The sequence below is a fragment of the Cygnus atratus genome, chromosome 2, assembly GCF_013377495.2.
Source record: "Cygnus atratus isolate AKBS03 ecotype Queensland, Australia chromosome 2, CAtr_DNAZoo_HiC_assembly, whole genome shotgun sequence".
Classification (NCBI taxonomy): Eukaryota; Metazoa; Chordata; class Aves; order Anseriformes; family Anatidae; genus Cygnus; species Cygnus atratus.
In genome coordinates, this window is record NC_066363.1 from 124455848 (window position 1) to 124733812 (window position 277965).

Below are 277965 nucleotides of genomic sequence, written 5' to 3' on the forward strand. Positions count from 1 at the left end.
GGAATTTCCTATATCCTTCTTTCAGAGGATACAAAAGATCATAAGATGCCCTTATTTCAGCAGTGGAATCCAAACTGAGCATGCCCTGGAGCTGCTTGTTCTGGGAAATGTTTCTGTTAAAAAAGTACTTTAATATTATGAAAGTTAATTTTGGACTTAGTCTGGTCTCCCTCATAGCTGTAGATTTTGCAGGTGTCTAGGGCTGTCTGTTAGTAATTTGATTTAAATGCAGACAAAGCTATGAGAAGTTTCAAAGAGAATATTTATTCATTAAGATCTGAAATAGGATTCTCATCTAGTGGCATGGAGTATTAAACAATCATCTGTGTACTCTCCAGTATGGCAGTAATTTGGCTGAGTGCAAGAAGTCTTTGTCTTCAAAACAGCTTTTGGAAATACCTGTATAAAATCATAGATGGCTGTAATTCTCACAATTCTAGATTGGAACATTGAACTGAAATTTATTTCTATGGACATAAAATACCTTAAGAGTCTTCTGCATAAACCCAACCCAATTCCCTGTGCTGGGCAAGTTTGAGAAGCACTAGTTTTGAGCTGTTTCTCCACAGTGCCTTCTTCTTAGCATCCTTCCAGTGGAGGTTACAAGACCTTCATTGGGTAGTTGTCATTAATTGATTTTATTCCTTTTTCGATCTAATTTCTGTTTGGGGTTGGATAACAATTTTGCTCATACTGACTGCTGATAACAACAGAACTGTGCAAGCCTAAGCAAAACCTAAGCTAAGAGAGAGAATTTCTGAAGTGACTAAAAGTGACTTCTATGAAGACAGGCTGAGGGAGTGGGGTTGCTCAGCCTGGAGAAGAGAAGGCTCCGGGAAGACCTTACAGCAGCCTTCCAGTACCTACAGGAAAGCTGGGGAGGGACTCTGTGCCAGGGGGTGTAGTGACAGGACAAGGGGGAATAGCTTTAAACTGAGAGAGGAAGTTTAGATGAGATGTTAGGAGGAAGTTCTTCACTCAGAGGGTGGTGAGGCACTGGCACGGGCTGCCCGGAGAAGCTGTGGATGCTCCATCCCTGGAGGTGCTCAAGGCCAGGCTGGATGGGGCTTTGGGCAACCTGGTCTGGTGGGAGGTGTCCCTGCCCATGGCAGGGGCTTTGTAACTGGGTGATCTTTAAGGTCCCTTCCAACCCAAACCATTTTATGATTCTATGAAATGAAACAGATTGCTGTTACAAAAGTTTCTAAAACGATTTCTGCAAATACAACTGAAATAAAATTAAAATTGGTCCAACACCAGCGTTAAAATATATTAGAGCCTGGAAGTAAAAATGAAGTTGTTAGAAACCTATCTTTGTTATAAGCATCTTCATGATGCTTATAATGTGTCTTTATAAACATTGTATCTTACCTCCAGCAGAGACTACAATGTTGATTTGGGAAATGCAAGATTCAGTCTCCAAAGATGAGCAAAATAAATGAAAATGCCCTTTTAGTTTTCACCATAGAGAGAATAGCCATTCTGGTGCTGTCACTTTAGCACCAGACAGAGCTGTAGAAGATAACAGATTTCCAAATATTGTTATGAAGTTTGATAGATGAACTAGGAAGAGAAACTAAAACTTACTCTATGCTGCTAATATTCAGAAACAGTCAGAAGATGTACTGGTATCTCAGCATTATTTTGTCAAACACTATATAGCGAGTGAATGTGAGTATTCACACAGCCATTCTTCTTTGCTCTTAAAGAGATGTAAGTTGTTATCTACATGTTTCTTGTCCCTGGCTTTTATATAAATATTTGTGTTAAACCATTTTGGCCACTTTGAGATTTTTACCTAATTGTCATAAGATTTTTTTAAAAAGGAAAAGGTAGATGTTCCACAAAAAAAAGTATAATGAGGAGCTGGTTAGAGTTTGTATCACAATACAAAATGCACAAATCTCACTTAAATTGAGGGAATATCTGCCGATTTAGTACCTCCACATTTCTCCAGTTATATCTTCAGTTTCGTGGGACTCAGACTGACAATATCTTCCTTAGGAACAGATTAAAAATACAAGCTTCATTCTAACCTCCAGTGATGTGTAAGTGAAGGCAACTTGTCTTCAGCTGGAGAAAAAAGTTCAGATGGTTGTAATTACTAAATTACAACTAAATTACTACATGCCATTAGATGCAGGCACATAAATTAATTTCAGTTTTTAATAAAGTAATGCCACTGCAGTTATATACAAGCCCTAAGGTAATTGTGTCTAAAACAGAGAAATTCACATAGGAAATGATGGACAAATTGCATAGGAGTTGAATGCATGTTTCAGCTGAAAATGAAGAGTTCCTAAAAAGTATATTTATAATCCCCTCAAAGGGCTTAAGCACTTCCTATCCAAGATAATCTAAACAAACTATGCAAAATACAATAAACATTCTTTGCTAACAGTATTTTTGAGACTTGTTAGTTGAGGTGGTTAATATCTGACAAACTGGAGACGTAACAATGACCTTTAGTACATAAAATGATAATACTTGCATATCCTTTTTCATTTTTTTTTTTTAAGATCAGTCTCATTATTTCATAGAGAGTAAAACAGACACTTGCTCTGGCAAAAATGCTTTGCTAAAGTTTATGCAATCCTGGCTTGTGAGAAGTCAGGAAGAAAACCCAATTCTCCCGAGATGGAGTCCTATGACCTATCCAGTGGACCATGCTACTTCCCAGAATACTGTAGTTTTCAGAAAGCCCTGTATGAAGCAATTTTTCATAATTAAAAACAAACCAAACGTCACAGCACATATTTCATATGTTAGAAGTTTCATCTGAAGGTCAAAATTAACGTTCCTAAATTACATATTTCCTTATGGATATTATTCCTAGGCTCTGAAAAGTAAAACTACAGCTCATAAAAAATATGCCCTGAGGAACATGTTACTTCATTAATTCCTTAAAGGTTTAGCATAATTGTTTTTAACTCCAGAAAAATCCTTCAACCAACTGGAGGCTCTCTGATGTCTGCTGTTTAAGACTTGACACAAGCTGAAAAAAAATCCTACATGCATGCAATTAATCTTATATATTATCACTACACATTTTAGTAATTTTCACCTCTTAGGGACTTGCACCCTTAAAACAATGCTAGCTCAACTCTTTAGTACTGAAATTTTGCCTACTTTTGGATTCTTGAAAGCATTTGCTTTTGTCATTTTATCTTAACCTAGTTTATGGCGTGGTATACAAAATCTTGTATATTAGGATTTCAATAAATACTTTAAATATTGTACATTAACATACTATGTTAGCAGCATGAGAGCCCAATTCTGATTTGGACTACTTGGGGTACAGCTATGAAGCTATAAATGTCCATATATACAGTACCATAGGAACTCCAAGTAACCCTCAGAACCCAAACCGGTCCTACTACCTTGCTGCTGTCTAGTAAGCTGGTTACACTAACAATTGGAAAATAAAATAAAAAAGAAAATACTTTCCTACAAATTTGTGTGAGCAAATCGCAACAGAACTAGCGTTACAGTTCATACTAAATTGAGAAGTACTACACAAACACTGTGTGCCTTGGAGCAATGTACTGTTGCTGTGCAAGAGTGATCCGGTGCCCAAGCTCATGGCAACTTTAAAACTTCAAAGGCTATTACTGTATCTGTAGGAACAGTCTGCCTCACTGAAATTTCATGGACAAGGCAGGTTGAGGTAGACAAAATGTCCAAAACGAGACACAAAGTTTGACAAAGACACAAGTGCAAGAAAGTTAAGCTTCATCTATTAAATAGGAAGATTAAAAGGGCTTGTTCTATTTAATCTGAGATTGTGTGCATAAACTACCACTGAAGGCAAAGAAAATGAGTCCCTTGCTCAAGGAACATTTCTTCTGGCCTGGCATGAATGTGAGGTATGGGGCTACTTAATAAATTGTGATGTTGCTCAAAAACGAAGAAGTGGGTGCAAGCGTGGAAGAATTAATGTACATATTTGTATAGAGTTGATATAGAACATGTATCATTCTCAAGAACACCTTTACTCCAGCGTTTTTTTTCCGAGTCCCCAAACTTCTTGTTAGAATTATGGTATACTTCCTATGCCTGAATGATTCTCCATTGTTTAGGATCCCTGTATGTGTGGACATATTTGATTACTCACTTGTGGTAGCCATTTTCAATAAACAGAATTCTGATCTCAGTAAAAGGCGGAGTTTGGAATATTGCTAGCATTAACGATGGTTGATCAAAGACAAGGGAATTCCTGAACACTGCAAAAAGGGTCCTGTACAGGCCACAGGTATAGCCGAACTCGTGGATAATTGTGAATTTGGTTATAACACTGTGCTCAGCAAGCAACAAGGCGAGTAACTTAACAGACAACTTTATTTACATCAGCATTTAAGGGAATTAATATTGCTATAGTTAATAAGACAAATTGATATTATAAAGCTGACTGTGACTGAAAACATTCATTGTAAGCCTACGTGTGTTAAATTTCAGCTCGTGGCTATTGTAAATGAGGACAGTTTAAATATGCCTAGTATGCTAATATGAGATTAAACTATTATTTTATATTTCAGGTGGACACTAGATGTATCCAAAACTTTTGGACCATGTTACGCAAAGAGAATCCTATAAGGTGGGAAATATAACCCAGGTTACAAGTAGGTATCTATCTCACAAAAGTTGGATACTTCATGAAGTATTCACATACTAAGTGGGACAATGGCTCTATACTACAATTTAAGTCTCAAAAACACCTATGGAAGAGAGAAAGTAGGGAAAATTACTGGCTAGGTACATGGCTATGTCTTCCTTCAAAGGTACTACTGTGGGCTTTTGTATTATGCTTGCTTGTATGGAAGGCTGTTCTTGCCATTCCCAGAAAAATTAATAACCTTGAATATTAAAACACCAAAGCATTCTTCTCCTGCCTCCCCGCCACCACTGCCATGCTGGAAGAAACATAAAATCGTCCATGTATCAAACTGCACATCTGATAATTATCTGAGCTTGACTAGCTCTGATTAAATGTATTTTTCCTAAACTGTTAGATGCTGCTGCTTTAAAACTCTTGATGAATTTCTGCTTCAGGGTATCTGTATTTCCTTGCTGAATGATGTTTCCATTGTATAACTTGCATCTTAGCTTCAAATACACTGGAATCCATTTGAATGAAAAGCCCCAAATGAGTAATAGCTATTAAAATTTCCAGACCAAAACAAAAACAAGACCCACATCAAGGCATAGTTAAGGTTGAAAAGGAATATTAGTTACTGAAGGTATAAAGCATAATGGCATATTGTATAAAGCATGTTATAAATTATCCCAAAAGTAAACATTCCAAAAAACCCAGGAAACTCAGGATTAAGGATAAAAACTTAAAAGAAATCCAAACATCTTGAATTATTGAAATGCAGTATGGAAACCTCCAAAACAAACTTAGATCAGCCCTGCAGCGGCACCATGTTGTAAGGCAACAATTATGATTAATGCATTTTAGTATCTGTGGCCCTAAATTAAGCTAACTCATATTTCAGAGATAATAATTTTTCATCTTGGTCCTTTGCAGGCAGCAAGTGACTGCAACAAGCAATAGATGGTAAGCAGGAGAAAAACAGCACTATGTAAACTTCTTGTTAGTTTCATAATTTCACTGCCTGTTTGTAATTTGACTACCTAGAAATATAAAATGTCCATCATAACTGTGAAGCTAGAAGTAAAATATTGTTGTATCATGCACAAAATGTTTCTTCAGGGTGAGAAGAAACCATTTCTGGCTGGGCCGGTAAAACTAAACCAGGAATGGCTCCATTAAATTTAGTAACTTGTTAGAAGATCATCAAATTGGATTTCAGTTCTTAAAATTAAACATAGAAATGAAAATCTGAGACACAAACTTCTTATAATGCATAGGTTACCCATTTAATCTAAGTGGACAGAACTTTTCTGTGGAACAATAAGAAAAAGAGATTAATGTTTGCCAAAAAATTCAGTCCCCCAAACACTTGTTCATTTTTTAAATTGTTTTATTGCAGCTGGATAATGGAGATAAATACCTAAGAGCAAAATCCAGTAAAAGTCACATTTATTTTAATTTTGGAACAATTCTCCAAACTGGTTGTGTTTTATGATAAAGAACAAAAAGTTAAACTACATTTCAGAACATTTTGTTCTTTAAAACTGGTCAGACAGGTGGGAAATATTAAAGTACTACAAATTAAATGAATAATTTTCCACTCCAGCTCTGTTTCCCAAATTGAACAAGTCCAAGTGAAAGAAACCATGACTTTTTCTGTTTTGGAGATGCATATCAGCTGGCGATGCACTTCAAGCTATATTAATTTGATTAAAAAGTTTATCCTTAATAACCTGAGACATCAATCCATGTATAGCTTCTATGGTGGTCTTGCAGCTGAAAAACAAGCATAAATTCAATGTTGGCTAAACACCGAACTCCACTGTCATTTTGTTTGAAGATATTCAGCTGTTCTGGAAGTTCAGGGTGCCCATAACCCCATGAATCTTCCCAACTGCCCAGAAAGGAAAAGTCACACACAGCAATTTACCCATTGTTGCCAATAGCTTTGAAAAGCCAACTGACCAGCTCTGATCTTTTGACACAAAGACCAACCCCAGAAAACTTTGTCTAGCAGTTTAGGACATCTTACATTAACAATAGAAAATGAGTGCTGTGGTCATCTGAACAAAAAAATTCCCCCAAAATCCTGGGTGATGAGAGCTACCGGCTTCTGTCAATAACTGAAGGCTGCCCTTGTTCTCTACCTTATCTCCTTTGCCCAAGCTCAAGCCAGTAACATATGGTAACCAGAGCTCCTCTGAGAAACTGTTTTACAGGGAACATTCAAAGAAGAGTTTATAGAGCTCATCAGGTAAAAACATGTAATATGTATATTTTTCAAAAAATAAGAAACACAAAATATAATAATAATAAAAAACACAGCTGAGAGGATTCCTATTGATCCAAGTTTAATTCAATGCCTGACTTAGAGGAATGTACTGTCAAACTAACAAAAATATCTTAAAATACAATAGAAAAAAAATACAAAAGATGTCATCGCTGAAGGCATGAAGAATAGGGGTAAATTATTACTAGACAGATCAAGCAATCCTAGGCAAAGGAGGCCAGTTTGGAGCACAGTTTGGCCAATGAATATGTACTCTCATAAAACTGCTCTCAGTAACGTGTGTGTACAGAAACAGAACGTTTCATATAGCCAAGTGTAAGTAGCTTTACACTAATATCTTACAATACTATCCCCTATAACAAGTACACCCAATCAACATATTTATTCAGCTTTTAGCAAGCTTTGCAACCTTATTTACCCTCAGGATAATTTAGGTGTCAATGAATCAATTGTTCTGGTGCCCCCACCAGGCTACTCCTGGCTTTTTTCTCTTTTCTTAGGACAAATGATTTTATCTTTTCAGAGGAAAGATTATTAGTTGAAGAAAAAGGTGCATCTTTAAAAGCGTTTTAATTAATTCTGGGAACTACGGTAGCCTATGCTGCAGAGGAAAGCAGCACTGAAGAAAGACAACAGCAATCTCTTCCAGTCTTACAATTTATAAACTAACTACTAAGAACAAAAACAGGAAAGAAAAACGTCTGCAAATGCTGCAAGAAACAGTAATGATAGGGTGATGCAAAAATACTTTTTCAATTCTTACAATTTTAAAATAAAATGCTGTCAATCTTTTGGGACACCGTGCAGATGAAAATCAAAGGCAAAAACACATCAGCAACCCCCTCTTTCCAGCATTTTTAAAGTGTTGCTATTGTAACTGTTTCACAGGAGGAACTGGAAAGTATCACTTAACATGAATTAGCAACAGCCTTAACTTCATTGGAAGGGTGCTCTGCAAGTGAAGTTGCCTAAATGGGTTTAGCTTCTACAAAGACAAAAGAAAAAAAAAAAAAAACAACCAAACAAACCCACTCAGCTCAACCATGTTTGTTGGAAAACCTGTCAGAGCTATTAACTTTCCATAACAAGGCCACAGAACACACTGGCACAACAGCATCTCCGGTTCTACTTAGTAATGACCATATTACATGTGCGTGCCTCCCCCCACTGCCTACGGTGAAATAAACCCTTGACCAACAGCAGTGTTTCAGACTCCTGCTCTTTAAGAGCAAGTCTGCATTCAGCTGAGTTGTATAGAGCAAGATCTTCCTAGACCTACCCAAAGTCATTTATTTAAAAATCAGTCTCTTTACATAAGGCTTCCTTTTTTTTTTTCCCCCTTTTTTTCCCCACCCACCATTAAACTCACTACTCATCTGGTACCTCAAAAATCAGAGTTTGTTCCTCAGTAAAAGTTTGTACTGTGGCACATACTGCCAACATGAAGGAAAACAAACAAACAAAGAAAGAAAAGCACAATGAAAATAAAATTATTCAAGATAAAAGGATGAGAAAGAGGACCAGAAACCTCCAAATCTGAAAATTGGAACATCCCAGATTTTATTCAATTTTTGCTGCCTGTTCCAAGTGATTCTATAGAGCTGTTCCTTATTAAATTGAATCATATCCCACTCTGAACATTTTTAAGAAGCATGCAGGTGAATCTTATGCATTCCTGCGTTCTCCATAGATGGCCCAGAGTTTATACTAGCAGGTACTTTTTGGTTTTCAGAGTCTAGAATGTGCCAAATACAATGTTGTTGAACAGCCCAAGATACTGTATGACTTCTGTTGGACATTACTACTCTTTGTTAAAAAGATTTTACTCAGAAAAAACGGTGACTATAACACTATATATTCTAAGCACACGTATTACTTGACTGTTCATTTGGAGAGACATGTATTTGTGAGAAGCCATTTATGTTCACTTTTATACTTCAAAACAAACAAACAATAGAGAGAATTACAAACACACACGTAAGGAACACTAAGGGAAAACACTATGATTTCTTTGAAATAATGCTCTGTACCCCATGATTGTAATTTCATTAACAAGACAATTAATAGCTGGTAATAGTATTTGCTGGCAGGCAAGGTGGTGAAATGTAAAGGCTACAATTTCTGTAACTAGCTTCTTAAAAACAAAAACACAAAAAGCAAACAAAAAAACCACCCTTCCCCATCTGTGGGAAAAAAGATGTATTAAGAATTATGAAAAAAGGGAAGTTCTTGATTTTTAAATAAAAGTATTACACAAGTATTTTCTTAAACCTTCAAAAATAATTGGTCTTATTTGGAGTATCTCATTTTTACCTAGAATCTAATCGTTCCTATCCATAATCTTTTAGGTTACAATTTAATTGGTAGGCTACTATTAAAGTCTTGGTAATAAAACAAAATAACATTTTTTTTTTAAACAGGGAATGCATGCGTTATCTTACCTGTCTCTTGTTGCTTTAGCAAGTTTGTCTTCTGATTTCTTATCGTGAGTTTCTAAACCCAGCATAAAACTGCCCCGGCCAAGCTGAGCTTCTGACTGTTCTAGTTTTTCAGACAAATCAAAGACCTGGCCAGTGGTGTAGTCAGCATTCTTTGGAGAAAGACAGCAATAAACATATTGAATTCTAAGCCATAAATTCAAACATTTATATACAAAAATCAACAACACCTGAAAAGAGTATGAAGTACTGCACATTTTAACTTGTATCTGCAATTTCAGTACTACAGAACTTAAGTGGTACATGAGTGGTGGTTGAGAGAGCAGGAGCTGAACAGCTGAGAAATACTCAGACTGAAATTGGCACCCACTTTTCACCCACTCCCTAAGTAAGGGGACCAAGAAAGTGAAAGTAAAACTCAGCAGATTTTGGCTAAGAGAAAAGTTTTCAAATTGGCTTTTGCAGAAGGAAGGTTTTGATGCTGCACTTTTCCATCGAAGATCTACCTTCAGTATTTCTCTTGCAACCTCATTTTAACAATTCCATCTATTAGGTATTAAAAAAAAAAAAAAACAGCCACAAAAGAAGTGTTTACTTCTTCAATGATATTATTTTAAGGCATACTATTCGTTACAGTACTGTCAAGTATTATAAGGTTAAAAGGTAAACACTGTCTTAAACAAGACAAAGTCTAAATTTATACAGAACTCAGTAAAATTATATATAAGTTATTCCCACCTTTTACTTTTAAAGAGCAGATATAAGGAACATTTAAATATTTATGATTAGGGAAACCTTCTTTTATTGCTTAAATGTGACAAACAGAACCTTAATGTGGAATCTATATGACCTATCAGTGTCCCAGTAAGCATTTTACAGCACAGGGTCTGGCTTTCAGCACTAATGAATTAAACGTATGCACAAAATAGCATACTGTGGTACTTACAGTAAGCAAACTTGAAGAACTGAGAGTGTTCACCCAGTATTTGTTCCACAAAAGCTCAAGCAATTTACGATCCAAAGATGATTTAAAGTAAGAGACTTCTAAAGCATAATACCTTTAAAAACAAACATGCACACAAGATAAGCTTCCATGTATCTTGTTTGGCTCTGACACCCATATGATGTTGCTCTGAAAAAGTTCTTATCAGTGGCAAGTATCTGCAGAAATTCAAAGCACTAAATGATAAGTTACCCCACTTCCAATTCTAACTTTACAAGATATTCCGTAAGTATTTCATTTATAGCTTTAATGCAGGTTTACATTATCCCCATGCATACAGCGTGTTCTATATAGGAGACTGCATATGTTTTTATTGATTTCCTAACAACTTCTTGTACAATGCAATGATGTCCCATGCTTGGGATCTTCAGTACAGTAATTTTTTTTTAATAGATGACTGATTTCATATATCTCACCTCTAATTTCATTAGGGACATTTGATAACAGCAAATGTTACTAACAGACAAATAATCTTAAGTTCTATCACGTTTATTTTGAAAGTCAGGCTTTACTGATGCTACAGAATTCGCAAGAAATGACAAAGCAGATAGAAAGCTGAGTTACGCAAAATCATTTGTGTAGGCGAATTACAGCAACATGAAAGCCATATGTTCAATTTTATTGTGATTGGGAAATTCAGAAGGGTAGTAACAGTCCTATTATATTTCAATTTCTCTGGAAAGTTACTTTGCTTGACATTTCTCTAAGAGATTCCATCTGCAATAACAACAATGCTTCACAATCTACCAACACACCACACTTTAATATTTCTGTGATAGAAAGTCTTAGATAGACTATCTTTCTGTGACTGATAGCCTTATTTCACATATGCTAAGAAAAATGAAGTCAGTTGGTTCAAAGAAATGTGTGCCAGATTCAAAGTAAGAAATCCAACTCACGTGAGAAATAATGCAGTGAACTTAAAAAGACTAAATGGATGCAGTTTCACATTGGACATTAAATACCGATTAAGGCAGAGAAGTTTGACTAAGATTACCCAGAGTGTTACTACAAAGCAATCAGTAGTCACTGGCATTCCAAACAGAGTAACTTTAAAAAATAGCTTTTAATATATGTCAGCTTCCTGAGAAACACTACCAACTTAAATAAATAAATAAATAAAAATAAAAAAGAATCATTTGTTTGTTAGACCACCTCTAATAAAGAAAGGATAAAACATAAGCTTCCTCTCATACATAGAAGTGTGGACTTCTGGACAATGCCAGATTTACGATAACTACTCTGAAATGACAGAAACATTACAGTTCAACGAAGATTTCTGTATGGCTACTGTTCTATATTTTTCTCAAATTATATAACAAAATCAATTCTTATTTGTTTTAAGTTCATCTCTTTAGGGTCAAACTCTACATGAACTATAAATGCACTGAAGAACAGATACCCATTCACCAAAACCATGAAAAAAATATAGGCAACAGCCTACAAGACATGCTGGTGTCAATGACATCTTGAAGTTTTCTGTACACAGTTGCTTAAGCTGTACTGCTTGTCAAACATCTGAAGACAGACCCAAAACCAGGCTCTGTTACTGGAAGAAGCGGTCCCAGCTTTCCCTGGCTGTTCTTTCCAAACACTTCATCTTCACCATCTGCCTCTGTTTTCCACCCTACCAGAGCTTAACCAGCAAGAATGTGTGTGCTGCCACAAGTTGGATCAGATCAGGAGACTGACCTGGCAAAACAAGTGTCTTGCCAAGCATGTAAATGTACGTATGGAGTAAGGAACACACAGCTGGGGATAGAAGAATGGTTAAAATTAAACTGCTTTTTCATGGAAACTAAACTAGCAGGAGAGACGAAGCAGCAATGCTTCCTGTTGCTGAAGTTATCTGTGAAGAAGCTCCACCTTACAATACTACCAGAAACACGACTGAAAAACTGCAGCCATGTAACCGTAGGATAAAGAGAGGCACTGCAGTTGCTACTGCTCAGAAGAGCAGCAAGATAAGTCTACCTAGTCCTATTACTATATCTACATCTGACCCTTTCCTCCTTGCCCTAAGAAAGCACCACCACTTAAAAGTGTTCAAGAACCAGCTGCTAAAGCTTTTAACCAGGTTAAAAGTAACTTCATCTTTAAAACGGTTCTCCTTTTAAGTATCTTCTGATAAATGACAGTTACACTTTTCCACAAAACCAACACTGCTAAATCAACAAAGACCTTCAAGATTTGAAACACTCCAAGAAACGCAGAAAATAAAAGAGAGAACCTGTGCTGAAGTTAGTAATTTTTGTTACTTACTGTTTACAATGTACACCAAAGTCTTCTATTTTATTAAGTGGAATAGTTTGGTATTCAGAGGGACCTTCATCCGGAGGCTTATACCCCTGAAATTAAATAAAGAAAGGGCAGAGATGACACAGTAAGATTGGGACTTCTCAAAATGACTAAGCTCTTTGAAAGCACATCACAAAGTTCTCGTTTATGCAAAGGAAGATACTTTCCTAAGGTAAGTGAAATTTCCCCTGGTAGCCTGAAATTTGGGATTTTCTTGGATCTCAGGTATACATTTGGCTTTACTAGAAGTTACTGTATTTGCAGGTCTATTGAAAAGCATGTTGGAAGCAACCTGGTGGTCATAGTTCACCTTTTTCTAACAGTTAATGTGGCATGTTATGGTAAGATCGTTTCTTAGATCAGAGAAATGAAGAGTTTCTAAGATAAGACTTCTCTATCTTTCTTGGAAGTGATTTCAATCCTCTTTGGAAAGAAGATAGAAGGTATGAGAAGAGGGAAAAAACATGCCTTGAATATGCCCTAAGGATACCTAAAACTTCAGTTACTTATTTAGTCAAGATGGTGCCCCTCACAGCTACTGGTTAGGCAGGAACTGCTCACAGAACACTCCCTAAGAAATACCCTTCACGCATTTATAAATACCCTCTGTGCAAATACAAAATGTGCATTTTCTATACAGGATTTGGTTTTCAGGCACAGGATTCTTCCCTGTGCAAACACTCAAAGCATTTATGAAGTGTTTTTGCCAACCGAGGTGAATACTCTTCTGAATCACAAATTGCTCTAAGGAAATCTTTTGTATATTTATCAACACAAAAATAATGCTTGAATGCAACTGGGAACCTCTCATAAACATTTTGTTAGTTACAGTTTTACTGAATAACACACTAATGTTCTTGATAAGCCAACGATAACTGGAAGTTTGAACGATACAGCTGAACTTTATTAGACTGAAATAAAATAGCACAATTATATGAGTCAGAAGTATCAACAAAAGACTGCATTTGGAGATCTAGATCTCCACCATTTATGTGATTTCTTAGTTTTTAGCCCAACTCTTCCATGTTAATTAACCTCTTTTGTACATTACTTTGTGAAGATTCGTAGTATTTATTTAAAAGATTTAAGTAGAAAGTTTCAAATGATATTTTTCTAAAATGAAAAGCAAATTACAACACGTAATATCAAAATTTTAGTAGCATGTTTTAGGTCTAAAAATGATAGAAAAATATTAACAAATACTTTCATGAATGTCACCTAGAATTATATCCATTAAAAAACTTCTATATTAAGGGATATAATTTTAGGACAGCTTTCTTATCTAGACAGTCTATTTGATTTAAGGCTGCCAAAAATCTATGAACAAAATAGAAGTCAACCTTTCTAAAGGTAATCAATGTCCAAAGACACACAATAACCAGCATATCAGCATGTCTTCTAGAATGAACAATGATATATAGCACAGCAAAGTAAATCGAACTGTTAGATGAACAAACCACTAATCTTTACAAACAATCAATTACTTATTTAAAGACAGTTTATTGATCATGTGATCATGCACTAGATTATTTTAAATATTTACCTTAGGATATGTCCTAAACGCGCCAAGATTTACTTTTCCTGCAGATATTGTTCTTGTTGGATCAATCTGTAAAAATACAGGCAATGCTTGTTATGTAACATTTTATGAATTATTACAGGCATAAATTAATAGCAATTGCATTTCAGAAGCATAATTAGTGCAAATTGGTTTAGTTTAGTCATTAACAGTACTTTTTCAGTTGGCATCCACTGGTGTGAGACTCTAAACAGAGGGAGTATCAATGGCTATAGGCCATTTTTTCAAACTCGTTACCTCTCTTTCCCAAATACTTTACAGAAATCCCACTCAGAGCAAGCAACAAACCATAATAAAAATCCACATTTTAATATTATAACCACTAGAGCTAAGAAAGAGCATTATGCAACCTACTGTATTTTGGTGGAAGAGAAAAAAGACTAACAAAGGAGTCTCCTTGATAACACATTTATTAATACTCTGCTTCAACATAGAAGTAATTAAAAAAAAGAAAAAAAAGAAGAAAGAAAAAAAAGAAAAAAGAAAAAAAAGAAAAAAGAAAAAAAAAGAAAAAAAAAGAAAAGTCCCAAGGGAAATGTTCTGTATCTGTGAAATGTCATAACATATGGTAATGTTATGACATATGATTCCCCTATGATGTCATAACATAGGGGAACTCACATGCTGGAAATACTTCTTAGGGGTGATCTATCCTTGTGTAATGTAATTCTACCAGAGTTATATCCTTTCTTTCTCACTAACTTCAGTCTTTTTTCCCTTATTGCCTTCAGTAGCAACAGTTGTACAAGTCATACTTGTAAGGTTTACTTTGATTTAAAATGTGATCTGATGCCTGGAAGAACTGAAGAGCCTGAAGGATTTCTTCAGATTTTTTCTTCAAAGACTTCCTAGAATCTTCTACCTTGTACTATGCCATTCATTTAATCTAAAAGGCATTTTAGCTTCAAAGTAACAGAACCCTGTGAAAATGCTTTCCTCCAGTCCTATGGAAGAGGCAACCAAGAGAACAAAACCAGAGTTTTGTTACATTGTAGGAGGTTAAATATGGATTACTGCATTTTTAGCAGAAGTACCATCCTCAGGTTAAGAGTAGCATATAGATTTGTGCAGAACTACAACATGTCAAACAATGCAGTGAAAACAGCCTCAATGAACAAGACTACTGGTTTAACCAGCATGTGGCCAACAACGCAAAAGGGTTGAAACTGATTTAAGTGTTGGAACTAACACTTCCATCACGCACAACACACACTACTAGACTGTTCATGGACAAAAACCCTAAAGTTATTCCCTTCTCAGCATGATTTGCTTTGCAGTTTTATCAACTATCAGACAGTACTTACAACCACTGCTACAAAGGGTTCTTGGAATTGCTGATTAAGCATCTGAGTACTGACATCGATCCCAGAAAGCCAGCAGCCGTAGCCAGGGTGACTGTGATACCAGCCAATTGCGTTTTCTAGACGACCAACCTAGCAGCACCGAGGGAAAACAAATCCAGTGTTAATTTCCATCCTTAAAGTATCGGCTGCCCTCTGCTGGGCCTGCCAGCATACTACAACGCAGTAAGAATAAAAACAAGAATATACGCAAGAGTCTGCTATGCTAACTTAAAATACTAAATATACAGCTTATTTTGCTGAACTATTTTCTAGAAACCATACATTACGTAGTATTTGCTGTCATAACTACTCTATGCTGTTATATACTACCACGAAACAAAGAATTTCAGCTCCAAGGACCCAGTAACAACTTCACTGACAGCTGAAATGCAGAAGAGACTCCACACGCTGAGATAAGTAAGCAAAGCCTTGTCAGCGCGGAAGAGAAATTTTTTTAGGGTCAACATGATGCAAACATATATAATCTCATATAATGTATAGTATGTTCGTAGAGAATAAATGTTCACTATTTAGTACAATAACACATCTCAGAGGCATATAGTGAGATCATTGGCAGGTTTAAAAAATAGCAACTTAAAAAGATGCGTATTTTTGACCACTAAAAGTGACAGAATTCATTGCCACAGTATGCTGTGAAAGCCAAAAGATGATTTCTCGAGATTTTTAGGTGCAGAAAAACTCACAGTAGAAGTTTCCAAGTAATACTGCTGGATAACTCTTAAAGTACCCTTCCCTGCTCCCCACTCCCCGGCCCCCCCCCCCAAAAAAAAAAAAAGAAAGCAAGCAACCAACAACAACAACAAAAAAAACACATCATGGTTCATCAAGGAGAATGAACACCCACTGCACCTAAGTTTATTGTAATTCATCAGGATTTGTTTACTGGCTGTTCAATATTGAGTTGAATGATTTTAGTCTGACTACCCTACATGCCAGTTCTTAACCGAGCGTTGCATGTTTCAATATATCAGCTGCTTGATTTTGCCAAATACTGAGTACATCGGGATGAGACAGAACACACAAACTACCTACTGAACTGAATGTTTATTTTGTTTTTGAATTGGTGAATAATATTTATATTTTCTTGCAACTCTCATTTAAGAGAGTCAAAGAGAACAACAGCACACTAAAGCACATATATTTTTTTTCAAAGCCAACTAACGCTTTTTTTTTTTTTTTAAACCATGGCTATATCAGATCCTGCCGATAGAGAAACAAATAACTGGAACATTCATTGGCTTCTGTAAAGTACCTATGCAGGGGGATATTATCAACTTGCAATCTAACATAAAAGTTATTCCAGGCACAACTCCTTGCCAAAATCAAACATGAACAGTCAGCATGCAAACTCTGTCAGAGCACCAGTAAAGTTGAATTATTGTATTTGCACACAAGTTCAATTTCAAAATAGTTAAGTTATACACAAAACTGCACAATACAAACAACCATAAAAAATGTTTCCTATCAAATGAGTGCTCTCCTATAAACCTGGACTGTTTTCAAAATCTAATGAAGTAATTGTATATAGAAATACTCATATTATTCTATATACTTATTAAATTGAAACTCATCATTTCTACCTAAGAACTGGATAGTAAAAATACATCTTTAGATAAAAACACCTTTTCATATTCCATACTTTTCTGCAACAGCAATATTAAAATCATGACATCAATAGTTTCCAGATAAAATGAACCAGATTAAATAAATTATTTTGAAATTTTCTCATAAACAGGGATGACAAATTACCTCCCTCCCCTCAAAAAAACTCTAGAATATACTTACCTTTGTTTTGTTTACTTTTTTCTAACATTATGATCCAGCCTAATTCACATTTATTTAAATATCTTTAACTAGATATAAAGCTGTGAATCTAAGTACAACTCTCCAAAATAACCCAAATACTTGCTCTGTTATCTCCAGTGACTTGGTAAGGGTCTTCTAACTTTAGCTGGTTTATAACACTTCTGGGATTAAAGGAAAAACAAAGGATAAACTAGGCCTCAAACTATTTGAGCTTGGACAGTTAAGAGGGATTTTAATGCTTATTCATGGTGTAAGATTGCCCTGTACTGGAAGAAGCGTACCAGTAGGTACTCTGATATTCCAGCATGCTGGTTTCTAGATCGGCCACAGAGCACGTTTGTATTTCTGTCACCCTTGCATGTAAGATTTTTTACGGCATGCTCAGGCTTAACCTGACATGTCTAGGAGTACAAGATAAGGAAGTGGGGCCAGACTTTAAGTCAGTTATCTGAATTTCTGAATTATAAATCTGGATAATTAGGTCGCACTGCAAGTTATTTATTCCTTCAGTGGCTTTTTCCTCCAAAAATGTGTTTTGTTTATAATTATAGAAAACAGCAGAGTTGCTAGGCAGTGAGACTTCAGAAAGCAAGAAGGTGCAAACAAGTATCATATTCCTGATCTATAAATAATCAAATATTTTGGTGAGAAAATTACTAAGTTATATTTAATTTCACATACTGTTTTTAGAGAAGACATGTCAGATATTTTAGAAACACGCTCCCTTCTTGTTCCACTGACAAGCCACGAGCCGCAGCCACTGAAACACCTCCTGAGCAACACGAGTCGTGAGGAAGGAGTAACCCAAGTTGTGAGGAAGGAGTAACCCAAGTTGTGAGGAAGGGGCAACCAAAATCGTGAGGAAGGGAAGCAGTCAGGCACCTGCTGACCTCGCGTCCAGACATGGAAACCAGCGTGTTCAGGGGCCGTGCTGCTGCCCTGCCGCAGCTCCCCGGCCATGTTAGGGCAGACACACGGCGACCGGGCCGCCGCAGCAGCACGGGGGGCGGGCGGGGGCTCGCATGGCAGCCGTGCGGGCGGCGGGGAGCGGCTTTTACCTGCTTGGCGTTCTCGATGTACGCCGCCATGTACTCGTAGGCGGCCGCCTGCGCGTTGACGCGGGTCTCGGTGCCCTCCACCGGCAGGGCGAAGCTGTCCATGATGATCATGGTCTCGCCGTCCACCTTGCCCAGCATCAGCCCCATCACCTCCAGGTTGCCCCCGGACCTGGCGTGCATCACCATCTTGAGGAGGGCCAGCGCCGAGATCTTGCAGTACTTGAAGTAATGGTGGCTGAAAGAGAGGGGCCGCCGGGGCGCTCAGCGACGGCCCCGGCCCCGACCGAGCCCCGGCCCCTCGCCGCCCACCCGCCCCGCGGCCCCGCTCTCACTCCTTGGTCCAGGGCTTGGCCGCCAGGATCTCCTGCTGCTGCTTGCGGTCGTACTTGTAGATCTCGTCGATGCTCTGCGCCTCCTGCATGTTGTTGGCCAGCTCCCACGTCTTCTGCGCCATCCCGCTCCCGGAGCTGCCGCTCCCCGGCCCGGCCGCCGCCGCCATCTCCCCCCCCAGCTCCCGGCCCGGCCCGGCCCGGCCCGGCTCGGCCTCACCCCGGCCGCCGGCGGAAGCAGGAGCCGCTGGGGGAGCACGGAGGAGCGGCGGAGCCCTGCGCCCCCAGCGGGCGGCGGCCGCGGCGGGCTGCCCGTCCTCGCTGCGGGGCCCGCCGGAGCCGCAGGGGGCGCTGCCGGCCGCCGGCCGCCGCTTTCCGGGGAGGCGGCGACGGGCGCGGAGGGCGGCCGCCGGTGAGCGGGGCGGTGGGGCCGGGGGCCGGGCAGCCCCTGGTGGTGGTGGTGGTGGTGGTGTGGGGGGGCCGGGGAGCCGAGCAGGGATCTGGCGCCCCCGGTCGGGGGGCAGCGGGCCCCGGGCGGCCTCCCGGGGGGAGCCGCTGGGTGCGCGGCCGTTGCTTGACAACGGGGCGCCGCGCCGGGAGCGGGCTGGGGCTGCCCCTTAGCGCCTCAGGGTGCCCCGGGCCGGGTCGGGTTTGGTTTGGTTTGTTTGGGTTGGATTTGGTTGGGTTGGGTTTGTTTTGGTTTGGTTGGGGTGGCAGCAGCAGGCCGAGGGAGGGGGAGAGGTGTTGCGCCGAGCTGCCGCGGTGGGAGAAATAAACCTCTTCTGTCCCCGAAGGTTTCCCCAGATCGTTTTCTTTTCGGCCCAAAGGACGGGTTCTGGAGGAGGTAAACTCTTAGGGTGAGAGGAGATAACTCGTGAGGCTTGCCGGCTTGATGCTGTGATCATTAATCCCCTTCATAGTTACGAAACACGTTGTTTTTAATTGGGGTTTATTTGTGAGCATCCAGACCGTGGATGTTTTGTGCTTTTTCAGATAAGAATCAAAAAGAAAGGAAGGTGAAAGATACACAAACCATTCTTCTGACAGCGAGAGGTTCTTCTGCATGCTACTCAAAGGGAGAGAGAAGCAGCCAGTGCTGCCTGGCCTCAGGGTTCAGGAGGTGCGGGGGAAACTTTGAAAAATATTTCTGAGGGAAACAATTATGAGGCCATGTAACCTGTAAGTAAAATTACTACACACGACATATAGTAGCTTCTTTAAAACATTTCACTCCCCTGCTGCCCTTGCTGCAGTTTATATGGAAGGGAATTGCCTCTTGTCTGGCTTTCCTGATGCACAAAATAGACAGGATCTGCCTAATGACGTGGGCTGATTTCAAGTCTTCTGCCCAACTTCCTTGAACAAATACAAGAGAAAAAGAAAGAGTAAAAAGGTGAATATTTCTTTAGGTGATAAAATATACACAGTATGCAAACGGATACAATACATGCAAAATAATACATATGCTAATAGGTGCTTTGAATGTCTTGAATGCAGACATACGTTATTAATTGTGTTTGGGTGTAGATCCAGTATCCATCTCTGTTCAAACTTGACTTCCCTTGAATGTCTGTGTGCTTTCAGTTGCCTGGTGTATTTGACCGAGTTGAAGTCTATGTAGTTGACTTCGTAATTATTTGGAGTTGCTTTTATGAAAAATTCCAATTTAAAAGAAGTATGTTATGAAAAAATGAACTTATATCTTCTTGAAAGTTAAAATATATAAAATATTTGTCTTTTTTGGGCTTTTTCCAACAGCAGTTGAATAAATAGTATATCTAATGTAATTTTCATTCGAGTCATACAGTGTTTTGCAAGTGAAAATACAAATTTTAAAGATAAGCGAGTTCAAGGAAGAACTGACAGATCTATGCTGCCAAAAATCTATACTTTTAATAGTATTTACAAAATGCTATTTTCCAAAAAACATGAAAAATGTGTTGTTTGCACCTTGTGATGTTGAGGACGTGCAGTTTATTGTTAGGTTTTCACATGGTCTCACTTTCCCTTCTGCTCTACACACATGAGCAACAAGCAACGCTTTCAAGCTTAGTTTTGAGCCTGCTACTTTTGCTAGTAGTAATTGCAGGGGTCTAGAAATGCACACAGTCCATTCAGACACCTCGCTAAACTGAAAATAGACTATTTTATTTTGAGGTGAATTGGTTTTAGGGTGGCAGGCTCTACCTCAGTCAGTTTGTGCGGTCATATGAGGCCAGTGTGAAATTAATAGTTCACTGTGAATTTAGCACAGTAGCCTCCAATGTAGTTCATTGTGTAACTGGGGACTGTGATAGCACTCTTTTCAGATAGAAATGTATAATTTTTAATTTTTTACTCTTATTAGTCAGGTTCTCTGCTTGATACAGTAGGTCATAAAAATTATTAATATTCAGTAAGATATTTGCTTATGTACGTTTTCTGAACTCAGCAATGTGTCACATTCAAATTGTCAGTGCTTTGCTCGTAATATCTAAGAAAAAGTCTTACTTTTTTCTTTCTTTTTCATTCTCTATCAGTGTAATACACCCTTTTCACGTATCACAAAGTTTCAATGTATGCATATTGTAGGAAAATGAAGCAGAAGGATGTAAGACATAAAACGTCTAGGTATTTTCTGAGATGCATTTGGCCACTTTTCCTTGTTACTTAGCTGGTGTGCTGGACCAGCAGTGTTGTAGCTTTAGTTGTCTTAGTGTTCTTTAAGGCCTGGAGTTGTGAGCTTTCTTCACATCGGTTGAATGTGTAGTTCAACTTTAAAACACAAGGACAAAACGGTTAGGTTATTATATTGCTCTTTTGAACAATACGAAAAAAAGTGCAGAATGCTACAATATTCATTGTGTTCCTGATAGAATCTATGCTGCAAATATTCCTTTCCTTATGTAATAGCTCAGATTAGGTTTGGTACTGTTCCAATACAGTGATTTAGAAACAGTTCTAGAGCTTATGAATGTTAGTGTAAATAGAGATTAAAAATTCAGACTTTAGAGTCACTGAGCCTTTGGGAAGTCTTTCTCACAGTGCCTCCTCCATGCAGTAATTTATTTTCGTGTTGGTGGGTAAGTGATGGCACCAACTTGTAAGTTCTTTAATATGACAAGTTGTTTTTTCCATTCAGAACAGGTTTTTCATTATTCTTATGTAACCTAATAGGCTAAATAAAATTCATCAGTGCCTGGAAGCTTACTATCTTTTAGATTTCCTTTATCTGTCATCACTATGCAAAACTAATGAGATTAAAGATTTAGGACAAATCAGATGGGGAAATTTATTTTTGGATTTGCTCGTCCTGTATTACCACTAGGAGTTGTAAATAGGTTGTCCTAGTTCTGCCTCCTTTGTAACAATGTTAAATTTCATGTTATGAATCAAAAAGTGCACTAATGTAAGACACAAAGTTTAAAGCAGATGTATTCCTTAAATTCAAGTAATTGCTTATTAGCTTCATTTATCTGCAGAAGTTTTGACATTTTCTCTTCATCTTACTTTTCATAGAAAACATTTATCATACTCTCCCTGAACACATTATTCTATATTTTTCTATTTAGTGTCTTATTCTGCTGGGCTTTGTGTCTGCGTTTTTTTTAATTTCCTTGATGTTCTTCCTGAAAGTGTCTCCTAATATGTTCTTATCATTGGCTTATTGCTTATTTCATATAATCTATAAGCTTTAGGAGATACTGAATTAGCCTTAATAAAACTGCTCTGCAGTCTGTACTTAGATACTGGATGTGAGGGGATTGCTTCCTAAGACCTTCCAAAGCCAATGCTGGAGTCGTGTGGTTAGCATTAGAGGGATGTAAGGGTCTTAATTTTCTTCTTGGCCTCATTGTTCCTTTAAGTGTGAAGACTATTAGATTTTTTTTTTTTTTTATCCATAGGCATAGTTTCACACGACTTCTCCAGTGGAGCTGGTGAAAATGCTGAGTGGAGATTAGGATGAATGGGCTTCTATGCAGTGAATCTCCGCCCCCCCCCCCCCCCCCCCATGGTTACTTAGCATGCAGTTGTACAGTATTTCTAGTTCTGATAAGGCTGTCTAAACAAAGGACGTTTGAAGTCTTTGTGCATGCCCTAACTTCTGTGCCATTCCATTGTCATTATTTCTAGTTGCATGGATTTTTATTATTAGGTTATCTAGAGGCAGCAAAGTACAATACTAAAATGCTAAAATTTCAGCTCTGAAGAGCTTTCAGTTGCATAGGCAAGATGCACAAGTAATGGAAGAGAGGTAATCAGCTGTTCCCCCAGTACATGTTTTATTACAGATGAGTGGCTTGTCTGATTATAAGGCAATGCTGAGGCTATCCATATTACAATTATTGTAGAATGGGAGATGTTTTTATTGCCTTTGCTGTTTTATTGATGCAGAAGGCAACAATACACTGTCAGCTCCAAAAGGTTAGAGAAATATCTTCAGACATCAAGATTCCTGATTTTACTTTTTTCATTTATTTATTTTTTTCTGGTGAAACATCAAGTAATATCCTCCATAAATGGGTTTCGTAAGTCTGTTGTTTATTTAACCCAGCAAAGATCTTAAGGCATGCAGTTCTGAGGGCAGTACAATATATACAGTATAACTTAACTGCTGTCTTAAGCAACTGTAACGGAGTTTTAAGTTTCTGCTGTTCTGACACAGACACAATGTTCTTTGTCGTTTCTATTACCTTAGAAATGATGGCAGATGATTTAGAAAAATTCATTGAAGATCAGAAGGCCAAGTTGGCACAAGATAAGGCGGAACTTGAAAATGATCCACCTTACATGGAAATAAGGGTAAGAATATTAAATAGCTTCACTTAATTTAAACACGTTTTGAAGGTCTTGATTTAAGTTTGCTTTTACTGTGCTCTTGAAACTGTATTTGTTGTTAAAGTATATGCTAAAGATCTATCTAGGCAAAGCCATTTCTAATATAAATGCTCTGTATCTGCATTTATGTAGATTTTTTTAAAATTTATTTTTATTTTTTTATTTTTACAAGTGGAAAAACTCTTGTAAGTGCTTATTGTTCTTCCTTTCCCCTGCAGTGGAGTTGACGAGCAGGGAACTGCTTTCTGCCCACTCACAAGAATGGGTGGTGGGATGGAAGGTGAAAATAGTCTCAATATTTCTGATAAGGAAACTAGGAAATTATAAAAGTTAAATTATTTAATACAATCAGTTGAGCAAAATCTGTTCTTAGCATGATTTTCATATTAGAATGCTTAGTACCTAATGCTAAAGCTATAAAGATTTTATAATATGCAGATCACCGTTAAGTTGTTTAATAGTGCCAGTACTTGGCAAAAGCTACATCAGAATTTATTTAGCTATGGCATCTCTTAAGTAGCTGGAATTATGTCATCTGTTTAAAATAAATAAATAAATACACTTTTGGGGACTTGTTGTCTCTTTTGTCTCCTGTTTGACGCAGCCTCAAACAGCTTGAGCTTTTAACAACAATTATTTATTTCCTGTTTTTGTTTCATCAGAAGGTTATAGGAATTTCTTTCCCTGTGTGTGGGTAATACAAGTATTTTAACCTAATTATAATACTTTTCTCCAAAAAGATAACTCTTAGGGGGCTGTTGGACTTTCTGTATCTTTGTGTCCTCTACTCAGAGCAAGTTTAAGGAGGAGTCTATAGTTTGATAAAGTCCTAACCTATGTGATGGAAACATAGTTACAGGGAGCAGATACTTTCATCTTGCCCTGTAATACCTTGCAATTCTTTTGTATTTTCAGGCAGAATGCAATACAGCAATTCTTCCCCCACAGGAAACAGTGTGTGTAAGCTGTGAAAACATCGTGGAACTATAATTTAGAGTGGTTTATGACATGAAACTTAGTGAACTAATTCCTGTGTTATAGAGGAAAAACTACTTTTTTTGATAGTATCGGTGAAATTTATAAGCTGTTTTGCGTATTGCTATCCAACATTGCTTTCAGTCTTTCTATTCTCAAGTGCTAATAATTATGTTAATAATGTTGTTTTCATGTGATATTTCTTTCACCTTGTGATGATGCAAACTTTTTTTTTTCCAGAATAAGGAATCTGTGAAGCTTTCTGAGACTAGCAAAATGTTAATCTCCATGTCTAAAGAAAATATACCTCCAAATAGTCAACAGAACTGTCCTTTAGGTATAGTATATAATTTTTTTGTGTCCTCAGGATTTAAATAGCATTTGACTACCTTTGAGAATTTTTGGAAGGGAATTACTGCTTTGGATTTTTAATTATAAGAAGTTCATTATAATTGAAGTGCTTACGAATTCTTTATTCTTCCAAATGTCTTGGGATTGTGTGGCTTTTTGTTTTTGTATATAATTAGTTTTTCTGAGATTTGAATAAGGAAAACATGCCAAATACTTTTTTTTTTCCTTCTTGTAAAGGTAGCTCCATTTGAAAAACAAGACAAAAAATTGGTTGCTCGTCTACAGTAGATAATCTGTTTCTTTCCTGTTACGTTCTGGGTACTTGGAGCAAAAGCTGTGGAAGTCCATCTTTCATACGGACCATCAGCTCGCTGCCAAAGGGTTCTTTCTTTCTCTGTGCTTTGTGCCAGGGAAGTAAAGATGCCTTTTCTTTCAGCCTCGAAGCTTAAGAGGCCTACTCCAACTTGGCTAAAATAAACACAGTTAAACTAATTTTTCTTTTAAATGCTAAATGCCTTCTAAACTTCTAGGCATAGAGTACTAGACTGTTTTTGTTGCTTTTATAATAGGAAAAAAAAGTTATAATGTAGTTATGCATTATCCAAGGAAAGAATAAGCACTTAGTTTTGGTTGAAGTCTGGACTAGTGAAATGTTTAGATTTCTGTGGTTGTGCTGTGACCAGACAGTTTAATCACCGTTTTCTTTAAAAATATATATTGTTCCATTTTCTTTCTTTTCTCTGTGTCTTTTGTGACTTCTGTTTGAAAATGTGCGATGGTGTTCATTTCTCTATTTTATTCTGTATTGCGCCAGTCTTGCTTACTTGTCAAACCATCTCCTTCCTGTAGGCACTGCTACTTTTCCTTTGTTACAATTGTAGCTGAGGTTTGTTCTGACAGCTTTTGTGTATCCTCCTTGTTGCATGATAACTTTTCTTTCGTATGTAGACACTTTGTACCATTAATTTCCATACTGTATTTCTGGTGTAATTCTGCAGCATCCAGTAAAAGATTTCCTTTTATTTTAAAGAACATGTGTCAATGGATATTCGATGTTGTTAACATAATACCAATCTAATCTACCTTTTAAATAAGTACTCCTACTACACTTAATGTTATGTCCCTTCTATAATTTTAACAGAATTTGTGACCAGAAAAGTGCATGTCTTAATTTAAAAAGGGAGCTGAATGTGTGAATCTGAGGGTCTGAACTGGTGTTAGGTGCAATAAATAAAGCCATCTCTTTTATGAAGATGTATAATTGGAGTTTCCAGCCATCAGCAAGACAAGCTCTTCTAAAACCTTTACAGGAAAAATTCACTAAAAATAAGCTGAAATGATAAATGAATATTGCTTGCTGCCAGAATTCATAATCGATAGACTTGGTTAGAGGACAAAACACTTTAATAGTGTCTACCTCACATTTTGGGCAATTTTATTTTGATCAGCAGGTTAGTCCAGGTGGTGATATTTCTTTGCTTAGCTGTGGGAACATACGATATGGAAAACAGAACACAGCAGACAGTGCTCTGCTTTTGTATCCCAATGGCTGTGACAGGCCACTGTGTATCAGTTAGACTAGTTTAATATTAAAATAATTTTATCTCTTGTTTGAGGCCCATCATAACGCACATCATGGTGTGTGTAGTATTATAAACTGGTTTTAATGTTGATATCTAAATATGTTAATGCACTTTACAATGAAATATTACAGGTGAGGGGCATTCAAGTGATCTTAAATGAAAAGCAACAAGTAGGTATTGCTGTAATAATCATTTGGACGCTGACCACGTTGGGTTATTAGTGGATTATTGTTAGTGTTATTGGCTGGTTCTGGATTAAAGCAATGTAATTTCCTCTGGGTTAAGTTAGACAGGGACTTGTTCCGTGTTACTGCTCTAGTTCTAACAGTAGATTTGAGAACCTGGCAGAATTGAGTAGGGTTGTTCAGCACGGTTATTTCTCAACATACTAAATGCATGAAAACTTTTACGTGAAAATGCATTTGAAATCTTAACTTTTTTCCCTAAAAAAAACCCAGTTGTCAGTGTGAGTATGTGCAGTTAACAGAATGTGAAATAAATACAGTAAACAGAGTAAATGAAAGCAGGAAGCTATTGAAAAGTAAAATATCTCTTCTTCTAACAGAACAATTCAGATAGAAATGCATACACATTTAGGATGAACATTTGTTAACTGGAATATTTTTGCCCTGCTAGACTGATCTCACTGAAGTTTTTGAAGTAGTTAGTTTTCAAGTATCTCATAAATCACTACCCATAACTGCCATCTTAGTGCTTTCCAGGTGGCCAAAGAAAAGGTCTGTTGTAATAAAATTAACAGCTTTAAACCATCTTTTGTTCGAATACTTCAAGTATTTGAATCAAAGCACCTGCTTCTCACTGTCTTTTTTTTTTCTTTTTTTCTTTTTTCCTGTATTTTACTGGCTTCTTTGAGGTTACTGAATGAATCTTCTCCCTGAGATGTTAGTATCTTTTGATCTTCCTTGGTTTCTTATAGTTAATCCCAAAACAATTTATTTGTAAATAAAAGGCAACAGGATGTAGCTGAAAAAACATTTCCATTTCTGTATTCCATTACTTTTTATACTTCCCCTCCTTTTTTTGAGGGTCCAAATGGTATTATTTTTTTTTTTAACTGGAACTCTTGTCTACCTTATCTGCAAAATTAGGAGTAAAATGACTTGCAAGTTGGAGAAGAAGCTCCCATGCAGATTTTGGTTAATAGTTGAACTCTGAAAGCACTGTTTCAAAATTGCGTATGACATATTTAGTCAGACATTAGTTCCCTTGGTTCTACAGAACAGCAGGCTGCCTTGAGAGGATACATTCTGACTTAGCTGAAACTGTCTCAAGCCAGCTAAGCATATTTTTACTTAATTCAAACTTTTATCTATTTCATTAGCAGAGGGATTCCCAAGCTTGCAATATTTAGCATTTAGATGTCTTTTTTATTGCACAGACACTGTTTAATGCCATAAACATTTAAAATACTGGAATCAAACAAATTTCCATGACGTAAATTGGGACTGGTGAACCTTGAAAATTCCTCTTTTCCCTCTCGCTCCCAGCTATTTGTTTTACAAAGACCACAAGAAGTAGAAATGTTTTCAGGGAAACAACAGGCGATTAAAAAAACAGTTGCAATCTGTTTCTTGTGTGGTTTTCTGGAATTCACTAGGTGTCTGTGGGGAGTGGTGAAACTTTCAGCAGAAGTGGCCTTCTCGAGCAGAGGGTATTTCTTATTAAGTAGTCCAAAATGTATTTTGGGAACAACAAACAACTTCCACGGCACTATATTTTAAGAGGACAGCTATTACAAGTCCAGACAGTAACCTTGGAAAAGTACTAAATATCCATTTTGGGCCTTTTACAATAAAAAACACTGAAGTGGGAAGGTGTGAATGAGGAAGCCACACAGATTCCGTGTGTTTTGTGCTGAAGGAGCAGCTTGTTGCTTTTTGGTTGTTGAGTATGTTTTATCTTGTGTGATAAGCAGTGCTTAAAATATCAGAGTAATTTGAAAAGTAACATATCAAAAGAGATTCCTTTGAAATATACATCAATAAAAGAAACAATGTAAAATAGCCCAAATATTGTAGATAGTTACGTTATTTGTATAGATACCTTATTCAAATTATGTTGTTTGTTTTTTAGTGTGGATAAAAAAGTGCAAGGATTAGAGAGAGAACTAGCATCCAAAAAACCAGTTCTTCTAGAATGCTTTCCACCTAAGTAGTCATACAGAGAAGATGTTTTTTATTTCAGTTGTTTTATAATTTCTGGTTGTGTATTTTTTATTGCTCATGTCTAACAAAAATCCAGATGTATCTTTTGCGTTATGTGCTTTGTATTGATACCAAATAGTATTATAATAATATTTAAGAGTTAAACTTTCAGGTGACTATGGCTTGAGTTTACCTCTTGGAGAAGAATATGAGCGAAAAAAACATAAACTAAAAGAGGAACTTCGGCAAGATTATAGGCGATATCTTTCTCAGGTAAAGGTTCTTGTCTGATTGCCTGAGTTTAATGAGTCTTTTACAATGACTCTCTCATATTAATTGAATAAAACAGAACAAAATTGTGGAGAATCTTTATAAGAAGTCATTTGTTATGAATGATGGCTGCTTTTGAAGACTTTTTGAATACAAGTAATTTCAAAATGTCAGCACTGGGAACAGTTACGTATTTTAGTCTTCTACAGGTCTCATTGCCATGAGATTACATATTACATAGTGCATTTTATTCTGAATTCGTTTATTTGTCTCTACTTCTTCTGTGGTTTCTTTAGAATTTAAAATATCATTTGCTACTTCCTCAAGTACTTATGTATTCTATGGTCTGTAGTTCAGCTAAGAATATTGCTCTAATCAGTGTGACTCCATTTCCTGGCTTCATTTCAGTTTTAGAAATAAAGAACTTTGATGCTCTGCTTAGCAGAACTTATTATATGCAACAATAGTAATTTAAAACTGAAATGGTATGTATGAAATGTCATAATCTTGGGAATATTCCGTATCGCTTCTTAATGTACCAGATCTTAGTCAAACAGAAAAAACAAATCAGGAAGCAAGTAATTTTTGTTGTTTGAAAATGCTTATTATCAGTGCCTTTAGTTCTTAAAATGAAAGAATGGATCTGGTTTAAGAAAAGAATTATTTATTGCAAATTCAAATATTCTTGAATAAAAGACACTTGTTGAATAGTATCTTTTCCCTGACTTTTAGGGTATTTCACAGGCAAAAAGAAAGGTAGGGTGCCTGCAATATCTTATTTTTTTTTTTTCTTTTTTTTCCTTCAAATTAGTGGCTTTTTGCTTTGTTTGATAGCTTCATGCTCTTTGAATTAAAAAAAAAATCATTACTTTTTTGTGCTTTGTGTATTTGTGTGCTCTGTAGTGATTAGTTGTGATTAACAGCATTGTTTGCATTGTGCAGAATGATTGCTTATTTATTATTTTCCATTAATATGATTTAAAAACACTTACTGATTTCTCTTTTCCTTTGCAATTGCTATTGTTGCTATCTAATGCTGACTATACAAAAGTTTGTTTATTTTAGTGCACTTTTGCTGCACGGCCTATCCCATCGTATATTAGATAGAAGTTCAGATACACATACTTCAAGCTGGAATAAAATAATAAGCTCTCAAATATTATAATGCCATTGGAATGAGAGTTAGGGCTCTTTCCTTCACTATGAAATCTTGTCAATGGTGCACAGGAAAGCAGTGGAGCCAGTTATTCATCATCTAGTGGTTCAGAATGCAAGAACGAAATACCAGAGGCACATCTTTGTGAGCTTCTTTCAGTTACAGTAATTCTGTTGTATATCATTACACAGTCATATATATAAGTTATTAACTTCCAGATTTTTAATGTTGTGTGTCCAGGTTGTTCAGATTAAGCAACTTCAGTAAAGGACCAGGAGCTACTGTGGTGCTGTGGTGGAAAAACAACCTTCTGTTCTTTTTTTTTTTTTTTTTTGAGCTATGAATAACATGCCTATGATAGAAATTAACTATATTAGCACGCACTGGAATTCCTGACTAACAACAGCAATAGCAAAATTAACTGGCTTCTTAACCTTTAATCAAAATGATGCTTATATAATTGTTGCTTCTTGTTTAATCTGAAACTTCAGGTCATTTTCTAAATTAGAATATCGTGTGGAAACCTAAACTGTTTTATAATTCCCACCAAAGTATCCAAATAGTATCATTTTTATGTTGAGTTTTAGTATTTTATTCTCAACTAAACCTCAATTTTACAAATTTAGGTATATAAGCTTATTATTTTTTTTTGTAAGCTATGAGATAATCTGTTTTTTTTTATTGCATAGAGAGTGAGTGCAACTCTTAGCAGCTCTCACTGTGATAATATTTTGGTTAGTAACTCGTTTAGTTGTGCTTATGTAGAAAATGCAATTTCCATATCGGTTTCTGTGTTTTGGCAAATACCTTTTTAACATCTGAGGTAATCTCTACAGATGTTTGAAGTATGAAAAGAGTTATGGGGTAGAGAGGATTACCGTTCATTTATTTTTTTCTACTAAAAATAACTTAGTTCTCCATATTAATTTAGTTTTCTCTGTGTTTGAATATTTGCATGGTTATTAAATCCCTTAAATCTTCTAATGTGCAGTTGTGGAATATAATTTATAGTGACAAGGCTTTGTACTGGGACAGGTAGAGCTCTTACCTGTTTACATGCCTGTAAGCTTCCAGGCTAAGTTCCAGCATAGATAATGGAAGGAGACTTCCATTCTAATGAAATGCCTTAACTAACACATTCCCATCATCGGGCCATGCCACAGAAGTAGACGATCTTTTTATTAAATGTAATCAGATTTTATAAAACACTATTTGATTGACTGAGAATGGCCTGAGGATGCTTTTAGTAAGTGAGTGGTGTACGAAGGAATCACTAGACCTTGAAACTAAGGATGTGTTCCAGTATCGATAGGTGTTTGGTTTGAAAGGCTGGTATTTTGACTAGCTGTACAAGCCCTGATTCCAAGCTGTGGCCTGGGGAGCTATGCTGATCCACAACAGTGTGTTCAGCTGGAAGGTCTGTTCTGAAAGTGTCTGATGGTCCACAAGGAATGGCAAGGTTTGGTGATGGATCATTATTATGAAAAGTTTGGCGACTACTGTTGTAGAAAACAGATAGTATTGACATCTATGTATCAAGTGGTGACTGTGCTAATATTAGCATGGATTCCATTTGTTAAAATAAGAGGTAGGTGTACATTTTCTCAAGTTAGAGAAGTCAGTTTTTCATCTTAAGTATGGTAATGTCTTGGAAAATTCCTCTAATGCTTGTAATTTTACCCCAAAAATCAGTAATTTTTTGAATATCTCATACACAGACTATGTAATCCTTGTAATAGTGTATTAACAAAGCCCTTCGCTTTCCATATTCCTTCACTTCATTTGTCTGTTCTGAGAGCATCCCGCATTTTCAGAATGTGAAGGTCATCAGTCTTATCTTCATTAAATTGATCAGATATATTTCAGAAAATACAATTCCTAGCAACTATTTAGCAATAAAATTTGGTATTTTAAAATATATTGAATGATGATTATTATTTTTTTAACGTAGAAAAATTACCTGACTACTGGCGAAGTAGATCCTTATACTCAGGGATTATCTCTTCCTATTGATGAACGAAGGTCTGCTAAGGTGAGTGCTTGGAGGAAATTAAGCTGTGTATAACCTGAAAATGAACCCAGATGTTTTAACTGTTACACAACAATTATTTTCATATAAGATTTTTTGGTTTTACTCTGTTTTTACAAGTGAACATTTTTGGAGGTCATCATTAGAATACTTTTCAGAAATATAGTCTTTAAATTTTGACTTTTTTTAAATACCTATCAGGCTTTTTTAATCCTAGGATACTTCTACTTTAATTTGTAGATAATTAGATGTGTAATTCTATACCGATATCAGCTGGAGGTTTGCTGCTTCTAATTCATACTTACAGAGCACTTGCTGTGTTGAAAAGCTCTTGTTCTTTATCCAGCGGTCCATATTGATCAAATAAAAGACATTGCTCTTATGATTATGTACAGTTTTCTAATTTGTTACTCTTTGTACTGCAGCCTGGGGATAAGATCAATTTTCTACAGTGATATTACTGTCACTTCCTATCAGAACAAAAAGAAGTATTCTTTCTGCTATATACACCCTGTTTTGATTTCTTCCTCTGCACACATCTCTCTGCACAGTACCTGCTTAATCTTGTCATTTTTCTTCATGTACAAATAAATCCAAGAATCTAAATAAAAGCTGATTTTTTATTTCACATATTGCCTTCTGTTAATATAGGTCTCTTCTCACTTTCTGTTTTTCTTTAAGAGTACATGTACTGGTGTATTTTGAGAAAAGCACGCTCCCTCTCTGCATTTAGCCCCTTTTGATCTCCCTGAGATTTCTTATCAGTTTATAGTCTTGTTTTCCTATGTTGGGGAAGGATATCAGTGAGAACAGTCTCTGTTGGTGGAGGTTAGGTACGAAGACGCAACGTGCATGTGTGGAATTTATTAACCTCTGATCCATTCTTCTAATGCATGGTATGATTCTGTGAAAGCCTAAATCAGTCTTACAGGAGTCACTCTGCTCTTTCTGCCCTCACACAGTTTGCTTTATATTCCCTGTTCTGTTCTTGTGCTTTCTTGGAAATTGATCCAGGAAGTTGAATCAGCAGAAACATCATAATTTATTAAATATTTTTTGCTGACTCAGTTTGTAATGATCAGTCAAACTCCAGTTGAGATGCAAGAAAAAGAGAAACTGTTTCTGGACGAGGACTGGACTGTTGTACTCTATTTTTAAACCTTCGCTGCTTTGGAATTGCATTCTTACTCTGTGTTTGGGGTTATGCAGTCACTGTAATACGGCACATGACTTGTTAGGGAATGTGTTGGTCCTGCCCTTGCAGTGCTTATTTGTTCTTTCTGCCTCTCTTGTGCTGGCAATAATGTTTGGCCATATCAGGAGCCACGTGACAGCTCAAACTAATGAAAACTACTGTTATGAAAAAACCCCAAATCCCAAAATGTATTAGGGTTTAAACAAGGGAGGCAGCAAGAATGAAATGTCCTGGAAAAGGGAAGCATGCATTTTTGTGCCAAGCTTATGCTGAGTTTAACTTGGCTTTAAGTTCTTCTGAACTTTGTGTTAACCCTTGTTGGCATGTGCGCCAAAACAGAGAACAATAAAGTATCTTTGATTAATTTTGTGGAAATTAAAGACACATCTGGACTTTGAACATGTCTGATCTTTGGTTTTATATCATAGCTGTTTGACCTTGAGTTGAGATTTTCTCTACAAGCACGTTTTATCCTCTTTATCCGTTTATTCATTGCTGTTGTAGAAACTAAAAGTTGCCAGAAGATGTCACACTGTGCCCTGCTAAACAGTTAGTGTCTGCACAGATAATGATTAGAGGCTAACACTTGCATCTTTGTTTTCTGTACTTGCTAAAATGTGCGGTCACACAGTGTACTGAATTTTCTGCTGACTGTTTTTGTCAGCTTTTAACCTTTTGAAGACAATGCTAGTTTCTCAGCTGTGGAGAATATCCCTCGGGCAGCTTTCATAACTGTCCTCAGATTTTACATTGTCAGTGTCAGAAACCCGTTAGACACAAAGATTGAAATGAACCAGTTTTGGGGAGCGTTGGTCTTATTTGTAAAACTATTACTAAGCTGGTATTTCTATGCTGATGAAGCTATAAATTCTTTTTATTTGAAATCTGTTCATGGGAAAGTAAATTTATATATAATGTTGAAATTTTTAAATAGCTTTTGCATTTTATTGGAAAATTCTGCAGCGGAGTAGAGGGTGGTTCATAATATTGTAATATAATTCTCCTTTTCCTCATTCACATGATGGTTATACAGGTTGGAATTAGGTAGTATAAGAGATACCCCTTGCTCTGAAGTACTGATATGAGCAAATAATCCAAATAAAAGTTTGTTCTACCTGAAGACTTGTATATTTCATATTATATTAAGTTATTAATGTACAATTCCTGCATATTTTTAGACCTAAGCAAGCTGTTTATAATGTCACCTTGCAAAAACAGCTAATAATTCTTGCGCAAGGTGAAGAGAGTGATTTTTTTCTTTATTTTTTTTGCATTTTTGACACTTCTTGCAGTCAGCTTAACTGCTCATTTAAATTTGACAGTTCAAATTATATCCTAAGCTCTAATTGACACATCTTGTCTGTACATGTATTTGTTGTCTTGTTTTAATTGAGTGGGGCAAGTGACAACTAATCTGAACATAAAAAATAGTAGGTTTTAAAATCATCTGTAAATACATTCATATTCACAGTTAGGAATTAACTTCTAATTTCCAAAGAACTAAGGCTCCAAAACAATTTTGGAATAGATGTAGCAGGAGGTAACCTACCTGGTTTTAAGATGCAACTTGATACACGGTGTTACTGGGGACTAGACTTCATGTCCACTAAGCTTCCTTCTGCTCTGGAGATCTCAAATTAAGAGCAAGTACTGTGTTCTGATAATGAACACCCCACCCCCCAAAGCAATTCAAGTCCTATTTGTACATCGCAAAGAAGGGGGGAGGAGGTTTACAGCTTGCTTGTATTCATTTAATACAGTACTGTGAAGTTAAAAGCTACTTCTCAAAGTGCAAAATTATGATTTACTTCTCGATGCCTGTCTTAGGAGAAACTACGGATTGAAAGAAACAAGGAGTACAATCAATATCTCAGGGATAAAGAAGAATGGAATGAAAAGATAAGGAAATTAGGGAAGAAAAACACAGAGGTAATACAATTCTACCTATATTGATACAAAACAGCATAAATGATCTTGTTGGTTGTTTTATCATTGACTATAGCATACAAAGTAAGATAAAAGGAGCAAAGAACATTGTTTAATTATGCCACAGCTTTATGGATGTATCTAACAAGTCCTGGTTATGAGCCATTGTCCTGGTTTCAGTTAGGACAGAGTTAATTTTCCTCCCAGTAGCTGGCAGGGTGCTATGTTTTGGATTAGGAGGAGAAGAGCGCTGATAACATGCTGATGTTTTAATTGTTGTAGAGCAGTGCTTACACCAAGCCAAGGACTTTTCAGCTTCTCGCTCTGTCCTGCTAGCGAGCAGGCTAGGGATGCAGCAGGAGCTGGGAGGGGACAGACCCAGGACAGCTGACCCAAACTGGCCAAAGGGGTATTCCATACCATCTGACGTCATGCTGAACAATATATATAGGGGTGGCTAGCCGGGGTGGGGGGGCCGGCTGCTCGGGGATAGGCTGGGCATCGGTCAGCGGGTGGTGAGCAATTGCATTGTGCATCACTTATTTCGTACACATTATTACTATTAATACTATTATTATTATTATTATTATTATTATTATTGTTATTATTTTTCCTGTCTTAATAAACTGTCTTTATCTCAACTCACAGGCTTCACTTTCCCGTTTCTCTCCCCCATCCCGGAGAGGGAGGGGGGAGGGTGAGCGAATGGCTGTGTGGTGTTTGGCTGCCAGCCGGGCTAAACCACAACAGCCATGCAGTAGAGTTCTCGATTCCTTTAGTCATGTCTGTCTGGTAGAAGAGTGCTTTCATTCTCCGCATCTCTGAAGGAATTCCCCAGATTGTTCTTGGTGGTAAAAGTGATGGCCAAGGAAGCTGTCTCTTAGGACAAAATACCGAGTCCTGCACAGTGCTCCTCAGCTTCTTTTGTAGCTGCCTTTTCCTCAGTCCGTGTCCAGTCCATGAGAAAGCAAGACAGATGCTAGCTGTCCAGTATGTGGTGCTGTGCAATTGTGAATCAACAAAAATGTCTTTACTCCTGAATATAGACTAAGCACACGCATAATTGAACTCAGATTCTGAGCTGAGGCTGTTCATTTGTATGTTGATGTGTTACAGTGCCAGTGACAGATTTCTCTTCCAGAGATTCGTAGGTTATAGGCACCCATGAATTTGCCACCATTGCCTCATCCTTATCTATAAGCTTTTCTGTGTGCTTTGTCCGACATGAAAGGGAAGTTCAGACTAAACTTTGTCTCCCTTGTTTCCCCCCTAATAACTCAAAATCTCAGGTGGAGGACATGTAAAGGTGTAGCTGTTCTTACCCACAGCCCATTTGGTGTTATTGCTACTGTTAAGCTGTAAATAGGTGCGTTCTCTGCAAAGAGTTGTTCTGGTAGAAGAGACTAGTACCTGCATCAGGTGCTTGGTAGCATCTTAGAGGTTTACACCTGCTTGTTGAGATGTCACCTCAAACTGAGTTTAAAAAATTCAAATAGCAGACACCTACTAAGCTGAATTATCCTGACTGAAATGGATGAGTTTGACCTGCAAAAATATCTTGGCCCATGGATTTCAGGGAATGGTATTTTCTAGCAGGAAAGAAGTGGCAGGTTGCTGAAAGCTTCTTTAGTCATCACGCATGGATCTAGAATGGCTGAATCAACTAAGACTTCGTAGACTAAAGGAAACAAAGTGTAGGTTTAGTTAATAAAACATTTCAGCACACTTGTTGCAAATTTAAAACCAATTATTTCAAGAGAGACATACATCTGCACAAGAGGCAGGAAGTTCAAATATATATTACTTCTTACCTTCTGGTGCAAGTCAAGTTGTGCCGTGGAGTTGAGAATCTCAGAGCCTGGCTTTCAATGCTATTTTGTTCGTTACATTTCTCTTCCTTGCTTTCTGGAAATGCATCTTTCAGTAGGGTGCAGGTTGCCTGATCTTTTTGACTTTGAATGTTGTTCTGCTCTCACTCTATTTCTAGTTATTGTTTGTAAATGAACACAAATGCATCCTCCATTCTACAGGAAACTACCAATATAAAGAGCACTAATTGTAGTCAACAGAGGATTTTTTAAGTCTACTAAAACAAAGGTTCTCACAACAGTGGTAATCTGGAAGCAATATATTGACCTGAGAAAGCCTCCATACAGCTTGTTAATTTTAAAATCTTGTGTAGAATATATATTTTTTTAAATATACTGTTGCCTTGCTTTAGTGATTGGCTGTGATAATATTCAAATTCATCTAATGCAGGTTTACTCTAAGAATTGCATTTCTTTTTAATATGGGGATTCTTACGCATACAGTACTGTGCGAGCTAAGTGGTTCTATAATGGAACTTGCATTTGTGCTCACAGCAGCTCAAAGTTCATTGCCTTTCTCACAGCAGTTAGCAAGTGCAAATGCCCGTGAATTTATAAGTTCTACCTAGAATAATGTTTGTTATCTGTCTCCAGAAAGATTATTTGCTTATGAGAATGATCTTGCCTTCCAAGTGCATTGGAGCATCACATAGTTGAAAACTATTTTAATCTGTAAAGACAGCTACAAGACAGTATTTGGGCATCCTTGAGATGCTGGAATTCAGTATCTAATTCCTACTGGCTTATTCAAGGGTTGGAGTGCTTTGTAACTTTGAGCCTGAGGAAATAGGTGGCAGAAATGCAGCTTGTGTTTGTATAACTGAGTCTCTGAAGTAGGGGTTCCTGTATCTGTTCCCTTTTGCCATCTTTATGCCAGAGATGAAATATTAGCGTACATAAATTCTGCATGACTTCTTCACGGGGAAACTCATGAGGAGAAAAAAAAAATAGGTTAGGAAATGGTCAGGTTAAAACGTTGTGCTCATAGCTAAGAGGTATCATAAACTTGTCTCAGTCTGGAATAAGGATATATAGTCTTTTGATCAAGTACGAAGTTAAAAATGGTTTTTGGTTCTTTGTGCCCTTAAATCTCAAGGTCAAATCTGTTACCTTTTGGAGTTTGTAAAAGGCCCATTCAGGATTCATAGCTATTCTTCTGAAAAATGCTAGATAAGGGAAAGAGCGCTTTCTTTTCTTGAGGAGGGAAAAAAATCATTAGCTTTTAAGTGCTTGAAGTGTTATTCTTCTTGCTTGTGTCTTGACTCTTCTCCAGTACCTATTTAGGGAATGTTTGAGCAAAAACTTGGTTTTGTATTTCTTCAATGTAATTCGTTTATATTCGAATCTTTTAATGATTTTTCCATTAAACAGCGTGAGACGGACAGGAATAAAAAACCTATTGCTGCTACCAGGCTCCAGCCAGAACTGCATACAGAAGTAGAGCCCTGTCATACAGCTGCAGAACCTCCCAAGAAAGATGCCTTTACTTCTACAGAAGGTTATGAAGAGCTGCTAAATAAGAGACGGCTGGAGGAAGACAGGTACCATAGGCTAGATGATGAGGTTGAATTAAGAAATCGATTATTAAATAAAAGACTTGATGAGGATTTGGATGTTCCCAGTAGAAGACATCGTGGACTTCCTAGTCAATCTGTAATTCCTATAAGAAGGTATCACAGACTTGATGAGGATCGTGATTTTGATCGAAGATACTACAGAATGGACTATGATCCTGACATAAGTGAAGAATTTGACCCTAGATTTAGATGTGAAAGCGCTTATGAGAGAAAACCTCCCCGATATTTTTATGCTGAAAGGTATCTTTAACTCTGCTTTTTACTTTATTTCTGTAGTGCTTGTTGACAGCCATGATTTGCTCTCAATGAAAATTAGACAAGATTCACAGGTGAAAGCAGAATTCTTGGACTTACTTTAAAGAGGAATTTTGTCATAGTTTTTAGAAAAACATTTAAGAACTGGATCAGTACCTAATACAAATCATACATTAGGTAACATTTTATATAGTGTGGTGAGCCAAGGGTACTAGTGAAATTGAGAAAAAGAAGCACACAATTTATATAAATATATCTGGCATATACAAGTATTTGCCAGATTACATTAGAGTTTATGAGCAAGCCCCTGTAATGTGAACCCAAGATAAACATGTATGTCCTTTGATGTAAGAGTTAGCAAGTCAATTTTCAATTCGAATTCTAAAATTGGGTTGAGCTTCAATTTTTGTTACATGCCAGTACCTATTAGAAATGGCTAAGATATATTTTAAACAATCCTCATTTTTACTGTATGTCTTGCTAAATGGCAAAGTCTTTAGACGTGTAATTGAGTTGAATCCTGATGGTGTTAACTGGTCCTAATCTCAGTAGAAACTACACAATCTGAATAAAGCATTTAAGGACTGTGCCCAAATCTAACAAAAGAGAGTGTTTGAGGTAAACCTTATAATAAACAGTACATAATACTTGGTTTCTGTTAAATACTCTTTACACTGTGTTAACTGATAGATCAGTTTGGTTACTTTGACATAAATTATTAATCTTTCTTTTCTAGCTCACTGATTTAAAAAACAAACAAAGAAGTAAGCCTTACCAGTCATTCAGGGTTTGGCAGTCTGGGCACATTCGATTATTCCGTTGCAAGAACAGGTTCCTTTCAAAAGTGGAAGAATTGCGGTCTGAAATAGTAGCAAACTTGAAACAGGCGTGTTTTATACAGCTAAATTCAAATGAAATAAATCAGTAAAGTTTCCTGTAAATAAACTTTAAATATGTGCTTGGAGAGTGTTCGTTTGTTCAGTTCACAGTTTTGGGGCTAGAGTGGTCTTTTTTTTCTTAATTTTTTTATCCTCCTTTATGTTAAGCCTCTTGCCAGAATCATTTTACCGCTGTTTCTTCAGTGAAGGAAACACCAGTGTCTCTCCCTTGTTAGGGACCTAATAACCTAAATAACCACTTCTGCAATTAACACTTCGAGAAAAAAAACAGAAGGCAAATTCTGCCACTCAACAGTGTTAAATACTACGATCGTATTTCATCGTTAATTACTGGTGGACTGGCTAGATGATCTTTTGAGTCATTGTTTACAGGAATAATTTTCTGGATAGTTTTGCAGAGCAGTAACTGGAAAAAACAAGCCCTAAAATGCTCTTCTACTGGAAACGCACTTTCTAAATGGAATGAATCATGCTTCTTTTCCAATTTCAAATGGCAGTAGAGTTACCTCTGTACAAAAATACCTTTCAGCATTCCTTCTCAGTCCTTCTAAAGTGAAAGTAAATAAAACTATAAAGAAAAAAAAACAAGTAAGTATGGGGAAAATGAAATATCTGGAAGTGTTTGGGAGATGCAGGCTAAGTAAATGGCTTATTTCAGCGTTTCAGATGGTATGTTCAAGTGTGCTTCTTAAAAGCCTGTATTTATTCATATAGCATTTCTGAAAAAGACTAGCAAATGGAAGCAGTGGTTAAAGAGATAGCAGGAACAAGATTACCTGTTTCTGCTGAATACAATTTGGAGAGGAGAGAGCAAAATGCAAAAATTGCTCATTCCTGCCAGTGTTATACCATGGGATGGAGCAAAGGAGGTTTTCAGGTGGGGTCTTCTTGTCCAACAACTTTTCAGAATATCAGAATGAAACTGCAGAAGCTTGATTCTGTGCCTAACAAAGGTAGACAAAATGTCCATGTTTTTCAGAAAAAGGCACTTGCTGTTAAACCTGTTAATTAACATGCAATAGGACAACCGTGTGCCTCTGTCTAATGCAATTGGATGTAGAGTCTAATATTTAAATAATGACCAGCTGATAAAGTTTGAGGGCTTACTTTTGTTTCTCAAAGAATGCTTTTTGAACCAAGGGTAGACAATATCAACCTGAATAGAAGTTTACAAGTTCCTGGTTATTCCAAAGAACACTGGTGCTAATAGAAACGTGCGAGACCAATATATCACCAGACAATTCATTGCTGCTTTGGAGAGACCTCTGAAACAGTTTTTGTTTGAGGTTTATTTTAAAATAAAATACACAAGGTAGTCTTATCTTTGTTATTGACAAAGTTTGTGCATCTTATTAAAAGAATTTGCTTAACCATCACCTGAATTGCCTGAACTTAGTTGAATGTAAAATTAAGATTTATTTTTTAGTAGTTAGTTCTTTGCTGTTTTTTTTTAATGGCAAATAACCTTTCATCATTTTTATATTAAATTTATTTTGTAATCCAGTATTTTTTGTCCTTCACAAGGAGTTCCACTTCTTTTATGAACTACGATCGGTCTCTCTTCAAGAAGTAAAAACACATCTTTTAGTTACTGACAGCTTTGCTTCTTAAGCATTAGTATTTTATTTCCACATTTCAGATAGTCAACCTTTTCCAGATCACATTTGATTTATAACACAAACTAAATAAGAAGGAACACTTTATTTGCTGTACTGAAGGTATTTTTTTTAATGGGCTTTATTAATTTGAAGAGGCAGGTGTTTGGCAGGATTTTCCAGAAAGGTTACTTATCTGATGGAGGCATGCGGTCTGTGGTATTTCAGCAAATAGAAATGGTGACAGGAGAGTGAGCAGAAGAGCAAAAGTTTTTTGTTCTAGTCATCTGATTGCTTTACTCTATCCCCAGCACCAGGTCTATCCTATAAACAATGTATGAGAGTTTCTTGATTGAATTGAGTCAACGTGTCTGGGCAAAACAGAGCGGTTTGTCAGAGACCTGCCATGCTGTTTGCTGCTTTTTACAAAAAAAATGACTGAAACCAACCAACCAAAAAACAACACCCATTCCCCCCACCCCAAACAAACAAACAAAAACAGGTTGCCTGTTGAATCCTGGGCTTTGGGTCTTTCCTTCTTCCCTTCTTCCTTTCATCATGCCGTGGACTAGGCTTTGTATTCCCCGGCTGTATTTGTCTTGCGTGACCAGCCTTGTAAGTAACAGACTGATCATTATCGAAAAGATGATCTGGATCATGAAAGAAGACCATGTTATGCCAAGAGGCTTTCATGCTTGCATCCTTTTGCCTCTGATTATTGGCTATTACTTAAATTGCAGAGATGGTCAGAGCTGTGGCTCCTCTTACATGAAAGAATATGATGTTTTTTTTTCTGTTTACCTTGGATTTTTTTTGGTTTGTTTAATAGTAAGTCCCTGGCTTTACCTGGCTTTGGAAAATATATCTTTGTCAGCACCTATTGCTTACTTTTTCATTAAATATCTCTTCTTGCCTCATTTTATCAAGATATCTTGAAGTCCTCATTATAGAGTAATTAATTTCAAAGGTTAGAAAAGCCTGTACATTCAGCTACCCCAGACCTTTTCAGGAAAAGCTCCCTTTTGTTCATACAGTTTTTAGCATCGTTGGATTTATTTGAATTTTCATTTGTATTGCTTTCTTCACATGTAGATGCTTTGAATTTCATCTCCTTAATTTTGGTATTCACCATATTACCTGTCTTTAATCTTGATCAAAAATGACCTCTCTCTTTTAAATAGTATCAGATAGATGGTGAAGGGTAGGCTGTCATTAAAGAAGCTTTTCATATCTGAATCAACTATTTCACCAGGCTTGTGCAATAGTTGTCGGAGGCTTCATTGGCTCATTAAGAGCAAGATCAGTTTCAATCAATGCAGTCTGAATGCCAAAGTGTGTGATCCTGCATCGCTTCCAAGATCTGTTCTAGGGTTGCCACCAGAGATGTGAACTTGGTCACATTTTCGTATAAACAACAAAAATAATAAGGCTTGTCAGGGAAGCTGGCTCTGTAATGAAGAATTAGTATGTTTTTTCAAGGAAAAATGAATTTTACATGGCAAATTCTAGCTATCATGCAGTCAGCTAGCCCTTAAGGTAAGAAGAGGTTTTCTAGGAGCTGTGGTATCCTTTCAGCCTGAAAAGCAGACTTGGGAATCTGAATTTCAGATGGAGGTGCTTTGACAATGCTAGTGAAGTGAAGTATTTCTAGAAATTTTGCATAGTATTTTTGGAACTGGTTCTGTTGTTCCATGTGCAGTCAGGCTGAGGATCCATCTGCAAGAAACTGCAGGACCTTCCATTTTGGTTGGTATGTTTTTAGGCAAGCATGGCTAAATATTGTCTATTTCTTTAAGGCCCAATCTGGATGGAATAGTACGAGATCTACCTGCAGATTATGAAGATGAATTAAAGGAGAGATCACATGTGCAGCAGATTCCAAGAACTGGAAATTTTAGGTCTGGTATACAATGTATTTTTCTGAAAATCACACTACAAAATCATGGTGAAAGGAAAATGTTTATTTACAATCCCTAATATGCTATCCAAAATGGTGAATTCTTTTCCTACAGCTAGTGTAATATAGGACAAGAACGATGCATTTGCTTTGAAAATAGCTATGGAAGATTGCATGCCAGTGTTCTTTTTTGAAATGACAGATCACCTGCTCTCGAACTGAGGTTGAAGTTTTAACTTAATGATTTTTTTTTTTTGTGATAGTAGTTTTAAAATTCCTATTTTAGTTTTCCGGACTTGCAAAATCAAGACATGATCTAAGAGGCAAAAGCAAAATGTGTGTAAAGACCTTATATAAACTCTTGCTTGGCACTGCTTTTGTCTGTCAACACTTTAAGTGCTCGACTGCATCAGTGTTTCTGAGAACTTCAGAAACCACAGGCAAATAAGAACTGTGAGAAATGCTTTTTTTTTCCACAAGGCTTCTTATTTTGCTTGTGATGTTTCTTTGGATTTTAGGAAGGTTCTCTGTCATAAATATATCACATAATGTTGTAAGTACATCTATCGCATTTCAGACAGACTGCAAGTAAATTCTTATGTCTGATCTTTCCATTTTCTTTTTTGTCTTTGCCAGAAATCAGGCACAAATTAGCTCTTCAGCTAATGAACCTTCCAAGTCTGCTCCTGAAATGACATATTCAACAGGCCTCATTCTTGGTATGTATAGAAACCTAAGTAATGACACAGTTATTCTTTCTTTGCATATTTGACTTTTCTTTGGGAATAATTAAAAACCTTGAAAATCTAGCTTTTTCTTCATGATAGTTTTCCCTTATACCAGTAAATAAATACAATTAACATGGAAAAAAAATCAAAAAAGAAAGAAATATTCCTTTTCCCACTTAATGCAATAGGGCTTTCTAATTTTTGAAGAGCCTGAGTTTCTTCTTAGTTATCATTAACAGTACAAGGCCCGTATACCTTCTTTTCTTGATACAAATTATTTTTGATAGTTATTACTTTTTTTTTTTTACTAATAACTAATTTTTTTGATACTAACATCAGTTGCAGAAGTATGGGGAATGGTAGTGTTCACAACTGTGTGCAAGAACAGATGATTCCAATTATCTCTTACTGGTTAAATGTAGCCATTATATTTAGCAGTGAACGTTATTGAGCTTTGTGGAGAGAAGCGTTGCTGGGAAAAAGCATTCGTAGCATAATTCAGAAAATAAGGCAAGAGTAAGAAAACTAGTTCTTCAGATGCAAGCCTTTGAATGCAAGCTAGATTTGAGTTGATGGGAAAATTGGCTAACAGGTGTCAGGTGCACTTTATTTTTACGATTGAACATAGCTGATCTTCAGTGCTATGCGTGGCAGGACAGTTTTCTGTTTGAAGGTAGCATTAAAACAATGGTGGTATAACTGTCAGTCTCCCTGATCTGTTCATAGCCATCTCACTGTAGTAACCTGAGTACACAAAGGTATGAATTAGTCTTCCTTGTAGTCTTTGTTAGAAAAAGAATATTATGTTTTATAAAGATTTTATTTTTTTTGAAGTTAGAATTGATTTCAGACCCCAAAAATCACAAGCCATGAGGTTATCTTACCTATTTTGGTTGCTTTACAATCCTGACATAATAACTGAAAAAAAAAAATCAGACAGTCATGAATCATGTAGGTGCTTTTTTCCTTTTTTTTTTTTTTCTTTCTTTCTCCTACTTTGCAGCCTACTTCACTTTATTGCTCAGGTTTACTTGACTTGAAATCCACAGTGACTGTGTGTATGAAAATATGTCAAGAGTCCGTTGTGTCTGATGGTCATACAAGTGGTGTTTTTTTGTTTGTTTGTTTATTTTTAATAGAAAACTCCACGTATGCTGTGGGGGGAACTACCAAAAATTGTAAGGGCTTTTTTGGGTTCCTCAAAATCCATGTGAGATGTGATCACCGTTTGCTTTTACATACGCTTATCAGCCAATACTTTTCTAATTTCTAGTAGTCATGGAAACTGTCTGAAAAGTGGAGCACTTTGCTTTCCTCCCTGTGGGTTTGACTATCTTTAGTTTTACCTTTCATTTTTATCCAGAGCAGTGCTTCGTAATTTTGGAGTGCTGTATCTTCCTTAGTTGAGCATTAGAGAGAAAAAAGCAAAACCAAAAAAACAAACAAAACAAAACAAAACAAAAACTTTTTTCATTGTTGTATCAGATAGCTTTGAAATTTGTAGCTTTTTGACTGTACAAAACCAGGCAAACTAGAAGAGTAATGATGAAAATCATAGTAGCTCTGATTGTCATACTCCAAACAAACTTCAGTATTAAAACTTTTTTTTTTAATCAGTAAAGATAGTGTTCTTATGCACGTTCTCTGATTGTATACTCTGCTTTTATGCTTTGACTTGACTGAAATGCAGTGTTTTTGTCCAGTACCTTTGTGTATTTTGTGGAGCATTTACACATTGTATGACTGTTTCCATTAGGTGGTCAGGACCTAGAGCTTCTCCAAAGGAAAAAAGAGAAATACAGACAAGAACTAATTGAACAGATGGCTGAGCAACAGCGAAATAAGAGACGGTAAGGGAAAGTTACTATATATTTTTTTAAAGAATAATAGCTGAACTTTAAAGGAATTTCATATGGAATATGGTAAGAATAATTTTCATAAATAAGGAATTTTAGCTAGCTAGCTAATACCACACCTAATTAAGCTAGTTGGCATGAGAGCTTTAGTTTTTAATAAAAAAAAAAAAAAAACAAAAACACCAGCTTTCAGTGAAACAAATAAAAAAATTGATTTTTTGTTTTAAAAATTGATTTTCAGTTTCTTAGGGATAAAGAAGCTCTAGGTGGATGTATCTTTCTTGGTGGCAGAAAAGTGTGTAATTACTTTGCAAAGTTGAAAACGATTCTTCATTTCCCTTTCCAGTTTAGGAAAGGAACCTTTTGCTTTCAAAGTACTTGATTTATGCAGAATAATAAAATAAAATTTCTTACTTACGTATTAGTAGCTGCTTGCTGAATGATAATAGATACACGTACAAACACACAGTTATATTAATGAGAGGATAATGAATTAAAGTTACTCTTGACAGCTTCGCTGTGATTGAAAGCTACACATGCTGAACAAGCTTGAGGCTTGAAATTAAAATATAGTAATTATTGTTATACTTATGAATAATTTGAATATGTTTATTATAAACTGTATATCACTGTAATGTGAATAAAATAAATTTTTAAGAAATAATGTGAAAGATTGTAGTAAAAAAACAATGTGTTTTTTCCTTTTTTGGTAGTTGGAATTTTATTAGGTGGAATAAATGATAGCTGAATATTTCCTGAGTTCTGTTTCCTTACAAAGGATATACAGTATCCTTATTCCCAGACTCCAGAAGAAGTCAAGTAGAAGCATGTCTTGTTACTCTGTATTTCCAGAGTTTTGAGGTCAATGATTTGAAAAAATGAGTATGGTTTACTGCTTTCTGATGTGATTTTTTTTTTTCACAAAAACAGTGAGAAGGAACTTGAGCTCTCAGTTGCTGCTTCTGGAGCTCTAGACCCAGAAAAGAAGGTGAGGAGTTTGGATTTTTTTCTTCCACTTATATAGACTTTTTTCTTATTATATGTACATTATGGTTGTCGATTCACAAAACTATAGGGCTTTTATAGAATGATAAACGTGTCTCTTTTTTTCTAATAGGGCATTAGGATAGAATAAAACTCAGGCCAAGGATGATAAGACTGTCCTCACTGCACATACTTTCAGCTTAAGAGGAAAGTATGTTCAAGAAAGTTTTAAAACATTTTCTTTTTTCTCTTTGACCAAGTGTTCTGTGAAAGCACTAGATGTCATGGAAAAGATATTTGGTGTGCAGTGGTAGCCTGTACATGCACACAATAGTGAGCCTTCTAGGGGAATGTAAAGTTTGCTGCTGAAAGTTTTTCTCTGTATACTTTTTTATTTTTCAATTAAAAAAAAATCCAGTTGTTTCGCAGCTGATTTGAACTCAGTGATGATTTTTTTATATTTCAAAATTGTATTTTTTTTAAACCATCAAATGTAAAAAGCAAGATATTTAATGTTGTGTTACTTGTAAGAGTTAATGCAGTTACTGTCTCCACTTCCTTATTAAGGTGATTATTGTACCAAGAATTTTGACTATCACATATGTAGGAGTAAGATTGTTGGTGCTAGCAGCATTAATAGCAGTCTGATTGTCACATAACTAGTATGATTTGCATGTGTGCGTTTATTGAAGTGACCAAGGCCAATGCATCTTGGGAACAGTAGATATATGCTGTTGAACATGAAGGACAGATAATTTTCTCAAGCAAGAACAAAGTAGTTAATGACTTAACTGGTTACTAGTTTAAATTATCAATGGTGCTGTTTTTTGAGGGAGACTACAAAACAGAAGGAAACTTGAGCTACTTTTGGAGAGTTCAGCAGACGTGAAAGGAGCGCTCATTTTCTAGAAGATGAAGATGAATGAATTGCTGAAACTTACTATCAACAAAGCAGTCAGCATTTGAGGCAGGGGGCTGGAAATGCATGTAGATAAGCAACTAAGCTGAATCAATTTCAGCTTCTAAAGTGAAAGAGCGTGGTCAAGTGGTCTAGCTGCATGTTCCTGCCCTCTCTACCTAAGGCATCGTGGCGTGTGTTTGATCCCTTCCTGTGAACCAATTTGGCTTGGTTAGCTGGCAAGTCTGAATCTTTTTTGTTGTTTATTAGCTTAGAGCTAACCATGGATTCAGATGGTGAAAAGGAGAGGAATGGAGTATGTGGTTGGGAGCAAGACAGAAAAAGAGGAAAAACTGAGCAGAGGATGCTGGTGCTTTCGGCTGCAGCACGCTGTAGTCAGCGTTAAGCAGTCTTGTCTGATCAGACCTGAACAGCCAGAAGCACGCTGTGATGAAGCATTCCACGTACTGCATCTTGCTCAGAGACTGAAAAGTGCTTATTGTATGAGCAAAATTATATCCACAGCAAGTCCAGGACATGTATATTTAAAACCATTAATTTGGCTGAAAGCCTTCAATTAAGTAGAATTGCTGCATTCATTAAGCAACAGTCACTGCTAGCTTCAAATTGCTTCTTGGGGAGAGATTCTAATTAGGTGGATTTCTTGATTAATTACAGGTTGGTTAAATAGCAATGCCTGTTTCAGAGTATGTAGAAGTAGACTGTTGTATATACCGCTTGTTTAAAAGAAAACAATCCCCAGGATGAACCTACTGCCATAGTTACATCTTTAATTAGCCACAGAGCTGAAATCTGGGGCACTTTGGGAACAGTTGACATTAAGCTTGTTAGTAAGAAAGACTGTTTTAAATGTTCTCCTGCTTGAGATACTGGATTTGAAAAGATAAATTGAAAGACAAAAGTCTGTAGACTTCTAAATAATTTTAAATCACTGTAGCTCATATGCTATCAAATTTCATACTCACTTCTAGAAATTTGAAGTTAAATGTTATAAACGAATACTAATGTCTAGTAGATTTTGTGATTTTTTTTTATCTTAATGCTGTAGTTCATGATTGGTGAGTACTAACTGCCTTGTACATATACTGTCTTGCAGCTAAGTGATGAGGAGGTAAACATTTAATATTTTGCTGAAATACTTTAGGGTATACAGTTTGCTGTTAGATATTAAATATTTAGTTGGTGCTGGTATCACTGTCTCTGCATGCATGTTAGTTGAAGCACTGCAATGTTAGGACTGGTAAATTCAGAAGCATAATCTGGTTTTATTTATATGGTGTATAGTTGCGGGGTTTTTTTTTTGGTCTTATATTGGGTCATTTAAACAAACATTAGAATATTTATGCATAGAAGCTGGTGTAAGGGCTTTCTGGGTGTGATAGGATAGCTCTGAAACTAACTGATTTGCATGCCTTTGCATTACTTGCATGTTGCCTTTGACTAGTTTCTGAGGCTTCCAGTTATCAATAAACATTTGATACTTTATTTAAAAAAATAAAATAAAATTTTGTCATGTTTGTCCTTGAAAAAATCTAATAGAATCAAAGGAACCTGAAAAATAATGGTATTGAAAGGAAATGTTTATTGGAAAAAGTCTCAGTGTGTGTTCGTCTTTACTCTTACTGATGATGAGCTGTTTCAGTAGGGGGAGGGCATTTCATAAACTTTTCCTGTGCATAATATGAAAATATTGTCAGTGTAGGAACCTGTCAGCTGTAGATAACCTGTGCTACAGCCAACTGAGTAAATACTTTAATACTTTTATTTTCTTTTTCCCCCTGGATAATAACCAGGACCATATACTTCGTAAAACTTGCCATGGAGGTTTTTTTTGTTTTGTTTTGTTTTTTTAACTGTGATAAACATGCTAGATTTCCTTGTAGTAGTAGCTTTCCAGTAGTTCCCTGGGAAGGGAAAAAAAAAAACAACACAAAAAAGCAGTTACTAAAAATTTGAACAGGTAATTGAGAACTAGTAGAATATTTAATGCAACCGAAATGGAGGTTCATAACGAGTTAACTGCTTTTTTCTTCTTTTTTTTCTCCTTCAGCCGAATAGATTGAGGCAGTTTGGCTTGACAGCAAGAGCTTCTGAAGAGAAAGTGCCACCTGAAAGGCCCAGGGTTGCTTTCCAAACTCCTGTGTCCATGCCTTCTGTCTCTCCAGTGAATGAAGACTTTCACCGAGGGCTAGCCAGCACCCTTGGTGAAATGGCAGCTCCCAGGTGCTTCCTAATGTCTAATCTCAACCTCCCCTCTATTAGTTTAAAACCATTCCCCCTTGTCCTATCACTACACCCCCTGACAAAGAGTCCCTCCCCAGCTTTCCTGCAGGCCCCCTTTAGGTACAGGAAGGCCGCTGTAAGGTCTCCCTGGAGCCTTCTCTTCTCCAGGCTGAACATACTTGAATACAGCTCTCTTAGTCGATGTTTGTGTAGAAGAAGAGTTTTACTGTAGAAATAATGTCTATACCTAGGATGTTGAACTGTGTTGTGAGGGTGCTTAAGCACGTGCCCAGTGGTGTCTGTATTGTTAGGTGGCTGCTCTGGCATGAGTTTGGACCGTACCAGTTTGAGGTCTCCCAGGGCTAAGTTCAGGAATTCAGGGTAGACCATGACAGCTTCCCTTTGATGTTGTGGCTGAGACTAAACCATTTTGGGAGACAGAGCTTTAGCCATGTGGCTAAAGCTGTGCTGTGCCACTTGCCCTCTAATCAGAGACCAGTCCTTGCCTTGTTTTATTTACTGTTACAGATGTAACCAGCTAAGTGTCATCAACTGAACCAGTTAAAGAAAGTGTTCTTGTTTTATGCTCTTTAGATCTCTGGAATAGCATGGGTTCATGTACTACTCCGTAAAGGAAGGTTAACCCCTTATTGAGGTTTATTGTGTCTTATTCCTGCATGGCACTAATGTTAGAGAGGTCTTGGACTGATCTAAATCTAGAATTTTTGCGTAGTGAATTCTTTTTTTTTTCTTTGAATGATCTTTTTTTTTTTCAGTTGTACAACAAAATAGAAATTGTTCCTTTTTTCTTTAAGGCTTGCACCTATACCACCACCTCCACCACCAGTTTTGACAGACAACTATAGAACACCTTATGATGATGCTTATTACTTTTATGGGGCTAGAAATCCTTTGGATCCCAATCTTGCATATTGTAAGTTGATGATTTTAGGTGAATTTGTTGTTAGCAATTCAGATGACTGCTTTTAATCTGTTTGAACGATGAATAATATAAACTAGTAACAACTACTTATACCCAATTCAAAGTTGTGTATTGGTACCTTCATAGAAACCTTAAAATGCAGGACAAAGAAAACTTGCAACAATATTTTTTTATGGATTTATGTGAATGAGATTTGCATCAGTTGGTGATATTAAAGAATGCTAGAGAAATAAAAGCAAAATTTTTTTTCTTGTTCTGCCCTCCCACCTCCTGTAAGATTTTTGAAGTTCCAAAGAAAAGGTAAAATAGGAGCTGTAATCTTTAACAGAAGCTTTTTTTAGCGTTGTTATCAATATAACTTTTAGTGTAAAATGGCTTACAGTTTAGAGTATTAAACAAACTAGTACTTAAAATTCACATACAGGATCAATTTGACCTCAAGGTTGTTGTCACAAAGTAAGATTTCAAAGCATGAAATTGTTTTAGAGATGCATCTCATATTATCTTGAACGTAAGCAGTACAGTAATTTCAAGCCTTGCTGTGGCAGGGTGCTGTCATTCCGATTTCACTATGAGTACAGGTGTCAAATACGCTGTAGTGTACAGTGCAGTGTGGTTCTCCTCACGGTACAGGATGCATTTGGAAAGCACGAGGTCAAAAGCTGTGTTAAATTAGTTAGTTCTTTTTGTTAGTTCATTGTAAATTATGCTAATGAAAACACGTGTAAATTTACAAATTTAAGGGGTTTAGTTGATTTTAAAAGTAAGAAATGGAGTTGTACCTTTGCATTGTTTTTCTTTCTTTAGGGGCATTAAGCTTTTAGCTATGTTCGATGCAAAAGTTCAAAGTCCTTGTGGTAATCATGCAGTCGGTCTGAGCACTGAGAGCTGTGCTTTTAAGTAATAGCAAATATTTATTTTTAAGCATCCAAAACTAAAAATAGTACTTTATTTTTATTGCGCAGATGGTACAGGTATGATGGGAATGCAACCCACACCTAACCTGGATCCTTCTTTAGTCCAAGCCCCAGTAGAGCAATCTGTGTAAGTATTATGTGTATTCATATTCTTTGTTTGTATTTGTCTGTATTGGTATGCTTCTCATGTTGGGAGTATTTTGCTAACAAGGTATATGCCTTTCAATTAAAGCATGTTAAAGACAACTCTTCAAAATTCTAATTAAGTCTTATCTAAACAGTAATTCAGTGATCTCCTCTGTTTTGTATGGATTTATGAAAATGTTTGAGACTATAAACTGCCAGGCTGTGGAAAACAAGATGTTACGTATTTCAGGCAGGGAATTTTTTCCTTTTGACCCTATGATGTTTTCCTTTTACACGTGTGGTTTTCTAATTTAGAAGTAACATTGGACAGAGGAATACAGGAGACAGACAAAGAAGCAGAGGAGTATTTTCTGAAGAAAAATCAAAGCCTTCCAAAGAGGCAACGTTATCTTACCAACAAGAATTGCAACAGCAGGTACTGAGTAATAAAGCTTCTGATATTTTCTTCTTGTTAACGATATAGTGGTTGTAACTGTTATACGGTCTCATTTCATATTCATTCCATACATATTCATTTAATTTACAAGTAAAAAGGTTTCTTAACTCTCCCTTCCTTTGTTGTTTACTTTCTCCCGGTCCTCTGACCTTTCTTTAGCTCATTTTAGATCTTCAGTTGAACAGCAATCTCTTCAAGCTTATTGCCTCTTCAAGAGGCAGAGAAAATGCAAAGACTAAGAGCAAACAGATTAGTTCCAGACATCAAATTTCATATAATTGTTTTCATAAACATAAGAAGGTGCAGCTTAAATGCAATAAATTGTTTTGCTCTGATATTTTCATTGAAAGATTGCTTTCAAGCATTATTGCTTTAATAATTAAGAGCACTCTATTTTCAGTAAGTTCTTCATGATGATTTGGTTACTAATTCAAATGCCTTGGTTTTAGTGAGTTTGTATGTGATGTCTCATCTCTTTTCAACTTCCTTTTTGATAGACTAGACAAATTTGAGTTTCATGTCTTCCAGTAGAAATCCTAGTCCTCTGCTCATTTTAGTGGCATTTTGTTGCTGCACCTACATTTATAAAATGTATTTGACCATGATAGGACGCGTTTCAGAAGAGATTTTGCTAGAACCCAATTCAGTGGCACTAATGTTTCCTATTGATTCTTTGCTTTTCTTCAGTGGAGGTAAATAATTGCTATAAAAATGTTATAGTTTTAATTATGATTGTGTATAGGGATCAAGTAGAGGCTGCCAGTCAAGGCCAAATTAAGAATAAAATAAACATTTAGGAATAGTGTTTGATACTGCACTTGTCTTTATGCTTCTCTGAAGGTATTTTCTCACTATAGTCTTAAGAAATAAATTCTATTTTGCCATGTGAGGGACTGCACAACTCGACATGAAGTTCTAATAAACCTGGCACAATACACCCTTTCAAAGCTATTATGCTGCTTATCGTTGTAAGTGAACAGAATGTTCAGAACCTTTTTTTTCCCCTATGGGCAAACCTGACTTACCATTTTTGGAAACAGTCTGCAGGACTAGACGGGTCTTTGTTTTGACTCACTGCATTTCTTATGAAATTGTTTGACTATGAGATAAAAGGAAACATTTATTGCACAGAAGGAACAAACTGAAGAAAATACGTTAACGTATTTCAGCAACAGAAATAGTAGCTAATGTTTCAAAAGCTTTGAATAGAAGTTTGACTTTTTTTAACAGCTGTTCGTGTTATAAATGCTATATGAAATAAGGAGATCTAGTTACGTACATTTAACCTGTTGAAAAAAAGGAGCAAACCATACGAGCAGTTATACATTATGTATTACTGCACAAAAATATTTAATGAGTAGTTACAGAATTGTATCGCATTCTCTTAAAGCATTTATGGGTAAAAGACTTTGTCCCATCTCTAATCTAAGTTTAGGCTAAACAAAATCAGGTTGAGAGAATCAAGTGCCGTAATGCCGTGGAGCTTTGCCTGTTTAAATTTTAGGCAGTACAGCCTTCTGTACTGCAAGATCCAAGGATATGGGACTTTTGATCTACTGGAAGTGTCAGACATGAATATTTGGAAGTCTTATAATGTGTATTTCTGTACATGCACGTTGTGACACCAGTATTCAGTGCTCTGTCTGTAGTAAAGGCAATGAAATGTTTGTGATTTACTAGATACAGATGGCATAACAATAGCACTCAGCTTGCTCTGTTAACATGTTATTAAAATTATACTTCATGTGATATTTTTATGCAACTGACTTCGGACTGTTTCTTCTTAGATAAGAGAGAGAGAGGAAAGACGCAGACAAGAGAGAGAAGAGAAGGAACGCTACGAAGCCAAGTTAGAAGCAGAAATGAGGAATTACAATCCCTGGGGAAAAGGTGGTGGTGGCGCTCCTCTCAGAGATGCAAAAGGAAATCTGATAAGTATGTTTGCCAAAATTGTGGGTTGTCTTTTAAAGATTTTTTTTTCTTGCTCCTGTAAAGGCTCTATTCAGATATGTTTCCTTGTTTTGTAACACTGATAGCACTTTATTGACAAATAGAAATACTTGTTTTAAGCAGATGTACTCTGAGAATATTTAAGTAATTATTTTGGTTTCAGAAGAATCATTCAAAGGGCACAATTAAAAAAAAAAGCAACAACAACAACAAACAAAAGCTGGAAACAGGATAACGTCAACTATAAATGAAGTAAAAATGCACTAGTAAAGGGAGAGGGAAGAAAAGAAGCTGTTAAAATCATCTGCAATACAAATATGCTGAAGACTGTTGTGAAGACATTTATGTAAACATTTTCCAGGAACAGTTTATTTTTTTTAATTTTATTAGTTTAAAAACACTTCTAGTCTTAGAAAGTTCTACTTGTGACATGGAAAATGGAAACATATTTGAATAAATATATAAAGCTAAGTGGAATATTTAAATCTCCCCAAGTAACACTGCTGGCAAATGAGTGTTTAAATAGCAATCAGTCAGCAGTAATGTTTTTAAGCTTTATTTCTTTCCAAGTGCTTTATAGAAGATGGGAGTAGTGAGCTGGGAGATAGATAAACAACTTGCCCAGATTATAGCTATCTCTCCAGTAAGTTGGAGGTAGATGTAAGATTAAAACTCAAATTCCTGATTCTGGGTCCTGGATTTAGGCCCTGTATTATGCAAAACGTTCTCGTATTTGAAGATGTACAGTTTCATTGCTGTAGTGGACCCTGTGGCAGTATTTTTTGTATAAATAAAAATAGTACGCTGTAGGCATAATTAGATTTATATCTCTCAAAATAAAAGTATTAACGTTAAATTCCCTTAAGTGCCACAGATTCTGTTTTGTTGAACACTCTGTCTCCCACACAGTCCACAGAACAGTTTTGGAAATCCCATTAATGGCGGCTGCTTCTTTTCAGCTGAGTGAAGGATATTTGCATGTTCACATTTGATCGTGTGACTTGAGGACCTATACTGCATCTCAGTAGCCGAGTATTTCTCTCTTATTGGCCTGTTATAGCTCTTTTCTTGCCTTCAGCGTCTTGTCACGAAGACAGCTATACTGGCTCTTTCACAGCGATTGAGATGAATTCGTTTGAGACTTACCATGATATATGGGACTGAATGTAGGCTTCCCATGGGTGAATTTTAATGCCATGTTAATTCTTCATCAGATAAAATATGATTTGAGTGTTACACATTCAGTTTCCTTCATGATTCAGTGGTTTATTCAAGGGCTAACAGTTGTTAGAGTACACGGAAACTGTAAGCCAAATGGACTTGAAGCTTTTTGCTCCTCCTCTTCCTACCTTCAGAAATCTAAATGTTTCCAATTAATCTGCAAAATAAGAATACTCAGTGAATTAGCCAGAGGAAGTTAAATGGGGTCTCCAAGACGGGCATTTCTCATGCCTATTTAGGGTGTAATATCAATCAGTTTCCTTCTGTGGAAAGCTTAATAGGTTAGTAGAAGCAGTAGTAGTCCAAAACAAATAAAAGCAGTAACTTTTAAAGTCAGTGAAACTTAGAGCTTTGTAACTGTTGATTTCTAGCGTTTCTAGTGTTCTAGGCTTTTAAAACATGATCTCTGGTAATAAATTATAAGAATTTTCAATGCATGGAACACTTACTGGATAATAGTTCATATATATAAAATTAGTTTCAGTTTTATGATACCCTAGTGGCAAGTGGTTAAATTCACAGAGTAGTTTAAAAGTCAGAGGGGGATAATGTTCAAAGGCTTTGTGATTAAAATAAAATAAATAAAAAAAAGGCCAAATAGTAATTTTAGAAACTTGGGTTTAGGGTGCTGGCTTGTGTTTATCCCCAGAGCTGATAGAGGTGTTGACACTGCCTCTTTAAGCGCTGTATTTGAGTGTCTGTCTTCCTTCTCTATGTTTTATGATAGTGTGAGTAGAGTGGGGCAGAGGAAAAGATGGGTGACTTATATTAGCCTAAAGTGTGTACATGCCTCCTGAGAAACTCATCTCTGTTTGTAAATGAAGAACCAAGAGAAAGAAGTTTCTCAAACTGTTTTCCCAAATTATATACATAAAGCTATTTTTCCCACCATACTTTAGCAACTTGATGGATAAGCTATGAGTCGAATGTCGTCAAATGTAACGTGCTGTTTCTCCCAGGTCTCTATTTCATGCAGTGTGACTTATCTTTTATCTTCCCCAAAATAGCTTTTGAGACTCTGATGCAAAAGCTGCTTTACAGAGAGAGATGTAATTTAAAGGTTTTGGAATCTGTGTTTAAATGACTACAGTAATTCGCGTTTATCATAAACGCTATATAAAAAGATAATTTGAAAACTGCATATTAGTTTTTTTTTTTTGTTTCTTTTTTTTGAAAATGGGCCTTTTAAGTGCAGTATAATGAATATTTCAAGGTGAAATTAACATCTTTGATTGGGATTTTTATGGTACAATTTTGATGTAAATTTTGATGGAAAAGTGTTTTAAAAAAATGTTGGATGACATTATTTTGCTTATGTACAGACACCTACACCTGGACTTTTGCGGAATACATGAAGATCAAAACATACCTTAATGGTTTATTGTGGTTATTGCCCTTAACAGAAATCAAATGCAGTAGAGATTCAGTACTTAAATGCCAATACTAACCTGAAAAGTATTTTACAGCTCTAAGGAAATAGAAGGGGGTGGTTTCTAAATACATACTTGTCAACACAGGCTTGTCAGTCGTCTTTGTCTTTTTGCTCGTTGTCTTTCCATTTCATAGCTTTTGTTGGGGTGGAGGTTTGCTGCGAAGAATCATTCCTGGCAAAAGAAAGCCAACAAAATAAATACCTCAATCAGTGAATTGTTGACAACTAATATTTAACCTACAGCATATATATACTTGCCTTTGCTTAAACTATTTGTTCCTGTAGTTGCTGTGTCCACAAATGGTGGAGCTGCTGAAACAGACCTGTATTTTGGGGAATCTATGGTGAATATGCCTTTTATGAGAACAAAATGCTACAAACAGTTATTTCCCCTTTCCTTTAGCTGACTTGAATATGATGCACAAGCAAAACGAAGATGCGTATCATAATCCAGAGGCGAGACTATACGAAGATAAAAGGGCTATTGTATCTGTTGACCTAAGTTTGACCTCCCCAAGACCTGAGAACGCAGAAGCATCTACAAATAAAATAGCAGGTTTTTAAGAACGCTATTACAGCTCTAATTACTTATAGGTCTTAGTGATCAAACTCCTCTAGTTTCTTTACTCCTCCCTTGTAGTCCTATAATAGACCTAGTGCCTTCCACCACTGAAGTCAACTATCATGATTCTTTTGCAAACTTCTCCGTTGCTGTCATCTGTGTGCACTGAAAATGTACTTTCTTATCTGGATCATCGATAATGATAAATATTAACTGTTGATACACTTGATAATACTTGACAGCTAGGACATCGGTTTTCTAGGTTCAATTGTAAGCAAATCTTTATACATATTTATTTTACTTTTAAATGATACAGTGAAATAAAACTGTACAGTAGGAGGAAAAGATGGAATAAGAGGATGGAGGAAGGTCTGCAGGTGGATGAGGTTGTAGGTTAAGATGAAACAGGTACGCTATAGTGGTTAACAAGTTCAAAAAGGTTACAGGTAGATTAGGTACATGTGCAGTCCTGTGCACTGCCTCCAAGTTTTAGGGATTTTATTTTATTTTCCTACTAAAAAACTAATGCATCTTTTTTCTCTCTTCTTATGTTTTGTGAGACATCTAAGTGAGAGCTCTTGGGTACCAGGCCTGTCCCCAGTCTGGGATTGACAAGGGTCAGGATCTGTCATGATCCCCTTGAAATAACCTATATGCTGCTTTTCTTTCTCCTGTCCAAACTGTTTCACTTCTTTGTACAGCATTACATGATAATTGGAACAGCGTACTACTTGGTTCTGTAAGCTCATGCTCTTAAGTCTAGGTTGTTGTAATAAGCCTGTGCATTTGTATGGGAATAAGTGGATATATAATTTCTGCTTTCATCTGACTTGGGTGTTAAGGCATTGTACAGGGAAAGGTAAGGGCGGAGCATGAGAACAGCTAGCAGCTGCGTTCATCTCAGCTCAGTGGAGCTATGGTATTTGCACACCCTTGAGGCACTACCCCTTGGAGTAGACTTGATAAGAATGAGGAACATGCTGTGTCAGGCGGTGTTAACACCTTTTACTTCTTTCTCCTCTACTTCCTGTAGAGATCCTGTCCTGCAAAGGCTGTTCTGATTGTTATCTGAGTTAATCATCTTTTCTAGCGCTTTTGGGACTGTATGGTTATGACACATTCTTAACTCAGGGAGAGTAACTTGGCAACCGGTCCCTGGTGATGTTGTTTCCAATACAGTGGAGGAAGTTGCAGAGATGAAAGAGACCTGACGCTTCAAACTTCATAGTATAGAAGGTGCCTTATACTGGCAAAATCCAATTTTCTGAGTGCTCAGAATTTTATCTGCCAGATTTTGGCCTTGTTTTTTGTAGCATCCATTGCTAATTTACTTTATTATTCTGTTTACCTAATATTCTGTGTCTAAAGATTGAATAAACCTAAGGAACAGCACTGTGTGTGTTAAGTCAGAGTAATGGCAAGCAATGAAGTAATGAAATGTAAAATCTTTGCTATTCTAATTAATTTAAATGTGGCATTTTTTAGATATATATTCTACTATGCAATCTACAGTTTAATGACTTGCTTTATGATATCCTATAATCTTTTGTAGGTTTTATTTTGTAAAAAGACATCTGGCTTAGACATTGTTAATTGAGCAGTTAAAATGTTCTAGGCAGGCAATGTAAAAACTTTTAATCACAGCTATTTTTTTCAGCTAAAGCCTTGAATTATGGCTGTCATAAACTACCTTGTGAAAGAAGTGTTTCAGATTCCTGCTTCTTCAGCTCTGCCGTGCTGTCTTAAATTTGCTTTGATTTTTATCTGGAAACTTTTTTTTTCTACCCCCCCTTAGGTTTTACATTTGCACAGACCTCTCCTTTTGCTCGGGGTAATGTGTTCAGTGAACCCCTGTCTCCACAACAACTTAAGCGACAAGAGTCATACAAGAACTTCCTTCGTCTACAGGTGAATGTGTGCACCAGTTGTCATCTTAAATAATTGGAAAAAAAAATAATAGAGGGGTAAACAGGCAAAGTAAATCATCAGATTCTACTGACCAAAGACTGCATTCAGGCATAGCCAATTCTGTACGCAAGATGTGTGGTAGGAACTGTTTGCTATTGAGTCTATTTGGTTTTGCCTTACAAATACTTATAAAAGTGAGGCTCTTAATAGTTGGCTTCACTAACTTAGATTGTCATTTTTCCTAATATGACTCTCTAAATATAGTTTGGAGCTTTCAAACTGTGCATACAGTGGAAGTTTACATACATAAATATATAAAGAAAGAAAAACGTTTGACCTTGGATGTCAGCATGCTACAAATGCATGTTTGTCAGAGTGAAATAGTGATCACTGAGACAATAATGAAGTGTGATTGTTGTTCTACCAGTTCCTGTCTTCTGTCCATAAAAGATTGCATATACTTTTATGGTATAAAAATTACATATTAATTTAATTAAATGTCAATATCAAGGAAATCCTAGATAATTTAAGAGTAGAAATGTCATACAGTAGTTTGATTTGAATCTCCTTAAAAAGAAAAGATTGAGTCCTTTTCCATGTACAGTGCTGCCAAAAAGAATAAAGAATAGGCAGACCTTTGGCTTCAGGAAGTCAGTACTGTGTCTATAAATATAATTGTGTAAATGAAAAAGATAATTGCTATGTCCTTGTTTGTTTGTTTGTTTGGGTTTCCTATCTTCCATTATTTATTCCATTAAAAAAGTGTTATTCCAGCATATCCAGAGGAGAGTAAGTGTTAAGGAATGTTCAGGTTTTACTAGTTGCACTTAAAATTAGTGTTCACCATCCCTGGGGGTGTTCAAGGAAAGGTTGGACCTGGTGCTTAGCGACATGGTTTAGTGGGTGACATTGGTGGTAGGGGGATGGTTGGACCAGGTGATCTTGGAGGTCTTTTCCAACCTTAATGATTCTATGCTTCCATAGTGGTTACAGTATATAAGAAAAAAAAATGGCCAAAAAGAAATGATAGAATATTGTCTCATTTAAAATGAATTCTGAAGATGAATTGTAAGACTGGCCTTAGAATTCTTTCATTTGATCCTTACAGTCTTGGATTGCACAAGTAGGGGTTCCAAATTCTGTAGAAAATCATGGTGGTAAATATTGTTTATCAGATTTTTGCTGTCTATTGACAGCTGAATACTTCTTTATTTTCTAGATTGAAGAGAAGAGACGTAGGGAAGAAGCAGAGCGAGAAAAACTTAGAATGGAAGAGGAAAAAGAAGAAAAACGACTGGCTGAACAGAGAATGAGAATTCAAAAAGCATATGAAGATGAACAAGAAGAGAAAAGAAGAAAAGAGGAGGAGGTGTAATATTTTGATCCCTTGACTTTTTTTCACCCTAAAGTAACCCTTTGTAATATTTGCCCTCTAGATTAGGTAAACTGAGAAGTGTACTGTGAAATTGTCTTTGTTTTTAAAATGGTCTATGTTAGCCAGAGGAGAGGTAGAATATTGTCAGTATTAACTAGCATATTCTTCACTCTTTATGGTGTGCTACCAACTTGAAATACTGTTAAGTCTTTTAAGGAAAATTGCAGTTTTGTAATTGACAGGGGTGATCTCCTATTTAAAGGAAATTAAATAGGCCCATAAAAAGCTTTATCAAATCGATGAATTAAAAACAAACGCTTTTTCCATTAGTCCCTTACATCTAGCTCTCATGCAATTATTTGCATTCTTAATGTAGCTTATTTCAGAAAGAATTATGAATTTTTTTTGAATTGGCCAGGATGTATCTTTGAGATAACAATACCACTTGTTTTGGAAGAATCCCAAGGAAGTCTAATGAGTACTTTTCATGGAGGTAAACTTGTGATTTAATTCTAACTGAAAAGCTTTATTTACCAGGTTTGGAAGATTGAAATAATTTACATAATTCAGAGTCTTATAAATAACTGTAAGACAAGGACAGGGGGCCATCAGAGCAGGAAGAATCTTTCATTACCCTGCATAGTGCTGAAAGATCAGTTCAGGACATAGGACTTAAGAGTTTCTAAGACAGAAATTCTAGATTCTCTTCTCTAGTATGTGCAATTTAGTTGGATGAGTCTTCTGGATAAATAGAGCAGGACTAGCGTAGTGTAGGAAGCTAACTGCTATCGTTTTTCACAGACACAAGGCTAAAACTGTGACTGGATGATAACTTTTCTCTGTGGGCAGTACTATCGTGTAGCACATGTTTTGGAAACGACTCCTATGATTTAGCTTCAACTGGGGACACAAACTGGTGTTTATTGAAGTTATTAGAAATTCTGTTATATGTTCGCTGGGCCAGGACTGCAGATGTTTAATATTTGCATAACATGGTTTTTAATTTGAATGTTTGAAGTCAGCTTAATGAAATATGCTTTTCATTTCATGCTAACCTCTTTGATGTATAGCTGTAACTTCTCAAAGAAAAACAAAGCAAAACTTTAAAAATGCTGAGTCTTTCTAATGTACTAATAATGTTTCTATTACAGCGAAGATTGAAAAATAAAGAAATAATTCGATTAGATGAAGAGAGACAAAAAGAGGCAGAAAAAAGAAGAAAAGAAAAAGAAGAAAAGCAAGATGAACAACTTAGACTGTATCTTGAGAAGGAAAAATTAGCAAAGATGGAAGAGGAAAAGAAGATGGTATGCTTCAGTTACTTTCTAAGATACAAATATTTTTTTCTAACTTTTAAAAATGACTGTTTTAAAGAGAGAGAATGATTTTTAGACCTCTGCCAGAATTGCTCCCCTGTTAGTCTCCCCAGCTACAGTATACTTAGCACACATGGAGAACAGCTGATTGAAAAACCAGACATACTACAGTGGCATGTTATCTTGCTGATCAGGTTTACATTAAAAATACAGTAAAACCATGTACATACGAGTAAGCTGCACTCTATATTTGATTTTTAAATCTGCTGAGAAGTTCTGTGGCCTGCTTTTGTTGAGGTCCAAACACAAATTAAAAAGTTACGTAATTTAGAGGACTGGAGGGGACTGTTCATCATCAACAATGATGCTCTTTGTGATTTAATTATTTTCCTTTGACCTGAATGATGTACAAGTCTATCACAGAATTTTGACAGACAAAATCTGTAAAGTACAGAACTGTTTCTCTTCTATATTTCTACATAACATTTCTCTTAAATGGACAAATACAATGGAAGTGGCTAGAGGAAAAAAAGAAGTATAACTTAATCATAAAATGCATCGCAAAAAATTAGTATTTTTTTTTTCTAGGGAGTAAATGAAATCACATGAAATAATTTTTGCAATCGTTTTATGAGGTTAAAAGTTGAAAGCAAATTAAATACAAAAATATTTCAACACATAAATAAATCACTTTCCTGTCAAATGAAACATATTAACAAAATTCTTCCTGTCCATAATAGTTGTTTAGAATCTATAGGAATGTATTTTATCTTACTTTTCTCCTTGCAGTTCTCAAGGCAGCCATCTCCCATCATTCCTGCTCTTCAGAACAAATCAGTAAGAAAAGAAGAGAGGATTCCATCTGCTGAAAGCCATGTATCTTACTATACACAAGTATGATTTTTCTAGTCAACATATAATTATTTGTGTAAGACAGTGAAGTATATGAAATCCTACCAGGTTTTACCTGTTTGCCAGCTTGTTCACTGGAATGACTAGAGACAGTGTTTATTATTAGCCAGTCTTATAGCTGTGAAGTGTAATGTTCAATTTTATTCAAAACGTAAGAATTTTTGGGGGTGTCTTATTTTAAATATTTTTTTTTTGCGTGCACATTTTCTGTAGAGATGAGCACCTCATTTTTTGAGGAGATGCTGTGTTCAGCTTACCAAGGGTCTAACAGTCCTTGCTATCCAGCCAATGGAATTGATCATCTCACTCTCTGCTGGTGTGGCCTCACCTCAATTACTATGTATGCTTTTGGATGCTACGATATAAGAGGGACATAAAACTATAATAGAGCCTCCAAAGGAGGGCAGCAAAGATGGTGAAGGGTGTGGGAGGGCAGTTACTGAGGTCCCTTGGGTTGTTCAGCCCAGAGCAGAGCAGGGACTCAGAAAATAACTTAGCTCAGGCATGAAGTTGATTTCTTGATTTCTAGCTGTGCACATTATTTTCTATTTCTGAAGATATGAAAATATTATAAATCCTAATACAATTCACCTTTCTTTTTTTGCATCATAAATGAGTTATAATAGTGGTCCCAAGACCACTCATTTCTTTCCCTTTATTTAATCTTGCTTGTTACAATTTTGTTTTTAATTCTTCCTGTGAGGAGTAGAGTAGAATAAATAATTGTGTTATTTGAATGTCAGGCTTGTATTGAAAACTGGTTTTTAGTGAATATATGTATGAACTGGTCTAAAGGTTTTTTTTAAATTATTTTGCCAGAAAATGATACAGTGCAATTTCAGAAAATGTTTTAAGTCTTATTATTTAAAACTGTTGTTTTCCCAATATGTTACGAACGTTCTGGAAGAAGGTTGGTTTATTTGTATGTCTTTGCAGCACTTAGTATAGCTGTGTCCAGATCTCTGAGTAGTGTCTTGTAAGTATTATCATAATGACTTGATTTATACTTTTAAAGATCAGATTTAAAAAACAAAACAAAACAACAACAAAAACCCACAAAATAACCCTACGTATTAACAACCTGTAAGGCTACTATTGTTTCTTCCAGTAACAGTGGTTGTTAATATGAATTGGACGTAACTACATTTTATTTCCTTATTTTATGTCTGTTATAGTTGTTTACTTTGACACATTAACATTTCATATTCATTATGATCACTAGGATCCTCCACAGCCAAGGGTTCCTTCTCCACCTGTCCCTGCTAGAAGAAACCAGTTGCGTGCACTTGGTAGGTGTTGCCTTTATTGCAAGTTCACTTTCTGCTACAGTGGAATTGGTCTCAGTTACAAATCTCATTTCTTTCCCTCAAAGGAATTCTTAGGAAGTTTTAATTTTTATGTATGTACTTTCTCTGTGTTAGTATTATCAGTGTATTGCTATGGTATGTGTAAAGTATTTACACATATATATAATTTTATATATAAAATATTGGAATATATAAATTATATATATAATATATATAAAATATTGGAATCTTTCAGTCAGGACTGTGGTGACTAGTTCTGTGACAGAACGTTGCAAAATGGGAGAGTTTTGCATTGGCAGCATAATGGATTAGACTAACAATCTGTAGAGTATTTCATTCCTGATTTTTAAATTCTCCTTTCCTTCGTTTATCTGCCAAATTCCTCTTTGCTTTCACTGCTAGTTTTAAAATTCAGACATGCAGGGAGGATCTTCTCTGCTCTCTCTTGATATATTGGTTATGTTGGCAAATAGTGGGTAGAAAGCAGTATTTTTTCTTTTGATACTGTTTTACAAGTATAAACTAAAACCCAAATGGAATATAACAGTGAGTATTTGTCCTACAAATGCAGTCAGTACTTGGGTCCACTGTGGGGAGAATATTGCTCTTGCAGTGTACAGAAAGAAAAGGGGTTCTTGATACAACTCTTGGAAATTGAATGACAGACCATCTGTGATGAGAGCAATTAGGAAATATGAATTAACGCATGTGTTGGAGGATTTAAGCTAATAAAACTTGCTTTCCTGCTAGGTTCTCGACGTAGGCTAAAAGATGGTCACCAAGATTATTTAGTGTGTTATTTGGAAAACAAGGAATTCGTAGAACTTTTAACTTTTGGAGGAATGCTGTCCTGACTGCAAACAGACAGCTTAGACCTAAAGTAGGTTTAAAAAGTCAGAATGAACACACTAGAAGTAGGTGTTGAAGTCAGAACTTTTTAACAGTTAGGAGACTGCACTAGGCAGATTGATCTTTCTCTTTTAAGCTATCCGGTGGGAGTCAGGAAACAGAAGTGGGTTTTATGTGCTGATACCACCTCAGCTCCTGTCTTCTGTCTCTAAGGACTATACATTTGCTAATAGCAAAATAAGGCTATTTACTGGCAGTACCCACTTGCCTCATAGCTTTTCCTGTTTGAAATACAGCAAAACATTTCTATTGAAGTTGGGATGCTTTTTCCTTTAGTGGTGATCTGGTCCGTCTGCTGTCTTAAAATACAAGCTCTGCCCTAATTTCTAGTTTATAAAATGCGTACGTTTATATAATCCTTGTTTTAATTAACAATTTATCAGCTTTTTTTTCGCCTCACATTTCTGAGGTAGGCGGAAAAGTGTCTCTAGCACTTTTAAATTATTGGTGTTAAATTCCAGAGGAAAGAAAGAATGTGATAAATGAGTTATCAGAGATGAGGAAACAGCTTCGTAGTGAAGAGAGGCGGCTGCAGGAACAGTTGCTAAATGTGGCTAGTGATGATGATGTACCAATTACGCGGTAAGAATTTCATCGTAATTTTTAAAATTTAGCTTTTGCACAGTAACTCAAAGGTACTGTATATTAGTAGCTAGTGTTAGTTGGCTAATATACATGAGTGAAATGAAAACATAAGGGCATACATAAACTTGTATATAAAATTCTCTTCATTTTTCTAATGTATGTGGTTGGTTGTTTTTTCCAAGAATCTTTCTAAATTTTAGTGTAAGAATGACTGTACTGGTAACATCGGAAGTTATAATAGTCTTGCAGAATGTTCCAAAAACAGATGTCAAATGTAGGATTTCATTGAATTGCCTTTTTTCCTAGACCATGACTTGTATCTGGAGACTGCATTATCTGATGAATAGCATACTGCTGTGGAAGTACTTATTTCCTTATAGAAAATCCTGCCTCTTTGATTTAAAACTTTTTGATTTGCTTCCAAAGTGTATTAGGTAATCATACCAATTAGTTGGAAAAGACTCATCAGATCAGCAGTCTTAGTTCCATTCCATAAAGTAAGAGGATTTTTTTGTTTGTTTCAAATAGATTATCCCTTCTTATAATGCAATATACAGTGTCATTATTTTCAAAATTATTTTCCTATTTCAATAGCTTTATTTAAGGAATTATAAATATACTGTATGAATAATGGATATAAGTAGTTTTAAATTATGTTTTCATGTAATACGTGAATATTACAGTTTTAAACTATATTTTGTTTTTACGCATTTCTCAAGTGGGAAGAGAGAGAAGAATCCAAAAGACATATTTGAAATGGCCAGGCTTCGTCTGCAGGCTCCAGTAAGGCGACCTTCATCAAGGGATGCACAAGATCCCGTCAATATACAGAACATCTGGGATTTTAATGAACTTAAATACAAAGGCAGGTAGATCTTCTTGTTGAGGAAGAAAGGTTGTGAAACATCTGTTAGTATCTTCCATGCTACCCAGCATTTAAAGACAAAAGCAAAAACCGGCCACTTCAAAGCTTCTGCCCATACACAACACACTCTGTGGACAGTGTTTTGTACGTGTGTATGTCTCTTTGTGTGGCCATTTCTTCAAGTGTCTGCAGTCTAACTGTTGATATATAGATACTGCACCATGAGATGGTGGCTATGGCCCGTCACTGCACATCCACCTGACATTTAGTTGATGGGGAAACCTTTCAGAATTTTTTTTATTAGCATTTATAGGCACACAGTATGTGGTCTTCTAAAGAATGCATGTAATTTTGATTTAGAAATGTTTTTTTCTTTTTCAAAATAATGGCAAACTTCTATTAAGTTTGGGTTTATATAACACCTTGGAAGCTTTGTTAAATTGTTTATTATATGATTCAAGCCAGTCACGTAAAATTTATAGTTAGATTTTTAGAAACTCTCTAAATTTCTAATGCCTTCTAGATTTTGGGGGAAGAAAGTATTACTCTTTTTCTATAAGGGCCTTGTAACTAGATATCACATCCTGAAATTAAACAAGAGCTCAAGCCCTTTCAAGTGAAGGTATGTTGACCTGCATCTCTTACATCTATCATAAAGAGTGATATTATAGTGCTTTATAACACTCTGGGAAAGAACACACCTATCCTTCATTAGTTCTGCTTCTGGAGTTGGACTACTTCCCTGTCACGTACATGAGGTCCAGAAGAGATTTGGCATTGTGATATAGAATTATCAGTCAGGACATGCACCGAGCTTCCAGTCCTTGCTTCCTGGATATATTATGCATTTGGTTCTGTGATGTTATTCAGAGTAGAGTGAATTTGATTTTTACTCCCCAACAAAATATGATTCTGTGTAACTTTGTTTCTACTCTGACAGAAAGAAATATTTTTGGTATTGTAGTAAAGTTATAAAACCATTGCTAGGGTGGCTCATCATATTGGTCATTGTCACCATTTAAAAAATGTTTCTTTTCGCTTTATATCTGTATGTGCTTCTTCAAAGATGTTTTTCAGAAGTATTAGTCTAAATCAAAATTTAAATTTCCTATTTTGGTTCTAGATTCTGAAACGCGCATAGGCTTGAGACATATGTACCCTGATTCTCCAAAAGATGATCAGACTCTAGAGATTCAACAGCAGGCACTGTTGAGGGAGCAGCAGAAGAAACTTGACAGAATGAGAATGAGGAGAGAAACAGGAGGTAAGGAATGAATGGACTGAGATAATTTCAATGATTTTGTTTATTGTTTTTGTATTTGGTAAGTGTTTAAAAAATGCCAGCTCTAGTTTTATTTCCTTGAAGTTCACTGTCAGCACTGCAATACAAAAGAGTAAAGCAGCAGGATGCTGAAATTCTGTCATAATGTAGAGCATAGAAGTATTGAATGACGAATTTTATTAGTGTGTCTCTCTATTTCTCCTTGCTTCCCTGAAAGTAATTTAACTACCGTTTTGTGTTTACTTCAGAAAAATGCAAGAGAAAAGTAGGTTGGTAACTATTTCATATGGAAAAATGTAGAGGAAAAAAAATCTATGATTTGTGTTAAGTGTTAGCAGGTAAGTTCCTTACGGCATTTCTTCAGTTCTCACTGAAGAAGTAGATGGCTTTGAAACTGAATTGGTTAAATTGCAGCCAACGTGTTCTGCTTTGTCTCTTTTTTCTGCTTTTTGTAATGTATTAGATTTCTCTTATTTTCAGTCGTGATTTCACTGTTTCATAGTTTCAGAAATCTGTATCCTTAAACAGGTTTTGCTTTAGAAACCACACGTAAGATGTCGTAACGGGCTTGAGGTTCTGGAATTAAATGTTCATTGTCTTGCTTGACAGAAATCATCTTATTATAGTAAAATTTTAACAGCCTAGCATAGTAAAATATTTTTCTTGTGTGTGACAACAGTAGTGAAAAATAAATGTAATGGCCTGTTCTTGCGTGCTTTGCTTAACTCCAAATGCAGTGTTCATTCAGATATCTTTTACAGTCACGGAAGAGTAGTATCCCAAGTTATTTTAGATATTCTTTAAAAATAGCATGAGAGTTGCTTCAGCCTTTCCAAAAGTTGTAGTTGCAACTATACAAATGACACTCAAAACCGAGTTAAGATATAAATTTCTCAGAAAAGGTTTGTCTGTGTATTTCACACTGGCCCTACTAAATTTCTGAAAACGAAATAAGTTCATTTCTGTGGTGAGTTAGCCTTGTTTAGCAGCTAACTCCCACGCAGCTGCTTTCCTGCTAGCTTTCTGCCTTACCCTCACCTCCTTGGCAGGATGGGGTGAGGGGGAAGGTAGGGAAAACAGAAAGGAGAAAGCTTGGTAGTTGCATGAGAGAACAGGGAGATGGCCAACCGGTTATTGTTACAGGCCAAACAGATCTGTCTTGGGGAAAATTAACATAAATTTATTGTCAATTCAAATAAATATTTAATCACTGAGGTGGGGCAGCAGGAAGCAAACGATAAACATTAAAAAGCTTTATGGAATACGTAAAATTGTGAAGTGTAAATATGGAAAATATTTAGGAAAGTTGAATGCCTCTTACTATTGGTCATGCTTTGAGGCTTGATGGTGTTGTTACCAGTTAATATACCCATAGGTGAGAGAGGTTAACAAAATAGATACCAAGATGTAGAAGGTGAGAGTTACTTGAAGGGTGTTTTATTTGATACCCTGGTAAGCATTGCAAGTTTTCCTGTTTCTTGGACAGACATTTTGGTGTTCGAGTGATGTGTGTAATATTGCTTAGGTATAATAGAACATCACAGTCTCAAATAAGCCTATCTGTAACATCATCTGAGCTGATTACAAGTTCTTTGGTATCACATAACGTCTAAATTGTGTGTGTAGGGTTGTCTTCAGTCTTGCCCTTTCTAGGATTGACTGAAACGATGAAAAAGAATTTGCTAGCTTCAGCTGAGAACTGTTCTTGATTTTTTTATTTTTTCTCCATTCAAGTATTTTTTAATAGGCCAGTCTGAGAAGGCTTCAATCTAATGTTGTCTGGAGAGGAACCTCCACCAGCTAGAAAGCAAATGTGCCTTTCTTTCATTAATTTTAAGGATGAACAGTCATTTTAGACATAAGCTAATGCTAAATGGATAATGCAAGCTTGAATGGTTACAACCTAAACAGGCATTTCCTGCGACAATTTAGATTAGTTATCCAAGCAGCTGATTTTTAAAACGACTTCCCACTGATGCTTATGGAGGATCCTTGAGCAGCCTTTCCTCTCTCTCAATCTCTCTTACTGCTTTACAACATCATTTAACTTTATAGCCTGTCACTGCGTACTGAACAAGGTAATTAATTAGTTACCATGTTATCTCTGTATTTCCAGTTCATTTTCCTCAGAGACAAGTTCCTCATCTTCCCCTCACTGAAAATAGATGAGCGGTTTTATTGTCTGATTGGAGGCAGAAAGGAAGATGAATTAAAGCAATATGTGTTTTTGTACTGTGGGTGAGATGCCATATAATAGGCTTTAGTGGCAAAGGCTTGCCTGTTTTCCCACACTGTATGGAAATGTTCTTTACCTTACATACCTTATATATTGTTATCTTTTTTTTTCTCTTTACATAAAAGAAATATTTGGACTGTTAGTGGAACCTGAAAAATTAGTAGTTTTTTATGTCCAAAATCTTTTTAAATGCTTGCTATGTCTCTATAAACAAGGCAGTCTTTTTCAGTCTTCCGGATGATTATTTTTTGGGGGGACGGGAGAAGAGGCACAGGAGGAGGTTTGACGTAGTTGTGCTGAAGCTCTGGGCTCTGCTTGACTGGAGTGCCTTACCGAGAGTGGGCTGTTGGTCAGTCCAGCAGGAGCGAGAGCCAGCGTGCTGGGGTTTGTGATGCTAGACAGAGGGTCAGGTGCACACCAAGTAAGTTTGCTAGACACAGTTGCAAGAAGTGGGAAGTGCATTATTAAATATTTTGTTTGAAGATTTTAACTGAAGTTTCTCCTGTTGCTTGGGCTAGTGTGTTGGTTTGATGGCTTAAGTCATGCTACCATCTCACAAATAGAGGTTTGTCTTATTATTCAGACAACACATGGACTTGAACTATCTATAACAATTGTTTACAGCATTGTCGTAAACATAGCACTGAACTAGTTCTTACTGTTGCATTATAGAGAACTTCTTTCAGAAATCAGTATACTTTGGTGGGATTTTAGCATGTAACAAAGCATGATTCTGTCTTCTAAAAGAATTGATTTTCAATAGTAACAAAAATAGTTATACTTCCTTCTGCCGGAAAATTTGTTTAAAGTCAACAAATCAGGTTTTGAGCAATGTGAGGAGTGGCTGATTTTGTTAGCTGTGAGCCACATTGTTCTGGTGTGAGAAGTGTGCTTGCTGTTTGGGAGAGACCGACAAATCCAGCCCTAACAAGGGCATGCACGTGCGCAGCATATTCAGAAATAATATACTACTGAATTCTGTTTGATTTTTCTGATAATACTTAAATTGACATAAGGAAACTGCCATGAACATTGCATTCAAATGTTTTTAAATGATTCATCAAAATGGATATAATTTTAAAGAAAGCTGTAGTAATGCATATTGTTTGTTTTTTTTTTGGAAATATTACAAGTTTTATCAGCATATTATGTTTTGGTATTACCTGTTTTTCTGCCAATATTGCAATTTTGTCCTTTGTCCATATGGTTCTTGATGAAGATGATTCTGCTTCTGGCTGTAACCTACAAACCATGGGACTGGTAAGAATAAAACAGCTTTTTTTTTTTTTTTAAATCATATTACTTTGCTTTTTTCAAGTGTGAGCCATAATTGTTAAATTCTGTGGCTTATACAGAATTTGGAGGAAAGAATTACAGGCAAGTAACAAGACAACAAGCTTATTTACTTCTCTTGCTTGCTAATACAATGATTAACAGCTTCTTTAAATTTGATGTGCAAGTTGTTTATCTTTGTATACAGAGGTAGTTTGATACTCTAACTTTTTATTTAATATTCACCAGTACTCGCTTTGTATTCATGTGATCTTAGATTGCTGCTGGGGGCGTGAATTAGTAGCAAAATCCAAGCCAGTAGCAGTTGCTGTGAATCTGGATGACTCAAGTGATTCACACAGCAGTAAATAATTAGACCCGGTGTCTCAGATTAGATGTTTATTTTCTAATGTAGTGAGAAGAGCACAATAAAGTGCTATCAATTTGGAATTTTTCACTAACCCAACTACAGAAGAGCAGAGTTCAGTGGTGTCTCATGAGATTGTGGGACCGGACAAGATAAAAGACTGTGCAAGAGCCAAGCCATTAGCCTCAAGGATAATACTGTAACCATATACAGAAGTGAAACATTATTTAAATAAAACAAAACCCAAACCTTAATGCATTTTTAAGCTGTAAATTATTACCTGAAATTCTCCTTCAGAGCAATGATTTACCGTAACAATTTTCTCTTGTTCCATTTCCTCTGATAGTTTCCATTACTTTGATTTTGGTGTGATTTTCAACATAAATTTTCCTAGTAGAATTTCTGTAACAAATGGTTGCAACTATGCAATGAGCTGTAAGCCCTGCTCTTAAGTGCTTGTTATTACTATGAAGATATCAGCTATCTTAATGCCAGAGATTGTATGTGGTGGGATTAGTGAAACATAAGGAATCTTTCTGCGTTTTATCAGAAGTTTGTACAAACCTTAGAAGCTGTCTTTAGGTTTGCACCTAGCGTCGACTTCTCTAAAACACAAGCAGAGTGACTAGGATGCATTTGTTGGTGGACATGTGGGTTACACAAATCACCACAACAGTGGCCATGTGTAGACGATTTCAGCAACTGATGTTGCTATGGAAAGTGAAAGAACTAGTGCTTACAGAGAACTTAATTGTATTAAAAAATGTAATGTTTTCTTTTATAGCTATAAAGTAAAGCCTTTGTAGCCTACAGAGCACTGCATAGTTGCTATTTATTTTGCAGAACTTCAGCAAATGTTAAATTTCTATTATTTATCATTAGGCCTCCAAATAATACGGTGACGTCTGACTTGGCATGTTTTCTGTTTCCCTTTTGTAGTTCAGAAATGACTCTGATGAGTTCTTGAAGAATTCCCTGTTGGAATCCGACAGCGCTTTTATTGGTGAGTTTATAGCTCTCTTTAACTGTAGGATGATGCATGTACAAACACGCCATTTAATATAATGATGTTTCTCTACGATGGTTATTGCTGCTTTAAAAGTTGCAGTGGGTACAGCAATTGTGATTTTTAGTGTTAGAAAATTACGACTCCACATAAAAATGTAGATCTTTATGGGGTTGTACTGCAATAAATTTGTGTAGATCATGCCTAAAATTAATGGTGCTGCTAAGTAGCCTCACACTGCTTCACATCTTTTCATGAGAAAGCATCTTCCTTTATAGTGCTCTGATTGGGATGTTAGCCTTGTTGAGGAACTTTATCTGTTCTGATTTTGTGGGACGTTTTTTGTGGGGTTTTCTGGGCTTTGTTTTTTAAGTAAAAATCAGAAATTAAACAAAAAACCAGTCAGCTCAGGTCTCTAAGTGCTATTTTTCCATTAATAGGTATTACAGTGCCTTGAAATTCTCTTCTGTCTTCTATGGGAAATAATCTTACAAGGTTTTTATTCTTTGCTGTCGGGGAGATGCAGTGGGTTCCTGCAAAAGCTTTTTAATGAAACTAGATAAGTTTCTATATCCTGATGATTATAATCTCTGGTTTTGCTTAAGAGCAGGATTTTTTATTTGAAATGTATTTCATGCAGGTGCTGGAGTGCACAACGGAACCTGGCATTAGGAAGGGCCCAGGCTTTCAGACTTTTTCAGTGCATTCGGTACTCTCTTTAGTCTGCATTAGACTCTTCAGATAGGGAAATACTAGTTGTTATCTACTGCCCAAATGACGAAAAGGTGTTTAGTGTCCCTTGATACGAGGGTCTGGAATCTGGCGAAATATCCTGTGTCTAATAGTAGCCGGAAGAGGTGCCTGGGGAAGAATATGCAGAGGTCAGGCATGTAGCAGCACTGCAAAGTACTCTTCAGCTTCCAGTGACTCGTAGCTCAGGGGCTTCCTGAGTCAAATGTGTTTGTAGTTGGTAAATCACGATAAGCTGGGTCTTCAGCAGGTTGTCTGCCATGAATTGGGATCAGCAGTTCCGAATCCCTGTGGCTGTTTAACCTCAGCACTATGGTGCGGATGAATTTCCACATCTTTCACTGTGTCTCGCGTGAAGTATCTCCTTTCATCTGCTTTGAAGCTGCCACCTGTGCAACGTGGTGCTCCTTGTTCTTTTATTAGCCGCTTTCACAAAGGTTCATGGATTTTTATAGTCCTCATTCATATCTCCTCCTCCTCCCTCTCCAGTTGATATCTGCAACTTAGTGAGGTGTCGGAGTTAATGTAGGATACTAGTCACACCTTTTTTTCTTTTTTTCCATAAATCATTTATTGGTGTTAAAAACCATGTTCTGTGGACACTGACAGAAACTTTTTACTCTTTGTGCTATTTGGGTTTTATAAATAGCTGCTGGAAATTTGAATATGAATCTGGTGACTTCCATCTCTGAAATGAAGATAAAAAAAACTGTCATTATCTGTGGGCTACCTGCTCTGTGGATTGCGGTGCTAACATTGTCTGGGGGCCTTTTGTGAAGCAATTTCACATGTGGTGGATTTTAATAATGCTTTTCATTTCCTAGGAAAAGCAATAACACTTTTTCTAAACTCAATTTGGTAGTAGGTAACAGCATTACAAATGAATTTGTCTTTCCTACAGTCAGAAATCTTAATTGGGAATAAAGAGGTTTATCAATTTTTTTTTTGCCCTTTTTTTTTTGTCACTTGAAACCCAACAATTCGTTAGTGTTAATGCAGTGATTTGAAAGCATGGCTGCACAGCAGAAGGAAAGATGCTTAAAGGACCTAGTAGCATCTTACATTGACAAAGCACTAGGGGGAAAAAATAAATACTTCTGTAGCTCGTAGTTTTTTTCCGTTGTGATAAATTCACATACTTAAACTGTGGTACTCTAATAGCACTGTCATGTTATCTTGTAACTCAGATTCTGATAAATGCATTGTTAGCCATGTACCCTTCAAAATTATGCTTTGTGCTCTACCTCCGGTGAAACTGGTGGGAGGTAGAAGAGGAGAAGGGACTAAAATCTTTATTTCTTGGAGAAAAAAAAGGTAATATGAACATTTTTTTTAAATTACCTGTTTTTGTGTCTATGAACTTCCTTGTTATTAGTAGAGATCAAATCTGTTTTTTCAAAACATAAGTATTGCGGTTCTTAACCATAAAACGTTAATTTCTAAATTTAAGTTGAAGGTTGTTGACACTCGTGAATAATGAAATATATTTCATAAAAATTTTATTTTGAAATTGCTAGCCAATGAAAACAAACATTATTTCCATGGTTTTTAATGTCACAATGTCCATTAAAAAATAATAAGACGAATACTGCAGAATTGTTCTTTAGTGTGCGTGTATCTGTATGTACAGATATGTATGTATATTGTATGTATATTTATGTATGTATATTGTATGTATATATGTATGTATATTTAGCTTTTTTATTTTTTTTAACTTACTGTGTCATACTAGACTAAGAGCCTTCCCAAAACATCATTTCATTGTCACACAGAGTAATTGGTGGCAATGGGTTCTGTATTGTCATTGTCATGCAGGATCCTTCCTTCTCTGGGGAGGCTGTGTTTACTGGGGTACGAGAGGGACTGAGCTAGAACACGGATCCTCCTGACTGCGCCCAGCCAGCAGCAGAGCCACAAACCAGCACTCAAGCAGCAGCTGCTGCTGCAGGAGAAAAAAATACTGTTTCAAGCAGTTTGCATTTGAATTACTTTCCAGAATTAGTAAAGGAAGGGGAAATCAACAAGATAGTGTGAAAGAGACACATCACCTTTGGCTTCGTTTATATCATAAACATGGATTTAACCCCCACACACCACCGCTGTAATGTGAGATGTGATCAAAAATTTAGGATTTTTTTTTTGTATGAACAGATTCTAACACTCTATTACATGAAAAAGCCAGGATGTGACTAAGGTGTGATTAAGGAACTGATTACATTATCATAAATTCCATGCAACTTACTTACATACATAATTTAGTACACTTGTAAAGCAAATGTATTATTGAAATGCTTTGCTGATTTCGTTCCACCCAAACATTCTTGCCATCTGATTGTATCTTTCTATGCTGTCAATTTGCCTCGTGTTCCCTCTTGTACTCACTTGAGCACTCATTGTTTCCATGAAAGGTCTAGGTACAAACAAGATATGGTGAAGTAAGGCGCTGGATTTGTGAAGTGCCTGGTCTCTATGGAAGCTATTCCTTGTCTTTGCTTGAAGTTCATCCCTTGCTGCTGTTGTGATACCTTGGTCTTTTTTGTGCCTCTGGGTAGCACTGGTGCCACGCAAGAAGTCCTTGTTAAATATGTTCCTCTGATACCTGTGGTTAGGCCAAGCACAATATACTGACCTGTTTCAAAGCATAAACGGGTTTGAACACCGTGTAGAATTTTGATCTCTTTGAAAATGATTTCACCTGTCTTTTTGCAGGTGCTAATGGAGAAACATTTCCAGCCTTAGGAGAAGTTAATTTATCATCACAGCCTCCACCTTCTGCAAGGGAGAGGAGACGACTAAAGAAGAAAGCATTGGAGTGCACTGTAAGTATGATGACCAGATGGACTTAAATATGAAGGTAGAGCACAAATCTAACCTTGTCAGACAGCTCCTGTGGTTCCTTAGTGGCTGGATGATATGGGTACAGAGGGCGTATAGCTAGGTGCCCTTTAAAAAAGTGCATTATTGTTGTGGTTTAACCTGGCAGCTAGCTGAGCACCACACAGCCATTGACCCCCCCCCCCCACCCAGGGTGTGATGGAGGAGAGAATCGTAAAAGGTGAAAGTGTGAGAACTCGTGGGTTGCTGTAAGGACAGTTTAATAAGAAAAAAGGAAAAAGAAAAGAGTAAACAAAACAAGTGATGCCCAATGCGATTGCTTGCCACTGGCCAAACGATGCTGGCCCCCGAGCAACGGGCAGCCCCCTGCCAACTGCCCCCAACTGCCTCCAGTTTTATCATGCCCACACTGTCGGATGGTGTGGGACATCCCTTTGGTCACTGGGCCAGCTGTCCTGGCTGTGCCCCTCCTGGCTCCTGGGGCATCCCCGGCCTCCTCACTGGCAGGGCAGCGTGAGAAGAATCCTCGACTCAGTGCAAACACTGCTTGGCAACAACTAAAGCATCGGTGTGTTACCAATGCTATTTTCCTCCTAAATTTAAAACACAGCACCATGCCAGCTAATAATACGGAGAAAATTAACCCTATCCCAGCCAAAAGCAGCTTTACTGAAGGATTTGTGCATGTTTGTGTTTTCTGCAGGAAGATGTTCCACGAGACCAGACCCCACTGCTGCAGCCTGACAACTTTTCTTTGCACTCCAACTTCAGCCTTGATGTTGATCAGATGAAAAGCAAAAATGAGGAACGATTGCGCAGACTGACTGAACTCCATCAGAAGTCTGCTCACTTAGGTATGCTCTGTGTATTAAAGCTGATGTGATAAATACTAATATTAAGTAATTACATTAGTTAGAGGATCAAATATTAACGTACTGCCTGTAGTAACAGAGAGCAACTGGCTCAAAAAGGAATTATATAGAGTGCTTTAACTGTTGCAAGAAGTTGCCCAGAAAATTTCAACAGAGTATTTTAGAGTAAACTTAGAAGAGTAATTCCTTTCTGATCAGCCTGGAGAGGACTGTGGTATAGGCAGGACTTGTACCCGCCCTGTGTATACTGCACCTCATGTGGCAGTGTGTCCCTGCTACCAGGAGGATTTCGATATCCACCTGCATAGCTGAAATGCTACTGGAAAGAAATCAGACTTCTGACTGATGTTGACAGGATGCCTGATCTTTAATTTCTCACATGGCTTGTGACCCAGCTGATGCGTTTTGTGCTAATGAATATATGAGCATATGAGACAGAAATCTTTTTTTTTTTCCTCAGTAAGGCAGTTGCTATGCTGTCTAGGTAATTACAGTATCGGTATCCTTTTCCTAAACTTAATGAGAGTGTAGATGCTGGCAGTTTTTTCTGATTCTGTTGCTATGGGTACTCTTAAAACCAGTTCATTTTTTTGTTTATTATAACCATTTTACTGTGATTTTTCAGTCCTTAAAAAAAAAACAACCCAAACCACCATTCATATTCATTGCTTCTGTATTCTAAACAAATGTATTACCCAAATGCTTCACTAATTTTAGTCTATCCAAACATTTTTGCCCTGTGAACTTCTTTTGCTTCTCTGCCCTCATTCTCTATCACCTCTTCTTCGTAGTTGTTCTTACTTCCAGCTGCTGGAAAATTTAAATAATTACTTTATCTTAGGTTCCCACTGCAGACTAACTTAACCCTTTGTCCTCTTGGCCGCTTCTGGCCAAGCATCAGTCCCCCAAACCTGAGACAAGTTTAAAGGTGCAGTGGTTATGGCATAACTGTGCTGGGAAACGCTAACAACTGTAACAGTCTCTCTGGCATCATCCATTTTAACAGACGGGCACTCTGTGTCGTACAGACGTGTCCCCTCTAGAAATGGCCACCAGTGTGTGCTGCCTTGCTGTGCAAGGCCATAGCGACTCTGCGCCCTACAGCAACGCTTATTTCAGTCCTTAGCGCATGGAGATGGACGCCTCTTTCCCTTAGAGTTTTTAGCAGTATGCTGGCAGGGTTGCTAGGTCTTCATTTCAGGCTTAATAGCGACTTCTTGGCAGTATCTGCAGCATGTGTTACATCAGCTCACATCATCACTCTAAAGTGGTAATGAACCCAAGTTCAAAGGGCAAGGGTCTTGTCTTTTTTTTTCTGTAGATGGCAGATAGCTTACCAAGTACGCCTTTTAGAATGGCATTGCCTTAAGATTATTAGCTGTGCTGGAATGCGATGTGTAGATGTATTTGCATTTATGCTGTTTACCAGTGTTAAAATATATTTTCTTGGGCTTAAAGAGGCTGTCTCTACAAGAGTGGCCGTAAGGCTGTACTGTAATGGCTTTATCTATGCATATATGTGCTGGCAGATTTGGCTCCTCTCTGCAATAGGAGGCTTTAGGAAAGCAAGACGTCTACCAGGTGCACTCAGGTTCCCTGTACTGGCCCTGTGTCACTCTGACAGGGGTAGGAATGGTTGGCATTAGACACGGAAGGCCTGCAGGACGCACCGACTGTGCTGGGCCCAGGTCCCCAGAAGATCAGACATGCGTGTTTGTTAAGTAGAAACAAACGTAACTTGAAGGCATTATTCCTCATGCCTTTATTCCAGATGACTAAGCATGTTCAGTGTGACAGTAATGTGACTAGCTGCGTGAAGCTTTTTCTCCTTCAACATACGCTCGTTGCTTTCCTCCCTCAGGTGACAACATTTCCTTAGGAGAAGCAGAGGACCTGTTGAAGCGCACGCCCTCCAAAGACGGCCAGCGTCCCGGCTCTGGTGACTCCATTGCAACAGAGCCCTGGCTGCGACCTGGCACTTCGGAAACGCTCAGGAGGTTCATGGCTGAGCAGCCGAGCCCAGCAAAGCTTTCCCCCGAGAACCCGTTACTGCTCAGCTGGCAAGGCCTCTCAACGGCGCATGGCTGAACAAAACCCCTGTCGGAACCAGCTGTGCCTTTCCACGGAGAACGGACTGTCCCGGCCCGTCACTACTGCACTTTTATGGTCTCTCGTAGGGGTAGTTCTGTTTTACATAAATAGTGTGGAGCTCTGTGTGTAATTTAAATGATAGCAATACTGAAGAAACAGAAGCTGCAGTGTAATGGAGACTCTCAGAGCAGGGATGTTTTACACATTGTATCACAGTGGAATTGGAGTTATAGTCCAGTGGTTTTTGCACTTTTTATTCGAGTTAGTTTCAGCCTCAGAGATGATTTACCAGAAAAAACTGTGTGTGTGAATTTGATATTAAATCAAAGTTATTTTTTAGCTTTGTTTATAGCTGAACTCAAAAACTGTTTGGAAAGAGGAACCCAACAGCAGGCGTATAGTTTAAGCTTTTACCAAAAGAGTAAATAACTTGGGAGGAGGGCACTTGCTTTTCGTAGTGGTGAGCGCTAGCCCTGCTCAAAAGGTCAGCAAACACTTTTATGGAGGAAAAAAAAAAAAAAGTCTAGTAGCATTGTATCTTATGTTTCTAACTCGTTCTGTGCTGGAAATGCAGGTAGTGTTGCATATATTTAATTTATGTTTCTGATTGAAGAGTTAATAAATTATTTTGTTACTAAAAAAAGTGAAAGACAACTTTAATTTTCATTTATCACTTGCTTCAGCTTACTGTTACTAATGAACAGACTGGAAGGGTAAGGCCATCTTCAAAGCAGCAGGAAAACCACATGGAAACATTGCCAAATGAAAGCACAGATGTGAAGCAAGGCAGCTGGGTTCTAAGAGTTCCATAAACTGAGAATAAAGGTAAGGATGTGCTTTCTCTCACGGTTAGAAATTCCTGGCCAGAGGCTGAAGTTCTGACCAGCTGAAGAAAGAAAAAACACTTTGTAAAAATGAAATTTTTATTAAAAATGCCTTCTTCAAGCCTCTGTCCACATGCTGAAAGGCCACAGCCATTCTGTGATGAAGGCAGCTAAGAGATGCTTGCTTAAGGTCATGGTGCCAAGCTTCTTTGGGCGTTTAGCATGTTCCTTCCCAGCAAGAAGTGCCTCATCAGTCTTACTGTCACTCATCAGCCAAAATGCTCGTCGTGTCCATCAGTTTGGGTATGACAGCAGTGGCTAGAAGCACACACGTCTCAGCATAACGGGAGACCTAGTCCAGAGTACATACTAGGTACCTCAGGGCTGCTTGATTCTGAATTTCCCAGAAAGGTAGGAATCTCAAAATAATTTTAAGCAAAAAAAACTTTTTACACTAATCAGAGCCCCTCATGCTGAAGCCCACCTTATGTGTCTCATAGGTCAAATATGTCACATGCCAGCCTTCCCCTGAGTTTTGATGCCTGCTAACGCTTCGGGTGCACTGCCAGTTGGGTTGAACCAGTCACTGTGTTACCTCTTGGTCCTTCAGAAAGGCTCCTCCCCATCTTTCCTTCACCTTTTTCTGTGTGTCAAAAGTTCAGTTACTCTTGCTTGTCATGATTTGAGAAAGAAAAAGGTAGGAAAGTCTCATCTGCAAAATAAATGCTGCTACAACCCCCCTCTCCTTCCCTCCAGTTCAACATGAATAAAACAAGTATTCCTGACACCCAACCCCCTTTGCTGATAATGACTGTGGCTGTGAGCTTGTAGAGAGCTGCGCGTTGAACTCGAGAGCCAGAGTAGTCCATACAGTTTTGGCACTTCAAGACCTAGAGAGGCAGGCAAAGGAGTAATAATATAGGAGTTCTGTTTTCAGTGAAGAGAAGACTAAACAGCTATTAGGCATCTTCCACTCAAGCAATAAAATAAGGTAGGGCATGAAAAGGCCATAAAGTAAAAAAAATAAAAAATAAATCATTACTAAAAGAGGGAGTGCACAACAGAACAATAATGGGTTAAACCAAAAAAACTCACCAAACAAAAATGCAGAAAACCTACACCAAACTCCAGTAGCTACTGTACTCATTGGCACTGCATGCTGAATCTTGAACACATTTAAACAGGGACTAGGCAGATAACATGGCTAAGATACACAAAGGGCTGGTAACAGTGCCCTGGCTAACAGTAACAAGCACACCTTGATAATGGTACCACAGCTTGGTACAGGCGTGAGGGGGCGGAGGACATAATTAGGGATGGGACACTCTATACTTGCTCTAAGAATTATCAGTGGTCACTGGCAAGCAGGTGAGCAAGACCTCAGGTCTGGCCCAGTAGGTGGTGTAAAGCTGAAACATAACACAACAAATTGGAAAATAATTAAAAAAACAGCCCACTAGGACAGACTGTTCAATTAAAATGAATTAAACTCACCTCAGTTCTCCAAGATCAAGAAATTCAATTTGCTTTTGCTCTACCCCGATTAACATTATGAGAAAAGAACTACTCACAGGTCATGCCTTTTAATTCCCTTCACTGGCTCCTCCAGAGCTATTCCATTGCGCTGCTGACACCTGCTTTCAGAGCCTGCTGCAACACACTACATTTCACTCCCCTCTCAGTCCAGCAGGGAGAGACATTCATCCCGCTCTGAGCTCAGGCTCCCTCACCTACCTTCTCAGTCTTCATAGAAGAACTCGCTGAAGAACAACCCAATTCCACTTTTACTTACTTACAAAACACCCCCGATGGCTGGGGTTTGCTCCTTGGAAGCATGAAAAGCACAGGAAGCTATAAAACAAGTGCTGTGGGTTAGACTGGTTTTGATTGCACTGATGAAAGAGTTCAAAAACTTTATTGACCTATAACCTGATTAGAATATGCCAGATGAGAACCAAATATTGTACAGAAAGTTGTACAGAATTTTTTTTTTACATAGAAAACTTTACATATCTGTACCATATACATTTTGTCCATCTGAAAAAAATTTCTACATCCATTGTAATATAGAATGCTTGACAATCTTGTCTTTTAACCATCAGAGCACAATTCACAGTATGAATACATTGCCAATAAATTTAACCATCCCCAAACCATGCCAGATTTGTTACTTGAATATATTCAACATTAAATTCTGTACATAAGAGTGAAATCTACATCAAACAAAAAACATGTGACAGCAGACACAACCTAGACTTGTTTGCAGTGATTCAAGTTCCAGTCCTTGAAGGATCATCATTTCAATGGCTCATTATATTGAAAAGCCCTAAAACAAGTATATTACAGGTAGTTATGTCAGTCGTGATATTTCTACCTCTGTTCTTGACAAAAGTCAGCAACACTAACTGCTGGGCTACAATGAAACAAAAACAAAGAAAATCACAACCCCAAAAAAAAGAAACCCAAACTTCTAGTGCATTTGGTAAACAATAAAGTGTTATGGGTTTTCAGCAAATCAATAATACAGAAATAAAACAATTCAGGAAGAACTGTATAGTGTTAGAGAGTTTATATTACAGACCTGCATCTCTGTACATTTTTCACAGAAGGATGATTACCAATGTCTCAGACAGCCTGAGTGTGCAAAAATCTTAGAATAAGAATATCAGACATAGTTGCTAAATATCTTTTACCATGAACAATAATCTCCATTTTCTTTTCACTATAAACATTTTATCCTTCAAAATACAGCTCTCCTGAGTTGTACTTCTTGCAGAAGCTCAAACCTTTACATATATAGTTCTTTGGGTACATTTTCCTTTCACACCCTCCATAAACATCTGTTGCTATACTGCTGTCTAGGACAGTAAAGGATATTGCAGCCCGTGCTGACGAGAGGACTGTGCTAAAAACCGGCTCTACGCTCAGCATGAGCCAGGTAAGAGAAACCGATCGAGATAATCCATCAGGAAATAAAGGGACTGGAGTGTTGCAAGCCTTAATTTCAGTTGTAAGCATCTGTACCATTAATCCTTGGATACACACTGCCAGACAAAGAAACCATTGTTATGGATACCCAGACAGAACGGCTCAGCTACCTGGTCCTTTTATTTAGCTGAGGAGTACAAACTTCTGAACAGAGCAATACCCAGTCACTCTCTGCTACTGCTTGCTTATTGCAGACTCTTGTTCTGGGGGTTGGGATATCTGAAAAACCACACCAATCCGCAGAAAAAACCTTCGCAGAACAGCTCGAAGTTCAGGAATAAGATCAAACTGCATAATTTCACACAACAGAGGATAATAGAACGATGCATGAGCCTTGAACTGAGGAGAAAACAGACAGAAGAAGTTATTCTGATGCATCAATACACCTCAGAAGGCCTGTTCAAAGTGAAGAATTTTAAACACCCTCCCAAGTCGAGGTGAGAAAGCCACAATGACAAGCAGAAACATGGTTATAACTGAAGCTGGCAGTGCTAGAATAAAGCCAAGACGGCTGTGAAGAATTTTGACAGATGCGCACTAGCTACACACAGATCCCTACAAATCCTTGTTCTGCAAAGGAAGAATTTTTTCCTTGTCAGTTAAGTTTTTTTGTTGTAGTTGCCCCCCTCACTTAACATTTCAGAAAAGTTCTGTTAGAAATTGAGGGAGATCTAAATACAGATTTATTTAATCCATAATTGCTCTGGAGAAGGTCAAGGGGTCAACATGTAACACTGGAAGCAAAACCAGGAGTTATTTCCAAGTACTTTGAACAAACTATCAGCCACTAACCCTTCTCCTCAGCATAAGGGGTAAAAGCAACTTGGGACACACATTTAAAGGATTTTAGCATCTTTAAAATTTTCTCAGACACGTTTTATTTTACCACTCACTGCATCCCAGTTCTGCACTGCAATTGCTGGTAACCATCAAGTGCTGTTGCAATGCAGATGTAGATTCCCACAACAAACACTGCCGATAGAGCAGCAGGAACTGTGCAAGTATGTGACTGTGTGTGATGAACCGGTCTCGAGCTCCTTATCACCTGAATGCCCAAGTTACTTACCCTTTCATCACTTATCTTCAGGACTTTAGTCAAAAATAAGAGTAGCAGATTAGTCCAGGCTTCCCGATGACTTTCTGATGTAAGAGTGAGAAAGTAACTCAGAGCCTCACTGCAGACACTGGAGAGAAAAGACAAAAACTACTAAGTAACGTTTTATTTCCAGCTCTACTCCAGAGGGAGCTTTGGCTTTGTAACTACACCAGTGTAAAGCAATGGTGTGCAACAGCATCGTTTTACAAAAAGTACTGTAAGCTTGACTATTAATAAAATGCAGTGATTTTGCTCAACTGAAAACCAGTGTCTTAGGACCTCACTGTTTGCAGATATACTTAATGAGGAGTATTTAAATGCTTGTGACAAAATGATATGTAGACTTTAAAAATTAAGCTCATGCTGATGTAATTCGGTAGTTTTCAGTTTTGCTCCTTGGTTTATAAACCTTAAAATACTTCCACGGTGTTACCACCATGGTTTCAAGCCCTCTGTTATTCCAACAGTTACATGAAGGACTTTGTAAACTAAAAATATTCAGGTGAGCCTTAGTATTCTAACTCATGAAAAACCAACAAGCCAAAAGCTTCTGTGTGCCCATAGGCTCCTGAAGGCCAGTGCTCATTTCTACAGATGAGAACAAACAGCATCAGTTCCCTGAACTTGCTGAGGTTACTGAAAGGAAAAAAAGCAGGCAGCAGCGTTTAGGTGATTTTTTTTTCAGGTGCTATTTTTTTTTCCTTTTTAAAGGACAGCAATCTTTTACAACAATCCCTCACGTACCCACACGATACAAAAAAAGACTGTGATCAAACCTTTTTTCTCTCATGCAAAAGGTGTAAGATACAAAAAGAACAAAAAGCAGAGACAACATTAGTAGCTGCAGGCACCCCTCCACACAACATAAAAGCTCTTAATATTAGCTGTGACCATCACCATATAGTGTTCACCCTAGCAAGTTTACTGCAAACAAGGGTTAAAAAAAACAAACAACAACAAAAACACATTCTTTTATACACCAGAGATAATATAAACAGGTTCAGTTACGTGGCCCTTACTTTAGTAGTCTTTGCTGGACTTCTTCCCATGCACTGGTACGGCTTTCATCCATGTACATACGGAACAGGATGCGCAGCCCACAGGCAAGACTACTCGTCTCCTGTTTCAGAAGATTAGGCTTTGATTTGCCTTTGAAACCTACAGAAATTCAAGAGAATCCATTTAGATTTCTTATTTTCATCTTACATTTTTCCTCACAGTTTCCTACCTCTCCTGAGTGTCTGCATATAGTTAGAAGAACCACCTTAATGTTTTATATATTATTATTACATATTTATATATTTTATGTATTTCTATATTAATATAGCTAACTTTGGTGCAAGGAATAGATTAAACCACAGTGCTACAGAGATTCCATTTTAGATCTGTTTTGGAAAATGCCATATATTTCAAGTGTACACTTGTAAGTACAACAACCCTCCTGAAATGGTTTTAGGGTTTTGTACCTGCAGCTTGCAAACACAGGACTCACAACTACAGTGAGTGATCAGCTCAGCAGCTGTATACACTGAAAAGTAATGCAGTGAAACCTTAGAATTTAGGAAATTAAAAAGGTACTTGCACCTGTATAGATGAGATCTCTCCTTAAGGATTTCTAAGGTCATAAATTCACAGCCTCATATTGAATATTACATTTCAGCATCACAGCAATTTCTGACCTATTTCTGGGTTGAATTCAAAGCACAGTGAAATGTTCTTGCAAAAATATTTCTCCAAAGAGACTGACTCACCCGCTTTCCAGAGAGCGGTTCTTTGTTCATTGTTTGAATTAAACGCTTTAGCAAATCTGTGCGATTCCAGCAGACAATCGAGAAGTTTGAAAAGCTGCTGTGATGTTAGGAAACGATACATCCCTTGATCTTGTGTGTCCACATGGACATCGAAGTCTACTGCATCTCTCTATTAAAAACAAAAGAGAGATTTAAAGGCACAATTAAAAAATGTCTTCATCAAGCTCTTTGATAAATTCATCCCACCCTGTTTTCATCTGTACCTGTATTTAAACTTAAAACTGGATTAGGTTGTATCCACAGCCCAGTTACTGAAATCTCTGTGAACAGTAAAGGTTTAAATCTCCACAGTGTGCTGCAGCAGCACAGCAAATCCAATATAATACAAGTTGTAAAAGATCTCAACAGTTTGCTGGAAGTTCTCTAGCACTTCTAAAAACTGTAAATTCGAAGATGTTACAGGAGTTTATGAAACCTTAATCACTAGAGAAAAATCTGTTAAGAACAGAGACACCAGTAAGTTCTACTTACTTGTGCTGCTGCTAGATTCTCTGCATCCTCTTTTTTGCTAGTTGCTGGGAAGAACACAATGTTGTCGATAGTCTGAATGAGTTCCAGTTGTACAACACACTTGATCAAAAGAGCAGCAAATAACTTCTGTTCTGGAAATTCTTAAAAAAAAAAAAAAAAAAAAAAAAGGAAAAAAGATAAATCATTTCTTATCTTAAAACACTTCAGTACTTTTTCTTTTAAGGCTATTCTTAAATTTACCCCTAAAATTCTTAAAAAAAAAAAAAATCAAAATTGTTTCTGATCTTAAAACACTTTAGTACTTTCTCTTTTATTAAAGCTATTCTTAAATTTACCCCTAAAATAGCTCAACTTCAAGCATGTTCAAAAACCAAAGTCTAGAATCCACACATCTAAATTACTTTTCTGAAAACAGGGCTGATCACCATGTTATCAACTGGCAGGTTTTAAAAAATTATTTCCACACTTTAAAGTCACCTGCCATATACCGGACAAGTATTCAGCATTACTCAAAAATCATCAGAATCAGTGACCTTATCGTTAGTTAGCATCTGCAATGGCAAGAACAAGTTGTGAGACTGTTCACAGGCAGAGGAAGTTTATGATAGCACTGGCACCACAAATGTTTGCGTGTACTTGTGGCAGTAGTGCTAGCACTAGACAAGAGCACCAATACATAATTCTGCATAAGTATCTTAGAAGTTTGATATGCTATCATAAAATCAGTCTAAATACATTTCCTTTCAGCTACTGATTCTGTTGCATCCTACAGAAAGTACTTTGCTGTTAAGAAAAAAACCAACTCATTGATAAAGAATTATAAGGAGAGCATTATTTTTAATATTTTGTTTTGGGTAAAAAGCCAAAAGTTAGCAGCTTAACTCTACATTTTTAAAGCACAGGTCAAAAATGTTGATCCATGAGAGTCCAAAGGAATTCTATCATTCTACATGGAGACAAAAATGTAATCGGTATAATTTTCTCCACATGTTGTTTCTTAAGTTACAGTTGGGGCTACAACTAAAGATATAGACTTTGGTAAATACAACTCAACAGATACAAAATACCAAACCACTAAGAAACACGCACTTGCTGCTGGCCTGGCTTTACTCATTTCTTCCCCTACTGTGGACACTGCACTGGGCTGATGTGGACGTCCATCAGAAGATCTTGGCTGAATAGAATCGTGAATATCTACAGACTTCTGTGAGATAGTATCCTGAAACAAAACATCCAAAAATTAACTTACAGAGAGAAAACAAATTAACTCTTGTGACCTAATCATGAGTAATGTTGGGCTCTTCACAGCTTAAGGTATTCACTATTTCAATACCGCAGTAACATTTTCATTCACTTCAGTGATACTCCATTAACATTCAAGAAAAATGTACGAAAAAATGACATACCAAGAAAGAACTGGAGATTCAATAAGCAACAAATACTTAATTACACAGTAACATCAATAGTAGTATTTTGTATGTACTACTTAGTATTTTTGTAAGCCTGCAAAAAAATCTCTCTTACCAAAAGAAAGCATCCAAAATATATCTCCATTAACACTATTATACAAGTTCTGTTACTTTTGAAGTAAAAATGTAAAGTGTCTTTTTACACTGACGACAAAAGATGCTTTGAAAACAATAACACTAAACTATTTCAAAGAGAAAAGATCTTTCAATTTATTCAAGATTAAGACACTTAATGTTTGTCATGTTTGCACGTTACTATACTTGATAAAAACGGATCAGAAACTTAGCCAACATTTAGATCAAATATTTTATACATCAAACCACTACAAATGAGCAAATGAAGATACAGCAAGTCACACTGATCTAAGATATTTGTACAATGCGTATTAGTCATCACAAACATTTACATCCCTGCTGCAATTAAATTATATTAAAACTTCAAAAAGATAAATGGAGAGAGTCAGTCTCTCCTAGTCGAATTGTCTCAGGACCCTATCCCCAAACAATTTCTTACCAAATGTTTTATTAATCTATACAGAACTTTAGGCAACTATCTGTGAGAATATCCAAAAGCTACACTATTTCTCATCATTAGAAGGTGATGCAGATACTGGGCAATCACTTGCAGGCAAATCTAAACTTTCTATCAGTTTATTCAATGAGTGCTAAGAAATCTGATGGTTCTATGTATTTTCTGTTTTAAACACTGATGTTTGAGTTCTTACTACCAGAGAAAATTCTGGGGAAAAAAGTCAGTCTAATTCTGGCAGCATTTTCTCATCGTGCTAATATATCAAAGAGAATGCTTAACAAAACAAATCGGAAAACAGCCCCTAAACCAGAGAACAACCCAAACCTAATGGTACTGCAGTATTACCTGTGATGAAGACCTGCCAGACACAGGACATGACCTAAAACATATGCAGGTAATGACCTACAGCCAACTCTTAGAAGTCTACTTTGGCCGCTGCGAACCAACACAGCCGTCTCCTTCTCAATTTCTTGCCAATTTTAATCATTAAGCAGAGCTTTACCTGGAAAAACATTTCCAACTAAATCAAAACTAAAACGTGGGTTTAAACTAAGTATGCTTTCCACTTACTCTACATCACAACACATTGGTACTGAACTGTTGCAAGCTTTTAAAGTATTTATTAAGCAGCTTACCAGTTTTTCTTTTGCATCAGAAGGAGATACAGGGCCAAAATCCCCACTGACTGGTTTCCAAGTCAGAAGCCTTGAAAACACAAAAACAGTAATAAATAAGAACTAGTAAGTGTAAATTAATAATCAGCACTGATACTCTAACAGGCTACTTAACATGGAGGTTTGTTTGTTTTTAAAGAAAGCAAGCGAAAGTTAAGAGGTAGATACTTCTATAAATTAAAAAATATATAAATTATTTTTTAGTAGTAAAATATGTATTTTTTATTCTCTCACAGGTACTGAAAAATTTAAGTATTGTGGTTTTGGAAGTCAACATTTCTGCCAGTTGCCTCTGATAGACAGCTGAATTTTGTGGAGGTGGATTAATTTTTCATCAAAATATTAGAGATTTGGTTCTAGGCAGAATACCATCAACCTCTAGTATCATTAGCATGCCTTGTTCTCTCATACGGCCATAAGCTTACTCTGGAATAAAGAATAAACCTACCCCAGGCAAAATCAGCATGTTGTGGAGACATACTGTCATTCTTTATCTGGGATATAATCCTGTACTGTGTTTCTATTTCCACTTAAAAGTAAACATTTCCATTTAAAATTCAACATGTCCACTTAAAGTTCATTTGAAGGGACCAGTACACTGACAGTATTTCTTATATTTCCTGCTCTTTTCCTATAGCTCGTTGCTGTCTTGAGGCTCATTGTCTTAAGCACTAAAAATTCCTACATTAGTTGTGATTTATTGAGGCTGTCTGTGTCTGCCAAGAATTGAACAAAATCGGATTAAATAACCTACGTGGTCACGTCCTTGCTTGTTACAATATATTTATTGCTAAAAAGTAAAGTTATTTTTCATTGTTAAGATCTCACAGTATTTAGCAGGCGTTTATGAAATAAGGCCTCGATCTGTGTGAAGCAATGCTTGATGGACATTTGTGCCTGCATTTCATGAGATCTTTCCCACTATGTAAAGGATCCTAACTTAACCCATCACTGATCTCCACAGAACTAAAATAAGACAAACGTGAGAAAATTAAAAGATAAAAATCTAGAGGCATGTACTAAGTACACAAATAGAGCAAATGTAGAGCAAAAAACTGAGCTGATTCTTGAAAGCTACCAGGACACAACTTGCAGATTATTCTGGAGAGGTTAAGACTTTATAGCCCCAAATAAATTACACTTGATTTAAACTTCCATCTGCCCAAGGCATGTATTGAAATATTGAGTCAGATCATCACAATTTGTGCAGGGAACCACTTTCCCAGAACAAAAGGGCATTCACCCTGGCTTTCTTAGAGCCAGCAAACCAAGACTTTCTCTCATGAAGCTTCAAAATATTTCATAAAAAAAAGAAGTTATAAACAGAACTAAAGTAAAACAAGAAACTGTTAAAATCAGCCGTCGAAGTTTGGGCTGGATGAGCTGACAGTGAGGCGCACTGAAACCTGGCTGAACAGCAAGGCCCACCAGGTGGCCATCAGCAGCACAAAGCCTGCTTGCAGGCCAGACACCAGCAGCGTACCCCAGGGGGATGGACCAGGTCCGCTCCTGTTCAACACCCTCATTAGTGCTCTGAATGAGGGGGCAGAGCGTGCCCTCAGCAAGGCTGCAGGTGACACAAACCAGGGGGAGCAGCAGATATGCCAGGGGGACGTGCTGCCATCCAGAGGAACCCCACCAGGCGGGAGAAATGGGCCGACAAGAGCCTCATGAAGAAACGCAAGGAGAAGTGCAAAGTCCTGCACGTGGGGAGGAACGGCCCCAGCCACCCAGCTGGAAAGAGAAGGCCCTGGGGGTCCTGGTGGCACCAAGTTGAACACCAGCCAGCAGTGGGTCCGTGCCACACAGGTACCCTGGGCTGTGTCAGGCAAAGTCCTGTCAGCAGGTCGGGGGAGGTGGTTCTTCCCCTCTGCTCAGCACTGGGGAGGCCACACCTGGTGTACTGTGTCCAGGTCTGGGCTCCCCAGTACAGGAGAGATGTGGAGCTACTGGAGAGGCCAGCAAAGGGCCTCACAGATGATGAAGGGACTGGGGCACCTCTCCTGGGAGTAGAGGCTGACACTGGGACTGCTCGGCCTGGAGAAGGGCAGACTCAGGGGGTATCTCCTCAATGTATACATATACCTGAGGGAGGGTCTGATGAGGATGGAGCCAGGCTCTGTTCAGTGGTGGCCCCTGATAGGACAAGACGCAACAGACACAAAGAGGAACACAGGAGGTTCCTTCTGAACACCAGGAAGCACTTCTTTACTATGTGGGTTACTGAACACTGGCACAGGTTGCCCAGAGATCTTGTGGAGTCTCCTCCCTGGAGATCTTCAAAGCTGCCTGGACATGGTCCTGGGCAGCCTGCTCTGAGTGGCTGGCCCACCTTTATCAGTGGGTTGGACCAGATGACCTCCAGAGGTCCCTTCCAACCTCAACTATTCTGTGTTTCTCTGACAGTATCTTCAGCTATTAAAACCTCAGTGATTTTGTGGAAGCTTGGCAAGAGTACTACTGAGCTTTTCTCTTAAGTAATCCTTGCTGAACGTGGTAGCTGAGTAAATACTTCAACACATTTTCAAACAAGGAAATAGTATTATCACAGTATCATCTTTCTCTTTGCAAAAACAGAACTTGCCAAAAACCAGCAGAATCTAGTACTGCAACTAAGAACTCCTACAGCCAATACAACAACTCTTAACTCAGAGAAGTACATTACACAAATATGTGGAAGATGTTTTATACGAACGCTTGCAGAATAAATGCAATCATACCTGATGAGATTAATAAAAACCTGTCCCAGAAGATACTTAGTACTCCAAGGATTCATAGCATCTTACTATTGCAAGACTATTATCAATAAAGCACTCACTCATAAAGCCGTCATATATACCTCTGTGCAACTTATCTCTGCCTTTATTTCAACGTAACTATTGTGTCACTTCCAGACACAACAGGTAAAAGGAGTATCTGCCTTTTTCTGTAAGTACTGGGACAACCTCTGCAACAAGCTGGGTGCTAAAACTTTGTTATTAAAAAGAAAAATTAAGGCAGGGAGGGCAGGAAAAGCTCCACTGCAAAAACGATGGCTTATACAGGGACTAAGAAATACAAATTTGAAATGCAAGCCAAACCAGGATTAACAGGAAAAGAACCAAATCCCGTAAAGAGAAAAGAGAAGGAGCTGTACAGAGGGAGGAAGAAGTATCCTCCTAGGGCTCAGGAAAGAAAAGGAAAAAATAGTACAAAAGTCTCCATTAAGAATATGAATAAAATATCTGCATATTGTTATCGTATTTTTTCTTGCCCATATGAAAGCTTCAGCTTTAATAAAACATGGTAAAGGCACGAGATTGTTTTGAGTAGTTTTCCGTCACCCAACAAGTGTTTGGAAAAGAGCAAGCATACCTTCACCATGGGAAATGAGACTGATTACATATGCTCAGGGGAATACCATGCAGATAAAATCCAAGTATGATTTACTTTACCCTGCAAAAGTTAAATCTCCCAGAAATATAAGGAGAAATAATATAATAAAGTTCCTAAAGAAGGCCTAGAAAGATTTAAAAAGACATGGAAAATAAAGAACAGAAACCTATCAAAGGAGTCAGATATCCTCCTAGGAAAAATAACTCGCCTGAAAAGCAGAAATGCCATAAATATCAAAGGGAATAATGCACATTTTCCAAAGTGCATCACATAGCTAAAGGGAACAAGAACATTTTAATGTGTCTAAAAATCAAGATATCCCAAATGCTGCTCTAAAAGGGTTCCTAGTATTCAACTATAAGAATACTCAGTAGTGTAAGTTTTGATCTTATGTGGGAAAAAAAAAAGCTGGTGTTCTGCTAGAAAACATTCTGCTTTTCAAGTACAGGTTATAGTAAGCTAGGGGTAATTTAATCGAACTTCTACATCCAGAGATTTGGTTTCCAATTTTACCTTTGGCAGTTATCAAAATGCACACACACAAGCAAAAAAAAAAAAAGCTCTAACATAAGGGAGCTAGCAATTTGGTATTACTTTCTGGATGCAATTAATTCACATCTACTCATGTAGAAAAGCGGTGAGGTAACACAGGGATTAAATTATGTTTTAAAAATGAATGAAACTCTCTTACAGTGCTATCTGATACATAACATCAAAATTAAGGAATGCCTGGCATGGAGAACATTCCCTTTTGATTCCAGTTTCTTCAGGCCTGAACTAGGTGATACCTGGAAGTAAATGCTATGAACTAGCTCACAGGTACTAATGTAGTGGTTTAACATTAAGACGATCAGATGTGAAAATAAGTAGTGTTTCATCTCAGTGGTGACTGTGAAAAAAACCTAGACATGTAATTACAAATCGCAAATTCTGCCTATAACTGGCATTCTTCTATTAAAAAGACAATGACCAAAAAAGCAGGTAGTACTTCTCAAAACAGCTACCATTATAAAATAGAATAAAGTTAGAGATACCACAGGTCCCATAAGGTATTTTGAGTTTTTAACAGTTTATCATTTACAACAGGAAAAAATACATCTAGCAGCTAGCAGTGTATCTAGCACATATTTTATGATTATGTTCTGAGAAAGACTGCTTCTATTCATAACAGCTTTTTGTGCACCTCACCTATTAGATATCAGTTTGAAATCAGTAACAGTCATCTAGCTAAACTATTTTACAAAGTGTAAGTATTAACAGTCCTCTTACGCATGAGGGATCGTAGTTTTGAAAATATCCAGCATGCAAGTGCAAGTTTTATCCCAGATTTCTAGGGTAAACTTTTCACCATTTAGGATGACAACATTCTCCAAACAGTTTGTACCAGACCGTGCTAGTTGTTCATTGTCTGGAAAAGAAAAATAGTTCAATTGTTTATTCGCATTCAACGTAATAAAATGTCAGCATTGTTTAACATAATTTGGTACAGTCCTACCTTGCTGCACACACCAGTACAGCTGTGAGAATATATCATCCAAAAGAACATCACTAAGCACTTCTAAATACTGCGTGAATACATCACATATTGCATAAAGTGCATGGTTGCAAGTAGTTGTCATCCATTCAGCTTTCTAGAAAGGAAGAGAAAAATAAGTAGTAACTTCATTTAAGGTGCAATCTTCAGGATACACCTCCCTGCAGGTATACAGATACACATATTTATACAATTTTAATTGCTTTATAGTGATATGTCATTCCTTTCTATCTCAATCCCCACAAAACTTAAGAGTTCTCTTATTTAACTTTGCTAACTAGCTAGCTGGTTTTAAAAAACATGTGGAAACAGACAAACAACTATTCTTAGAGACCAGGCTGCAAGACTGACAAATACTTACCCTCATATAAGACACTGAGACTGAAATCAAATTGAGTATCTACCCTAGCTCAATAGTTTAACACCAAGCTAAGCTTTTTGTGTATATTCTATATATTTTTCAGAGAATAAAAATTTAGAAAGTGAGACTTGTGCTTCTATAAGTAGTCAGATACAGTCTTCCAAACAGTTGACAATTGTGATCAAATTTCTAATACTAATAATTTACACACAGTTCTGCTATTTCTGTTTCACTTTCTTGTCAGGACAGTACCTGTTTGCAGGGTCAAAAGCTGCAGTGAAAGTACGATGATGTTTTTTTTCCTAGTCATCAAGAAGTTTTGGTCTAGCAGAATTCACTTCTAATTGTGACTTCACTCCTGATTACAAGCCTCATCCATTGAGCTTGTTGCCATAAACTGATGTGTGTATCAGATTCAAGACATCAGAAGTACATGTTGCACTTCTTACAGACCCTAGGTGTGTTGCATTTTATGCTATTCTTCTTGTACTGTGAACTACTACTCCTTTGACACATGGCTTAAAAAAATGAGATGACAATACATCTGACAGAATGCTAATGAAAGGCAACTAGAATCACAGGTTAACCATTCAAGCTTTGAGGGCTGCCCTTCATTAGTTGATAAGCTATTTAACCATCAGGTTTTCTACCATAACTATGCATCTCATGTAAATTCTCTCCTCCAATTTTTTTCTCACCTCAGTCTGCTGTTCTGGCAGTTTCATGTTGTCAAATATCCTAAAGACAATACGAAATAAATCTTGCCACCAGTGCTTTTCGTAAGTATGGCCGTATGTCTTCATTATCTCAAACATTACTGTTAAGCCCCTAAAATGAACAGAGAACAACATATATTAAGAGTTATAAAAAGACATGCGCTACACCAAATATGTCAAAAGCTGCAACAGCAAGAGCAAACTCAGATATTGTGAAAAATGTTACATTCTGATCTGGTAAATGTGTGCTTCAGTCACACTAGCACACAAACTATAAAATCAGTTTGTTTAAAACATACTTCAACAGACAACAACAAGAAAATACTTTTGAGAACTGTGGTCATTTCAAAGAGGAATACAGTATCTTTACAAAGGACCACAAAACCAAAGGAACAAGTATTTCTAGGTAAGCAATACATATTCAGCATCAGAACTAAGAACATAAATTACAAGCAAAAAAACCCCACAAAGATATTCAAGGAAAATAAGCAGGTTTTAGGTGAAATGAAACTACAACTTTGCTTTTTCAAGTGTCTCTGCAATCCTCAACCAAATAATGAATCTCTGTATAAAAAAAGTTTTTAAATCTTCAAAGTAAGTATGAAGGACAAGACAGGTAAGCAGGCAAGACTGGCATTGCGAGCTCTATCAAAACAAAAAACATTCCAACAGAATTTAGCTGTAGGGTTCCAATAATACAAATCTACTCATTGCATGGAACATTTTATATTTGTTTAAACAAAACAAAACCAGAAATGTGACAGGAGGCTTAGCAAGGTCAACTATTACAAATCACTAAACTGAAATGTGTAACAGGAACACCTATCGTGGAATCGAACATCACACATGTTTACTAATGCAAAGAATAGAGAGGATCAGTATTGCTACTGAAAAAATACAGGCTTGGATGTTAATCCAATATAACATCTTACTTAAAAAAAGATTTAATGCACATTGATCATTTACAGTTAACCTTCCACATCAAAATAATGTTTGTTTGTTATATATTAGCAAAGTTAAAAGTTGAGTGCTACATTTTGTTATGTTCTATGTTTAAACTGCCTCCATACCATCTAATGGTAAATGTTGAGCTGAGCTGTTTTAAATAATTTACAGGGTCAATAAGAAGTCAACTGTTATCGACCGTTTCCTGTTGAAATTTGAACTTATTTTCAATTTAACTATTTAAACAGTTCTTGTCTTTAAAATTTTATGGTTACTCATCCTAAACAAGCACTGAAAACATGCTCAAATATTTAACTTCAAGAAAATATCTTAATAATGTGTTTAACATAATGCAATCACAACCATGTAACTTTATTGTTTGCTACAACAGAGGATAAAAATGTCTTATGATTTAATTTCTACATTCCAGAATCTATTTAAAAGGTGTTTTTAACAAGTCTGGTCTTCCCACTTAAATACGTAAGTCATTTTAAGCTGGTTACATTTACAAAGAGAGCTGTTTCTGTTTTATAAGTGTAAAGTAAGCCTTCTAAAATTTGAATTACAAATACTGATTGTTACCTGGTTCTTACATCTAATTTGCATCTATTGATGATACAGGATAACTCAAACAGAATTGGGAACCATCCTCTCACCCACACTCTGTCTTCAGGAGCTACGTTCATATCATCACTTGTGTATTCCTTGAATGCCTTTAGAAGCAAATACAGGGTTATACAGAGCCGTATGAGAGAGATTCTTCGAAAATAAAACACAAGCTGGACTAGAAATAACAACCTCTACTGTACTAGTACTGTACTAATAGTACAGCCTGATACCTCAGGTGAGCTGGCAATCCCAATAGTAATACTGAGAAGGTGAATTGTGTATTTGAAGCAATGTTTAATACACAATGAAAAATAAAGTCAAACTATACAATGGCTGATACATTCGAGACTGTTCAGTCTAATGCTCTTACTCTGCTCTGTAGAGACAGCACTGAAAGTAAGGATCTACCATATTTTTTTTTAAGGAGATCAAATGGTTTTTGATTATGCCATTATTCATTCTAACAACATTTCTTAGTAGAAAGCAAATCCTGAGATATGTTGATCTCTGGCAGTTCTCAGCAAAGTTAGTCAACAGATGAACTAGGGAAGATGGCAGGCAGGATGGAGATAAAAGAAAAGAAATTTGTTGATAATTTTAAAACCAGTGGCATTTTATATTCCTATTTCTATTGAATAAAGTACATTTCTCATTTATCTCTGAAAAGGTGAAGGCAATAATGTTAGCACAAGTGATTTTTTCTTTATAAATGCATTGTTCATTAAAGCACTCATAATTTAGTTAATACAGACTATACCTGAGGTCTATCAGATACGTATTTTGCGCAGTGGCGAATGAGGCGGATCGCTTCCATACTGGTATCTGGAAATGCTGCATTGCAGGCAAATTCAGACAAGCACTTTACTGCATCCTGGAAAGAATCTATGGTTGCTGGGAAGTGTTTTTCAAATACAATTGCTGGGAGAAAAAGTGTGAACAGAAAAAAACGTCATACTTTAAAAAAAACCTATTAATACTAATATGAACTGACTGTAACAGAAGTCACGAGAGGCTGGTTCATTGATTGGTGCTGTCAAATGCTTGAGCATTAATAAAAACTAAAAAATGAATGCTCAACAACAACAACAACAAAGACAGCTAGAAGGCATTCATTCTATTTTAATAGCAAGTAAGTGTCTAAAATAAATCAAGGTAGCACCTGATCTAAAGGAGGGTAATTTTACAGTTAAACAAGAAGAGAGCAATAGGTTTACTGCTTAACACTAGATCTGTGATTAGAGCTTAAGAGGGCTACCTAAAATACTGAGTTTCATCAACAAAAGGTCATCCCTTAGCAATATGGTCCTCTTGCCTTCATTTTTAAATAGTCATGTTTGAAGGCACATTCTTAATCAATGCTGAAAAAGTTTTAGGAAGCTGCAGAAATTGAGACAGAGTAAGAGATCCCTTATGGCACTTAAAGCCTGAGGGGATCTAGATCAGAATGGAAAAAAAATCATAGTTCCACCCATCTCAGCTAAATAGGACCATAAACGAGCACAATTCAGAAACAAGGAAAAAGATAAGCAAACAACATAATAGTAAAATGACTGTTTTTTTTTCCTGGAGAAAAAAAAAAGAATTGCTTCACTAAAATGAAAATGTACACAAGAAAATAATCTAAGGCTTGACTGATTTTACTATAGAAGACTATAAACAATCAAATTTTTTTTTAAGGGGTAAGGGAAGACAGATGAATTAGTGAATTATTACAGACAGCTATTACAGAGAATTATTATTACAGAATTATTTCCAGAAGTAGTTTCCCAGATGATCATTTGGCAAGTATAAAATATTGCTTTTAAAGTATGAAGTGAGCTTTACTATGCAGGCTGTAGAGCCAACAGAAAAACAAAGCTTCTCAGCCTCCAGAGTCACAAACGCTTTCATGATGCTTGAACATCATCAGTACTTACTGACAATGTGTCCTGTAGTCTGGAATGCAAGCTCCACTATACTTTCATCCTGATCTGAGGCAGCCAAATGAAATACTGAAAAAATGTTCTTCCAACCAGAACGAATGTTAGCAGCTTGGGAATTTACCATCTGTGCAATACACCGTACAACCATGTCTCGAATAGTAGGAGACCTGAATTAAGATGATAATAAATAGTAATCGTTTAAACTAAATTACCTAATCAATTAGAAATAGCATAATTCTCCAGCAACTGATTTTACAAAAGCAATTTAAGATATTAATTGCAAAAGTTGGTGCTTATGATCCCAAGTGATTGAGTTAATTGAATGTTATTACCTGTTTCTCTTCATTATATGTTCAAATGGTCTTAAGAAGTCCTTCTGGAATCGGAAATTAGCAAGTTCTCCTTTTTCTAAGAACTTCATTGATAACTGCCTTAATGAGTCTACTGCAAAAATAGCTACATCTTCATTGGGATTGCAGCCAACCTGACAACACCGGGTAGAAATGCACAGTAAGTTTGCATCAGAATTCTTATGGATTCAGCCCAAGCTGTCTTTACATTTGGTAATAGAAAACTGAGCAGTACTGGAAAATTAAACAGTAGCCAATTCCATAAACCATGCTATTAATGCAATTCAGTAATCCCATATCAATTCCAACCATTTTCTACATTTTGTATACTAGCATTACAACTTTCTCAAAATAAACAAGCTGTCTACGAAGACTTCAACATGCTGATTAAAAATGCCTATCAAGCATTCACCTTGTAAGGAGTCAATTTAGACTTGAACAGAAAACAGCCCCTTATCCCAAGCTACATAAAACACTCAAACATATAGAACAAAGAATTAAAGGAAACCAGTTCTAGACTCAGATCATGATAAATAACTTTAATGCATACTCCTGCTTTTGCATTTATTATACTGTGTACCTCTGCCTTCTCACAGGTCTTTCCAGCTTTACAATTTATTTTTTTAAACTACTTATAGAGAAGGACAGAAAAATCGGTATAATTCAGATACGAACATGCTTTTCCATCAAATCTTTAAATAGAATTTATTTTTTTCAATACTTCAAGTAGTATAATTAACAGAGATACCTTATTAAAATGATCTCCAATAACTTCCCAAATTCTAGACCATTGTAGCCTTATCCGACCCATGTTGTAGTAAGAAATCTCTACTATCTTTTGCAGGCTAAACATTCGAGGGTGAGTAGCAGACAGCAGTTCATCCATAGACACGGCACAAAGCCAGCGAACGAAATCCACTGTTAAATGACCACAGATATTAATATAATATTTTTCCAAGATTTATCACAAAGCTATTTTGTAGTTTACAGGGGAAAAAAAAAGATAAAACCTACCAATAGCATTTCCATCCAACCTTGTAGATCCTGTAAATATTCTGTAAAGTAAAGTTTAAGACATTATTACAATGTCTTTAAAAACATCTATTAAACATGTATGCAAGACTTTATATCCCAACTAATTTTATTTATTCAAAAATAGTAACTGTGGAAAGAGACTGAACCGTGAAAATAAAAGTAGAAATATTTCAGTTACTTCCAATATTTAAAAATAACTCCATGCATGCACTGAGACTGGGGGGGTTAGCATTATTTCTAATACTATCTGCCCACTGACAGTGACAGATGACTAACATCAGCAGCAATATAAACTATGCAGCCCTGCTCCAGAGAAGTCAAACTTTTCCAGAGTACACAATTCCTACTTGCCATGACAAATAGATACTTGAAATACGTCCCATCATGAAGTGCTGAGAAACACTGCAACCCTAAAGAGCTATTATGTGTTTGACATTACGCCTCCAAGTAGCTTGATACGATTTCACAAGGCAACTTTCATTAAACTGACACTGATCTTGCTGCCTATACTCAAACACAGAAAGCTTGTAAACCTTCAGAACGTACCACTTTGTACTGTGATTGTCAATTTTGACACCCATTTAGAAAATGATACTTTCTGATTTCTTATATGTTGAGATAGCAAGATCCATTAACACCCCAGTCAGATCAGTTCCGTCAGCTATAAACAGGGAATTTTTATGATATGTATTATGCCTTATCAAATTCAGTTAGCATAAATATGATTCATAGAAAGGAAGACTAGAATAATAATATGGTAATTTCAGACATCATCTACATATCCTGGAGGAAAGCAAGAAGTCAGTAACTACATTTAGGAGAAAAGCGGTCTGTCAATGATGCTCCCTATACAAAGGTAAAATGAGATTTGCTCTATGTTACTATATATAACAAATCGAGATTCACCAGACGGTACAACAGTCTTCATTCTGCAGCTTTCCTGTAATAATTTTATAACAGTAAAATGCTTCTTGCCTCATCTTTCTGCTCCTTCTTGCAAAAAACTTCTGCACCATAAAAAAAAAAAAAAACGGACAAAACCTCAAAGCACTTTTATATGGTTATATTTATGTAGTGTTTTGCAAATAATGGTAAACTAATAATTTCCTATTATTATTGCATGGTATTCCAATATTGTTAAAAAAAAAAAAGGTGGAAAAAGCAAATTCAACACCGTACCTGTCTACAGCAACAACAACACTCTGGGAGCTAGTTTCACCAATGGATTCCTGAATACTTGCTATTTGCTTCCAATCCACGTTTCCACCAACTACAGCAAACAAAATTTGAAAATGGATGAGACATAACACAGAAAGGGCAGAGAAGAAAGAGGAAGAGAAGTCATGTCACTGCAGTGTCTTTAAATATATTTTAAATTAAGAGTAAGAAAAGTAGACTATTAATTTCCCATGCATGGATGAGCATCTCAGTGAACTGCTGCATACTTTTAAGTTCTAATTCTCTAGATTCTCTATCCATGTAAAAGTTTGTTAGTCCCACAAAATTGTCCACATTTGGAACTATTATATGAATAGATACAAGAGGAAAAAAATTCAAAAGCACAGGGACCACCTTTTTCTCTCCATCTTTAAATGGATCTTTGGTAATTCTGCTACTGGAAAAAAAACCACATCATATGATAGGGAACACTGCACAAAAGTGAACTTTTCACACTTAATCAGCAGCAAGTGAGTAAATCCATCCTGATAGGTTCTCTTTTTAATCAATCATTATGAATGAAGGAGAAGGAGAGTGCAGCTCCCACCAAAACTCATCTTAAAGGTATGCCTCAAGTACAGCAGTATTATCACCTAACAACAGCGAGGAAAAAAACTGCAAATAAAAACAGAAATATCTGTTTTGGAAGCTAGAAACTGTAAACCACACCTGGAAAACCTCATGTTAAAATGCTAACTTCACAATGAGCAAGTTTCTGAAATTTCTGGTAACATCTAAGCTTGTATCTCCCCCCAAAAGAGAGTAATCTTGCAATCATTCTGGGTAATTCTACCTATGCCGCACACAAGTTTTTTCTCTTAAGCAGCCTATCAGAAAGATAGGGGAGAACAGAAGGCTCAAAGGAGGCCAGCGATTCTATTCTCAGCTTTGCAGGGACAGGAAAGTTCTTCTGTTTCAGACTGCCTCCCAAAAGTCTGCCATTTAGTCTTGCTGTGCTCCGCAGCTGGAGGAGGCTTGAAATGAGTGGCTGTCAAATCTAGATAAATTGGCCCATCTGAAGAATTTTTCCAGGGCTTTATGAACTAGCCTTTTCTGTACATATATATATAAAGATTCTGTACGTATATATATATAACCTTACGCTAGTCTTTCAGCAACTTGTAATACTGTCGGATTTGATCAAAACGTTTCTTTTAAGCACACAGGCTGCCAGGATCAATTAGTTTGAATATCAGTAATGTGTCAGCTAAGAAACACATTCCTCTGTGTGAGGTTGGAAGGGGTATTTCCAAGCAGTCGGATAATCCGAACCAGTACTGCCAGTTTACATGAAAATTCATTCTTACTGTAGGATTTATGATCAATGCTGTAAAGGTGCCACAGACAGCAGATTCCTTTTTATATATATATTTCTATTCCAACATTTCTGAGATCTTTTACAAGGAAACAGAGTCAGACATATAATTCTGCTTCGATACAAACTGATTCCTCAGATTCTCATTGTCCAAGGAGGACTTCCAGTTACCTAAAAACTACAGTTTGACTACAACTTATTCACAGCAGCAGCTTTTATCTTACAACTTTGCAAATAGGAATTAAAGTAGAAAAAGAGCTGAATTTCCCAGTTACAACTCCAAGTAAGATGACCTTCCTACTAAAGAAGAAAGGGAATAGATGCTCCTTCCTTTAATTTTACAACACAAATGCATGTGATGCCTTGAATTCTCAAGTAAAGCAGAAAAGGTCTACAGCAGAAAGATAATGCAAGTGCGATGACTGAATCAGTAATGCAGTAAATTAGCCTTTTTGTTTTGTTTTTAAACACACATCTCTAGTTCAGCAGAAAGAGTGAATGCTGCTGCTTACGTGAGCATGATTTTGTAAGCACATTTCAAAGACAAGGCTTCTGTGTCAGACTGCAGCTTCACTTACTCTAATTAAACAATTATTTTCCAGTAAAATGTATGTCTGATCTACGGGCATATACAGGTTCTTCCTACGAATACAGCTTTACAGGAAGATTGCTAGAAAGCTGTAGTTCTAGAAGATAGTTCAGAGTCATCACAGAAAGAAAATTCAAATATCTGCAACGCAGGATTTGTGGAGAAGAGCGGAAAAAACTAGAAACAATTGAGAAAGGGGCTCTGTTAAAGCATACTCATTTAGCATATAGTAACTTCCAGTGAGTTAGGCATTTCCCTATAAGATTAAAATGATATTATTAAAAGAAGAGAAAATGGTTAAATTTCCATATGTGCACTGTAAAAAGCATTCCAGAAATTCAACTCAGGCAGAAACATTTTTATGCATTTGGGCATAGACTATTTTCCTTAGAAATGAAGTTGACAGAAGAAAAAAAAAAAGAGGTCTTTAAGAGCTGGATCTACACCAACGACTAGCAAGTATGATTTAGAGACACCTGACTACAGTTTACATTCCTGAGCTATTAGGACTTAAAATTTTTAAAGGCCAGTCACTTCAGCACAGAGAAACTGCCGATACTTGGAAATAGCAAAGCTGGATGGGTCATCGGGGAGCACTAAACAGGAGGATGCATGTTAAAAGGGCAGGGAGAAGCCCAGTATATGAGATGTTGGCAGATGCAATAATTTCCAGGGATAAGGTTTCCCTTCAGCAAATCTTGGCAATGTGAGGCGAGCGCATAAAGACAGGCCAAGGCAGGGCACAATGGAAAGAATAAGACCGACTGCAGAATAGGAACAACTGAATTAGGAGGACACAAAGCCTGACAATGAGGACGAGTTGAGGGGTAAGGTCAGGGAAACTAGTAAAATGATCATTACTACTCTTACTAATGGACTAAATTTTGGCTCTCAGGCCAGCCTATAAAAGGCACCTGCTCACTACCAAAACAATCAGAAGAAGAAGAAACAGAATTTAAACTAAATTGATTTCCCCTCTGTTTTGAATGCTGCATATTTCTCATAAAAGTTCACATAATGGGATGTTTTATCTAGACATATTAACTTGCCTGTTTGGTAAAATATTCGATGCACTGACTTTGTAGTATTATTAAATCTGGTCATACTATCAGGAATACATTCTTACTTGGTCAGCTATATTTTAACAGAAATAACACATCATTTTCTTACATTTCATACTCTCCCATCTTAGCAATAATACCTAACAGAGCTAAACAAATATTTCAAATGTGACTATTCAAAGTGTAGACAATTTTAGACTACTTCACAGTTACATCTCTGAACCTCACAGTCACCGGTAATGAAAGCAAAGCACAAGCCAGTATGTTCTTGCACAAAGACATTTAAATGAAATACTTAGTATCTGCATTACTTACCCAGTCCCAGCCCCACAAATTCATCGGGTGCCTGATCTTTTGTTCCAGTAAAAGAACCTTCCCTGCCACGCACTGTCCCTGAGATGTAACGAGGTTTTACTCCAGTTCCTATTAACTGTGCCAGCTCAAGTTGACTGATGCACTTCAGAATCTAGTCCAGAGAGTAAATAAGTTGTTTAGCAATAAAAAGTATTTTGAAACAGTAAAAAACAAAAACCTGAAGGCAGATCTTTATTTATATATAAAAATCACAGAATCACAGAATCGTCTAGGTTGGAAGAGACCTCCAAGATCATCTAGTCCAACCTCTGTCCTAACACTAACAAGACCTCCACTAAACCATATCACTAAGGACTACATCTAAACGTCTTTTAAAGACCTCCAGGGATGGCGACTCAACCACTTCCCTGGGCAGTCTATTCCAATGCCTAACCACCCTTTCAGTAAAGAAGTTCTTCCTAATATCCAACCTAAACCTCCCCTGGCGCAACTTTAGCCCATTCCCCCTCGTCCTGTCACCAGGCACGTGGGAGAACAGACCAACCCCCACCTCTCTACAGCCTCCTTTAAGGTACCTATAGAGAGCGATAAGGTCGCCCCTGAGCCTCCTCTTCTCCAGGCTAAACAACCCCAGCTCCCTCAGCCGCTCCTCGTAAGACTTGTTCTCCAGACCCCTCACCAGCTTCGTTGCCCTTCTCTGGACTCTCTCGAGCACCTCCATGTCCTTCTTGTAGCGAGGGGCCCAAAACTGAACACAGTACTCGAGGTGCGGCCTCACCAGAGCCGAGTACAGGGGGACAATCACCTCCCTAGACCTGCAGGCCACGCTGCTTCTTATACAAGCCAGGATGCTGTTGGCCTTCTTGGCCACCTGAGCACACTGCTGGCTCATATTCAGCTGCCTATCAACCAGTACTCCCAGGCCCTTCTCGGCCAGGCAGCTTTCCAGCCACTCATCTCCCAGCCTGTAGCGCTGCTTGGGGTTGTTGCGCCCCAGGTGCAGGACCTGGCACTTGGCCTTGTTGAACTTCATACAGCTGACCTCAGCCAAAATATATATATTCTAAGTACTCAAGGTTAGACAAATATTCCTGTTCTTCCATCTAAAATGGAAAATAATTTAAATATTACAGCACTAGTCTCTCATAATTTTATTTCTAAACTGGACACATTTTTCTACTTTAATCAGCTGCATAATGAGTTCATTATTCTATATAACCTAAGTACAAAAGTTTATACTTGACAGTTTTCTACAAAACACTGTATTTTTACACAAGTACACAAGTGCATTCAAAATCAGTACCCATTTTCTTACAGTTTAAGAACAAGTGACTTTTGTACCTCATGCCAGGAATTTCCTAAATAGTTTCCATCCGTATGAGCCACTGTGATGAGAGTTTTAATTGTGTCAATATTCTTCTGCTTCATTTCAGTAATACCAGAACTCACTGTAAGTAACGTAAACCTTGCTAATGCTTGGACGTACGCATCTCTTTCAAGCTACAAAAGAGAGGGGACAAAGGAAAAAAAAAAGATTTACCTTGTATTTTCTTAGCTCTTGTTTTTAGTAGAATGTGTAATTTTGGCAACTATTATCACCTACCTTTCTCTTCTTAAAACTTAATTTCTAATACTTTTACATAACAGAAATCCCTCCTGCTTTCTGTAGTAAGCTGCACGATAAAATCAGGCTCTCTCTACTCAGGAACACCAAGCGTAACGTGTGTCAGCACAGAACACATAGGTTCTCAACTTTCTGGGTTTATTTTTCAGGGTCTTTTTTTGGCAAGAGGATGCTGTTTCAGAAGAAGCATAGCTTCTTAGCTAAGCTTTTACTATTCTTATACTGCATCAGAATCTGCTCTCATAATGCTGCCTTAGCAGATTCTCCCAAGTTTCACAATTTTTGGCAACGGAATCCAAATAATATATCTAAAAAGCACGTTTTTCCAATCCAACAAAACTACTCAAAATGTATTTGATTTAATTTACACACTTTGGAGCACCTCAGAAGCTTATGCGATGACTCACAGGTGTGTGAACAGCAACTGACCTATAATCTACGCAGATGAAATCGATCCATAGGGTACAAAAGTGAGTGTATCACACACAGGCACCTGATTTTTATGAATAGGATATATATAAACACCAAAGGAAAGTTCTCTGGTCTCATGTGAACCTATTACAAATGTAGAAAGGGGACTACAGTTGAGCTCAAAAGCTAAATTCATTCTCTTGTTGTAAACAGTTGTAAATCAGAGAAACAAATGACAACTATAAATATATTTCAACTGTTTGGATATTTGAGACTGTTTTGAAATCAAAGACCATTCAGCACATAATAATACCAAATATAAAATATTTTAAAAGAAAAAAAAAAACAACTAGAACATCTGTTTCATAGGGAAAACACTAATATCATGACAATGGGCAACAGTACAAGAGATGGATTCCCACAGAGCCACATAGCGTAGCTGCCATGCTCAACCCCAACTACTATCACAGGACATGCTGGTAAAGGCACAGCACAAGAAGTACAAGCACAAAAACGGAAGTTTCATGGTAAGAGTACCAGCAAGCAGATAAGATTTGGAGTCTACAAAGCGTGTATCTTCTGAAAATGGGAAATGTTTTCAGTCCTACCTTACTGCTCTGTTCCATACATATATTTCTCCTCTGAACCCTTTTCTAAGCCATCATAAGATAGAAAAACTAAGCAATGCATCCATCAAACCGAAATTAAAACAGATAAGGTAAGCAAACTAAGTATGTAATTTTGATGCACATCTTGTCCCAGACAAGATGTCTTAAAGACAAAACCCAAACTGCGTAACAGTCTAGGATTGAAAGCATAAATAATGAAAACAGAATTTTTAATTGAGATTTTATTGTAGTCAGAGGTGAGCATGCATAGCTTCAACTATACTGTGTGCTTATGGAATTTTTGTAACACTAAAAGCGTCCATCTCCCTCCATCGTCTCTCAAGGCACGTAAAGTAATGGTAAATGTTCTGAGACACTGATCTTAACTTCTGTGTGTTTATTCAATGAAACGGAGAAGTTTCCAGCACCAATCAATCACAAGAGAAAAATCTACTTCCAACAGTAACAATCTTTAAGTTAGTAGAAGTACAAATTTGCCAGACTCCTTCAAACCACCACAGTTATCTGGCACCTGAAGTCAGAAAATACTTTCATCTCATCAGGACCCTGTGCAATGGAACCAAGTCCTGTACTGCACTGCAATCATCAGCAAACCAGTACTGTTAAAATGGCATCAACAAAACAGAATTCCCATAGGAAACCAGGAAGAAATATCAGTTCTGAATTGAAATTCAAAAATAAATAAATAAATAAATAAATACTGTTTCAGCAAATGAGAAGTGTTGCTTTTGGAACACCTGTAGTTCAATGAAGTTTGTGCCAAACCAATGGAAAGGTGCAACTGCTTCTGGTACATTCTTGGAGCACGGGAATCTTACAGCAAATGTGTCCTTGCCCTCCCCAGCCTGGGCAGACCCCCGCAGGACTGGGAGATAATCTTTGCAGCTGCTTAAAATGATATTTGCACCAGATCCATGTTTGCAATTTAGAAAAGAAAAAAAAAAAAGAGGAATGTGGATTTCATTGAACAGCTGTAGGCTCCAGGGAAGGCTCTGTTAATCAAATTTTTAAGTCCGTTCAGTTCAGGAAAATAAAGAAGAAAAAATGAAGTGAAGGAAACTTTACATGATCTCAAAATGGATTTTTTAAGCAGCTGTATCAGAACTCCCAATGCGCCTTACCACATCAGTTATAAAAAATTACCTAATTTGTTGAATTAGAGTGCATGAAGAGAGGTAAGAGAAGCATTTGCTATCATAGTTCAACAGTTTTTACTTTAAGTTAGTCTTACATGTTGTTTTTTTTGTTTGTTTTTAAATGTTTTCAATGTAGACAAGAAATAATACAATGTCAAACATGAATTCTGCTTACTCCTGTCTTCAGTTATCCCTACAAAGCATGGCAAACTAGCACATCTTTCTGTATTTGAGAACAGTATTTCAAACAGTTCACAGAGATGCTATTTTATTTACGAAACTGCCTAGAAGGACTTCTTTTACATAACATCACTTAGTAAAAAAGCTAAAAAGAAAGTACTCTGACAGAACAGCAGCCACCGGTAGGGAAACAAAAAAAATCAGTATATGGGCATGACAGCATTTACAACAAAACAGGAAGAAAACATTACTTTATTTAAAACATTCTTCTGAAGTATCACAGAATCATAGAATGATTCGAGTTGGGAGGAACCTTTAAAGATCAACTAGTGCAAGAATGCACAGAAGTGAACAGACTCTAGGTACTGACATGCAAAGCTTCAGCAACAAGGGCTCTTCGAACCACATTAACACTACGCTAGTACATGAAGTATTGTCTCAATTTAAAATTTCTTTTTACCTGAATGTTGAAAATGCAGGCAATCCTGATAGCACATCGTATACCCTCCAAACAAAGAGATGCAACCTCTGTATCATCGCAGTCTTGTAGACCCACGCTGAATGCAGCTAGGAAAGGTGTCCATGCCAACTGGAACACATGCAAAATGAAAGTTACATTAGCACCTGCAAGTACTTGAAGGGAATAAACGTTACAGTTTCAACACTTTGCTGAAACTTAACTTTAGACCTCAACTCATATAATTAACCTTGAAGTTGCCTTTTGCCAAAGGGAACAGTTATGAGAGACATCAGACAAAGACCAGAAGTAATACAGATAGACAATCCCCAAAGAACCACTCTCCCTGTGTCCAAGCAACCCACAAAACCCCCCAAATTATGTTCGTTAGATGTCTGTTGCGGTTTTGGTATGCCCTAGATAACTTTTATCCGTGCTACAGGAATACTTCACACAGCAAGGAATAGAAATAGAGCCAATAATTATGGCAAGCACCGACATGTTCAATTCCACAGTGTATAATACTTTTGATTGTAAAGGAGTCTATGTACTTCAATAAGCCAAATTTGTCCTGGTAACATAGGAAGAGAAAAATAAAAAGAGACAGGACATGACTCTGATCTCACCACTCTTATATTTGTTGTCCTCAGCCCTCCCTTCTTTTTGCCTCTAAGCCCACTGCTGCTGTTTTCTCCTGCTTTAGGTGGGACTGAGAGTGTATTAGGCTCAGCTAAAAGTTACTGCAGGAGAGTCCTCACACTCTTGTCCTTGGGGTCAAGGCATGCAGAAAAAGCAAGCAGAAGATGCAAAGGATCCTGACATAACTACATGTGGTTATGCAGAGGAAATCCCAGGGTATAAAGAAGGAATTTAGAAGTAATTACCAGAAGTCACCCGGGATGCAATACAGAATCGATGGCCAGAGCAGGTAGCAATAGATTGCACACTTTGTTTCAAATCAAAATGATGTATCACAGAGCTTTGGTTTTGTTTAAGCCAGCAATTCCAACAGCACTACCTCAGAAAACTGTTTAAAACTTCATCAGAACATAACCCTAGTAAAGTCTTAAAGAATTCAGACAAACTCCTAGATCCAGGACTTAACTTCCTGATGCACATTCCAGAAGTGCTTATTTCTTTTCTTTTTGTCCCTTTTTTAATTTTCAATCCTAATGAAAACAAAACTAATGAGAAATATTGCCAAACTGAAACACTTTCCTCTGTTAAGAGCTATTTAGAGGTCTGTATGATATGCTGTACAACTAGATTTAGGTTGTTATTTATCACAGACTTTTGTCATTAAAGGTGAAAATCGATCTTCTAAACTATGCATTCAATTCTGGGGTGTGCTTAGATGGTTACATAAACTATGTATTTTTGTTCTGATTTAATCATTCGGCAAATCTATCTCTAAATAAACTTATAATGGTAAGTTTTACTGTAGCATCAATGGGTGAAGGAAATATCTATAAATTTAAAATGTTTGCTGCAAACTAAATTAAATAGTCTAAATAAACAATGCAGGATTAGATATACTTAACATCCATAGCTCTCACTTTTGAGAAGACAGTTCCCACTTCAACATATAACACTGTCATCAGTACGTTAGTTTACGAACATCCTAAAGCAAGAGAACTTCTCTTATCACCTTCACAAAACATGTTTAGGGTGTTAATTTACCCACATGCTTCATATTTAGCTCCTTTGAAAAAAATAAATACGGATTTGGGGAACGTACTTTTCAGATAGTAAAGGGTAGGAATGTTAGATAGTAACAGGGCTGCTATTTTAAGGGGAAAAAAATCTATGAGTATTATAGAAGCCTGTACACAAGTTATTTAATTTCAGCCCTTAAGAACACAGTAGAGAAACCACGTACAGCATACCTCTGCTAAGTGATCTCTGAAACCAGATCTTAAACAAGGGCTTCATGCAGCATTATTCTGTACAGAGTACTAACCTACTTTTATTAATATGGTGATAGAGAACTTAGAATTTTGCCTCACAATGGTCTTACAGCTACATGCTCATTCCCTCTGTAGCCAGGGCCCAGAGCTCAAACTGACCTCGCAGCACACCATTTTAGGGAGCTATGTGTTTCTTGTAATGGTGATCTTCTGACAATTTAACTCCATGGAGCAGTTCACAAAGGGGTCATACGAGCACCACGACTGGCACAAGGGCAGCGAATGAGAGCACACGGTGAAAGCACAACAATCTCTTCCAGTGTCTGTTTACCAAAATGAGTTAGTTATGCCAAAGATCATACCCAATAGCATTCTCAGACACAGTAAGCTATCGAACGCACTTTATGAATAGTAACCACTGGTATGAAAAAGGCATTTGGGTTGCAGATAGCCTTGCACCTACACAATGGTGAGGACAGGTATTTAGAATTATACGAATTTAAAAAAAAAAACAACACCCAAGTGTGATACAGGTCTAGCTACTTCTCCCTAAACTAGATGACAACCCTAGACTCCCTGAAATACTCATTTGGAACAGACAACATCAGCCAGAAGAAGCTTATTCTGACAACCGCTACCCCAAAATGTAACGAAGTAATCTCTCCTAGGAGCAGCAGGAGGGACTCAAACAATGAGCCTGAGATTGTTTTGACTACATCTCTATACCTGAAATAAAAAATCTATTATTTCAAGTTCTTAACCGCTCTTTATACTTTTGTTCCCCCACCGTACTCTTCGTAACTCCCCCGTTAATAAACCATAAAGTTTCCTCTATCAGCATAGAAACTTCTTAAATCCCAGTGTAAGTGAAACTGCAATAGAAGGCTCAAAGTCCATCCTTTCCTGTTGCAAGTTAAATAACTTACAAAATAATCAACACACAGCAGATACAAACCTTTGGTAGTATTTTCAAGAAATCCGGTCAGTCAGCATTTTGTATTAAGAAGAAACTAGGTTAAATACCTAAATGTGTAGCTCACCTTAAACATGGGTCTCACATGCTCCAGGTGTGTTGCACTGGTAAATGGTGCCTGGACATGGCTCACTGCCTCCATAAGAGCTTTAGCTGTCTTAGCCATTTGTTCCATTTCCAGATTATACAGCAGTCTTCTCTGTTTTTCACTAGCGACACCTGTAAACACATTTTTTTCCTCTTTACATTTGTGCATCTTTAGCAGCTTCATCTTCAGGAATAATAGAATTTTAAACATTTAAGTGCCATACTTAAATATGGCTTTTTTTTTTTTAATTGTCTTTACTTCTGAAATTGTCACAAAACCAAAATATTTCCTTTAGAATACTGACACAATTTAACTTAAGGCAAGCTTATGTATGAAAAGTAACCAAATTTTAATCCTAAATGAAAGCTTCAAGATTTGCACAAAAAGCATTTCTTCTCTATCACCTCAACTAACAACATAAACATCACACCCACACTAAGCTAAATTCACACTGAATCGAAGTTTCATAGCACAGAAAACAACGTAAGTGGACATACTTTTCCTTAGAGAGAACTACTTTATCACCTTTTCATTTCAGTAATGGAACCTCCATCTTATCAACAAAGAGAAACCGAAGCTGAATACAAGCAGCTTCTTTAAAATTATAATAAAAACACTAGTGGAATGATTATTGAAAATTGCATGGGTACTGTTTTCCAGATGCAACTTTCCTGAACACAACCTGTTCATAAGACTAACCCAGGACTTGCTTAAAGCATACGAATTTGGCTACACTGGGAAAAAGCCAAGTCTCTTAATAGTCTCCATATAACTAGAATGAATAACATCTGAATCTCCACATTGTGCAAAACACAAAAATTTTGTCTGGTATTTGAGAGAGGAAAACATAATTAATTTAAAAAGTGTAGTGAATTAGGGCCCTGTAAATGAAACAATGCAAGATTTTTGAAGAAGCCTGCTTATCTGAAGGGAAATACAATGTTTACTCCAGAAATAGAAGGTACAACTACTGTGTTTGTTTTGCACCATGCCTACCAACAATACTGCTATTTAATGAAGTCCTCATATGCACTTCTCTATGTTGCCGGTCAACAGCTATACCCGTATTTGTATCATCACTGCACTAAAAACCGCAAATTCAGTAGCACAGGGAAGCGAAAATAAACATCTGCACTTAACACACATTTGAAGGTAGCATTATGCACTTGTGTTAAAAGAAAAAGGATATGAATTAAAAGTTAGGACTAATTTTGAGTTACGCAAGTCACGCTGGTTTCATTCATCTCTCATTTTAAACAGGAGATAGAGTGCCAGCATTAGCTTCAATTACTTACTTTGCTTACTGGATTTTGTAGGTATTGTTAATTCCTTTGTTTCTTTCATTGAAATCTTCTTTCCAGCTATTTCATTATAGATAGCGGACAAATATTCTTCAGGGAGATCCTTACTGTCATTGATACCTCTGTTCATTTTAATATACTGTTCTTTTGTCATCTTATTCTTAACCTGAAACCCAGAAGGAATCTATTAATATGAACATGAGGCATGTTCATTGCAGTTAAAATGCTGCCTACAAAGCAGCCAAACAGATGAGTAGTTACCATGAAGGATGAACCTGCTGACTCTCGAAAGAAATTTTTATGCAAGACTACACTGACAGATCTACAAAATCAGCCATGGACACTCACAAACATTCAAGTAGGATCTGCAGATTTATTAGCCATATGTTACCAAAAAAAATTACATTGTTTTGTCATACATACCAGGCTATTTTAAATATAATTTCAGTGTTCACTAATTTTTCCAGATTTATTTATTTATTTTTAAATAAATGATGATGGCTAATTACTACAAGTTTGAAAATTATGCACTGTAAACGTGAGATTTATTGAAATATGGCTGCATTATTTTTTCAAACTGTCTGAAATTAGGAGCAGATCTGTGTTAAAATCAATAGGTAAGCAATTATACAAGTTCTGCCTTTGACTGTAGGCTAGAACACTACTTTGAGTGTTGTGTTCAACACAGGGTAGGGAATCAATACCCTATGGCAAGGACTAACCAAGACAACTTAATCCGAGTATCCATGAAAAAGAATACCGTTATATACCGTTATTTAAAAGGTGTACAAACTTAAGCTACCATATTTTTTACATGCATACTGGTGTTAAATTGAACATCAAGCTTTCACAACTACACTGTCACAAAGCCTGAAAGTCAGACATCCATAGAGTACACAAGTATTCTTATAGCAACATACCTGTGGACTGTGAAGATCTGTTGTCAACATGATGATCGAGTAAGCTAAGACATATGCAGTGTCTGCACTAGCAAAAAGAGTTTGCCTGAGTCGAGAAAGAAGAAAAATAACATCAAGTTTAACATACTACAAATTTTACTTATTATTCAGCTTTCTGAAATTCTGAAGATAACGTATGGCTTACCCTTGGTTACATTCTAAGTATCTAGCAGCAAATTTCTCCATTAGGCGATCAATTTTTTGAGCCTCTCCTGGAAGACGAAATCCCTCTAGAAACATACGCAGAGCTGAAACAAAATCCTTTCCTGAAAAGTCGTGTTGGTCTACATATGCATACATGACTTCTTTGTTAAATTTATCATTGTCTCCCAGGAACTCCCCAACCTGAGTCTAAAATAAGAATAGAAAAGACAAACTAGCACATTTACACTGGGAAAAAGAAAAGTGAGTAAGAACACACTCATACTGCCCATGTGTCACAAAGAGAAAGGCTCATACATAGTTAATGAAGACATACTGCTGCTTCTCCTCTACTCTCCAAAGCGAAGTATTTTGTCCATATATTCCAGTGCTCTCTTACATGCTCTACATGCCTGCTTTTCTCCTCTGATTTTATGTACAATTTTATTCTATTATTATTCTATTCCACATGTGCAAAAGATGGTTGGTATTAACAGTCAGTGTTCAGTTCCCCGCTGTAATGCTCTTTGTGGTTAGGAAACTTACTGTAGGAATGAAAACTACTGAACTACAGTACAAAACTCAAATACCAGCAGGTGATGCCCAAATATATGTAGCTGGTACTCAAATACATCCCACTGATCACTCTCAATGCAACACAACACACTGAAAAATACCTCGCATTCAGATAAAGGTGTCTATGTATGTAAACTGAGGTTAAAATTTTGTTTTGATGGCTGATTCTACATTTTAATACTGAAATTTGTGACTGCAGCCACAGCTACAAGCATGCGCATATGCAAGCCTTTCCCTGGGGAAAAAAAAAAAAAAAAAAGAAAAAAAGGCGGCTGCTCAGCACAATGGTGCACACGGCTGTTCCAGAAAGCTGTCTCTTTCATGACAATACCAATGCAAGATATTTCCACCCTCCTCTGCCAGACACTGCAGGACCCTCCCAAACCCAGCAACAGCTTTTAGCTGTAAATCATGTCAAAGAACGAATCTAGATTAAGTAACATTCCATTGGGAGGCAGCAAAAATGCTTTTCATGTTGTAGTGCCACATTACTTTTTAGCTGCCTATTAACTGCAGTTAATTCTAGCAAACCCTTTCTGGACTAAAGTAAATACAGTTTAGTAAACTGCTCCTAGCAACACTAGCAAGCCTTGAGTCAGCTCAAGTAGGTCTGTCTTTTCCTTTACACCCCACTGAACTGCAGGATGCTTATACTACAGGGTACAGCTCTCTCACATATTCTGTTTTAAATTCCTTGACTTCCCAAATTTTGAAAGAGAGAAAAGTTTCCTTTTTTTTCTCATTGTATAAGAATGTTATATGTTCTAAAACACTCTCGTGATTTGCAATTAATATAAAAGCATCAGCAGAAGCAAAAAAAACATCAGGAAAACAATTTTCTTACTGAATCTAATCTCTCCTCTTGATGCAAGAACTGAGCAATATCTTCTGGGGTAGTGCCAAGCATTCCTTGTTCTTGCAGGTACTGAATCCCCCTCTTTGGTTTCTTATTGAATCTGTACAATCAAGACCAGGAAAGAATGAGAGTTAACCCTTTTATGTACATGCACAAAACCTTACCTGCTTAATCAAAGAAGATTCAATAGTTTTGGCTGAGATATCAAAAATCTGTATATTAAGTATTTTTCCCTTATCAAGCTACGCATTAGATAGGAATAAGCTACTCCCTTCGGTGGTTATTGCCTTCATCATTTGATTTTTTTTCTCTGCAGCCACCTCCTTCTCTTTCCTACACAGCTGCCAGCACAGCATCCAAGCAAGTCTGAGTAAAGACAGCTAAACACTTATCATTTGCTCTGGCACGCAGTTTCTGCTCTTCTCTGATCTAATCAAAACCAACTACAGTTCCACGTCTACTGCACATTCCTGAACTGCGTAGGTGTGTATACATATATATGTAGATACACAAAATATATATTACAAATATATATCTATCTATATACACAGAGATAAAAAATAGATAGATAAATATATAATAAATTACACATTTTAAAGTGTTCTCTCCATGAAGAAAAAAATCCTCCACAAACCCAGCAAATTCTTAGTTTGGAAAGGAATAATTATGCTTTATTGTTTCTTGTTTTAATATCTATGAACCACTCTAGAAATCCATGAGTTAAGGTTGGACTATACAACCTCAGAGGTCTTTACCAACCTAAATATGAAAGACGTGCCTGTAAGAATGGAAATGCACTAGACAAGGAACCAAGTAACTGAAAGAAAATGAAACCCTGAAGGACTAAGGCATGTTTGTTCAAGGTCTGAAAACTCTAATACAGAAAACTTTTATTTTTGCTTAGATTGACCTCACTGAGGTGAGGTGACAAGGCTGAAATCACATGGAAGATTCATGTCAGAATCCACTGAGAAATTATACTATCCTACAGTTCAAATTATGAAAAGTTAATGAATTAGGAGGGAGCAATATCTTAAGCTATAGGCACTTCCATCAGTAATGTGTACAGTAAAATAGGTAGTATTCAACTGATTGCATGAGTTCAATGTTCTTTTTATCCAAATACAAAAGTCTTATTTTTAGACAAGCAGGTCTGGAGAAAAAAGAACAAACATTCAGAGTACTCATCTTCTAGCTGTGAGGAATTAGGTTAACACAAAACACTGTTGACAGGCTCCAAAGGGGACACCATTCAGCACTCTTTCACCAGAGGAAGTGCTGTTACATCCAGAGTTTTTTTCCTAACACAAGATGAGTATCTATGAGGAGAAGGAAGAAAAACCCAGGAATCTTCATAGCTCCAAAAGAATCCACCCTCCCATGGGTGATAAAAGGGCACTCACAAGTCAATTCCTTGTTCTATTATTTCCTTTTGTTGCTTTAGGACCTCAAACTGCTCTGGGTTGTCAGTGCCAGACATCTGTGTGCTGTAACTGCCAATTCCTGATGAAGCAGTAGAATCCAAGGAATTTAAGCTTCCATATCTGTTAATTGTCTCAGGGTGTTTGGTTTCATTGCTGTCTTGTTCTGTGGGTTTTTCTTGGCCTATAAATTGGAAAGGATTACTTTGATACAAAATACATACAGAGAAAAGAAAGTAAGATCACAGGTTACTCTTCAATTATTTATGAAATCCTCTCCAAAGGCTTCCGAAAGTTACTAGTTATCTTCAGTGACCTGTTTATTTTTACATAAATATTCTGGTTTTGTTTTGATTGGGAAAATAACCAAAAAATCACTACAATATATCAAGGAGGATTCTTTCAGTACATCATGTATCTGAAATTTAAGCCGTAAATTGCAACTATAATTTGTAAGCACTTGGGAAAAAAAAACAGAACTTAGAAATCTAGTTACAGATCTTTTTATTCTCAAGGCCAATGTTACTTTTGACATGAAGCAAACCACACTAGAAGTTTCTGAAACTGAGAGACTAAAAGTGTTTATAATCAGATAAGCCAACTATCTGGAACTCTCAGTTCAACAACAGTAGTGCTAACCATGTCTAAATTTCAACTTCCACTTTAAATTGGTACTTCAGCTACCAACTCTAAACCCTTAATCTGAAAATTCTGGTATAACCTTAAGACTTTTAATCTGAGGTCTGATAGAAACAAGATTAAAGCAAGTAATGATTTAGTTACTTCACTGCTTGCAACATTGATTTATGCATAGCTATAGAATTTCCACTCCCCATCCAGGTTGCTTTAGTTGTAATTTAATCAATATGAAATTAGAAGTGCTTCAAAGTACATTTTATAGTCCCTTTAAAGTTAGAAATGTGTGAAATAACAGCATTTAGTCATTTTCAATGTAGTAGCATTCCACGGATTCAGACAATTAAGAAAAACAACTTGTTCAAATGACACCAACTGAAAAATACTGAAATTTCTACCCCCAAAAATATACAAATATTGCACCTTCCCCCAGGGGTTTTACCAATCTAGAAACTAAAAATATCAAAATACTGGAGAAATGCACTAAATTTGTGCAGCATCTCTTTACTAAAACTATAAGAAGGGCAACTCATATCTTACCAAGTGTTGTCTGAGAATTGGGATTTACGTACTGATCCTTACTCCACTCCACCATACACTTCAGGATTGATACTAAGCATTCCAATCCTTTCTTTCTCAAGCTTAATTCCTAGAATAGATTTCAAAAGAAATACATTAGTGGACTGAAGAGTTTAGTCCTAACTTATCATTCCAAGGAACATGAAATTTCATAAAGTTTGGCAGAACTTCTTGTACCTGAACGTTGGACATGCCAAGCTCTTGGCTTCCTCTTCCTTGAGCAATCTTAGACAGGTCATTAACCAGCCTTTCAAATATGTTTGCAGCATTTAAATCACAATCATAGTTCACGTAGATGTCCACTACACTCTGGGCATCTATAAACAAAGTGACATTGTCAACCTTGGAACAAAAACTACATAGCTCATTGAAAGGCAAATACAGTTTCGTTCTTCAGCATAAAAATGTAAAAATCAGAACCAAGCGGTCCTTAGTACCTGCACATATCCGTGTCAGAGTTTGTATAACCATCCATTTATGATCAAATGAGCTGGTAGAGGTTTCCAAGATATACAGGAAAATTTCTTTGAAGAATACCTATGAAATATTCCAGGAAGAGGAAAAAAAAAAAAAAACTATTACAAACATCGTAATGAAATTTGACAGCTACCATTCTGATGCGTATAATTCTGAAAGCATACAGATAATATGGAAGAAGCATTCTAGATATACAGGAGAGAGGGGAAAAAGCGGAAAGGTGGAAAAACAACTTATGTTTGACGTGTTGAAATTAGGACTTCAAATCAGTACTTACATACCAGTGCTGTGAAATCCTGAATGTCAATTTAGCCTAACAAGAATTCTACGCTGCTCTTAGAGTTCAGTATCATTTGAGGTTTGGAAAGAAGAGATTATTACCTTACCACAAAAGATTTTCCCTACAAGATGATGACATGGCACACATGTAATAAACAGCACATTATGCCAATTTAAAGTATTGGTATCATTAGAACGGGAAACATCTTGACACAGAATAATCACTCTACAGTATCACATTGTTGTAAGATGAGCACTGGTCAGGCACAGCATAAAAAATGCAGCACATCCATTAATAGGATGACCATTTTCCAAAATGGACAGTAGTTTTCCCTGAAATTGCTTCAGTGCAGATGCTTTTTGTTCAGAACAGTGACTATTTTACCCTCTCTTAATTGGTTCCTCACCAGATACACTAATATTATAGCCTGCATATTTCAGCTGAGCATGCTTCGCAGCTACAGCAGGCTTTTTCTCTTGCTTCTTCCCTAAGCGGTGGCAACAGCTATGAGAGCATATGAACTCAAAATGTGAACTACTAGACGGTGTTACATCACCATCCCACGCAGAGTTACATCACTGCTCTGCACCTCTGAGAGCTCACCTCTCCGCAGCCAGTTGTGGCTACCAAATCTATCAACGTGTTTCTTCTAGAATGGTGCCAACAGTCCCACGCCATCAAGCTCCTGTTCTCTGAGAGCAGCACACATACATCCAAATACATAACTACCCTTACTCTTAATATTAGATATTCCCTTATATGACAGTTTTTTTTTTTTTTTACAGAGATTTCATGCTATTAGACAGGTAGAGATAAGTGCAAGGCTAATTTTGCTTTGACACATGTTTGGGGAAAACTGGCAGCACTGATTTTCAAACATTTTTGATGGTAAGTATATTGCCCCCAGCAAAATGCACTAGCAAAATTTACATTTTGTTGGCCACCTTAGAGGAAAAACATGCATGCAGTGCAATCCCAGTTACTTTTTTAATAAGGATCCCTACAAAACATAAGGAGTTCAACACACAGCGTATCAAAGACTAATTTAAGTGGAATATAATTTCAAGAGCTTAAAGACACTCAGAGTACTGATTTTAGCCACAACTTTATGGAATCCAACAGAGGAAGACAAAATTTTAATAAAGATCATGCTATAAGCAATTAGTTACATTTTTACGTATCTAGTTAGTTTGAAAGAAAGTAATGCTATACACCCTGTAGAATCAGGAAGACTGTATTTTTCTTGTAGAGAGTTTTAAAAAAATCACTGATGAAGCAGAGAAAAACATTTCAAGTATAAAAACTAAACCCAAATCTTTAAGCTGCAAGGGAAATTAGCTGCATGGGCTGCATACTACGATGACACTTTAAATCTCTATGCTTCCTATACAGACTTCTTGCTTTTGGTATCAACTTTGGACAAGAGCATCTTGGGATGAACAATTTCTCCAAGCAGTACTAATTACATATATTTTAAAGTATTTAAAAATAGTATGTAGCACTCATTGCAAATAATGTTGAGTCGACACTTTATTTCTAGCATATCATAAAATTAAACCAGAAAAGAGCTCATTATTTAGTTTGGTCAACTGAAAATAGAGAATTGATAGCTTATTTACTGTTGCTGAAAAATGGTAATGTTAATACAGTCAAGTGACATCTGAAATTCATTGACATCTACGACTGGATTTGCATGAAAACCTTTAAGCATAAAAGTGGGGGGAAGGGAAAGTATGTCAGAGTTAGCCCATACATTACTGCAAATATATCCAGTGACCGATTTAAGAAATACAGTTACAAAATAATTCAGGTAAGACCCACTATTTTAACTGTCAGAGGACATCATTAGCTGAAAACATATGTCAAAAGACCACATGAGGGTCACTTGCAACAGAATCTGAAATTATATTTTAAAATATGCCAAGAATTTCTTAAACAGATGAAGAATACTGCCTCAATCCCAAAATATATAGATTTTGCATATTGTAAATCAGAGCATATGGCTCTCCTTACAGCTCCAAGACAAAAACTGAATGTGAAGATATCTACTTGTCTACCCACATCTTCCGAATAACCTTTAGGATCAGCAGCTGAAAGAAGAGGAATTCTTTATTCACAACCAGGAAAAAGAATAAGTTTCTTTAAACTGCTGTCCCCTGTACTTTCTAATAGATAATTAGTAACATCAAACTTATGAAAATTAGGTTCTTCCTCTGAAGCTACCATGACATCACCTCATACAATGACATCCATGAAAGAAGAAATCCCTGAAATCAAGGTCCTGTAACAAAAACATTATCAACATTCCCAACATCTTTTCACACTTCACTTCCACACTTTGATCTGTACAAATCTTACAGGCAACCCATAAATCAAAGCACGTTTTGCACAGTAAAAATTATTACTTTATGTAAATGTCTACTATTAAGTGATGAAATGGCCTACTTCTTTTTAGAGACTTCATTTTATGTTTAAGTTAAAATATGGTGGATTTTATTTCTTTTGAACAATCCTCCCTACAAAAGTTTTCCCATTACTTTCCACTTTACCAATGAACTTGTCACTGCCTCAAGTGTCACTTCTGATGTTACAGAGCAAGTCTTATTTAATCTGTAAGTATATCAAAGGGAATGCTGCTGGTTTACTCAAACGGGGTTTCAAGGGCATTTCACCCATTGCCACTGGATAAGAAAGAGCTTCTGTGCATGGGTAGATCTGGCAAGCCTTATGCATAAGCTGAGATTCAGGAAGAAAAACAAATTTCTCTGAGCAAGACATATCAATATACACGGATGCCAACTTAACACCCCTCCCCCCCCCTTTAAAATTAGAAAGTCATGTAACATACCTCAATCTGCATCTTTAGATGAGTCTTGAAGTTTGAGAGGAGGGTAAGAAATATGGAAAGCGAAAGTTCAAAAACTTCTGGAACCGATGAGACTCCATTTTTTGACAGTGCAACACAAAGATACTGCTTAATAGCATTAATGAACATCTCATTTGTCCTGAAGACAGGTCCTGCATTTTGCAGAATGGACAGAAGCAACTGCAATGAAAGAATCTTTGATCGCAGTTCATGAGATCTGGAAAAAAATAATATAGCATACGTCAGCCCAAGGTAAGTCATAAAACAAACAAACAAACAAACATTCTTTTGAGAAATCAATACACCACAAATGACTTTTTATGTGGAACACTCATGAAATAATCACAAATTTGAAAAAAAAAAATATGGCATAGAAAGAGTCATGAAAAGATGATTTTTTTTTTCTGTTAAACTGGTGACCCTTAAGGAACGAGGGTGGGCAAGAATAACCTTTTCCAGTTACCGTTTCCTACCACTACTACCAAGCCCCTCTTCTGTAGCACAGCACACCTATTAACAGTGGCAACAGCAGGCAATGTTGTCCTTTCTTAGTCAAAGGATGAAGGGAGTACTTTTTTCCCCCCTTTTAATAGAGTTCGGAAGATCCCATATAAAAGATCCATCCTATCTGCAGGATCCTGAGTACTGAAAGGTGAGAAGTGACTTTAGAAATTCATTCTCCTCCTTTATTTTCACCAGCATGGGAAGAGAGCTGAAGGACAATAAAGACAACAGCTGTAACTGCCTGACCTACTTCCTCCCAGCACTGACATCTCTTTCCTCTAAACGTGGTATTTTACATTATGTATCAGTCACTGGCCCCATCCCACTCCAAGAGCAGCTAGGATGCATAACATGCCTATTTTAAGTCTGGCATTAGCAAAATCAGGCAACTGTAGTGTAGTCAAGACCTCCACAGTAACACCATGCTTCATTACAGACTGAAAAAAAGCTGGATTTCGTGTCAGAACAGAGCTACTATTTATGGTAAAAACAACAAAAACATGTAGAGGACGGAAATCTGTATCTATGAAAATATAATGCAATTTAAATAGCATTCTGTGAGAAGTTTTCTTTCCTCAGACTCCCAAAGCTTCTTCCCACTTCTGATCATCTCAAAAAAAGTATAGACAGAAATGGTTTTCCCAACAAGACAGCCCAGCTTTTGTTGAACAACCACCCACTGACAGAGGACAGTTATGAAACGTGAGGAACAATGAAAAGACATTTTTCAAATAGTACAGCCCAGATATGGTAAGGATCTCTTCTCGCCATACGTCACACACACAATACTTCGTTATTTGCTGTATTCTGCAAAAATACCAGCTTTATTAAAATAGTCTGGCTAAAATAAAAGTTCAAATTCATAACAAATATCTTATGAATAAACTCGATGGTTCCTGCACAGTGGCAAACAAAGCAAGCTGGAAAAACAATCACTTTGCCACCATTTCATACTCCTAAAATATAATCCCAAACTTAAACTTCTTGTCTGAAGACACTTCAGAGTAGCCAGTCAAAGTAAGTGAGGAACTTGCTCCTCCTGTTCCTCCTAATGACCCCAGAGTCGAAGTAAAAGCCCCAAAACAGCTCTCAGTATGAGTTCTTCACGAAAATGCCTGTCTTCAGGCACTGCACAACTGCATGTTGCCTAATATAACACTCTCCTTTGATGCAAAAAGGTTTTATTTTTGTGTGACATTGCATTAATAGTACAGACAGTACACAACCATGCCTTGCTTTGCTATTAATTGTAAGAATTTAAGTAGAAAGAGAATTTAAAATGTAAATGAAATATTAAATATTGACCGTTTCCAGCAAGTGTCAACTCATAACCCAAGTCTTAATTTGTTGGCCTTATCAGTTCTGTTGGGATGTTTAAACCCACTTAACTTAAGACAAGTTTAAGGACTGAAATCTAATACACAAAACTTCAGGATATTTCTCCCCCATCTTATTTTATTGTAGGGAAAAAGGAGACAAAGACATCAAGCAAGTTCCCAAGGAGCTCAATCTTGATCTCAACTCTCAGCCTTTTGCGCTAAAGCTCCATGTCCAATTAACTAAAATTTTAAAATATTTTCGTTAAACACTTCATGGCTAATTTCACTGTCAAGAGGCAGACTTTTTTTTTTTTTAAAAAGAAAAGTTCTGTAGATATCCTATGCCTCCTTTTCCAATTACAGCATCTTTGCAATAGTTCAAAAAAACCAATGCCTCAGAAGCACAGCAAAATTCTAGACGCTCCTCCAACATAGGACATCTTTGAACGTCTTTGCAGATAATTCCTGTTGTCCTAAACACCATCTCCTCCATTTTGTTCTAGATGGAGAGCATAATCAGGTCTATTATGAACATCAAGACTCCACAGATTCAGATGAGATGCTCCAAGTACCTTATTAGCTATTGCTGCCCTTCCAGGGAGAGCTAATCCATTAAAGCCTTTTATAACTGGACATTCTTAGTGTCAGAGAACTGACTAAACCCACAGGATTTTCATGGCACTTCCTGGAAGACAAATTCTCAAACAACAGTGAGGAAAAACCTCACGTTTCAATCTTCGCTCCTGAACGTCCTGACTTTCCACAGTGCATCAATCAGTAGACAACAGTTTGAAAAAGGTTCTAGACTAACCCTTTAAAACCCTTTCTACTGTATTATAATTTTCAGGTTACTAAACCACATTGATATTGGTGATTAAACTAAGCTGTCTTAAAGTTACCTAATTTAGAAGTTAGACCCTGGAACAGTAAACGTGACTTTATTTTAAAGGATTTTGGGCCTTTCATCGCTGCTCATCTTACAGTTTTAATATCTTCGGAACAAAAAAGGAATCTTCTTGAAAATTATTAGTAAGTTTTTCTAACATGCAGAACAAAAGAGGCATATGGATTCCATACAAGATCAGAAAAGCAACGTTCATTGCCACCAGACACGATAATACTGGCACCCAACCATAGAGGAAAAAAAAAAATATATATATTTTTTTGTTTAGCAGCAAATAATTCTCTAAGCCAAACTGAAAACAGGGTATCGTCATTCAAAGGGCAAGATTTTCAAACCAGGCAGATACAGACTTCATTTGCAAAACATTTGTGTTTTGGTTAAGGCAGCTGCCAAATGTCCAACCTGAGCTAGAGAACAGAACAGACCACACCACCAACTTGTCATAACCAGTACCAGTTGAATGCAAAGAGATTTACTTTTACTTGCAGAGCGTAAGTGACTATGGTTATAAACATATATATTACCTAAAAGCAGAGTAACGATAGCTGAGACCTAAACCAAATTGAGACCTTCTTTACAGACCCTGTTGAAAATCATTATACAGAGGAACTAAGAAGAACACGATGTACTTACAGGCAGTGAAGGCATTATTAAGAAACTTCTAGAGAACAGATGGGTAATAGCAGATGCTTTCATTTCGCATACAAAAAGTGTATTAGAACATAGAAAGTACCTTTTCAAAGTTTCTTTAACCATACTATTATTCTCTCAATAACTGGGGAGCCTCAAAAACATTTAAAATAATTTATTTTTATTTTCAAATTTAAAAAATGTTTATTATGAGAATTCTTAATTCTACTTACTTTGGATCTGGCGGTCCATCCGACAGGGGCTTCATGGAAAGTTTACACAGCGACCTGAATACAAGGAAGGCATCCTTTTGTAAAATGTGGGAAAACTTAGCACCAGGTGTAGGTCCTGAAGAATTTCCAGATTCCTAAAGAAGTTAACATATTTCAGTATTCCATTTTGCATTAGCAGGGTGTGTAGGGAAATCCCCACCTCCTAGCAACAAGAAGTTAAGATATACAAATATAACCAGTTCACTGTAGATTTATGGTCTCAAGACTAAATTAAAACAGAAAAGAATTCTGCAGTCCAGTTAAAATGAATAAACTCCCTAATAAAATTTCCTATCTTGATAAAAATACAGAATTACATTAAGACTGTCATGAAGCTTTATGGGTCAAGTTTAAATAAGACAACTTGCAAAGGAACTGCCTTCAGTCATTTTCAGCAGATAACTAGTTTAAGAAAAATGACTGACATTCCAATAGAATGCAAGCAGTTACAGATCTGTGGCAACATACATCTGGCAATACTATTGTATGATATATTGCTCTAAGTTCATGCCATTTGGTATCGTTGTTCCTTACATCAGCAAAATGCTTAATGTTAATCTTACACTCATATGGCATGTGTGACTGTTGCTTTTCAAGCTTGCAATCTATTATCCCCAAACATAGCTATTCAGTACTTTGATAGCAGAGACCCTCCGTCAGTTGATACTGTTATCTGATACCACAGAAGTAGCGCATTCTCATTTCTTTTTTCTTAATGGAAATCAAACCTTATCAGACAAAGCTTTTTATCCAGAATCATAGCAGTACAGCATGCTATGGGCTTGAAAATTATATTTATCATGTGAAAAAAGCATGTGAAAATTATACAAGTATGTCTATAACAGGTTACACTCTTTACTAAATGTGTATTTGAATGCTAGTTTTATTGTTTCTTAGGAGCATTTTGAAAAACCTAAGAGTTCTCTAATCTTGAAACACTTCTAACACTGCAGCTAAAAATATGGTAGTCAGGAGAAAAAAAAGCCATCACATACAAATATTTATTTAAAAAAATAAATTTATATATTGCACTAAAATAAAATAACGTTTAGAACACCACAATACTTGAACTCATCTGCGTAACTTATTTTGTGGACTTACATCAAACATTCTCTGCACAAGTGTTGGGCAATACTTAAAATATTCTACTCTTTTTCAGTATTTCCTAATTTATACCTGCCTGTACCTGAGTATCATTGGAAGAGACAGATAATCTGTCATCTGGTAAAGATGGTGTATAAGCAACAGAAATTGGAGTCCCTGGAATTCCATTTGCCTGAATGTTTTCACTGTCACTGCCGTCCTCCAATGTTACAATCGTGCCATCACCACTTGCACTTTCAGCAGTCCCTTCTATATCTAGCAGAAAGAAAAAAAAAATTATAACAAGGGTTAAGTAAGAATGCAAGGTAAAAAGAGCTTAAATCAAATGTTTAAATACAAAAACTAGCAGAAGCAAAAGTATCATAAGGAGGAGCTGAAGGCAGAATTTATATGGCTTTATATAACTAAAAAAGATCTAAATAATGAAAATTATGATCAAAAACAACTCAGAACTTTACATTGCCAGGTTCACTATTCTAACAAGTTTCCTACAAGTATTAGGAAAGAAAAAGTCACGGATTATATATATACAATTCTCAACAAACTCAAAATTTAATGCTTCACTGCTACTACAGAGACGGGCCCATTTTTGAAGAGATTATGCAGGAACAAAACAGAAAAATAAAACAAGCTAGATTTTTTTTTTTTAAATAACATTCGTCTTCAGTATAGAAAGTGTAAATTAATGCATGAAATCTTGCCCATTTTATTGCTAAATAACATGCAGCTAAGGTCAGACAACTGAAACTATTTTCTTCAGCATATAAATATTATATAAACAATGATGTATTTTAAATATTCATGTTAAAATAATCTTTAATGTCAAGATTCATACTGCAGCCATATATTAATGTAATACCTCCAGCTACTATGTTCACCATTTCCTGCACAATACTTTCCACAATTTCTTGCGCCTTCTCTTCACAATCATTGCTTTCACCATCATACGTTCCTCCATCAGCTTTAGAAAGATCTTAAAAAAAAATGAAATACTGAGAAATTAATAAATTAAGGAAATATTTTACTTGCATTTAATACTTAAAAATTCAATTACAAATCTACTAATAGAAGAGTACACATTAAAAAACAACAACATAGTGTCTGGATGTTTTGAAAACAATATTTGTAGAGCACAAACATTCCAGTGTTTAACTTGTAAATGGTAAATAATACACAGGCCTATGCCAACAAAAGACAAATATATCCATTTTGTATTTTCACATAAGTTAAACACCAAAAGTTGCTGGATTTGAGATGTTATTTTCAGAACTTTCATAACATCACACAGGTGCAAAGAGGCATCTTTGCTACAAGAGTATGAAAGCCTAAGATCAAAGGATACCTGTGATAAAGCTGAACAGTGATAACAAGTTCTACACTCAATTATTCAAAAATATCTATATGCCTGACTCCAGGCTTGGGAGGTGAAAAAAGACAGTCCTCAGCCTTTCTTTTTACAGACCTTTTCCCTCCCTCCATGAAACAGAAATACACACTGATTACTTTCTGCTGCTGTGGCTTGGTCAGCTTCTGTCTGTTCATTTTCAGCACTAGAAATATCAGATCCATTTTCTGCCTCTAAATCTTCTTGAAGGTTCTTGTCCACATCATTTGTGTTGTGGTCAAGCTCTCTCTCATGTTCTTTAGACAGCTGATCAGTCTGTGTTGGAATATGTCTCAACTGAGGTGACTCAGGCTCATGATGGCTTACTGGAGACTGCTGTAGATGGTGTTGCTGTCTGTGTCTTTCCTTTTCCATCTGTTTGGCTTCCTGAAGCTAGAAATACATTGCAATTACACAAAAAAATTATCATCAAAACAAAACAATGAGCTATATACACATTGCATATGTTATTTAATAAACATGGAATCTCTATAGGCTCTGCTTAAACATTGCCTTCATAAACCTGTAATAGTTTAAGCACACGTATCGTTTGTGTTACTACGAAAAACTATAATATCACAGGCTAAGTCTTTGCAGAGGGCTGCTTCCCAACTATGCACATTTACACTTACTATATCTTCACCATGTATAATGGATGACAAAAGTACATCCAGTATAGGAGGAAGAGTTGTCTGCCTGTCCAACAAGGAAGTTCAGTCAGGAGATGTAACAATTTACAAGGCTTGTATGCAGAAACATTAAGGGCAATTTCTTATTTTTATTTTTTAAAGCTCTCACGAAGAGAGACACATAGGAAAACTTAAGATTCATTTTCTCCTACCCTGCAAACCTGTGGTGTTAAGGGAAAAAACAGAAGTAGCAAACTGACTGAACATACAGAAAAAAAAAGAAGAAAAAAACAGGAGTTCAAAGTGAGAAGAAGGGCTGCACTTCCACAGGACTTCAGAAGACAGATCCTTAGAAAGAAACTGTCATGCCAAAAAAAAAAAAAAAAAAAGACAAAGGCTATTTTGAATTTCATGATTTCTCACACTGGAATCCCTGGAAAGAGAAGAGAATATATAATTTGTCTAACAGACTAAGACAACAGTTACTGAAGTCAAACCAAAGCTGGGTGTCCTTTGAGGTGATGCTCTAACGACTGGCTTTCTATCCCTGCAGAGACCAGCGTTTACCAAAAGTTTTGTAACTGTTTATACTGTTATTTTGGCTAGTGTGATCTCAGCCCTTTACTCTTCCACTTAAAGCTTTCTATGACGCATCTTTTGGGGTGCCCTGAGTAGATACTACCTTTCAAGTGACAGCTTAAATAATTCCTTCCACCCTTTGGTAGCTATCATATTAAAAAAGTTGCCCAGAGCACGCAGAACAAGCAGAACAGCTTATCAGCTTGCATAAAGACTAGGCTTACAGTCCAGCAAAAACGAAGACTGTCAGTGTAGGATAATAATAATCCTTTTCTTTAATGAGTTGGTTAAAAAGACAGGAACTACACTGATTTCCCAAAGCACTCGTCTAACGGGATGGCTTTTGCCATTACTTATCGTAAATATATCATAAATCTCTGAGCGTGATGGCATTGTGTTCCAATAAGCAGTTGCTTCTGAGAGGGAGTCAAGTACAAGCTTCGATCCACTACATAATTTTAAAGAAAACTTATGAGTTTGTAATAGTACAGCAGAATTACTTCTACAACTAGCTAAGAATTCAAGCAGCTTTCCAATCTGAGCATCCACTCTTGTTGTTCTTGTTTTTTAACAGGAATAAGGACAATCACTTTGCCTTATTGATCTTTATTATGAGCAGCGGAAGCCACAAGCCATGTTGGTGGTATTCCTGCTGACCACGCATTACAGCAATTTCAGCGACACAAGTATCTGTAAGTGACTGCTCCACATTAAAGCATTAAAGAAAAGTAAGTGATTACATGACTTGGAAGGGTTCTGTCTTTTGTTTTTTGTTGTATTTGTTTTAATTATGAATTACTTCTTCAGTGTTTATCATCACAACATTTGAGTACTTCACTAACACTAAATTATTCTATATGCAGTGTTAAGCAGGTAGTGTGGCACTTCTTGACAGCCTGAGAACAGAAACTGAAGCCAAATACATCCATTAAATATAGAGGCCCACTTTCAGAATTTTAAATCCTATGCAACACCCCAAACACATTTCATACATATTTCAGATAGCAAAACGCAAAAAGAATAAGATAAGATATCGGATTCTTTTTCAAAGCTACATAAGTTAGGAAAGCCCAGAAGCTTTAATAATAATGACAAAATAATTATTAAATTATTATAAAAAAATAATAATGACAAAACAAATTTCTCAAGCTGGTTTGCTTTTAGGAACTATTTTCTACATAAAAATACTGAGATACTCACTGCTTGATTTTCCATACGTGCAAATATGACATTCAGCATTTGCGTTAGAGTGGCCTTGGCTGTGGTTTGATTTATGAGATTTTTGCTTGCTAGGTAGATATTGTAACATGTTCTTACAGCTTGCAGCACTGTTCCTTCGTGGATTTCTATGTGTTGAGATGTTACTGCAGTGAGCAAAGCCTAAATAAACAAACACGTATATTTTCCAGTCAAAGAAATTGTCTGCAAAGCCTAAATAAACAAACATACGTATTTTCCAGTCAAAACTTTTTGTCAATGAAATAGTCTGCAAATGAATAAATGTCAGTTTTGGATTAGTTTTTAAATATAAATAAGTACATATCTTTAGCTGTAATTTAATTAAGTTTTTCAAGGATCTTTTTAGCCATATCAGAACATCACACATACCAGTTATGTTAACATATGCTAAGCAGAGTGTTTTAATCAGTGTATATAGGAAATGTGTTTCATAGCATGTAACAGCAGTAAGTAACCAATGGAGTTATCAGGTGGCTAATAAAAGCTACCCTAGAATTTTCTAAACACAGAACGTGAATGACAGACTACCTGTGAAAACACAGAAAGCCATCCAAATGGTCCAAAAGTTTTACAAATAAATGTAAATCTGAAGAACAGAGATTACGTATATGATTAGGCAGTTACGAGAGGCACAAGCACACCTTCTAAACATTATTTTGGGTATGTTAGAATATTGTATTGCTTTCTCTGTAGAAATTCACTTCCTTCTTTCCACTTGAGCTAGTATCTGCTTCTTTTTTACTTTACAAAAAATACGCAAATGTGCTCCTGAAAGATCAAGTACTAAAGAATTAAAGAACACTTGTGAGGTAGAGGTAGGCTGGACTGAAGAGCAGAAATAGAGGCAGGTAAAGCTGAGGACTAGGTGCAAAGACACTGTCAGAAGAGTGTGTTGGAAAGCCTAAGGAAAGGGGAAGAGATTGTTTGCAACAGCACAATCATGTACGCTGATCACTGTACTCCAGTAGAAGGTGCCAGAAAACTGGGAAGAGTTTTATCCACTGTTAATGACAGTTAATGATTACATGGGATGTTTAGGGAAGGTAAGACTGGGAGCAACAGAAAGCCTGTATATTGAAAAGGCATTTTTAAAGTTAAACTTTAATCAAAGTTAAAAACAAAAATTATTTGAAGTGCTGTTTAATTTACTCATCAAACCATGCCTAGTTCCACTTACAGAATCTCTTACAGCATTGTCAGCATCCCTGTCCACAAATGGTACCAACAAGTGGACAGAGAGCACCCATCTCTGACTCAAACACTTTAAAAATCAGAGACCCATCTCACTGAGCTGCCACTTCTGCTCCTGGATAACCAGATTGCTGAAAGTCCCTTCTTATTCGACCTGTGGTGCCACAGTTCTCTCATCAGTGGAGACACATACATGGGTGACTGTGCTTACAGTTCTTATCAGAGAAAATACATTGTTATCTGCATGACATTAAACTGCATCTCATGCTACAATCTACAAACTAGTAGTACCTAAATGCCACTAGAAAACTTTTCTTTAAATTAATAAAAAAATAAAAACAAAAAAACAACACCCAACCAACTAACATGAAGGCATCACACGGGCGGACAAACTGTAGACAACAGTTTCATAAATGACCTGAAGTCTCCCATCACTGATACTATTTTTCCTCCCAAAATCCAGTTTATATGTCACTGACTGACCTTCTAAAAACCAGGAAGTGGTAAACTGAAATTCATAGCACCATCCTGAATTCTGACCCACTCTGTGCAACAATTCAGTATCTCCACAGAACTTTCAACACCCTGCTCCTGCTACTGGAAAGCATAATTTAGGGAGGACGACATATAAAATCTGTAACAAAATCCAGTGCCACCAAAATAAAATCCGCTGCCAAAACCTATTTATATATTTAAAATATTCACCACCTGTCTCTTCCCCACTCCCCCCATATAAATATATTCTATACTGCCTTAGCACACCTACTGCTATGTATTGTATTTTCCCTATCTTTCATTAAGTATTTTGTACTGTTCCACTTCTCCCTTACTTCTAGGGGTTTCTGGTGGCTTCATGAGACTCGCATACTGAGATACTGAGTTAAAACATGCTGAATCCCATTCTTTATACTTGCATGTCTCTTATGTTCAGGTAACATACCTACATCCTCTATATTACAGTACTGTCACACTCCCAAATTTATCCCCAAAGCTCCTCGTATCAGTCACAACTCTGCTAACCTCTCCAACTCCCCCCTACACGTGGCTGACCTGCAGGCAGGTAGCTCCCAGCGACTAGATCCTGTACTCTCCCAGCTGGCTGGAAAGGCTGTACACCCGCAGGTATTTTAGCACTCTGCTCTTTAAAGTTGTGTGTATCACTGAATGAAAAGTCCTGAGAGGTCAAAACAGACAGCTCCGTAAAACTTTAATTAATAATTCTGAAAGAGGAGTAACCTTGAAGAACTTTGTCTATACTAGTTTTTAAAAAGTAAAATTCGCAACACTTGAGAGGACAAGCTAAACAAGTGGAGTTTAGGTAAACATAAACAGACAGCTCTGCTCTTCCCCCCCCGCCCCTTTACCAAAGCACTACTACAATCATAAAGCCACAAGCCACAAACAGCTCATAGTTGTCATCCTTGTTAAACTCAGGTGATGAACGATTTGCTATCTGAAAGCCCAGTTTTAGCTTGCATTGCAGTTCACTGAAGTCTTCGTTTTTTCATCTTTTAATAATAGGAGATAATGCTTATTAGTAGAAAAAGTTGACAAGGCTACAGATGGATTATGTGCTGTTTTAGTTGGCTCAACAGCCTGAATTTTATAAGTTTCTTCAGTATGTGTGTTATCAGTACTAGAGCTTGGTTCTTTCCATGCCACCTGCTAAGGAGGTGTGGAGGCAAGAAAGGTAGGTACATACAGGCACCTTCCTCCTGACAGTCCAACATATTACCACAAATTCACTGAATAACTCCGTCTTCCATGCTAACTGAGAAATCAGTGTTACCAGCAGGGACTCTCCTTGCAGATACCTATTAGTGCGCTCAGCATGCCTACAAGAGGTCCTGACGGCCGCTCCTCTGGCGTTCTTTCCTGCTCAAGCACTTGAGAGAATGAACCCTAATGACTACCATGCATAACTGTAAACTGATAGGCATTTTTAACTTTGATCTTTCATTAAGGGTTCAACTCAATGTCATGCCCTACATAACGTCTCCTCATTCTGTGTCACAGATAAGCACACCCTTACCACAACTGATGTGACAACTAACCCTGAGAAACCACAGGCTACAGTCAGGAGCAGCAGTACTGCTCCTCTGAAACCCATCAGCTCATCTGTTAAAATACTAATCCTTCCCTTCCTCACTTATCAGTTTTCATCAGATTACACTCTGACCTTTCTCTGTGGCCAAACAGCTACTAGATCCAACACAGAGAGGGAGACGGGTTCCGATGAGTAAAGACAATCACTGTAGCAACAGTCCCCAGTTCAGCGGGAATATAGAAAATCTCAAATTGCTACGTGGTGATGTAGGTCCTTGAGAAGTGGAACAACAAAAGGTCTGCTTTTCTCCCAACCATACCCTTACTGCTTACTTTGCAACAGGCATGAAGCTACCTCTGCCATTTTAATGACAATATATTAATACAATTAAAAAAACAATAAACTAAACCAAAACACCCATCCCCCTACCTTTTCTGGTGGCGTATTTTTGTTTTGTTGTGTTTTAAAGTGAGTTTAATTGGTTTAACGTATTAAATGCATGTCCGAACAAGGGATGAGGTAGGGCAAGGGCAACAGCTGGGAGCAAAACCTGAACAGGAAAATGCCTCTCTACAGGGGTCACAACAGCAAGCTCCTCGGTTGGCTCTGCTGACCTGGAGTTGCAGCATTAGGTTGCTCTTTGCTAGCAAGGTAAAGATTTGCAACCAAGTTCCCATTCCTTCTGGACACACTTAGCTTTACCTGCTTTCACTCAAGTATCGTCAGCGTACGCTAAGGAGAGATGATTAAAAAAATGCATACTTTACTGCATTACTCCATTTTGCTCTTCTGTAGGCATAGATGAAATCTTTGTACACAGGCTGTTAGCACTACTTCATTATTCTCCAGGTCCTTCCATAAAAACTTTCTTTGTCACAAAGCCTGCAAAAATACCTACAGCAATCAAGCTCTTATTGTCCTGAGATTACAGGCTATCATCCTGACTGTGAGATCGTTTCCTTATGCTTTCCTTCCAATTGTTCACACCTATTGTTCTGTGCTTGATACAGACCCGATTGTTTTGTGCCTCTACCTAGCTCACAGCAACAAAGTTTGTTTATTTTTATGAACAACCATCAGGTGGGTTTGGGAAAGGAGAAAAATCTTCAGGATCATTTGAGTTACAAATTACCAGATTTTTGTGACATCCATGTTGCTTTTTCCTTCAGCCTGGAGCACGTTTGCATATTTAGTGCATTTAATATTATGTAAAACGAGTATATTAGAACAGTACGGGAAGTACCGTGATTTGTGATGCAGAACTAACTTAGTTTAAAAAGTAAACAAAATTAACATTCTCTATTAAAAAAAACATCCAGCATCTATCTGCACCTGTAAACTTTTCATTCCTTTCACACTGAATACTCTGCAAGAACAGAATGGTTATGGTAAAAGAAACAACCAGGAGAAGTGATTTAAGAACACACAAGAGGCAGGTACACCTACATACATACTGCTAGAAAGCTTAGTTTTCAACTGAGCTCATTCTTTTCATCCTCTCAGCTAACTATGTTATCTTTGGAAGATTTATGACACTGTATAGCAGTCATCTGATCAGCACAGACCTTCTTGGGCTAAGATACCATAATTCAGTTGTCTGGGGACTCTCAAGCACTGGAGACAGAACATAAAACACAACAGCCCTAATGTTTCTCTGTAGTGGATTGGCCACTGGAACCACATCATTCAGTTTTCTTTGAGAAAGGCTATAGGGTTATTTTTAACTATAAATAAATACGTTTTTAAAAAGAGCATTATCTTTTTTTTTTTTTTTTAAATACCCAATATTCTACTTGAAGTCCGAACATTAATTTAAAAAGAAATAACGTGTTACTAGGGACTGACTTTTGGAGAAACACGGGAGACAGAAGTACTTAAACCACAGAGCAGCAAATGCATTGAACAGCCTTCAAGGATAAACCATTTTTCAACATAAACGACACCAAAATCACACAGAATGCAATGTTTGTCCAAGCCGCATTTTCTTTGTGAGGAAATAAGATGATGTCCTGCTTTACCATTTCCAAATTACTCAATCATATATGTTACACATTCACCATAGCGTTACAAAACTGTTTTACCTAACCTTGTTTACCAACTTTGAAAGTCTTAAGGAGATACACTGTGAAGATGTGAAAAATAGAAAAACACAGTGTTTACTTCCAGAATGCTTTCACAGTCAAGACAGTGATTTAAAATCGGAGTTGTATCCTAGATTCTACACCAGATTCCAGTAATAATGGATTCTTAGGTAACACCTAGTATTTAATTAAAACTATTTTTTTTCCACTTAAGATTAATCTTAAAAAAATAATCCACCATTCACAAGCATGCAACCAGCTGCCAGTCTGGAAACACATGAAGGATTAGGACTGTGGAGTCTGCAAAAGAACAGAAGAACTATGTGCCAGCAGGAGTTCTGTGGAAGGGGATATAAAGAATGTAAAGTAAATACTTTATAAAGTAAATGAAGAGTATAAAGTTCTATTTGGTTTTACCACTGGAAGGCTGGCTGTTCAAAATGAACTAGAATCAATGTATGGTGCAAAACAGAAGTATTTCATGTCCAACCAAGTGTAATCCTCTAAAAAGCGAAACTACAAACCTGCAGGACATCATTTGCAGGTTAGGTAACCAGTCCTAGCCCTGAACTTCAGATGGATGCCTAAAAATACAAAGAATCCAGACCAAACCCTCCTACATCATTATTTTGATTCTTATATCCTTCAATAATCCACAGCTTCTTTTAAACTCAGCACGGAAAATTAAACTTTCTATGACCTTTTTATAGGAAATAATAACCACACAACTACAGGATACTGCAGATGAATAAGTTATTTTGTTAGCATTTCACACTACTGGAACACAACAGGATATTGAACTGAGAAGTTTTTCTAAGGGTCTTCTGGAATCTGCTTTCACACAAATTTCAGTAAAATTCTTTCAAACCCATAACCATTCTTCTTATTCCTCAGAATTAGTCAGTGTTTACAGTTTTCCCATTCTGTAAGCGAGGCATGAGTTGTTCTTTATTTTTGGTTAGTTTCAAAAGGCTATTTGTGTGGTCAATGTTTGATTCAACTTTTCTTCCTCTACTGATACTGGTCAATAGAGAGCATGACTACCGGGACTGACCTTACAGTTTACAGCACATGGAGGACTCAATAAGCAGTCACTCAAGTAACATTCAATTTTTCAAATTTCAGATATCAAGCAAACAAATATTTTTTCTTTGCCAAACATGATCCAAGTTAAGCTGGGAGAGTATCTAAATAATAACAAACACTTGCTATACAGCACGCCAAGCAAAGAGAACACTTGTGAGCACAGCTGATCTCATGTCCCATCCTCTTCCCCACCCCTATTCTTTTTGTGCAACTTATTTTTTGTCATACGTAGTAGTTATTCAGGAACAGTAAGGCCAGACAGAAACACAACTTCAACTGAAACCTCTGCATGTCTCAGGAGGAAGTTTATGGACACAAACCACAAATACCATAGCAGCCCCAGCAAAACAAGCCTGAAGGCAGGTATGTTTGAAGCCACCTCTCTTCCTTGAACCTAATTTTAATAAACACCTTCCAATTGTTATTAATACCTTCCAAGTGTCAAACACCTTCCATAATGTCATTGCACTAGCCTAATTTCTTGCTTTCCTTCTGCTCCTGGCAATCCTCACCATTACAGCTGAAAAAGCATTTATGTGGCTTGACATCAAAATTACATCAGATCAAGCTAAACTACAGGAGGAAGGAAGGGGAAAAGGCCAATTTCCCAGTGTGGCTCATCGCGGAGTCTGCAGATGAAGAACGAGGGCATTAGAGATGAGAACAGATGAGCAGAAACAGGCAGATAAGGTAAGCTGCCCACCCACCGTCAAGGCTACCGTCAGACATAACTCCAAGTTTACATACCTACACCGAGACAAGCTACGCTCCTCAGCAGGATTGTTTCCTTGCAGGTCAGCAGAAAGGTATTTCAGAATGCCTAAGCTGCTCTGGTTGCTGGGAACATGCTTAAGATGACTCTGCCACTAGAAAGCCATCCAGAAACTGACAAATAGCTCCAGGTGTGAACTCTTACCCAGCCTTGGCTCACAGACCTTGGGCGGATGGCAGCACACCACGTAAGGGCTGTCTATTCAGCATGCAGAACCAAGATAATCAGTCCTCCAGGGAGAAAGGTGCCAGAGTGATCAGTGTTCTGATTTTACAGTGGTGCAGGTGATGTAGCTGCCACACAGAAGCACTGCTCATGTTACAAATAATATTTTGGGAGTGCCAGTGCAGAAAGTGGGAGACCCAGATCCTCCACCTCCTATCTCCCTGTTGGAATTAAACTTTTTCAGAGAACATACTACTTGCCACGTTTTAAAAGGCGTGTGATCCATCCTTCAAATCATACTGGAGAAGCTGGGTCCACAGCCTGGAACTAAAGAGTTATGAAGCCTAATACAATATGATTGACTATTAGGTTTCATTACTGCCCATGGAGGAAGTCAAAAGCTCCAGTCTTCACTAAGATAATTTATTTTGATGCTTTTTATAGTGTACAGTCACTGGACAAACCTGGAGCCAAAGCAAGACTCTGCAGCTTGCCAGGAATTCCAACATACTTGGAATAAGTATGCTAAGTCTAAACAGTCAAAAAATGAAAGCACTAAATTAATTTATATGCTTAATGCATTTTACAATTGTTGAAGAGTTGACTTTCTCAACTGTTTTCTTGGACAGAAAGAATTCCAGCTCACAGACATCCCCTTTCAGGCAGGAAGTTAATTTTGTTAACATCCTGGCCCAGGTAACAGGCTAAGGGCTGAAAGGACCAGAACAGGAAAACATCTGGAGAGAAAGCAAAAGGGAGATAAAATGGTTTCAGCCTTTGAAAATAAAAATCAACAAAAACTTCCCCCTGCCAGATGAAAAATGTCTTAAAATGCTTGGGCAAAATGGAACAACAAACCTAGACAACTAGGAGCAGAAACACTTTTAACAACCATCTGCTGGAGAAGCAGGGTGTCAAGAAAAAGGAAGATTGGAGCAATGAAAAGGAACAGGAGGAAAAAGTACCATCTTTGCAGTAAAACAAACAAATATAATCAGCAAGAATGTCAACACCTCAGGACACGTATATACAAGAATATGAGCTAATAAACACTCCATTCCTTTTAACTGCTTTTTACTGTATTCTTCACTACTGCTCACATCACAACCACTCAAAGACTACTGTTACAGGGATAAAGTATTATATTTCCATTAGCTAAATTCCATTATTTGGTATAATAATGTCCCATAGTAAGTTCCCATAATTAACGAGTGCAATCAGAAAACAGTTAGAGTCCCCCAGAAAAACTTCTTTCTACAAATTCCACATGTAGCGTTTATGTAAGCTATGCAAAGAAACCTTAGACCTCTTTCAAGCACACGTCTCTGACACAGCACCACAAAGCTACCATGGTAACATCTGACTGCCAGGTCTAATTGCATTTCATAAAATAATTTCAAAATGGATTTAAAAATCTGTTTCTTAATTACCATCTTCCCCGCTGGGAGTAGAGGATTATTTGATAGTAATTCTTTACAATTAGAGAGCTCCACTGATTCACCATGAATGAAGTTTCATCCAGTGGTCTATGCACAAGACTTCGTGTCACAACCATGAATTCACTCGACATGCAATAGCAGAAAGTAGGGAAAGGAGCATAACATAGGGAGTTTCCACCTCAAGCAAACAGAATCAAGGAAGCATTTAAAAACTATCATTATATTTACAAATGAAACATCTCTGCTTTTGAATTCTGAGGTCATGAATCTCTTCCTGTTGTTACCACTACAAATACTGGAAGTAGTGGTTAATTGTATTACCTTTATTATTTGTAGTTGAACCCCTTCGTCTGTTTGAGGACCTTGAAAACAGCCACATATTGTCTCAATAATCCTATCAATTAATTTTTTGCCTGGTGCTGTACTGTCTGGAGCATTCCCCGTCAGATGCCCATATGCTATAAGTTTCTGGAAGGGAGAAAAACATAAATAAGAGTTTAAAAAAATAAAGTCAGCTTTTCATTAGAATAAATAAATGTATTTGATAGCTCTAATTTGCACATTGGAACCAAAACTGCACATTTTACCCCAACTCTCAGTAAACATAAAGGATTTTTTTTTAAAAAAAAAAGGTCCCCAGATTTATTCAATTTTCACTGGGCAGCTGCAATACAAAGTTTGCCAACAAGCTTAACATTAAAGCTTTTGGTTCAATAACTAATAGTGTTTTAAAACAAACAGGATTCTAAAAAAAAACAACCACTCACATCACACCAGTCTTCAGTTGTCATCAGCACACGTGTTTTTAATACCAGATAAACTGGCTACAAATGCTTTCTATTTAAGCTACTAGCTAGTCTTCTCTTTTTAAATGTTGTATTATCTCTTTCTCTCTCTAGGTCTTCAATACTTCAAAAATGAATATATTACAAAATTAACAATATTCTGTTCCAAACACTTTAGACATGACAGTATTTGTAAATCCCCATGACCTCCCCATACTTTAAGAACAGAGTAGCAAGGCATCACAGAGAGACAGCACAGCAGGTATGTATAGGCCTGTGAATGTAAATAAATAGAGAGAGAGTTCAAGTTTGCTGTTGTTAGGCCACTCAGGAGGAAACAATGGCTAAATTCTGTGCTGAAAACAATGTATGTGCCAATGAGCTTTGAGAAACTAGACGTCTCACATTTACAATATTTTATTGCAATTATAAATAGAATAAAAGGAAACTGTTAACTATATACCTGCAATTAGTGAAGCTTCAGTCTTTCATTTAGGTTATTGATAGTATTTCAGTTCATAGGTATATAAGTGAAAACAGGCAGTTGTTCACTAACATAATAAAATTGATCCAAAAATGCAGCTACCTGTGGCAATATGCATGTACAAAAATAAACAGACGCACTACATTATAAATAGGACATACTCACCTATTGTCAGATATATAGTTGATTTCATTGTGTGTGCAATAAGGTAAAATAAACTGAACAACAAAAAATCAACAACATTATTTGCTACATATAACTGTTACTGCCCCTTCAAATCAACAGAATTTTGTAGTTGACAGCTGAAACTCATCTTCATACAGACCTGTAAACAATCTAGAGATGTACTGACAATCCTGGGGCACTTCGATTGGCATGCCAACTCAAATGGTAGGAAGTACTTGTCTGCTTCAATAAAGCTGGTCTTTGATTTCACAGGTGGAAGAGTGCTTGAACCAGGCTTTGCTTCTCCATGAGGGGGACTAAACAGAACGATTTAATTAGAATGCTGGAAGTCATTACACAAATAGTTCTCACCACTGCAACATTTATGAATGAAATAAAATATCAAGAAAATCAGCATTAGGAAAAAATAACTTCTATGAAATTAACACAAATATAAATATTCCTATATTATATAAGTCATATAAATATTCCTAACAGCTTTTATACTATATCTACGTCTTTTATGGATGAGTGCAGTGACCTACTTGCACACTAAGTAGATATTCAGTGGTCCCTGCTGGTTAGAAGGCATAAAAAAAGATTTTTTACCCCTGAAAACCAGGAAAGCCCCTCCTCAAATGGTGGGTAAAAGGTGGGGGAGGCATTAAATAGCACTTCCACAGTCAGTGATAATTCCTGGAGAAGTCTAGGAAGACGTTACACTGTTGGAACAGACCAAATGCCAACTTGTCAAAATAACAAAACAAACAAAACCCAGAAAAACCCACAAAACTTAGCTCTATTTGTGCTCCAGATGACACCACAGAATTTCAAAGTTCAGTGGTTATCACTGTACCTCACTTGGGTGAGGTATGCAAAAAGACTGTAACCGTACAATACTTGAGATGATTATAAAATGTCGAAGTCTTATTGCTTAAAGCATCTTTAGAAGCAACATGCTCGTTAAAAATAAGCAAAAATGGACAATTAAGAGTAGGTAGTTTTTCACTAATTCGTGTGCATCAGTGTAGTCTGCCTTTGACTCGAAGCAAGATGTTTGGATTTTTATTCCATAAAATGGCTCATCACCTTTATAAAAGCATTCCTGATGCTTTTTGTGCACACATACGTATCTTTACACAAAGGGTAAACTACACTGTCTTCCACAGATTTGATAAACAGTATGAAGAAAAGAGAACATAACCTCATATTCTGTAGTGAGACTACAAAATTCTTGCTGTAATTCAAACGTGTATTTACAGAACAACTAGTTGAAAATGAAGGTCCTCCACATTTGTTGCAAATTAAAGCAGACGCTTCAAGGAAATTCTTCATACCCAGATGGTAGAAAATAAATGTTTTTCATGTTGCTGAAATAGAAGAATGAACTGCCAAGAGCTTATTATGAATCCGAAGAATGAATGCAATCCCATGCATCACGGAGAAAGCCTTAAACTAAGCAACGTGATAAAATACCAGTGCTTCAGCTTTTCAAGGAGCAAGCTGGATTGTCCTTGAGAAGATGTCTGGTACCACATTCAAACAGCCCTCCTTCTGTAGGCTGCTTTAAAAGGGCACCTAAATTCTAAGTCTTAATAGTGAATAATTAGCGTTAAGATTTTACTTTTCTAATAAGTAATTTCTCTTTTGAAGGCTTAAGGATTTCTCTATATTTTTTGTTGAAGAAAAACAGAGATTTGTTTTTCTATCATCAGATACATGACTTTATTTATTGCCCAATATTGTTTTGCTGGAAACAGAGCTCTTTTGGACAAAACCCAGATCAGATAAATTGCAGAGGAAGAACATGATCCTTCTACATTCTTAAACCTCCCTGAAATTCCTATAAAAGCTTTTCTGTGAAGAATGGCAGGGTGGTATCTCTCGCTCTTGTCTGATGACAAACTGTTCTTCATCTGTTGATTATGTCTCCTAATATTGAAATTAGGTTAAAAGAACACTCCAGAAATAAAACTGGAGTTTTTCAGAAACAAGGAACAGGCCATAATGAAACTCAGAAAATGAAGAACCTGTGCCACACAAAGCTACTGCAGAAGCCTGAAGCTTCTCTTAACTGAAGGCCAGTAAAATTCCCCCAAATAAGAAATAATTAAGGTGACATTACATTTGTCTCTGGAAAGATAACTCAGTAAGTTCATCACCTTGCTGATGATGGGAAGGAGGGGGACAGCAAGGAGTGGGGACAAGGATAATCCAAAAGGTCTTTCCTTCTTAATGGCATTCAAGAAATTACTTCAGATGTTTCTTTTTTTTTTCTCCTCCATCAGACTGTGTAACCAGAAACTGTTCCTAACAGAACCTTCTTCCACCAAGGGGTCTACCAAGTATCAGGAATATGAAATATGCTGATATTTACATATCAGTCATAGAAACAAGCTAACCTAGGTATCAAATAATAAATAAGATTCTGGCAGCATCTGCTGTGTAATGGTTACATAAATCAGCCTGTCCTTTTCCATTCCATTCCCCTCTGTCCGACTGCCAAATACCAGTCCTGTTTAAAAACAAAAGAGGCAGTATTCCATGCAATTTCTGGGGAACTACAAATGATCTGTTTTTCAGCATATTCCAGGTTAGCAGTGAGAACAGTTTCCTAGATCAGGGACTGGAAAAGATTAACCAGTTATTGCTAGAAGTCCCTTGTTAGGATATTCAAATCTCAATTACAGAAATAAGAAACTGAAAATACTTTTACAAACTAAGAGGTTTCGCTATAAGACACAGAAAAAGAATATTTTCTCCTGCATCTAAAAAAATTGACTATACAGTAAGAATAGGGTAAATCCATTCACATCAATGCCTTCAGAGAAGCTACAGGCTACTGTCAGATTAAACTTAGAAAAAAAATCCAAATCTATTTAAAAAACATACATGGACACGTGACACATACACATTATATATACCCCAAAATCACAACTTCAAATATTAATTGGACAGAATTTAAGCGCTGGAAATTTCAGGAATGGCTGAACCATGCTTACATATGTCATTATAATTTAGCTCTGTCATTAGTTTTCACACGGTATTTAATGACAGGACCAGATATTACTTTTCCTTATTCAACATTATGCACTTTTTTCTAATCATTCTTCAAATTTTGTACTTTGACTTTATTTATACTACCCTAAATACTTTTTATAAAAACACATCATTATTATCTGAGCCTGCCTGTGGTGCTTAGGGCAACGTTATCTGAACACTACACAAATATTAAATTTGTTTTTACAGCCTTACTATGAGCTGATAGTATAGACTTTATTTTACAAGCGGGAACTGAAGCACAGTGACTCAATCAAATGCATCCATTAATTTTTATATGCCCAATTTGAAAAGCCGTGAGAATAAATTGTTCATGTATTTGATATTAAATAGTCCTCGACATCTTCTGAAATAAAGTTCCCACTTGCCTTCTTTCCAGCTAGAAGTGCTTAAATTTCCCAAGCCAAAACTTGTAGCTCTCCGCTTGAATGCCCAAAGATAAAGCACAAATCACCAGCAGCCAGTTTTGACATCTGCGGTTTAAATGATTTGCCTAAAACAGGAATTCAGTTCCCAGGCAGACTGCAGGTCCCCAAACAGCATTCAACTGCTTAAGCTGTAAGAAAACTTTCACCATCAGTCTCATCCACTAATCTGGTTCTTCTAACAAGTAGTACGAACAGGCACCACACCACTGCCCTGACTCACGATTAATAATCTACACTGAATGAGTGATGAAGATCATCCTGTGGAATGTTTAATTTCAACACTAAAAATGTTGAAAGTTTACCAATATTTAAAAATTTACTTGCTGATAGGGGAAGGGTGCTGAATGCCAGTTTTTGCTTCTGCCATCACTTCTAGAGGAACTGATTAGAGGAACCTACACCTATTCCTTAACAAGATCCTTTCCACACTTTTCCAATTATACTAGTCTTCTCTACCTGTTCCCACTTTCTCACCTCAGCTTCCCTCCTCTTGCTTGCTCACAGTTCATGCCCTTTATTTGCATTCCAGGCCTTCGCCTTCCTCTGAACCCCTTTCAAATCCTTTTTAAGCTCAGGCCCCTCCACCACTGCTTCCTTTCTGCGCTTCCCCCAAAGTCCTTTTCTAATCTTGACCCTTACTCCTACCCTCCCCAGCCAGCTGATTTCACCTTGTTCCCTCTACTCCCAGGTCCTGTGCCCTGCATCCCAACAGCCAGTAACAAAAGCTGCATTTTTAGCACATTTCCAGATATCGCCAACCTTACAAATTATGTTGAGAATGCTTTTCAGAGTGAGCGCATGTTCACAGTGCAGAATAAGCATGGTACACATTTCAAGAAGGTAAAGCACGATCGCTCAATATGATGAACTATCACATACCTTTGCTTTTCTGTTTCAGCCTTTATTTCCTCTGTAAAATGAAACAAAGGCATAGTTACAGAAATGGAATCATAACCACAAACACAAAATGAAATAACGTAAAGTGATTGGAAAGCAAAACTATTTAGGCAATCATCTGAAACCAAGATTAGTTTAAAACATTAAATACATGGTTATAAGCAGTTTTGTGCAAGTTTCTACTGTTCAATTGCATTGGTTGCAAACTATATCGAAACTACTTTACAAATCTGCATTACAAACTTAACACTTAAGCTTGCATCCAGTCACGCCAACTAAACACCAGGTCCCCAGAATGTTTCTGCAAACATATATAGATAAATAGTCCTCTGTAATTCCCTCCCCCTTTTCACAGTTCAAGTATTTAAAAATGAGGAAAACTCAAATATTAAAACTATTCATCTATCTGTGAATGATATACCGTTTGTTAAATCTGGATTTTTATAGACAATAAAGAAACCACCACTGCTGATTCATACTTAAATCCCTTCATGACTAATAATTGTCTTTGGTTTTAAACACCTTTAGACACCAAAGTAATGACTGGGGCTGGGAGAGTGTCTGAAGCACCTCTATTTCATACTGTGTTATAATGAATTAAACAAGAAGACTAATAGTTTAATGCTACTGACAAGACTTTCTAAGTACCCTTCTACAATATGTTTTAAAAGTAGTTTAAAAATGCTGAAACTGACTTTAAGAAACATCTTCTATTTCAAGAGTACTTCTGTTTGCATTCTCTGTTTACTAAAACACATAAATCACAGGACTTCAGTCTATAATGACTAGGATTTCCAATGTTGTAGGAACATTCTTAAAGCAAAATCTACAGGATCAAGTATGACTATATATATACACACACACAAATACGTTCTTAAAATCATCTCGAAATCCATTCTAACATCAAATGCTTCTAAAACATGCAAAACCACAATCAACTAAAAACAACACTTTACACAGATTTTTGTTTATACCCTTTGAACTAGTGGTGTGGACTGATTCTAACAACAACAACAAAAGAATTAAATATTTCTAACTAAGCTCCCACACAGCAAAAGCACACTTCATCCATGTTCAGTCACTCGTTTACCAGTTTACATGTCCATACTGTTTCACTTATTTAAGACAGGCACCTAAGTTTGATTGTTTACCACAAATTGCTAGCATGAAGTATGTTTACTAAGAGACTTGCTCCATGTAAAGAAAAGCGAATGTAATACATGCATCTGAACCCAAAATCTAACATTATTTTTGATATGACTGGTATTCTTGTTTAGTCCCAGCAAGACCCAGTGGTTAGCGAGCCAGTGGTTTATCTCAGAAATGTCTAGTCTAGATGTGGTCCAAGTCCATGTTATCCAGGACTAGGAAAAAAAAAAATAATTCCATATTGCAGATATTTAATATTCCTCTACAAGTTAACAAATCATAAATAGAAGAAAAAGTCCATAGTCAAAGTTTCAGGGAAGTATGCCTTCCTACCAGGCTACGAGGTTTCATCCGTTTACTCACTTGAAGACAAACTCCTGACCAACAGAAAGAAGCCCTCTCCTTCCTTTCCAGTGTCTTTGCATGTTTATTTTACCTTCTGCCTCAGCATTCACACCCAGAAGTGATGCTCTGAGATGCTCTCAAGTCTGTCCAACAAACTGCGTTGCCAACCTGCATGTACAACTGCAGAACGGCTTCCAAGTTTAAAGTTTCCAATTAAAGTGGCAAAACCGAGCAGATTCTTGCCCAATACCTTATTATTCAGAGCACAAAATGAAACAGTACACAACAGAAACTAATGGAATCTTAACGATCTGCTCAGATAGTAATCCTAATAATGCCAGCAAAATATTAACAGATTCTGGCTGTAAAATAACACAAGGTATTAGTGTCATTGAACAGTAGGAGACAGACACTTAACACTGAAGTAGAAATTCAAGTGCTGAACTTGAATTAATTTGAGCACATAGAAGACTAACAGCATCACTCTTTTAAACCCTCATTTTTTAAATATTAAGTTCACGTTCAAAACAACACAAAAATTTAGAAGCTAAAGTCATAAAAATTCAAAAGTAGTCATGCTAGCCAACATTTCTTATGTATCATATTTGAATTCTGACCACAACCCATTTCCAGGCACATGAAGGACAAGAAGGTGATCCGGAGTGGTCAGCATGAATTCATGAGGAGTCATGTCTGATCAACCTCATCATCTTCTATGATGAAACGATGGGCCTAGTAGGTGAGGGGAGAGCAGTGGATATTGTCTGCCTACACTTCGGTAAGGCTTTCAATGCTGTCTCCTGTAAGATTCTCAGAGAGCAGCCGATGAAGTTTGGGCTGGATGAGCCGACAGTGAGGTGCACTGAAACCTGGCTGAACAGCAAGGCCCACCAGGTGGCCATCAGCAGCACAAAGCCTGCTTGCAGGCCAGACACCAGCAGCGTACCCCAAAGGGATGGACCAGGTCCGCTCCTGTTCAACACCCTCATTAGTGCTCTGAATGAGGGGGCAGAGCGTGCCCTCAGCAAGGCTGCAGGTGACACAAACCAGGGGGAGCAGCAGATATGCCAGGGGGACGTGCTGCCATCCAGAGGAATCCCACCAGGCGGGAGAAATGGGCCGACAAGAGCCTCATGAAGAAACGCAAGGAGAAGTGCAAAGTCCTGCACGTGGGGAGGAACGGCCCCAGCCACCCAGCTGGAAAGAGAAGGCCCTGGGGGTCCTGGTGGCACCAAGCTGAACACAAACTGGCGGCGGGTCCGTGCCACACAGGTACCCTGGGCTGTGTCAGGCAAAGTCCTGTCAGCAGGTCGGGGGAGGTGGTTCTTCCCCTCTGCTCAGCACTGGGGAGGCCACACCTGGTGTACTGTGTCCAGGTCTGGGCTCCCCAGTACAGGAGAGATGTGGAGCTACTGGAGAGGCCAGCAAAGGGCCTCACAGATGATGAAGGGACTGGGGCACCTCTCCTGGGAGGAGAGGCTGACACTGGGACTGCTCGGCCTGGAGAAGGGCAGACTCAGGGGGTATCTCCTCAATGTACACAAATACATATACAGATTAAATTTCAGATTACATTTTTATCAGATTTTAATAACCTGAAACACACAATAGTTTATGCAACAAATATACACAAGGTCACTCAGGTACAAGAGTCAACTAGCCTTTATTGATAACACAAATATTTATGAATTTGCAAGTTACTTATGTATTTGCTAGTGGAAGCCAACAAATCTATAATAAGAATCATTTGTACTATAAACAAAGAACCAAACCAGACACATGGAAAATTTCAGGGAAAGGAAAAAAAAAAAAGCTTTAGATGGAAAATGAGTATCCATGCGTCAAATGGCAGTAGTGAGACCCTTCTTAAATAAGAAAAACAAAAACTGCATGATCTTCTCTAGAAATTTAGTTTGGGAACTTCTTCTCTTCTAAGAAAGGAAGCAGTTAAAAAAAAAAAAGAGGAAAATCAACAACCAGAAAGACTGACTCCTTTAAAAAGGATAAATCAATAAACAGATAAGAAATCAAGTGTTCTTTACTTTCCAAAACCACCAGAATGCAAATCTCTGCTTCAACAGCTCAGCTTGCACCATACCGTTGGCATGCTGCACCCCTTAGGCTGACTACTTGCCCTTAGGAAAGGGACAAATTATAGCTGAACTCTTCCAGTTTTCAGAAAGAAACAGTTATGATTGTTAAATGAGTGTGAAAATTGCTTACGGAAGTGAGCCAGTTCTTCAGCTAAACTTGTGTGTCCCCAGCTCTCCCTTTCCCCATGCACAACAATAGTTTCTCTTTGAAAACACATCTTAAGTGCAAATATTCTTCCTGTACTATTTAAAGCAGATGTGACGAGGCAAGCGTTCAGCTACTCCAGGCAGTTTTGCAAGTTTGAAAACCTGTGTTCAACTGTTACTTAAACAAATTTCTTCCCCTGGAAGCACTCCAAACAAAGACAGCCCCTGGCAAACAGAAACATGAAATAATATTCATGAAAAGATAGATCAGAATTAGTGGCTCTGCTTTGCACTGACTCCTTTTATTCTTAAACTAAAAGAATGCATCAAACCCAGCAGACTTTCATCGTGGTGCTACATTGGATTATTTGAATTTAATCTCTTATTTGTAAATCATAACAATACTTGCAGACATGACTAAAATTAAAAAAAAAAAAAAATCCAATGCGAACTGATTACAGCCCTCATTGCACTGCTGATATTCTAACAAATTATCACTATCATTTCTTAAAATAGTGCAAGAGGTTGTCTTCACAATAGGTCACAACAATTCATAACAGAAAATGGCAGCTTTTGCAATTGAAGGAAGTATACTACAATTAAAAGGAAACATTTTTGCAAGTGTCAATCTAATTAAATGTTACTGCTATTTCAAGGAGCATTGCATCACTCCATTAATGTGAAAGTACAGGTTACATAACCTTAAATAAAAACAAAGGTTCTTTACAGTAGCCAATGCCAATTCTTTTAGGAAGCTAAAAGATTTTAAATGGCAGTTAAATACATGACAAAATACCATTGCTTTTAATGAGGTAGATATCAGACTTAGAGTTTACTTTTAACCTCGAGAATGGGGAAACCCTAATTTCCATCACTGCCTGACTGCTCCCCTCTCCTCTCCACACCAAAACACAAGTCAATCACTGTACAATTTCACAGTCATGTAATAACCACATCAAATAGGAAGCATATAGAAATTTGAGAAGCATCATCAGAAAAACAGATTACAATGAAAAAAAACTAACAATTCTTAATGCTAGCTAAACAATCTGCTAATGACAGATGAACCAAAACACTGAGATATTCTTTTGAATGTGAAAAAGTACCCTCCGCCCCCCAAAAAACTAAAGATCATCTAGAAAAGAGAGGGAAGACAGGCTTGAAAATATCATCTGCTTCCTTGTTTTGCTCTCCCCTCTCCAAAACACACACACAAAACCACAAAGGAGGGGAGTCAAAGGCTGGAAAACCTTACTGTCTGAGGATCACCGTTCATTTTGAGAAGGAAGAGCAAGAGAAGATGTAAGATGCTAGAATAAGGAGAGAAGACTATAGAAAAAGACTACAGCTTCCAGTCTTCCAGAGAGCTTACCTGTGATAAAAACACAGAAAACACAGGGTAGGAATCACAGTTCATAACATTTTGTGGCATTGAAAGGATGATGTGTCCTAAACCAGAATTTACTGAAGTGTATTCAGTGCTCTTAAATGAAGTGCAGTAGAAATATCAAAATAAATCCCTCCCGAAATCTCACTTCCATACACAGCTCCACAAACAGACCTCTTTATAGAGCTGTTTCACAAAATTAACAGAAATGTGGCTTTTGCCCACAGAAAATAGAGCCGATCAAAAAGATGAATTCTTCTGCAGCATCTTGCAATGGTATACATCAAACATTCCACAAAGCAGGTAAAATGTGTAATGCACATTTCAACGTAATATTCCATTTCATCTATACTTGCACAGACTATCATCACTGGAAAGAAATGTCTGAACAGGTCTAAGAACTTAGATTATTTTATATTACTATATATTATTCCATTCTCATCACTCCAACTTCACTATTTCAGCATGTGATAATTTTTTCTTGCCCTCCTCAGACTGTTAATAGTTTCTACTATAACCAAAAAACAAACCAAACCAAAACACCCCAACCACCTAGTTTCTAGTTTTCTCCCTTTAATGCCCTGTAATCAGTTAATCTCATTAACAACTATGTCTGTAATGACAACTGGTAACACCTAAGCACCAAGGTCAGTACGGGCCAAGTAGGTCAAGCAGGTGCTGTGGGCTGTCTTAACCGGCCTATAAGGCTGATCAAACTCCAACCTAGAACTAATTAACTGTTTGCCCCACAGATTCGGCACAAAAGATGATTTAAACCTTGGCTATACAGAAGGATGGAAGCTCTTCTCTAACTCCCATCTGAAATTCAGTTATGACTGGGCGGTTCTCTTGGTTCCTGTGCCTCAGTTCTCTGACATCTCAAATGGACCCCTCTCCTCTAGATTATCTTGAAGTTCTACGTTTCTATGTAAAACTAGTTCTGTATTTCTTTCTTCCCTCCAAATACTTAAGTATGCTGTATTTTTTTCTTCAGTATCATGTAAAATTTAAATATTATACAGTTACATTTTGGCACAGGTCATGGATGGTCATTGTTAGCCCTGGGAACCCTTCCTGAAGGGAAGCCCTGTGTCACCAGCCTTAAGGCCAATAGCACACAAACCATGTCAAGTTGTATGTTAGGTAGCAGGGAAAAGAATTCTTATGAACCTTGCTATATGGAAAAGAGCAAACTATTTACTGTAAAATTGGAAAATACTTCACAAGTTCATTATACAGTACGATGGCAGAAAAAAAAACAAACACACTTAGAAGCATTTAATACATTTCTCACACATTTTTCCATTCTCACATCAGACTTCTTACATCAAAAACAAAAGAACATGCTATGTTTCTGCAATTCTATATTCCAAACAAGTGATTTTGCCAGCCAGAGAAGCACATGTGTAAGTCAATTCTAAATGGATTTGTACATCTGAAGACAAATATTTAGAGTAAACAGCAGAATTCAAGCTTATTTACCTAACTGAAAGCCTACTGGAACAGGAAACATCCTGTATTTTCACTGGAGGAAAAACTGCTGGCTCATAAAAAATCACACCCTGAATTTACACACCTGTTCCTATGCTCAATGGGGCAGAGGTAGAAGTAGCTTTGCTTCCACTTAGCACTGAAAAAATTGGAATTTCCAACTCTTCTTAAAGCCAAAAGTGTGTGGAAATTACTGAATTTCATAACCCTGTTACAACTGAAAAAAAAAAAGCTATTAACATAATGAACTGATGACAGCATGTAGTGGCATTTTAAAGAACTGTAACCATCCTGAGTAATCAGTAGATAGAGCTCAGCAAAGCAGCTCTGAATGCAATCCTCTAAGGAAGCAAGTCAGTGTTTGGAGTTCATATTACTTATGCCATAGAACATTAACATGAGAAGAAAGCAATTTGAATTCATTTATTTTGAGTCAAAGAACAAGAATGAGATCCAAGGAATGTGCAGCGAAGAGAAATTTAAATTATATTAATATCTGCATTTAAAAAAGCTATTAAAATATTAAAGGCTTTGCTTGAATTGACTTGGCTTGCTTCCTTCTATCCAGGTATTAGTAATTGTCTCCAATGTTATGCAAAACATTGTGGAAATCGAGGATTACGAAACCCACATTTTTTTTTATAATTAATAATACTGAAACTGTCCTTCTTCACGTCTGGGTATATGGAAGCCCTCAATGACCAAGCAGACTAAAGGTTCATGTCAATATAAAAGCACAAGATAGTTAGCTAGACTGTAAATAATAGAAAACGAGAAATTAAATTTTTATTTGAAGACAACTCTAATGAACTACATTCCCAACTATGTAATATGATTACAATATATATGGTGATAGTAGTTAAAGAGTTTTTTACCAAGTCTGACCTCACAGAAGAAGTATACACCTAACAGGAATAAAGAAGTCTCCCCCCCAAAGAGAAAAAATTCCGAGGAGCCCATGCTGAATGTTCTTTCTTTCAAAATTGGATATTAGAATATATTTCTAAATAAGGATGCCAAACGTGTTTCTTTTCTTGGTATCTGCTAATCAATTAATTTCAAGCAGTGTGAAAAAAAAATCTCTAACTTATTCGGCTAAAGTAAGGGAGCATTAACACCTGAAAGTCAACAGCAGACTTCAGAAAAAATAATAATTAGGAACAAGAAGTCCAGACAATAGAACAGGAGAAACACCCAGCTATTTTTAACTCAAGATCCCTTGCATTTGGGCAACGACTCACAGATGATCTCCATGGGCCATTTCTGCCAAGTCAGTAGCTCTAAGACAAAACAGAGGGCACATGTAAAGATATGTGTGGCAAATATGGCATTTGTTCGTACCTAAACTTTGTTCCTAACATTTAAACCCCCGCAGGTCTTTCAAACAGCTGAGGATTTGCTAAGAGACGAGCTGTGTCAAGCACAGACAGCACAAAAGTCTTCTGCAGGCTTCCAGCTCACCACTCGTCTTGACAGAGCCTCTGACTAACTCACTACCTCTGAACTACTCCAGTTCCAACACGTTTTCTTGCACTGACAATGAATGGAGAGTAGTAACTGGCAAACAGATTACGTTATTTTCCTCTCCCATTTCTTTTTTAATTGTATAGGCATACTAGACTTCCAGTAGCTTTTAATACATCTATCTCCAGTGTTAATTTCTTTCAGTGTATGTAAATACCAAACAAAAAAAAGGAAAACTTTATAACAAGATTCACCGGGACCCTGAATTACCATAAAATAATTAAAGTTTAATGCAATACTGTTATTCTCCTTGATGATCAAATCAGGTTGACCTCCCTGAAACTGGTAGAAGTGTATGCAAATTCATTATAGGAAGATAGTACTGAAATGATCTGTATTTTACACTCTAGAAGAAACCATTAACTATGAAAACTGAAGTTTTTCTTTAAACGGGATTCCTAAGATACATACCATGGCAATTTGTCTTCCTGTAAACCCTATGAACAGCTTTCCCTATCACACCTTCCAAAACACAAAGACATCTCCTCTCTTCCCCCAAATCCTCCCAAACACAGTAAGACTATGAGACAGACAAAAAAGTCCTATTCTGGGGAGTCCAGGAAGAGACCGACAGCAGCACTGGACTTTCAGGGATGTAGTTTTCATTCTGTTTTAACCTAGAAAGCTAACCTTACCCTAATGAGAAACAGGAGTGGAAGAAATACAGATAAAGGTACAAACATATATAGCACCAACACGTGAATTTCAACTACGTATGTTCTCCCTGTTGTAGGATACCACGAGTGTTTCCCCTCAAACTCCTGAGCCCACACCTTAGCACTGACCCTCAGATTTAGTTTATTTATGCATCTGCTCTTCTGACTGCTGTTATTTGCTGTGGTCCATTAACTTCCTTTCTCCTCTACATTGTCTCCTCTGCAAGATCACAGCTCACACGGCTATGGTACAAGGACAGAAAAGATTTAAGCAAGATTGTGCAGATTTAAGCGAGTCACTGCTGTGGTCTTCACGCAGCATACTACTGAGGCCATCAAACACATAATAAAAGCAAGTAATTCTAGTACAGACTTGCAAAGCAGACGTAAGAGTACAGTTGAACACTTCACCTGCTTTCCATCACAGCTTATTACACTGCTCCAATTTCATGTTTACAGGTATTGAGGGAATAACTAAGGAAGCACCAATTAATCACACAATTTAAGAAATGCTCCAAACACCAGTTATATTTCAAGTCTGACAACTCTTGGTGAAATTCAGTATAGATCCTCCTTGTCATGCTCTTAAAAAACCCTGAAACCTCTAACCAACTGAAGTACTACAGCTTATCTTGATAGGTTAGAAAATAGGGAGTGGTAGGAGTGGTACCCTCTGAAGTGTGTAGAGATATAAGAATGTGTATATGCACGCACATACATAGGAACACGAAAACTTGTACAGGTGAGGTGCTTAAACTTCAAACTGCACTAATTCTCTAAAGCAAGAGCTAATATAAGGAAGGAACATGGTGTGTTGTCATGTCCTATGCCGTATCTTCTGATCTGTTGGAGGTTTGCGGGAAGTCGCATTGAAGCATTTCTCTACTTTCACATCTGCAACTCAAAACACAGCAACTGTGTCTGATGGTCCTTGTTGGGCTGTTCATCTGCAAAGCAATCTTCTGAACTTTATTTACAGTGTCATTCATACAGACAGAACCACAACTTCTCCCCTCCCTTGCTCACAATATAGTTATCATTTGGGAACACGCAACTGATGTAAATTCAGAAACTCGACGTGTCTTGATGCGGCCAACCTCATTACCTACTCCTTCGGGTTATTAGGTATGATGTTTTCAAACAGAGCGTCCCTGGGAAATCTCTTCAAAAGAAGAAACTACTCTACTGGCCTCTTTCTGCTTAAAATTAATTCAGAATAGTTCAGTCCAGGGTGTTTCAGGACTAGGTTTTCTGTAATCATCTTTCTACTTGCTAAAGCCCAAGTCTTAAAATACTGTCACTCAAGTTGCTTCACTGTTCTTCACAGGGAACGGGGACACAAATGTAGGTCACAAATTGCCAAGAATAACTGAATTGCACTCACTAGCATTTCTAATACGTGGCAGAAAAGCTCATTTTCTGTAGCAGTAAATCCCTCTGCTTCCCTCCAGTATTTTACGAGTCCCCATCTTTTCTTAAATCTACAGAAAACTCCCAGCAGTATCCAAACTTGGGTCTTCACTCCTCAGAGAAATTTCTTATACTTAGATCAAAATCAAAGAACGGAAGCAGACTTTATTTACACCTTTAAAACACAGTTAAGAGGATAGCGATACATCTTTATTTTATCAAACAGTACACACCTTTAAACTACACCTTGTTCCAGCCCTTTTTGATATCTCCTCCCGCTACCCCCAGTCACTGGTTTCACATTAAGAACTGGCAGCACAAGCTGCCAAAAAGATGCGTTAATATGCAAGCAATTTGCTTTCTTACCAAATACAGGCACCTAACCAGACTAAAGAAATGATCTTGCTGAGAGGCTTGGTTTCCCAATATGCTTTGCCCAATCCAACGGAGGGTGACCACTGAAGAAGGCGGTTCCTCCTAACTGCACGCTCCTTACACATCACTAGCTTGGTAATTTGGGTTTTCATTGGGTCTTCTTTCTCACATACTACGTTAAGATTCTTGTGAGGCGTGTAAGTCCTCCTTCCAGAGGCTTCTATCCAAGCAAACACACACAGCAACAGCTATCCAAAAAAAAGAAGCACAGCACTTTGAAAACAGTCCCCTCAGATATTATAATTTTATAATATTTTTTCCTCCTCAAACTAAAGAACATATATGTCGCATGCAGATAGATGAATCAAACACTACACAGGCCAAGAAAACACTTCTCAGGAAGAAAAATTTAAGAATATTGTTCAATACATTGAATGGCACAACCCTTTTTGCTGCTTTATGTGATGTGACCTTCCTCATCACTACGGCAGCACAATTCTGTGTGCGCTTGCACAGGGACCTTACCAGCTTAAAAGTAATACAGTTATACTGGATTAAGAAAGTAAGAGTTGTTTTTTTTTTAACTTGAAGTTCAACTTTTATTTTGTCTGTTAAACATGGATCTGTTCCTTCACCTGGTTTTACCATGTGGCTGAGGGTAGAAACACGAGAAAACAAATGCTTTAGCCATGATTGCTGCTACTGCTGGGGAAATATGGGGTGTTAATAATGTTATAATGTTAATAATGTTATAATGTTAGACTACAATCACAGAAAAACAGAAAATTAAATTCAACGTGGAAATGCGTGCTGAGGGAGGTAATTTATTTCTTTACTAAGGTATATGGGAGGGCAAAATGCTGCAGAGAAACAACCAAATTCAGACAGCCCCTTAGAGAAGTCTGACCAAAGGATATGCTACAATTATTTTGACTGGAGTAAGTGTAATTTAAAGAAAGCACAATTTTACTTAGTGTATTAGCATACATTACACTGATTAGTGTATGAGAATTTCCTTACCATCTCTCTGTTACCTAGTACCAAGTTGCTGACCTAGGAACACCATTGCAAGTCTTTTGAGACAAATAAGCAGCTTTTCTGCCTTAATAATTGATTTGACTTTTCAAACACTCTTGCCAAGAATCTTAAGTGCTATCTAACTAACCCATAACAAGGTAAGAGAAACTAATTAAGAATTACAACTTCTATAAAATTGGAATTATAAATCGACATAATTATGTCTTCAATGAAATGAGACTTAGGACAGACTTTATATTCACATCTTCTCTATCATGCAACACAACGTTATAAAGCACTCCACGTGTACGAGGTTCATGGAAATACCTGTAACTCCACTAGGAAGACAATCTACTCACAGAATTAGGTTTCAAATTTGAGGAGAAAAAAAAGAAAAAGTGAGCCTTATGCAGTGACAGAATTTAATGTTTTAAAGTACTACATAACCGTTCTAGGTTCCTCTAGAGTAGTTTGTGCAAGTAAAAAAACAGTATAGGAAAAAAAATGCTTATCTGATTCAACTGATGTGATGCATTAGTTCCTCAATGTATTTATCAACGGATAAAACACACAAATGACTCAAAACATCCAGTCCTCTTCTGTATCAGTTTTCTCAGCACTTCATCTGTGTGAAGATTTTCTTTCAGTCAGCAAAATTCCAGCTTGTGCCATGTGTAAGAGCAGGACTGCAGACACTCTCTGAGCACGATGGCTTTACGCTGCCTCAAAGCTAGCAGGAAACCAGTACCTCTGCTGTTTACCATTGTGCAACACGTTTGCCTAGTTCTGCAGGAGATGAATCATAACTCTTCGTGTGCCACAACAGCCTGATATGTTGCGCTTATGAATTTCAGAGAAATCAAAATCCTCAGTTTTTCTGAAGCATCCTTTAAGAAACGAATTTGGATCTAGGTCTTCATATTTTTCCCTTTGTGCACTGAATATAATATAGCTATTTGGGGTTCACAGTAGAAGTTTCAGGCTATACATCCCTCCAAAAATGGGTGCATGTATATATATACAAAATTTCACACATACACATCTCTATGTTTAATGTATGCTTGTTGCTCCCTAGATCTAATCTACAGCTTGAAGAGGAAATTTTAACTTGGCAGAGCACAAGATACACCACAAATATTTAACTAATAGTTTGATTCATAGATAGATCAGGGCTGAAACTGCAGTCAGAAGACATATTTCTAGCCTCTTCCACTGTTTATCAGGCATCCTGATAAACTTCTTATGAAAAATATGCCTATCTACTCAAAACCAATGTATTCATTTTTTATTTTGGAAGTTAAAACTTAGACTTGTAAGTGCAAGCAAATAAAATAATTGTTTATATATGGTACTCCTGGTGAAAGCTATCAGAAATATAGTATCATTTCTTGCACAGAAAGAAAGCTTGTGGTAATACACATTGTCCCTCTTTATGTCAAGCCAGACCTTTTTTCTCCCTTAATACAGTAGGCTATTTTCCCTCATTTTTAAGATCAAGAACTGAAGCACATCCCTCGTACTTTGCTTGGAAAAACATGAGTTTCTGCCAGAATACAAACATGAGAGAAGCAGAAACAAATTTTGCAGAAGTAAAATTACATTCAAAATAGGGAAAACATTTTTCAATCCGATCACTTCTGTCTGTCTGAAAACCGTATCTGAAATCAAACATATACAGAACAGAATCTTCCGAATCCATCCTTCATCTGAAGAGACACAATGAGCTGCTTCTTTCTGAAGATCATCTTTAAGTCTGACCTTTTAAGCTCAAAGTACGCAAACACGAGCAGCTTGACTCAAAAAAAAAAAAAAGAAAGACTTGGTAGTAAGAAATTACCTCACCCGTGTGTAATATAATTGCTGGAGTCTTCTGCTGTGAAGAATTAGCATACATAGAGAATAGTATGTTCATACATAGTATGAACACATACATAGTATGGTCATACAAGAATTAGCATCCCTGTGAGAAAGAAATTTCTGCATAGGCTGATGTGCTGCTGCCACTTTCTTACCTTTTTGTGGTAGGCTGCCTAGAGAAGTGGCAGTCTGCCCCACTGGAAATACACTACTGCTCGAGACAGCCCTCAACCTAATCTCAGGCCCTGCTTTCAACACAATCGACATTGCTCTGATTTTACACCATACATTTCTAAAATACCTCTGTTACACAAGAGCACTTCATCAGTATTCCTTTGCAGTCAAACAGTGAGATAAATAAAAGGCTCAACAGAAACAATTCTCTTATTTATCTGAGAAACTCTTAAAATTCAATTGATATTAATATTTGTGTGTATTGATGACTGCAAAAGCACCCCAACCATTCAACAGAACCTCCACCCAGAAACACAAACTACCACGTTCAAGGTAGGATCTGGTTTGATATTAAGATATTTCCATCTGTGTGTTTCCATATATGCTGTCTAACCTCTTGTACGGCATGTTGCCCCAGCAATCAGCAGCCGAGAAAAGCCGTGCAGTGTGCTGTAGGACTCCTCTGAGCCCTTCTCCAAAGGCAGCACAGAGCCAGTTAGGATAGTCTGGGGTGTGCAGCAGACACGATGCACGTGAAGACCCCTAACCTTCAGCATCTTTCCTTTTAACTCAGCTCTGTTTCAAGAGCTTATGCCCCAATGACAGGATCAACAACACAGTAACAGAAGAACAAATGACAGATAACGTGAACTTAAGTCACAAAGCCAATTCCTCAGTTTTTCTTTAGCATCAGTATCAACATTTTAACAACAGCATTACAGCTGCAAATGTAACATTTTATGCAAATACAGTGCTATAAAAGACAGAAACTCAAATATAAAGCAAAAGACCATTTCACCTATGTAGTTGGCTTATTTAGGAATCAAAACTTTACAATGAAATATTGATTAGAAAACGAAGCTGTAGCATATTTTGCACCAATTCAGCTTTCCTTGCGTTATACAAGCATTCTGTTCTTCCTGCTTCAGATACAACACAGCTGTTTACACCTACATGCAAAGTTTAATTCCAGAATTAGTATACCTTCAGTTCATGATGCCATTCCCAGAAAAGCAGTATTTTTACTATAATTGCATGTCATAAGACAGGAATTTTCATGCAGTAGCTTGAATACATTTAGCTAAGAAAACACTTTTTCCTTTGTGGTTAAGCATGCATTTTAATACCTAAAACAACAAAAAACTCAAAGACAATTTAGTAACAACAGTTTTGAACTTTTGCGCTACCCAGCTCAAAAGCTATTTTACCATAGACTGCAGATGTAACGAGCTAAAGGAACGTAAATTTCAAATAAGAGGCACAATGGCAACTAATTAAGCTTGCCAGCCAATGAATGTCTGATGAGCTGCATAAGCAGACCGGTGTTGTAAACTCTGAGAACTGAGAGAGCAAACCCAAAAACCAGAACTAAAGGCAGTGAACTGGACTGACCATAAACATACAAGAACAGCAAATCTTTCTTAACAGCCTGACAACTAACCTGTAGTTTGCTGCCAAGAGAAGCCAAGAGCATAAGCTTAAGTAAATGCAGATTAGGAAAGCAGGGCAAGAATGCTGCAGCTGCCCCTCCTACCAGCACCTAGCCATCCCTGGCTCACGCTCTTCTGCACAAGGACTGTTCCTTCAGGTTTGACAACCCCTGCTAAGTTTTCCTGTAATCACTTAAGCCATTTCAACTTTTGGGATCAGTGTAATTATAAGGTGCAGGAAACAGTATTTTTTGTTTCACTTCAAATAAGCTGAGTTCTTTACAGGTTCTCCATACCTGCATAATGAGAAATTACAATTAACCATTCTCCCTTCGTGCCTATGCCACTTACACTCTCACAGGCTTCCTTTACCTCTGTTTTCCTCGTTTTTTAATTCCAGGAAGCATGAGGCATAGTCGACTTGATCTCTTCTAGAATACTTTTGATCATTCTTGTTGACCTCCTGTGCATCTTTTCTAACTCCACCACCTCTTTGGCTGACAGCAGCGAGCAGAACTACGTATGGAATACATGATATCTTTATAAAACGATTTTACAGCTTCATTTTTTTCTTTCTTGTTTCCCTATTTGTCTTTTTGAAAAAGGAATCAATATTTCCACAGAATCACTCACAGCAACTCCAATCCAACGGATAAAAGTCTTACTGAGAGCCTGTGCGTGCACACAATTTAGACCAGCAAACCTCTTCCACCTCCCCTCTCCTGTGCATATGGATTAGTTTCCATTTATCACCACTCCTGCCATTTTCTCAACAAATGGACCAGTGTAACACAACTACAGGTTGCAACAGATTGATTTTGCTCTTGTAAATATTTTTGTCAACCTTTGTCACCTCACAACTCACCCCAAAACAGCACGAACCTCTACAGAGCTGTAATACCACTCGGTTGGGAAAACATCATGTTTACTCCTCAGCAGCTCAGTACCTTCAAGAGCTGTAGGTGAGTAACCTGGTTGAGGTTTACTGGAACTGAACCGTACTGTAAAACGGGATTACCACATGCTTATCTACATACTCACTGACTCTGCCTTACAGATCCAGGATGTTAAGGTTTCCCCCGTCAAGTATGTGCTGATGCTTCCCCACTATTATGGCACATGTACCCATTCTGTTCTCTAGCAGCTTCATTCTTTGTTACGATTCAGATTTGGCAGCCTGAAGCTCTTGAGGTTTCCCAGCTCCTTTATTCCCTTAGCACTTTTTCTTTAAAAAACAAAAAAGACACGCCACTCACATGTAGTACATCCCTTTCCTTCATTAGCAATCAATGAAATGTTAATATTATATAGGTTATTGAACTGTTGAGCAATTTGAGATTGGAGACCCTTTAAAAAATCCTACTCCCAATGAGTTAATACGTATTTTGGATTAAACTTCTAATTGGGAAAATTCTTCTAACTCATTCCTTGGAATTTCTCTGTGAAAAGCTTCCTCAACTTCCATATACAACAAGGCAAAAAGTAGATTTTGGTCTCCCTTCAAAACCTTTATATTCCTCATATGCTTCTGTTATACTATTATCATCTACAGGCCATACAGACGAAGGTCTATTTTTTTCTTGCTATTTATTCATACTGACTTTATCACAGGCTTTTCATAAGCTTGTATTACTAGCTGGTATACAGTTACTCTAAACATCGACAAAGCACATGACAAAGAATCACTGTTAGCTGTTAACATTTTTCTCCCTTCGAAGTGCCCTCAATTCTTTATTACTTTTCAGAAATAAAAAGATACGTTTTTAATGTGTTGTTTTTGTGACTATGAAGCTGAAGCTTCATACTATGAAGCTGGATTTGAGGATATTTTAGCAGCTGCTTGAGCACGTCACAATGAGAATGCTCACAATTACAGACCAGGTCTCCAGAAGGTACATCCTGAACCAGTTCCTGCTCGAGTGGGACTCAAGAGCTGCTTGTTCTATGTCACCTGTAACTGCAGTTTATTTATTTACCTAATATGACTAAGCTTTCTGTAAAGTAGAGCAAATTAAATGTTCATACCCACATAATTAATGCTGCATAACTAAGACTTTTCCATAGATAATCCCCCCACATTCCCGATCTCTTAAGACAGCATCTCATTTTAGAACCACTGATATTTGAGGTGACCATTTTTGAAGACATCTGGCATCCACAGGCAACTACACATACATTTGCTTTTGACATAGTTACCTAATTATGAAAATCTTTCCTGAGACTTCTCTGTTATTCTTTGCTTTGCACACTTGCTTCATTGGTCACAACTGAAGACTAAAATAAATGTTTTACTAAGGCCTTGTATTCATTCTGGCAAGGACAGGCTGCTGCTGCAGAAGAACAAGACCATCATTATGCTTCTCAGTCTTGTTTCTGGACCATTTGGCAGCATGCAGAAAAGCCAGACGTCCACTTTTCACAGTCCACCTCTTCATTAATACTCTGTCAGGTAACATGATCCTTCAAACATCCTCACTTTTTCTGAAAGTTTCTTTGAGGAGTAAGCACATACGCATAGCAATGACGACCCGTTCTTATTCCATACTTTTAAAAAACAGCTACCACAAGCTACTGTTACGTACATTGAAGATGCTCAAGTTTCACACTTTACCCAAGGTAAGAAAAGCCATGGCATGTCTGCCGTCCTCTTCACAAACACAAGCATACAAGTTATTAAATAGGTGCAATAAACATACGGACCAGGGGCATGGAATAAAACAAACCCTGGCATGTAATTACGATTATTCCAAGCCAGGCATGTGAACATACTTATCTCAAAGAAGCTGTTTATTTTGATGGGTTTTCTCAGAACCTTTTGTTTTGTTTAAATAAGATCCAGAGTTAAAACTGATCAAACTGCTTTTAGATAGCTACCTGACAACAGGGGCAGTCATTTGCTGTAATATTTTCAATGTCTATGAGAAGGTTTCACATACCTTTCTGTTAATGTTAAGCAACAAACAGCGTGAATTGTTGAAGACTAGACACAGCCTAGAACAATAAATCCTGTGCAGTGTGAAGTGCTAGGAAGAGCTAGAATCAAACTGGAAGATCCCTTTGAAATATGGGAAGATCTGCATTTTATTTTTAACCTCCATTCTTGCTGTAGAGATTTCATTGAATTTTTTTGCTCTTTTAAATTGCCTTTTAAACTAGCCATTTCTGAGAAGTCCCAAAATTTCTATTCTTTATTTCAGACTGGAATGAAAGAGCCTTAGCATTTCCACAATACCTTCAGAAATGGCCAAAATACGTACAATTCCCATTAAGTGGCCTGCTCGCTACAGCAACTTCAAAAGCAACCTGCAAGTAGGGATGAAAAAACAAGAAGCAAAACAAAGGACACTGCAAGACTTCTACTCTTTTCAAGCACTAAAACTGTAAAGGTCACGTGAGAGTCCATACATGAATTATGCTACTGGTAAACTTCTAATTAAAAAGCATTATGCCATTCCCCCCTTGCCATGGCTCTGAACCACATGAAAAGCATAACAGCGTCCTTTCCAGATACAAGATAGCCATAATTTCATGATTATCTATAACTTTGTCAAACCACGTTTACGAGGAAAAAAATACACTGAATAACAAAGAAGTGTGGCCTGAAGTTTATTTTTATGTCTCTGGTATGCCTCCAAAAAAGGCTACAACCATAGCAGCTCTGTACTTTTCACTTGAGCAAAAATTCCCATTCGCAATTGAAAGCTCAAACCTGAAATCAAAAGTCCTGATGTGAGATCTTTCAAATGAAGCTTTCAAAGTGATCCCACTATTATTAAAGGCCTGATTTCTTTGCTAGATTTTGATACAGGAAGCAGCTCAGACTAACATGAATGAACACAAGAATTAAGAATGAGCATGGCAGTACCATGAAAGCTCCAGTGTTGCCTCTTTCATTCCAGCACCATATGCATGACATTATTAACACAATGGAACCTTTACTTCACTATCTCCTATCTCTCACTCAAATCTTAAAGAAATATTTTTGAAAGTCCAGGCTACTTAAATTAAGATAAGTACTCATACAACAACTTTTCCTTCTTTTCTCAGGTTCAGATCAGAAGACGTGTGGAAAAGTACCTAGAAAAGGTCACCAGCACACAGTATTGTTAAGCCCATCCACGTTGTGTGCGGTGTTACAGCGAAGTACTTCTTTGACCCCTGCTTACCGCAGCCATGGAGAACACGACTGTTAAGGCATTCAGTTCAGTATTAACTGGGTACACGAGTTCATACTGAACAACTACTACAAACTACATGTGCAAACTACATGTGCATTGACTAGCACAGCTAATTTTTTAAACGCGTAGAATTTCTGTGTAACAGCAATTACTTACATTTTCTACTGCACTGAGTTTGTGCCTCTCCTACTTGTTCTTTAAAGGCTTTGTCATATGCATGATAAAATAAACTCTATTACAAACTAGAACAGTCAAAGAACTTCCAAAATCATTGTCTTTGTTACACAAGGACATCTGGTCTTTCTAGCTATTTGCTGTTGCAAGAATGATGAAAGTTTCCTCATATTTCAGAAACCAGCACATAACTCAGTGGCTATTTCTAGACAATCTATTGAGGATCAAACACATACAAATGTGGATCATCACAGAGGCATCTACAAGATTATAACTAATCTGTGCTGATCAAGCTTGTTTTTTTTTTTTTTAATTTATAGATATTGTTAATAAATAGTAGATGAAACCCTAACTTTTTTTAAAAGCTCCTCAAAATCATACTTGTATATATTCTAAGGCACAAACCTATGGCTCTCCCGGACCGCTAACCATCACAGTCTCTTTTCCCCATAGTTGTGCCAAAGGCGAGAGAGAATTTCAAAGAAAACTCTTCACTGCAAAATCTCTAAGCAGTCTAGATCTATTTAAATGTGTAATTTTGAGCACACAATCACACAGAAGAAAGTGTCGTGTCCTAAATTACGAGTAGAAAACATTTAAGAGTTTCATTCACCGCAGCTAAAGAAAATGTTAATCACGCTTCTCAGGCACTTAGGCAATCTTTACCCAGCTTTTGGAATTTTATGCAAACACGGCTGTCCTATTCTAGCTGCTTTACTTATAGCAGTTATAAAGCTCTGTTTCCATTTCAGAGTAATGAAAACAGAAGTTAATTAATTCCTATCCACTTTCCCATATACCCCACAAGATCCAGCACTGCATTCCTGCAGATGTCACGGTCCATTAGCCAAATGAAGCATGCTGAGTTCAGACTGGATTTTCTAGCTTCCCTGAGTTCCTGCAAAAACCACCTGATTTTATGCCAGCTGCCACGCTGCTGGTCTGTGCAACAGCACCATCCAGACCTTCACACGCACTGCTAGAACCTGAAAGGCTGTGTGCAAGGCATGCACTGGTGTGTTAGTTTTACACACAAGAGAAGCACACCTTTGCAAAAAACATCTTAATTTCAAAGGCCGCTACCACTGCTTTATGCTTATTACCTGCATTAAAAATACACAATTTTGTCCCAGTACAACCACTTTAATTTGTAGCATGGTTTTAAAATTATTGTGATTTGGAGCCATCGAAGAAATCAAACAAGTGCCACCCTACTTACATTACAAAATGATTTAAGTATTTAATTTGCAGAATTGATTTAAAGTTGTGTAAGCGTACCTCAACTATACCTGGACAGCTGAGCCCTGTCGAACAAAATGTTATTTAACATCTTCCTAGTAAACCCAACATTTTGATCACAATTTGAAACTCTTTACCTATGTTCTCCCCAGTTTCTCCCTAACTGCAAAGCTGCACTTTGCAATACTGAAGCACAGGGGCTATTCAAACATTCCTGGTTAATCAAATATAACTGCAGTGCACATGGACACTCAGGATCCCCACGTTTACATCAAGTAAAAAAGCAGTAAAGCATCTCTGTATCCAGCACTGACTGAAATCGGTTGACACGAAGTATTTACACACCTAGTCGTACTGTTATTTGTAAGCAAAATGAAGGATAACGTTCCAAAAACCTGTTAAGATTATCAGAACAGCAAGTGCTAAAGACGAGTGCAGAATTTGCATTAGCAATGGATCGTCTTTTTCATATTTATCTCCCTTTGTATTTGAGAACAGACACAAAACACAGACTGAATAAACCCTGCTTACGTGAAAATCTATATTATTTTCAATTCTCTTAAGAATATCTTCCTGTTTTTTCTGACCCAAGAAATACATAAAATGAAAAAAGATTAAAGAGTAATGGACAACAGACATGGTACATTTGAACAAAACCTAAGTATTAAATGGGGTAACATCAATAACCATGCAATCTCATACCAGATTAGTTTACATAGCATGCAGGGTACTGGAAAAGTCAGGGGGGAATAAAAATAATACATTCTGAACTGAAATCAACAACTTAAAAAAATGTCTACAGCAGCCATGCCAGTGATGCCCTAAAAACTCTTGTTTGTAGTAAAATTTAGCTGTTTGTATGTGTGTATAATTTTACAGTAAAAATCTAGAGTAGAAGACAAAACTGTGATATAAAAGACATGCATTACACACAAAAATAGCTAGTTAGATAAAACAACTAGAATGAACTCTGATTAGCAGAAAATTAAATAATACAAGAGCAATACGCTCACAGAAAAACAGAATCTGAGCCAGCGAAACAAGCGGCCAGGTGAGTTTATCAAATTAGACGGGCTACTTTTGGGAAGTGCAAATCCGTTTCAAAGTTTTTTTCTTTTCAAATCTCCCCAAGATGCTATTGAATAATTGTGCTTTTGTTCAATCCCCCAAAATCACAGGAGGATAGCATAGATTAAAACAACTGAGCGAGGAGGTATTTTAGAAATCTAATCAAACACATCACTGCTTTGGGATCCTTCGCTAGCAAGAGTGTGATCACAGCTTAAAAAAAAGCTAGGAGCAGCCTGCTTCGCAGAACAAACACTCTCATGCAGCAGCCATCACTCAGCTCAGGAAGTTTTCGGTATTTGTCAACCCTGAAGAGTGGAAGATCAGTGGGCAGGTGACTAAGAAGGAAATGAAATTCCCTCTCAAAATGAAAGTTTTATTTGTTCTTGCGTGCGCGCGTGAGCGCACACCCACTTACGACAGCACCTCCCCAACACATAAGCAAGCAAGCTTCTTAGTACCGTGCTTACAAGCAGAAGCATAATTTCACCTAATTCCCATGAAATCAGGTGTGCCTTTTTTTTTTTCAGATTAAGAGGAAGCATCCAGTGGGACTGCATTTTACAAACTCCCAAAAAGCACAGCCAGATGCGAGACAACTCTGAAACAATTTTTGCTTGAATTAAAACACACTCTGGGAGGAAAACCAAAACAAGACGTGATACTCATAAAACCAGCCCACTGTTTTCCTACCCAGGACAGAAGCAACGGATTAACTCTTGTGCTGTCTTTTGTTGTTGTTTTTTTCTCTCTATGTGGCTCTTCAAGCATGTCTCCAGACAATAGAATCCACACACTGCTGGAACCAGAAGTAACATTACTCTAAAAGCTGTATCAGGTGTAGAGTCAGCACAACCTTCACATTTGCTATCCAGGCTTCAAAGCTCTCAACTACAGCATCATAGTAAGAGCTCGTATTTCTCAAGAGTTCTTTTAAGACGTCTTGCTCCCCCAACTTAAAGCTCATCATCTAACCCAGAAGCCCATAAAGAAACACAAGCAAAATCCCCAATACCAAGAAGGGTACCTAAAAGCTAAGATACAGTGAAAAGAAGCAACACGGGGGGGAGGCAAACAAAATCTGTCAATATTTATGACGTTTTGTTTGAAATGATCAATTCAAACAAAATGTTTCCTACCAGTTTGGCAGTTATTACTTCTTATTTTGTAAAATTAAAAACTGAACAACACAAGAGTTACAGATATATTCTAAAGATATATTCTAAAAACCTAGTAGAGTTTTTGGAGGGTGGGGAGACTGGACAGGGGGATGTTAGACCTTTCTCAAGTTCTTGCTGACTGGCAGTTTTGTTCTCACTCGTGTCAGCTGTTCCACTACCTTGCCTGGGACTAACATCAGGTAATTACTGGGGGATTGGCCTAAGTCAACCCATTCATCCTTTTAACGGTGCTGGCACGGTAGTAGATTTCTTCCAGTCCTTTGGAATTTTCTCAGTGTCCTAAGATGTACTGGAAATCGATAATGGTGTTCTGCCAGGTATTTCAAACTCTTGGGACTTGACAGGCCTATTTTTAGGGGCTCTTTTATATTTACACTCAAGATGGCAAGTAGCACACAAGTATCCATCTACCTTATTCCTCAAAACAGCTATTTTTATTTAACAGTCCCTCGCATCCATGAAGATATCCATGAACTACTCAAACAACCAAAAAACCCAGCATATGTAAGTTTGAAGTTCTGACGCCAGGTGTGTTTCATAGAAACAAAGCACACCAGCAATGTTCAATTCACTCAGACTTCATTTCTTCAACTGTCCTTGTACAACATTCTCTTTCCATAAAATCACACAAAAGTATATATAATTTTTTTTTTGTCTTCCCTGGTTATTTGGAGACTTTCTGGATGTGCTTTATTTTACTTTGAGATTTGGTTTGCCCAACAATAACCTACAGTTTCTTCTGTTTACTCACGGAAAGGGCATGGTGGCACTGCCAGCTGTGCACAGATGACTTGCCCCGTACCTGTCCGACTGGCACAGCCAGGGCACATATTTTCTGCTTGCAGACACGCGACATGCACTTTTGCCTCCTCTACCAGATGAAAGCTTCTTCCTCGCTTCTGTTTCTTTGACGCCGCTCTCCTGCCTCCTCTAAATGTGCAGCTGTGTTTCCCAAGCCACTTGATGACCTGATGATCGCTGTCCTTCCCAGACAAGAGCCCTGACATGCATCCCCCTGACGCTCAGCTGCCTTTCCCAGACAAAAACACCTTCTCCCAGCAACCTACCAACTCACACATCACACAGGAAAACTCGATGGCTTGATGCAGGAAAAACAAAACACTGTTGCCCCTGCCTTTTTTAAGTCGTAGTCACCAACCTGCTGTTGGCTTTCACAGAACTGAATGAGAAATCACGCACAAGTTTGCTGGTCTTGCTTCCGAGTCTCCTGGCAGCATATGTTTACTCTGAGGTACTAACTCATCTGAGATTTAAAAATATGAACACCAGTGACAAACCCAAACCAGACAGCCAGGCTGCCCCCCAAAAAGTCAAGGCTCCCTCATCTTGGCCTTTGCGAGCCCATGATTTCAGCTAGGAGTTTCCCTCAAAACAGGAAAGAGACTGACTGAAACATCCCTGGCTCACTCTCCCTGTCTGTAAACATCCACGCAACCATCCTCCCTGACAGCTGAACAAGTCAGGGCATTGAACAACATCCTATCGAAATGCTAGCTCAATCCTGGTTATTCCCTGAAAGCCTCCAGAAAAGGTTTGAAACATGTATTTGATGTCAATGGCCAAGTTATTTCTCGTTTCTAATTTTATATGACAAAAACCCACAAGAATGGATACTGGTGTCATGCTAAAAAATATAAACGAAGCAGTGGCTAGCTGGAGATAAGCAAGAAATATGGATGAAAACCAACGGAAGAGAGAAAAAGATGACAATTAGAGGAATAACATACCAGAAAGGGTTTTGCAGAAGGATCAACTCAGAACCACCCCCCACCACCACCAAACAGGAAACACATTTCATAATAAGAAATAAATGCACAGCAGTCACATGACAACAACATTTCTTTTTAGGCTTCAACATTTCAATCACTGCTCTAAAATAAGCAGCAGAACAGATATATTTAAAAGCTACCCTGTGCTGCAAAGATGTGTTAAAGTCTCTCACAATTAGATTCTAAAAAGATAGTGAAAAACAGCATTAAAACTTTCAAAATATCAAAATCTTTAATTGAGGATGTATTTTAAAGTCAGAGTTCCACGTGAAAAAAAAATCCCTTTTTTTTCCTTCTAAAACAAAAAGCAATTTTTTGGTACCCATTTGCCATTAACATTTTCCCAACCCAAATACAATCTGCCTTGTTTTCTACAAAAATGTTTTTAAGCGCACCCTGTCAACCATTCCCTTTCCCAAGGGAGCTCAAGGCTTGTCAGCGCTGCCATTCTGCTCAGCCAACAACTGATTACATTTCCAACAATGACAATTCCCACTGTACACTGCTTCTCTTAAATTAGCCCCATAAATTTGACATCAGCAGCACTTTACACCTCAAATGCAGAAGGCAACCCGAAAAGCAGTTTATGGGGCCAGCTAAACCTTACTGTTACCAAGCCAAGTCTGAAACCTTTGCAGAGTGCATGAGATGTTAACCACACAGAAACCCTGCTGGTTAAAGCCCAAGCACTGCGTGCAAGAGGGAAGGGCAATCGTAACATTAAGGATTTTTTTTTAATGTCGATTTATACAAGCAAAAAAATCTCCATTTATCCTCCTTGCTTACTCTGAAATGTGTTTCAGAAGAACAATTACAACCAGCAAATAAACTTTGTATGGACAATGGTGACTTGTACATTGTGAAAGTAAACGCCTATAGCACACGCAGACAACAGACAATGGTACAATACCATGCCGATCTCCGTAGAAAAGAGCTCTAAAAACTCGGGGTTTGCTTCTAAAAAGGACAACTGATTTTGAAAAAAGATGAAATGCAGTCTATCGAAAAGAGATAGACATTACCCAAACTATGAACAGAAATTTTGTTCACCCAACACTTCTCCAGTAAAAATAAATCCAGAAGATTGTACTTGTCTTCAATTGTCCTACATCCAGCAGGATCTTTGCACGACAGGCTACACAATCCACGGGACATTAAGGGACCTTCTAAAGGTGATTTTCAGCTGACTTCAGTCAGTGCTTTCAGATTTCCAAGCAGCACACAGACACCTTCCTTTAAAGCATGTACCAGTTCCTTATTTGTATCATTTTACATTATTTGCAGTTTGGGGTTTTAAAGCGAGTTGAATCCCCGGTCTGTACACGATGGAGCACTCTTTACAACAGGGAATTCTGTTTTGCTCAGCTCGGTCCTGCTCTAAGCCACCTTTCCAGGCAGACAAATCCACACCCTGGACTCTAACAAAGCGCTAACCGTTTTTGTTCACTCTATTAAAAATTTTATATTCAACTAGGGAGGTGTTTTTTTTTTTTCAAGACCTTTTATGGACTACACACAACGCAGTATGTTTACTGTAAAGTTTCCTAGACTGTAATATGGCTCAAAACCAACACAGAAACAGCAGTGCAGGGAACTGGCTGTGAAAGGAATTCTAATTCCAAACCTGCAGCTCTCTGCCTGATGCTCTGCAAGCGAACAATTGTGAAGATAAACTTACTCCTTACATAGCTTAAAAGTAGTTGCTCTGCAAGTACACAATGTGAAGTTCCTAATTACCTGTATTTTATTAGGTGAACAGAGAAAGAAATGTTTCTCACATACAGGGAACATTTCTCATAAAGGACAAACTTGTATGAAAAGAGCCGTGAAAGCTGGAGTTGACTATTCTGCATTAACTGGCAAAACCTGGTGAACTGTTAGATACAGGATGTGACAGATCCTATATCGTTCTCTTATATCGTTAGATATAGGCTTAATTTCCTCCCTATGTCATGATGTCAAAATATCCAGGAAAACAAACACATACACCTCTGTATTAGTAACTGCTACCAGTTAGAATCTGTTACACCAGAAGTTAAACGTTTTACTAAAGTCGTAAAGTTAGAGAAAAAATCTTAATAACAGAAGAGTTTAGTACTACATCAGATAATTTCAGTGAAGACTAAATTAAATATTTAAACTCAAAAATACAATTATGATGTATGTTTGCCATGATTTTTAAAAGCTACATTTTATTCACAAAGCATTTAAAAAATCCAACAAAACTTTAAAGTTATACTGTCAGAGTTAACTCCAACCTCACTTTAAACTATTATGTTATTGAAGGTTTATCATTACTTTTACTGGCCTGTAAAAGAAAACAGTTTCTCAGGAATAAGAAGCATTTATTCCTTGCTTAAGGTCGCAAAGAAGCGTCCAGTCAAGTATTTTTCAGGATGGAAGCACTCTGATCTCTGAGATGAAGAGCTGGACGGAGAGAGCAAAATTTGGGTATTCTATTTCCAATCCTGCTACAAAAGACACAGCCAGTAACACCCAGCTGGCCTACATGTGAAATAGGGAGGATATTTACTTTTCTCTGAAAAGCTTTTTATAGCTCGCTTAGACGCGAGCACTGTAGCCAAGAGTTATATATTGCCACTTCTGAACTGGGTATCCATGATACACAAAAGCAGACAACGGACCATACTACATTCACAGGCCATCAACGACGGTATTTAATTGTGCTATAATCTAACGTCACCGATTTTCAGGAAGGCTCTGTGGTAACTAACATCACTTTTTATCTTTCTTAGGTTGACGACGCCTTTTTTATATACGTTAGCTAATACATGCAATCTTGTATTTCTTTCTCCCTGCTTCGCTCTCTTGTAAACCCACATACCATGCGATTTTCCTACTTAAGGCCCAATCATGCAATCAGATCCACAAGACAAGATTTCAGTGAAACCATAGCATAGAAATCACTGGGATATGTGCTTGGGGGGGGGGTCTCCACACACAGATCCCTTTAGAAGATAAAAGATGCAGACTGCACAATCTGGAGGGCTTCGCTTTACAATGTGCGTGACACAATGGAGCTGTGCTTGAGAGGGATCTGGATGATACCTAAGACAGATCTTGCTACTGAGATAAAGTACAGCAGTAACTCAAGATTAATACCAGTATCTAATTCTGTGGATGACATACTGGCTGGATGTTTCTCTGTTTTATTTCTAACTTGAAGACGCTGTATAAGGTCAATGGAAAAACCAAAGGGTTATCAGTTTAATCTCATCCGTCTAAATCGTAAGATTATTATGAATAAATTCTATTGATGAGAGATGTAAGAAATACCCTTTCCAACCTACTTGAATTATTAATAAATAAATAGTTGAGCTGCCACCATTTCTCCCCCTCCATTTGTCCGGGTCTTTCACAGACAAAGAGAGAAAGAAAACAACAAAAGTACAGTTCTTTTTTTAAAATGAAAAATATTTTTAAAAAGAGAAATGAATAGACTACGTTAAGAACAGAGCGCTTGAAATTACTTAGGCTTCATTTTGAAAACAACCAAGTTGCGTTTCACAGTTTCACATTCTCTCTTTAACTGAATCTATTTGAACAGACATTACTACTGCACAAAAAAAAAAAAAATAAAATCAAGAATTCCTAAAATAATTATCTCCAAACCCAGAAGCAATTACACGAGGACGGGAGGGCCATAACCCATTTACGTATTGTTTAAATAAAGCAGGCATTCCCCCAGCAGTCCTCCGGCAACCCGCTGCTTCGTGTTCGGCCACGAGGGCCCCAACCCCAGCCTGCGCTCAGCAGGGCAGGCTTTCCAAGCCCCGATTCTCCTCTCGCTGTCACTGAACGTGTCCGTACGCCTCGCACAGCCCGGCTCCAGCACTTCTGCCCTGCTTCTGCGTGAGGTGCTGACACAGCTGCACCTGGACATGGGGGTGTCGTGGGTTCCCCCCGGTTACCAGAGGGTTGGGGGCTGCCCCCTCGCACCCCTCCCGGGCATTGTCTCTGCCTTCCTTCCCCCACCGCCGCCTCGTCCCCTCCCCGCTGCCTGTCACCTGCCGGCCGTCTGCTTCCAGGTCACCTCAGCTCGGCTCGGCGCCTCCGGCTCTGCCTATTCATCCTACGAGCGGCAGGAGGAGGAGGAGGAGGAGGAAGGGGAGGAAGGAGGACGAGAGCCCGCCGGGCGCCGCAGCGCCCTCACGGCCGCTGTCACCCGAGGGGGCCCCCCCGAGTTTCACACAGGGCGGAACTAAGCACCCCCCCCCAAGCCCTGTCCCCCCAAAATCCGTGTGACAGCTCGACACCCCCCCCCCCCCGCTCCCCACGAAATGGAGGAAGGAAGGGAGGGAGGGAGAGGAGGGGGGGGGGGAGGCCCCGCGGCCGCCCGCACGCACCTAGGGCCACCTCGCAGGCTTTGCGCAGCTGGGAGTGATGCGCCTTCTTCACCTCCTTGTCGGCCAGGATCTTCTCCAGGGCCCGGGTCAGGAACATGTTTTTCGTCTTCTTCCCTTCATACATGGGCGCGATCGAGGAGGAGGAGGACGGGAAGGGAGGGGAGGGGAGGGGAAGGGAGAGCGGGGCACCGGCCGCCCCCGCCTCGGGAGGGCAGCGAGGGGCCGGGGGAGGGCGGCGAGGCCGGGCCGAGGAAGGGCTCCGGCGGAGGGAGGGCTCCCCCGGGGGGGAGGCTGGGGCGGCAGCCGAGCCCCTGGGCCGAGGGAGGGCGAAGCCTTCCGTCTCCTCCCCGCCTCCTCCTCCGTCCCCCGCCGCCGCCGGTGTGTGCGCGGACGGCGCCCGCGACGCGCTCAGTCCCCGAGCCGCCCCCGGCCCGCGCCCGCCTCCATTAGCGGCGGCGGCGGCAGCGGCTGCGGCAGCGACCTGCCCTCGCCATGTTGGAAGGAAGCGACGTCAGGGCCGCGGCCGCCCGGCTGCCGAGCGGGAGGAAGCGGCCGCCGTGCCCCGGCCCCCGCGGGGCTGAGGCGGCGGGGAGGGAGGGGAGGGATGGAGGGGAAGGGGGGCGGCCGCCGCTCGCCTTCTGCCCGCCCCGTGGGCGCGCTACAGGTGGAGCGGAGCCGCGGGAGGCAGCCGCGGAGATGGCTGCTGCCACCTGGGAGCCGGCTGAGGAGAAGGAGGGGCAGGGCTTCCCTTCCGGGCCACCAGCGCTGGGAGGGGAGGGAGAGATGGAGGGAGGCTCCCCCCGCGAAGCGCCACCTGCCCCGGCAGAGCGGCGGCTGAGGGCGAGCCGAGGCCGGGAGGCGCCGCCATCCCCTCGCCGCCTCCCGGCGAGAAGCCCCCAGGGCCACTCTTCCGTGTGGGGCCGGGGACGCAGGGCTGCCCGCGCCCCCTCCTCAGGAGAGTTCTTCCATTCCTACCTGCCCTACGACCGCCGGAGGGATTTTTATTTTTAATAAAATGCACCCTCACAAAAGCGGTGATGTCTGTGGTCTCTCACTGTATGAAATCGCTACTTATTTCTGTCACATTGTTCTGGTTTGTTTGTGCTCTCGCTGTTCACCACTCATGAAGGGGTGAAGGGGTCACCTGCTGTGTGAGCATGATATGCCAAATTACGTGCTCCAAGGTGCAAAAAGTAGAATTATTTCCAATAAAAATTGGAATTCTGGTTTCTAGTAACATTGCTAATAAAAGCAGTAGACTTTGGCATTAACCGTAGCTAGTTCTGGTTTATATATATATATATATATATATAACCTTAACAAATATTAATTAAAAATTCACCTGGAAATTAAAGGACAGAATTGCCAGATCCACCTTTCAGGCAGGTCAGGACAAGGCCGTAACAGAAAACAGACAGCTGGGGAAGCCAGGGGTCATCTCCGACCTAGCAGAACTGAGAGCTAGCACGCAGCCAACTGCTCCTATTTGTTATCTCCTCCTGCCGTCCTGCTTCATCAGTCATGACAACACCCATCCAAGGAGGTTAATCCTGCTCCCTTCCTCATGTTTTGTGGGGAATTCTAGGGCCTGCCCAGGCTATCATGCCACTGTGCTAAGGCCTTGCAAGCAACCTTGCCTTCTTGACTGAATAGTTTATTTCAGCATGTGTATCTTTGTCTGCAGCAGAGCAGTCGAGGCTGCATTAGTAAAGGTACAGCGAACCCAGCCCCCAGTGAAGAGGCAGCTAGTGCTTCCTACTACTGCTTTAACCAGTTTCCCAAGTGGAAAATGATTCATACCAAAAAGACTTGTTGCCATATAGGTATCTAGATTTGGACTTTTTAAGAAATACCCTGGCATGGGGAATTCCGTTAAAGCTATAGATGAATGCGAGACCCATCTATTAAAGCAAACCACATTATTATTATTATTTTTTCTGAAATGACTCAAACTGCTCCATGAGCTTTTTCTAGTCATTCTCGGTTAGAAACTGAAGGCAATTTTATACCTGACTGATAAACGTTACTGAAAATATTAAGAGGGTAGATCTGATTTTAGCTTTAGAACAGCTCTGTGAGAGCATCGAAAGTCACATCACCAAGCACACTGATTCTTGCAAAAAAAATACACAAAGATATTTAATGACCGTATTCAGGTTAGGCTGGTTTACTGAGAAGACCATATCTTCAGCAGCACAGTTACTGAGTATACTTGAAATTATTTCCAATCCTGTGTTTAGGGAAAAACATTTTCCCCATTGGTCAAATCTCAATTTTGTTATACAGAACTTCGGATGTCAAAATGACCTTGGTCTTTCAAAGCTGACAGCCGTGAACACATGGCAAGAATAAGAATTTTCACAGACTTCTTGCTGGTAGTTTTTACACAAACCACCTGAGTCCAAATTTCCGTAGCCAAGTCAAAGCTTGCAAATGTTATTTAGCAAATGGAGTTTGCTATTGATTTTCACGGTCCATTTGGCAGAAATAGACTTGCAATTATAATATCATGAAGACAATGGCTATCTGTATTTAAAGAGCATCGAGGACTGAAGTTATCTGCTTTGTTCCTATTAATGTCTATTTTCATATGTTGTACACAGGATGATTTTGTATGTGTATTTTAGTTGGGCATCAGTGTTTTAGCTGGCATATAGAATTGCTGCTGAGACATCAGATTACTGAAAGAAAAGACCTGTCAAAAAGACACTTATGTGTCGTCTTCTATTTCGTTTCTACTGTAATATGAATAGATTAAACTTCTTGTTATTTTTGCTTTCTAATGTGGTTTGAATCTTCAATTTCTGTTCTCAGGTTCAAACAGCTGCCGCTCACGTCACTCAGTTTACAGCTTGACATAGCTGGTATTCTACATCTCCGTGCTAGTCACAAGGCAACCCCTGCCTAAGCCCCAGAGCAGTGTAGAGCCAGTATGTCATCAAAGGACTGCTTCTGAAATTGTCCAGGAAGATCTTATTGTAAATCATCTATTGAGCAGGCTGACATCCAGTTTCCTTCCAAGAGCTGAGCCAATAATGATGGAAATCACAGGAGAACAATGATATAAGCACTGGAGATAGAAAGACAGTCCAGTGCCCTCATTTAGGGCCAAGATGTGAATGGTTGCCAGCTCACGTGCAGGCTCCCATTGCTTTGGATTTGAAGTCATTTGTTATGCCAGCTTTATTTACTAGGGAAGCCAGGTATTAAAATAATGTTTGGGCAATTATAAAGAATTTTATGGACTTTGAGGAAGCATTACCAGGTCAGATTTTTTTTTGGTGCTAGAGACTACAAACCATAAAGAACGTATGTTTTGCTGACTACTTTAAAAAGCTAAGCTTTTATCTCTGTTCAAAGAAGAATAAGAAAACTTGCAGGAAAGAAAGAGTGGAGGTTTAGAAAATTTTTGTTATACATGGGTTACTAAGTAGACTAAAGATAGTATCTTACGTACACTGGAGCCTTGCAAATAATTCCAAAATGGTTGTTAGATGCAGTAATTCCAATATGTGCTTTGGTTTCAGCATGCAGATTTCGGCTTTGCTGGGAATCAGCATCAGTCAATGGCTGACTCAAGGACTGGAACCATTGCAGCTGCAGAGATCCCTGTTTCCTGGCTGGTGGAGTCCTGAAGATACTAAACAAGAGTGGTACTTGTCGTTTGTTCTCAAACTGTTAAGTCTGTGGGCAGCACATATAAGATACTGTAGTTGTGCTATCAAACTCAAGAAGTGTTTTCTGACAAACTTAAGAGAAACATGGTGCTAAGTATGCACAAAAGCGTCACAACTTTGTTGGAGCCTTTATATTTAAAATTAAAATATCGGAAGAGAGAAAATGTATTTGAGAAACACCCAAAAAATAGAATTACCATCTAGTACTTTTTTTATTTACAAGTTACTTGGAGTGTTCGAAAAGCTATTTATATTGTTATATGTATTTAAAATAATTCTAGACTCTAAAACTCTAGAGAACTTTCTGGCTCACAGAGAACTTTTAGCATGTGGTTCTGATACTTTTATGTACAGCAACCCCAAAGGTAATTGTACATGGTGCTTGTTTGAAAATGCTGAAAAGCTAGGATTTAAGCCTTCGCTTCAGACATACAGTAAAAGGTGATATTAAAAGTGCAGCTGCATGCTTGGAACAAGCTGATCCATGAATGTTACAGCCTCCCAAAGGGAGCTCTTTCACCTGTATGAGTTCTGACACCCTTTGTCTTGTTGGTGCTGTTGTATAGCTCTGCAGTGAGTCAGTTCAGCTCAGTGCTCCAGCTGAAAATCAGTCTTACAAAAAAAAGTAGTTTTCAGTGGGATCAATGAATTGAACAGCCTTACCTGCACATTCAGTAATTCTTAGATAAGAAAGGAAGGGAGTAAATGTGGTCAGGGCTGGTAAGGGGGCTGGACTACTGCTTGTGATGGCACCGTGTTCTTAATTCGTCTTGATGAGCTTTGAAACAGCATGCTAATAGCTAGACTGTGATTGCTTTAAGCCAGAATAAGACAGAACTGCTACTAAAAGAAACAATTGGTCTTCCTTCTCCTGCCTCTATGTTTCTTGCTTCCTTGGTCAGCACAAGCATTTGCATTGTCACGTTGTGAATTATGTGCTGAATTATGTTCAGAATTTAATTAGGTTGAAACCAACCTGACAAGAAACAGAGCATTTTTAATCCAGATATATTCCATACCCTGCTTCATCAGGCAATCTCACAAAAGCTTGTTAGCTCAAGGGGGTGGGGAATAACACAACGATAGGAACAAGCAAGAGCAAGAAGAGGGCAGGCTTGCATTTTTTGGCAACAATACAGGTTTATGCTGACTTAAAGCATTGTTTAAACTACCGCTTTATATACAAAATTTCTTCAGTATCTCCGTTGCACAACAGATGGCTCAGCACTGCTCCTGTGCGTGAGACCCCGTGTGTTGGATGCATGGGTCAGTAGACAGGACCAGTGTATAAATGCCCCTTTAATCACAGTGCCTCATTGCTGGCACTTTCCTTAGCTGCAGTACAGTACTCTGCATTTGCTCCCGTTCTGTTTTCATGTACCAGACGCAGATAATCAGCGCGTGATGGATCAGGGTCCAGATGGATCTGGCACATGGGAACATGGAACAGGAGAGAAGCTATGACTGCTCTGCAACTGCAGGCACCTTGGTTGAGAAGCTTTCAAGTCTTGTACTGAATGTGTACCCTGTGGTGCTCGGTTATCTAATAATGAAATACAAAGAAGACATTTCTCTCTTTGTCTTTGTGGAGTCCTAGGCCTGCCACCCTTGCAAAAATAGAATAGAATAGAATAGAATAGAATAGAATAGAATAGAATAAATAACTGAAGCATAATTCTAAATATCCACTGTATCCATTATGACACTCACTCTAAATGTGCTTGAACATTTGTAAGATTATTTTTATTTTCTTTTTTTAGGTAAATCCGGGAGCTCGGGGTAAGAGTTCACAGTTTGTTCATAGCGTGAATGTTCTGACAGGTTAAAACAGGCTGCAGTATATCTGCTGCCGTGCTGAAAGAGCAAGTAGCAAATATTTATTAGCACAGGGAATGTTAATCAATAGGTAATTCCTAGGTTGCTTCCAAACATTTGTACAAAAGCATGTGACACCCTGGAGTGACCAGTAATGAAATGAATATCCATCACTTTGAGGAGGTTCTTGCAAGGTGACAAATCTATTCCTTAAAGCTAAAAAGTGCAGGCTTTCGCTATATTGTAATACATTCTCAATACTAATGTTACCTGAGGATACACACTCTGAGTAAAGCATGATATTTTTCAACTTGTGACAGCTGCAGGAAAAATATCAGCAGCGAAGGAAAAAAAGCACCTCGTGGTTGATAGAATAACATTCAGAATTGTGGCTGGAAACTGTGGAAGATAGCAAATGTTCCAGACTGTAGTTTGCATTCATGTGCTGGGAAGCTTGTAACACTGCATTTGTGGGAATGTGATCCCTTTTTGCTAGTACTTTTTCTATTGGGAATTCTTTTTTCTTCTAGCCTACCTATAGGACTTTTCTGTAAGTTCTTTCTGCAGCATTTTGCTCCTGCCAGCAGATGAATAATTCACTTCCCAGCCTCCATGGCACCTCAGCATACCATTCCCTAATATTGTGAATGAAGAAGGAACATGACTTGATCTTGAAGACAGAAGGAAATAAATATTTTTAAAATATGGTTATATAGGTTTCCTTTAAAGTTTCTATAGTCATTTTTCAAACTTACAGACCTGATTATGGACAAATCAGCAACCAACTTCTGTGGTTATGGTATATGGCTACTGTTGTGGGGGAGGCTCTGCAAATGCAAAGGCAAATTCAAGCTGGTGTAGTACCCCCCTGTGTAATGGAAAATATTCCAGGAACACAAAGTTCTGGCAATTTCCTGAGGGCCTTGCACTGCAAAAGAAGATGTATGGAGGATCTATGGCAAAGATAACACTGATTTATGGCTTCTCAGCCAACTCCAGCAGATAAAATTGCTAAGGAACTATTACTGGATATTAAGGAGAAACTGTTGAAGGGAGGGAGCCACAACATGATTGCCTTCCTTCTTGGGAAGTGGTGCCGCTACTGTTACAGCTCTCTGAGATTACTCTGTGGTGCTGAATCTGGTTCATTAGTTATGTTCCCAAACACCCATAATAGCACGGACTACCATAGTGTACGGTTATGCCAAATTTTTAATCTCCAGTTTGGAGTTACAAAATGGGAATAATCTGATTGGTGGCAAATTAGGAAAGTAACAAATTCACTGAAAATGATGATCCTCCTACCTTTAAATCCTAGCTTTGGGCTCCTGCAGGTCTTTGTAACTGATGTGACATGACCAGTGTAATGCATGCTGAGTTGTTTTACAGATTAGGCATTGAATAGCCTAGCTACTGGAAGCACGAAGCATTAGCTTTAACCTAATTTTTGTGTTCTGAAAGACTCCCTTCCCCTTGATCCGGGGTGAATTCAGTGTATCACTTTAGAACTTGGGCATTTTCAAAGGTTTATGCAGATCTCTTTCAATAAGCTGATAATAACAAAAGAAGGTCTGAAAATGAAAAAGGAGTGAGAAAAGTTGAATGGAGTTAGGCTGGATAAATCTCCCTTGAATCTGTGGGTATGGTAAGTCAAATGAATGACAAGGATGGTTTCCAAGTAGTTTAATATCCGTGTTGAAAGGCAGGGACAGAGAGGTCATAAAAGTCACGTGAATTAAGGTGGCAAGCAATGAGACTGGAGCAATAACCACTTTCAACTGCCATCAAGTGATCTTTGAATCTGCCTGATTGCTTCCTCCAGCAACCGCAGTGGGCTATTTGCTGTCAAATATGCAATAACTGATACTTCAGCCTGTATATTACAAACCGTGGGCTTCGTAGCAGGAATGAAAGATTTTGAATATGAATAACCAGAAAGATAAAATTGAATGGGCGTTATGGTTATTCTTGCCTAGAAGAAAGATACTAAAGAAGCAGAAGGAAGATATTAAAGAAGCACTGTAATGGTGATTCATTCTAGGATCCTAGTTAACTTGCTAAATATTTGCTCGGTGTGTATTCACTCAAATAACTTCACAAAATGTTTTAAAATACCTATGACAGTTTTGATTGGACTTCCAAGATGTTTCTAGTTTGAAGTTAAGCGTCAGAGGTGACGTGTGATCAGCATCATTAAAAACTGGACTCACTGGTTCGCAGCATGTAGGATGGATGGCTTCTCATGACATTCAAAGCTGCTGCTGTCTGGGTTCAGAACCAGGCACAGGTGGAGTGGTTAGTTTTGTATCTGAAAGTCTTTATTGCATGCTGTTTCTTTCTAAAAGATTTTTGACCTCCTCCTGCAGGAACAGAGATGGTGCCTATAAGGAAGTGTTGCCGTGCCACTGGTGGGGCTGTTGAGGTGTGATTTATAATTGTTCACAGCTGAGAAGGCCGAACAGAACGAACATTGTTGGGCTGGTAAAAATCTCATTTTTCATGATTTGTGAGACAGCTAACAGCTAATTCTTCAGGACCTACTTTCTACAAATCCATAGAGCCATTGCTGATTTTTGTGACTGCTTCTGTTCGTGATCTGAAGTTGTGCTTACCAGTACTGCAGTCCTCGCTTAAACAAAGTGTGAAGAGGGGTGTGCAGGGCCTTTATGATTGATACATAGCGATATATAGTCAAGATTAATGATAATGATTAATGATAATGTTTATAGTGTTTCATACGTGCTTGAGCCAAACTTGCTTCCTTAGCTAGCACTGGGACTAGATATATTTTGCAATGAAAGCTTACTTACATGAATTTAATAGCAAGTTATGGCAGTGGAGCTTCAATTGGTCTACTTGTATATGCATGAGATGGAGGTCACACCTCTGGATAGCTGTGGATGTAGTCCTTAAAAGGCTCGTTTAACAAACCACTTCTATTCTTTAGCTTGTTCTTCCTAAACTTTTCCTTGCTTATACTCGTCAGCACATTGCTTTCCCTTTGTTCACCATTTTAGAACAGAAATATTACTTGGGATATTATTGTACACAAATGCACAGAAATGGCATGAACACAGATGTAAGAGGGGAACAATGTGGTATATTTTTTCATAATTGTGCTGGCATTAAGCTCCTTCACATGGATAAGGCCAACCAAATGTGGATGCTTCACTCTGCTTGGAAACCAGAACACTCAGCACGGGCAACTGTAGTTTTCTCCTTTTTTGAGCAACAGTGTGTGCAACCTACAAAATAGCTTTCTTAATCTTAAGACATATTAGTCTACAGAGAAATAGGCAAAGCAGGTTAAACAATTGTGCATCATTTTTAAATAGTATTTTGAAGTGTTCATATCACAAAATGCGTGATAAGAATTTTCTCCAAGTTTGTGGAGATTTAAATTCATGGTTTCATTTATTTTCATTGTAGTGCTGGATCAAAGGTAGAAGATTAACATCCAAATTGACTTTAAATTCACAGTATACTGTATTAGAGTGAGGCTGAGTCCTTTGAAATAGGTGTGAGCCCTCTGTCTGTGGAAGCTGACTGTACTCTGTTTTAAAAATCAGAGAGGTAACAGCAGTGTCTTATAAGCAGGCTTTGTGTATTTGTGCATATTTGGTACATGTGGTCACTGTGTGAAATACAATACTGAAACATTCCGGTGTATTTGCAAACCTTAATGTTACCGCAATAATGCAGCAAACATAAATTTGTTAAGAAAAATCACAGGACACAGGAATCTGTAGTCACTATTTCGATGTATAAATCTCTGATTTTGAGATTATTTTTACCATGTCACTTACTATTACAATTTTAATGAATGTTTTACCATGAAGCTATGACTGAGTTTTGTTTTTCTTGCTCATGATAGGCTCTGAGCACAGTTTCTTTCTAATGAAGGTATTAGCTTTTATTAGAAGATTGTATTCTGCAGGGGCAGGCTGAACAGGCCATAGCTTTCTGTGAACAGCTGTTTACTAATCTTGATTACCGATTGCTTGCATCAAAAGTGAACTTGTACATTCTTGTAAAAATAAGGTAACATTCTCACTTTAAGTTCAAGGACTGCCTTCAACTCAGTAGCCTTTAAATATCATGTAGTGCCTGCTAGAGGCAGGAAAAAGAGAAAATTAACAGAGGATGCAGCTTTAAGGGGCATCTCATACGGGTTCAGCAGGCAGCTGGCAGCCAGTCAGCCACTGGTTAAAATCCACAGGGTCTCACCAAACCTCGAATTAGCTGTTTTCAGTGACAGATTTGGAACTGCCCTCGGATGGATTTTGAATACTCTGCATTGCTTGATTATTTATGTATTGGTATGTTGTGTGTCTTTGGTATTGTCTGTGTGTTGTGTAGTAGCATTTGTTTAACTTGTAAAAAATCTGTCCGGAAAAAAAAAAAACAAAAAAAAAAAAACAGGAAAAGAATGCATCAAGCTAGCTAACTCAGTTAGATAGCTAATCGTTATTAATGGGGAATACCAAAACTATTTGCTCTTACAGTTCGGGTTCCCTCTCCAGCAATCTACAAGGCAGAAAAAGAAATATGCATCTAGAGTAACCTAAATTACTGTCAGGATTAAAAGAAGCATGAAAGAGAGGGACAGGAAGGAAGATGCCTTCATAGTCCACAGCACCAGCCTTCACTTGTGGTGGCTGAAGAAATTAGGTCTGCTTGAATTATTGTTGAAATTACACACCAGAAATTAATCCGTAAATGTCCTGCATGTCATGGGCAACCTTGAAAGAAAGAACTTCAGGCATCTGAATTCAGCCAGAGCTGTATCTACTGAAAATTAAGGGGTAAGTCCCATCCTAGGATGGAATTTGTCTCAACTAATTTTAACAGTTATAAAAGCTAAGCACCTAGTCTCAGCTGTCATTTGGGCTCTGGCTATGCAAAAAGAGTAACATCTAATGAGGAACTCATACAGTAGCAATAATGCCAAGACTACGATAGATGTGGCCTATCAACCTCTACATCCTTTATTTTTCCCTACCCACTATATAGAGGGAACCAAGTCGATTTAGTTTAGATGAATAGTTTTCATTTAATTTAAGTCAGACGAGTTAAATCCCACCTTCAGAGCACGAGGACTGTGAATTTCTTCTCCCAGACAGGTGAAACTTCAGGCCTGCCACCCCAGGGGACGAATTCAGGAAAAACAGAAGGTGAGTGGTAGCATAGGTAAGCCTGCAACTCTAACACCTCGAGCTTCCATACTACCCGGCATTATTATCCTCCGGGAGGAGGCACAAGGGTTGCCTGTTTCATCCAGCCACAAAAGAATGGGAGGCTTTAGTGGGATATCTCAGAAATCTCAAGTGCACTTTTGGCTGTTGGATTGCCAGTTGTTGTCAAAATGCTGAATAATAGTGAATGAGCTACTAAAGGCTTTGGTCCTTTTCATGGCAGTGTATATAACTGACAGGGAACACCTAAGGCAAAAGCACTGCTATATTTATAGTTGATGTGTATGTGAACCTTCATAAGTAACATTCTTTTGTATGACAAAGAATTTTGCAGAGTTTAAAGACTTATTTAGTTATTGTTTCTTTTTTAAAAGGTATGCACTTATATCTTAAATAAATAAACTGACTCTCGCTGTGTTAAAATAATTTCCCACACTGGATGGCAAGCAAAATGATAGATATCCAGTAGTTTTCCTTTTCATTGCAGCTTTGGCTTCTATAGTCTAGTGGATTTGAGCATAAAGTGCCATTTAAATAGATGCACATTGTTAAGATTAGTCAAGTCTGGGAGAGCCTTCCTTGGAAACATTCCCGTATACGTCTCATCTTCTGGGTTCCAGTGATGCTTTTTTGGAATTTGTTGCATGTTTTTAACTTCATGCTGTATATTGATGGTGCTGCAACTATATCCTTTTCAGTTACAATACAAATCTGTTCTTGAAAAGCTGTGTACTTATGAAAGTGCATTGCAATGCAGAGGAATGGAGAAAAATCATGTAACGGATTTCTAAGGAAAAGTGGAGTAGAAATACTCTTCTACTATGCAGTGGGATCAGTATTTAGATGAATTTTATGGCAAGTGAGGTTTTCCATAAAGGAAGTTAATCTTAACTCTCTTTACCTCTCAGTTTCCAATATCTTGCAGCAGATACATGGTGATTTTTACACTTTTCCACACACCCCTGCGGAAATACTCCCCAAATGTAATGCAGATTATTTCTGCTACGTCTGCATGGAATCTGCCGCTCTGCTTCTTCACACGGCAGATAGGCATCCACTTCTGCTGTGTTGAGGTTTATCCCCATGTACAGCTGGAGAGGTGGAGATAAAGGTGCCAACCTGTGCTGAGTGAGAAATGTTGTGACTGAGAGGGGAGGCATTACTATATTCCTTCACCTCTTCGCTAATATCCACAAACATTAAAAATTAATTATGTCTGAGGATTCTTGAATATTAATCTTGTCCACATGGGAGTACTCCAATGGTAAGTTATTTTTTAGGTAAGAGAAGTTTGACTGAGGGCTGTGACATCATCAGATTCATGGAGAAGCGATTTCCTAGATTTTAGTGTCCTTTCAGCCCTCTGCTTTTTACCTTAGAAATAATCCCAGCAGTATCCATTTACTTACATTTCTTCAGGATGAATTTATTTCTATGCTTCTCACAGAGTGCCATTCAATCTAAAATGATTAGTTTTTGCTTGTTTGCTAGTTTTTGTCTAACATTAGTTTTTCATCTGTTTCTAGCCATTTGCTCTCCCAGTAAGCCATATGACCCAGCAGTCCTCTAATTATCCCACATGGTTGTTTTCCTTTCGTCTTTCTTAAGTATTGGTGCTTCACTATTGCTGGTTAAAAATAAAAATGCCTTTTAAAACTCATCCAGATAATGTCTGCTGCTCTTGGGGCCTACAGTCTTGCTATTTAATTTGGACTTTTTCTCTTACCCCATGTTAGACTTCTGTCCTTTGCCTTTATTTTTAGTCTACCTGATACTGAGTGAAATGCTTCAACCAGTCTGCCTTGGGTCCGTGCATTCAGAATTGGAGTCTGAAGATGATATATACTGTACTTAGTATGTCTGTGGATAAAACTTTTCACAAATCATTTGCCTTCCAAGATTTATTTTTTTGTACATACAGACTGCCAGTTTTCCGCAAAATGGAAATCCAAAAAAGGAGTTTTTAAGAAATCAGCTTTTTCTCTGCCCTTCAACAGACACCTAAATGGACAAGAGTTATTCTTGTGCATATTCAGGCTTTAGCACTGATGGATTGTTTAAGATACAGAGGCAAAAGAAAAAGAAGACAGTGATTCCAGCGATTTTAAATGCCGCTCTTTCTGACGGGCTGGGTGTCGGTGGAAGAGCAGCCAGGCACACCAGCCAAGGAGCCTTCCTTGCTGCTGAAGTGCAGGGAAGTGTGAAATGAATGGGGACCTTCCTTGCTTTGTTAAAATTCTGAGGTAGATTTTAACATTTTTTTGAAAAATGCAGTCCTGACAGCCGTGGAAACATGATGTTCCTACTCTCTGCTCAAGAGGGGAGATTTATAGATCAATTTCCCCACATTCATCAGCATCAAAATATCTCTCTGAAGAGTAGCCTGTTCTTCAGACAGGTTTGCTGTGAGGTCTCTGCTGAGACATCTCCTGAAGGCTGAAGTTATCATCTGTGGGGTTGGTAGGTGTACATTTGACGGCAAGTGGACTGCATCCTCTGAATCCCTAAACATCCTTCAGGATAGCAGCAGCTTCAGGTCACTTCTACCTCAGCTTCTCCGACAAGAAACTTCATTAAAATAAGTGCAAGTTTTAATATAAGATTTTTTTTCTTGTTTTGTTTAAAATTATGATTTTAAAAATGTGTTCCTAAAAATGCATAGTATATGGAAGAATTGCTCGTGGGCTGAAGACACAAATCCTGGTGGCCTGTAGGCTCCCCAGGGCCTTCCTGAAGGCTTACAAGCCTCTACAGGAAGAGCTCAGACACCCCTTTGTTCACTCTGGGCAGTGACACAGGACCTTCTTCGTAACCCACAAGATAACACAGGCTTTCTGGGATGCAGCCAGCTGTCAGTTGAGGGTGTAACACCTTATCACAGCCTCTGCCCAAAACTGGGTGGGTGTTCACGGTAGCAAAACCTGACCCCTTAGCTCTGTGCTGGGCAGCACGTGAAGGGTACGGCCTGTGGTCAGGGCTCCTAGGTGGTAATGACAGCAGACCCACAGCAGCCCTGGGAGAAGAGCTTTGGGTTTTGCACCAGTGTAATAGCACAGGGGGCTCTAAGGCACCAGACGAAGTGGCTGAACTGGGGTGCTTGCAGTGTGTGGAGTGGGGAAGCCCAGCACACGCTGCCTGCTACCTGTGGCCTTGTGGCTGCCACAAGTTGCAGCCACGCCGTTACATAAACCCTCAGCCAGCACACGCTGTGCAGACAGACGCCTTGTTTGTGTGTGATCCGAGCCGTGTAGGTATGTGGGGAAGTTCACACATTTTAACAGGTTCACCATTTAAATTTAGTCCCGAAAGTTAGAAGCTGTTAGAGCCCGAAGTCATCACCGACAGACAGGACTCACTTCGGTTTTGAAATGGAGGAGGAGAAATGGAGAGGCGCACAGCGTGAGGTAGCAAATTTATCCTGTGAGATAAGGCTCAAGTACATTTTGCCTTTTTGACAGATTCTGTGCTAACAAGGCCAAACAGCAGCTCTGCTTCTCCTACCACAGAGGCAGGCATGCCACTCGTTTAACCCTTAGGAGGCTGCCTGGCTCCCAGGAAAATAACAATACCTCGGCCCAAACCGTATTAAGCTCAGTGAATGCAATAATTTAATTCAGAGTAAAGCAATTAGTAAAGAACTTTAAATATACCTTTTTAAAAAAAAAAGAAAAAAAAAACAACAAAAACTAAAACAAAACCCCCAGCTATTTCTAGCTAACTAAGCACAGAACATTTAACACAGCTTTTTGACTGAACTGCTTTGATTCAGCCCAGTCAACCCAGATTTTCTCAATCTAGAAACAAAATAAAATGAAACAGTAAGTGGATCAGTCATTTTGGCTGAGATTTTCAGACTGCTATACTGTCTTTTTCAGTTATAGCATGTTGAAGACAATGAGCCATCTAAACTCTGGTTGTGATTCAAACAGATACATTATTTTCAAGAAAATTGAAAATTCTGTTATAAAATGAAACTTTCTCAGATGTATGTAGGTTCATATTCTGCTCAGAATTAGTTAAAAAAAAAAGAAATAAAGGTTAATTATTTGGTTAAAAAAAGAGACACTCCCAGCCCTCCTGCACCCAGCATCAAGCCGTACTGGTAGGCAGAGGAACAGCCTGGCAGTTAGTAGTCAGCACAAAAGACTAAAACACCTGCTCACAGTCATACCACAATATTTATTTCAGAACCAGTTATCTATTATTTCAGTTAAAGTATGCACTCCTACAGACCTGGGGAGAGATTAAAATAGCTCCCTGTTATGGCTATTCTGCCCACATCTTTTTCATTAATGCCAAACAGTGGTAGGGTAGCAGGAATCTCGGAGCAGACAGGAACTATGACGAACATTATCCCTTGTCTTTGTTGCAAAGGATGGATCTTCATTGTCACAGGCATGCACTTTCTGCATGGCTGGGGTCAGTAGCAGAATTTTTTAATTAACAATTGGATCTATTATTTATGAGTGCATTCCCTGATGTCCCAGTCCAAGGGCAAGCCCTGCTGTGCTTGACTCAGTCTCTTCAGAGAGCATTTGAAAGGATCTGCACATACAGAGAGCTGCAACTTTCTGGTTGACCACTGCTGCTTGTTGGGCAGGGACAAGCATTTAGGGGCTTCTGGGTTGAAGATGTACTTATTGCACCAAACACTTCCTTATTTGCTAAGAAGAACCCTGTATGAGCTCACTGCTCATACAGGTTAACCCTGGTTATCCCAAATTTGCAGATACTAAAAGAAGACCTTGTTGTTAAGGCAGGCTCCTTTGACACCACTTAAAAGTGTGAGTTTCCGACCAGCTGCTCAAGGTGTGCATCACAGGTAGGGTGATGGGCGCATTCAGCTGAGGAGCGTGAAAGCCACTCTGGAGTAGTTAACCTTCATTCATGTCAGACCAACAACCAGCATAAGTACTCCTGACTCCATGGTGCTGATGTGGATGGAGGGTCTATCGATTTAATCAGCCAGAACACAAGTGAGTCTGCACACAGATTTCCTCCTACTTCGATAGGGGGAAACAATTACATCTCTTTGGATCTTAAACTTTTATCATGAATGAATATGAAAATCGGACATACATTAAGCATGCCACATTTTCTGTGGACAGAAGGTTTTTAAAAAGGTATTTGGCGTGGTGACTTTAAAAATGTTTTCAGAGGAATATAATCAATGTAATGGGGTTCATATTTTAAAGCTCTCTCTGAGATTTATTTAGATTTCTGTTTTCTTTAGATTTCTGTTCTCTTTTCTTCAGCAGAAGTGTAGTTTCATCTCTATACATTTGATATATTATTCTGGTGTTTTACCAACATTTAAGAACTGAATGAAACTGGTAACATTTGGCTTTTAGTCACAAAAAGTAAAAAAATAAAATAAAAAAATTAAATCATTATGTATGAGACTAACAATGAATGTGACTGCTACAACACTGAGCTATAGAAATGGTACAGTAGTTTCACTCAGAGAAAGGAAAGGATGTCAAAGGGCTTACAAATATACTGCTCAACTCATGCTACTGAATATCTTATTCCTTGAGCAATGCCATAAAACTAAATGTAAACATAAAAAGGGAGGGTATTGTTTAACATGAATAAACTAGAGTGGTTAAATATTAACCTGTTTTTGGTAGGAAATATGCTGCTTTCTTCTCAGCCTAAAGAATTAAGTGTAGTGTTTTCAATAAGCATTTTTGCGCAGTCCTCGAGTAGATAGTGCAATCTGCATGCTGCAATTTATTTTGTAGACAAACTGACTGGTACTGGTTGTTTCCAAGTAAATGCATGTTGGCATTGAAGGTCATTCTTAATCTTTCTGCTCAAATTTCAGACGATAAAAAAAAAAAAGAACTGCATTTTTCTGGAGGCTTTACGTGTTACATGGGTAACCAAATGCATTGGCCTTTTTGAAGCAACTTCTGAAGAAGGTATGGGGAGCTTTGCCCTATGTTCTTTGTTCCAGATTTGCAGTGAAACTCAGTACCTTTTTCAACATATAAAGGTAATTTTTTTAACAATTTATGAATGACAATTCAAGGTCATTTGGAATCTTTCTAAGTTCACATTTGGGATAATTTTTTTGTGGTTGAGAAGGGTGACTTTCGGAGGCATAGGCCTGTTTCCTTCATGCTAATTTACCTGAGTTGTGTTTTTAAAACATAAAAGCTGTCAGAGAAAAGAACAGATGTTCACAAAACCTTGTCTGAGCATTTTTTCCAATTTACAGAAGCAGTTATAGTTATTCTATCAATAAGCAAAAGAAGGATGTTCAACTCCTGGATTTCACATAATGATTATATATTTGATTTTGACTGCCAGATTAATAACCACTGTTTTGCTGTTCATGTGCTTTTTATTTGAATGATAAACTACACCTATCATCATAACATAAACTCATCTTTCTTAAAACAGCTACCAATTCTGTTGTCCTATGGGCAATAAAGTCTGCTGAAGAGAAGTAGAAAGGGAAGAGATGTAAGTAATTATAGAGATAAGAAAGAAATGTTCAGAGAAGTAACATTTGTAAGTCAAAAAGGCTGTTGTTCCATACCCAAATAGCTGTTATAAGAATTCTTGCCTTAGGGTAAACTGCTCTATTTAGAATCACTCTTGCTGATTAATTTTCTTACAAATTTTTAATTCAGGAAATAGGGTTCGCTCTTTTCTGCGGAGTGTCTTTTTGATCAGCTTTAGTGACCCTGAAATTAAAGGACTCAGAGACTGTTTACACTTGTATTCAGCTATGGAGCACTGAATTATCCTGCATAGAAAGGTCTTCAAAACTCAGCTCAGCTCAGAGGTTTCAGTTGCATGTAAAGCAGTATTCAGGCTTAGTCCACCCAGATGCCAGGACACAGCTTTATTCATCGAATGTTTTTAAAATCAAATACTTCTAAATGTCAAAGCTTAGATAAATGTAGGACTACCTGCAATTATTCCTGTCCAAGGTCAACCACATCTAAAATGTTAGGACCTTTTGTTAATAAAACCAGTTTTCTTTTTCTTTTTTCTTTTATTTTTCTCCAAGAGTTCAATTACTTTTCAGTAACAGTGGAGATGTGATGGTATGAAGATAAATCTGAAATGTTTCATGTGATGAACCGTTAAACTATGAGCAGCAATCAATCCATCACATCTGAATCTGGTTTCTTCTGGCCTCTATGTGGAAAAGGTTGTACAAAGGTTGCAATCCAGTGATGAATTGTCTCCTGCTGATTAGGCGTCTCTCACACCTTCTGTCCTTCACTTCCGTTCCACGTGTCCTTGTAATAGTTAAATCTTATTACTTAAATGCAGGATAACTCTTGACAATTGATGCTAATATTTAATTTACACCACAACCAGGACCGATTGTCAAGACTTTGTGCATAGCAAGACACTGTTGTTGCAGTCTTCAAAGTATTTAATGATTATGGTCATAAGCAAATGGGAGATGATCATTGGATAGATATTTTGTAGAGCTTCCATTACCTAGATTTTAATTAAAGCATATTAGAAACTTGCATTACTCAAACAACTCTGAACTAATCAAGTCTGGACAAGCTTTCAGAAAGCTTGCTTAAAATAAATACATTTTATTAACAAAATGTTAAACTTACATAGAATGGGATTCTGTCATCTTTGCTCACTGATTGCCTTTTGAAGTCCTGAAGACAATAGCATTCTTATTTAAATATAGTGCTCCCTAGTCTCATAAATGTTGCACATTTACTAAGTTCAAGTATGTATCTAAAGAGGGTGTAGATTTTTTAAAGTATTGTATCTGTCAGTAATGTTTTACAGATACAGAAAATTGTTAAAACCATGAACTAAGGCTTAACAATGAAATAAAATATGAAGAATATTACAAAAGCCTTTGATAATTTTGTTAACAAATACATTTTATTTAACATGTTATGGCATAAGATTAAACTCAAAATTAATAAAGTAAAATATATGCTTTTGCAGATATAATAAAATGAAAAAAAATAGTATTTTAAAAGTACCCCCAAAACCTCAACAAGTTGTTACATTCTCTGTGCTTTCGTTATTATTCTTTCAAACATGGTGCTTATTTTCTCTCTTTCAGCTGTAAAGCTCCTGTTTTCACCTCCATCTCACTTAACAATCTATTATTAATTCCTTTAAAGCATGCAAAAAATATGACTTCCAAGAAGAGCAGCCACATAGCCACAGAGTTACAGAACTCACTGTAAGAATACTGATGAATAAAACATCAGTTAACATTGCAATTACAGGTCAAGGCCAGGTCCTCAGCTGGTAGAAATGGGCATATACTATGGCAAAACCCAGAAGCACCAGTCACCTGCCTGGTTCCAAGCTCCTAGTCATGGCAATTTGCTTTGTCAGCTATGGTCTCTCCATAAAGCAGAGTATTGTATAGTTCAATAATATTTTATTATAATTCTTACATATCTTGAGGGAAGTTACATTTTCAAGGGCAGTATGTTGATTTTTAGTCCACCCCAATATATACATTTGAAAGTTGTCATTTCTGAACAGTTAAAGGGAACCTTGGGTCAAATTCCTGCATTATATGAATAAAAATCAGAAAAGTGCATATACATATGTATGTATAAATGCAGAAAGAAGACACGTTGCTACCTGTAGCATGTCCAGCTGCAACTATGTACTGCACTGCCATTTACTGCTATAGACACAGGCCTGTGTTGGGACACAGAGTGCGTATACATGAAGGTTAATTTTATCCCCTGATTCAAGAGACTCCGTGAGGGAAGTCCTGTTTGGGAAAGCAGTAAGGCCAAGGACACTCTAGAAATTAAGTTTTCTGTCAAGCACCTGTATGTGGGCCTGGACCTGCCCCAGTGAAGTCCCTGGCAGAGAATCAAAGCTTTAATGCAAAAAGAACTAAATATGTTACACCAAATGGAAAACTAAGTTACTATATCAACTTCAGGGACTTTTGTAGAGTAAAAAATAAATGTTTGTTTTTATTTTCCATTTCTGGCCAGGTGAGTCTGGTAGAAACAATACCATATTACCTTCTATAGCTTCTATAAGCCTAAGCTTGCTGTGACAATTAAATGTACTGAAAGGCATTGATGCTGGAAGTAAAGCCCTTAATTTCAGATCCTAGAAATAGCTCTCAATGACATTTCTTCAGCAGATGAAGAGTTATATTTTTAACTGCAAGCATGGTCTCTGTGCAGGTTGGTTTGATCAGCGTCTCAGGAAGTAAAAATCCAAAATGGCCGGTGTCGCGCAGCTCAAAAGCAAATGCATAGGGGATACCGTTTTTGTAGGCCCAGTCCATAGAGCTGCCAGAACTCACATCTGAAAGAGAGAATTCAGAGAAAAGTAAAAAAAAAAAAAAACACAACAGTTCAGTGGAGGTCATTTGAAAGCACTGGATAATTATTGTGGTATTTTGTCTGCAGCACACAGTGACTACAGTTACAATGCAAGCTGTTGCTCCCTGACCCAAAACACCCTTCAGAGAGGGGTATGGGCACCCAGCTCCTTGTGTAAAGTTCTCGGCCCAATACAGGATTAGGCCCTCGATTTTCACATGAAAAAAGTAATAACTGACTTCTCTGTATACAGAGAAACTTCAATAAAAATGAACATTTCGTATACAGCCCCAAACTGTTCTTGTACCAGAGCTTTGCTTCCACAAAGATCTCCCAGCTGGAACTGTGCTCTCCATGCTTCCAGCCTTTTTTTTTTTTTTTTTTTTTTTTAAGGCAATTCCTTTGCAAGGAGAAGGGAGAAAGATGATAAAGTAAAATACATTCTCTTTTTAAAGTGCTTTTAAAATTCTTTTCTCTTAATTTCTGTCTCATCTCATGATTTCCTTACAGTATGAGAGCATTTGCATAGGTGGTGTCTAATATTAACAAACCTTCCAGAGGAAGTATGTTTCTTATGCTTTTCATTATCTCCATATGTTGGTTACCCAAGACACTTATATTTATATAAAGATCCATCTCCTATGTGGCCTGCTTTCTTCTGTGCAATTCTAGCATTAATTCACACTGCTCTTCCTTCGACGCAGCAAATGACTGCACTGTAATGAGCACAAGACGATGACTGTGCTGTGAAATGGGGGCCCACGATAAAGTGTGATGCGTAGAGCTCCAACCAAAACACAGTAACAGCAAAGGAGATGCAGGAGATTACTTGGTAAAGATCTTGCTATTTACTTAAGCTCCTCACTTTTTTTCAGAGCCTGTTGGTCTTTCCAAGAGAATTCAGGCCTCATAGTTTCAGTAAAGAGAGTCACATCTCGTTGAAACCTATTGAATTTCATTTCCTTTTCCCGGTCTGCATGGGGAGCTTGTTTGACAAATGTTGTTACATGTTTAAAGAGAATATTTTAAAGTTATTCTGTTTATAGGGGAAAATGCATTTGAAGTCACCCTCTGAAAAAACGGAAGATATCCAAGTAAAGATACTGTTGCTATCAGTTACCATCATCTAGACGCTGAGGCATTTGAAACCTAAGTTTTATGGAGATCATCTTAAATTTTAGAAGGAGCTCATGAATAGCTGTATCTATCACAAGTGCATAGAGAGAAAGGCAAAGTAATAGTGAAAGCTGAAAACTACTTTGAGTTATTTTCTCCCAAATATTTTATAATTTAGTAATGCATTTACAGTATCTGGTAAAGATAACGCTTCTTCAGATCTTCTGATTTATTTATTTAAATCTCTTTTTATATGTTCTGAACGTGTTACTTGCTGGATTTCCCCTCCAAAATGCATTGCATTTTACTCTCTTTTATTGCATCGGTTGACTTAATCTTACTGCAATCAACTGACTGTGTCAGTTACAAAACTTTTTCCGCCTTCTTCACCATCCACAACTGGAGCAAAGTTCACTTTAAATAGCATTTGCTTCCTTTGTAATAACAAAGGTAGTCTCCTTCTTACTATAGCTAGGTGAAAGTCGTAAACTTGTGTTGGAGGGAAACTCACACAAAGTGCTAGATGCAGGACCGTATCTGTATCTTACACCATAGGCAGACTGAAGAGCATTAACAGCATTATAGGCTGCAGATTCCTGTGTGGGGGAGAAAAACAAATGCATAAATTAGGTTCTGAATTAAATACTTCAGTGGGGTTGGAGCCTGAGCTATGGATTGCTGATTGCCGGCGCAATGCCCTGTTCTGTAAATCTGCAGCAACCAAACTAAAATGATTTTAAGCAAGAAATGCATTATTTATTTTTATTGACAGTAATTCCCTAACACTAAGAACTTGATTCAGTATTTTCATGGCATAAAAAAGCTCACTGCACTGTGAATGGTCAGCCATTAAATATTTCTAATTATAGGTGTATATATGCCATTTTTTAGGCATTTTAAAAGCTATGCAAGCATATTCTGCCAACATCTGCAGATATATTTCCCAGTCTACTAAACCTCATTTCTGCTGGTGATTGAAGGTTTCATTCCACAGTGGTTCACTGAGCAGAGTAGGAAGAAGGAAGGAGGCAAATTCCACTCCTGAATCTCTGGTAGACTGGAGAGTATTCACCGCTGGTCTAACTTTCTCTGGGACCAGAAAACATAGGCTTGGAGATCTATTTTCACTATTGCAGAAGTACAGATTCAGTGCTGTGTGGGGAAAATGAGCACCTACATTTCCAGATCCATACGGGTACAGTCTGTGTAGGAGGTTCATGGCATCCTCTGAAACTGTGCAGGAGGCCTGGTGCATGGCAAATCCTGAGGGTCACACATGAATACTGCTTAATAGTGCTTGCAAACCCATAGAAAGGATGCACATATTTGAAAGGAAAAGGAATATTATGATCTCAAAAGAAAGGATTCTGGAGAATCATAGGATCATAGAATCACTGAATGGCTTTGGTTGAAAGAGACCTTAAATACCATTTAGTTCCAACCCCCCTGCCATGGGCAGGGACACCTCCCACCAGACCAGGTTGCTCGAAGTCCCTTCCAAGCTGGCCTTGAACACCTCCAGGGATGGGGCATCCACAGCTTCTCTGGGCAGCCTGTGCCAGTGCCTCACCACCCTCTGAGTGAAGAATTTCTTCCTTATACCTACTCTAGATCTCCCCTCTTTTAGTTTAAAACCATCCCCCCTTGTCCTATCACTATCTGCCTGCGTAAAAAGTTGCTCTCCTTTTTTATAAGCCAAATTTAAGTATTGAAAAGCTGCAGTGAGGTCTCTCTGGATCCTTCTCTTCTTCAGGCTGAACATCCCCGGCTCTCTCAGCCTTTCTCCATAAGAGAGGTGCTCCAGCCCTCTGATCAGCTTTGTGGCCCTCCTCGGACCCGCTGTAACAGCCCAACATCCTTCTTGTGCTGGGGGCCCCAGACCTGGATGCAGCACTCCAGGTGGGGCCTCACAAGGGCAGAGCAGAGGGCACAATCCCCTCCCTCCACCTGCTGGCCACCCCTCTGGTGATGCAGCCCAGGATGCAGTTGGCCTTCTGGGCTGCAAGCACGCACTGCTGGCTCACATTGAGCCTTTTGTCCACCAGAACCCACAAGTCCTTCTCTGCAGGGCTGCTCTCAGTGAGTTGTTCTCCCAGTCTGTGCTCACGTCTGTGATTGCCCCAAACCAGATGCAGCACTTAGACTTAGACCTCATTAAGTTCACATGGGCAAACTTATCTAGCTTGTCCAGTTCTTGCCCAATGAAAAAATAATTTTTTACCCCATTATGAAAATCTGCTAGACACAACTGGATTTGGTTTGTTCATTTCTCAGCACAAGGTAGATTGTGCTGGAGATTCTGGCCTGATATTTTCAGTTTGTCTCTTGTCTTCCTCTCACCACCTCCACGAGAGGCTGCACAAAGGCAGGAACTGCTCAAGTCAGTGCTGCCGTGCACTTCTGCAGGGCTGGGACCTGGGAGCCAGCTGATGCTGATGGGCAGTTTCTGACTCACCCCGCACCAAACATGAGGAGGTGGCCGGAGGCCCAAAACAGAGGGAAGTGCTGTCTTTTGGGACTCTTCCTTCTATTACGCATGCAGATGCCTCAACTTTTGTGAGTCATGACGCACACAGGACCCTGATGGGGCAGGAGGTGTCAGATCCTGTGAGGGCAGAGGGGTTTCATTGCGACAGTGCAGCAGTCATCCCAGTAAATGGGCCATGGAAAGGAGAACACAGCTATGAGAGAGAACACTCCCCACAGGAGTTACACGTCCTACAGCAACGACAGAAAACAGGCAAGGCCTGTCGAAATCGTTCTGAAGAAATCCTTTGGCAATTCCCATTTTAAAGCAGCACAACAGCACTGAGTTCTGCGCAGAGGCAGCAACTGCCTGAAGGTCAGCCCAGGAGGGACCCAAGTATGTGTCTGGCATGTAGGCAGGTGTCCCTGCACTGCTCTTAGCCTGGAGGGATGCTGCTCACTTCGCCTGTTGGAGTTATGTACTGAAGGGGGACAGTTCACACTGTGCAGATCTCACCGTGAATAAATCCAGGCAACCAGCCCTTGAACACCCCCCTCAAGGAGAAAGCTTCACATACAATTGTCGGATTTTTACAGGGAGATACACGAACTCAGTCATGCCATATAAGCTCACTGTAAACACTATTGCAAGTGACTGTACAGGAGAAAAAAAAAAAAAGAGTGAACAGTAGGTGAAATTTAAAACTCTCTTGGTGGAAGAATGTTTTTTTGTTGTTGTTGTTTGTTTGTTTTTTCCAATCTTAAAGTACACTTTCATTTTAAGTATCTTAAAAGGACAGATTTCAGGAGAGTGTTAATAGGAGACTTGTGCCTAAATTAGCCCAGAATATGCATGTTGTGATCAGTACGCAGCTCTCCAGTTTCAAAGCAGCTCTGAATAATTGAACGCTTTAACTGAAATGGTAACTGACAGCTCTCTAGAATGACACGACCCAGACAGAAACATCCTTTCTTTAGCCTGGGATTAATTGTGGCCCCCTGTTAACTCCAACTGCTATTTATCTGCTGTGCATGTGGAGTCCACGTGGACCAGCAAAGCTTGTTCCGTCAGCAGCAGGAAGCAGAGACAGCCACTTTCCATCTCACTGTAAATCTCCAAGAGAACTGGAGATTCTGGAACCTCAGCCTAAGTCACCGTTTGAGACACTTCAAATATTAAAGATTATTCATTTAGGAGCCGCTGGGTGACGGAGCCTTTGGCTGTAGGCAAATATTAAAACACATAAATAAATAAGCAACAGTATTCCATTCATTTCTACTATAACCCCCCCATACCGAACTTTCTAAATAACAGGAAATCACTTCAGTTTCTTATTCCAACCTCCCTCTCCTTTTTGCCCCACTGCAATAAAACCAATGCCAGAGTCAAACACTGGCAGAACATTTAGCATTGGTATTTGACTTACACCTGTCCAGGGCTGTTGTCTAAACCAGTGTCTTTCTTTGTCACTTTAGGTCCATACCCAAACTACCTCTGATGCAAAGCCTGATCCAAGGCCTCACAAACTCAGGGCACACCTATCACTCACCAAAGATGGACTCCTTTGGTTTAAAAGCTCTGGATGGAAAAGTAGAGTGTGTGCACTGAGGGGCAGTTTCTCTCTCAGAAAGGAAATAGCCACCAAGCAACAAGAACAACATGTATTGAAGATATATTGGTATGTATGAAAGCTCTCAGAGGTTCATTTTCCTTCAAATGAATTTCCTAACACTGTCTGCTGTTGTCCCACATTACTCCTGGTATTGTTGATACCCAGCAATCATCTTGCAGAGGAGATGCTGATTTTCTTCCTAAGATCATGTCTTTACCTTTTGCTGTCTTGTCTGTTCTAAAATGAAAGGATGCTTGCACCTGCTGGTTTTCGAAGAAATGAGATCCTGGGGTTTTCAATTCCCAGTCTACATTTTTTAGTAATTAATAGCTACCAGCTCATCTGGGAAGCTCTTCTTTCCCTTTGCCACTCCCCAAAAGAATGTGGAGAAGGTAGAATAAAAACAAGGTTCATGGATTTAATCAGAGTCAGTGCAGAGTTTGATTGCCAGTCTCCGTAAGTTCATATTTTTAGCTCCCTTGCCTGCACAGCTAACTTGTAATTTGCTCTATTTCCCAAGAATGACATCAGACAGGAAAAATTTTAGTAACTCATGAAATTAAGTGTCTTAACAGAAATAAACCAACAAAGAGGCTTCAGTTTGTGCAGTGCTGGCTGCTCAGTCTCCTGAGAGGGCAGCTCAGTGAAACTTCAGCGAATCTCCAAGGACCGACAACATCATTTATTCTGCACAGGATAAATGTAAGATGCAGTTAAGCTCCTTCTGGAGTAAACTAGCTTAAACTAGTAAGTTAAATGTCACTGCAGCTTTCAAGGCCAGAATGAGAGATGTATGGACAAAGCAAAAGAAAGATGCTGGCTACTGATTGCTGCAATATGCGTCTGTGAGCAGGAGCAAAGAGCAAGTGAAGCTTGAGCAACATTTCCCTAAGAGAATAGGCTAAAGGGAGGGTTTTATGCACAGGAGTCTGGCTCAAAGAAGACTTCACACTGCAAGCAGGGGGAATAGCTCTCCTGCATTTGGATGAGCATAGAATACATGAAATGTACATATTAGTAAATCAATAGGCTTGCATCAAAAAATATACTATTAATTTATTCTCCTAATAAACAAAAGCTCCAAAGCTCCTGATGTTAATTAACTGCTTGTCTTAAAGTGGTAAAAATGCTACGTCTGAGCAGGTTGATACATAAGGCAATAGAAGCTTTATTTTTGGTGAAATCTATGAGATTTCTCTTCTAATCAATAAACGTAAACCATTTCAATTTTATTTTGGTCATAAAATAGAAGATGATCTTCTCTGTGCTTCAAGTGTTCCAGTTCTGAGCATGAAGGGACAGAATATCAGCTACATGATGCCCAGGGACTTAACTACATAATTCCCATTACTGTTAATTAAATAAAACGATAATAACTATAATTAAAACCCAGGGATTTATCCTATAGGGTAATTTGCAGGGACTGATGGATGGAAGGCACTATACCATTTAAATCAAATTACTGCTGACTCACTTTGAGGGGAGGCTATCTAATCAGAAACAAGATTGTAAGTGGTTCCAGAATAAATACTCCTCAATATTAAATATGTGCAATGCATTGAGGAAACAACTCTCTTCTCAAAATGAAAATGTACCAAAAAATGTTATATAGGGAAGTGTATTCTCCCCAGCCATAATGTACTTACCACGCAACTGAAGTTTGGAATAGTTGCATATTTGTAAGAGTAAGGGTACAGCAGCATCTGTGCATATGCGTGGAAGGACAAATAGGCTTTTATTTGTTTCCGATGTTTGCGGAGAAAATGAGCAACAGCTTTTACTTCAGGCTCAGACTCAGGGTAGGGACCACAGTAGGTGTCGTCGCATGGGTGAAATGAAGCACCTTCATCTAGAGATGGAATGAGAAAGCTGATGGTGAGCGATTACAGAGAATTTCTATGGGTCAACTCCTGGCTCAGCCTTATGTGAGCCTCTGTGCAAGAGCATGAAAAGCTATAAACAAATTGCTTTTTTGTGAATGATGGGCATCAGCCAGTGGGACCTCAGTACAGCAATCTGCTTGTCCATCTAATAAACACAGCAAGTGGCCAAGTGGCCAACTACATGCAGTTCTCCCCAGAGGATGTATTTTTAACCCAAACCGGAAAGGAGAGCCTGACTACATTGTATTTTCTTCATTAGCTTTCCATACGAGGGGCACACTTTATGATAGCACTCCGGCATGGAGGTTTTATTAAAACTAGTGAGGGGTTTCAGTTGGTCTATTAGGAATCATGGAAATTTTTCACTAGTCGCTGCCAAGACCAGTTTAGCCCTTAAGAGTAGTTTAGTGTACTGGCTTATGCAGTGATAGCTGCAATGGTAGGTAGATAACCTCGACGTGCATTACCTTTGAGACTCGTTTAAAACATGAGAATAGTCCCTGACTACTGCCTATTTTTACTCTCGCAAACCTTATGGGAAAAAAATGATGAGCTGCATAGGATGATTGCTCAGTTAACTAAAATAGAAATAATCTCAGCTTGCACAGGGCTTATTTTTATTTCAAAAAGGGGCAAGGGCCCAACTGTGAGGATTTCTTTCACTGCATCATTGTGCTCAGGTGGCAGTAAGCTACAGAAGTGAAACCTACGTGTAATATCCCATGAGGTAGTGAAAGATGAAACTCAGAAAAGGAGGCGTGGTAGTGGCTCCTTTATCACATAGCAGTTCTGGTTCTAAGCCACCACCTCATTTACAGCTTAAGGCCTGGGCCTAAAAGAAGAATATTTATGCAAATCTATAGCGCTCTTTTATCCACTGTGATTTCTAAATGCCACATGCTTCACACTGACCTGCAGAATAATAATAGTTTGTTTGCTACATTTCCTGGTACCATCAGGGGCTTACAAAAGCAGTGCTTTATTGGCTTTCCTTTGTATAGTAAATACTCCCATCTTCAAATAATAAGAAAAAAGCAGTGTGTGAGAATGCATAATAATATGAACTAAGCAGGGTTATGCGATCATCCTAATGCCAAAAACCGAAAAATAAAAGAGGGGAAGAATTTCATGCTGCAGCTTCATTTGTAATAGGAAAAATGAGGCTATCATTCAATGGCCACAGGTGGGGATATCAAAAGGTATTACTGCTTAGATAGCCGTGGATATGGAAGGGTTATACTGAGGGCAGATGGTGTCCTCCCTGCAGAACAGATGGCCACCAAGTCATCCAGATCCCAAGAGCACCCTGCCTTGATGTCTTGTCAGATAATATAGCTAAAGGAAAGCTATTTAACAGAGCCTCCAGAGCCGCTGTTTTTTTTTGTTGTTGTTGTTGTTAATGGATGCTTCATCTCCCACAAGTGTTCTATGCTGAACCATGAAAATGAGCCTTCTTTTTAATAAAAAGCATAATCCTACAAGCTAACACTAAAATGACCCAATGGTAAAATATGACTCAGTTTAGTGACTTTTAGTGAAGAAAAGATTCTCTAAACTGCTCAGCCTACTATCATGAGCCACTTGTAATCCCAGCTGTAGTTAATGTTTTTCCTTACGTGAAGCTGGCTGGTGGTAAAGAGACTGAGTTTCCATGGTGCCCATGGACAGTGTAAGGATATCCTGAATCTTCATACTGCAAGTTCTTTTACAGTAACACAAGAAATAAAAAATGATACAGTATGTATCAACAACTCCTGTGAAATTTCAGAGTTATAGTCATGAGAAGAAAATGGAATTGTGTTAAATATCACCATGCTGCCTTATTTTTGTACCTGGTAGTATATTGAGGGTATCCTCCAGCATCTGTCATAAGATCAAAAGTACAAAGGAAGCATGTGCAGAGAATGATAAAACCAAGTCTAATTGGGTACAGAAGCAAGACTGGGGGTATGGATAAACTGAAGCATGATTCTCAAAATTCCTTGCAGCCACTTCTCCTGTCAGTGTGGGGTGCTGTCCTCAGTGAGCAATGGGGTGCTCTGGTAATTGAGAGGCATTCAAAATTTTAATTCCCACTGCTTCTTTCTCAGAGCTTTGGATGCAAACCCTTTCACTGGATTTGCCCTATGAAATGATTTAATTCTGTGTACCTCATTATTGGCTTTAAAGTTGCTGTTTATCTCATGAATTGAACCATTGTGCTACTTACTGCACACATATATATATTGCAAGGAACATTTGTACAACAGAGATCTTGCAGTCAGTATTCACCTGGGGCTGTGTGCAATTTCTGTGCACTAGTTTGGGCACAGGGGGGCTGCAAAACAGTATCTACCACAATCAGTGATATAACCCATTTTTCAGCCCCTAGAGAATACAGAAGCAACATCATAAAGCTTACATCAAAGTCCTGCACTAGAAGGGCAGAGGAAAGCAGAAGGGATGCTGTGCTATCTTTACCAAATAGCTCAGTGCAGCTAGCACACAGTGGCTTTGCTGGGGCTGGATTCTGCCACCACACACCTGCCTGGGAGTCCTGCAGTGAAGTTCAAGCCTTGTCTGCAAACTGTAGGTGTGACTGAACTGTATTAAAAGTTTTTTTACAAGCATACGCCATATTTAATTTTAAATGCATCATGGTTTTACAAGCCTCAAAGTGTGATATGATCCAGATTCTTCTCTGCCTCATTTAGAGTCAGATTAATGAGAACACAAGCCTCCAGGTGAGGATCTTCTGAGCACCCGTCAGCCCTGTCCATGAAAGAGCTCTTTATTTTCTGCTGAAAGAGGGAATCAGGTGGAATTTAGGGTCCAGTGAGGAAAGCAGAGCATGTGCTTAGTGGGATGATGAGCAACTTTGAAATAATTTTTAGTTTTTAAAGTTGTGGTGGGGAGCTGCCTTTCATTTATAGTGCAGAAAAGAGATTTAACAACTAGTGGATGGCAACACACAACGTGTGTGTATAGCTATAGTTTCACTCAGCCTAGAGTTTTGTTTGCTTTTACAGAAAAAAGAGCAAACATTTTCAGGACTGAGTAAAAAGTGTTTAGGTTTTAACACAGTTGGAGTGTTTTAAATACAGGGGAGCAGGAAGAGGGAGGAGCAGAGTGATTTGAACCCAAGAAAGATTAATTAGGTCTAGAAAGAAAACACACTGCAAATATTAATGTTGCACTGATAGGTAACTATAGTATGGCTCTGAAGATTTTTAAAAGAACTGTTCATTCCAATTATGCCAGTGACTTCTGAACAGTAAAAGCACATCCCCAAAATACCTGCAGTTGTGATTTTTGCACTTAAGTAAAAGATAATAACAATGATGCAGGACTTTGGTTCATTTTTACTTTCTTTTGCAGCATAAATTTGCCTTGAAGATCGTGATAGCAGCCCTAGGACTGTCTTCTGAGGTGCAGAGATTCTCATCTAACATCTAACGTCTGCAACTGCTTCCATGTCAGTCCTCTCTTTACTACAAGTAGAGTTGATAGAAATTGGAAGGTCCATACTGTATTGGTCCATACTGTATTGAATGTATGCTTCTGTTCACTCTCATCTCGTTTATAATTCCCCCAAGCAGATATTTTACACTTACTTTTATCCTTACAATTTTCAAAAATCTATTTAGTCAATCAAACCACTGAAAGGCAGACTGCACAGTGCTTAACCTTACTTCAAGCAGTGAGAGCACAGTGGAACCCCCTGGAGAGTTCCAGTAGAAGAGGAATAGGTCGAAGGGAGGACCATTGTGCTAACACCATGCAAACACAATTTCAGAGAGGTGAAGGAAGTTGCTTGAGATGGGAGAGCAGGTCAGCAGAAGAACCAGGTGAATAATGCTGTATTTCACAATGAAGGGCTGTTACTTTCTGCTACACCAGAACTTGTGTGGCTGCTGACTCCTGTGTGAGAGTTGCATCATCTTGCTGTAGGATTTAATAAAATATCATTTCTTGTTCAGCTGATCCATTCCAAATCTTCTGGTAATATTTCATTACTACTGTGTCCTCTATGCAAAATTTAGGTCAGTTTTTATGAAAGTATTTACAGAAATTCAGAGAGCTTGAAAATTGATCTCCATGCACTTAAAAGCTTCTTCACTAAATCACTAAAAATAATGGTCTTAAAATATTCTCAGACCTTTCTCTACAAAGCAAATCTGAAGTTTCCAAAACTAAGGTCATTTCAGAGAAGAGATTAATTAAATAAAATTAAGTCTAAAATATTTCCTAAGGTTGTAGTCAGGTAAATTCTGAAATGTGATGGGCCAAACTCAATACTATGCTTCATATGATTTACATGATTGCAGAAATATAGAACAGGTGTATGTGTGGTTTTGCACTTTTCCCACAATTACCATGAAAACTTTTGTTTGTGATGTGTCTTTCCAAAGGTCAGGACTTTTTTTTTTTTTTTAAAAGATAGATGGAAGATTCAAGCCCTGCCTAATGGTGTTACAGGAAAGCAGCTTCATCTTTAACTGTGGAATACTTTGCAACTGATGTGATCTAACCCACTTACTGTGTCAATAATTAAATACAGGATAATCTGAACTTGCGGACCAAAGTATTTTCAGACTTACCACACCATTTCACTTTCCAGTTGCGATTAGCATCAACACCATGACATGGGAACCTGGAGTTCCTTGATCTTGTTTTTCTCCAGAATCGATCCTAATGTAAGTTTTAAAACAATTAATTAACAATATTACTGTATTTTGATGAAAATCTATCTGTACACACAGAAAAACACACCCCTGGTAAACACACTCAGTATTATATTTTAACTGAATTAATTTACTTCAATTTTGCATGACACAAACTGAAGGGCCAGATTATCCAGAAAGTCACCTTTGAATGATATAAGAAACATTCAATCTTACCTGTCTGAACAATTTTTTGAGTAATACTACTGATAGTACTTACATTTGTCCAGCTAAAATGGTATCCATCCACATTAAATACAGGCATAATATAGAAATACAGCTGAGTTAGCATCCTTCTCATGGTAGGATCAGTCTGGTATGTCTGCAGAGCCTAAAGAAGAAAGGCCAATGTAGTTTCTATAACAAAAATAATTTCCTGGTTAAGTGTTGTGACTGGTTAAGATGGTCATGTGGCCTTTGGCAGTATAGAGACCTGTTCCTACTGCACCATTGGTATTCTTAGAGCTGTACTTGAAAGGCTGACATCTTCCTCTAAATATGAATAAAGGTAGCGTGTGAACGTGAAAAAAGGTGTTCAAAAGACCCTGTTCTCCCTGCTTCTCAGTTACCTTCAATAGCCAAGAAAATACAACTCAGGTTACGTAGAAACAAATGCATGTGAAGTGTTTCTTGACGTAAGTGCTGAAAGTCAGTGGAATAGTTTCTTAGCTGAGGAAACATACTTAGGTCCCATAAGACAATGGAGTGCTATTGTTTCCACCAGGTGATGATTTGGTGAGGTCAGAGCATGCGTAAAAGTATTTAAGGCTCACCTTATGTAAGCTTTTATGTTGTATTCAAAGTAATTTACTATATTCCCAATCATCAATACAAGCAGCTTATTCCTTTACAATTTAGGAAGCTCTGTACTTTTGGAGAAGCTCAGGTATAAAGGTTGGAAGAGGAGGTCTAGGTAGGGAAAGTAATTTTTTTCCATTCTTTATCATAGAGAAATGAAGCAAACCAGAAACTCCTCAGCAGCTATTTCATGGAGAAGAAATTTGGTTGAGGAGGAAACAAGTCACCACACATCACTTCCTTGACTTTTTAATGCTTTTCTCTTTTTAGCCAGTATTAACAAATACAGCTCAGCTTTTGTCTTTGTGTTAGGTATTTACATATCAGAGATAACGAGACTGGCATATTTGCTTGTGGCTTTATCTATGCATGCCATTCTTTCACTGCAAGTTACATTTGTAATTATGCATTTTGTTACATTGAAGTGTTATATATACTGTATCATAAACTGGAAGAAGAAACTCTTCAAAATACTTAAAAATATCTCCTTAAAAGAGCCAAACATAATTAATTAATTTATGGTAATACACTCCTTAAAAATTACAAGGATAATTTTTTCAGAACCTTTCCAAATTTGCAAGAAGTTATATAATGAAAATATTTGAATTGATATTTTTAATTCAAAAACTACAAAATCATAGAATCATAGAATCACAGAATGGCTTGGGTTGAAAGGGACCTTAAAGGCCATCTAGTTCCAATCCTCCTGCCATGGGCAGGGACACCTCCCACCACACCAGGTTGTCCAAAGCCCCATCCAGCCTGGTCTTGAAAGCTTCCAGGGATGGGGCATCCACAGCTTCTCTGGGCAGCCTGCACCAGTGCCTCACAACCCTCTGCATAAAGAATTTCTTCCTTATATCTAATCTAAATCTTCCCTCTTTTAGTTTAAAACCATTCCCTCTTATTCTATCACTATATGCCCATGTAAAAAGTTGCTCTCCATGTCTTTTACGAGACCGGTTTAAGTATTGAAAAGCTGCAATGAAATCATCCCGGAGCCTTCTCTTCTCCATGCTGAACACCCCCGGCTCTCTCAGCCTTTCTTCATAAGAGAGGTGCTCCAGCCCTCTGATCAGCTTTGTGGCCCTCCTCTGGACCCGCTCTAACAGCCCCACACCCTTCTTGTGCTGGGCCCCCAGACCTGGACGCAGCACTCCAGGTGGGGCCTCACAAGGGCAGAGCAGAGGGCACAATCCCCTCCCTCCACCTGCTGGCCACCCCTCTGGTGATGCAGCCCAGGACGCAGTTGGCCTTCTGGGCTGCAAGCTTGCAGTGCTGGCTCGTGTTGAGCAAAATATCAAAGTCCCTCTAATTTTTTAAAGCTGCTCTGTTTTATTTTGAATGACTGCTGTATTTTATGAAATACTATGAGAGACTTCGGAGGCCTTTAATGCTTTGGAGGGCAGTAATACTTTTCAAACTTTTAAGTCTTGAAATTGATTTAGACCCACATATATCAATCATTCAGTTCTGTTCTTTAAAACATATGTGATTTATCTTAATAAACTGGTTACCCTTTCAGAGTACCATCTCACTTAAAATGTAATGGACCTGGTGCAGCTTTCTTCATGGAAAGCAAGAGTATAGATGGTGTAAACTAGTGTAAGTGAGATCATATTATTTCTTTCTGCTGAAATCATTTTGTCCTTCATACCAAATTTTTATCTGGCAGTTTCATTTGGCACATGCAATAAGGCAACACAGGCTGTATAATCTTACCTCCCTTAACTGGGAGGTCTTTGGCAACGTGCCTCACAGGCATTAAGGTGTGTGATTGCTGGAGCACAGCACACAACTTGCCTTTTGTGCAGTGACTTTCAAAGCCTCCGAATAATGATCGTGCGACCCCACCCCTAGCAGTGCTGAAACATTTTCTCCTCACTACGGCATAAGCAAGACAAATATAAACCATTAGTGAATTAACTGCATTGTAGTTTGCACACAGCCCTCAGAATACAAAGTGATGCTACTTCATAGAGCTCGATTCTGCTTCCCCATCATGCAATCAATAGCAGCTTTGCTGCCGAATGCGCAGAGAGCCAGGCTGGCCCAATAAATGCTGAATAGTGTTATTAGTGAATGAACAGATGATGCAGGAACCCTGCCAACAACGTGCAAGCAATCTGCCTGGGGGATGGGGGAAACGACCAGTGATTAATAGGAGGGGGCTCAATCATCTGGATCAGCAAAGAGTGGTGGTTTCTGACCAAGCTATGCCAGCTTAGGCTGGCTGAGGACCCGGACCATACAGAATTTAATTTGTGGGATGAAGTAAACAAAAGAGCCAAAGCAATAAAGCACAGGAGTTTTAAATGGATTTAGGACACAGTTGGACTTTTTATGAAGTGAGGGGATTGACTCAGAGGAACAAAGCAAGGAAACAGGGTTGAGAGAAACTCTGAAATTGCATGTGACCTTAATGATTTTTCTGTCCCACAATTAATTGTTATTATATTTAAAGTAACAATCAGCTTACATTGTTTCTGTCTTTGAATTTAACATTCACACTGAATGAACCCGTTACTATTTCAGCACAGGGAATTGACTCCATTGCTGTTTTACCAGAAATCACGCAAAAAATAAAATAGTAATAGTAATAATAAAAACCTTCTGATAACACAGGATTAACTCCTCTACTCATTTACAAAGACGTCAGTTAAAACATCCTTCTGATGGTAGCATATAACGTTTTACTATTCTCTGTATTTCCTACATTTTAGCAGGGTGATACTATGATCTGCCATTCAGGCCTTCACAGCCACTTTATCAGTTTGGCTAGTCAGTAGTTTTCTCTGTCATTGTACTTGGAAGCAGTACATCCTTTTATCCCCATTTTCCTTTTTACTACTACTAATGCCCTGTTCTGGCACTGTGGTCACAAGCAGAGTGGTGAGCCTATTTTTTAAGGAGAAGGTACAAATGAGTACCTAGAACTAAACATCTAAAAAGAAAGGGTCAAACTTTCAAGGTTGAAGCTTGAACCGTGTTTGAAACCTGAAACCATTTTTTTTCCCCAAGTAAAATCTTACTTCCTCTTTCATAATATACAGAAAACATTGCCCATAGGAGGAACACAAAAACAACAATGGAGAAAAATGACAGTGTGCTGCAACTACTCTGCAGCACTCAGAGGAGAACCCATAAAAAGACTGTGCAAGGGAGAAGGACCTGAGGTATCCCAAAGGTTTGCTTACAGTGCTACTTAGAGATTCAAATGGAGAAGATACTGACGCAGAGAAAAGGCAGAGGGATGACAACATGATTGACATGTTAGAGAAACAACGAGCAGTCCCACCGTGGCTGGGACCACTCTAGTAAAAGTAGTATCTTGTGGGGAAGAAGCTGGCTGCAGTTCCACAGTTCTGAGTGGAAATAGGAGATAGAACTTCTTGGTCCTGCTCAGAAGGGTAGTACATAACAAAACCCTCTTAAGTCCTAAATTGTTCAAGGACTATCTAGGTGGGAAGGGAAAAGCCAGTGTTATTCTGAAGCACTAAGAATTCTCTAAAAGGGGCAACAAAACTTGTCTCCTAGTAATTGTGTACAACTAATGCCCACATGAACTTAGTGGCAACCAACCAAGATGTTGGTCTTGTATATATTGAGGGAAACCCAATCTAATTCACTTGAGTAGATCATTAAATTAAATAGTTGAGATGCAGTTAAATAATTAAGATACACATTATTGCCTATAGTTCAGTTTCTGAAACAGCTAAGTTGTTGAAAGCACAGAATTTTCTTTCACAGTGTTTCATGAAAAATAATGCCTTTGCATATCAGTAGTTTTACTGAGGTCCTATTTACTCAACATCATCATAAAGGGCTGGGTTGCTAAAATATAAAGCAGTATTTCTTCCCTAGGACAAGTGTTGGAGCAACAATGTGAATTGTCTTCATGCACTGAAAAAGAACACATTCAACAGCTTAAAAGCCCTCACGGGGCAGAATTTGAACATCTTAGTGATTAATACTCACATAGGAGTTTGCACTAACAAATGTCATCGAACAATTCCTACTACAGGCACAAGACAGATGCAGGATTACCTTTATTTTATCAAAATGCATTCACATTGTGAAAAAATGAACAGCTGCAAGCACAATGAAAGTAATTTTAAGCTTCTTAAGATCATGGGTAGTTGGGAAGATGCAGCTGGGTAGTGGAAAGTACACAAGAGAAATAATGCAGAGCTTTTTTTCCTTTTGGAAAAGGAAGACCAGAAATAATTTTAAATATGTATATTTTCACCATCGTGAAGGTGTCACATCAAAGGAAAGGACCTTCTCTAAACAATAGTAATGTTGAATAGAACCTGGGAAAATCCATTATGGACCCGAAAAAGAGAAGAAATACTGCACAGCATAGAAATGGTTTGCCACAGCTGTTTTTAAAACAATGCATCACATGCCTCATTGTGGTGATATCACGGTACTGCACTCCATCTTTTTTGGCATTGGCTTAGGTTTTATCCATTAAAATAATAATAACAATAATAATAAAGCATCACAATCACAACTGAAGACCCAGTCCTGGAAACTCGTGTTAGTAGTATTCACAGCTACTTTATTTTCCTACCCGTCAGAATTGGTACATATCAGTAACATCTGTGTTCAGTAGTAAGAATGTGCTGGAGAGATGCAGAAACTCAGACCAAAGTGGGACGTAAGTTGGCTGGGGAAATAACAGACCTTGTTCAGAACTGAACCAGCTGTGGAGTGGAGGGGAGATGTTGAGTGGTAGCAGAAACTAGATACAGATAGGTGTGATTATGGCATGGAAACTTCAAATGGCAGGAACAGCATTTGGAAGGAAAAAAACATGTGGATAAAACAGATCCTGCATTTGTACCAGCACCTCTTGCTGTTGAAAGGCTGATGAATGAAGTACTGAGTGAAGAGGCTGAAAGAGGAGATCTCTCTGATGGAGCAAAACCAAATAACATTTCAGGCAGAAGCTCCTGACAGAAAAGAATGAATTAGCTAAAGATAAGTAAGGCTGAGTGTTTCAAATATAGATGCTGCAGGATGAAACAGATGGATTTTTCCCCCAGATAATGGATATACAGGGAGCACACAGAGAAGACTTTTTTTTTTTTTTTTTTTGGTTAGGCAGCTAAAAAGACAGCTGGGGAGACTAGAATCTGGCAAACAATAAAAATTAAGCTCAAATGATTGTATGACATTTACTGAAAAAGCTGTCAGAGCATTTGTGTAGTGGTGGCCAGGTGGCTGGCCCTTCAAGGTGAGAAGAGCCCAGCCTTCACAGTGCCACAATCACTCACACTTGGGAAGGGGGCTGCAGGGGGCCAGGATGCAGCCCTTAGAAGTTTCTGGTCCTGTTTTAAGAAACAAGGGTGAACAGAAAACTGATGAACAGGAGGAAAACACAGAAAAGAAGATTTTATAGAGTCAGCAGATGCAGTGGTTTAAAAACCACCAACAAAAAAATGTCAAGTCAAACCAACATCAGCTGAAGAGCTTTAGCTGAAGGGAAGGGACCTTGGAAAGAATGAACATATCCGGCTAAAGGGTGAAGGGAAAAATCTACAGATACAGTATTTGTTTTCACCTTACATGCCTCTGACTCTGGAATATTTCCAATAATTTCAAAAGCTCTTCAGGTTTCTGAGAGCCAGTACTCAGATATATGCTAAGATTAGGGGTACATCTGTCCCCAGGAACAGCAGTGGTATAAATGTAGGGCATACAGGGAGATACAGTCCTTGCTTGCTTTCCTGCACAGCTCAAAACCTCTGCTAGGAGAACGTAAAAAAAAATGGAGATGGAAAGCATATTTTGGTGTTTATGTGTGTGTGTGAACTAACTACATTGTCTCAAAGAATACGTAAATACAGGTGTAACGAGCATTCTTTAAATCAATACTTGTGTGAAATACTGGATTGTGGGAATGTGGCATTTCAGCTGTACCTGTCTGAAAGGCTTAAGTCTGTTGAGAAGTGATAGGTCAAGCATATAATCTTTAACAAACATTAGTCTATTGCTTCACATAACTCTTACAGACCCCTGAGATCAGAATATTTATGAAGTGGGTGAAAAACCGGTGTCTGAATCTCTTAATCAGTAGGGAGAGCAGCCAACATTTTGAGGCTCTTGTAGTTACAGAGGGCAAGGGGAAATAAATCTCCTGTGTCTTAAAGGCTTACCAACTTTGATGCAATTCAAGGCCCAGAAATGATCCAGAAAGTGAGGCTGCTTTCCTGACAGTGTGGACATCAGCACTGGAATGAGTGAGTGATTGAGTGCTGCTCTGCCTGCTGATGCAGCATCTCACAGGTGGTTTGTCCATCAGGACCTGGACTGTGGAACTTTGCAGAATGAGTATAAATGCTAAACTGGCTTTCAGCAGTTCTTAAAGTAGGAGTAGTTATAGCTTTATGGCCTTCTGACCACATGGCCTGACTAGCACTGAAGAACAGCCAAACCTTTTTAAAATTGTTGCCGTCTTGGTCTCCTGCTTGGACCTGCCTTTGATCACACTGTTGTCCTCATTCAGTTCTGTATATGTATCTCTGTTATTTTAGGTATTCTGCCCTCACAGTCAAGCACTTCATAAACGTTCCCTAGAAGAATCTGAGGCCTCAAAACTTCCAAAATTCCTGGTAAAAACTGGTCTCTGGGGCCTGGTCTGCAAGCCTGGTGGCTGCTTTATTGGCAGTATGCATCCCACAAGGTGTCTCATAAATCAGTCTCAATCTTAGAATACTGTAGGCAGGTGTTGCCATTTTGCTTCTTGGACAGTCTCTGCATTTCTCTTAGCTCACTGCTATGGAGTGCAAAGATAGGATTAGGATTCAGGCCTGGCTATGGCAGCAATCAATATCAATGTCAGCATTTAAAAAAAATCTGCCCAGCCTTTTTTTTTTTTTTTTGGCTGGGGTTACCTCTCTGCTCCCTGGCTGCATGATGAAGCACAAACACATTGCCTTGGATAATGTGGGAACTCATATAATTGGGATCATAGGAGACACACATTTCAGAATTTGGACTTGCAACCGTGCATCTCTCAAATTAAAGTATATAGAGCATATTGATATCTTTCTCAGATTTGGGATTCTTTTGAGATTAGACAGCTATTATGACCCATATGATGCAGTGCTGCAAGGGCTCTTGGCTTCAGAGTGCACATTTGGATTCTTCTTTTATACAGCTCCTTTCCAGTGGATAGGGGTGAGGGAATTGTCATGGGTGGTCTAGCAAGGTCAGTGCCTGAACCAAACTTATTAAGTCACCTTGATCAAATCAGAAGTAGTTCTGAACATGTTTTCAACAAAGACCTTAAATATTGGGTAGGTTCTGTCCCCGAGGAAACAGACAGCAACATTAGTAATCCAGGAGAAAAAAACAAAACAAAACACGTAACAGTCTCACATTAAAGAAATGGGGGTATGTGCAGTGCAATGTAAGCACAATGTGACACTACTAACATTCAAAGAATAATAATGTTATTTTGAGGAAAATCCCCAAACTTAAACATTTCAAAAACGTAAGAGGCTAGGGAGTCTATGGAAGAGAATGCCACCATTCACATTTGAGGTGTAGATCTGCTGAAATGGCAGTTTTCCTTTTTTTCCTAGAAAGGCCCACTTTTGCGGATTGGTGAAGAAGGTGGTAGTGGAGGGTAATGTATTTCCAAAGTGTAAGACTATTTGCACTGTCATTTGAAAACCTGATGAGGCCACTCACTTAGGGGACTGCATTTGATCTCAGTGGACTTTTTCTTTCTACTTGCCATTGTATTCTAAGTACATTTTGTCATGAAGAAGTACAATCAGTGCTTTTTTCATGGAAGCCGTTAATTAAATTTCTTGAATTTTCTAATCTTTCAGGTTTAAAATACAACTTCTTTCAACAAAAGCAAAGAATAGGGCATCTTAAAGTTACACCTCTTGTATTTTGTTTTCTGAAAATGTTGTATGAGCAACATTTCAAGGTTATATATCATTGACATGGCTCAAATGGCAGCATTTATTAGAAGGAAGAAAGTCAAACCAGATGTAATGTGAATCCTCATCTGCTTCCACTAAAACTGAAATTGAAACCTAGTTTTGATGTTAATTTGAATAGCAGCCTGTGAACGATATTTCAGATTTTCAAAACAATGGTAAAATCTTAAATCTGAAATCTGGATAATTAGATGTATGATTTTTGCTTTTAGTCTCTTAGCTGCACACCCAGTGAAGAGGAGTTAAATGCTCTTAGTTAACACATATACATACTTAATGTACTTCTGCAAAAAGTCTGTAGATTTTTGCTTCCTTGTTTATGTGAAGGGCTATTTAATATTGGTTAAATATGTTATGTCTGATTTTTTTTTTGTCTAAAGCCTACTGCTTTCTACAAGGTAATTACACATACTAGAGTCCCTTTCTTTCCAGTATGTAATATTTACTAACCCATTTTAATGTATGATTAGATTCCATGCAGATGTTTTGAAAATGTAGGAGGATATTTATTTATTTTTTAATTTACTGCTGTGGAAACAAATTCCGGGTTGCATTAGATTCATTTATCTTTGCAGGTTGCCTTCAGAGTAGTCCATGTGTAATCAGTTCCATTTTCTTTCACAGTTCTTATTGCTTCCCTATACTCCACTGCAGGTTCCTAATATTTCCACTGTCAGGGACTTTATCTCTGGCCGTTTTCAGCTGAGTAAGGCTTGAGGTTGGTGGAACTCCACTGTAAGCAGTTATCCATGGCAAATAATTATTGCCAGGTTTTCTACTACAATACATACACAGACACTTCTCTGTGGCTCATTAGCTGGTACCTAAAACTCTGACCCTGCATGCACAGGAGTCCTATTTCTTGACCTAAAATTCAGTGACCATGAGGTAGTGTTTGTCAGAGGCCATCAGTATTACTAATCCCTGTAGAACATCTGATTATCTTTAGCTGACACTAAAGGCATTCAGGGCCGCCTACTACAGAAACAGACAGTGAATTTCTTAACACCAGACCTATGGGATACCAAGCCAAGGCCAGAGCTCATCCTGGAGTAATTATATATATATTTTTTAAAGGAACAACAACAACAACAAGAAAACAAAAACAAATAAAAAAACACCACTCTGAAACCAAAAAAATGGTCTTTGCTCTCCTTTTGTTTCAGAACACAAGGAGGTTGGTTTTGTACTTCAGTTATATTACTACATAATGCAAAACTCTTCCCTGTATGTTCTTTCTCTTTTTTAGTCTTAAACCTCTCCCTGTGTATCTTTCTCCCTTTTCCCTTAGTTCAGCTGTTCCTTTTCTCTAACTATTGTATTTGCCTGAATCTAGAAGGAGCTTGCATAGCAGGCTGCCTCTTGTCTTCCCACACTCTGGCCCCACATCCTTATTTCCCAAGTCTGCTCTGCCTTGCTCTGCTTTGCATTTTCAAATAGATGGGAACCAGGTCCTGCTTGGCTGAGCAGCTACAGATGCTTTGGAGAAAGTGGGGAGTTACTGCCTGTGCCCCAGTAAGCTGCTAACAACCAGTTGCCCAGTGGCACCTCCACCATATGGGAGGGAGGTGGTGTCTCCCATGCATGCAGGAAATTTGCTGGCACACCCCAACCTGTTGCTTCCAGGGGCAAAAGGAAGATACTGAGGGCTCCCAAGCTGGCTGGTCATGTCTTGAGCTTGAATATAAAGACACATTCATACACAGAGGCTGTTTTCTAAGCTAAATCTCCTGAAAAGCCTTGTGGTACACTGGAGTATGGATACCTGAAAAGATGGGTTATGTCTCGAATCCCACATAGACCTCCCACTTAGGTCAGGAGGTTTCCTATGTATAAAATAGCTTGGGAATTAAAGTCAAGTGTTTCAACGTAAGTGATAATAAATTGTTCCTCAGCTTATAGCCATCAGGACCCCAAGTCCACCCCCAGCCCTTACTGTCAGTGCCCATCCACAGGCACCCCACCCTGCCCAGGGCCTAGGACCCCATTTCAGCCCCTGGGTCCATCAGCCCCTGTCCCAGCAAGGCCTCAGCAGGGCCAGCCTCCGGCAGTCCACAGGCCGGCCTTACCCATCCATGGTCCCTGCTGAGCTGGGCCCATCCACAGGCCCACATCCTGGCCTGTCCTTGGCCTGTCCCAATCCCCAGGGAGGTCCTGATACCTGGGGCTCCTGGCTCGGGTGGTGGGATGGGACAGGCTGCCAGGCCCATGTCATCCCTGTCCATGGCCCCCAGGGAGCCGCCAGCAACTCAGCAGCCTGACAGTGGCAATAAAAACAAGTGACAGAGGTCACAGTGTGAAGTGAAAGCACGATAAAATATTTCAGTCTGCCTGCACAGTAAAGGGACGTGCATCTGCTGTTCCTGCTAGAGGAGAGCCTAACTTCACATAAATCCAGCTTCTTCTTTTGCTTGCCTTAAATCAATGGGCTTGTGGTGCTATTCCTTAGAGTCGACAGACATGCCTGGAAAAATCGGTTTCCAAGTGGACTGCCCTTTCTCAGAACTGCCCTTAGGCGCCAGGGAGGATGGAAAGTGGTGCTTACGGGAGGCGTTTGCCAGCAAAAGAGAACTGCAGAGTTTAAAGCACAGAGAGACCTACAGTTTTCCCAGAGTTCTTACTAAAATTGCCCAATCCCTTTGGGAAAAGCATTATTCTGATCCAAACCATGTAATTGTCTTGTCCCTTCTCCCCTCCTAGCCATTTTAATATAATGAGGCTGTAAGCACAATTCTTATCCTGATGCATTTTGCTTTAATGCTGGATTGAAGTATTGCTCTAAGGAAAGAAGAAAATGTCTGTCATCTGTGAAAAAAGGCAATCCATGACCAAGATGGGCAGAACTATACATTCTTGTAGTCTCAAGGAACTCTTCAGTTCTGTAAAAACTTTCTTTAATCTAGGAAAATGCCTTTATATAGTTAGTGAAACATTCCTACTAGCAAGCTACTCTCCGAGGATCTCAAATAACAACCAGAAGGTTTTCATATCCACATACACAGCCTATGTTCTTCAATAAGCTCTACAGAGAAACCTCATGATTTTTACCTTGCTTCCACATTGTAGTGCTTTTTGTTAAAACCTCCATGAGGAAGATGTACCTGAGCAGAAGGCTTTCCACCAGTGCCTGTGTGTTCCAAACCTCTCCCTGCCTTCCTGCAGCCTTTTCTCCGGGGTAGGAGAGTTGCTCAGGAACACCTGCAAGTTTGTTCACCTTCACACTAAAAGGAGTTGTAATAAAAATACACATTATCATTGCACACAGCTTTGGAGATCAGCTTCTGGATCTGGTTTAGCCCATCCATCCATCAGCAGATGTGCTGAGAGGCTCACCTAATTGTAATAGCTTCATTATTTCAGTACTTGCCCTACATGCTGCTGTGACTTTTGGAGGAATTCACATATGGTAATATGATCATCTCAGCTATCTCTGTGGTAATGACACAGTCTAATACCATTAGGGTGAAAGGCTGATCTCTGAGGTCCCTACCTACCCGGGTTTTTCTGTGATTCTTTTCTATGATTCTAGGGTGTTCATGATGCAGAAATTTACTCTCATGAAGTGACTTACAGGGTCAGGATCTTTTTGCTGAATGGAGAGACCCCAGAAAATCAAAGGCAGATAAATAGCATTCTGGAATCCATAGTGATGGGGTGGAAGAGAAGTGAGAAAATTGTGTTCATAGGAAGGACCTTGCAAAGAAAGATTTTGCATCATTTATTTTGTGCAAAAAATGGTATGCAAAAATACTCAGAGCACATCTGTTGCTTTTTTTGAAGCCTTCTTTGACCTCTGTAAGCTGCATTGCAAAATAATCTCCACTGTGCAGATGATATTTGGTCTTGAGAAGAAGTTTTTGGTTAAGAGGAAATGTGAAAATCCTGCAAACATATCATGCATCTGAAATGAATCCCAAATTAGAAGAGATTAAGTATTGATACTAAAAAATAAAAATAAAAAATCCGTTGCACAAGTGGAATGCAAAATTACAAATCCTTTGATTTCCTTGATCATTTGAAAATTTGCAATATGAAAGTTAGATCCCAGATATCAAAGATAAAGGGGCAATAAGTCCAATAGCACAGGATCAAACAAACATTGGAGGAACCATATGATATTCAGATAATACAAAATCCATAATTTTAGATGAAATTTGTATACAATTTTAGCTTCCTATTCCTATATAATTACACAAAAGAGAAAGGTCTTTCTTCATTCAAGTCCTTAAAGCAAAGATATTGCTGATCTGATCTGAAGCAGTACACACTGGCACTGATTTACCTGGACAATTACCAGAGTTAAAATCTCCACATATTTAGGTCTTGGAATAAAATCCTACTTCATATCTCGGCCAATATGTGGCTGGCATATTTTTGTCCTGTGCCTAGCTGTGTCTGGCTGTCGTTATCAGCTTCGTTTACCAAGCACTTAGTGTTCCACAAATATATATATATAAAAGCAGTAAAATAGCTAGTTATGGTTCTTAATAGTAATATACTAGATGAAATGTTTATTGAACTGAAGGAGCCGCATTGCTCTAAATGATTGAATACTTACTTCTTTCACGAACCACTGGCAAAAGGCAGGGCCAATCCACTCTCTAGCATGAATCCCACAGTCTATCCAGACAGCTTTCTTGTAAGGTCGTGCTCTTTTACCTAGCTTGAAGTGTGAATATTCATAGACATATCAATTGATCTCATGACATTGGTGAGACAAAACAATGAGAAAATAACAGAGTATTTGAAACACTGAACCATTTTGAATTTCTTTGTATTAGGGAACATAAACTGATTGCTTACAAAGGAAAATGATATGCTGATATGGCCAAGATAATGAGCCTGATACATGGAAGAAAAATACAGGAAAAGTGAGATCTGTCAATTCCTCTATTATGAGTAATGAAGTCCTTAACTATCACATGGAGCAGGGTGAGGAAAAACAATGCTATAGGAGTAGCCTGATGCAGAATCAAATTTTAGGAATTCTGAACAGTGGATGAAAAGAAAGTACATTGATATTAAACTTTTTTTTTTTTTTTGTGCCTTGTTGAAACCTTCTAATTCTGTGGTCCTAATACTGCATTGAGAACACACAGTCATGGATTTTCTTCAATAGCTGAACAGGATGCGTGTGTGGCACATGCTGAGAAGGGATCCAGAGGGATCCTCTGGGATCCTGCTCTGGCGGAATTGCTTTACAGGTTGGCTGCAAAACTTTCCAAGTCCCTTAAATCCAAATCCTGCTAATTGTACATGCTGTGTGCTATCTGCATGTGTATCAACCCAATTAAATAGGATTTGGCATTTAGTTTTCCAGCTTTTTTCTTTTTTTCATTAAGGGTGACATTCAGAATGATACTTAGGTGTTAGTAACTCTTCCTTAGGAAACACTGATAACCTGCATCTCTGGTGCACATAGCGTAATATAAGTAACTAAGTGTCTGCCACCAATTCCAGATTTTAGTTTGCTCAATGACTATTTAATCTTTACCTTGAGTACAAACAGTGGTCTCCCTTCATAGGATTTTCCAACAGAGAACATATGAACAAGATCTGAATGACTTTTATTCAGATGATGCATCCAGTCTTGGATCTGCAAATACAGAAGTAAAATTGTTGCTTCAGTCTTTGCATTTCATGGTAAAGCAACTGTTATTAATCTCAAGTGTCAGTCCTCGGTATGTTTTTGTATTTTCTTGTAGTTTTTCTTTTTGTCTTATTTGTTTTGTTTTGTGTTTGTTTTCATAATCAAATTACCATTGGGTTCTCATAGCTCTATTGCCAGAGGCTGGATGCTGCCTGCAGTTACCTTTTATTTTATTTAATTTTGTTTTTCCAATGTTATTATTGGAATGCATTAGCTGTTCACCAAATATCTGCTGATGAATCTAATAAGCTGCTCCCTTTAAACAGTAAGAATGGACTAAACGAAGGAGACCCATGAGTCTACTCGTCAATACACAGGATGGCAAACAGGTTCAGTAAGCGAGGAGTACCTGTAGGAACACCTGTAGGATTCAGCACTACTTATATTATTTGCTTATTTGACAGGCATCAGATCTCACTGAGGCACAACACCCTGCACGCTCAGTCTAGTGACTTCATTTTGGTGCATACCGAAATTCTATATGTGAATACACTGACATCAACAGATTACCCAGCTATCTTTCTGGACAGTATCCCTTCTACATAAATCTGTATTGAAATGCTTTGAAATTGTCTTTGGACACCTTGTGCAAATACTTAAACTTTTGTTCATATTCCTTGCTGAAATGAATCAGTGAGACTAATCACTCAGAATCTCTTACATCAGAATAGAAGACCTGTTTTAAGAACAAAACTCAAAAGCTGTCAAAGATAGTTACATGTAAATATATGCCTTGAATAAAAATGCATAACAATATATATATTTTAAGAAGGTGCCTATTTTTGAACAAACATTTAGAACACTTCTGAAGATGAGCAAGCAACCATAACTTGCACAGAGGTTGAAATTTCAGTCTCATGAAATGAGGCAGATGTAGCAGATACAAGGTGCAATATGAATTTTCACGTACTTCTTCCAGGGAGTGATATACTTCATAGTTATACCCAGGGAGGGACCTTCGATTCCTATATGACTTCAGTCCAGTTTGGTTTTCTATTGCTTTCTGCAGATCTGATATGAGAATCCTAGGTAAAAAAAGATTTTTGAAAAACTAGTAGAACACACAGGCTAAAGCAAAATAACAATCACATTTGGAAGAAATACAGCAGGAGTTAAAACATCCTGATGTTACCTCATCTGTTATATTTTGACAGTATAGTGCTTGAGGCTTATTTGAATATATGCTGTCAACTAAATACTCCAGTTGCTTTGAAATCAAACAGTGCCTTCAAAAAACACAATGAGCTTGTTAAGTGAATAAAACAGAATGATGTAAATAATGCAGCCAATGTGAAGAAGAAACCACTTCCATTTGTTTATGGAGCAGCATTTGTTGTCATCTTTTATAATCCAGTTATACTATGTGATCATGGATCTTCAAAAATTGGTTTCAAAACCATAAAAAATATTTTTAGGCTTAGAAAAGCATGTACACGCTTTCTCTCAAGAGTATCATACTGGCATGGGCTATTACATATATCTATAAGTTGTAGAGGCAAAAAATTAGAATTAAGAATTTGGTGGGTGGCATTATTCCGTCTGAAACACAAAAAATGACAAAGAAAGTTTCTTAAATATGGTTGTTATTTACATTTATCTACTTTGCAATAGTTGTCTGCTGGTTATTTTAAAATAGCTTGGGAAAAACATGAAACAACACTAAGTTAGTGTAACAAATATACTTGCAAAAAAGTGAGAGTCTTTGCATTAAGAGCAAAAGGCAGGAACAATGGTTCAAGCTGAAAACTTTCCTATTTTATTCCAGAACCAAATAATGATACAAACCCAAAATATAATATGGAAGATATCTAAAAAGAATTATTATATCAGAGAGGGTGGAGCATCTATCTCCTCCATCACACAGTAGCTGGGAATATCATCACTGACAGCAATAGCGATGCCACTGTGAAACTGAGGGCAGTGCTGGTATTGCCACCTCCTTTTGAATGGAACTTCAAAAGCGCACAGCAATGTGTAATCTTCACACCATTAATTCATCATTCCTGTAAAACGATGGTCACACTCGACCTTTTAAAGTCTTACAGGCATTAGCTGCAATGATCAGAAAGAGATGGAAAAAAAAAAAAGCATTCACTCAGATCCTAAACGAACTAACTGCGCAGCAGATACCTCAAAGACAATAGGTCTATATCTACATATAAATCAAAGTAAAGGTTATCTGCATTCTTCAAATGTCTCATGGAAGTAATTGTATAATTAAGAATTACATTGTTCTACATCAGAAACTTTTATTAAACAGACTAAGGACTTATAGTCTTGACTTGCAAAATGCCATACACTGCAAGACCAGTACTGTAAAGCACTTAAGCCTCTAATTAGATTAAAGCAGCGTTTTTATTCAAATAGTTAGGGCATCTAATATGTTAAAGAAATGCTTACCTGCTGTGCTGAATTCTGATTAGTGTAAGTACCTACCAGGATCATGCTCTGTTTGCTTTCACAATGCTAGATTTAATTTCACAACTCCTGCTTGTCCATGTGTCTGTACTCCAGATGAGGTATGATAATCTTTGTTTACTTTTAAACAACTTTGTACTGTGTGCTTATAACATCCAAAGGCTCTTCAGTTCCTCAGATCTGAATACAACCTAAATGCCTTCATTGCCAGAGAACTAACAATCTAGACAGCTTGTAATAGCAGTAATGGTTTGTCTGATGCCTGACCTATTTTCATGGCTGCCTTGTCATAAAGTCAAGCACTGGGACAGACAAGCCTCTCTTCCAGACAAGGGATGGTCACCCTGTCCATTATTGGGGCTGCTTCATGCTTCCTGTCTTCAGACATTGGCTGCACATCACGTCAGCCTTGCTCCAGCTGCTCCCTGACTATACCTGCTGCTCCTCTCATGACAAGCCCTCCCAACTCTTGCTGAGGTACAGATCTCAGGAGGCTTTTCAGGACAAGCACACGCTCATCTGTGGCTTTGCAGGGTTTTGCTGCTAGGTGTCCTGATGGCTGGGACAAGCAGACAAGAAGTCCGAAATGGGCAGCAGGAAGATGAAGAGAGGGAACAAAGAAACAGCCTGCCCCTAACAGAATGATGCCCAGCTTCCTCCTAAGCACACATCTCTCGTGTGCCAAGTGTCACAGAGGTCCTCTGGAAAATGTATGTAGGGTATTCCAAGTGTTTGCAGCATAATGCAATTTTAGGCAGACTGCAGAGGCCCTTAGCTCTTTCTTAGCTCAGTTCGTACCTTTGCATGCCCTGCTTTGCAACCTACATAAAGTTCTTCATGTATAATGAGTATTTATGACACATATAAAGTGGTCTTCTGTCATTTCATTAAGGGTGGTAATTGTGAGCAGGAACAGCAGCAAGAGTGAATGCAGCTGTTGGGGCACGGTAATTAAGGGACTTTCTTGTTATAAGCACAGGAAAACAATTACAGAAATCGCCATCTCCTTTCTAAATGTAAACAACACTGAAGCAGTGTAAACCCCACATGAAAGTAGCTCTGAACTTCAGCTACTGGGCCTGAATAAATAATTTCCTTACGTTTGTTTTTGTATTTTTAGAACAACAAATTAGTAGGAAACCACAGTTGCAATAAAAATGGAACTTTGATAACAGCACATATAATATACAATATGCTTTGTGCCATTCTCATCTTCTCACTGAGAAATAAGTATTAAAAGCCTCATGTAGGGCTTTATTCATCAGATGCTTGAGAATTCAAATAACTCTTCGTTGAGTATTCATGTACTTAAGCATCTCACTGAAAAGGCTTTAATGACAAGATCATCACTCGTGTCTAATATAAGTGTATCAAATTGATAAATATCATTTGACAAGTATACTTCAAAAATGTCTGGAATGTTTTCAAGAAACCCTGTAAATGATATCTGATCCTTAATGTGCATTTGTTCCATATGACTTGAATAGGGTCAGTAGGAATGGAGAGTTATAAAACAGAACCAGTATGTTCCTTTATAATTCATGAACTCTTTCCTCCTCATTTACAGCATACTTGTAAACAAGCCTAGCTCCTGCTAAACACAGGGAGAGGCAAAGCAGACTGCAGAATTAGTAATTACCATCCCTCTCTTAACAGATGTGATTTCATATACTTTGAAAACACTTAAGCTTGACTCCAAAGGAGGACATTTAATTAAAACTGCCTGCCTGTGGGAGATTTTCTGTTCTCCCATTAAAATGGTTCTTTTCTTGGCAATGCCTAGCTGTCTGCCAGTCTAATTGCTACATGGAACATATTTTCAAGTGCACTTGGTGTGGTAGACGCAGACCTGCCTTGGAGGCCAGGTCTCCGGAGAGATGCACAGAACGGGAAGCACAGGCTTACGTGTACTGGATGTTGGCTTGCTGGAGGAAGGGTAGCAGACTTCGGGATGTGTTCTGTGGTACTCGCACGTCGGTGACCGTACCTTCGACGATGTGGAAGGTGCTGCTGGGCTGCCACAGGTCCACCTGTAGTGCAGGAACCAACCTGTAATTCATATGTATTCAGTGTAGGTGGGGAAATCCAGGAGATGGCACGCTTGAAGCTATGTAGGCAAACACTGTAGACATGGTATAGACAGTAAAACTGTATTGGCTGGTCCAGCTGAATACCTAGGGAAATGGAGCAGATTTTGAGGAATTATTGTGTTCAGTTTACCATAATTCTCCTGGGAGATTTGCTAATGGGAAGAGAGAATGGCCTCAGAAATGTGCCCCCTCAAATGGCTCAAAACAAAGGCTACCTCCAACTTTGTGTTCCTCCTTGGGCTACTATACGTTCCCTGTTGTATTAGCTTCTGTGGAGTCCATGAGTCTTTATTTATTTATTTATTTATTTAATGAGGTGTTTTTTATAGTCATTAGTGCAGTAAAAGAAATGAACACTCAGGAGAGGTGGAAACTGTAACATGCACCTGTGTTGTTTGCAACGTGTACCATTTTATTTTTGATAATAAATAGAACAGAGTTCAGTAACAGAAGGTCATCAGTGCTCTGAAGGAAGCTGTGATCTACCCAATCATTTTAAATGAAATGACAAAATGGCAAGATTAATATAGTGAAATATTCACAATCTTCTAAAAAAGATGCTAGCTACTAAATTATAGCACAATTATTTATTGCTATCTATACTTGAATATACCGAAGGAATGCTTCTTGTTTCCTTTTACTTTCTTTGGTTGCCAAATATGAAATACACTTGGAAATTTTAGCCCAGAACTTGAATTTTTAAGAAAGTTTCCAAAAGGGAATTGAAACTTGGTGTTCTGTACCCTGTAGCAAATGGTGGTGTACTGCTCAGCCATATCAACAACAGATGTACAGACTCTTAAATGGAGGTGAAAAGAGTTTCTCCTCAACCAGTGCAAGTCCAGTGGCACAAATACAAGTTACCAAACCTCTTCTGAGAGCTGCTGGCTAGCAGTAGGAGAATATGGAATGGAGTACCAGCAACAACCTCTGTGTAAATACAACAAATATCTGTCAAGATCTGCCAGCCTTACAAATATGTTTGTGTACTGAATATAAAGACAATAATTTAGTAGGCACTACCATGTATTCACATTTCTTAAAGAAAATTTAAAAATTATTAATACATGATAAATATCCTTTGAGGTTTATTGTGATCAGCTGTGCTAGGCTGCACTGATGAAAGCCATGGACACAGCTCATGAGTGTCCCTTTTCTGACTTGCTTTCCAGGTTTCTAAGAAGGTTTTTATAAAGCAGGTTTTAAAAGCTCCTGACTTCTGTGCCACAGGAGCTATTTTGGAAATACCTAACACATCTCAGTCTTGTTTTGAACCTTATTTGAGAAGACAGTACAATCTCGTAACAGAGGTTTAGTTCCAACAACTTCTTAAATGGTTGTAAGTAAGAGTAATCTGACTACCAGGAAGGCATCTGATCCTGAACTTGATGCTGCCGCAGTAGTGACTTCAGTCCAGTTAATCCAATTAAATGTCTGCTGCATCAGAAGGAGAAAATGCAAGCACAGGGGCAGTGTCTTCTACTCCTGCCAAAACCACTCTTTGTTTCATGCTGCCACAATATGGTCTGGAGATCCATGTGACAGTGGTGGGTAGGCACAGCATCTTTTGAAGTCTAACACCACGACTGGCAAAGTTCATGAGGCTTGTGAAGCTGACAGCAGCTATGGCAGATGGTCAGTACAAACTGAACTCATGAATTAAATGGTGCTAAATGCAGCTTATAAATAAACATCCTCTCACTGTGCTAACACCTTATGTTTGTTAGTATATCTGTCTTTCGTATTTTGATTAATTATAGTCATCCAGTGAAATTCCCCCCTAATTCAACGAGGTTGATTTCACACATGGTTAATTAGGAATATGTATTTGACTTTTAAGATTTATGCCTAAAAATACACAGCACAAAGGGTAACTTCATTGCTCTTGGACTAACAGCATATCAATCAGCTCAGCATGAGACATCCTTATAAAAATAACAACAAATTGTTACATACAAGCTAAGTGCAACTGAAGCATCTCCTAATACCTAAGCATACAAAATGAGATATAAAAGTTGCAAATATTACGAAAAATAATCACAATTGAGATACACCTGAAACTTGTCTTTGTTCTTGATAGTTATTCAGGATTTATTTTGGTGAATTTCTTCAGTATCATGGAGAAGATAAACCAACATTCACAGTATTGGTTACAACATCATGGAGCTTTTTCATTTCTGAGGTGTTCTAGCTATCCCTCACATTACTGGCTGCAAGGAAATAGCAAAAGCAGAACTAATCTTTTAAAGGATGAAATCAGCAGTATATTGCATACCAGGAACTGTTGGCAAAAATGCAGTGTTTCACTACTGGGACTGTGCTGGAAGTGAGACAAAGAAATCCCATTTTTAGAATGCAAATCACTCCTCTTCAACCCAGTTCCCTATTTGGATAGTGTGGCTTCATCTGATTCCACTTTTTATCCTTTGCAATGTAAACAACGTATTGAGTGCTCATCTGGGAGATGTTACCTGTGCTGTTCAGAGCAGCACTTCAATTGCTGACTTGATTTTGCTTTATAAAGCATGTAACAAGAAACACATTTCTTCAACAGACATCCTATTTATATTGCAGCTTCCAGCTTGGCCTTGGCATGGTGTAGAGACTGTGCATGAAAACAAATAGAAGATGGGTTGCAGAATAGGCATGTTTGGACTGAGCATATCCAATCATCCTTTACTCACTGTCAGTTTTAGGAGACCTCATCATTGCATGTCCAGTGGACGCTAAGGGCTCCATCGGAGTCATCGCTCTTCTTTCAGCATCATTCCTCCAGCAATCATGCCTTGGATTTCCATGCTGTTCTTCACTGGCTAGCAAGTGGTGTTCTTCTGTTCTCTCTACTATTTTTGATGGTGTCCTGTCCCCACACATCACACATTACCTTTTGAACAGCGTTATAGATGGTGTACCAGTCAGTACCAAAAGACATTTATTCGTCGTGTAGGTTGTGAGATTCACTAGGTGGTGGGACGATTCTCCAGCAACCAGAACAAGCAGATGCAGAAATCCTACTGAACTTCCTGAAGACATAGCCAAATAATTGAAACACAAAATTTACCCAGTATCTTGAGGCTAGAGGAAAAGAAATATGCTTTAGTGTATGTCTGTAAACCTAAATATTTTCTTCTCCTTTGACTGGGCCTTCCAGTACTGTTTCCTTTGCAAGTCCTTTCCTACATGTCATGCACCAGGTTGCCTTTAGGGGGTCATGGGCTGTTTCAGGCTGTTTCAGGCTGTTTTTGGTCTCTGGACAACAAGCAGAATATGGGCTGGATTTTTCAGCAGGCTCAGACTCGGGACCAATCATTTGGCACCTGCTGCTGCACTCAGGTGTGACTCTGGGTGCCTGTTCTTGGGGTCAGTGGTGACTCCACATATGCCCGCTGAGTGGTCTTTCCCAGAATCTCACTGGAGGCATGAGCGTTGCTTTCTATGACAAGAAATGTTTCTATGAAAAGCACACGGAGAAATACCTTTTCCCAGGGGTTTTAAGCATGTGAACAAACAAGGTGTAAGAGATTATTAATTGTGATTATATAATAAGCATCCTTTTTTTAACTGCCCATCCCTTTTTCAACCTTGCTCCAACCTTGCTTTCAACCATAAAAGTCCCTGGGATTCAGTTTGTGCTTAGGAAAGCAGATGCTCTTTGGGTTTCATATAGGCCTTTCTCTTTAACTTGAGGTGCTAAAGAGAGCTGAAGGGTGTAAATGTATTTGCTTTTACCTGGACAATTTCCAAACTACAGCAAAAATGAACTCATTCATCATATTTCTAGCTTTATGTCAATGTATGACAATGAAAAATCAACACAAGGCAAAGGGACAAATATTTAAAAAATATTCAGATGTTGAGCTAAAAGGATTCAGAATTTCTTCAAAAATTAAAATTATGTAAATAAATTTCAAATAAAACAAACATTTCCTTGGCATAATCCTATGTATCACAAATGGTGTACACAAATCTTTGTTGCCCTGCTGAGAAAGAAACCAGAGCAGGGTGCTTTTTCTTCATTAGTTCCAGGTTTTCCTCCAGCTAGTTCTGCACCTGTGGAAAGAGAGCCCATGAAGAAAGCAGTCTCCTTGCTCTTCCCCGGGAATGCACTTATGACTGCATAAATCCCATGCTCCCTTTTTTCTTTAAGTCATTGAAAGCATTCCACAGCTTCTTATACAGCATTTGGTATAATAAAAGTAGTATAAAGTAGTATATGATACAAAATAATATAATACAAAGCTCATGCTTTGTATTTAAAGGCATTTTCATGGACAGTAGCCTCCAGTTGTTCTTCAGTACATGTTCATAAATGGGTGTTTAATTTGTTTTTTCATTTAGCATGTATGGACAATGCTTAGTGCTCTCATCAGGTCCACGATCATGCGTAGAGCCAAAGAGCTAACCAATGCTTGTCATTGAAACTAGCGAGGATAAATCTGCCATGATTTTCATCTGCTATTTGGACAAAAGCATTTACACGATTTATCAGAGTTATATCTCACAAAAAAGTAATTTTGTTACACTTCTATTATTATTATTTTTTTTAATATCTGTACATTATTTTGTATTTATTGAGTTGTATACAGCAATGGTTGTGTGAAAGCTGGCCTTGCGCTTAACATCACTATGAACATGGACTCTAGTTTCTGATTCCTTTGAGAAATGTTGTCAGCTGTAAAGTTCAGGATATAATTATTGGTATGATGCCATCAGCTGAAATGGCTTGGCATTTCTGAGCCTCTTGTAAAAGGGAACTTGCAGCCAGTAATGCAAACAGTAATGCTGTTTGCTCATGGCTCTAACAGCACGTTGTGTGCTCTGTCAGGATGTACGGGTTTTGCATTTACATCTGTATGATCATGTACAGACGTATAAACACCTGAAACAGTGCTGAAACTCATTAGATATGTTTTCAGTTAGAAATATGATACTAGAATATAGAGAACACAAGTGGAAACTGCTCTAGACTCACAAATGTTGTCAGAAGTTTGACTATCAAAGCTTCATCACATAACACTTAAGATATAGTCACACATGTATACATACACAAACACCCCTCGCATGAACACATGTAGTATGCAACAGAATGACATTTTAAACTTCTTTTGGTACATTTGCAAAGAAGGAAGGAAAGAAGAATGACTCCCATGGACTCTGACATGGGTAGATAATTATAGCTGTGTTGTAGCTCACCTGGAAAAAGTACAACTACTCCTCTGTAATGTGTTCACCACTGCAAATATTTTCAGGATCAGGAATGATTTCATCCTCACTTACTCCTGCCAATTGATGAACTTAACTGCCAGTTCTGGCTGCAAATCTCCTTCAGCTTCCCTTTAAGTGCAGCAAAATGGCCCAGCCACGAGTGAGCATGAGATTCCCTGTGCTTTCTAGAAGGATTTACAAGTTAGTCCTAGTTGCTGGTGCAAAGTAATATAAGTTTCTGATTTAGCACACTAGACATTTAATTGGCTCTAGCTTTTCAGTATTTATTTGCTTTGAGTGAGGCTGGGAAGAATAATTGTGCCAATAAATTGGGATTGATTCACTGGATTGCAGCAGTCATAATACTGGCAGTAATAGACTGGGAACAATGCACAGCTTGAGGTTTTGAGTTTTGCAGATCTTTGTGAAACTACAACACGGTAATGATCTTGCTACTCCATTTACACTGATATAATTTTACCCAGGACTCTACACTGCAGAAAAGAACTTGTTGGTTGTTCCTCAAGAGAGCCACTGAGCAAGGACTCGACACAATTTTATGGTAATTGAATATCCATTCTTACAAGTACAGATGCTACTGGGCTAAGTAGATTTGAAAGATGTGAAGCAGTCTTTAGCAGACTCACAAAAATATACAAACAAAGCAACCTAAACTCTATTTCATTTCTTATTAAACTATTTTTGGCTTGGTTAATTTGTAGTTGTTGCTGCACTGCATGAGAAATGGAGTCTGGGTCTGATCCTGCTCCTGCTGAAGTGATGTGAGTTGTGCTGATGACTTTGTTGAACTTGGACTCAGGCTTCCTCACCAGTTAGAGAGGAAGAAGATTTCTCCCATCTCAGAAAGTCTAGGCTTGCTGCATCTTATGAGAACAACACATGCTTTATACCTGGGATCTTCTGTTCTATCTTGAATCTTCTACTAAAGCTTTCCTGTAACAATATTTTCCTTCTGAGCCTGGAAAGTAGCTTCCTAGACACTTGTTCTGAAATACTGATGTTTAACCTCTGCTGTTATCTGACATTCTCTCTGTATCTGAAATTCTCTGCCCATATCTGACCATTGTATGAGTTAGAATAAAATTTGGACTGATAACTAAAGCATCTGGCTATATAGATATAAGATGCTTGTAATATGTCCAAAGTAAAACGCACACAGCCCTGGCTACTGGGCTAATTCTGTCCTTCTGCAAAGTAGGAATAGCTCTATTTAGGCTGTCAGGCTTTCTTCCTGCATTTTCAGATGGACTTTTGTTCTCTAAAGCCTTTTTCAGCGTTTGCCTTTGGAGCTGTAAACTATCAGATTTATAGCCAACTGATCTTTTTGCCCTATAAGATATTTTCTGATTCCCTGAACTGCAATGACAGGATCAATTCAGGGATTACAATGGATAAGCAGCTGCTGTAGAGGCTAGAAAACAATCAAAAGGGAATGGAGCTGTGGCTTCAAGGCCTGCTAGGCTGGCTCCTCCCAAAGTCAAACTGCCTGGCTGTGCCCAGGAATTTCTTTTGTAAAAACTACTGAAGAATGAGTGGTCTGACTCTATTATGCCAGCAATGTTCACAGAGCAGTAGCTTCTTTGCTACCTATACAAACAACCCTGATTCCAGGCAGGCATATATGATAAAAAGTGCTTGTAGACCACCGATGGAGCAGAAGTTATCAGTCAAGGCTTGAATGAAGTGGAGCTTCAAAAATAATGCTTACAAAGGAAAATTCCTGAGCAGATAAATGAAATCTGCAGGGTCTGAGAACCTGAGCAAATCCCAGTTTCTTTGCAAAGCATTCTGGAATGTGACATTTGTTTCTGTCAGTCAAGTCCAACAGAATTAAAACCATGAAAGGGCTCATAAATTAGCAACAGGCTTCTCAAGTTGTCTCCTAAGCAAGAAAGAACAAATGACAATAGCCAACCGCTGGAGAAGGGTGTGGGACAGAGGGACAACGGATGGACGAGAGGAGCCCTGAGGGACAGAGAGTGGGCAGTTCTGTAATACTCAGGTCACTGTGGTACTCTTGTCATGAGTATTTCTTTTTATTTATTGATTACTGTAACAATTTACAAATGATTGGTGTGAAAAGAATGAACCTGAAAAAAGTATTTCTGGTTCAGGAATAAAATTTTGTTTCATATCTATAAAAAGAGATAATATTTATAGGAGAAAAGGGCTGCAGCAGAGCACCTAGGATTTTAGATCAGCACCTATGAATGCTTCAGAGCAGAGATCAATAAAGAAACCGTGAGTCTGATCAGCAACTAGAAAGATAAAGAACTCCATGAGTATGCACTTGAATTGTTAAAGAATTTGCTGCATTTTAGTCTGTCACAACCATATACAAACCGGTCTTCAGCTTTGCAATGTTCTTGCCATGAAAGTTGGAGGAGGAGCTCCACCACCGTTTACCCCTGCCATACTCACTGCCCTATCTGCTCCAGTGGTCTCTGACAGAGGGACTGTGCAAAAGGTGTTCAAGGGTGTGGGGTGTTGCTGGCGCTGCGAAACAGAGTTACCAGGCTCTTATTTTTCTTCCCTAGAGAAATTGAAAGAAGCTTGCCATAGGAGCAGGCCAGAGACAAGAAGTACTGCTGACTGATGGCATCTTGCCCTTGTGCAAAGCGGTGGCTCCCAGCTGCCACTGCCTTATTACTGAGTGACAACCAGGAACCGGGACCTTTTGCCTCAAAAGAGAGCAGGGGTCTCCCCACCTGCTTCATTTCTTTTGACCTCAGACACGTACTGCCTTAAGAAGCAGCTGCAGATGCGGCAGTGCATGAGGCCTAAGAGCTTTCTGAGAGCCTGCTCTGGAGGGATGGCTGTGCTGTGGCCCCAGCTGGGGGCTGCAGGGGTCGCGGGGGACCCGGCCGTGCCTGGCTGGGGCACAGCCACCTCCTGCTGCTTTGCAAGCTGCTGGTGGCCAGCCTGACTCAGTACATCTGGCCTGCCTTTTTGCTTGGTTACTGTGGATGAGTTTATTTGTCGAATGCAGGCAAGTTTAAGCAACTTTGCAGGACTCACAGCAGACAAATTTTCTGCCGTAAGGCTGACTGCTTTTAATGGCAGTTCAGGTCTACAAGTTGTGATCATCCTATTGGGGAAAAAAAGCAATGTTTTGTCACCTACAAGTTAATTGAACTGGCCAATGAAGGCATCAATGTATAATAATGATTAATAACAAAGCACTGTGGGCAATGGAGCTACAGACCAAAACTAATTTGTGGAAATTACTCAGCAAGTGATTATGACTAATGTGATTTGCCTTTGGGCAATTCATGAACCAAAAGTTAAATGTGTGGAATGAAACATTCATTATCCATTATTCACTCAGTATAGACAACGGCATTTTTACTGTAGCAGAGCCTATACACTCCAGGCAAGTTTAAGGGATTTATTATAGTAAGCATTATATGGATTTATTTTTTTTAAAGAGGCAAATATCCATCCTAAGGAGCTCCAGATGCTAAGTTTAAAAAGTCTAAAGGGGCTATACCACCTGTAAATCTGTATGAGTTAGCCTTATAGTTCAAGTATTGGTGGCAGAGCAGTCCTGTTTGAGATCAGAAGGTTTTCATGTGGACTGAAGTCTTCGAGTATTCTTCCAACTTCTTCTGCGAGCTTTGTCACTGACACTGTGGCTAGACTGTCACTGCTGCCCAAGTTAAGTAGTGGGGGCATATTTTAAGATACTTCAGACACATTAAGACACACGGCCAATTCCAAGATCATTCTCCAAGGAAGTCTCAGCGCAGGTTTCTATAAATGCACATTGAAGAAAGTACTCCTTTTGTGCCCGATCCTCTTGCCAAAAGTGATGGTCCTTGCAGCCTGCTGACTTCAACAGCACTGGATGCAACATGGCAGAAGGCAGGGCTCTCCCCACTTCCTTCCTCACTGCCCTGGTGTTTCTTTCTTTTCCCCAAACCAGGTGAGGCAAACAACACATAGTTTCTGTTGGATAGATAAATCCTTCTAGAAGATAACAAATCAATACTTTCCCCATGCTCTCCTACATTTCTAAAATGTTATCTGGCATGGGTTTTTCTTAAGCAAGTCTGTCAACAGTGGGCACACTTTATATTATTAAGAAATACAGAATCCCCAGAAGTAGATGAGGTCTCTGTATCTTAGCAGGCCACAGAAAGAAGCTAGAGCAGACTTCATATGACAAAATCCACTCAGGAAATATCAGTGGTAAGGACAGTTATTAACAGGCAGATAAAACAAAATGAGTGAAGTGATACATTAATCACTCTTGTAAATGTCTGTTTATTTTCTTCATGATTGTTTTCACTTTGTCCAAGTCAGTGGGCTATAAGGAGTAGGTAGCTTTGCATTTGATTTATTGTCTGCCTGACACCAAAATACACTGCTTTGTCATAGGATAATCAGAGTACTTTTCAGTGACTTCATGATTAAGTCCTTCAGGAGGATATGCTCATGTGAACTGGACAGAGATGAGTTTTCCTTTTAATTCTTTAGGTTATGAAAGACATGCCAGAGACAAATGCTAAGTGACTATGCCTTATAAATGTAGATTTTAAAGGCAGAGGGAAATGGCTGAGTAAGCACAGAACACCACAAGTCTATAATCAAACTCCCTCCACAAGACACAGCGAGGAGCAAGCCTGAGGAAGGAGGGGTTGTCTCCTCTTTCCCTTGCCAGACAAAAGAAAAGAGCAACCCAACAGTAGCTGCAGCAGCGTGGTCATCAGCGCTTATGGAGCACGTTGCACTCAGGGCATGCTGCTTCTGCTTTTTCATGTGGTCAGTAACACCCTTCTGTGAAGATCAGAAGTTAGGGATATAACGCTGGGTAGTGTGGTCTTATAGTCACAGTGCTATCCTAGGATTTTGGAGGATTGGACGTCCAGGTCCCAGCTCTATCGCTGATTAACACTGTAGTTCTAAGTGAGCTGTTCTTCTGTATGTCATGACTTAGCGCTGATCAGGAGATAGATAGTTTGTTGTATGCAAAGAAATTCTGGAACAAGAATGTGGAGACTAACCCTGACATTACTATAGAGTTTAACTTTTTTGGCACCTTTGAAAAATACCTTGCCTCTCATACACCAGCTTGCCAGGGTACAGAAACATTTGTCTAAATTTAAACCCAAGTGCAGGAATCCTTCTCAATGAGAATAATGAAAGTGGTGTAACTTTTATTTTCACTGTCTTCTCTTTTCTTTTAATCCTGCCAGTGGGGGAGAATACTATCAGTCCATATCATAATTCAGGTTCAGTTAAATATTTAAATTGCTTTAACTAAAACATTAAGATTCTTCAATAAACCAAATACTTGGAGTTATTCCTCAAATACTTTCTCTTACAAAGAAAAAAGAGGAATTGTTTCTATTTGATCATTATTTAGGTACAAATCTGTTATGTTTTGAAAGGATTCACACAGAGCATGTCAGTAACATGATAGGTTGGTATCAATTTACTGCTCAAACCAAAATGCATTCAAAGGAGATGGGTCTTAAACTTGTTCTGGTTTCCAGACTCTAAAATGTAAAAATCCAAAGCCCAGTACCCTGTAATTAGAGCAATTCATATATCTGCCATGACTCTTCCTGTTCATCCCTCAGTTGTTAGTCAGGCAGACTGTGTTAGGACTATGTCAGTGCTTTGTTTGCAGCTTATTTTGCACTATTGGTGATTTTTGTGTGTGTGTGTGTGTGTGTATGTGTTTCACTGTCTTCTATTTTCTTCTGAGCACATTATCAGCATCGTGCTTCAAGGCTCATGTTTAAAACATGGAAGGTAAATCCACTGTCAGTTCAGTTTCCAACTCTGGAAATCTGGGAGTCAGGAGAAGGATAGGGGAGAGTCCTATGGAGATTTGAGATGCTGCACAACTCCACATACATGATTCTTCAGAGGCACTGATGACTTGAAGTCACTAATAACTTCTGCTGGTACTGTGAATACTTGGCACTTCTAACAAGTGCCCTTTATCTATTACTTTATGAGGAGATAACTTCAGATTGTTTTTCTGGGGGTGGAAGGTAATAATAAGTTAATGTTAAACATATCCATTATTTGTTAGCACCTCTGGTGTCTCTTTCTGACCCCATGTAGACGAGAAGCAAAGCAGCTGCAGATGGGACAGCCCTAAGACCTAAAAAGCAGCCGAACCCAGCCTCTTTTCATGAGACTGGGTGTCAATACTCTCTTTTTTTGAATCTTCCCTTCAGCTCACTACCTCAATGAAATCAATCACTTTCTAATTAACTAGTCAGATTCCAATGCACTTTGCCAAAATTTTATTATCCCATTCTCAGAGTTATAGCATGCAATTATTTATTCAAGTTTCTGCTGCTCCCACTTTGATGGAATTGGGTGAAGGAATCTCTTTCTGGGAGCCTAAGGGAGCTCTGTAATGAGAAACAGTTGCAGGAAGGTGAGTAACCCTTTTGCTTTGCAGGGTTTGCAATATGAGGAGAAAGGAAAAAAACATATGTGCTCCCTCTTCACGTTCCAGCATCCATGGGAAAGAAATTAATGAAAAAAACAGCTTCCACATGTATTTTTTGGGTTTATGGTTAGATTTTTTTCCTAATTGTGAGTGAAATGATTATTCTTTTTGGGGTATTACTGTAACATTCGCAGTTGAGGGTTAGGACCAAAGTATCCCTGAGACATTAGTAAGCACTGCAGAAATAAATGTAAGACAATATTCTTTAAGAAACTTGGTCATTACAGTGCAAAACTCTGTAAGACATAGGATTGAAACATACCCTCTGCTGAACATTGTGAGAAACAAAGTTGTGTTTTTGCAGTAAAATGTGAGATTTATCATGTAACGTGAATGTCTTGAGAGTAGCATTCACAAAAGTTAGCATCCTGAGTGGGGAACTAAGTAAACATGGCACTAAGAAATGTAGAGGTGATGGAGAGTGCATCAACCTACCTGCTTAAAGCTAGTGAGGCATCATGCCTTGCCTGCTGGAGCACTCAGCAGTGAGCCTTCTCCTGGAGTGGGTGACCTAAGGTAGTTCTGCTCACTTTCTTAAAGAACAGTAGCAAGAAAGCTTCATTATAACCAACAGATGGAATGCTTCTCAGTGAAGATGTAAAAGCTCTGCTATCTTCATTTTGTTTGATTTGGTATGCAGACTGAGATTTGATTTGCTTGTATCCTAGATGTTAACTATTGGAGTATAAAATTACACGCACCTTCATTCTTTGCCTCAGTGAGAACGCAATCATCTACATGAGGCTTCAGAAAGAGAAACTGAGAGATTCATTGCAGACTGCTGAATAGTTTGCTGGAAGTTGACGGCAGTGAGCAGCAGAGGTTTGTGCATGCTCCCAGCACTTTGGTACTGCTGGTGTGACACAAAACTGTACATCCCAGCACTGCCAAATTTACCAAAGTGTTCCATTGGCTGTGTCCACACAGCTCTTGTCAGCGAGACACAAATGTAGGCTTGAGTTCACTGTGCCAAATTACTTAGCTTTTTTCTGTCTGTGCTGCCCGTGAAGCTGCACATCAAACTTCTTTACCTTCATAGGTACAGGAAAAAGTCAATCGTTGCCCTTGAGGCAGAGCACGAGCCAACACAGGTGACTAGCAGAGCCTGGGACCTGAGTTCAGCACCTGGAACAAACTCAGCATAGTGATCAGATTGCTACTTCCCTGGCTTTGCTTTGGTTAGTCTGCGTTTTGAAGACCATTAACGAGGTTTGTGCCTCCCCTGGTGCCTGAGCTTAGTGCTTGTGCATGAAGCAATCCTTGCTGGGCTGTTGCAGGGGTCTGGTGCTGTGCTTGCGGGTGGTCTCCTTTCTCCTCTGATAATGGGCCAGACTGCTGTGGAAAGAGTGCCTGTGCCTTTGGTAGCTCTGTCAGCAAAGCAGAGCACTGCAGAGAGCTCTTGTGCTGCGCTGCTACCGTGGCACCAGGTAGGATCTTGCTCCATTAAGTTTCATTTATATCTGCTGGAAAATGCTAGGGAAAAAAGTGTTTGGCTTGCCAGTGAGTCTTATGGACACTCTCATTTGTCTCTTGAGATTCTCAGACTAAAGCCACCTACTTTTTCCTTTTCCTGTGCGTGTTCATATCTTGAATTAATATCAGTGTTTTAAGTAAAATAATCAGCTGGGTAATGAAGCATGCAATTGTGTATGCTGGCAAGAAGCGAGAGAGCAAAAGGAGCAAATTTGCAAGTGTGGCACCTTTATTATTTTAAGGCAGTAAATGTTTCCTGTTAAAATTGTCAGGCCTGATGAATCTAATTCCTATGCCATTTTATTGGGAAATTAGGAATTTAATGGGCAAAGGCTGTTTTACAGAGTATTAAACAGCTTGGAGTAAAATAACAAATGAAAGACATTTAACTCACTACAGTTTTCAACAAAGTTCAGAAAAAGAAGAATGAAAATAATCAAACTCACCTTAAGCCTGTTAAATGCAGCCTTCAGGATCTGCGTTTCCCTCTCACTCTCAGGAACAACTCGTATGACTTTATCACTGCCAATAACAGAACATTGAATTGGCACTTTAAGGGTCCTCACAGCAGCACAATGCACCAGTAAATACGTTGAGATAGCTACCATACTTCTGCTCTATCTCAGCAGCAGCAAAATGCCAGCCGAACTGGAACTATGCTTCTAAACCTTCTCCCTGGATTATGCACTTCCATAGAAGTGATTTGCCCTTTACAAAGAAAAGGGTTAGCTCTCCCCTCCATTTCTGTGTAATTACTTTTATTCATTGCTTCTAACAACCATTCAAGCAATCTTCAATACAGAAAGTCTGCCTCAAATCAAAAAAATATTCTTCTTTCAGAAACATAAGATATGTTTTTGAGGGTAAGATTGGGAAAGATACATCACTTTTGTAGGTTTGAAAGGCTCTGAAGGTGGTGGTGGTCTCATGCCTTAAAGAGAGAGAACTTAAGAAGACAGGAGGCTTTCATATCAAGGACATACCCTTTGCTTTAACCATTAAAGCTTTCATAAATTTTTGTCCCATAAATAGCTATTCATACATGCTTAGAAAGTTCTAGATAATAGCAGCTCATTTTATGCATTTTCTTTAGCAGATCTCAATGAACGTAAATTTGCTAACAGGCAAATAGGAAGTGAATAGCTCCATACAATGACTACCATCCATCTCATGGAGCTTAGGGAGGCTGGAGAACACAGAAAATACAGGGTATGATCATGTAGCTAAAAGAACATCAAGCCATACACAAGAGGTCTGAAATAAATTTGCATGGCCAATGCTAATCCTGGCATTTTCCTACCTTTTAAGGCTTTGACTTCAGACTTTTGACATTCAGTACTTCTCTTCCAAGAGCCAATGGAAGTCATGTGCATCTTTATTTATACAGTTCTGTCCCCCAGCCAGAATTCCCTTAACTTTTTTTTTTTTTTCGTAATTCCAATTTCCTCATTATTTGGGAATTTTATGCTGTAGAATTTCCCTTGACATTGAGAAGAAGCTTGTCCCTAAAATATACTGTGAACTCTCTTACCTTCCTGATACTTCTGAGTCTGCTCAGAAGATACTTGCCTAACTAGAAGCAACAATAGCAAGTGTGCCTTCACCTACCTCCCTGTCTTAGGAAGGCTCACAGGCTGCTTTCATTTCTCAGGAAGCAGGCACCAGATCTTTCCTTTGGTGTACTGTGGCTGAAGACCTTGTAGGACCCTCTTTGTTGCAAGAATTCTTAAGTAATTTACAAGTAAACATTAAGTATTGTCAGTAAGTGGTTCAGAAAAATGCACTGGTTCTTGGGTTCACTATTACTAAACACTGAATTCTGGAATGGCTTACTCTGGCCCTTTCTGGTAGTCCTTTTTATCCAATCACCATAATTCTTTTGTCTTTTATTTCCAATCACCATTTGCTCCCATTGGTTAGCTTCTGATCCTTCTTTCTGTCTGAGCTCTTCAGTTTTGATTCTCAACCCTGATGAGCTTTCCCTGCAGATGAGTCGCAAGCCCTGAAACTCTTAAGTCTTGCAAAGACTTCATAGGCTTAAAGGTTTTTGCCCAGTTGGACTCCAGGATGTCTGCAATAATACTGATGTATCCGGAGAAGTGGACCTTGGTCCACTCTTCTTGGGTGCTGCTGACCTTATTTGGCAAATTCTATGCCTAAAAAGGAAGATTTCTGGAAGGACCCTTGCTATAATTTGGCAGCTCTAAAATTTTAGGGGAAATTACTGTTTCTGAGCCAAATTGAACCTCCTTTACAGGAACTTACTCAGAAAGGAGTAGGCCCCTTACAGCACACAACTACTGTATCTGTTCAAGAAAAATAGATGCTCTTAATTTATAACACATACAACAATAATATTCTTTCCCATTACTCATTTCTCTATGGGTATTAAATTACTGTTAAGAAGGAAATTAGTAAAAAGAAGCAATGATTGCCCAGGATGTGTAAAGGTGAAGTAACTAATAAAGATTCATTGGAAGTTTCTGGAAGGGTTGGGATAACCCATGTATACAGAACAGATTTTAATGAAATAAGTAACTAAGCATGTGTTACGCGTTGGTAATGGAATTTGGAAGAAACTGATATCACTTAGGTATGGTCCTGAATTAATACATGTCACTCTAAACTGTCTTGGATTAGCTCAGCAAATCTGTCATTTCTCATGTGATGAAAGACCTGGCTTAAAGGGGAAAATATTGGTGCTGTGACAGATTGATCACTTGACACATCATTGGGAAATGCCTCAGGCTCTGGCTGGGCCTGATCCTAGAGAGCACAAAGAAAGCAGTTTATCATACCTGGTACTGTTAGTATTTTATGAAAAGATGGTTAAGCCAGTATGACGAGGCAGTTTCATTGTTTATTTATGAAAGCTACAGGAAGACACTAGACTCTGGAAGGCTATCTGCCAACACCCATCTCTGTAGGCTAGCCAGCTGGTGGGTAACAGATTCAAGGTTCAAAAAAGCACAAATATCAGATCCCGCTTTACTCCTGACATCCACCAATCAAAGAACATAGTTCCGGGGTTATTTTTTATAGCTTTACAGCTTCTAGCTACATTTCATGCCAAAAAATCAAATGATTACATTAAGTGCTACCCAATGAATTTAAGGTAGAGATCTAACAGCCTACCCAGTATTTAAGTCAGCACCAAAATCTACCAGCTCAAGTCCCAATACCTGGACTATTGTGGCCAACAAACAGCAGCTGCACCACAAACATTCAGAACCATCCCTGGTGAGGTCTCCTACCCTCACTCATGTCTAGCTGTTGAAGAGAAAGGAGCAAGTGATAGTGTATACATTTAGGAAAGGTTGTCTCATATCATCTTGCCTGCAGACCCGTAGCAGCACTCTGCTGTTTCATGCTGTCTCTAAACTTTTTGTTAAAGTCTATTTTTAAAAATTCTATACAAATAGCAAGACGGGATATATTTTCTACCACTGCTGGGGACTAAGCATTATTGGTTTATTTCTTTGGCTCTTTTCATTTACTTCATAGTTTTGCTTATCTATGAACAGAGCAGATGGATTCAATGAAACCATTTCGGAGCACATACACAACTATACTGATGGAATTAGTAGTTCTCTCACATGAAGCTTTCCTGATAAAGTCACATGACATAAATTGTGTTTATGTAAATTCTTCATTTCCATCACAAAAATCCTTCTTATTGTTTTATTTTCCTGATTAATGTGAACCTTCATCAGCTCTCTCATTTCCCATGGAATTCAATAAAAGTATGTTTACATAGGCTTTACGAATATTTTAAACACAGTTTGAGGAACGACATGTTATAAATCAAATATCTATAGAAAAAAACTAAAAGAAAATAAATCCCTACTTACAAGCATCTCTTTACTGCTAGTGGTAGAAGAAATATTATAGTTCTTGAGAACAAATTGCTGTAGCTGCTGCACTTAACTGATTCATTGGGTCTTGGGAGTAGATCCACACAGAAAGATGTATCTGAGAAGCTACACCATGAAAGCCTCTAGTCAACTCCCAATATGCCATCAACTATCATGAGTGATGAATGAGAATTGCTTCATCTCTTTTTTCTGCTAAATTCTTCTGCTAGTCAAAATTTTACAAAACGTTCAAACTTTTCTTTATCTGTTAGTTAATGGGATAGAGGCTTTCAACCAGGGATTCAGTACTGTTACAAAAATCACTTTAATAAGTTTGGGGTCCTTCCTGGGACCTGATAGGAATATCTGGAAAGAGAACTTAATGAATCTTCCCAAACCCTCCTGGATAGTTTTCTTTATTGGAGCAGATGCTGATCCAAACAGAAGAGAGCACCATTTATATTTTCTATATAGCATTATGTGTAGTTTCTGCCTTTTAGATATTAAGGTAGGAAAACTGACATTTTTCCTGGTATAAAGAAGAGCTAGCTTATCTATAATTTTGAATGAAAATGATTTTGCTTGGGTAATGTAGGCAGAAATGCCAAGGAGGCAAAATATTGTATTGCATGATACTTATCAATATAGAATAGATGATTTCTCTGAAAATTGAATTTGTATGCAGGTTTCCTGCTAACTCTCAGGCATGTCCATCTGAGTTTGATAGATTTATTTATCTATTTATTTATTTATTTATTGGGGGGGGGGGCGGTGTACAAAAAGGGTTTCTTACCCTACCCAAGTGAGTAACCCAACTTTACTTGTGGGACTAAACCAGCACAATACTACTACCACTCTTCCCTTAAGCAGCTTCATTCTAGAGACACGTGGTCTGGAAAGGTGAATGTCTTCAGTTTAAGTTCCAACCAGGAACAATGCTTTTTCAAGCAAAGTTGGCCTCCAATGACTTGCGAACTCTGCATATAGGGCCACCAGTTCAAATACAGAAAGTGGGAATCAGTTGCTTCATTCTCAGAAAAAAAAAGTATGTGTATGGTAATGGATACCATCTTACATCACCAAACATCATTCAGTCTTACGCAAATACAAGAGAGAAAGAAGATAGTTACTCAGGGCAGAAAATAAAGTAAGTAGCAAGACAAACACATTCTTAAGAAAAACAGATCAAAGTAAGAAATCAGATTACAGGGAGATATGTTATTGACTGTGCAGGATTAAGATATGCAAAAACTTGGGAGATGCCCATTTTGACCAAGGAAGAGGCTGAAGTAGTCTGCATAAATGAAATACTTTGTATACTCGTTTGAATTCACTGCTTAAGGCATGCATTATATAACATGTTTGCATGAAACAGATGATGATTGTTATCTTGGATGTAATCTTTCCAATGACATATCAAGCACAGTTACTTTTTGAAAAAGCCCCATCTTTGGTCTAGTATCAGAGATTATTGAAATAAACTTTGGCTGTAACTAATATTTCTCTAAATATTTCTCCAGTGAGTTTCCCTGTGCTTTGTAAGGACGTTATGAGTAGACAGTGATCCTGTCAAGCCTGGCATGGGCCCTGTTATTGCAGTACCAGAATGCACCATCTGTCTGTCTGGGTGCTGTCCTGCCCACAGAAGGAAAGCTTCCCCAACACCCCTTTTCATCCTGACTGCAGAGGTATGTTTGGCTTGTGTGGCATGGCTAGACAAATCTAGTTTACTGTCATGATTAGGTTATGGCAATTGAAATGGGGCTACCCAACAGGTGCCCTTGGACAGACCTGATTACATCAGCTGTGTATGTTTTTATCCCTTTTCCCATCTCTTCACCCTCACTTCCACCATACTTGTACTTTGCTTTCTCTGTCTCCTCTCAAATAAACAACTCAGCCCTAATTACTTTTTCTCCATTGGTCCCAGATTTGCTGCATCTGTATGCAAATCTGGGATTTCTACATAATCTTAGCTTTATATGATATTACAAACATGGTTACCTTGTTGGGCCCCAAATGTACCCAATACTCCCTCTAGATTACCTGTGAAATTGAATCATTTCTCACAGAAAGGAAGAAATTGTTATTTTTATTTTCATGAGACATGCATTTAACTTAAATTCACATATTTTCTTTATCAGAATCTCTATGGGATGCCCAGAAATCCTCCTAGATTTAGTACGTAGTTTCCTGTAATAACAAGGAACAAAATCTTATGACCAACAGGTCTTTTGTAGTACTCTGTTTCTCTCCTTAATTTTAATGAATTCAATACAAAATAATTCCCAACTATAGAGAAGTAATGTCACAGAATGATAAAATAATTTTGATTGATGGGATAACCAAAAATCTAACCCTCTACTTAAAGCAGGGCTACCTTCAAAGCTCATGTTACTTGGGACACTGTCTGGTCAAACAGAGAATTTCCTCAAGGACAGGGATCCCACAGTGTCTCCAGGTGATGTTTTCATATTTGTTATCCCATTGTATGTTACCCAAGTACCTAATTGGGATTTCCCATTTTGCAACCTGCACCTGCTGCCCATCATCCTTTTGCTGTGTGCCTCCAACGTGAGCCTGGCTCCATCTTCCCTACAATCTCCCATCAGGTAGTTGAAGACAGCAATAGGAGCCTTCTCTTTAGAGTCTCCAAATAGAAGAAAACTTTCTTTTAGTCTCTGTGGTGTATTGTATGTCCGCCCCCTCATCATCTTGGTGGCTCTCTGCTTACACCTCTGCAACTCCAGAGGTGGCCTCAGAAGAGCCAAGAGCCATTCCCTTTAACCTGAGCAATGCTCTTGCTAATGAGCCCAGGCCATCATAAGCCTTGATCACTGCACAGGTGCACTGCTGATTTGTCCACCAGCACCCCCAAATTATTCCCTACACACCTGCTTTCTGATCAGCCCCCAGCCTGCACTGATGTGTGGGGTTATTACTCCCAGAAGTTAGACTTTGTTGAACTTCAAGAGATTTGGTCCTATTTGATGTGGTTTCATGTAATTTCTTGCAAAGCTTTGACCACTGTTACTTGGGGAAGGTGTTTACAACACAGTGCAGGATACATTGATGGCCCGGGAAAAAAATAGTTTCTTGTCTGTCTTTGTGTGTTTGGGTTAAACACAACTGTACCACATTTATAATTTGGCATCATGTTTATCACGATCTCTTTGGGTGACAGGCTGGCAGACGCTGCAAATTTCCAAAGACCTCTGTGATGTGTCAATCTGCAACTTTCCCACTGGAATAGCAAGCTATTATTGCAACATTTTATCATAACCAAGTTCAAATACCCAAAATCCACAAAAAAAAACCCAAAACAACAAAAAAAAAACAGAGCTTGATTCAAATGTTTCACCTCTTAATGCAAATTATGCTGATATGCATTCCCAATGAAATATCTGCTCAAATAATAAATACTGCTGAGATTACCCAAGTGCCTGTAAGCACCTCTCAGATAACATTTCCCTCAGCAGGCAGAAAAATGGCATGAGGGAACAGATTCTCAAACTTCTGAAATTCTTACTTTCTTGACCATTGAGGAGGGATCTCTGCATAGCAAATACCCCTGAACAACAAAACTGGAGACCTAAATAGGTAACAGATCATATGAAATCCACCCAGATTGGATTTTCTAATCACTGTTGATTCTGTAAACTATTTTAAGAAAAAATTATGCATTTGGAGTTCATAAAACTGTTCCATAGCATTATGGTTATGAATAAAAAAGCTACCTAAGATTTAGACTGGTAATTAGTACTGAAATGAATGAGACTGCAGTGTGTGAACTGTTCAGATGGATTCACTGAGGAGGATAACACCAAGTTCAGAACCCAACCACATTGACAAAATAGCTACACAGTTCTGCCAACTGCAGCCAGGGCTTTTATGTTTTTAATTCCACTACAAACAATTCTAATGTGTATATTCCCTGATGGGCTTCCAACACAAAATGGTGATAGACATCTACAAAGCTCAGTAAAGGCAACAGTAGGGAAAAAATGCCAAGGACTCAAACTACAGAGACAGTGAGGCTTGTCACAAAAATTACCAACAAAATTTTCTTCATTTGAATGTGCAGATTCATAAAAATCTAAACCTTATCTTTTGAGAGAGCTGGAAAAAAAGTATGATGCTATACAGGGCTCCTGTTGAAATAGTTAACTCTTCCACAGAAACTGATTTTTTTTTCTATACAGCTTCCAGCAGTTTTAGAAACCTGAGAAATAGATCAGCCGTCCTTGGTCCTAGATCTGTAAAGAACAATGCATATATTTGCTTCCTACCCTGAAAAACAATTTAATTACTTTATTAACTAAATTAAAAATAAGTCTTAGGTGTAAGACTTAAATATAAGAATTAAAAAGAGAATACAGTCTATTCTTGAGACAAACTTGCAGTGTTGTGATATTTAAAATTCCACCTTGCTAAAATCCTACTTTTTCCTAGGGACATGTTACTTGACTTTTCAACTTTTCCAGATACACAGTCCTTCAGATGGACTGTGTGAATGATAACAGTGTCTCTTTGTACCAACATACAAAAGTTAGAAAGATCCATAGCACAAAAAAAGCAACCAGGGGAGTCTGAACTCCGAAAAAGACTTTCACTCCTAACCAGCTCCATTAAGAGAATGTGCTAAGCAGTCCCCACATTTTTTTTCCTAGTCTTTGCAGAAAACAGATCTCTCTCTGCCCCCAGCTGACGGCATGCTGCCCTGTGGAGCTGTGGGGGAAGGCTTCCCGCAGCTCTTCCTGGAGCCTTCTGGCCTCCTCTCAGACTGTGCATTTCCAGGCGGAGTGGCATCATGACATTTTGCCCTCCTGTCATCTTATTAATAGATGCTACAGTTGACAGATTCTTATTCTAGTTTAAATACCAGTATAAGACTAAACTCCTGGACCATTGCAGCCAGCCCTTGGCTGTTGCAGACATCCAGGTTGGTTTGACCAAGTGCTGCTGTAGAAGTACAGCGCTCTTCGGCTTCTCCTACAGGGAACGTGTTGGACAATCTCTCTTTGATGGTTAGAAACCCACTAATTTCCAGTTAAAATGGCCAGTTTATACTATTTAATTCCTGTACTAAAGCTTTATTCAGATTAAACATTTTTTTCCTCTTCTCCTGCTATTTGATTCTCACACATTTGAAGACAGCAAACATTTTTCTTCTCAGATTTTGTTTTGCTGGACTAGCTAGAGCGGTGTTTTCCAGGCAAAGGCCCCACATGTCTTTAGATACCCTAGTAGCTCTGTACTGGTTTTATGTAGCAAGGTTTTGGTAACTGGGGGCTGCAGGGGTGGCCTCTGTGAGAAGAGTCCAGAAGCTGCCCCATGTTAGATAAGGGCCAGTTTCAGCCAGCTCCAAACAGACCTGCAGCTGGCCAGAGCCAAGCCAGTATGTGGTGTTGTCTGTGCCTCTGTGACAGCAGATTTACGAAAACAAACAAACAAACAAACAAATAAAACCCCTAAAACTGCTGCAGAACAGCAACTGGGAGACCTAGCAGTGAGAAGCAGCCCTGCAGCCCCCAAGGTCAGTGCAGCAGGACGGCAGGAGGTGCTCCAGGCACGCAGCAGCAGTTCCCCTGCGGCCTGTGGAGAGGCCCCTGGTGGAGCAGGCTGTCCCCCTGCAGCCCATGGGTCCCACATGGAGCAGATCTCCACGCTGCAGCCCCTGGAGGAGCCCCCGGTGGAGCAGGTGGATGTGGCCTGGAGGAGGCTGCGGCCCATGGAGAGCCCCCGCAGGAGCAGGCCCCGGGCCGGAGCTGCAGCGCGTGGAGAGGAGCCCACGCAGGAGCAGGGGGTCTGGGGGAAGCTGCTGCCTGTGGGCAGCCCCCCCATGTTCAGTTCGGGATGGACGGCATCCCGTGGGAGGGACCCCACGTGGAGCAGGGGCAGAGAGGGACCGTGAAGGAGTGGCGGAGATGGAGCGTCAGGGACTGACCGCAGCCCTCATTCCCTGTTCCCCTGTGCCCCTCGGGGGGAGGAGGTGAAGAGGGTGGATGAGGGGAAGGTGGTATTGTTTTTTTGGTTTTTTTTTGAATAATTTGGGTGTAAAAAAAAAAAAACTTTCTGTATTTTTGTGGATAGCGATAACTCAAGGCACAGAGAATGAGGAATAAAAGCATTATGAAATTGCTGTTGGTGAATGGGACAAAACCTGGAAGTATTTGCTTATTCCTGATTGACAATCTTTTGAGTTCAATTTAAGACCTTGATCTGCAAGCTCCCATGAATGTGTAAAGGCTTTCAGAGTTAGGAGAAGGAGGTCTGTATGTACTCATCACAGTACTTGGCACAGAAACACAAGTAGCTGGTAAGAGTGTGAGTTTGTAAGTGTATAAAAAAGAGATCAGAGGAATTGTCTCATACATATTTTAAAGAGTAAATGTCAAGATGGTGAGCTTAGTTTAAATTTAAGACTTATCATTAGTGTTTTCTATGTATTTATTCATTTATGCAAGTTGCAGCAAGATGGATGAAAATATTTATGGAGTGAAAAAAAATGTTATGGAGTGAAATATTGTTGCATTGAGATGTCTGTAGCATATTAAGTTTTCCCAAACTACTATATCATGCCTTACTGCCTAATTTTCTTCCATAGAGTGACTTTGTTTTTTAATTCATGCAAAGCACACATTTAATGTCACTGTACAGATAAAGTGCAAACAGGACATGCATCTCCACAAATTTGCAGGAAGACAGGATCCATAAATTTCAAAGCTGGGGAATATAACGAATTTACTGATGAAAAGCCTGGGTCTACTTCTCTTTTAGCTTCTGTTACTGCAGTAGGCTGCTGTAATTCCTTTGATTTCAAGGGAGTTACCTCTTTATTCTTGCTGGGCCAAACAAAAAAAAAGGAGTAAACTTTTTTTCCAGAACAGGACAATCAATTATTCCTCTGTGTCAGAAAAGGGTAATAGAGACTTGGATGCTGAATTGTTCATTAACTCAGTATGCTATTTTGAATAAGAAATTGTAAATCTTCAGGAACTATGCCCAAGAGCAATTACACATGATGTTAACTGCTAAATCCTAAAACAGCAGATGACTGAGAGTCTCACAGGGAGCCCTGTTACCATCCCCACAGGGACATGAGTCCTGTTGTTGGAGGGAGGTGATGAGGCTGAGCTGAGATGGCAAAACTCTGTGCCCAAGTGGAGCATCTCTGACAATGGGAAAGGGGAGAGTCCCTCAGGAAGGGCAGTTTGCACACCCAGATTGGGATGAATCAGTATTTGTGAAAGGGTTCAAAGCGTGCATTGCCAATGGGAGCCTGTATGTGCACCAAAACAACCTAGATTGTTGGGGAACACAAATCTCACCAAATTCGCTTTTCTTTTAGTGTCATCAGTGGTATAAAATATTTTGGAAATACTTGGAAACTCGTTTTGATGTTTAATTGTGTAATGGGATTCCTTTAAATAAAATTCAAAAAATATATTTTAAAAGTAAATATGAAAATAAAAATGTTTAATTACATGTTCAATGAACATGAAAACCGAATGTGTGAGGTGGGAGGTGAAAGAAGTAATTTTCATGAAAAATTTTGGTTGTACTCAACCATGTCACAAAAATTTAAAGCTTTAAATAATTAGACACTGGAAAGTGTGGCTCCAATTCTGCAACTATGTGTGCTTCAGTTTATTTACTGAACCAGCTTGCATTGACTGAAATCATTCCAATTACCTGTGTCATTTGTGGTAGCAAATTTAGTATGCCTGTGTCTGCAGTAGGAAGTTATTTTACTAGTTATAACATATTTCTAATGTTCAGATTTTCATAATTTTCAGATAAAGCTCTGATATTTTTATTATTATTTTTGTTACTGGTAGAGTTCAGAACCATATTTTGGAGTTAGATGTAGCTTGAGAAACCTCCTGACTCATTGCATTTCCTCTTCTGTGGATGGACCACTTTTGCATGCTGATGTATTTACAGGCGATGTCCAGAAACCCTCCATGGTGGGACATTCTTAGCACACAAACCAGAAAACGCTTATCCAGCTGCTGCACACAGCTTTATGGATGCATATAGTCTTTTTCATTATGGATATATTTAAGCTAGTTTCAGGCCCTGTAACTTATTGCCTGAGCCTTTTATTTGTTTGGAGATACAGTTTTTAGACTCTTCTATACTTTTTACATTTGTTTCTCGTACCGCAGGAGTTAGATGAAAAGCTGCACAAAGGGAGGCACTGGCCCCTCTGCAGAGACGATGCTGCCACCCCATCAGGATGCTGCTCTCCTCACCTACTGCTCATGTGCCTACAGCTGGTTAGATGGCTGCTTACAGCACTTGTATCAGTATTTTGTAAAAGACACCAATAAGGTAGATAAGAATAAAGATCAAAAATATATGTTATTATTTCAGTGGGACAAAATCTAGGACCTGCATGTAAATATATGTGCCACATTACATGTTAGTTAATTGTATAGCCAATTGCTTGTAGGACCTGAACATCAGGAGGTATTTGTTAACATCACAGCAGTAAAAAACTCAACCAGCTACAGTTAAAATGTGTTCAGTTGAGGTCAGCTGTATTTAGAAGCTGGGATCTGGAAGCCAACCGGGCTTCTTTTGCTGGGCATGGGGATCCCTTCATAAAGGCCGTGCAAGCCTCCCAATGTCTTTACACTTGTCTGTCCCATCAGGATACTACATGTTATCATTCTCATGCATTTTTGTGTCATGAATTTAAGATCCATCCTTGCACAAAGATTCTCAGGGCAGACTACCCATGCAACTTTGCAATGACTGGTGTTTGGACTGGCCATTTACTTGTTAAAATGGGCCATAGATTTTGTTGTTTCATTCAACTGTATCCAGTGCATTTTGGTTTACAGTGTCAAAAGTGAAAAAAAACCAACAACCAGACCTGATGAGCATGGGGGGAAGAATTACAGAGGAGGGGCTTCCTGGCCAGGATTCCCAGAAAATGAAAGGAGAACCCAGAGAGTTCTGCTCGTGATGTGACTCAGCTTCTTCTTTAAGAAGCATTTCTTTAAGAAGTATTTAGTATTTTCTTATGAAAGGCCTTGTGTAGGCATACAAGACAGTCTTAAGTCCTAACGACTTTGTAATACATACATCACAGATCTTGCACATGCTTAATTATGTGTCTTGATAAAGATTTCAGGATGCTAAATTTAAATGTGTTTATAGTGGTTTGCAAGTTTGCAGTCTCACTTAACAGCAGGGAACGAATGGGAAGGAAGTGTATAACACAGCCACACATACAAACAAGATAGCTATGCATAATTTGATGGGTCCAAGTCTTCCAACTTAGTCTTGATACGCGTATATGCAATCTGGCTCTCCTTTGATCTAGATTTTCCAAAACTAGTTTTTTTCTTCTTCTTTTTTTTCTTTCTTTCTTTTTTTCTTTTTTTTCATATAGCACAAACCAGTCCTATCTTACACAAAACTGACCTGCTACCCTATCACTGAAAAATGCAAATGATAGCACTGAACAACAATAACAGAAAAGGCACACCAAATGCACAAGACTATTCAAAACGCAAAGTCAAATTGAAGGCTTAGGGAGGGAAATAAATATTTTAGTGGAAACGAAATTATTTATTCTCTAAAGACAGTTTCCGTTAGGCAGCTGCACCAGCCATTAAAGCAATTATATTTTGCCATCTTCGTAAACTGCTTGAGAAATCATTTTTCTCCACTAGATTAATGCTGTGTCAGTTCTCTACAAAATCACTTTTGACTTAAGGGAGTGCTGTAGATATATGGTGCATAATTATGGAGGTAAACCTTGGAATTTACTTCTTTATTGTATTAATAGTTGCCTGGGTTGGATAATTTGGAATCCTGCAGAAATTTCTGTGCCTCTTAGTTTGCTGAAATCCTGATCTTAAATGATGCCACAATAAGATTTCCCTAAGCAAAAAAAGATAAGACTGGTTGTGTTTAAGATAATAATGCTTAGCTTAACTGTACCTATGTAGCCTTTTGTAATTTCAGTCCAACTGAAAATTAGGTCAATTCTGCAGGGCTTCCCTGAGTGGTATTTCAAAACTCATATAAATTCTAGCAGTGCTGTGAATAGACAGAATAATTTTATTATATTGTGATAACCTGGAGATATATGGAGATGGCATTTGCATGTATCTTACAAAATGTTGCCCCTTTCTACCAGCATGACTTCATGAATAGACCAGCCCCAAAAATGAGTTCTCAGTTGTTGAGTACTTTGTAAAAGATTAATATTAGGCCGGTATCTCTGCATAGCACCTTCTGAATACCTGTCCTTGCAACAGGCCCAGGTCCACGCCATACCACGCTAAGCCACCCTACCCTATATAGTCCATAATGAGAAATAGTCATCTCAAGACTATTCAAACTACTAAAGATATGAATAATGCTCTGGAAGTCCAATTTCCATTACCTACACAATGAAAGAAACGTTTGCAGAAGAACTGATACAGTATAGAGCACAACCTAGTTAAGCTATTCTCTTCCTCTCGCAGCTTTGCCTTAGGGCTGTTTTATTGCCTTTTTTTGTCCCTTTAAGGAAACCAAACACCCTGTCTTATGACTCCAGGGATGTGATTGCTCTGGGTATTTTATTTTGAGCTCTTCACACTAACCTAAGTACTCTGCACATTCTAATACATTTTCTTGAATCAGTTGACAATGGTTTTTATTCCTATTCCTCATTAGCACAAGAAAAGTGTATATTTTAAAAATATGGATTAATATATAAGGATTAATGGGCAATTGACAGGTCTTAGTGAGGTTATTTACCAAACCAAGGTGAGGTTAAATAGCAATAAATGCAAAGAATAGGTGCACCACAGAATAAACGCAATCCATATATTATAGCTGTGTTGTAAGGCTGATATTTAACTTGGCAATTTGTGTTTGTGACTGTAAGGAGAAAGATTTATATTGCATATTTAAAAAATAAATTGTTTCAGAAAATATCTTACAAAAACTTGGGACCAGCTTCTTTTTTTGTTGGTGCTAATGTACATTGTTGTATTTAAGTCACTGGAGTTATACTGTCTTGCATAAACTGAGAATCTGGTCTTGAGTTTTCATGTCTGCTGACATCTGTGATGTGCAGATATTAGTGCAGAATGTTCACTGCAGGATGTTTATTGCCTTGCAATTCCTAAGTCCATTATTGGTATTCATTTAAAATATATATACCTTGCATGGGCAAATAAATCTTTCTCCACTATAGCCCTCACAGCAACATTTTCAGTTCTGATAGATTTTTTTTTCCCTGTTAAATAAATCCTGATTGTAGGGTGTGTTAAATGTAATACATGATTACACGATGAAGCTGTAACACAGAGGTTGTCCCCGTGATACCAGAAGGATCACTGAGCACACTGTTTCCAGAAACTTTCCCATCCTGCATGAAGTGAAAATGAAAACTTGTCTTTTTAAAACCCAACAGAAAGACCCAGTAGGCCAGAATAGCAGAGAAAAATCGGGTGGCATTCAGGTGCCTGGTTTTATCATAGTGGAAGGATTCAAACCTGAGTTTACCACATCAAAGGAGTGTCCTCAGTGTGTTTTAAGTATGTTTTTTTTTTCCTTTTTCTTTTTTTTTGAATTTTAGTTTGAAAGCCCCTTCTGAAAAGGGCTCTGGGACTGGGAGCCATCACTACTCATGCAGTCTGCAAGAAATAAGGAATAACATTCTCCTGACTTCTCATAAAAGAAGCTGTGGCAAAATTAGGGAACAATGGCAGGGTATACTATGAATGTTGGGCTAATGCAAACCACTTTGTACCCTGTTCCTAACAGATCCACATAGTTGTGCTTAACATGGCAATTACGTCTTTTATAGGGTCTGTTAATACAGGCATAAACTGCTTGTAGTGAATGCTGCAATAAAGCTGTTCAGATCTGCCCATTTGCAAGAGTAAAAAAGAAAAGCCTTCTTTTAGACCTCATCATTGCTCACATTTACTTCACCTAGCACACTTACATTTTGATTTTGTGAAAATGGTGAAAAGTCTACATAGTGTTTTCTAAATCCTTTTCTGGTAAGCTCAAAGCTTTACAAGCTGTACAGGAAAATAAATTACAGAAGGGTGTTAGATCATCTGCTTTTTATTATCTTTTTACAGAAACAGCAAAGATGATGTTATTAAATCTTACTAATATTGTAAATAGCACCGATATTAGTATTGATATTAAAATTAATGAATATTAATTTTAAAAAATAATTTTATAGTAGATTTCTAAGTGTTTTAACACCACTCAGGTGGGTGACAGTGCACAGTGAAAGTAAATAATGCAAGGAGGCAGCAAATTAAACATTCACAGCAGTGTGATATCAAGTAGAGGCTAAGGCATCTTCAGAATAACAATAAGGATCTGCTGAAAAATGTGAAAGGAAAAAGACAAAACTGATGAAAAACGTTTTTGTTTTTGCAAATAGAAAGCTCTGAGCTAGCATTTTAGCTTGAAGAGTACAGACTTGAACATTAAGAAACATATAGTGAATTACTGAATGTACAAATAAGTATTAAATGAATGACTACCACGTTATGGATCTACTAAAATGGTTCAGCTTTGCTCTGTGATGGGCAGCCTTAGATATCTGCAGCAGCCCCAGAAATCCACATTACTCCTACTTACCCTGACTAGTTCGTGCCACCAGCAACTGTTTCAGTCATGGTACCTACAGCAGGAAACTTCCTGAAAATCTTGAGCACTTTAATTTCCTCAAATACCTCTTCATGTGCTTCAGTAAGGCATATACAATATAAAATACACAGAATCCCAGAGTGGTGGAGGATGGCAGGGACTTTGGAGGCCATCTGGTCCAATGCCCTGCTCAAGCAGGGGCACCCAGAGCAGGTTGCCCAGGACCATGTCCGCGCTTCGAGATTCTCTGAATGTTACTCTGGGTCAAAAGGTGTTTATTTTTATCCAAACATCACAGAGCTCTGTATTTGGGACCATTCTTCTAACCCAGACCTAGCAGGACGTATCTGCAGCACCAGCAGCCAGCCAGCCACTCTGTCCTGCAGCTTCAGCTGCACCAGGAACGGTGCTGAGATGCTGAAGCACTTTGAATTGCCATCACAGAATTTGTTTGCTTGCTTTCTTTCTCAGTAAACCATAAAACTGAAGTAATGTGGAAAATAATGTGTGGTGTGTAATGGGAGGTTTTCCCCCCTCAGCCCTCAAGCAAAAAGCTGTGAACAGTTGTGCTCAGTTTACTACATGGGAGGCTGCCAGCCTCAGACAAATTTGTATCTTCTCTTAAATCTTCAGCCCAGCTTCAGTCACTCTCTGGGGCTGCTGGAACACGCCTGATATTTCTTAAGCCCGCTCATGGTAATTTGACTCAATTTTTTGTAACTTCCGAAGCAAAAGCTAGATGTTAACCAGTTTTATTATAGGAGAATTTTCATTTCTTGTTACCGAGCCTTCGGTTTCCATAAAGGAAGGACACAAACACGCCTTTTGTAAATGAATTCAGGGAAAAAAGTAATACTGGAAGTTCATGCTTTGATATTTTTGTGTTGGGTGTGGTGTATATATAGCTGCCATATATTGGGCTGATTCTTGCCTTGTGCCCGTATTTGCAGTGACACCTCACTGCCCCACCAGCAGGACCCAGTGAGGACTGCCAGGTGAACACCACGGTGTGGTTACAGCCCTGGACCTGAAGGGACAGCTTGGATCCCCCCAGCCATCATTCTCCCTGCCACCATGGGTCATGGCCAGTGGGATGTTTCTCCAAAGCCCCCTCAGAAGGGTCGCTCAGGTACATGCAGGTAAATATCTTGCTTCCCCAGTGTCTTCTTTTTAACTGAAGGACAAACATCGTTCACTTCATATTATTCACTTCAGTCCTCAGCTAACGAAAGAAACTGTATGAATGATCCTGAACTACTTCATTATTTAGTCAGCCAGTTCATTTCAAATCTCCGAGGACAGTGACTTAAGGTGATCTGGTTAATTACCAAGACCACATCCTTCAGCACACGGGTCCCAACAAAGAAATGATCAAGGGCAGTGTTTTTGGTTAACTGAGTTTGCTTCCACAGTTGTCATGTCTGGGCTACAAAGCAAAGAAAAGGAAAAAAATTGCTAGTTTAAATGCATTGCTGATACAGAGCAGGCACTTTGGTTGTGTTCCTTTAAGGCAGTGACTTCACTTTTAGGCAATAAAATCTGATTACAATGGGAAAGTATTCTTCTGAAACAGGAGAGCCAGCGGCTGAGTAAGGCTTTTAGAAAATGTACAAAGAAAGAAATCGTGGATCACTCTGGACAGAAGCTATTACCCATTATACCCACAAATTACCAAAAAAAAAACCAACAACCAAAACCAAAAACTAATCACAAATACAGCAATTTCGTATATTCCTCCAGGACATTTCAGAGATTTCAATCTCTCTATCAATGATAAACAGTTGAGATTAGGAAGAAATCTTCACCGCAGGCACACAATTTAGCAGCCACCGTGCTTCAAATGCCTTATTCTTTAGTCATTTGCACTGGGAGAGGGACAGAAGCTATATAAAGCTTCTAATTCAGATGAGAACTGCACTTTTGAAGTGAACCTGAGTGTTCCTACTTACCAAGACGTGGGTCCCACTGCAAAGCAGCCTCAGGGTGCAGGTCACACTGTGGACCAGTCTCAGGGGTGCATGAACTGGACTGAACATGAGCTGAGAGACACGCTTGTACTGCATGCAGTGTGCCCCAACCATATGGGGTCAGATCAGCCAGTCCAGAGCAAAACCCTGCCAAATTCACACCATGCGAGTGTCTGGTCCTCAGCGCCGGCCAATCCACTCCCATCATACGTATACAGAGCACTGCTTTCTAATACAGACATAACCTAAAAGGGTCGTTATTTTGACCCAATATGCCAAAATTTATAAGAGGTTGGTTGCTCAGGTTTATCTTAACCAGAAGACATACTTTAACTTTACCAAATGCCCCCCGCACTTACTGGGGGACGTTTTTTCCTGCAGAAGACGACTGTATTTGAGGGTGTGGGAATGTATCCTATACCATTGCTAACAAAAATCTTTCTTTCCCTCAAACCCATGTCAACGGCGCATTAGCTACAGGTCATTCAGTTTTCTGGTGAGCAAAGTTTCCTCTTCAGATTTTTGTCATAACTGAGGTAAATCCTGATTTGCCAACAACTACTCAGCTAATTAATTTATTTCCATATATAATAAGAAGGAAGTAAATTTATTTAACTTCCAGAAGATACATATGCTTCTAATACCTATGCTGCTTCTTTTTTTTCGGGTCAGTGAAAACGTGGAAAACTCTTACAGAAATTTATATTCCATTGAAGGCCAATTGAATCAAAAAAGCCAGAGAAACTTTTGTTTCTACCAGCTCTACTTGACAGATGTTTTCTGCCTACAGGGGCACTGTGTCACACAAGTGTTGAGATCTGAATGCTATCAAAGTCAGTACGTACTTAAATGTGTAAAAATCAGCTTTGTCAGTTCTACATTAGAATCTTATGTGAAATATTACAGTTTTAAGCAAGTGCCAATGAATCTGAAGCACTGTTCTTCAAAACTTCTCCATAAAATATTTTAATGATCTAGATATGCGTGAACAGAGCTTTCGAAAGGTCTTTTGCAAAATCATAAATTCTCTGTTCTTACAGATTTTAGAATCTCATGCCATTAGCCTCAATTTTAAAATTAAGTGCTGTAAAAGTTTTAACTACTGATTCTGATGCTTCTAGCTTCTTTCCTCTATTCAGTATTCATGTTTAGCTATTTTTGTGTAATGCATAAATGTCAGCCTTAAATTAGAAAGTGCTTTGGCTGAGCCCAAAGTGATGGATTTTATGAAGTGATTTGATAGATTTTAGAGGCTTTTTATATGCTCCAAGGTTTGCATTTCACATTTATTCTGAAGGTCAATTGTCAGGAGAATGAACTGTGTAACAAAGAGGCTATCAGTTCAGCAGATAAAGCGAGCAGATGCCTAATTCCCTAGGGAGATGAATATTTGGGTGCTATTTGTCTGCAGGGAGCTTGTTAATCTGCTAGAGGTTGATAGAGTTTACAGCAGCAGTAAGTGCCATTACTGATGCTTCGTTATTACTCTTCTAAATGGCCATGCTATCACGTGGTCTTTTACCAGATAAATACAGTATCGTACAGAAAAGCACCAGATCCATGTCTGTTTTAAGGAGCAGAGCAGGGTGGTTGCTAGCTTGCCATTAGCCTCGCTGTCAGTTTGGTTCCTGATGCTGTAAGTCTCCTGACTTTCACACTTAATGAGCAACACTTAAAACTTGCCTTTGGGTATCCTCTAGAGAGCTGAGTAGCTGCTGATTTCCCTTGTCCCACCATTGTTTACAGTGAAAACAAGGGAAATTCTGTTGCTGCAGAAGCCATTTTATTCCCCTTCCCTTTTATACCAATATTATAAATTAAACTATTTCAATGGTTTTCAAACCAGTTTAAAAGCACACTTAAGTAATATCATGGTACATTTTTTGTTTATTTTATATTGGATTAGGAAAGATTCAACACATGTGGCCCATCACTGGTCTAAGGCTTGTGGGCAGCAGTGATTTCTAAATGAACACTGAATTGGAAGAGAAGTGGGAGCATCATTATCACAAGAGCAGGGAGGGCACCGCAGAAATTGGAGTCAGGGAAGAGGCTGGGGACTGGGTTCAGCAGGAACAGAGGTGAAGAAGTAGAAAATGGAAATCTAGATATGAAGAGGTGGGCAGACAGACAGACAGAGGGACTGGCATAAGATGGGAAGGTTTTACATCCTTACAGCCAGTGCAATTGGAGAAGAAGGTCTACCTATAAATGTTAGAAGGCATTTGTACAAAATGACACTTGACTGTCACTCAGCATAACAGACTGGCATTTAATCATTTTCTGGAGGGCAGGAGAAGTCAGTGACACTTGTGATAAATGGCACACAAGGCCAGAGAGGTGTGGTGACTGCAATCTTCTGCCATGCTGCTTCTCTGCTTTCTTAAGTCAGTGCTGACTTCAGGTATTCAAGCAGTTTCTGCAGATTAAGAGAAGTTTTTTTTGTTTTTTTTTTTTTTAAAAAAAAAACATGAGTAAAGGAAAATTAAAGTCTTAGGGTTTCTATTTATCTGGTTTAGAGCATATAGGCTCACAACGGAGACCCATTTTCCGTGACATTTCAGATCACTAGATATTATTTTGGTTGTATCAACTAAGAAGAAGAGAAAATAAAATAAAATAATAAAAAAAAAGCACAGATAATTCTGAACATTGCTTGAACATCACTATGAATGTAATGGCTCCATGGATCCAGAAGGCCTTACAATACAATGGCTCTTGACCATTCAGCAGGACATGTACTGCTGCAGTATACACAACTGAAGTGTCAGAGGTAGGCAAGAGAACTAGGATGCTGAAATTAATACACAAAAGGGATGGATTAAGAATGAACTATCTCCCTTATTTCCTAGCTCACTTCATTTGATAAGCAGCAATGTTCCTTCTATGCAATTTTATTTATTTTTATTAGGGTATAATGTCAAATTAGAATTAATTTTCTCCCTAAAAACAACTTCCATCTACTTCTGCAAGCAGTAAGGGGCTTCTTTGCAGAATAACTTAATCCAAGAGATAGACACACAAATAGGGCTATTTACAATCTGTACTTCAGATGACGTGCAGTTTGATCCTAGGCCTCCTTTTCATCACTGACAAACACATTCCCTCCAGCTGACTTCTTCCATATATAAAATTCTCATATAATAAAATTCTCATAATCAAGCCGGACACCAAGCTAGAAACAATTATTCAAGCTGAGCTTCAGACTCATTTTAGTCAAGTAAGTGACTGAGAAGTTTCTGACCAGTCGATGGATGTATTAATGGTTTTGTACAGACGGGAAAACAAACTACTTTTTCTGAATGTCTGCATGTGTTGAACTTTGGATGATGCCCAGGAATATATAGGGTCATAATTCTTGTAATACTGTATATTTGTACCAGTCCTTAGAAAACCAATGAGAAATGCGTATTCAGAGGCTTAGAAGAGCAGTCCTCTAAGCCCTAAATATTAGGGCTGATGGTGAAGTTTTACTGGTTTGGAGGTCCTCTCGAGAGAGAAGGGAGGGGAATAAACCTAAACATTAAATGCTAAAGCTACCACAACCAGGAACACATGGCACTCCAGACAGCCCATTGCCAGTTAAAGCATGTGGCAAATTCAAAGCCTAATTTAAAGCTGGCAATACAAATGTCTGTGTAGGCTGCCAAGGAACCAGATGTCTCATGCCTGGAAGAGGCTCTTTACTGACTCTGCTTATGGGTCCTGTAATTGATATCCCAAAAGGGCAGCATAAAACATTCATAATCTAATGTAAGGTACTGTGGTCACTGGCATATCTAAGAGCTCATTTTTTTCTTTTCTTTTTAACAAAAAGTTTTAAATTTTTCTTACCAACTTAAAACATGAAAAATAATCCTTTAAATACCTCATCTTACTACTTTAAATAGTGCTTTGAACTTCTGTGGGCTCAGAATCTGTTACCAATATAACTTAATTTATGGAGAAATGTTTGTAAGATGGAGTATGGAGATTTTTGTTTAATTTGATAAAGTCAGTTTATGGCTAGATAATATAAATATTTGTGTAGAGTTGTGGAGTGAGGTTGGGGAATGAATTACAGTTTCCTTCACTTCAGAGAAAATCATAATTTTTGGAAAAAAACAGCTTGCTTACTACCAACTGCACAAAACCCGAACTTGCTGAGTAACTCAGACTTATTCAGGATTCTTAATCAATATCTGAATTTTCCCCCAGCAATCCAACAGGTAAATCAAAAATCAAAAAATAAGGTAGCAGTGTTATCCATTTCATCTAAAGCAACAACAAAGTTATATGCCTGAAGAAAAGGTTAACTGGAAAAAAAAAAAACTCTATTTGAGCATTTGAATTAATGCACTAGGGTTTGGGAGTCCTTTATGTCACCAAGAAAAGAAATGTAATCTACTTTTCATTAGCTCTGATAAACAAAATCTCCAGAGTTTCTATTACATGGTAAGGTTTTGTTTCCACCCAGGTAAAACAGGGCTTAATGCTCTGAACTGCAGTTTGTGAAAATCTCACCTATTTGACAGGTAATCACTTTTTCGTCAAATTAAGGAGCATTCATTTTTGGCTGGATCCTGATTTCTTTCCTATAACTTCATCAAAATTGCTCTGCGATATCTTGGCTGCCCTCCCAAAATTGTAACTAGCAAAAGAGTGATTCTGTTTTTTTAGAGTTCAAGATGTGGTTGCAAGTGAGTTGTGGCTTGGAATGTTCACGCCAAATGTGAGGTGATAAAAATTTGGCTCTTCTGTCTGGAGAAGTCACAGAACATAGTGACGAAGCTACTTGGAAGGCTCAGCCCACTGACAAAGCATAGTAAATCCCATTAAGCTGTCAAGTGCAATTCTTGGTGCCGGAGCCCTGTGGTGTCTGCGGTAGCAATCAGATGTTAAATGCACTGCTACAACAACCTTCAACCAATTTCCTGAGATGTGCCTTTACATTTGGTTATCACTTGATTGTTGAAGAACATTTGCTGCCCAGATTATTTGTTAAACATCCGTCTTGCATCTAGTTTGCCCAAACCGAAATACCCCCAAATGCAGAGATCTTGAAGTATCAAGTCTCGCACTGCTACTGAAATACCAAACTCCCCGTTTGAGATTTTGTCATTCATTCTGTTTAGGCAATTCTCTGCTGTGCTCCTGTAAGAAAATATTCCATGCTGCAAAAGCTAAATTTATGAAACATGGTGCAAACATGTTCTGCAGGCAGACAGTAAATGCCTAGGGCATTTTACAATTGTCCTGGGAATATGGATTCTAAATCATCTCAGATTTATTACTGTAATTTTCATCAAATACCTGATACAGTAAATGTCTCTAAAGATTTTATAGTTTTTATCTAGTAAAGACAGATTGTTTAGTCTACCTTACTGAATGACATCATGCTATTCATACTTTCTGTATGAAAGACAGTTACCTTTGTGTATATTGCTTTGACTTAACAGGTTTGGAGGTATAATTGATGCCTTCTCAATTTCAGAAATGTTTCTGTGTGTATTTATGTGAATGTATAAAAAAAACACATAATTTTTAATGAAAAAAGACATTGCTATCAACTTCATTCAGGATGTGAGTTACCTTGGACTGAAATGAGCAGACTAGATAATGTCTTGTAGAGCTATTAGTTATGACTTCTTGTTTACTTGCATCTTGATTGATCAGAATTTTCAACTCTTAGAAACCTACTAAAAACAAACAAATAAAACAAAAAATGCAAAGAGATACAGGAGAATAGGATACTCAGTTCAGATGGTGTCAGCAGAGTCTTGCACCCAGGTACTACTTCTCTGCCTTGCTCATAGCAACTCAGTATGTCAAGAAGCAGAGTTTTGTCTGCTAATACTTGATGGAAACTATCAGTTTATTTCATAAATTCAATTAAAGTTCTTTCTTGCTATTATATTTCACAATAAATAAATAAATGAAATGGTAAAGAAAACTGCTAGCTCCTTAAACAAACCATCCCCATACGTAGAAAAAATTTTGTAAATTTTTTGCCTTCTGTCCAGTTGAAAACAAGTCCCTAAATTGAAAGCATTCATAATAATAAGTTTGTTAAGCTTATTTGCACCAGTATAACACTGCTATTTATCATTCTGTCTAGATCCACTGTCCAAAAGAGCTGTGTTAGAGCTGAAACTACTACTACTTGATTATACAGGAAACACAAAGCAACTAAGACCTGGAGTTACCTGCTGATCCAGCATGTGGTAAAATGCCAGTCCCTATTGAAAACTGTTCTGCAGGCTGTTTGCAACAAGATACGAGGACAATGAAGTAAGCAAGGGGGAGGTGAGAACAGAGAGACAGGTAGGAGGAAGAGGAGTCAGCTTTTACACAGCAGGCTGTAATCTCAGCTTCGCACCTGCACAGCCAGCAAAAGGAAAGGTTCTTTGAAAACGACAACTGAGAAACTCTGTACATAGGCCTTCTGTGAAGTAAATTCTGATGCCAAATGCTATTTCCATCAGGGAACTGTTGCTTGCCAAGATATGTTCCCCAAGGAGCATTTTCACTAAAGTCTGCTTCTGCTGCTATAACACCCAGTGATTGTATCAAAGAGAGCCTCTAATGTACTTGCTCCCCATCTGAAGGTGAAATGCTGGAGAAAGCGAAGAGAAAGATTTGGTTGGCCTATTTAATTTTGCTGAGATTTTTTGTTAACGTTGCTAAGTAGGATTTAGCTGTGTTTGACTGAAATGGACTTAAAAGGTGAGATGAAGTTCCACATGAAGAAATACAGTGCTTGTTTTGTTTTATTTTATCTCAAGTGCTCTAATTTTCAAACCTGTGATGAATATTGAACCTCAGCCTACTCTACTTTATCCTAGATGAGGACAGGTACTTCGATATGCCTGGAGGAGTAGGATTTAGCAAAATTATAAAGTATTTTGGGGTGAAATAAATGGAGACAGTATATGCCCACTAAACACTAACATTAGTACATAGACACATGGTTGTGTTTATTTTTGTTAGGTATTTAAAAGAAATTCCAGCTAAAATCACATTCTGTGCTTTTACTTGAATATATACTTACAATTTGATTTTTTTTTTTACATTGTACACTGAGATAAATTCATGAAATGAATTAATTTCCATTTGCAATTATTTCAGTTTATAAAGTTGTGATGTGCAACATATGTGCACACTGAGCTACTATTGATATGTTGTGTGAAATGATACCACAGAAATATAGAGCTGCACAAAACTATGAAATCACTAGCTCCATTTTTCTGCAGCTTCTTTCTTGTTATATGTTTTGTGTCCCCAGCTATCCTTACATAAAGTTTCATGGAAAATGGAGTTGGCATGCTACACGCTTTGAATAAGCTGCCAAAAACTTACATTATGCAAAAAGCAGCAAAATATATGAGGTGATACTTTGCGTTTATATATGAATTTTGTGTTTTCCTTCTCAAAAGGAAAATATATCTTTTTCTTCTACTGCTGTTTTTCTTTTGTTCTACTACTATTTTTCATTTGTAAAATAGAGTGTGGGGTGACCTATGCCATTCATCAACACAAGCATCCAACAAGCAGTATTTCCTTTACCTAGTCTCTACCATAAGATGACTACTGACACCCATTTTTTGTTTCTTCCATTGAACAGTTTTTTAAGCTCCCCCTTTCCCGTGTCACACTAGTAATAATGAAGCTTAAAACAACAAAAACCTACAGGCTATGGGGACACAAGTCTTGAAAGCAATGAAGCATGTTTGGTGTTTTTGCATTTGAAGCAAACTTTTATGAGCAAGACTTCACTGCTAACAGCAAGCATCTGACTGTTCCTCACAGACAATGGATTCCAGTCTTCCTCTGACATTACTTCATTGCATGACATCTGGTGTTTTATGGCCATGGAGTGTAAAAATAAATACTGTGCATGTAATTTGATAACTTTAAAAATATTACCTTAAATTCACCCAGTTATTTATTCTTGTAAGTAACAAAGTTCTTTATACAATGACTAATTTAAAATATCCTTCTTTGTTTGCCTGAAGTTCGTGTAATTTTTTTCTTCTGAAAAAGTAATTTTTTCCAGTGGGGCAGATGGACTTTTGGTTGCTAAATACACCCTAATAATTATTTTTTCCATTTGCCACTGTGAACCTGGTCCTCCCGGTGAGATCTCTGCATTTTACTCCTACAAACAGTCTTTTTTTTTTTGGTGTTGTTTATTTTATATCTTTAAATAGAATGATTATTTAGCATTTTATTAGCCAGCTATTAGCTACTTCATAATTAAGACTGTATTTCATTAGCTCTAACAACGTAACTGAAATCTGGTAGACACATTACAAGTAGAATAAAACCTTTAAAATGTTGTATAATTGTCGGTTAATCTCATATCAGAGTATATACTCCTGAAGATTACACTCCCCTTTCCCCTTACCTTCTAGTTTTCACCAAGCTGTCCATACAAGAGATATGTCTTGTATGAGATGTCCATTCAGCCATACAAGAGAATGCTTTTCGTATCATTTGCTTTTTTTTCCCTGAGTGTAGCTGTGCAGCCTGCAGCCACTTGACTGGCGTGACTTGCTGCAGGCTCTTTGAGCAAATGCCTTCTAATTCAAAGACCACCCCTAACGCAGTTGCCATACATAAAAGCCCACGTGTATTTTTTCAGCAGAGATAATGGACTCTGGATTAAAGAAAAACAATAAGGAAAGATCAGATTTCACAGAGCACATCGTGGATCAGTTGTTCTCTATAATTCTTTACCCTGAGCTGTTTCATGGCACTGTCTCACTGCCTGCAAATTGGTAGGATATTCTGTTTTGAAAAGGTAAAAGCTGTGTGTTTTCTCCTCACTTCTCCTCACAGTTTCATTTAGGAGAATTAAAAATCAGGTTTTCCTGGTCCCTGGACCCTTTTGTCCACCATTCCCCAGTGAAGCTTTTACAGCATCTGGAGAGGTCACCCAAAAACATAAGGCTTACCTCACCTTGAGCACTAGTCTCTACTGATTTCTTACGATGTAGGAGGCTAGCTTTACTTCACTTTTCCATCATCTTCCAGAGGGTTAAGCTAATTTGCCTTTCTACTGCTTTGAACCACCTTCCCATCTGTTTGTGTGTGACACATGCTAATTGTTACAAATTGTTTGCCACTTTGGTCAGGCAGTGGCAGCCTGTGCTGACTATCATACTTTTTGGTTATCTTTTATTCTGTCATTCATCTTATGGACAAAAAATGTCAGTTATCTTATAGAGAAGAGAATACAGGTCCAAGGAAAAGAGGGATGGGCATGGGGAAACTAACATACTGGTGAGCTGCATGCTGCCCATTGGCTAAGGACTAAGCGTCCATGAAAGAGAAGGCCTGGATGCTAAACTGGGAAGCTGATGTCCTAAAGACTCCAGGTCTGTGACACCTGCTAACCTGATTCTGAACAGCAAACAGCTTCTTGTGTGTCCAGTACATATATTTCCTAATTTGATATATACTTTTGGCAGGTGGGACTAGATGTAAAGCCTTCAAAGACATAAGATTATGTGACAAACAATATGCATTGTAGACAAAAATAAAGGTTGAAACCCCTGAGTCCTTCCTCAGTCTGAGCCTGAGATGCACATGTCTGTCTCCAAGTTTGCCCACAACCACCTGGGATGAGTAAATCAGGGTCTTTTTCACATCTGTTTGACAGGGGTTGATGGTGTTGACTACGTGATGTTTCTCTGCCTAGGGTCTCTAAGAGAGAGGATACATTAAAGGTGCTCAGACAAAGCTTAGCCCATGCTAAACAGAGAGGAGAGACATGGTTGTCCTTCTGTTGGGCAGAGAAGCCCTGGGTTCCTGTGCTTCCCGCTCCTTGCAGATTCTACAGAGGGAGAACCAGGACTCTCCCTCATGGTGACTTAATGCAGAACAGAAACAACTCTTGCAGTGGGGATTTGGTAGGCATTGGAACGGGTTGCCCAGGGAGGCGGTGGAGTCACCATCCCTGTGGGTGTTTAAGAAAATGTTGGACGTGGTGCTTAGGGACATGGTTTAGGGGGTGACATTGGTGGTAGGGGGATGGTTGGACCAGATGATCTTGGAGGTCTTTTCCAACCTTACTGATTCTATGATTCTGTGATTCTATTCTATGATCAAAATCTGCATAATTACATATTTTGCTGCGGTTACAATTCTAGGCTAGGCCTCAGAAAATACAAACCACATCACAAATTATTTTCATGCTCTTGGATAGTGAATATAAAAGATTATACTCCAGTACTTTGATTTCCTCTGAAACATTATTTAACAGGCCATGATTTAAAAATTACACCAAAACTAAGATAACTGCTTTTTGTAAAAACAAAACAACAGAACAAGCTCAGCTGAACTTAAACTATTTAATTTTTACAAAGAAAGCAAATTACTTAGATGATTTTATATTCCTTTAATAATCTCCATCTATTTTTGGTATTGTCACTTTCATAGGCAGATGGATCAGGGATCCAGTCTGTTGATAACAGAGCTGAATAAAGACATGATGTGCTGTCCTTGTGCCACAGGACATCCTTATGCTGTGTACTGCTGCTGAAGATGCAAGCTCATGCTGCTGAGACACTGGCCTTATTAAGCTGGGACTTGGCAGTATGCTTACATGGTGATTCTTGTTATTTGGTACAAATTTTAGGCAGAGTATGTTCTTGGCTGCCTGTCCTGTACAGCGCAAGTGAACCTGAAGTTTATTTCCCTGTTGAAACTGCTGAGACAAAAATGTCAGAGCTCTTAATAAAACATCCATATTTAAATGCCTGCCCTGTTTTCCTGAGAAATAGTTATAGTCCATCTAACATCAACCAATTTAATGAATATAGAGGTTATTCTTCTGTAGATGCTATTATGTCAGTCTTGTGTGTTACATAAAGAAGGAATTACAGCTTCTTAAGACAGTAGGAATGATGAAGCCCCTTTGCTTCAAAAACCCACATGTAACTATAGCTAGTACTGAGCTTAACTTTTTCTTTAGTTTTGCACTTTTATTATTTGAAAATAAACATCCCCTTATTCTCTCTGTGAGCCTGAAACTCTCTTTCGGGATTGTTCCTTTGACACTGTCAAGGAAAGAAATCTAGTGGTCGGGAGTGATCAGGAAACCAAATTCTGCCGAAGTAAAACCACATTGTGCTCCTTGGAGTTCACACCTGGAATTAACTGGTCTCAGAGGACCATCTCCTGTGCATATGTGCACAGGGAGTCTGAAGCCCCTGACCCAGGTGGCTACTGGAAAACCAGGCATTGCCACTCCTTCCCTGGGCCAACCAGAGGCTCTGCAGCAGCCAGATCACAGACCGACAAGCTGAGAGCTAATCCAGGAAAAAAAAAAAAAAGGGGGATGAGAGGGATGTTTTTTGCTCTTTTTGCTCCCAGGATTGGCATGCAGTAGGTGAAGGAGTGCCAGTGCCAGAGCAGGGGCAGGGGCATCTGGAGCAGCGGGAGCACAACCGCCTCCCTTGGCAGTGGCCGGCCATTAGCGGGTTTAGGGGCTTGGCTGTATCATCACCCCGCAGCCTTAGAGTAGCATCTGGTGGTAATCTTGGTAGGAGTACAGTTGCGTAAATCAAAGTGCACCAGTTTTTCATCAGGCCTGCTGAAGTCATTTCTCACATCTGTCCTCAAGACTTGACTTTCAGGGTTCTATCCCATGCTTTTCTTATATAATCAAATGCCTGGCTTCAGATGCCTGAATTAATCTGCTCATTTATTTCAACTAAGTTAACACTTTCAGTGCCTCGGAAGAAAAAAAAAAAAAAGGAAATGGCCAAAATACTCACTTTAAAAATCCATCAATAGACTATGGTTGTATCATGTGCGCCACCTGTTTCTCAAAACAAATATAAAGTCTGTTATGTTGTCTTGTATTTAAAATGTACCACCTTTTCTACTGCTTACCTGAGCCTTTCGAACCTGTAGGATACCGCAATCAGAAATTATTATCGAAATGCAACGTAAATATAAAATAAAAATGAAAAGAGACTTCTTTTTTCTCTGAGTCAACAATGTGGTGCTGCAAATTTTATCACTTTGCTGAATGTATTTGAAATACTACATGGTATAACAAACAAGTTTTTCTTAGAACAACTGTTCTGCAATAAACCTTCCTCAACTACATTTTTAAAATCCTGTTTTGGTAGCCTCCCCTGCATAGAACCTTGACTGAACTGCAGAACAGCCAGAAAAGAGGCTTTGATTTGGTAAGATACTTCTGTTTTTCCATGGCTATATTTAAGCAGTCTAGAACATACCCTCTGTAGCGGGTACTGTTGTGTGCATTGCTTTGCCTGGTAACTCGAAGGTGTGTCTTCTCTTTTAATAAGTGCACTTGCAAGTCTCGATGTTCCCCAGGGGCAGAGGTGCCTTGGTGGAGCCTCGTCCTCCAGATCATTCCGCTGGCACAGAGCAGACACAGGCAGAAGGGATGGGTCTGTGCTCCCTGCCAGCTGCTCTATGCCAGCCTGTGTGAGCACCCGCGCAGCATACCAGGCATCCGTGCTCATCCTGGGTGAGGCACAGTGCGTGTTTTTATAGTTCCACCAGAAAGCAACGAGTCCTTGGCCTTCCTTCTCATCTGGCAAGCTCAAAAGATGCAAAATATTAAAAAGAAGGGAATACATTGCCGCCATCCATTTGTTGCTTTCAATTTTAAGTCAGACTACTTTGGCTCCCCTATCCTCAGGTGCCTTGCACAAAAAGCAGTTTTAGAGTTTTCTTTGCAGATTCTTTCTCTACAATCTGTGACTGCTCAGGGTGTGATTCTGACTTGATATACTGAGGTGTAACTTAAAGAGCAAAATCAATGCAGGTTTTGCTCTAGCACCAATATTAAACCAGAACCACAATTTTTTACTGAAGTATGTGAACACAGACTTTATAAATCAGAATCAAAATATACTAAACAAAATTTAGGACTGGGCTTAATTGTCTCCAGAAGTTTGCTGCCTGTAAGTCTGTTCCTGCAAATCTGAGACCAGCAGAAGTCCTGTTAAGTTCTGTAAGGAGTTTTGTCTGCAGCAGGGTTTTCAGAAAGAGGTCTAGTGTAATTATAATTATTAGTTCTCATTTTGCAACCAAACCTGCTTATCATTGTAAGTAGAACAGACAGCACAAGATTTGCTGAAAGTTATTTTCTGCCTGAAAAATAGTACTGATAGCATAAAGAGCCAAGCAAGTTGGGCACAGGACAGTAGCGAAACAGTTTATTTTGCTTATTTTGTTGTAGAGGGTCAAACTGCAGGAAAATTCTCCCCATCTCTTGCTGTTCATACCGCTTGAACAGTAGAAATACTGAATGGTGAACTCCACTGCCTGCTTTTCATTTTCAGTGCTATATGGATACTCACAGCAGGTTTGCTTACAGGACTGCTGGACAGACTGCCAATATATGATCTCAATATCAGTTTTTTTCTTGACTTTTGTGTGAATGTTATATACACATTGCACTCCCTTTACAATAGAGGGAGCACAATTTCTTTTATGTATTCAGAGGTAAAATTAAGGAGAAAAGTTAAGTGAAGGACAGTTCTGTGAAACAGAGATGACAGAGTTTACCTCCTGGAGACAGTAAGAGATGATTAATGGTGGCCATTCGCCTTCAACTGGATAGAGTAATGGGTGTTCCCTATGGCATTTTGACTATGTAAAGCTATTTCAGATGTACATACGACATTTTTACAGATATTAGGATTTCAGAAGACCTTGGGCTCCTGTTTATTGTGCACTGTGGGATACAGTCCTACACAGTATACGAAACTAGAGTTCCCTGCAAAACATTTGAAATATATTCAGGAACAGCAGATTTTTAGTTTCCCTTTTTCAAATTCACTCATTCCAGAACCTTGATTTTCTTTCTGGACTGCAAGTAAGTTCCACTGTCTTTCACGTAGGTTATTCACATACTTTAGATCCCAATTTTATAAATAAAAAAATAATCATTACATCATTTATGTATCTGTGCCTGGCTAAGTGCTTCTGAAAGTTCTGTGCAAAGTATTCAAGGTTAAGTTCATCATTTTAAGAAGCCCATGAGTGACTCCAGGAAAGTGAATTCATGGCAGCAGCAAATAGAAGGTAGTGGGTATGGTGTAGAAGAGGGAGCACTGAAGTTCACTGCAACTAGTACCAGAAGCTCTGGGAAAAGCTGTGTTTCTTCACCTGCCACAAGACAATGGAAGCTGGTGGATTCAAAGTAGATGCTTTAGACTGAAGGAACAGTTGGCTTTGACATGTAAATTCTGTTTTTATAAGCATCTCTGTCTAAGTACATCTTAAACGTATGCTGTTTTTTGCAGAACATAACTGTTGGACTCAAAACGAAGCTCAAACACGGATTTTATTTAATAATATGCTACTTTTCCTATTTGTAACATATATACTTTTAAAAATGAGGAAACTGAAGGCTTGCACTTCACAAAGAATCATTCTTACTGGAAGACCATAGGTTTCATCTAAAGTAGGGGACCTAGGAAAGGTTCAGAGCTTCCAAGTATGGCTGAAAGTTTTGCCCATGTCCTCATTGTTTATCTTTTTTTGCCCATGTCCTGATTCTTTATACCTTCCCCTACCCTCAAGTTTTCTGCTCCTCTCCTCCACATGCAGAAGCCAGACAGGGACCACGACATCATCCAACAAGGTCTTGATCTGGACATGTATGGGATCAGGCTTGCATGGTGACATGAACCTGGAGATCAGTTTAGACAAAGTCATAACGAGCTGCGAACCTCTTTGCCTGGCCTTCGCTTTGCCTGTGTAATGTGGATGTGCACTGTTGTTCTAATTACTGGAAAAAAAAAGTGAAAAAGGGAAAGAAAGAGCAACTGAAACACTTCATATTTCTCATTTATAATAAGGAGGGCAGAGAGGCTATAAAAGGTAAATTTAACATGCCTGGACTTAAGAGGAGAAAAGGAATCAAAACTTGGCAGTATTATTTTTTCCCTTTAGAAGAACATAAATGATGTTGTGCTGGGAGAGTATCAGGTGATGAGAAAGCATAAAAATTAGAGTTGTGGTCTTGAGACCAGAGTGGGTATAGAGGTGCCAGAGTTGTCATGGATTTCACAGATCTGTGCTCTTTCTAGGAATCACTGGTGTTTCTATTCCAGAATTATTAATTTGAAAAGAGAATACTAAAATTGCTTGTGCATGATGCTATAGAGCTCATAGCTTTTCACCTTTCAGAAGCTCCCTGACACCATCTAGAGAAACAGTAAGTGTGGTTTTCATCTGAACGATTATGACTTCAGCCTAATGCTGGTAGTATTCTTTCCAAATGCTTTTTTTTGCCAGTTATGTATATGACATTTTACCTTAACTTGGGGGTGGAAAAGGAGACCTGAGTAGAAGACAGAAAGAACATTTTTTTACTCAGCAAAACAGATCTTTTAGTCCCTGGTTAAAACATCTGGAAAAAAATCTTCAGAGGGGAATAGCACAGGAGTTCCTTTCCACTTCTCTATTCCCTCAGCAACCAGGTTTTATCACAGTCCCATGTGTTTTTTTCCATGAGACAGAACAATTGCTAGCTATTGTGTATAAGGTACTGTGGGATCAGAGGCACTTAGCTTTGGTATGCTGGGATGTTAACGGGCATTAAAATATTTGAAATTTGCTGAATGTTCTCAGATTTGATGTCTGTGCTTACTTGCACGACCAGTTGGTTTGTGCAGTTTATGGGATGTGATGTCCCAGTAGTTACAGCATACTACGTCTTGGATTATGGAACATTTCTTTACTGTTTTCTGTTTCTTATCCACCCCAAATGCAATAGCATAAGAATGCATCATAGCCTTTACTTGATGCAAAGAAATGGCAAATATCTGCTGTACTGCAACCCACATAAGCCGTAACTTTTTGGAGGAGTTGATTTCTCAATGCAATGTTCAAAAGGACTCCCAAAACCTCCAGAAAGCAAGCAAACAAACAAAAACAAAACAGAACAAACCAACCAAAACCTTAGAGAAGAACTGACCACTTTTTTTTTTTTTTTTCCCAGCCTTTGCCTGCATTTAGTTATTGGAGGTAAGAGCAAAGGTGAGAAGGTGAGATGAGGCACACTTCTGATAAGGCTTTGAAAGAACTTACAAGTGATATGGAACAGAAAGTGAGGTAGGAAACAGAAGGTACATGCCCAGCCACCATCTTTCAGGTGATGGGAGATGAGCTGGAGTAAAAGAACCATATTAATGACTTTTAAAGAACAAATGAGAGAGGTGATTTTTCCCCTAAGAAAGCTAGTAACTCTCAGCGGGTAAAGCTAGTAAAGCTAGCTAGTAACTCTCAGAGGGTTTCCCGTCCATGGATCTGTCAAGCCCCCGTAAACCCTTGTAAACATTTCACATCCCTCAGCAGAGTTCCACAGGTCTCACACCAGTGGGGTGAAGAAACTTCTTTTCAACCTGGGTCATACTAGATTCATCTTACACCTCCCAATTCCTGTGGGAGGAAACAGTGAACCGCTGACCTCTATCCACCACCTCCCTGTGCCTCAAAGCCTGTAGATATTTGTCATTACCTAAATTGTTTCTACTGGAAACCAAAGTGTCCTAGCTTACTCAGTTATTTCTGGCACTTAAACTTTTCCATCCATTTGATCATCCATGTTGCCCCTGTATGAACCTCTGGTAATGGCCTCCTGGAAAATCCTCATGAATGCACCATAGCAACTCTCCAAACCCTGGTGTGTCCCCACCTCTCCTATCTCCACTGGAACCTTTGGAACGAGAATGCAAATGGGAGCAGAAAAACTGTGGATAGGGGAGTATAGTACTGAGTTTGATGTAAGGCAGCTGATTTGCAGGGTCTTTTAGAGGGGAAGGCGGCAGCTCCAAGCTTCTTAAGCTCCTCCTTGAGTTCCTGCAGGCACAAGAGCACAGGGGTAGGTTGGACTCTTGTTTGTTGTGTGAGGCAGCAGAAGGTAAATACATCTGTGTCTGAGTCTTTGCAAGAACTCAGTGGGCATGAGAGGTGCTGCCTTGCTTGCCACTCTTTGCTGAGACTTCCCAACTTTTTCTTGACTTCCCAAAGGTATCTGGAATCTATTTGCTTAAAGATGTGTCCCTGTGGCATACCCTGCCTGCTCTGAACACAGTTTGGAGGAGTTAGTTTGGAGAAATATGTGGAATACCAATTAATCGTATTAGGTCAGAGTCCTTAGCTAAAGAACTGCAATTGTTCTGTGCCTCCTTAGTGCTGGTCTAAGTTTATGAGAAATGCATTCTGTTGCTTTTTTTGTTCTTTCTTTTCTTTCTTCCCTTTGCCCTAATTACATTTATGCCTTCCCCTTACATGTACAGCTTCTGACACAACAGAGATGACTAGGACTGACACAAAATTACTTAGCCCAGAAAGAATTCAGGCAGTTGGGACACGCCTTTTAATGATGAACATTAGAAAACTATATTCACCTCCTGACTGCCCTCCTCAAAAAGAACCTACCAAACAATTTTTCCTCTTGGTGATGACCAGGTTCACTAGTGAAGGCAACACCTGCTCAACTGTTTTCAATCAATTGCACATGCGGAGGAAATTAAATGATTCTGCCCAGGACCTTGAGCTGGTAGCAGAAGCTTCGAAAGGACAAGACGTATTTGTAGTTCCAAAGAAACCCTCAACCTGCTTCAAGCTGATTTTTCTTCATCTTTTATTGACAAAAATGATGCCAGGATGGTAGTAATGGAAAAGATTAGCAGAGTGGGAAAAATATCAGGTTGTTTTTCAAGTTTGTGTTGCACACGTGTTACACATTCTGGTCTGTGTTACAAATGGGACCACATTTTCAGCAAGACTTGTAAATGTATCTCATCCCCCTACTACAATTGCCTATTGACCAAGAGTTTTGTAATGAATGCTAGTCCTTTTTCTGAGTAGTGAGTTTTGTTGTGCTTGCCCAGATTCTGGAAGTTGACAAGAAGTCTCATTTTTTTCTGGGCTAGACACTCTGTAAAAGCTTCGAGGACAAGGATCAACAGGGGAGAGTTTTTGTGGGTTTTCACCTGCCACCCAGGGCACATCAAATGCTTAAACAAGAAAAAGATTTAAAAAATAAATAAATTAACATTCAAGAATTGAATTGAAAAATCGGTGAATCACATGAATTATCAGAGGTACAATACTTGAAGCTGCAGGCATTTTTTTTTCTGTTTTAATTGACAGGACTATAGATAGACAATCTTATTTAAACCCAGAGGATATTAAAATACATGTTCTGACATCTCAGGCACCCAGCAACAGATAAGGCGTGTAACTAATATTCAGAAAAAGTTACGATCTGGTGCTGGGAACTTGTTTTTCATCTCAGTGTCATCTGCAAACAAATTGAATACAATCCTGAAGATAAAAAAATCATGTCTTACTGAGACCATGCCTGCACATTGGGTTCCAGATAGAGAGAAGAATGCTGTGGCACAGGACTTATGACAGAACTCTGGCTTTAAAGAGGAGTTTGGTTTTCTGTCCTGTGCCTTCCCATTGCCTCCAGGCGGGCTCCTGACTGTGGTGGCTGGTTTGGTTAACAGTGAGATAGCTACTGAGATGCAAGGAACCAAACAGAGATGACGAAACAGCTGTCAATTGTTTTACTACTTCCTATCAGTAACAGCGACCTGGGGTGAATAGCTTCCTTTCACATTACCATTTTTTTTAAACTTCATTTTACTAGTGGAATTTATATGCCTGGTTTGGTTACTTAAATAAAATGAACAGAATTACACAGCTCCTACTTCTACAGTGATGTGTCCTGAGAAATCTGCTGGTCAGTTTGAATGGATTTTATACTGTATGTTGAAAGATGCCATTAGCTGGTAGTGGTCCTATGTTTGGCTGTCTTTATTTTTGTTTACATCATGAATCTCTCGCAGACACAATTTTATTAAATACCTGCTAAAAAGAAACTCTCTAGATCAGGCATACACAGTTCGGTGGCAAAGCCTAGCAGCGATATCACAGTTTGCAATTTTCTACGACTTTATAGTCTACTGCTTTTCAATCTTTCTAACACAAACTTGGACTTTAAATGAAGAAAAAAGCCTCGTTTGAAATACACGTGGAATCCTTCACTCACTTACAGCCAGGTTAATCAGGTTCCCTTCCTGCCTGGGCTTTTTATGCATTAAAACCACACACAGTTTTAAAGAAAAAATAATAATAAAACAGTTTCAAGTTCCATTAAACGACGTTCCCCAAAGGAAAACCCAAACCTTAATTCATTTCAGAGTGAAACCCCTACATTTATTCCCCCCCCCTTCCCCTACGCGGTGGCAGCTCCTAACAGGGCACTAAAACTTTTTTCCTCGCCTCTCTTCAGCGCAAGCATCCTTCCCAGCGCTCCGGCTCCGGAGCACGCCGCTGGGAGGCAGCTGCAGGAGGGAGTATTGAATCCTGAAGCCCGAGCCCGTCCCGGCCCTCGGCGGGGGCTGCGGGGGCACTTACCCGGCGTAGCGGCCGCGGTGGGCGCGGAGCGGCAGCGCAGCCTGGAGGCAGAGCAGACAAAGGAGGGGCAGGAGGGCGGCGGGGAGCCGGCGGGGTTGCATGATGAGGGGCCGGGAGTGGGACCGGCACCGGCACCGGGACATGCGACCCGGGACCCTGCCCGGGTGGCGGCCACCGCGCACACAAAGCCGGCGCGGAGCGGAGCGGAGGCGGGGGCCAGGGAGGAGCGGAGCGGGGGGCGCGGGGGGGAGAAGGCAGCGGGGAGCGGGGGGAGGACGGCGCCGGGAGGGCTGGGCTGGGCTGGGGGTGTCCTCCCTTCAGGCTGGGGGTGTCCTCTCCCCTTGGTCTGGGGGTGCCGCCTCTGCAGGTGCCTCGCCACGGCCCCCCCAGGGGGCGGAGGGGGGTAGGTGGGTGTGCGGGGGGGATTTTGGCCGCCGGGCAAAGGGCTGAGTGTGGTAAGGGGGCAGAGAGAGCCTGAACGTGGGGTGGTGGAGAGCGGCCGTCGGGACGCGCCAGGGGAGAAGGTGGGATTTCATGTGCGCTGCCAAGAGCCTTGGGCCTGAAGAGTGGGAAGGGGAAAAGGGACTGCCCTAAGAAGATACAAACTTTTTTTCTTTTTCTCTTTCTTTCTTTCTTTCTTTCTTTCTTTCTTTCTTTCTTTCTTTCTTTCTTTCTTTCTTTCTCGCTCTCTCTTTCTCTCTCTCTTTCTCTCTTTCTCTCTTTCTCTTTCTTTCTCCCTTTCTTTCTCCCTTTCTTTCTCCCTTTCTCTCTCTCTCTCTCTCTCTTTCTCTCTCTCTCTTTCTTTCTCTCTCTCTTTCTCTCTCTCTTTCTCTTTCTTTCTCTTTCTTCTTTCTTTCTTTTTCTTCTTTCTTTCTTTTTCTCTCTGTCTTTCTGTCTCTCTTTCTCTCTTTCTCTCTCTCTCTTCCTCCCTTCCCTTCCCTTCCCTTCCCTTCCCTTCCCTTCCCTTCCCTTCCCTTCCCTTCCCTTCCCTTCCCTTCCCTTCCCTTCCCTTCCCTTCCCTTCCCTTCCCTTCCCTTCCCTTCCCTTCCCTTCCCTTCCCTTCCCTTCCCTTCCCTTCCCTTCCCTTCCCTTCCCTTCCCTTCCCTTCCCTTCCCTTCCCTTCCCTTCCCTTCCCTTCCCTTCCCTTCCTTCCCTTCCCTTCCCTTCCCTTCCCTTCCCTTCCCCTTCCCCTTCCCCTTCCCCTTCCCCTTCCCCTTCCCCTTCCCCTTCCCCTTCCCCTTCCCCTTCCCCTTCCCCTTCCCCTTCCCCTCCCCTCCCCTCCCCTCCTTTCTCTCTTTCTCTCTCTTTCTCTCTTTTTCTTTCTCTCCTTTCTTTCTTTCATTCTTTTGCTCTTTCTTTCTTTCGTTCTTTCATTCTTTCTTTCCTTCTTTCTTTCTTCCTTCCTTCCTTCCTTCCGTCCTTCCTTCCTTCCCTCTCTTTCTCTCTCTTTCTCTCTTTCTTTCTCTCTCTCTCTCTCTTTCTCTTTCTCTTTCTTTCTCTTTCTCTTTCTCTTTCTCTTTCTCTTTCTCTTTCTCTTTCTCTTTCTCTTTCTCTTTCTCTTTCTCTTTCTCTTTCTCTTTCTCTTTCTTTCTCTTTCTCTTTCTCTTTCTCTTTCTCTTTCTCTTTCTCTTTCTCTTTCTCTTTCTTTCTCTTTCTCTTTCTCTTTCTCTTTCTCTTTCTCTTTCTCTTTCTCTTTCTCTTTCTCTTTCTCTTTCTCTTTCTCTTTCTCTTTCTCTTTCTCTTTCTCTTTCTCTTTCTCTTTCTCTTTCTCTTTCTCTTCCTTC

The 277965-nt window shown here is 38.4% G+C and overlaps 4 protein-coding genes across 24 annotated transcripts; 1 reads left to right on the forward strand and 3 right to left on the reverse strand.

The window, feature by feature from the left end:
- Positions 1-5963: 5963 nt before the first annotated feature.
- Positions 5964-19017, reverse strand: COPS5 (COP9 signalosome subunit 5). The gene is made up of 8 exons (XM_035563157.2): positions 18763-19017; positions 18431-18665; positions 15507-15635; positions 14167-14232; positions 12588-12673; positions 10269-10380; positions 9326-9474; positions 5964-6370 (listed from the first exon to the last, which is right to left on the reverse strand). Exons 1-8 carry the CDS (start codon positions 18927-18929, stop codon positions 6286-6288), a joined length of 1029 nt encoding a protein of 342 aa, XP_035419050.1. The 5' UTR covers positions 18930-19017; the 3' UTR covers positions 5964-6285.
- A 103-nt stretch (positions 19018-19120) lies between these two features.
- On the forward strand, positions 19121-80442 carry CSPP1 (centrosome and spindle pole associated protein 1). Of its 21 annotated transcripts, none has more exons than XM_035563038.2 (32): positions 19121-19171; positions 23438-23541; positions 24793-24889; positions 28824-28924; positions 29654-29677; positions 32029-32109; positions 35129-35230; positions 38467-38636; positions 38721-38912; positions 43218-43319; positions 43955-44037; positions 45803-45896; positions 46833-46890; positions 49856-50028; positions 50844-50962; positions 51937-52015; positions 52330-52450; positions 54259-54406; positions 57478-57630; positions 59432-59544; positions 60764-60913; positions 62071-62226; positions 63025-63129; positions 64370-64436; positions 65825-65945; positions 66668-66813; positions 67937-68077; positions 71551-71591; positions 72910-72973; positions 76436-76545; positions 77265-77415; positions 79295-80442. In XM_035563038.2, the coding sequence occupies exons 2-32, from the start codon at positions 23440-23442 to the stop codon at positions 79519-79521; spliced, it is 3591 nt and encodes a 1196-aa protein (XP_035418931.1). In that variant the 5' UTR covers positions 19121-19171; positions 23438-23439; the 3' UTR covers positions 79522-80442. The 21 variants fall into 21 exon arrangements, with proteins under 21 accessions (XP_035418931.1, XP_035418932.1, XP_035418927.1 ...); XM_035563039.2 differs by having other exon boundaries at positions 52333-52450; XM_035563034.2 differs by having other exon boundaries at positions 38467-38912.
- A 2998-nt stretch (positions 80443-83440) lies between these two features.
- Positions 83441-174795, reverse strand: ARFGEF1 (ADP ribosylation factor guanine nucleotide exchange factor 1). Its single transcript, XM_035563033.2, has 39 exons — positions 174448-174795; positions 145378-145408; positions 141171-141327; positions 139898-140044; positions 130757-130936; positions 128468-128741; positions 127824-127937; positions 127047-127219; positions 125822-125955; positions 122214-122448; positions 119046-119145; positions 118786-118925; positions 118570-118678; positions 117376-117577; positions 115961-116072; positions 114545-114750; positions 114361-114445; positions 113435-113606; positions 112119-112270; positions 109175-109303; positions 106076-106234; positions 104735-104885; positions 101416-101506; positions 100216-100256; positions 99950-100119; positions 99184-99335; positions 98846-99018; positions 97687-97847; positions 96903-97033; positions 95358-95487; positions 94260-94395; positions 94034-94172; positions 89351-89420; positions 87804-87933; positions 86715-86854; positions 86184-86352; positions 85452-85590; positions 84403-84520; positions 83441-83675 (listed from the first exon to the last, which is right to left on the reverse strand). Exons 1-39 carry the CDS (start codon positions 174569-174571, stop codon positions 83511-83513), a joined length of 5541 nt encoding a protein of 1846 aa, XP_035418926.1. The 5' UTR covers positions 174572-174795; the 3' UTR covers positions 83441-83510.
- A 19442-nt stretch (positions 174796-194237) lies between these two features.
- CPA6 (carboxypeptidase A6) lies at positions 194238-276324 on the reverse strand. The gene is made up of 11 exons (XM_050708778.1): positions 276182-276324; positions 238764-238839; positions 224959-225083; positions 221546-221660; positions 220480-220581; positions 219544-219648; positions 206444-206554; positions 206101-206191; positions 201284-201486; positions 196070-196154; positions 194238-194425 (listed from the first exon to the last, which is right to left on the reverse strand). The coding sequence occupies exons 1-11, from the start codon at positions 276322-276324 to the stop codon at positions 194238-194240; spliced, it is 1344 nt and encodes a 447-aa protein (XP_050564735.1).
- Between the last annotated feature and the right edge of the window lie 1641 nt (positions 276325-277965).

Excerpts from the sequence above, each read along its gene's own strand:
- ARFGEF1 (XM_035563033.2), bottom strand. The coding sequence starts at position 174,571 with ATGTATGAAGGGAAGAAGACGAAAAACATGTTCCTGACCCGGGCCCTG. Across the intron at positions 141,328-145,377 it reads GCTGAAACAGAAAAGCAAAG|TCCCCCTCATGGAGAAGCAA; the intron begins GTATGTGATAGT and ends CGTTCTGTTTAG. Across the intron at positions 83,676-84,402 it reads TGAAGATAAGTGATGAAAGG|TTCAAGGCTCATGCATCGTT; the intron begins GTAAGTAACTTG and ends TTTTCTCCTCAG.
- COPS5 (XM_035563157.2), bottom strand. The coding sequence starts at position 18,929 with ATGGCGGCGGCGGCCGGGCCGGGGAGCGGCAGCTCCGGGAGCGGGATG. Across the intron at positions 14,233-15,506 it reads AACCCTTTGTAGCAGTGGTT|ATTGATCCAACAAGAACAAT; the intron begins GTAAGTACTGTC and ends GTATTTTTACAG. Across the intron at positions 10,381-12,587 it reads TTTGGTGTACATTGTAAACA|GTATTATGCTTTAGAAGTCT; the intron begins GTAAGTAACAAA and ends TTGTTTTTAAAG.
- CSPP1 (XM_035563034.2), top strand. The coding sequence starts at position 23,440 with ATGATGGCAGATGATTTAGAAAAATTCATTGAAGATCAGAAGGCCAAG. Across the intron at positions 45,897-46,832 it reads CAACAGCGAAATAAGAGACG|TGAGAAGGAACTTGAGCTCT; the intron begins GTAAGGGAAAGT and ends TCACAAAAACAG. Across the intron at positions 50,029-50,843 it reads GGTGAAATGGCAGCTCCCAG|GCTTGCACCTATACCACCAC; the intron begins GTGCTTCCTAAT and ends TTTTTCTTTAAG.
- CPA6 (XM_050708778.1), bottom strand. The coding sequence starts at position 276,324 with ATGTCCCGGTGCCGGTGCCGGTCCCACTCCCGGCCCCTCATCATGCAA. Across the intron at positions 238,840-276,181 it reads CACCGCGGCCGCTACGCCGG|TGATAAAGTCATACGAGTTG; the intron begins GTAAGTGCCCCC and ends TGTTATTGGCAG. Across the intron at positions 206,555-219,543 it reads GCCAGTGGTTCGTGAAAGAA|GCTCTGCAGACATACCAGAC; the intron begins GTAAGTATTCAA and ends TTTCTTCTTTAG.